We start from the raw sequence: 266,335 nt of genomic DNA, 5'->3' as shown, positions 1-266,335 counted from the left end.
TTATTAAAGATATTAACATAAGATTTGAAAAAACGCTGAAAAAACCCTAAAATTCGTCATTGCTAACTAGTGCTGTCTACCAGAAACACGGGTGTTAGCAAAACCTCTATATGCAAACTAATACAAAACTGTAAATTCTATAATAGATTACTGTAAATTCTATAATAGATTACTGGCAAAAAAAAAACCAAAAACACAAAAAAAACAAAAACCAAAAACAAACAAACAAAAAAACCCCCAAAAATAGATTACAAACAAACTTCTATACACAAACTAATACAAAATTGTAAATTCTAAAATAGATTACTGGCCAAAAAAAACAGATTACTGACCAAAAATAGATTACAAACAAATCTCTATATACAAACGAATACAAAACTGTAAATTCTAAAATAGATTACTGGCAAAAAAACCCACAAAAAACAAAAAACAACAACAAAACAAAAAAAAAAACCCCAAAAAATAGATGACAAACAAACTTCTATACACAAACTAATACAAAACTGTAAATTCTAAAATAGATTACTGGCCGAAAAAAAATAGATTACTGACCAAAAATAGATTACAAACAAATCTCTATATACAAACGAATACAAAACTGTAAATTCTAAGATAGATTATTGACAAAAATAAAAGAAGTAACTTTTATCTTTGCAAACCCCTTGTGTTTGCACACTATGTAAATAATAATAAAATAAGCCAGTCACCTAAGCAATAATAGAATAAAGCTCTAGAGTGTCATTAAGCAGCATAACCAAGAGTAAATATTTTTAAAATTTATTTTCAAAAATAACTCTCCATTAATAAGTTATCATTCCATTCGCACTGACCCTGCAGTTGACTTTGCCTTTCAAAATGTGTTTCATAGGCTCACACAAAGAGGTGGGAGGGAATTTTGGACTATTCTTGCTCATATTCAGCTCCACAGCACAAGTACAAATCAAATAACTCCGTGTTTTAATCTGCTATGAGAAGCCCTGAATGGCCTTGGTGTAAATTAATCTTGGTACCTACATTGAAGGCAACAACCTAAAATGTGGATATTGGAGTAGAGACTGCAGGTAAACTGTTGTAAAAACCTGGAAAATGCTCCTGTGTGTTCTGGCTGACTAATACTTTCCATTCTAAAGCTCTTTACTTTCCATTATAAAGGGTTCTTTCTTTGGGAAGGGTTAACACCTCTGCAGTTTGTTGCAGGCCTTTGATATTGAGCAGGGGAAATCCCAGAGGCTACAGTGGTACCAGAGAAACGTGAGTCAGTTCTGCCTGGGCTCTGGAGGATTAAAAAATGCTGCCTCCCTGATTCATGCTGATTAAAATCAGGCTGACACCCACATGTGTCTGGCCTTCCCCCTCTGCACAGATGGCTCAAGTGCTCTTGAAACATCATTTTACAGCCCAGCATATTTAATGAGAATAAAACCTGAGCGTGGAGATCTCAGCTGCCTGCAAAGCAGGGAGTGGAGATTTTTACACCTGCCCCTTTTATTGTGACTTTTATTTGGGCTCCTAAATTCCTTTGCAATATTTCCATTGTCACAAGAAAGTCTCTCTGTAACTCCTGAAATATTTTTGAAGTCACTAAATAAAGCTAAGAAACCTGCCAAAAATTTAATATTCTTTAATATATCTCACAAGCTGTTAGCTAATTTCTGATAAATACCACAGTAGGCTAATAAAAAATGGGATGTTTTACCTACCAGCTCAAACTCTTTGCCTCATGCATTGGCTCAACTTTTTCCCCATTGTATGTTTTTAATAAATAAATGAACACATATATATGCTACATGAATATACAGAACATCAAAGTTTCTTCTCAAAAAAGCTATAAATGAACTTATTGTGTGTGCATAGCATTGTGTTTTTCTTGCATATATTCTCTAAGCACATCAGAATAATTTAATAAAAAAGCTGAGAAAACAGTGTTACAGATGAGATGTCACAAGGATAAAAGTGAAAACTTTAAAACTTGCTTTGCTTAAGAAAGAGCAAAAAACCTCACTTTTTTTCATAGTAAAAATCCAATAAAAGACTGTTTTCCTAGAATTCTATCTGGATTCTCAAGCCCAGCTCCATTCCATCTCTGCCAAAACTGTTTTAACTTGGTCAAGGCTTATTTGTCACCACCTAGAAATCCTGGCCCAAACCTTGGCTGCATCCAAACTCCAGTGACTTTAATTGCCATCTTTATGTCTAAAGGAGAAAAAATTGAAAATAATGCAAACACAAACTACAAACATAGAGTTTGCAGCAGAAAATAAGAATAACATCTAATTAGATTGCCAGAACTGATAATGTCAGCAATTAAAAGATGAATTAGGTTGTTGTTTACTATGTGGCACTCAAGCACAAGACACTCTCTGTGTTAGAACACCTGCAAAAGAGTTCCAATAAGTAGTTTTTTATCAAATATGCAGCATGTAAGAGAGAACAAGGGATTCATATTCATCATAATAATTCATTTGTTGGATTTGTTGTCCCAAAATGGAAGGTCCAGCTTGTTTATTATACAGAAGCCATTAATATATTTCTGTACTCTCTTCTGTACAGCTAGCAGGGCTAAAAAATTTCTTCAAACAATGTCAGTGACAAGATTTTCATAGTTGTAAAAGCTATAAAAGCAAAAAATCCTTTTTATTCCCTTGGTTTAACCATCTTAAGTTTTACTACCATAATGGTAAACCTAATGCAAAGCAGTAAATTGTTTCACACTCAGCATGTCTAAAATGGAACCAAACTTTAAATTAATTATCTGGACCTCTAAATCAGAATGCTTTAGAAAAAAATACTTTATGGTTTGAGAAGAATCAGCTGGTAACATTTGAGAATGGCTGCTGAGTTTATGAGCTTTTTGAAAATGTTTGAGTCAGTGAATAACTCCAGGAGAAATGTTTTGACAAATACGGAATTTATATTTCAGAATTTCTCTTGGAAAGGAAGACTTAGAGTCATGGAAGGCTTGCAGGTTTATATGACAAAAATTAATCCCCTGTTGAAAAGGGGAAAACCACACTAAATAGCTGAAGAAGTTTTGAAGTAGTTTCCTACAATATTTCCAGTTTTTGGTGGTTATAACTTGTCAGGTAAGGAACCCAAATGAACGTGGGAATTCTCTGCACTGGCACTGCAGATCTGCACGAGCAGGGTGACAGCAGATCCCACTCAAACATATTCATTTTACAGGAGTGATCACAGCTCAGGAAGCTGAAGAAACAGGCAGCAAGCATGCATAAATTACAGCAGCCCAAACTGAATTTTAATGTGTGACCACACTCACATGATTAAAAGTTTCCCTATTTTCAGGTAACATATTAGTTCTAAGTATGGAAAAGGTGATGTTGGATTTTAATCCCTGAAATTCTTTGCTGTTGAGATTAGAATTGGTACGTGGGGGGATTTTTTTCCTTTAAAAAAAAAGGGAGGTGGGAGGAGGTTGGCCAGAGTTCAAGACTCTGAGAATGCAACTGCATGTACCTACAGTAGGCACTCAGAGGAGGAACCAGGTATTTGCACAACACTTGCAAGACTCCCAGAAATGTGTGCAAATAAATGCTGGGTTTGATGCAAAAATAAAACATTTCCTTCATTCACACGAAACCAAATGCACACAAATTTGAAACTTTGGTCTCATTTAGAGAAATACACTTTATCCTGCTGTTTATTACACTCACCACATGCACTCTCTTGCAGTGCTGCCTCAAAGCTGGTGAGGTCCATGAGATGAAACCACATCCTCCAACAGCACAGCTGTAGGCACCTGAATCACTGTGTTCCAACATGTTTATGTAGATCAGAGGCGCTCTCAAAGCTGAAAACAAGGTAAAACAAATAACAGATATAATAGTACAGAGGAATAGCCTTGTGGTTAATGTTTAGGACTGGGAGGTAGAAATTTTTGGCTCTGACAATGACAAGTGAAAGCGGAATTTGTGTAAATTGCTTCTCTGCCTCAGTTTTTCCACCTGTGGAAAGGGGATAGTACAGACATCTCTTTGATGTGCTCTTAATTTCTTTTTCCATTCCTTCTTTCTTCCCACACGTCCACACCATGCCCAAATCCAGGTTATTTTTCCATAGCTATCATCCTTTCTTTATGTTCACACAGAGAAAATTCTTGTCCATTACCAATCATCCTCTTTGGTTTAGAAATTCCAGTTATTGCCTTCTATCCACACACAATGTGGATACTTAAATATTATATATTAAATATAAAGTACTTAAATATTGATGCATTTTTTGATGCATTTTACCCCATATCCAGCATCCAAAGCCTAGGCCTCCCATCTTCTCAGGAAAAGTTAAAATAAAAGAGTAGCATTTAAAAAGTTAAAAATTTTAAAATGTTAAAAATTTTTAAAAATTAAAAATTTGCCAGTGCTTGTATGTGCAATTTAGTTTGCCACGAGCCTCAAATTTTCTCACCTGCTGTCACAGAGGTGACAATGGAATTATGATGCCAAAATTGGATGTGTGCTGTCAGTGAAGAGGCACCTGTGCTCCCCATCCCACAGAGGCTGCAGGTAACACAGTTAACTAGGAAAGATAATAGAGAGAAAAACGTACTGTCTGTTCTTTATCACAGCTTCACCAGCATTTTGTCTTTTACATGACCAGAAAAAAAAAATTAAAATTAGCATATTATAATACACTTGGGAATAAAATATACAGAGAAAGAATGAGATCAAAACAAAATGCAGATCCAATAAAGAGGGCAGTGAAATGATGGTTGATTTAAAGTGTTTCAGGTTACTTCCAAAAAATAGATGGTGAGATCACGTTTCACCCTCTGGGCCCTCACAAAAAGGATAATTATTGTTTTGCCCTTGGCACTTTTGGAGGGTTTTTAAAAGGGTTTTGGATGTTGTCTGGAGGCTTTCTGAGGGATGAGCACTGTCAGATCTGTTTTAAGAATTTGAGGTATTACCACTCTCACAAGGCAGCAGGATGAGCATCCATCCTCTGCCTCCCCCTCCCACAGTGGGATTTATTTCCTCGAGGCACAGCCGTGCTCAGGGCTCACTCAGCTGCAGGTGAGATGTGGGATTGCTCTGATTCTGGATTTGGAACACCCTGTGCCAGATGGGCAGGCAGGGCTGGAATGAGTTACCCTGAACAAACGCTGCATTGTGCGTCTCAATCTGCAACGTGGGGTTTGTAGGGAGAGTCTCTGTAAAGAATGCTTGGATTTGGACAGAAGCTGGGTTTTATAGGAATTTGAAACCATGCATTGTTTTATAATCCACCCACTGCTTTACAAATGTCCAGAGAAAAATAGTCATGTTGTCTCAAAAAAAAAAAAAAAAAAAGTAAATATAATGCATTCTGGAATCACTCCCTGCACAGGAATTTTTCCTCATAGTTTGTCTCAGACCAGGAATTTTGTTTTGCTTTTCTGCCTAACATAAATAGCTTCATGTGAAAAACCCCTCTGGAATAACTTCATCTGCAAAACTGTGTCAGTGAATTTAACAGGCTCTTGGAATGGGAGTATCCAAGTTTATTTAGTGTCTGCCATGTAAATATGTCCAGGTAGGAAACCATTTCAGAATATCCTCAACATTTGCATTCACATCACAGCTTATTTCAGAATAATTTCTTATAGGTAAGCAAGCTCTTTAAAAGGAAATTACAATATTTATCAGCAAGCTGTTATGCAATAGGCTGGGGTAGGAATATGGGAATGTCGTGTCTGCACTGGCACCCTGCTCCAACATGCAGATGTGTGTGCTGCCAGAATTGCTAAAGAAAGCTGAATCATGACCCAGGGATGTAGCTGGCTTCAATATCTGGATGGATTTAGGTTGTGCCTGAGCAGCTGGGACCCTGGGATGCCTCCCTCAGCCAAGTTCACTCTCAGGTTCACATCAGCCTTGTTCCTACTCCAGCCACCTTGAGATTTTCCCTGCCTGTGCAAGCAGAGCTCAAGGCAGAATGATCAGGGGACAAGGACAGCCAGGCACATTGTACAATTCACAAAGTTTTAATCACAGCCAGAGTACCCAGAAACAAATAGCTCAGTTAGCCATGTGCTTTATTTAATGTATCAGATCTATCTAATGTGTTATGCCTTAATTAAAAAAAAAAAAACAAACAACAACACCCAAACCAAACAGCATATTTGAGGAGCTTCGTTAGTTAATAAAACAAAAATAAAAATCTCCATTTAGATTTATTTCCAGTCTCTTCCCAAAAGCAGCTTGAGTCTAATCCAATGAAATGCAGAGTGCCTAAGCATCGATGTTGCAGCAGTGAAAAATCGTGTTTTCTTAAAAATGCAAGTGGAGAGCAGAATGTACCCTGGCTGAGCAAGTCTGCACAGATCAATTTTGTGTTTATCCAACCTGAGCATTCCCAGGTCCGGCTGCATGGCTGGAATATTCCCGTTCCCAGGGCACAGACCCACCCTCCTCTCTGCATTTCCTGAGTCCCACAGCAGCAGCACAGCTTTCCTTTCCTCCTGCCCTGATGCTCCGGGATTCTTTCCCAGCAAGTCATCGCTGCCTTGTGGGAATCTCTGGGACTGTGGCAGGCTGTGGTTAGGTCAGGGGAGGACTGGGCTGTGCTGCCAGGTGAGCAGGGCTGCAGCTGGAGCTCACCTGGGGCTTTCACCCAGCCCTGGCTGCTCCAACAGGCACAGGTGTGAGAGTGAATAAACATCTGCATGGGAGCCACTGCAGAAGAGAAAAGCCCCTTGAACTGCTTGGTTTCAAGGCACAGAAATGCAATTTCCAAGCCTCAAAGGCACAGGCTTACTTTTCTAGCATTTGTAACACAGTTGACCCAGGTTCATTATCAATTTTCTTAGCTGATATAACAATGCTTGTAACTCTGTTTTTTACCTGACCTGTAGTTTATCTAACCTTGAGAAAAGAATGTATTTATTTTAAGAAACTCTGACTTACCGTGTTTCCTCGTGAGATCTCGTAGCAGCCTTTCATTGGCAGAATGTTTCCAACCATTCTGTCAAGCAAATTTTTTTTTTTAAACTGGAACTATTTAGTGGTAATACAAATAACTTTTGAAAGATGTATTAGTTAATAACTTATTATTAATTAAGCTGCCAGTTTTGTTAGTACAGTTGTACAGCATCGAGACAGTTTCAATATTCTTTAGTTTAGGATAAATGAAGAGGATTATTTATCAGTAAGTAAATGTCATAAACAGAATAATTAAAAAAACAACAGTTTCAAATTTGACATCTTCTGTAAATTCACCTACTTTCCATCAACAAAACATCCCCAAATCCTAAATATATTCCAAGCACTTAAAACCAGGATAAAAACACCACCTGTCCCTCCCTTTTCAGCTTGCAGGAGAGCACACCACAGCTGTAATACACAGCTGGTTGAGGTAGGGACAGTTCTGGTGAGGAAAATGCTCAGCAAACACACAAAGCCAAGAGAATTTCTGTGCTTCATGAACACAACCTTCCTGGAGCAAACTCTGCTCTCCTGCAATTGACTTCTAGAAATGTTTATTAAATTACACATGCACATTAAATGAAAATCTGAAAAATATAGATAGAAATGAGAGCATAACCCCTTGCTATTTTCTAAAACTTGATTCTGTGTGTGATAAAAATACTCAGTGTTGTTGACCATCTCTCCACTAGCAGGATGTGCTACAACCTTTTGTTTTGTGGGGGTTCTTAAGTGCTTCCACCTACAGCTACAGCTAACCCTACACCTTCCTTTAAATACACCTAAACAACCTAAACCAACCAACCGAAAAAAAAAAAAAAGAAAAAAAAAAGAAAAGAAAAGCTGCCCAAGAGGACTGTGGTGTTTTCTTATGCAGAAGCAGAAGAAACAACCACATACTTATGTCTGATTGTTGTATTTTTAGAATACACAAACTACTTCTTTAAAAAATAAAAATCATGTTAGCAGAGTTGCAAATTTAACCCTGCAGATGTCTGTGGTACAGACAGTTCTGGAATATCTCCAGTCTTCAATCTCTGGAGCACCAGGAGGATGGGGCAGTGAATAAATGTCAACTGTACATCTCCAGAACTCCACTTACTGTTTTTTAAAAATCCTTGCATTTTCTGTCTTTATATTTAAATTCACATGATGGTTAACCACAAGCCACCAAACAATCTTTGCATTTAAAAAGCTCTGTCCTCAGATCTCTTGAGCTCAGGAACTCTCTGATGCTGTGGACACAAGGCAAGTTTTAACAGCAGGAGTAGAAAGCTCTGACTGTTGACATGTGACAAGGGGAAAATCCCAAGTGGTTTTATGTTAGGTGTAAATAGAGGTAAAAAACTACTTTCAGGAGAAAACTCCAGACATATGTAAAGGAATATCCTATTATCTCATGCAAGGAGCAGCCACAAGTGTCTCTCATCTACCTAACAAAGGTGACAGTTATGCAGAAATCTCCCTTTTTAGAAAGGTGAAATCACAGCCTGCACCCAATCACAGACTGAAGAATCAAGAGGACCAAGAACAAGAGGCAAGGAGAGAAAATATTCTCGATGATAAGAATAATCAGCTGAATCAAACTAAATGACACTTTGGATATGTCTAGGTCTCAGAAATGAATACATAAAATTCATTTACCAAACAGGACTTGCCTAGCTCATGTAACACAGTGCATAGTGAGTCCATTTCTGCTCTTCATCAGGATGTTCTCTCAAGAAAAACAAGAATACAAAACCTGGATCACAACCCACATCCACTCCAGTGCATGGAATAAAGGAAATTTCCTGGCACAGAGCTCTGAGCTACAGATCCATGTACTTAGTAAAGGGTCAGAACCCTAAAATCTTCATTAAAAGACAGGAAATCCTGAAACCTCACCTTGCCTACAATAGATCTTGCACCTCTCCTGTAAGTGATTCTCATTACTTCTCATCTTTTCTAGCACAGACATGGAGAACAAAGGGTTTCACTGTTCCTAAATGTCTTTGAACACACACCATATTCCTTTTCTTCCACATCTGACCTTTCCCTTATTTAGGTTATACAGAGGAGTCCCTTCATCTGTCCTAGTGGAGTTTATTTTCTAAAGTTATGATCACAATGACGTGTGAATTTTGTTCCTCTAGGACCAGAAATTTTACACTCTCAGGTCGTTGGAGTGAGTTGAGTTCTCCAGACCAAAAATAATGCATCTGTCATCAGCTGATCTCCAGAGGGAAGGTGAACACATTTATGTTGTCTTGCATCCACTGTTGTGATTTTGTCATAAACAGCTAACCCAAAAAAGCAACTTCAGCCCATAAACTGAAGAGACACAGATCCTGGGGCTTCACCAATTCCAATAAAATTTGGACTGTGTTGACAGATTTTACAGAACAAAGCCAAACTGCTCAGTTTACAGCAAGCCCAGAACGATGTGTTCCAGGAGCAGAGTCCCACAAATTCCATTATTATCCTTCAGCTTTTCATCTGGGGAGGCTCAGCTCCCACCCTGCCCAGCTCTGAGCTCAATGGCATGCACAGCCAGCACAGCCCATAGTTTAGCCCTTACTCAAACAGCCAAGGCACCTGCTATGAAAGGCTGTCATGGAATGTGGCTCCAGCACAGCCACGGGCAGGACATCACCTTTGAAGCCACGACAACAATTTTAACACGAGAGGTAGCTTGCAATACAGAGGATGCATTAAAAATGCTCTTTCTTACCACAGAGCTGAGAAAAACTGGGGCAGCAGTAGGTGTGCTTGCCTTGGTTTGAAAGGATCAGGTGGACAGAGGGAAAAGCAAAGTCACCAGGAAATATTGTGGTGAGGGAGATAGCCCTGATCCTGGTGGGCAGAAATAAATCAAAAATCTGCTGGAATGGTTTATGCACTGTCACCCACAGGCTGAATCATGAGGAAACCCAACCCTGTTCAGCTCCCAGTTACTCTGAGTTGGGAGCTGCCCATCCTACTTAAATCATAGTGTCCATAAAATAAAAATGTTTTTGCAACTATTTTAGATAGGTGCAGAAATATCAGAAGATCTCTCACAAGTTTCTATGCACATAGAGCACTAAATAAATTTTATAAGAAACATTTAAATGTGAAATACTTTTTCAGATAGCATATTTTAATTTTTTTACTTTCCCAGTGACAATAAACAACCTTTTCTTTTTCATTTGTAACAGTTTCTTCCTCATTATCAGAGGCATGAAGAGCAACATGTTCATAAAACCACACTGGGTAACTGAAGGTAACATAAACCAAAATAGAAGCATGGAGAAGACGAGATGGTTTTGGCAGAAAATCAACTGACAGGAACATAGAATTAAGTGTTTTTAAAAACCAAACAGACACCAGTAAATATTGCAGTAACATTTAATTAACTTACTCCAACACAGAGACAATTACATCGACTACAAAAATGCAGAAAATTCTGCAGTATCCACAACACAAACCAGGTCCTGAATTCTCACCTACCATCTCCTAGTTCAGAAGTCTGTCCAGACTAATTGAGTGGATGCTCCTCATTCTTTTGAGCAGGGATGTGTCTGTTCATGCTGTCCTGTAGGTTTATTTCTCTGTATATTTTTACTTTGTCCCTTCTTTCATTTCTCCCTGCTCCTACTCAAGGTTTGGGAGGGCAGTGCAGGTAATTCCATCAGAAATGGGAAGGTTGATTAAACACAGTGATTAAACTGAATTATTTGTCAGGATGCAGCACCCCACGAGTCAGGTCTTACAAGGGGGGATAAAACCTTAATTATCCTCTGCCTCAGCCCACAAATCCCCACCCCTGAGAGTGAAGGTGGGCTGTATTTTGCATTTTCTCAGTGTCAAACAGGTGCCATTAGCAGCACACTGCCAGCACTCCAAATTCTAAGTGCCCCCCTCAGTTCCCAACAATTTGACCTCAGCATCTCTGCTATGCTGACACAATTTTGTAAGGCCACACACTGAATTTGGGGCAAGGAGCTGCTTTCCAAATCTAACACCAGAGACAGGAAATGGGTGAAGCTCCTTAGGCTGATAACAGCTGATTAAAATGTAAATATCATTTAGGTGGTGCAGAGAAAAAGACATAAATTAAAAACCCTATTTTATTTAGGATTATTGGTTTGAGTCATTCTAACCTTAGCAGAGTGGATTAAAGCAAGCTGCTGAGTGTTCTGTGTGCAGAACAGAGCATTCCCACAAGGAGTTAATGCTGCATTTTAAATTCACACTCCAGGTATTTCACAAGAGCTCCCCGAGGCAGACAAGCCCTTATTTCCTCGGAAGGGCTTGAAACAGGATCTGAGAAATCCAAGGTCCTGTGTGTATGGAAACACAGAGGCACATAAAGGTGAGTCAACTGAAATATTGAGCTAGACAGATGGAAAACCACTTCACCTCTTAATCAGAGCAGCCACACGGGGCTTAAACTCATTTTAATTCGTTGGCACCAAAACTTTGAGCGTTTCAAGGGAATTTTCTGAAATATTCTTTATGTGCAAACAGGAGAGAAGTTTTTGGGGCTGCTGCCTGACTCGGAGGATTTTCCTGGGGTACCTGCTGTGAGAGTGTTGGGGGAGGCTGATTTTTCAAAGAGAATTACCTTCATTACTGTGGGAACATATTTGCAGGCGGGTGGGAAAGGTAAGCAGTTTTTTCCCTGCCCTCAAAGTTCTGTTCTTTCACACTGTGCCCTACCCCACCTCCTGGGGCTGGTGGAGCCTGCCTACTAAGTTGGGAAACATTCTTCTAATTAATAAAATTCACTACATAGCTGGAACTTGAAAAAACATGTATAAAAGAGGTTTTGCAGAATGCTGTGGGCTCAAGGATTCCGTCAGCCCAAACTGCCCACTGACAAATACCAAAAAGTGGAATATTAAATCAGTTAGCTGAGGTTTGAGCATGTTTTTCAAGCAGAGACTGTGCTCAGTGACAGAGGCAGCAAATCAAAATTCTGAGGGCTTTGAACTTTTTCTGAACCTTCTTCATTTTTAAAAATAAATAGACCAATCATGGCAGTATGTGAGCAAAGACTGGTGTGCATTCAAGGGCATCAGTATCAAAAATAACTACTGCAAGAAATATGATTTCTGAAATAAGGTTTGTTTGTGCCAATAGTTAACAATCAAACTATAAAAGTTATCATAAATAATGATCTGTATTTTATGCTTAGGCTTACAGCTTTAAAAGGGTGACTACATGTGTAATCCACTTGTAAATAAAAATTTTTATTTAGAGGTTCTCATAGGTTGATTTAACAGCAGAACTACCTCTCCCTATAAACAGGATTTGTGTGTCATTCTTTATTTCATTTAAGGAAAAATTAATGAAAAGAGAGGTATCAGAACATTATGTGAATATAGATATTCTAAATTTAGGGTCAAAAGGATATTTTTAGACATCCTACCTGGAGTGTTAAGAGGAAACTGGAAATTATATAGACCCAGTGAAGCAAAGTTTGGAAAAGCAAAGCAAGGCACCATCAGAAAACAGAAATTACTCTGCTCCATCACTGCAGTATATTTACCCCAATAAATATTGATAATAAATACTCCAGTGTCACACTGATTCTAATTTTAATGTGACACACATGAGAAATAAAATATCTTTGTAAAGCACCACCCTTTGGTCTCTCATTGCCTTGCATGGAAATATTTTCATCCTCATTAGTGCTTGTTCTGAACCTCAAAAAGATTGTGCATGTCATTAATATTATCACAAACTCTGAGATGAAAAAATCAGAGATCACAGAGAAATGGATTTAAGGATGATAAACTATGAATCTTTGAAAGACACACAGAAACATAAGGAAAAAATGATCAAAGGCTTCTGAAAAATGTATTTTTTGTATTGATTAATTGTTCATTATTTCAAAACCAACATCAGATTTGTCCATGTGAGCTTTGCAAAATCGTTTAGTTTCAGTTTTTTCAGTAACTCAACTCAGTCGTTTCTTCTTTGCCATTATTTTTTCAGTTATATCACTTTAATGAAAGAACAAAAAACATAAAACATAAAAAACTTATTGTAGACCAGACAAAATTTTCATGCACTATTTTTTTCTCTAAGAACTGTCTTGCTCAAAGTTACACTGAGGGAGATGGTAAGGAAATAAATAAGAGCTGAGGTTCTGAGGGCAGAAGGGACAGAAGGTGCTTCCCATAAAGTCATGTCAGTATGAAACCACTTCTGATCAGGAGTGAACACCCTCAAGATACAGGAAAAAAAATTATATAGGCACCAGTATTTGTGTTAACAATTCTTTTATTAACAATTTTTTATTAACAAATTTTTATTAACATAAATTGGTTTTGTTAAGAAATTTTATTATTTTTATTTTTTATTAACACTGTTAATAAAAGTATGTAACTGCTCTTGTCTTGGCTTACTTGGTACAGAAATAGCACAGAATGGATAAATTATTTTATTTAACACAGGACATTAAAAAGTGGTCAAGCTACAAACCATTTTTAGTTGAAACTAATCTTGGCAATGTTTGAACATCAAACTTGCACGAACAGCTTGGTGCAAATTTCTGATTTCTCTTTGAAAAGAAAAGATCCCAAACATTTCCAACTAACCAAGGAAACATCAGATTTTGTTGTCTTTGTTTTTTTTTCAGACCATCAATAAACACTCTAGATCTGGCTACAAACTAGAAGTCTGTCATTGGTGGGTGTATTAAGGTTTTTCACATATGCTCTTAAAACACAGAAGTTACATCTTTGTCAAAAAGATCATTTTAGTCCCAAGAAAGAGAAAGAAAAATTGAATTAAAGGTCACAAATGTTATGCAAATATCAGGAGTGGGTCAGGTTGGGAGGGACCACAGTGGCTCATCCTTGTCCCTGCTCCAGGGGGACTATCCCAGAGCACAGGATTTTGTCCAGACAGGTCTGGAATATCCCCAGGAGGGAGCTCCACGCCCTCTCTGGGTGATCAGTTCCAGTGGTTTTCATTTTTGTCTTTGCTGCCGTGATAATCTCGTGTTACAAAAACACTGGGACATGTTCAGGGGTAAGACTGAGCCAAATCCAAAAAGAAAATGGAAAAGAAAATGCCAATATCAGGTATTTCACATCACAGTTCTGCCAACAAACTCATCCTAAGTGCAGTAAATTCATTTTCTGTGGGTAGCCCCAGCAGAGAAGCTGTTAATTGCTATCTACTGATAAAGCACCAAATAAAACTTGCAAATCTCAGTGGTAAGCAGATTTCCCACTGTCCCACAAATGCAGCAACACCTGAGTGCTTTACACCTTAAAGCACAACTTTCTGCACAAAGAAAGTGATAGATTCAATAGGAAAATTTTGTAAAAATCAGGATTTCTTTAGATATATACTATGACACTCTTCAGTTTAGGTCACAGAGACATTGTTAATGTTGGTCCAATTCTCCTTTTTTCACCTTTAATTAAAACTCATTCACCTTTAATTAAAATGTCTACACCTGTAATTACACTTGATTACAGTGTTAAGAATAAAGAGCAGGATACACAAGAGCCAAACCAGCTATATTAAAAAGTCTGGTGGATTATTGCTATTACATCCACAGAGTCTGCCTGTAATTTTCTGCAGAATTTGAGTTTTTTGTTTTCTTTTTGAGTACATTTTAAAAAACTGTAAAATACAATAGCCATCATGATAACACCAGTGTATTAAGGAAAACACCATAGAAACAATAAAAGTTTTCCTTTTTCTAAAGATTCATACAAATCCTAATTTAAACTTAAACTTCTTATCCCTGAAAGGGAAGAAAACTCTGCCATTAAAAACACTTTGTTAAAATCTGCACCTGCTGAGGCCCTGATCTCAGAAAAAAAAAACTCAGCAGAAGTTCTCATGACATCACCTCTTCACTCTCTCTCCATATTAGTAATAGTTGTCAATACAAACAAAAATCCAGGATAACCAGGAATGAAGGAAAAAAGGGAATAAAGCTTTGTTGAAGGGCTTCATGCAGGTGGGGCTTATCAAAGCTCAGATAAAATGAAATCAGTGTTATTTCCCAGGTAAACTGAAGTCAGAATTTCCTTGTGGTCTTGGAATATTGTCCCACAGGATGTGTGTGAAAGGTGAGGTGGGAATGACCTGTTCTTCCCAGCTGTGGGTGCTCCTTCCAGTGTGATTGCAAAATTCCTCCGTGCATTTCTCCTCAAAGCAGCATTCTTTCCATTCACACGTCTGGCAGCATCAACCCAGCGTTCTTCAATTTGCTTCCTGGGGCCACTGCCTAAAAGTTTTAGTTCTGTTACATTTCTGTGAGTTTCTCTTGTAAAAACAGTAGTTGAGATTGCAGTCTCCTCAATGCCATGAATGATTTTTTTGTTGGTTTTGTTATTTATTTATTTATTTATTTATTTATTTATTTATTTTATTAATTAATTAATGGATACCTTATTTTAAGTATCTAAGGCCATATCTTGCAAACATTTACACCTTGCCAGAAGCCACGAGTTGTGACATTTTCATTACAACCACATGGTGAGAGTCCAGTGATCACCATCCCAAACATCTGCTGAGGGTGCCTTTTTTACAATTTAACTCCATGGCAGGGCTGTAAAACCTCTTTGTACACACAAAACCCAACTAACCATTGCCAGGAGTGCAATTCCAGTCACTGATCCCAGAGTGGGATCCCACTGAACAGGGCTGGCTCCATTTTGTTGTTCTTCTCAGGAATTGACACAGCTGCTAAATTGGTTAGAAAATTGGTGGAAAGAAAGAATAATAATAAAAAAAAAAAAATTAAAAATGAAGGGAAAAGCTGGTTCTTGGGGAGGGGGATGTTGCAGAGGGAAATCAGTTTTCTGCTCAACTTGGATGCATGTTTGTATAAAGGGAGCCACAGGAATGTAAACCAATGAGAAATAGTTCCACTGGTTTTTTGTTACTCTGAGCAGATACAACAACAGCAAAACTTCATTAAAGAATTCTTTCTGGCCCATTCTCTGTGGTTTTCCACCTCCCTCCTCTTCCCTGTGTTACTAGCTGAAAAGATCTGCCAGATCAGCTGCTCTAGAGCCACTCCCTGAGTGCTTTATTCCCAGCACTCTGGTGATTTTTAGGGTTCAGCTGGCGGATCTCAGTGGCAGACTTCGGCAGCAGGATGGCAACAGGCAGCTGGGAGGAGGCTCCTCACTTTCTCATCCAGATCTGGAAGACAAACTCTGCCCAGTAGCCTCGAGCATCAGTGTAAAAGCCTGACTGTGCCTTCCCTGATGCTGGTGCTGATCCCACTGATTAAAAAATGTGGGTGCTGACATAATTCCGGGCTGAAAAATCCCAGTGGGAAAGTGGGGAAGCGTGCAGGAATGGCTGTGCCAACTCCATGTGTTAAACAGGCACCATCCACACGACTGGCTTTGTGCTCTTTGTACTTCCAGCTACTAAAAATACCCCTCTGGAAGTGCTCCCCTACCAGAAAGGGAAATACTGGAAGGATTCCCAGAGAAATGATGGTCTGGTATTCCAAGTGGGACTCATCTCAGGTTGTAACAGCTCAATCCAAACTTCTACAAGCAACCTTTTCCCCAAAGCAGGAACTCCTGGCATCCCTAAAGACAGAGGGAAAGGCAGGAAGAGCAGTGTTTATGCTGGACATTAAATAATCCGTGGTCAAGTAACTTTATTAAAGTTATTCCAGCCACAGTATTAATACCACTGGAACAAAATATCTCAAGTTATAATTATTCTAATTGACCAACGCCAGTATCCACAATATCCCAGTGACCAGAGGGAAAACTGTGGGAGAGGTTTGAAATCCTCCTGTCCATGGTGGCACAGCCTCCCCCTGTCTGTCCATCCCACCTGAACCCCCACATCCTGCTTCCTTCTCTCTGCATCCCACCTGAACCTCTCACATCCCCTTCCTGGTTTTTATATTTTATATTTATATTTTATATTTTATTTGAACCTCCCACACTGCCCTGCCCTTGTCTCCCATCCCACCTGAACCTCCTACAACTCTCCCCCCTTCCTTTTCCCCCCCACCCACCCTCTAATCCTTCTGTTTGTACTCCTGTTAGTTCAGGCTCAACCCCACTATTTTCAACATCCTTCACCCCAAACACAGGCACCTTTAAAGGCCATGGAGAGCTGGAAGGACTCTGGAAGGATTTGCAGCCAAGCACAGACCACACACATTGATTTGCTGCTTCCAGACTGATAAGTGTCCTGTACAACCAGAATCTGTGATTTCTTTCAGGCACTAATTGATAACAGCAAGTTCTTGCTCTACTTGAATTACTCCTTAAACCACTCTTCATTTTGATAAAATGTTTACAAATTTAATTTCTAGACACCTTTCCAAGTAGGCAGACTCAGAAACAGCGGCTGTGCTGTGAGAAGACAAAGTAAATTAAGAAGGAAATGTGTTTTGTATAATTGGGATGACAGCTATCCCCTTTACTACCCACAAATGCTCTCAGGGGTGAGTGCTTGACTGTAAAATAGCAGTAATCAGAGCACTCCTTTCTGCTCTTTCTGCTGGGAACACCTCCTATCTCTATTCAACCCACTTCTTACTTAAATAACCACACAAGTATATCATGCCTGGAGGAAAACTTAGTGCATGTTGGGATTTGCATGTATTTCATGGGAAAAAAAGTAGTGAAAAAGGGAGGAGAGTGAATGAGAAATGGGTGCATTTGCCTTCAGGACAAAGTTTCCAATTTTTCTCTTTGGTTATGCAATATAAGATTTTTAATTTTTTTTAATTTTTTTGTGTCTTTAAAAATGGTGCTTTGTCACTGATTCCAGTCTCTTCAGGAAATATCTGTTAGCATCAGCATGGACTTCACAGGACAGCAATAAAGCAGCTATTCTTTACTTTTAAGGACACACACAGCCCCAAAAAGAACCCACTCCTGCCCAAACATCCCCAGCCTATGCACCCATATTTGCAGTTCAGCAATCCTGAATTTCACTCCCTAACAGGGGCACAAGTGCCATCTGTAAGTCAGTCAGACAAAGGTATTTATTCCTTTGAAAGCTCTGATTAGGGTCAGGGCATTGGTGTGGAGAGAAGGGAAAAGGAGTGAGCATGCAGTTTATTTATTATTTTTTATCTACCAGCTGGTGTAACAGGTTGAGAGCCATTCTTTTGTATCTCCCTTGGCACAGCAAGGGTTAGTACTTCCCCACCCTTTCCTGTAATGAGCTCATTTGATTTTTTAGAGTTTTTTTTTTATTGTAGAGCCCACCCCTTTACTCTTTAACAACTCTCCTGTTCCTGACTTGCACGCAGGCACCACAGAGGTTTATTCCGTGCGTGAGAAAGGAGAATCACCCTTGAGAAAATCCTGCTCACAAGCTCACTTCCACAATTCCCAAAAGCCCTGAAATGTGGGCCTTCTTCATCCTCTTATCACTGAGCATCTCACTGCTTGGTTTCTGCATGTTGCTGCACACAGCAGCACACAGAGCGTGTGAATCCAAAATTTGAGTTTAATTGATGGCAAATTCGCACTCTGAGCACACATCAACACTTCTCCCTGTGACAGAACAGGCAACAGAGCACAGATCCTGTGCAATAATCACTGATTAGTGCACAGCCCTGCAGCCAGCCACAGCCTGCCATCAGTTCAGCACAGCAGGCTGAGCTTGTATTCTCTCAAGTTGTTTATTGCTGTACTTCCAATGTGCCTCTTTGCCCCTCAGGCCCCTCTTTCCCCCAGTTCTGAATCCCTTTCCTGATGCTGAGAACATTGGGGCAGTTCAGCCTGGGAAGGAGAAGGTTGTGTGGAGACCTCAGAGCAGCTTCCAGGAGCCAGAGGGGGACAATTCATCAGGAACTGGAGTGACAGGACAAGGGGGAATGGATGCAAACTGGAAAAGTGGAAATTTAATTTAGATATTAGGAAGGAATTTTTCCATGTGAGGGTGGGCATGGCCCTGGGATTGCCCAGAGAAGCTGTGGCTGCCCCTGGATCCCAAGGCCAGGTTGGAATTGGGGTTTGGAGCAGCCTGGGACAGTGGAAAGTGTCCCTGCCATGGCTGTGCCAGGGGAGGCTCAGGTTGGACATGAGGAAGAATTCCTTCACAAGAAAGGGTGGTCAGGCATGGGAAGAGCTGTCCATGGAGGTTTGGAGTCCAAGCAAAGCCTGGATGTGGCACTCAGAGCTCTGGGCTGGGGACAAGGTGGGGATTGGTCACAGGTTGGACTCAATGATCTTGGAGGTCTTTTCCAACCTAAAAGGATTCTGTGATTTTACATTGACTAAACATGGAAGATACAAGTCCTGGCGACTCTGAGGCTCCCCTGAGCTCTGTGAAAAGCTGTGCTGGGAGAGGCTGAAATAAATGAGCACGTGGCTCGAGGGAAAGGAAGGCTGGCAGAGCTGCCCGCTGTCTGCTCTCATTAACAACACCCTGCACGTCATTCCCAACGCCACAGCTCCGGCCAACGAGCCACAGCTTGTGCTGCCTCCTTCCCTGAGCTTCCACCACCCATCACAGCAGCAACCCGAGGCTCAGGTGGGCAGGAGAAGGGTGGGACTCTGCAGAAAATGAGCATCTCTTCTTTCTCCTAATTTAACTCCTCATTCTGCCATCCTTTTTTTTTCCCCTACACTTTCAGTGCATCTTAAAAACCTAGAATCAAAACCAGAAAAACACAGCAAAGCACTCAAATGACAGCAAAGATATTAGGACTGAAAAACTTGGTTTTAAATGAAATAAACCTCCAAACCCAGTAGTTTTTCTTGCTTTTCATATCAGCTGCTCTGCAGACATTGCACCCAATAATCAGCTTTTCCAAAGTGTCAACAACTAAGCAGGCACTGTAACTGGCCAACACAGCTCCTGGATAAAGCAGGAATACAAGGGAATTACACCCCAAATGTTGATCCTTACTTTGGGGGTGACACTGAAATCTCCAGAACACTTTCTGCTCACATATTGGGAATTTAGCAACACTGAGCTTGGATTCTTTGGATGAGTGATCCAACATTTCAGCCATCATCAGTGGTAGAGAGCTGGAAAGGGACTTTTTATAAGGGTTTGTAGTGACAGGACAAACTGAAACTGTAGTGACAGCTCCAAACCGAAAGAAAGTAGGGTTAGGCTTGGTATTAAGAAGAAATTCTTCCCTGTGAGGGTGAGGAGGCCCTGGCACAGGCTGTCCAGTGAACTTTTGACTGCCCCTGAATCCCTGGAAATGTCCAAGGCCAGGTTGGACACTGGGGCTTGGAGCAACCTGAGACAGTGGGAGGTGTCCCAGTCCATAGCAGGGGGTGGGACTGGATGGTTTTTAAGGTCCTTTCCAAATAGAGCCATTCTGTGATTTAAAATTCTACTGCAGAGTCCTGTCTGAACTGAGATGGCAGCAGTACAAATGCAGAACAACCCTGCAGCACACAGGAGGGAAAATAAATCCACAAGAGCTTTCTCAAAGCATCTCAGGGTGAGAAACATCCTTTCCAACAGTGGCTGCACTGATTTTTTAACAGCTTCCTGCCATGAACAGGGCAAAATCAATACTCAAGACAAGCTGATGAGAAACATGATAGAAATGTTTTTTTTTTTCTTTTATCCTGCTGCCACCATGAGACTTTGGGTTTGCTGTAGAGCAAAACCCCCACGTGCCAGCAAACCTTGGTAACTAATCTCAGAGATTCAAGTCACTTGGCTGCATTTGTGTCTCCAAAACTGCTTTTCAAGCAGAGCTTTGCTGTGCATTGTGGTGTGGATGAGCAGATCCTCCTCCCATGTTCATCTCCTTTCACAGATGAGGCCAACCATGAGAGAGCCAAAACACAAGGGTTAAAGAGTTTCCAGCAGCTACACCCAAATCAATAACAAATGTCAGGCCAAAAGGAATCAGGAGTGACATTATTATTACTGCAAACAGCACCAAGGAAATCTCATCTCTGGCCAAGAATTCACAAAGGTGTTTACTCCATGCATTTGCACAGGGTACCTATAATTTGGATGTGACTGTTGTTTGGATGTATTTATTCCATTCCTGGTTTTGCAGATGAGAAATTGAGACATCTTTGTGTATGCAGAACAAATCACTGAGAAACTGGCAGGGAATTCAGTTCTTGAAATAAATCCAGCTGTTACCTGGATGTTAACTTCAGGCAATCTCTGGAATAGTAAGAGTGCAGAAATGTGGCTGGTTAGACTGGCTGGTGGGTTTCTGCAAAAAGACTCACTTTTCACAATGACACAGTTTAAAAAAAAAAAGGTTTTAGAAAGTGTAGTAACACTTGATAGAGTCAATTCTCCTGAGAGCACTCAGCACAGAAACCATGAAAGATTCAATCTCTTCTGTTTTCTGTTATTACCAGTAACAGGCTACAAAATAAATATTTTAGAATGCTACCCTGTGTTTCTATAATTTGGGATACACAAAGTTCCACAGGATGAGGGTTAATCTTACTGCTTTTGAGGCAAATCTGAGATTTGAAGGAAAAAAACGTTTGATATCTTAATTAAGGAACAGTAAAGAATAACACTGGCAGAGAAAGGGTTCTGTACCTCGATGCTCCTTTACTTCAGAGCCCAGTGTGCCACAGACAGCATTCAATTAAATAATAGTCTTAGCAATAAACAATGACAATACACAGAACACCACACAACATCACTCCTTTGGCTCCAAGTAATTCCAGTTTGTGACTGAACAGTTGTTACGCAAAAATCTCCAACACGTGGCTGAAAACAATGAAGCCTTCACATCCTACAGCTGAAAAGGTAGGGAACAAATTGGCAGAGGAAGTTTAGATTGCACATCCCTTTTGGAGTGGTTTTTATTTCTTGTGCAGTTTGAAAACAGCATCAGTACAACTTTGGTATTCACCTGGAAAAGGCTTAGTTGGGAGAGCAGTCACTGCTTGTCCAAGGGAAGCTCTGTCTGAAAAGGCAGCAATTTCCAACAATCTCCAAACAAAACAATTTGAAACAAAAAGCAAACAGAGTAATTTGTTCTGGAAGTTTTTTGTTGGTTTTTTTTTTTTTTTCATGGTGCAGCACACCCAAGATACAGTTGTTTTCTCATGGGGATGTTAATAACAGGAGTAATAACAAAATCATGTTGGGAGATGATGAGGCACCACAGCAAGGGCTGTGGAGAAAATCACAATCCTGTCTCCAAGGAGTGCTCTGGGAAGGTCAGCTTTTAGAGAGCTTTCTATTGCCTGGCCTAACCAGAGCCTTTCCAGTGGTTACATTTTCCTCTCCTGAACATTATTTAAGGTAATTTTTACAGTAAGAACAATCACCCACTGGAACAACCTTCCCAGAGTCGTGTCACTGGTGGTTTGAAAGATGCAATTACACAGGATGCTGGCTAATGATGATTTTGTGATTCCATCACCTCACCTATGCTCCCTTTCCCCAGAAAAAAGGCTGGAGCAGATCAATCATCTTTTGAGGTGCCTTCCAGCCTGGGCTGTTCTATGATTTTGGGGAAGATGAGAGACTGAAGAGGGACATTTCCATGTGTAAACCAGCATGCAAGCACTTCTGTGGGATCATTCCTTCTAAAATCACCTGGAATCAACCACTGCCAGAAAGGCAAGATCCTATTGCCTGCATGGGGTTATTGAGGCCAGGCAGCACAGGAGGGATGCCAAGCCCCACAAGAGCACAGAAAAACAGAAAAACATTAGGATAGAGATTTTGTAAAGCCAGAGAGGTCTCTAAAGGTTGATTTCCTCGGAGTGCAACTCTTATCAAACAGGAAATTATGTGTTAAAATGATGCAGGTTGATTCAATGCAGCACAAATGCCACTGTCAGTAGTATCAACATAGAGCAGACGGATTCTGCTAAGGCAAAAAACCTCTTCCTCCCCAATTAAAAGCCTAATTACCATTTACATGTGTCTCAATAAAACTTTGATTGTGTCAAATTTCTATATTTACCATTAACAACTCGACTAGAAGTTGCTTTTCCCCTTTTTCCCCCTTTATTCATAGTACCCTGCCAAAAGATAATGTGTCTTTACCAATCAGCCACTAAACATGGGGGAGAAAAAAGTTTCAAGTGCCTAAACAATATACTTCATAAATAAAACCTGGCTTCCTCTTGCCCAGTGGTTTGGTGTGAAACAGAAGCATTTGTGGACAGGACAGCTGAGGAGAAACTGAACTACCTCAAGGCAGTGGTGAAATAATCCAGGAAGTGTACTCAGGGTATTGGGAGGCTAAAAAATTACAGGATCTCACAGTATTTATGTGAAAAGTACCTAAGGAAGATAGAAGTGAGCAGGGAATGAAAAACTCTCCTTCCCACACCAGTAAGAGGTACCTTCCTTTCTGATATGCATCCTTGCCCCATCAAATACTGATCCCTCCCATGCAGGTATTTTACAAACCAGTTAACACTTAAATAAAAGTAGTTCTGCTCCTCTGACACACAAAATCTGTCACCAGAAAGCCCTTTGCTATCCCTGCCCTGCAGCTTTACACAAAGCCTGGTACACCAAGCCTCTGCACACAGCCATGGCACCAAAAAAACCACTGGAGATTAATTTTAATATCCAGACATTTAGACTTTGGGACAATTTGTTGTAGAGATTATAAGGCAACCTTTAGGGGTCAAGTAGTCCATGTTAGTAGAGACTTTCAAAGCTGAAGTCATTCCTACTCATATTTCTGCTAAAACATACAACTTTTTCATAAATATGATAAGCACAGACAGGATTTTTACAACCACCAATCTATCCTCACTGTCAGACACAGCAGCTGCTTTACCTTCAGGGAAAAAGAAAAACCCTTCAGCACAGTTCTGTGGCTGTCTGCTGCCCCAAAGGACCTTGTTCTTCTGCCACAATGGGGTTTGCCCTTCAGGATTTCAAGCAACGTCTTATACATATATATATATGCATACTATATATATATATATAGTTTATTCCTTTTTGCTATCAGCTCATTTTCCCTGTGGGAGTAATATTATCTTCTTGACATGCAAAAGTCCAGACTGCACATCCATGGATGGAGAATGAAATGAAGGGGTACTGTCAGCAAAGCTGTTTGACCCAACCCAGCAGTCATGCAAACCTCACCCATTATACACTGGGGCACACTGACTCCATGTGGCAGGACACAGAATACGCTTCAGACATTCCTTTTTTCTTTTTCTTGCACTTCACACAACCTTGTGTGTGGCTGTGAACTTTGGAAATAAATTTTGGAAACAGAAGGAACAGAATCCATACGTTTTTTTCTGTGAGAAGGGGCAACGTGGGGATGAAAAAATTACTGAATTGTGTGGGTAACTTTTTCACACAAATACTCACCAGGAACACACAGTAAAATACAAAGGCTATATATATATATATGTATATGTATATATATATAAAAAGAATGCTTTCTCAAGTGTTTATTACACGATGAAATAAGTCTAATTGAAAAAAATTCACATCCTGAATTTCATCAAAGGGGACTGATTGCTCTTCAGGCCTATTAGCTAAAAGCAAGATTGAAAGAGTAGGTTTAAAAAAATTACATAAATCTGTATCACATTCTTCTTTCAGTTTGTAATTGGTCTGATTGAAACTTGACTAGGAGACCATAAAAGTTTGCTTCAGCATTAGATCAGCTCTCTGGCTCGAGTAGAACTAACACTGTCTGATGAGTACAGGGTTTTTCCCATGACTAAAAGGGAAATAATTGGTAATATTTTCTTCCACACCACACTCATGCCCACCCCAAAATCCCAAATTCCACCTACTTTACTGATGTTGTTAGATACAAGACCTAAAGAAGATAAGAAACAAAGACAATCCTTGTTTTGCCCCTTTGTGTCTTCACATTTCAGTCTCTACCAGCTGACCACAAGGACATTCCACCCACTGAACAAGGTCTTCAGATGTCATTTCCAGACTTGGAAAGAAGTGACATGGTATGAAAAGTGAAGTGAAAGGGTTTTTGTACATCACAAGTACAAAATTTAGGATTTCCCTGCTTTGGTTAAGGTGTGTGATGACACACCTGTCAAATCTCAATCTTACTGCACAACTGCAAGGGGCTGCTAAATTTGTGGTGAGATTTTTTTTTTTCCTTTCTGTTATTTTTTTAAGACAGTGCAAGGTCTAGAGACAGCGTGAGAATCTCAGACTGGGGTGTTGCAGGGCGATCTGCCAATTTCAGCTTAAATTTCACTGTATAAACATCTCTGTTTGGTATCCAGCAAACAATCCTATTAGAAATTTTCCAAAGTTCTGTGTGGTTTGTTTTTTTTTTTGTGTGTCTCTGAGTAGTGTCCAGGCCAGCACTTGCCCCAGTATAAATTAGTAGCTGTACATCTGCTGCTGCTGCTGCTCTGTCTGCACCGGCTGCTGGCCCGGCTGCTGCGGCGCGGCCGGCGCCGGGGGCTGCAGCACGTCAGTCTGAGGCACTGACCTCCAGCTCAGGGGGTGCTGCTCTGGGATCTGATTTCCCAGAGGAGCAATGGAGTTCACCAGGGTGGTCAGGTTAATGAAATGAGCCACGGACTGGGGGTTGGGCGCCTCGGGCTGCGGCGGGAGCTGAATGTCACTCTGGCGGTTGTGCAGCATGGCCGAGCCGCTGACCGTGTCGAAGGTGACCGTCAGGATGGAGTTGTCCAGCTGCAGCTGCCGCTCCGGGGCGCCCAGGTGGCCCACGGCCACGGGCTGCAGGTTGGTGAACTGGGTGCCAGCTGCCGTGGTGATGGGGGTCACGGTGATGTTGGTGAGCCCCACGGAGCTGGAGGGGGCTGTGACGTTTGGGTCGCTGAGGGTCACCACCACCTGAGGAGAAACACAAAGGTGACCTCAGACTTTGTCTCAGGTTGCAATATAGGATGTGATCAAAAGTGTGTATTCTGTCACCATCTGCTGAACCCAGGTGGGGCAGTGATCCTTAGAGATATCCTCTGCTAATGGGCCATCTGTTAAAAACCCAGTGGGGCAATATCTTTATCTTTTCTACACCCATCCTTCCTCCAGGAGATATCTTCTGTTAATGGGTTATTGAGTCCCAGTGCATGACTGATAAAATTCCATCATCCCATTGGGAGATGCTCCACCCAGGGGGAGGAGCCAAGCATTTCCTACCTAGATAAAAACTAAGATTCTGAACACCAAAGCAGCCTTTTCCACTGGATTCCAGAGGAAAACCAGACCCTTCTGCATCATCACTGAATCTTTAGAGGAAAACTGCACCTTCTACAGGACACTGCTCCAACAGAACCACATCTGTCACTGCAGGAAGATGCAGTCACAATTTAATGGGACTGCTACCCACACCCTGACTAACAAGGTGTCAGGTTGTATTCTGACTCTGTCAGTGTTTTGGATTTGGGGTTTTTTTGGGGGGTTTGGTTTTTTGTAATACTTTATTTCTATTTTAATTTTTCCTAGTAAAGAACTGTTATTCCTATTCCCATATCTTTGCCTGAAAGCCCCATAATTATCAAAATTATAATAATTTGGAGGGACGGGGTTTACATTGTCCATTTGAAGAAAGGCTTCTGCCTTTCTTAGCAGACACCTGTCTTTCAAACCACGACAGATTTGTAGCTTCCAACTGAACACCAAACACCAGGAAAGTGCTGGTGGGCTCACATGTCCACCATGAGAGAAGTCAAACACAGATGGGAATGTAGGAAACTTGGAATGTACCAATTTCCATGTGTAGAAGTAAGATGGTGATGGGAGAGATATGCAATGTTCAGAACAAACAGCCCAAATTAACTTTCACTCTTTTAATCACAGCTCCAACCAGTCAGTGATATCTAGCAAACAAGTTGATGCTAATACCAGAGGAAACAAAAACAAACATGAGGATCTTATTGGTCCAACTTCTTGAGTTTTTAAACCCATTTTGTATTACCACAATTAATCCAATCAGTTCCAAATGTTCCAACCACTCTTTTATGATGCATTTTAATCAAAACAAGAGTTATCCCTCTAAGCAATGCCACCCATCACCCTCCTCCTGCAGCTCACCTGTTGGATGCTCTGTACAGCTGAATTAGTCTCATCTCCAACATTCCCTGTGAATTCACCTTCCTTCTCTGTGTATTCACTGAAGGCAGGGTCCTCAGGCACTTGAGCTTCCTCCTCCTCACCTGACTTCTGTTTTTGTTTCTGGCCACGTTTAGGAGCTTTTATGTGCTGCTTCCCTTCTGGTAGCTCACCCTGTTCCAAGGCTAATTCCGGCTGGAGCAACACATTTCCAAACAAAACATCAAGTCCTTTTGCTTAGTGAGGTTCCAAGTAAGAGACAATCACCTGAAGCTGGTTTACTGTCAGTTCTCCAGCAAAGAAACAAACTTTAGCAAAATCCTGACTCCAGGGATTGAGACCTCACCCTGTAATTACATTCTGCCTGTTATACAACCAAGCAGATCAGCAGCTTGTGGCTGCTTGGACATGTTCCACTGGGGCTGACTCTAAAAAAGCACATTCCTCACCCATCAGCCCACGCCCAGCTATGCTGTGTACCCAAAATGTGATGTCTCACCTCACCCTGCAGGGCCTGGAACTCACCTGAACAATCCCAATTGAAGAGGCATCAATGGTCGTGGTCTCTGGCAGTGGCTCTAAATCATCAATCCTCACTGAAAGAATCTGAATACAAAGAGGTGTCAGCTGTAGAACTGCAGCAATGCAAACCACAGTCAAACAGCACAGCATTTCCCTAATAAACCCCATCACCAAGCCAAAGTAATGTAATCTAACACTACACATAGTATTTAATACAGGGAGTTAACAGTGGCTTTTTAAAACAACCTTTGGGCATATCATCTTCTCCCTCTTGCTGAAATCCAGCAAGAACTAAACACAGTAACATATCCATTTTCATACTCTAGACAGAACATAATCCTCTGGGAAGTGATGAATTCTACAGAAAACAATGGGTTTGGGAAGAAAAATTATGCAAGCATTTCAATTTATAAACCTATCAACTGTGTCCTACTTCATTATTTTCAGATGAATCTACACATCTCAGCTCATCAAAGAATAGAGACAAACTGCCCTCTGGATGTCAGATGTGTAGCTGCATTTTAAATCCCCAAATCAATAAACAAAGCGTTTTGTTGTCTTCCTTCACAGTCATCATGATAAAACAGCAAAGCAATGCTAATGAAAAATTGATAGTTAAAAAATTTTAAAAAGCCTCAAAGGGAGCAGTAAAGCCTTAGTGAAACCTAAAAAAGAAATGCTGAGGAGAAACACAGTATTTGGAACACAGATAAAACTCCGTTGGGGTCAGACAAAACATCCCTCTAATCCAGATTCTCTCCAGTCAGCATTCATCTTTAATACTGGGAATAATTTTGTATCATCAGCAGATGCTGCCATCACCTCTCTATTCACCACTTCTTCCAGATCACTTCTGAATACAGAGAACACAATGGGGAAAAAGAAATCCATTATACTCACTAATGGATGGAGACAAAATAAGAAAAAATATATATTTAAGCTGGGACAGAAAAAGAAAAGAGATTTAAATACTCAGAAGAATTTTATTTTTAGGGACTGAGAAACAGATAGTGAAGTGGCTGACTCAGTTAAGTCCATGTTTCACAGATACTACTTAAAATTGGGCCCAAAAGAAAAGAAAAAATAGAGAGAGGGAAAGAAAGTAATTCCTTTCAAGTCACTGAAGGCCATAAACATTCTTTAAAGTTTTAAAAAAATCCACAATCCACTACTCAAACTCACTCACCTCTGGGTGTTTACGCCTCATGTGTCGACTCATGGATGCCCTGGTAGAAACCTTTGTCCCACACAGCTGACAGCTCTGGGCTTCCACCTTGTCATGGGTGAGCTGGATGTGCTTCTGCAGCATGTAATCAGTGACATACTTCTTATCACACACTGAACACGTCCACTGTTTTCCTACTGGTGGCAGAGGGGAGGAAGGAAACACAGTGGATGAGCATCAGATCGCCAATGCCTCAATGAGAGCAACAATTTATGTTGGGTAACAGCATGTGCAACATTAGTCCCAAGACTGGCCAGTCTAAATCAAAATTAAGGAGCAAAATGAAGGTATTTTTGCTGTATGCTGTTTTTCAGGGGGTTTACCTGTATGAATCAGCTTGTGAGTCTCCATCGTATTTCTCTCGCTGAACGTCTTGCCACACAGCTCACACATGAAATCTTTAATTCCTGCATGAAAAGCATATTTGGCACCTGTAAAAGCAGCCTGAAGGTTTCTGGACAATTCTGAGTTTTGTAGTAAGAAAAAAGTCACAGACAAAAAAAGGCAGATGCTCAGCTTCACCAGCTATTTTTATCTAAAACCATTCCACTATATCCACCAGAAAAGAAATCCCAGAGAAACTGATGTGGGAAGCAAAATTTTGGTTTGGGAAATCACTAACTTAAAACAAACCCAACACTGTAGAGCTACCCTTGACCAAGAACCTAAGGAAAAAGCAAAACCAACTAAACTGCATTTATTTGCAGAACAAGCAGTCCTGACTGAGGACAAGACAAAATTTCACTTTGCAAAGAGCAGAGCATGCGTATTTTACTAGTTCTTGTCACACTGACTGTTTTGGGTAAGAGTTCTCTTGGGAAACATTTAACTGATTCAGTGCAACTTGTGTCCATCTCTGGAGTCCTCACCTGTGTGTCTCTTGTAGTGCTTCAGCATGTTGACTTTCTGTGCAAATTTTCGGTGACACTCCTTGCACTCGTATTCCTTAATCCCTTTGTGAAGCTTCATGTGGTGACGAAGGGCATGTTTGGTCTTCATTCCTGTGAGACAGAAGGCACAGCACTCTTAGTCCATCACTCCCACCTTCAGGGCAGAACTCAGGCTCATGTTGCCAACCAACAGCTCTATTTGATATTTGCTGTGAGTCCACAGTTCCATATTTTTAACTGTTTATGTAGCACTTCATCATTATTATTTTATTTCCAGAAAAAAAGCTCTGGAAAACATCTGAGTAATCACTGATAGAGAAACAAAACAGCAGGGACAAGCAGAGATAACACATCCTTGGATGTGTTATTGCCTTTCACTAAAATACCAGCTCAGATTTGTTGAAGTTATAACACAAGAAATTAAAAAAGTCAAAGTGACTTTGACTCTTAAGGCTCTTACACAGAGAAATTACTGTATTTTTTAAGCCTGTAAACAGCCCAGAATGAAAAAATCAACTTGTATTAACTTATGTGATGCAAATCAGGCATTCCCCAAGCTGACAGAAACAAATGCTACTAAAATCAGTATTGTCCTTAGAGGCCAAGAAACCAAACTGTACAAAATTAGGGCAGCTCACGTAACCGTAACACTCCTGATTAATACATTTTCTACCTCTCAAAAATGCAGGATTTACAGCACTGCCACTACTCTCAGCATGGAAGCTGTTTTAATTCAGATATCCACCTGCTACTCAGTGTCACAATGAATGGAAAACAAGGCATCAGACATACCTTTGCCACACTCTGCACACAAGTATTCTCGGATATTATCATGGACTCGCATATGTTCTTTTAACATGTCTTTTCTAGCAAATGATTTGCCACATTGCTCACAAGCATGACTTTTTACACCTTGAAAATAAATTTAAAAGACAACGTAAACAAAAAAAGATGTTAATGAGTAATGTGCATCTCCTAAAAATTGATTAAAGTGGTGAATTAGAGGGCAACAGCCCAACTATGCTGACAAGGACACCTTTCATGGATATTGTAGCTCAAATTAAATTAGAAGACTTTGAAGAGAGAGAAAAGCTGGCTTTTTGTGTGAGGAAAAAAGATAAAGCCTGAGGTAAGAGAAGACTGAATAGCATGAAATAGTAATGAGCTGTTAAAAATGATTTTGCAATAGCAGGTTTCAGCCTGTGTAATGGCAAGAAGGTGGCATGGATAAGAATTTGGGGAAGAACAGAATACAGAATTAGGTGAATCCTGCAAACATATTAACAACAAATTTGCACTGTGTGTCCAGATAAATCTCTTCATTAATATTACCTGCTTTAGAAAACTGGTTTACTCTAAAAGAATAAATACTGTATTTGTCTTATTGTAAAATAGAGTGAAAAAAAAAAAAGAGAAAAAGGCACTGGCAACAGAAATGTCTCTTTAGTATTGATAGTTATAAACACAACATTTTTACCTGTATGTATAAGCTTATGTCTTTCCAGATTTCCTATACTGTTAAAAATCCTCCCACAGATTTCACATGGATGGATGTATCTGAAATCAAAGAGACCAAAAACTCTGATTCTTCTCTTGAGAGGTAATTCTCAGGCATCCGTGTCACCAAATGTATTTCATTTGCTAATACTCATTACTATAAAAGTTCCTTGAAGCACAAGTTTTTCTAAATGAGCCTTAAGAAATCCCCAAGTTGACTGCAAGCTTGGAGCAGTCTGGCATAGCTATACACTCAGTTTTTTTCAAAAACATTTATTAAAATAATTGATTTATACTTTGCAAAGCCCAGACTAGCGACACGCACTTCAAGCTCGTAATAAACATTTAAACTCCCATTACACAGTTATTTTAGCACACCCAAATTCTCTAGGAGCACCCCAGGTGGCAGAACCATCAGAACTCCAAGCAGACAGCTCTCCTCAGTGGAACAAGCCTTACTTCTGCACGTTGGGGTCGGGCAGGTTCTCCCTGTGGATGACCATGTGCGCGTGGTACGTGGCCTTCAAGGCGAAGCGCCGGTTGCAGATGCTGCAGCCGTAACCCTTCTCCTTGTGCACGTCCATGATGTGCTTCAGGTACTCCTTCCCTCTGCCAAAGGTCAGCTGGGGAATGAACCAATAGTGAATGCAAGGGGGAAAAACATCCTTGGGCATGGCAGTGACTGTGTAACATTGAGCAGACATAAATATCCTGTGTACCACTAAAATTCCTGTGTGCCACTGGATGAAAAACCTGTGACAGCTGGGTTTAGGTCTGAACTCTTTGGGCATTACAAGCACGCTGCTACAGACATCTATTCACTCCTTTTTCTAGCTGGAGATGCTGTTTCCACTTCAAGTTGTTTGTGCATTGAGGAACAGCCACATTTAACCTCTGCCAGCTCACCTTGAGCACTGTGAGCAGTTTTGGTCACCACAGAATAGGGATGATATTAAACTGCTGGAGAATGTCCAAAGGAGGGCAACAAAGATGGTGAAGAGTCTGGAGGGCTCCTCCTTGTGAGGAGCCAGTGAGGGCACTTGGTCTGTTCAATCTGGAGAAGACTGAGAGGAGAGCTCAGTGCAGTCACAACTTCCCCATGAGGGGCAGAGGAGGGACAGGCACTGATCTTTGCTCTGTGTGACAGTGACAGCACTGAGGGAATGGCCTGAAGCTGTGTCAGGGTTGGATATTAGAAAAAGGTTCTTTCCCCAGAGGGTGGCACAGCACTGAACAGGCTCCCCAGGTTCTGGTCACTGGCAGCAAGACAGAGCTCAAGGAGTGCTTGGCCAATGCTCTCAGGCACGTGGGGGGGTTCTTGGGGCTGCACAGAGCCAGGAGTTGCACTCAGTGAGCCCTGAGGGTCCCTTCCAACTCAGCTTATTCTGTGATTCTGCAAGAGTGAGGACATCACAGATGGAGAAAATGTCTGCTGGGCTCTGGGGGGCATGGTGAGCTCCCGCCTGCACCATCAGCTTTGGCAGCAGCTCCTGAAGGGTTGGAATTTCCAGGCACTGCAGGGCAGTCACTCTGGCTCAGCTCCTGGAGATGCTGCAGCTACAACAGATGGGTGCTGCACTACTGAGCTCCAGATGTGCACATCCAGATGTGCTCCAATATATCCATACATGCTCCAGCATGCCAGGGTGAAGTGCCAGAATGACATGGTCTTTTGCTCCAATTCTGGAATTAGCCAAGGCATTTCTAACAGCACTACACAGCTTGGTGAAGATTTACTCTGAGACCAGAAAAAACAGATTTTTTTGAGAGCTCAGAAGATTTCTCCAAGAGCTGTCTGTATTTGTTCTCCCTTTGGCTGTTCAGTGTCCCCATCTCACATCAAATCCCATTTCCCACAGCTCTGCCCTTACACAACTGTTTACTTCACAAACACCTGCAAGAGCACTAAAAAATCCTCAACTTCCAAAAAGATCTTTCTGACTGGAATGCTCTCGCTTGGAAGCACACAATTTTATATAGTTTATGTACTCATGAAGGGTCAGGCAGGAAAATCAGCACAGTGAAAGCAAGCACATGATGAAGTGCTGTGACACCACACCTCCACATGTTTACTCACACAAACTTAAAACCAGCTCCCAGATAAGAAAATTGAAATATATTATCTCCAGGACTTAAAATGAAGATAAAGTAAGAATTTTTATTGCATTAAGTGTGGGCTATGAAATAAGCTCTGATTTCCAGGGGTCACTTCAGTGGCTAAACAACCAAAAATCCCCTGTTCCTGTGTCAGTTTTGCTGTTCTCACTGACTGGTTTTGCACCCCACCTGCCCCAGCAGTGTGCTCACCCAGCAAGGACACAGTCACACTGAACACAAGCATCAGTCTTACTCCTCCAAACTGGATATCCACTAAAGAACCTTCTGACCTCATGAAAAATCATCAATTTGTGGATTCTATTAATCAGAAATGCTGAAACCATTTTAAGTTGCACATAATTAAAAGGTAGTTTGAGAGGTGAGTGTCCCTTTATTGACCCTTCCTCCAGTTTTGCTTGTTTTCTTCCTCACAGGAAAAAGGGAATGTATCTGTCTCTCCTTTTTTAAGTGTTCATCATCCCCCTTACTGGACACCACCTCAATTCTGATGGAACAGCCTCAGTTCACAGATTAGAGGTAACAGCACTGCAGAAGACAGCAGACCTGAGAACTGGCCCTCTCTTTGAGAGCCCTTAATGTTATTTAAAATCGTGAATGATTTATAAACACTTCCACTCCCTCCCCCATCCCAAAAACAAGTTAATTTGAAAGTATTTAAAGCTACCTGGCACCTTTTGCAGCTATACTTGTGAGGCTCTGAATCTGCACTTTCATCAGAGTTGTCATCATTTTCCTCTGATGAGATTCCAATTTTACCAATGAACTCCTCCCTCTGGTGATCATCCATTAGGGCTATGTCCTGTGTAGAGTGGGAAAGAATATTTTCTTTTAAGATTAACACTTTTTCAAAAAATAAGGCCTGCTCACCTTTTGCTGGCATGCAGACTGCTTTGCATTAACTGCTCTAATATTATTTATTTTAAATATCCTCCTGCCTCATTCAATCCAGAGCTGCTCTGTCCAGGACCAAATAAGAAATAACTTACTCAAACAACTAATATTAATTTTTCTAAATATAAAAAGAATTTTAATGTAAAGAGACTCAGCTGGTACAATATCACATCAATAAAAGCATCTTTAGGAGCACCACTGAGTGATACAATTTTAATTTCATTTAATTCCTTACAATCCAGTGTTGGCAAAACAATCTGCCTTTTTAAATTGATTATTAACACAATACCTTAAAATGGACATGAATATGATCTCTCAACACATCCACCCTGAAAAATTTCCGTCCACAGATCTCACAAGTGTATTTCTTGTCCCCATGTGTTAGAAGGTGTTTGTTCATATTGCTCCTACATGAAAACACCTACAGGGAAAAGAGAAGGAAGGAAGGATGTTTGGATCACATCCAGCAGGGCTACAGTTCTTTGCAACATACCCATGGAGAGAACAGAACACATTTACTGTTTTATTTTTAATTCATTCTGGCCAGAAACATGCAGGAGCTCCTGTTAGCCAGCCAGCAGCCTGCCTCAAAACTGCTGGCATGGCAAAATCCAGGGGCACAGTTCCAAGGAACTGACTGAAACTAGCTATTTGTCAGGGCTGGACTTCCAAAAAAAGCTGCAGCAGAATTACATGGAACAGAATTTGAAATATTTAGACAGTGTCTTGTGAACCACTGATGTTCCATCTATGTCTAAAAAGACATAGCCACAAAATCTACCTTGACTGATATGAAACATATCCAAAGCATCAAAACCACAGCAACTTAAAGAGCTCTTGAGTACCTTTTGCACCATGAATCGTTAAACATTTATAAAATTACAAATTAAACCCACACTCCTTGTGATAACAGTGATTTAAGATCATGAGTGTTGAATATTCAAATGCAACCATGCCATGACTATGCCATGAATTCAATTTTGTTCCCCATGAAGAGGATTCCCAATTCCCAGTAAACTCCAGGTATTTACAACCAGGCAGAAAAACTCAATTTTAAATGACATAAGCCATGAGATTCCACTGACACACACAGTGGCCATGTGACACTCTACATTGTGCTGCACATCCTGAGGAAAGTTCTGGTCTGAAATGCACTTAACAGCTCCCACCATCCATGCTAGGCTTGGATAAATAATAGAGCTGCAGGTGTTTGAAGATGAATGTCCTGACTGGACCCCACACCCTCTCTGGGCAGCTGTTCCAAAGCTCTGCCACCCTCAGTGTGAGGAATTTCCTCCCCCCGTTGAGGTGGAACTTGAGGTGTTTTATATTATGGCCACTGCTCCCCGTGCCATTGCTGAGCACCACCAAAAAGAGTGTGGCACCATCCTTGGAGATATTTAAATGGATGGATGGATCCCCCCAGCTTGCTCCTCTCTAGACTGAGCTGCAGCAGCCCTGGAGCCACAATGCAGAGCCTCTCATGGCACAGCTGGCACAGTTCCTACCTTCCCACACACGGGGCACCCCGAGGGCTCCTTCTTGTAGCGCACCATGTTCTCCGTGCTGTGCTCAAAGTCTTCTCTCTTCACACGCCTCACCCCTTAACACAACAGTCCCCATCAAAAAAACAAAACAAGAAATAAACCATGGCTTTCCACTCCAGCCTGCAGGCCTTTCCAGGAGGAGACTGGGAAGAAGAGTGAAACACTGGGAAGGGCCTCAATGCAGGGTTTAATTGCTAACAAAAGGGTGATTTCTAAATTAAAAGGGTGTTTTAAGAATATAGAAGCAGTCTGCCAAAGTGGTTTATTGGTTAGTAAACCAACTGTAAAGTGTCTGTTTGTCCATAACATTTTTGTCAACACCAAGAAACAGGCAGATCTAGTATGCTTTGGCACTCCAATCTGGTATCTGGCCCAGAATTACCCTCACAAAGAAAGAGAGGAGAGGAAATCTCTAAGGAGAAATGCAACCATCCAGCATCAGTTGTAATGCTCAGAGAGGATTTCAGACCTCTTTCTCTGCTACTTTCAGCAGGGCAGAGGGCTCCTGCTCTTCTGTGACAGCTAAAAATGAGACACTGCCAGTGTCAAATAGCCCCTTGTCCTCTGGTTCATGACACAAAACAGACAATCTGGATGTTTTTTTTTAAAAAATCACTTTTGGTTTTATCATCTAAGTCACTAACCACGTTCTAATACATGCTGAGCAATGTCCCAACTTCTTCCAGTCTTTGAGTACCTCTAATATCATTAGATGCTTGAGATTTTGAACAGTAAACTCTCATAATCTAATTTTCACATATTGAAGTGTTTCAGAGATAAAATGCCACTGACACTGTATTTATATCGTAGACACTCTCAGTTGTACATGGTAAGTTAACTCTCTGCCTTCAGATTTTCAAGTTACCACATGAATTTTCAAAAAAAGAAGAACAGGATGCAAAGAAAGAAAAACATATAATTAAAATCAGCCTGTCCAAACTGCTGCATAATAAGCCATGTAACATGACTGTTAATAGCTCTGGACCCACTGCTGTTATTTTTCATGAATGTCAAATTTTGCTTTAACTTGAAACACTGGATCAGGTAACTGATAATTAAAAAAAAAGACAGCCACCAGCCAGAAGAATCTAATGCACACTATCATTTCCTTAACCTGCCCATCTCCACTGCTGTTCCAAGAGAAATAATTAGGTTGACCTGCAGTAAATTTACCTTCCAAATGCCTCCTTTGATGGTCCAGCATGACATCCTTCCTGTAGAACATCTTATTGCAGATCTCACATGCAAACTTCTTATCCCCATGTTTTTTCTTGTGTTTTGAAAGGTTGCTGTTTGTAGAAAAGAATCTGAAACACATCTCACACTGGAATGTCTTGTCATCTGTAAGCAAGAGAAACCATGCAGCTCTTTACAGCTGGAAACAGGTTTTGTATATTTGTGAGACAGGTGGTTCTTCTGTTGGATCTGGGTTTTAAACATGTAAACCATCACTGTGCTCCAAGGGCAATTACCTGGGTGATTCTGGACTGAACATTATTGTGGGCTCATAAAGGTAAATGGCATTTTCTGAGCATAAGATCATAGCATAAATAATATGAGTGACCACAGATGGCTATGGGAGAAAAGGACAAGTTGGAGTGATACCAAGAAAAAAATAATTTAGAGACTACTGCAAGTATAAATCTGAAGAAAACTAATCCCAGAAAACTGCAAATTACCACTAATACTGGTCCTGTTTCCAGCTCCTCTGTTTCAGAGGAGTGAGACAGAATTTAGTCTCAGGGAAAAGTTAAACAGAGATGATGACAGATAATCTGTGAACAAAGGAAACACCATTGAGGGTATTACACAGGTGAGCAGGAGATACTAAAAATACCTAATTCCTAAGTGGATGTGTTGATCTACAGATTATTGGTTACAGTTTTCTTATGACAAAAACCTAAATCCCTACTCCTCTTCTGTAGTTTCTCTGCTGAGATGGATTTGGGGACATCTTCCCAGAATGGAGCAGAGATGGCAGAGGAACAGTTGTCCATTCTCACCTGTCCTGCAGTTGTGGAATTCCAATGCACTCTCTATCCGAAAGGCCTTTTCACACGTGGTGCACTTGTATCTGTACTCACTGTCCACCTGAGGATCACAAACAGGAAAAGCAAAGTCACATTTGACAGACAAATCCTAAACCCCAAATACCTCATCTGTTTTCTGTCCTTTCCATTTTTTATTCCTTCAAGAGGGCATTTAACTACACAGTGGTGTAAAATTCTGATGCTGTATCATCCTGCCACCTGAGTTATAAAAAAAATCCCAAAGACTATGCTCCTGTGTGGATGTAGCAGTCTCCCTGATATTCCCCTGGTCCAACACACACACAGAATGTTTGAGAAGCAAGATGTGATTTGACTCATCTTCCAAAAGAGGTGGCAGCAATCTGAGAGTTAAGGACCCTGGTGTCAAGCAACAATGGAAATTTTCACTAATGAGGTGCCACTACAGGTGTGTTTAATATTTCTATGGCAGCAGCATCAAAAGGCAGAGTTCACACATTAAAGGAGTGATAAGTGGGGAGAAATTAAACAGAACAAGCAAACAAGAATGGAACAACCCTATTTAGCAGCATAACTCAAGTCAGATCTCACTTCTGTCTCATGCAGGTCCAGCTAATTCCAGCTTGTCTGCTGGAAGTGATGTCTGAGGGCAATTTTCTGTAGGAAAAGGGCTGGCACATGCTCAAAAGCACTTCTCAGATTGATTAGTTATTCCAAGATAAGATGTCAGCACCCCCTCTGTGCTTTCTCATTCACATGGGATACCTGCTCACATGGAGCTGCCCAGCTCACACCTGGAATCTCACTGTGCCTTCCCACATAAACCCTGCAAAAGCCTGAGAGCCCCTTCCACTCACTTCATTCCTGCTGTGCTTGTATGACACGTGCTGCTTCAAGCTCTCCTTCCTGCTGAACAGCTTTGCACATTCCTCACATTTAAAGAGTTTGTCACCTGAGGGGATCAATCCAGATGAAAGGGAAGTAGTCAGTGATTGATAATAACCAACTCCAGGCAAGACAGGGGAAACCAAAGCACATGCAACTGCCAACAAACAGGCTAGTGATGGAAAATTCAGTAATTCAGGAGATCTAACCAGTGGATTTTAACTATTTCCAACAATTTTGGTTTAGTTCCCCCACCCTTTTTCAGTGATGATTTTTTCATGGAACCCTTAGAATAGGACACAGACCCCTGGAATTGGGGTGGAAAAGCACTCACCTGACATTTACACAGCTATGTTACCCGTGTGCTGTGAAGGTGAGGGTGATATTTATGTGTATATTTAAAGGCAATAAGAGCTTTGGGAAAAAAATACATCCTTGCCTTCATTTAAAAGACGTACCTAATTCAAATTTTAAATACGATTATAAGCCACACCTGATTATAAGCCACACATTACAATACAGAGTGTGATAAAAGGTATCTGTTCTATCACCATCTGTTGAGGGTGGGGGCAGTGATCCTGATCTCTGTGGGAGATATTCTGCTAATGGGCCATCCATTGAAACCAGGCAGGGCATTGTTCTTTATCTTTTCACAACCCATCCTTCCTCCAGCCAGTCATTTTCTGCTCATGGCCATTGAGTCCCACTGTGGGACTGATAAAATTACTGCATCCCATTGGGAGCTGCTCCAGCCAGGGGGAAGAGCCCAACATTTCTTACCAAGATAAAAACAGAGGTTTTGGGACACTAAGGGAGCCCCTTTCTCCACTGGACTCCAGAGGAAAACCGGATTTCTCCACATCCCCACTGGAGCTCCGGAGGGAAACTGCACCTTGTACAGGAGCACTGCTCCAACTGAGCCACATCTGTCACTGCAGGAGGATGCAGCCACCATGGAATGGGACTGCTGCCAACACCCTGCCTGACGGGTGTCAGGCTGTACTCTGACTGTGTCAGGGTCTGGGGTTTGTTTCTTTGTAGTGCTGTATTTCTATTTTAATTTCCCTAGTAAAGAACTGTTATTCCTAATTCCCGTATCTTTGCCTGAGAGTCCCTTGGTTTCAAAATTATAATAATTTGGAGGGAGTTTACTTTCTCCATTGCAAAGAGAAGCTCCTGCCTTTCTCAGCAGACACCTGTCCTCCAAACTAAACAGCAACTTTTCGTTCTTTGTCCATATATAAGCCACACCTGATTATAAGTTGCACTTCCGGTTCAGACCAAAATTTTAGTCAAAATGATGCGGCTTATAATCGTGAAATTACTGTACTTTTAACTTCAATTTTGTGCTATTATCTTCTCATGCTTTGCTCTGAAAAATTAAAACAGTTTCCTAGAGAGAGTTAAAAGAAAGAAAAAAGCAAAACCAGGTCTATAAATAAATACACATCCCAATAGCTAAAACAAGCCCTGCTGTTTAACTCAAAGGTGGAAGCAAGACACAAAATCAATGCTCAGGCAAGGGAAAAGCCAACCCACCGTGAGAACGGATGTGCCTGCTGAGGTTGCTGCTGTTCTGGAAGATCTTACTGCAGATGCTGCACTGATAGACCCTCTTGTGCTCCCCCAGCTGCTTTATCAGCTTCCGCCGAATCCCGTGTCTACTGGAGAGAATTAAACTTCTTTTGAGGGACATGGTGTTTTGGTGATGAGCAAACCTACTGGATTAGAGAGAAAGGCAGGGACTGAAAGTTATCCCACAGGTTGCAACAGAGTTCCACCAGCTGGCAAAAGCTAGAGGAGTGTTAAAGTCAGCTCCTGGCAGGAGGGAGGGAGGGCACCTGGATGGAGCTTGTCCAGCTCCAAGGTGCCCCCTTGGCCACCCCCTGGAAGCTGCAGATTTCACTCACTCCGAATTTTCTTCACCCAGAGCCAAGGAGGCAAAAAGCAGCAGCAGAGATTCTCTTTGCAGGCCCCTCAGAGGAACAGAAAGAATCTGCTCTGCTCTGAAAAAATCAGCACTATCTCAGCTTAGGAAGCTTGGCAGCCTCCATGTAAAAAGTGTATTTGGGCAGGGCAGCATGGTGCCAAGCAGCACTGTGCCATTTCCCAGCACAACCACCTGCTGAAATGCCTTTCTGATGGCCCTCTGTCTGCTAAGGACTTCAGCATATTCCATTACTACTACTTCATAAAAATTGAGTGCTCTATTATACAAAAAATAAAATTCAAAAGGCCAATTTTACCAGGACAAAAAGACACAAAATAATCTGAATTAATCACATGATACTTAAGAGTCTTCCTGAGGTTCTGTTATACTGAAGTTTTCCCCTCCTACTGCTCCAAATCTGGAGTATCACATGCAAAATCAACATGAAGTCATTCATGAGCTAAGATGACAAGCAAGACTGAATAATAATAACGATTAACATATTCTGAAAGAAAAAATCCCTTTGCCTGTCTTATCACTAGCACTCAATGGGAGTAAATTTCACCTTGCAGCTGCAGGAGGCTTTTGGAAACATACTGAATAAAAGCAGTAACATGATGAAAAAAATACTTTCATTTATGTTATGTTCCAAAATCCTACCAGTGTACAAGTAGCACTCAAAATCACCTCTGAAGCAGCAGCAGCATCACACAATTTCATGCTGATAAAAAAGAGCATCTGTGGGCCCAGAAGTTGAGAACTGTTGCATGCTATGTCATCTTAGCTACAGCTAAGAGGAAATTCTGCATCCCAGAACACTTACTTTGTCACTGAGCTGATGCTGTTTGTGGTGCTGGGCACCTTTCCTAAAACCAGATCCATAATCCTCTCTTCTGGAGCTGGAGGCAGGGCCACCTCCTCTGGAGGGACCTCAGTGACAGTGTCAGCCACACGTTCCACTGCATACACAACAAAGAAATAAACACAGCAGTAATGGGGACAGCTGGAAGTAAAACCTCAAATGCAGAATTTGTAATAAGATGTGGCACTGGACAAATCAATTGTCCACAAACACACTAAAAAACCATAGAACAGTGTGGGTTGGAAGGGCTCTTAAAAATCTAATCCAAATCCCTGTCACAGGACATCCCAACTTTTTCTAACTTCTTACCTTTCCAAGCTATTACTGAAGGGTCAGTTGACCAAGCACCATGAAATTTCCTATTAGAAGATCCCTTCAAGGAAGGTAAAGCCCTCTCTAAACTAAACTTGAGGGAGATTTGTCCTCTGGATGCTTCCTCTCCTGCTCCTTCTTGCAGTTCTCATAACCACTACCCTGAGTTTCTCTGGGGCTCTCTACAAACCATCACAGAAGAATGCAGGTGACTGAGTGTAGGTGCTGCCTTCAAGGCCCCCAGAAATAACTAACAAACAAAATAATAACTAACAAAACTTGTAAACTGGCACCTTTAGTGATCCAACTAAAAACCTCCATCTTGTCCCTCTGCTTTTTAGGCCTTTCTGCAAAGGCATCCTCACAGATGTATAAGCAGATACATTCCTTAGCATTTTCCCCATTTCTGTTTTACCTGCAGAATCTTTCTCTTCATCAATGACAAGAGGTGTTTCTACTTTTGCTGTTTTGGTTTTTCTTCCCCTCCTGGCCTTTCTCCTCGAGTCTGTGCTGGCACTGGCTGCATCACTTGCCACTGGTTGATCTGCTGGCACAGCCTCTTCTGCTTTTTCTGCTTTCTCAGCATCATTTTGGCTGCCTGGGGGGGCACCTTTGGTTTGTTCCAGGTGACTCAGCAAGTGCTCTGGGTGGATAGGGAAGAATAGGAGAGTGAGGAAGAAATTATCATTAAAATACTCAAATGGAACTAGCTGAAGCCCATCTATCAAGTCCATTTCACTTTGCAGAGACTTATTTCAAATTATTCCAAAAGCAGTCATGATACCTTCATAAATCAAAGCCTACAGTTTATTCAACAGTCACAAGAACTGAATTTTTGAGGAGACTTGTTGATATCACAGTAAAAGTTTGTGTTTCTAATAATGGGTATGTTCTCCCAAATGCACAAGTTATTTACTGATCTAAGTCCCCCTCTCAAAAATGATTCAACAAATGACCAAAGCTTCTAAATAATTTTAAGTTCTTCTGAAAATTGCATAAAATAGCTGCAAAAGAAATGCAGAAAAAAAAATGGACTTTGTTGCCCTTGCTAAATCTGTCCCATAAATACCAGATGGACAATATCACAAAGTATAACCTGGCATCACTGACCTTTACACTGCTCATGCAGCTCCCTATCCTTGATTTTCCTGACAGTCACATCATCTTCTAGATCACAGTTTTATTTTCTCTAGAGTCAACATTGCAGTTTTTTGTCCAGGGACTGAACACTGCCATGGTCAAAGCATCCAAAATATCCTCGTTCTACCTTCCCTATTACTGCTTTCCTTAAAGAAACACAAAATTTAAAACTTTTATCTTGCTTCACCATGGATGGTGCATGGCTTCACAGCTGTGGAAGAGTAAAAAGTCTGCTGATGATTCTCAGTGCTCTCCCATGAATTTCTAGCACTTCCTACCTGTCAGCAGCTGGGGCTCTTGGAAAGCAGATGAACACACTTTACACGTCCACAGGTTGGGTTTTGCTTCTGCTGTTCCACTGCCTTCTGGAGTGTTCACTAAATCACAACAAGAAATACTGAAAGGCTTTGAAAATAGAAAGGTGGTAACCCCCTGTGGCTTTGTTTATCTTGCAGTAACTCCCTGAGTATGATAAGGTACAATTCAGGCAGCAAGAGGCCCCTGGGAGCAGCCAGGACCATTTCAGGATTCTCCAAACACGAAGAGTTAAACTATCAGAAGATATAAATGATGTCAGGAGAGAGAGTAGCAGTGCCCTTGTAAAATCCTGAGGGCTCCTTTATCACTTTCTAAAGAACTGTACTCATAAAAGACATGACAAAGCAATTTTTAGCACCTTTAAAACCAGAGTTACCAGTCTTCTTCTAGGTCAGCTGAGGACAGAGGCAGGAGAAACCTCCTTGCTCTCTGTGAAGGGCATTGCAGAGTAAGAACATTTGGATTAATGGAAGTAAGGGTGAGGATAATGAAAACCTGGGTTTCAGCATTTCATTAATTAAGATGTGCTATGAAATCACCATACTAATACTTTAATTAAAACATCAACTGAAGAAAGGTAAAGAAAATGAAGAAATTAGGGCAAAAATGAAACTGGAATTAAAAACTAAAATAGGAAAAGTTACTCTGTTCACATTCCTTTGAATTTGTCAAGAGGATCTGATAAATCTGGACCAATTCAGAGATTTTCTTGGCACACAAAAAGGTGAATATCCCACAGTGTACAAGACTCCTGCTGCAGAGGAGGAGGATGACACTGAAGTCAGGGTAAGTGAATGGCAGCACAGGGAATTTGAATCGTGCCTCAGTTCCTGCCACAGATTTCCTGGATGGACACTACATGTCAGCTCATCTCTCTCTGCCTGAGGACCCCATCTGTAAAGGGACAGTGAAGTGCTTCCCTCTTTTCAGCATTGGCTCTTAAACCAAAATAAAGGATTCTCTGAGGTACTGGTAGTTCCCTGCACATTCAACACTCTGCACTACAGAGGTGTGATCTCATCCATGCTGCAATAAAGGAATAAGGAATGACATGGCAATGCAGCAACAAAATTCCTTTTTCACAGGCTACATAAAGAACTTCTTGAGGGCTCTGTCCAGGAGGACAAAAGCAGCAAACCAAGATTCTGTGTAAGTTAATTGTGCCTGACTCTGCACTTCCCTTGCTCCCTAGTTGCTCTTTGCACTGGTTTGGCAGGAAGAGTCAGGTCCTTTTTAAGTTCCCACTTCCTCAGGCTTCCAGGGCAGCTGCAGGGCAACCTGGCTGACTTGGAACCACAGACCTGGCAGCTGGTAACAGCTTGGTATGGCTTGAGACAAACACAATCAAAAGAAGAAAATTTTGTTTTGGAAGCACCAACACACTACATCCATGGTAACACTTCAGAGCTCCCAAAATCTAATAGGCAGCATTTTGTTTCTGCTGAAGTTGGATTTTCAGGCAGTAGGGTGAAGATGTAGAAGGGGCTGTTCCAATTCTTCATTTTCTCTGGAAAAATCAATAATGCCAAACTGAAAGACAACTCACCAGTCAACTTCAGTTTAGCTGTGACAGAAGCCAAGCTGACAAATGGATCCTCTGATCAACCGCTCTGTACATGTCTGCAACAACTCCCCTCCTTTCCCCCTGGCTACTTTTACTATTAATAAGCAAAGCTTAGGAAAATAACCTCTCAAAGAGCAGACCTAGAATGGTTTTCTTTTGATCTTGTGTACTCTCACTGTACTTTCTGAAATTTTTGTTAAGTGGATTCTTGATTTCCCTGCTCCCCTTAGCAGAGACTGGGTGGGGGGAACACTGCTTCATAATGAATCCTTGGGACAGAGTTCCTGTGACACTACCAGGTATTTCCTCAGCCATATGTTCTTTGCCAAGAGGATATGTATTGCTTGTAAGTTTATTTGAGTTTCTGTAAATTTGAGTTTCTGCAATTTAGAACAGTCTCAACTCTAATAGTGGCATAGCCTATGGTATTATTGTAATGTGGGGATGGCCAGTGTTCTTGTCATTTCCCAACACTTTAATGCTTTCTTCTAGAACTTGGCCTGATCATTTGAATTACTACACTTTGCACAGGAAGAATGAAGATTTTCTTGGGGATTGCCCCCACCCCAATACTAACCACTGCTCCAGTCAGGAGCAGTTGTGGTTTTCATGAAAATACTCTGCCTAAAAGTTTATTGGCCCCTCTGTCACTTTTTAACCTGTGTATGTACTTTAAGCACTGTGCCATGACAATGAAAAGAAAAAAATCAGGCTTTCAAATCCTCTCTAAATTAGTATTTGCCAGAAGTTATATATCCATAGTACATGTGTAGGAGTGTTACACCAACAGCTCTGCAGACCTGTATCTGTCCTCTATCTCCCTTAAGAGCACTGTAATTTTGCATACCTGCTGGATCAGCTGCTAGTATGCTGGATTTCTTAGATTTTTTATGGGGTAAGACAGTAGATGAAGGTTTTGAAGAGACCTTATTATTCCCCTCTTTATCAGATTCCATTGCTGCCAAGGATGTATCTGTGAAGAGGAAAAAGAGTTCATCTTCTTTATTGCCCAGACCCTTTGACTCTTGCTCTGTGCTGAGGGCAGTAACCACAGTCAGAAAAATTTATTCTGAAACAGGCCGGCAAACAACATTCTCATGTAAAATTTTAACCAGGGCATTCTTAAACCTGAATCTCACCCACTGTGCCTTAAATATTCTCAAGTGTATTGTGAAGTGCTGAACAGAGAGAGCAGTAAAAATACTTCAACAGTATTTTTAAATACCCATAACCCCACAAAAATACATGGCCAGGTTAAAATAAAGAGGGAAAAGATGAAACCTCTCAGTTAATACCAAAACATGTCAACTGCATTGATTCAGCACCAGCACTTGAGACTCTGCTTAGGATCAAGGGCAGCCATAAAGCTGACACTGGTGGCAATGGCCTCTCCCCAAATTTGTCACCCCAAATTATACCCAGCAGAGCAGTAATAACATCCAGGGAGTACTCCCAGCTCAAGAGCAGGAAGAAAACACCCTTGCAAACCTGAAGGTTTTTGCCTTTCAGCTGTAGAAATGGAAAAGTAGGAGAAAACAAAGGGGAAATCACTGGAACTTGTGGTAATTCTAATTCAGATTCTAAACTATCTGCTGCCTTTCTTTCCAAAGCACAGCCACGTAGATCTTAGTCCAGTGGGTCCCATGTGAGGCTGCTTAAGAAAAATCTAGTTTTTGAGAACTGTGTAATGGTTCTGTGCAAAACCAAACCATTTTCACTGCAACTGAAGAATGGCTTCTTTAGCAAATCTGCACACAGATTTCTCTTATAATGGAGCTCCTTTGCTGTTCTACCCAGGAATGCTTTTGATACAACCACCAAATCTTTAGTTAAGGACTATTCATCCAGTTTGTTCACTCTGAAGAGGCTGTACCATTAACTAGGCCACCTGTTTTAAAAAACCTGGCTGTATCACAGCGAAGAAGCTACACTTTCCTCTTGCAGGGCACCCACATGTGCAGGCTGGCCTCACTCTGCAGGATAAGAGCCTAGTGGATAAACAGCACTGTCAACTCCAACAGCCAGGGACTATCAGTCCCTGCCAGCACTGGGCCCTTAGGAAGGAAGAAAGGCCCCCACACATACCATTGGCAACACTAGTGACCTGCTTCAGCACTGGCTTTTCCATTTTTTTGGCGTAAAAAGCTGCATACCACACTCGCAGCTCAGTTCCTGGGGGGATGTCCTGGCAGGTGGTGAAGTAAATGTCATTGTCATGCTGGAAGGCAGTTAAGTTTTGATGCTCATACTCGGTGGCTGGGCGCACCATCATCATCCAGTTGCAATCATCTTCGTTTGTGGTGTCAAAATACACCAGAGGCCCTTCCTTCTGGAACACCTGCCAAGCAAAATGTGCACAAAATAAAAACCCTGAGAAGTGATACAAAGCTAAGGAAAGGAAAAATTATTTTCTGCTTTTGCAGCGGTTTCTTTTCAATGGACATCAGGGATGAAGCAAGCCTCAAGTCTCACATCAGGCATCTTTCACTTAGTCACACCTTCAGATGAGACAGACAACCAGGAGCAAGATGGGAACAAACTGACCAAAATCATCCCAAGAATTCTTGCTACAGCCACCAGGTTCCCAAAAAATTACTGCATGCATGAGTGGAAGGGTATCCAAACAGCCATCAGCCCAAGGCACATTTCTAAACCTTTACTTCTGACTTAAGTATTAGTGGAAACTAAGACTGAATTCCATTCTTAATGTAGCATTTTTCCTACCAAAACTTGTCAAGAGAGGAATAAAACAAATGTAAGACAGAAAATAACCCCACTTATTCTGCATGTTCCATAAACCTAATGCATATGTAGCTCATTAGGCAAATTCAACCAAACTGAAGAGACTCGTTAAAAGAACTGAGCTCCCAGTTTGGTTCTTCTGTTCCTTGCCCAGAGAATATTTGTTTAGCTCATCTCTCACAGGGCACACCTAAAAGATGTTCCAAATAATCCCCCCTCACATATCTTTGTTTCCACCGTATTAGCATTCATTCATCACAGGTAAAACTGACTGCTTGCTATTTGTTGCTTTATAAATTGTGTCTTACCTTCAGGGGAAAAACTGATTCTTCCTCCAGCTTGAGAACTCTCTTGGATTCAAAGGGGCCAAACTGGGTACGTTTCACCAGCTGAGTCAGAGCAAACACTCCCTCAGTCCCATCCTCCAGCTGTCTTATCTCCAAATTGGAAGGCAAAGATGATCTAAAAAATTAAGCGAATTGAGGAAAAAAAAATAAATCACTGAACTGATTAGGTTGGAAAAGACTTCTGAGATCATCAAGTTCAACCTTAGGCTGAACACCACTTCATCCAGTAACAGTTATGCACTGCAGGAACCCATGGAAGGAAGAAGTCAGCATTGACTTCTGTGTTTCTGTGCTCCCAGCCTCTCTTTTTTCCCAATCAAACTTCTGAGAAGAACTACACGTAGTAAATACTGTTACTACATATAATACACCAAGAATTTCTTCCCAAAAAATTCACATGACTGGCTCCACTGTATTGGTTTTACAGAGCAAATGCAATTCTGTTTTTGCAGGTCTGTGCTAACAGATGAAAAGCTAAAAATAATCAGGCAGGCTACTGACTGCCTGCAGAGGTTGACACTGGCAGAACTGCTTTACTGCCTAGATAAAGAGAAATATAGAAAGATTGCAATCATAGTGATAAGCAAATTAATTGAAAAAAAAATAAAAACCAACCAAAAAACTTTTCATTTGAAACATACAATAAGCAGCATTAGAGACAGAGAAGTTCAGATGTTTCTCAACACTTCTTTTCTAACCATGAAGCATCCATTTTATCTTTTCAGTAAGACAGAGGGAACAACAAACGTGGTTAAGCAAGCAGACTGTTTTTAAAAGATTCATATCCAGTTTGTGGTTAAACTTGCCCTTAACCTCAGATAACTCACTTTCCCCTACTGGTCCCCAGACATAGAGGCTGCAATTAAATTTCTTCTTTCCTTTTCTTATCTACACTGATTTCAGGTGAAAACTCTTAAGGAAAATAAATACATTCATCTGTAAAAAAGTCAATTTTAAATGCTACTTTCAAATCTATGGTCCAGCGGCCCACACTTCCACTAGGGAAAACTTAGCATTTGCACAGCAAAAGGAGATTGAAAACCAGTGCATGCATCATATTTGCAAACATTCCCAGTTGTAACATCTGGACATTAAAGTGCAAGTTAGAAAAAAGGTAGGAAATAATTTGTCATTGAATGTGTGCAGTACAGACTAGAGACTTACTGCACTTCCCATTTTTTGTATATAATAAAAGCACCTCCCTCACCAGCTTCTGTTATTCCAAAGGGCATTTTTACACTACCCTCAAGCACCTGTAGTGTCAGGGCTGTTAACCATTAATAGCTGCTGGAGGGGATCATCCAGGGCAGGTTTCCAGGCACAGGAAGGCAGTGCCTGGCAGGAAGTGCAGGGAAATTGCTCCTCTGGAAAGGCCCAGAAAAGCAGGGACAGCTCCTGTACAGGTGCAGCCACTGTACTTGGTGGGACACCAAGAGCATCCTGCCCTGGCCAAGGGGTGGTAGCACCCACGTGGCAGATCCAGTACGTCAGTATTTGTTACAAAATGATGCTGGGAATACACAGCACAGCCTACACAGCCAGGATGTGCCAGACTTGCTGCCTACAGGCCTGTTTTTTGCCTGTGACTTCCCAAGAAGAAATATGGAAGCCCTGCACACATTATATAAACACATGAAGCCATCTGAACATTTCCCTTTTTGGATCTGTACTACACCTTCACAATGGCTTTACATTCTACACCTCAATATGAATTTTGCTGACAGTGGCTGATTGTCTTTCCCTGTAAAAATCACTACTCAGTGTTGTTTTCTCCCAACTAGATTGAGTCTATTTGTTTCTTTTGGCAAACATGAGTGTTTCTGCTGCGCTATCGCAGATTTGCTGACAGAACTATTAGCCCTAATCGTTTGCAAAGACCCACAATAATGAGAACAACTTGTTTTGTTTCTAAGTGGAGGAATGACAGAGTTCATAAACATGAATGAGAAATCCTCAAACACTTCTCTGAAATGAATCCAGTGTATCTAAGGGGGATAAAAGTGCAGGTATTCAACCACGACAGAAGTCATCACCCCATCTGGCACTACCTGACTTTTTGCCAGAAACCTCAGCAAAGAAACAGAGTCCTGATGAGCAGCAAGTTATTTTTTTTGGCTTCAATTCAGTGCAGCACTTAAGTGTGTGCATTAATTTTTCTATTTAATCAAGGCCATGTGCTTTCCATAGATTTCTATCATCCTCTGGGACTTCAGTTTCCAGCTGTCACATCCACTGAACAGCAAATATGCTTTAAAGGACTAACAGGGGCGTTGGGTTATTCAGGAACAACACAAATATTTCTTACCTTGCCCTGCTCAATACAAAGGAGTCTTTGACAGTCACCACTGGGCCCAGCTCAGGACACTCTGAATCATGGTATTGCCCACAGTCCTCACACCCTGCAAGGAACCAAACAGAAAAGGTTGGTGGAAAACACTTTTGTAGGACAGTTTCCTCCTTCTTTCAAGAGAAACCTAGCACCAAGCAAAATACACATGTAGAGAGCCAGATGTTTATTTATGTTGTTAAAAGAACATAAATAATTGAACACCAAGTTGAGAGCTGGCACCTGTGTAGGTGAGAACACACACTGTGATCAGTACTATCAGAAGACAATTGTTTAAATTCTCTCTCAAAGGAAAATAAATGCCTTACACCCACAGTAAATATTCTGCTTAAAGATGGCATTATTCTTCAGATAAAGTGCTGCAACAAGTAGCAGCTAAAGAAAACCACATCACTGCCTTGCCCAGGAGCTAGGCTGTTATGAACAGCTTGGGTAGCACAGTGCTTCCAGTGACAGAAGGCACAAACCCAGAACCAGCACTGGCACAGGGCTCAGCAGGGCACCAGCACGTCCTGGGAGCCCAGCTCTGCCTGGCCACACACATTTCCCACCCACAGGGCAGGACAGAAACCTCCAAGGTGCCTCCTGGTGCCTTTCCAGACAAGTCAGCAGGCTGCACAACACACTCTGGCCACCAAACTCACTGTCAGCTTAGCTAAATTAAGTTTTAGTTTAAGTGGCTGTAAATTACCCAGAACTGAGTGGTTCCTAAGAAACAATTTTCAGACCAGGATAATTTGAGGCTTTCTAAAATAAGCTAACTTAACAGGAGTCCAAATGCTTATACACTGCTTCACTGTGAAAAAAATAGCTGTCAAACTGCCCTGCCTGGTCAGCTGCTGACACAGCTTCAGGAGAGATCATCACACAGGAGTTATATTGCTGTGGTGCCTTTTGCATCTGAGCTCCAGGCTTACAAGGGAAAGTCAGGAAACCCCAGAAAAGGTGTAAAGTAGATGGTCATTACACTTTTTTTTGGGGAGACATGACAAAAGCCAACTCATTCCAAGGTATATCCCCTCTGGCAAAGCTACTCTGTGTCCCAGTGAACAAAATGCCTTCTAAAACAAGGGATTCCAAACTGCTTCACATTTCTTCTGGCAACAATACCAGCTCAGCAGTGAAAAAATACACACATTTGACAAACAGCATTTCTGGCTGCTGCAATCCCCAAGCCTGGTCACTGCCTCCTGTCCAGCTGTTTGTGCTGCCTTTTGGTGAGCCAAGGAATGAAACAACCAGTTCTTCACTGTTTTTCAGGAGAAGGAATTTCCCAGCCTGGTTTGCTGTGCAGCACCACAGAGTTACTGTAGCAGAGGAAAGGATCCATGGACAAGTGCTATTCACAGAGCACCAGCACCAAAGCTCAGCCTACAGCTATCAAAGCTCAGCCTACAGCTATCAAAGCTCAGCCTACAGCTACCAAAGCTCAGCCTACAGCTGTCCTGTTTACTGTTCCACCATTCCCCTGCTCCAGGTATGCCTGCAGCCCAGGCTGCCCTTACTGAAATAATCTGGGCTAAAAGCAGATTTCCCAATCCAGAGAAGGCAGAGGAGCCACAGAGGAATGTGTAAACCAAACTGCTGAAAAGAAATGGACTGTCATCCACAAAGGGCTGTCATAACCAAGGGGACAGGAAGGAATAGCCTGAGTAACAGCTTCTCCAACAGGCTTTGCTGTCCAAAGAAAAAAGCACTTTGTCATTTTCCTTATCTCCTGACTGCATCAGGGCACTCTTCACTTCTGCAAAAATAAGCCTCTGTAAGGTGCAGACAGCACTGCCCACAAATACAGGCAGGAATAAGCAACACACTCTTTTCACTCCTTTGCAGAGGAATGACCAAAGCCAGGAGAATATGACAATGACATTGTGTGGCACAGCTCAGTATCCAAGGCATGCCCTACAGCAGCCATTCCCCAAGGCTGTTACACTTGCCATATGAGACACTCAAGAGATTACAGCACTATGAGAAACAAAAAACAAGTATAGGAATAATCATAAAAGACCCCAAGGAGACTATATTCACACATTTAATAAAATTTTTTAAAAATCCAAAATTCTCTTGTCTATGAAATACACATTTAAGGATGTTTATTAATGGGAGTGCACAGTGTCATTTATAGCAGCTCATTTTTTCAGAACATAAGCAGTCTCCATGTCCCATGGGAAAAACTAATTGTAGAGAGCACAAGAAAAAGCTCAAGATATTCAGTGACCACAGTCCCCCCACTGGAAGGGAGAAAATCCTGTTGTGTGACACCTTCTATCTAATTAGGAGTGGCATCACATATCCCCCATTCTTTCTGCTGTCCACCAGGCTCTTTTTATGAAGGGGAAGATAAAGTAACACCTATTGGTATCTGCATCTCAGTAAAAATGCAAACAGTCAACACTATTTTTGAGTGAATCTGGTGGAGGGAGAAATAGAACTTTCTGACAGTCGCAGCTGTGGAACCATCAGAGGTAAAATGCTGTGGATCCAAAAACCAAGGATGTGCTCCATCCTGACTGGATCCACAATATCTGGGCCCTCTCTGCTCACATAAGGACTCTACACCCCTTAACTCTTTTCCACCTGACACCAGGCCCTGCATGTCCAGGCTGGTGACAAAGGAGAGGATCAATGTGGGACCCAAGCCTGCCAGCCAAGTTCCAGCAAGCATGGGACGCTGCCTAGCCTGGGCACAGCACTGCTGCAGCCTTTCCTCACCCACCACCACCCCAGGAGCCCAAATGCCAGTCACAGAGCCCAGCCTGGCACTCAGGGTTACACAGAGGGCACAGCAAGAAGCACAGGCAGTGAATGCCACAAGTGACACTGGCCAGGGCAGTTGGTGCATCTCAAACTGAGCTTGTCCTGAAAGAATTACGAGTCTGCCTGCCCCTGCTGGGGAGGTGCAGATCCCCAAATCAGGCCAGAGGTCAGAGTTATCCCCAGACACCCGTGGCTGCCAGAGCTGGTTGTATAAACAAAGGGCTTACACGAGTGTGAGACCTTCAATCTCACTCACTTCAGCCATGAAAAAGCTGTGCTGCTAACTCACAGTCAGAGGTTTCATTGTGTGTTTGCCAACAGCGTCACAATGTGTATGCTTAAATTACACAACCTCCTCTCTAGTCACCCATTAGCTGTTTCAGCCTCCTTTACACAAAGCAATGTTTCTAAATAAAATTTTAAGTCTGGTTTAGTCTTTAATTTCAAGCATTCTGAGTAGACAAGTCACACACTGTGAGAGTTAGATCCTTTTTCTAATACTTACAAATAAATATAATCTCCTCACTGCCATCTTCAGCCATTTTTTAAACCTGCCAAAATATAAAAGATGAAGTTAGTTCTGAATTAACTTTTACTTTCTGTATCATATAAACATCCCTTTGTGAAGTAATGATGCTGACTGACCCAGAGCCTACCCAAACACATTAATGTCCATGCAGGAGTACCAATTGAAAATTTAAAAAAATTAAAGTTGAGAAAAAGGTCCACAGACTGCTGTATCATGACATGTGCTGCAGACATCACTACCAAGGAAGTTTTAATGTCTGTGGGTTCTCAGGCATTTCTCTGTGAGGAAATTCTGTCTCCTGCTGCTCCCCATCTCTGACAAACTTCCAGCCACTCCTGCATCCCCTGCTAAAAAGCTCCTGTGGAGCCTCAGAACATGCAAGGGCAGAAGATAATCCAGGTCAGCAGCAAACGCTGCAGGAACAAGGCCCAGTGCAACATTTTATTGAACTGTAGCTTTAAAAAATTATCTCCAAAAGGCAGATTACTTATTTAATAATCACAATAATTTAAAAACCTAAAAACTGCAGATACAAACACAGATCTCTTCCAGAAGCAAAGGTATATCGTGGTACTGAGCACCAGAAAACCTGGGGAAATAAAATCCTGCCTCTGTCACTGCCTTCCACGAAATGGTAACTGACCAATTTTGATTTCACAGATAAATAAGGTTAATCTATACTCACTTCTTTAATGAAGTGTGTATTAAAAACTTGCATGAACACTATTGCCCCTCAACAATTAAATTGTGGTTGGCAAACATAATTATGTATTGCTAAGACCACAACACAAGCAGGACCTAGAAGAGAGTTTTTCCCTTTTCCACCCCAAAAAAATTGCTTTCCTCCCCAAATAAGGAATTTTCCCAATGCCTCAAAAGAGAAGCAAAGCAACACAAAGATCATGACACAAATCTGAGAGAGATGAGGCTGAAAAGCAGCAAGTGTGGTGGCCAAGAAGAAGATGGGAAGGAATAAGAGCCTGAATCTGTGAGAGGAAACATGACACACCAAATTCACAGAGCCCTGTTTGAAAATAGATAAATCATTTGCTACTACAGCAACAAAAGCCAAGCCAGAAATGTGGGAGCACAGCCACCACTCAGGATCAGGACTCCTCAAGTACTGCCCTCCCAAACTCCCCCTGCCAGCAGCAGGATCCCTCCCTAACACTCACTGCTGTAAGGGGCAAACACTTCCCCACCCCTGGCACAAGCTGGGTCTTTCCTGGCTGCAGCTTTTGGGGATTAAGCTCAAATAACAGAACAAGCATTTATATAAAAGCTGAGTACAAACAGCAATTCAGGAAATTTCCCCAAAAGCTCTTCTCCTGAAAGCAAGGAGAACGATGCAACAAGTATTTAGTGGAGTCCAAGCACTGCAAAACAAGTGGTGTAAGGTGATGTCAAAAATGGTTTGGTTTGCTTTACACTACTTCGAGAGGGGTATGGCCAGCTGTTTTTAGATAGTTTGTGTCCTGACAAGACTTTAATCCTAAATATGGCTGAATTAACAAATAATGGCCTGGGTCAATGGTTCAGGGGTGCAGTGTCTCTGCAGGACTGTCCCCCATCCTTGGCAAAGAGCAGACTGGGGACAGGTGACATTACAGGAGCAGCAGCTCTGTCTTGTTCCAGGGGCCGTGAGATGAGAATAGCAAGGAAGGGGCGGAGAAATGATCAGCACTGTTCAAGGTGATGGGGAGGGAGCGTGAAGGGCCCTCACAGGTGCCTCAGGCAGCCTCAGCCATCTGCATTAGCGCAGCTCCCTCTCTGCAGCAAGGACTTCTCATGTTCTGCACGTCACAACGCTCCTTCTCCATCGCCACTCCTCGCTCCCAAACAAACACCGGCACCTGCTTCACAATTCTGATTTACACACTCCTCACCCATGAGCTCCAGAACTCCTCCTCCTCCCTGATCTCTGCAATTCCCAGGAGTTTTTGAGATAAACCACACGATGCCACGCGCTCCAGCTGGTAAACAGAGTCACGATGTGCCATTCACATGATGGCACTGAAGACAGGCTTCACAATTGTTTTTGCCCTCATCTGCTGTTGCTATGGGTCTGATTTCTTTTTTTTTCTTTTCAAACATTTGTAACAGAAAAATATTCCATGAAGTCACTCATCCCACTGCTCCTAATTCTGTTCTTGTCTTGAAGAGATAATCAAAGCTTCTGGGAGTTTCAGGTATTTTTTACATAGAGAGCAATCATTAGCAGTCAATAACAAGGAGAAAAAGCCACACACAGGAAATTAGACCAGGTACAAAGCTTAATTCTGATGGCAGTGAAAGAGCAGAAAACCACTTTTTTTGGCTTGTACAATTAGATGTGTGATTTTACGCCCAAAAGTAGAGCCACACAGGTATGCACAAAAATTCCAGCTGCAATACAGGCCTCTGAAAACATCTGCAACTTGAGGGAATCCAAATGAAGACACTGAGGGGCTGCAGCATCACAGGTACCTGTCTGCAGCCCATGACATTCAAGATACTGTCAGGGAACCACTTGAGCTGTAAAAATTTAAGAACTAATGTAAAATCACACTTTCCCCTTATAAACTGCTGAAGAAAGAAATCAGGATCAAGCGCTAAGTTGAGCCATTTTGATCATGTTAATGGGTTTTTTTTTTTTCCAAAAAAAAGTAGGTCAGGAAAATGCAGTAAAATCTGTGCTTGAACTTAATGATCAACAAGGTGGAATTAAAGTTACTCTTTCCTCAGTCTGAGAATGGGTTTCTACAAGTGTGAATAACTTGAGAACACAAGCAGATGGGTGTTGCTTTTAGGTATGTGGAAGGATGTACTTAAAAACGCAGTTTTTGTCATAATGTAGTAGAACTTGTTCATGCCACCGCTCAAAAGAATTGCAGAACATCTGGTAAACTACAGTGAGGCCTTGTATTTCTTAAAAAAAAAATCAGGCCATTCTATCAATTATTGTCGAGGAGGGAGACGATTTCTAGGCCAGCCAGGGGGGCACGGAGCAAGGCAGCAGCTGGCGGGGTGTGTGCCACCTGCCCTTCCCGCGTGAATAAACTACACGCAAAGTTTAATGGCCCTGAGCACAAAACGAGCGGACTGCAGAAAACCTCACGTGTGCCAAGCCCCGCACACCGCCGCTCCCCTCCTTTTGTCTCCTCGGGCGCCCACCGCACCCTCTCCCAGGGCACACCCCGGGGCAGGGCAGCATCCCCACACCTCCCTCCTCCTCCTCCTCCTCCTCCTCCTCCGGAGCACGCCCTCGCACCTGGGAGCTCCCACCCCCCCTCCATCCCCATCCCCCTGCGGCCAAGCCGAGGCTCTCCCCGCTGCCGGCCCCGCATCCCCGTGGCCGCCGCGGCTCCGTGCCCTGCCCTGCCCTGCCCGCGGGGATCGCCCCGCGCCCGCCCCTCAGGGACCGCGCCGCCGCCCGCAGCCCGTCGGGGCCCGGGATCCGGGAGCGGCTCCGCCGGGTTTTGCCTCGGACCCGCCTCGCCCCCTTCGCTACCGCCCTCCCGGCCGCTGTAACAAAGAACAGGCGGCCTGGAGGAGGCGGCGGCGGCGGAGGAGGAGGCGGCGGGGCCGCAGCCGCCGCCGCCGCCCCGGGAGAGCTCGGAGCGGCCGCCGCGCCCGCCCCGGCCCCGCCGCGCGTCCCGGGGAGCGGCGGGAGGAGCCGCGGCGGGGCGGGAGCGGGGGGTCCCGGGCGGGGGTGGCGGGGAGAGCGCGGGGTGCGGCGGGAGGAGCGCGGGGAGCCGGCGTTACCTGCCCCGGGAATGGCCAGACCCGGATCGGATCCGCGCTCCGGGTTCCGATCCGCTCCGGAAACCACGCGCCAGCGGAAGCCGGCGCGGGCGGGCGCGGAGCAGGGCGGGAAGTGTAGTGCGGAGGGGCCGGCCCCGGCCCTACCCCGGCCGTGTCCCCGGCCCTCAGCCCGGCCGTGTCCCTGCCGTGTCCCCGGCCCTCACCAGGGCCGTGTCCCTGCCTCACCGCCCGCGCTGCCGCCACCAGTGTCTGGGTTCCACCGGAGCCCTTGGCGGCGGCTCCCCTGCCCCCGCTGAAGGTGGCGGACGGAGCGCCCGGGTGGCTCTCGCCGCTTTCCCGTCTCCTGCCGGGCAGTGCCGGCCGCAGGAGAGGCGGCCTGGAGTGGGCACCAACAGAATCACAGGGTCGGGCAGGTTGGAAAAGACCTCCAGGATTATCCAGGCCGAGCTATGATCCGACACCACCTTGTCCATCAGACCGCGGCACTTAGGGCCCGTTCCTTAAATACATCGAGGCATGGGCACTCCTCCACGTCCCTGAGCAGCCCGTTCCAAAGTTTAATCACATCACTGGAGAAATTCGTCCTGGTGTCTGACCTGACCCTCCCCTGGCGCTGCTTAGGTCATTTCCCCTGGCTCTGTCCCTGTTCCATGGGAACAGCTCGATTCCCACCTGGCTGCACCCTCAAAGAGTTGTGGGGAGCAATAACATCACCCCCGAGCCTCCTTTTTTGCAGCTCAACACCCCCAGCTCTCTCAGCTGCTGGAACCCTGGTCACTGAGAATTTTAGACTTTCTGTGGTCCCTGAGAATTTTATACTTTCTGTGCTGACAGGCACTGACCCCCAGGAGAACACTGCGTTTGACCTGGGGCTGTGGAGCCTCCAAAACTGAATGGTAGAACTGGGATTATGGGTGTATAGTATGAATAGAAGTGTGTAATATCACATGGTGGAAAACTTAGAGTTTAAGGTTTTAGAATACAGTAATATATAGAAAGCAAGACGGAGGTTTTAGGGTGAAGTCCTTCTTCACCTTCTTCTTCATGGGTTTGGGTGATTTTGTGTAATTGGGTAGCAAAGTCCACATTGCAGGCCATGGGTGGTTGGTTATTGGGTTGAAAGTAAAAATAATTTAGGTGCCATTTCCTAATTGGACAGTTTATCCTTAGAAGGCCTTGTAGAGAGAAAGATAGACCTCCATTTTTAATTTGTTAGCTTGAAGTGCTGTAGAGGCTGTAATATAGATAAGAACTAATAAACATCTGAGTCTGAACAAGAAATACCATCTCGTGCATTTAATCCCAACCCTGGCAAAAAGAGGATAAGCTGTGACACTCAGCCACTCCTCAGAGGGCTTGTGCTCCAGTTTTGCTGCCTTTCTCTGCACAAAAGCCACATTAGGCACTCAATGGGCTGTTGGCCCAAGCCCTGGCCTGTGCCTCCTTATCCAACCCTCACTGAGGTTCAGTACTCCAGGATGGGAGGACATCATCTGGAGTTTTACCAGGGAAGGCTCAGGTTGGACATTAGGAGGAATTTCTTCACATAAAGCATGACTAGACATTGGCAGGGGCTGCTCAGGGAGGTTTGGAGTCCCCATCCCTGGAGGTGTCCAAGGAATGCCTGGATGTGGCACTCAGTGCTCTGGGCTGGGAACAAGGTGGGGATGGGTCACAGGCTGGACTCAGTGATCTTAGAGGTCTTTTCCAAGCTAAATGATTCTATGATTTCTGAGTCTCACGTTCTGCCATTAACAGGATCTATCAGCACCCAGCCCTGCTGTGCCTGCCAGCTCAAATCGTTTAAGGGGCTTTAAACCTTCAGGTGTTTCCACCACTCCAAGCAGTGGCCAGGGCAAGAAGCACGCAGACTTTTTGTATTCAAGCAAGATGCCCCTATTTTTTGCTCTGCTGAGAAGTGCTGCCTGCTAAGTGGAGTCCCCCTAAAGCCTTATGCAGTGCTCCTTGTCACCATGTTGTGACTGGTCAGCCTTCACTGTCAGACCACCACTGGAGCTCAGAAGGTGGTGGGAAGCTGGCACCAGTTCTGTTTTCTCCAGGGAATGTGCTCTTCTCACCTCTGGCTACATCTTAAACAGCTGGAAACAGCCAGGTCCTTTCTCGATTGTCAGCCATCCCACAAACCCAAGTACCAGTTTCCAGAGATGTGTAGAGAGTATGGAAATGGGTCAGGCTGGAAGGGACCACAGTGGGTCACCAGGTCACATCTCCCTGCTCCAGCAGAGCCATCCCAGAGCACATGGGACAGAGTTGTGTCCAGATGGTTCTGGAATTACTCCAGTGAGGGACACTCTGCATCCTCTCTGGACAATCTGTTTGGGACAGGGAAGTTCTGCCTCATGTTCAGGTGGAACTTCTGTGCATCAGTTTCTGCCCATTCCTCTCATCCTGTGGCAGAGCCTGGATCCATCTCTGAGCATCCTCACTTTAGCTGTTTATATATTAATGATGTCCCTTCTCAGGTGTCTCTTCAGCTCCCTCAGCCTTTCCTCATAGCAGAGGTGCTCCCAACCCTTATTTTGTCACCTTCCACTGGTCCTGCTCCAGGAGCTCCTGTCCCTGCTGTGCTGAGGATCCAGAGCTGGGCAGAGCAGCCCAGGGCTGAGCAGAGTCAGGATCACCCCTGACCTGGTGGAAATGCTCTTCCTGATGTACTCCATGGCCATACTGTGCTGTCTTGTCAAGTGCTTAGGGAACCTGAAACAACGCAGCTTTTGAATTTTCAAAATATTGTACTTGGCAAAACAGCGTTGATTTCAGGATGGGGGACCATTTCTTCTTTCAAAATGACTCACCAGCAGTTTTAAATGACTACAGGAGCAGTAAGGGGAGTTTTTTAAAGGATCTAACTGCCTGTGCAAATAATTTTCTTTATCAAGGACTGAAGCTGACTGGTAGTTTTTGTATAGTCTGCTTTTACTTATTTTCCCTGTATATCTTAGTGCATACTCACATGGACTTCTGTCTGGTTTTCTCCAGCATCCAGCACACCAGAGTGGTTTATCCTACTTGCAGTCCATTCACTTTGGCAAAGTAAGTATAAATTAATTCAGTATAGTTATCAGTATGTTTACAATACATGTAAGTCTGGATCCTGCAGCTCCAAAATTATTTTTTTCAGCATTAACCTCAGACTGTGAAATTGTATCTTATACCAGGCTCACCTGGGTAGAGGGGTGAAAAATTGCTCTAGATCTTTTATATTTCTTTTTTAAGAAGGATGAATGGGAGGGAAGAGTATGGTGCCATACTTGGAGCTCCATTCCTGCTCTCCTCCCACAGGTCTTGTCACTTTTATTAATGTGTAAGAATGGCACCACACTGGTAATAACAACTCACCACAGATTAGAGCAGGGAGGAAAAGGTGAAGGTTTGTTAATAGGAGACTATCAGGAACTTTGAGCTAAGCACTTAAATAATAAGGAATAAACAGGCATGTAAATGTGGGCAGTAACTCCCAGTAAGGGAATGTAATTTATCATTTCCTTGTAAAAGAAGGTACAGCCCTCAGCTTTGGAAGGGAAATAAACATTATTGTGGCTATTCTCACATGAATGCCTTTTATTTGTTTTCTTGGGTTTTTTGTTGTGGTGGTTTTAATGTTTGTGTTGGTGTTTTTTTCCCTCAGTCTGGTAGGGCTTTGTGGCAGCACTGATTTATAACATAACCTTTTAAGATAACCTAATTCCCAGGCTGTGCTCATTCTAGCACTGGTGTCTTCCCCACAGGATCCAGGCTCTAACACTCCTCCCCCTTTGCCCCCTAATTCAGGATATTACCACATAACCAAGAGAAAAAAAATACTGAGTAACCACAGTGAGCTCCACAATTCCTTCTGCCATTGACTCCCTACCCAATCTGTGTTCCAGGTGATTTCTCAAGCAACAAGGGGCTGCCTGATAGGCTGGGGTTATCAGCAAAGAACTCTGCTCCTGAACAAACAGGTAAATGGTCTGTGTTAAGCAACAGGTCAAATGAGTGGAGGAGAGTAGAAAACCATCTGTTACACCTGGGTAAGTAGGACAGCACACCACACAGAGACAATTGGCTTTTATTGTATGTACAGCAGGAGTTACTTCTTTAAAAAAATCCTCTTAGGTTTTTGTAGTGATATAATAAATCTGTACATCATAGATTTCATAATTGCACCAACTTGAGTTTATGTATGCACAGAAAGAAAAACACACCACAGAAGAAGTGACTATGACAGGTGATGCTAGAAAAAAAATATTGTACCCCATGTGGAATAATACAGAGCATAATACATCATTGGGAATACAGAGTTATAGTACTGGAAAGAGCTCAGATCATCCTTCCCAGCGATTTCCACACCATGCCAGCACCTTGCATAGTGGCAGTTTGGATATCCTGAGCGAAGTGCTGTTATTCACCCTTAACATAAAGTAATCACCCCTGTTATATAATTAATCTGGAGTTGTTTGTCTGCAAGGCTGAGGCTTAGCAATGTGCAGAAGCATATGCTGACTTTAAACACATGAATAAATCCACTTAGGTCCTGTGGAGGTCAGAGCATGAGGTCAGCTGTTCCCACTCACAACAGGAATGTCTTAGCCTGGAGCTATGGCACAGTTAATTCTATAAGCACTTCTCTCAAACCTTAGCTCTCCAAATCAAAGCCTGCAATAAACTCAACTGAAAAATCCAGGCAGCTCTCACCTTGTTCTGTGTAACACCAGAGCTCCCAGACCTAAAAAACGTGTTCAAACAGGAGCAGGATTCTTATTTTGCTTCCCCATCCACATTTGGTAGCATTTTATGCTTTCAACTTTGTTTTTTCCTATGATGTTTTGCACATCAAGAACATCAGAACTCTGCAAGAAATACACAGCAGAAAGTTTTCACTTGAAAAACACCTAGAACCAGCAAAGAGATGCAGTACCAGGAAATGCTCTAAAATCCCACTGATCCCCAAAAGTGGGGCAATTGCCAGCCAGTTTCATCAAAAAAGCAGCACTATAAATCCAGTCCTCTCAAAAGCAAGACAGTACAAGGTCTGTATAGCCTGGAGCCCCAAACTGTCTCTCAAAGAAAGAGCAGGGAAAAAGAAAATCTGTCAGAAAGCATAAGAATAAAGCTCAGTATTTATGCCTGTACAGTGTAAGACCTGTCCATTAAGTTGAAGTTTGGCAAAGGTATTTTGCTTTCAAAATGAACTTTTTTCCACCCTGGCACTCCTTCTCCCTCAGATTCCCAAGTTTCATATATTGTTAGGAGTGAAATTACTCTAATTTCTTCCTGAGGCAAGCAGGATATGAAATACCAATGACTTAGGGATAAAGTTTCCCCCTCCTCATGAAGTGACTTTGAGAGGGATCTCAATCACTTTAAGAAAGTTAAGAGCTTGTATTCCCATCGGAGATATTAGGTAGTTTTATTGCTTTCATCTACAAAGGGCAATTTAATTCTTGTACTATTTACTCAGTCAAAATTCACACTAAAGCTAAGACAAATCTTGGTGAGGATAGGGCTTGTCTCCATCGAGGCAAATGTAAAGTTTAAACAACATAAAGCAAAACAAATTGCAGACATAAATTAAAAAGAAGAAGCTGCAGGTGTAGGCAGAAAAATTCTTTAGAAAGGAAGAGCAAGGCTTCATCTCTTAGTCCTCATGAAATAAATACCATATTTTCTTTGCTGTACAGAACACCCAGAAATACAAAAGTGTGAAAAAAGGGACAAAAGGAATGAATATTTCAAAGGTTGTTTCCAATCTACAGTTCTGACATCATTAAATTGTAAGGCAGTAAACCATATGTTTTCAGTGTAATAATATCATGTAAAGATTTTATCTACTGTTCAAGTGGGTAGTTATTAAAATTCTTTGTAATTTTAATAACTAGGCATTTGAACAATTAATCATAAAGTGATTCCCTCTGGCATCCTTCACAAAAACTGCACAGGACACATTCACTGTGTTATTTGTGCCAGCTGACAAATCCAGTATTTCTGACCCAAAACTGCAGTGTGAGTCCTGCAGGTTGTGAGGATCCAGCTCACACTGACCCAAATACACAAAAAATGTAAATGCTCAGATCTCCTGATCTTAAATGACAACCTAAGGAGGGGATGGGATTAATTTTGGTGTGTTTTTGGGGTTGTCACAACTGAGCAACTCAATTATCCCTTCGTGTTTAGTGTCTTAGCTTGTTTTTACAGCAGGACATAAATGATTTGCAGAGGAGAAGAAGAGTGAGGAACACACTTGCCAGATACAGAGATCCAACATCAAACCAAATGATGTTTATTTTCCTGAGGAGTGAAGGCAAATAAAAATACAGATTCCCTTTTTACACCAAATGCCTTGCTCTCCTCATCTGAAGGAAGAATTCATTCTCTCTTAACACATGTGAGCCCAAACTTTCAGTTTGCAGTAAAGAATGTTCTTCATTCCCACCATCAAGACAAGCATTCAAGTCATCATCAAGACCTTAAGATGAAACACTTTTTTCATGTGTATCCATTCTCTGGGGTAAATTACAAGCAAATCCTAGTTCTGTATCCTGCAAGTTACTCAGTGTTATTTCACCCTGTTCTACAGTATGTGTTAAAGCTTTTGTAAATTAAAATCCCAGCTCAGTAATTTAATAAGACTTCAAGTAATGTTATGTGCTGCCTCTACATTTCCAATTCCACATCACTTCAAGTGCATGGATGTGCTAACCATGGAGCTCAGTTTCATCTGGATTTCTTGAATTTAGGGACCAGTTGTGGTTTTATCCTTTAGCAACAAAAAGCATTTTAAAATGGCAGAGACTTGACTCCCACCCTGCCCCATAACACAGAGTTCCTGGTAAAATCAAGAGAAAAAGTGTCTAAGGGAACATGACATCAGGGTTTTAATGCTCACATCATGAACCACTCTAGAACAAGTGAAGAAACAAAAGTTCTGCTTTGTATTAAATTAGAAATAAACAAAACTGTTCAGGCACATTCAGGCTACACAAACCTGTGTTACTGAACTGGGATTTCCAAGCACAATACAGCTCTAGAAAATTCATTTGTACCCAATTTTCAAAATACAGAACATTTAAACGCCTTCAAGTGTTCTCATAACAAGCAGCGTGCTTAAGTGTACAAATATTTGATAGTCTGGTCTGTTGTACTACCACAGTGATCTTAGGAGGTTACACATAAACAGTATTTTTAAACAGTTAAAAGATCAGTTCTAGTATTTTCTTGGCAAAAAAGAAATCAAACCCCCTCTACTTTGATATTGATTTACCAGGGAACCTTGAGTCTGTCAGAAATTTGCAGTGTGTTTCTATTCTTCTTTAACTTTCTATTTTTGATGAGTGCTTTAAGTTGAAAGCCCAAATATCTGCCAAAGTGTTGGATAGCTTAAAGGGGGGAAAAGGGGCCAGGGGAAAAAAAATCACTGTTGGCAAAGTAGGCACAAGGTCTATCATCCATTCACATCAGTAATTTAGCTGGAATGAATGGATGTTTTTCTTGGCTGAACAGAACAGGCTTGGTCCTTTGTGCTCAGCAGGAATGTAGATGGTGGAAAAGTACAGGTAAAGCATGAAAGGTGGTACCTATGAAATACTGACATTTTACTCTTCTTCATAGCCAAAATGAGAACTATGCCTTTACTCCCATCAGTTTTTCATTTCAGACTAAATGAGCCAGCTGCAATATTTAGCAAGGAAATAAAGGTTAAAAAGCTCATCTGACCAACCACTCAGCACATGACAACACTGGTAGATCTAGAAACTGTACTAAGGGAATTAATATTTTTTCAAAAGCTTTCTTCACAACTGTGTATTTTAAGATCTCAGGAAGAGTTTGGCAAGACAAGCCTTCCAATGAAAAGCACTGTAGGGTTAACTATGCTCTAGTCACCATTTACTGCTCCTAGCTTTGCATTTGATGTGATGATTTATGTACTTATCTAACAAACACTTGGGAGAAGGAATTAGAGCCCCTAAGATGAGTTTTTGCATCAGCAACACAGCTTCTCACACAGGGAAGAAAAGCTACATGTAAGATTTTGCAAATACTTTGTGAGTAGTTTCAAGTAGATTTTAAAAAAATCTGTTTTTTTAAGCGTGACTTTTTAAAAGCAGAGCGTTAAACAATATGCTAGTATTGGTATTTGCATAATTTATTGATTTATGGCTAATGTTAAAGGCATCTCTCCACCTACATGGGCTGAGCAGTGATTATAGCAGGCTACAGTTATTACAGTAGGATATCTGAGTCAGCATTTTCCTCCTGCTTCTGAACACTCACCCACTTCCAAATTACAACACAAACTGGATCTGGGCTTTTTTCCCCCCCCTTTCAGTCTGACTAGAAAAATCAGTTGCTCCTGTTGCAGGCTGCAGTGAGGGAGCACAGTGGTGTCTTCTCTGTCTGTAGAGGTTCTGTCAGATGAACTGGATGTGATGTTTTGGTTCTGAGCTCCTCGTTGATGTAAATCCAGGTGATCACGTTTGGGTCCTCCCTGCAGCATCAGTCAGGCTGCAAGTCACAGTGGGGTCACTGGTGCCACCTCCCTGCTCCAGCAGAGCCCAGAGCACAGGGCTGTGTCCAAACAGTTCTGGAATATCTCCAGGGAAGGAGAATCCACAGCCTCTCTGGGCAGCCAGTCTGTCCCAGTGCGTGGTCTGGGCACAATAAAGCTGTGCCTTCTGTGCAGGGGGAATTGCTGGGCCTGGAGCAGAGCCTGGGACTGCTCTGAGCCTGCCTGGGCACAGGGACAGACAGACAGGGACAGACAGGGACAGACAGACAGGGACAGACTAGGACAGAGACACCCAGGGACAGACAGGGACAGACAGGGACAGACAGACAGACAGACAGACCCAGGGCCCCCAGGCCCAGCCCCTCTCCCTGGGGCTCCTCTCCAGGCTGAGCAGCCCCAGCTCCCTCAGCCTTTCCTGGGCACGGAGATGCTCCAGGCCCTGGCTCAGCTCCAGGAGCTCCTGGCCCTGCTGTGCTGAGGAGCCAGAGCTGGGCACAGCACCCAGAGGTGCCTCCAGAGCTGGGCACAGGGGCATTACCTGCTGGAAATGCTCTTCCCAGTGCACCCCAGGACATCAGGTGCCTGCAGCTGTCCCCATCCTCCCTCCTCTTCCACAAGAAACCACACGCTCCTCCAAAAGCTGTCAGGACACATTCAGCACTGCTCGTATTTGGAGGAGCGACTTCATCATCAGAGAGAAAAAATAATTTTGGAAAAATAAACCAAAAAGACCACTGTTAATAGTGAACATCCTTTTATGCAAGTCACCAGCCATATTTGTATTCTCTAGTCTGCTCTGTAAACAAGTGCTCAATGGTGAGCAGGTATCCCATCGGAGGGTTTGGGTTTATAGGTACGGCTCTCCCGAAGCACCGTTCAGTTTGTTCTTGCTCTTGTTCCTGGAAAGGAGCTTCTTGCTCAGAATTCTGGAGAGTGTCCCCCCCTTCTTGCGGCTCTCCTCGGACAGAGGCTGCTGCAGGAACACCAGGTCGTTGTGGGACTGGCTCATTCCCGGATCTTTCTGGTGATGCTGCCGGCGGAAAAACAGCTTCGCGCTTTTCTTCAGAATCCCACCTGTGGAAGGAAAAAGGTGCAGGAGGCTTTAGACAGAACAGCCTGCTGTCCTCTTGAAACTCAGCTTTAACTGCAGCATGAGTGAGAAAAGCTGATCCTCTGACTTAAGTCTCCTTCCTTACACTTAGCTCCAAATGCTCTTCTGTGGTCAAACACACATGCACAGCAGCTGGTGTGGGTTGTACCCTGGGCTCTCACATGTCAAAGAGGCACTTCCAATCTTTGCAACCAGTACAGCAGAAAGGATTTTATAAAGAGAGGAAATAATGTTACTCTTTGTTATTTCAGATATCAAAGGAGGTGAAGATCAGCCTGTGAGGCACCATGTGAAGCAAATTTTAATTTGAGGTGCAGGACAACAGTACCTGGCAGTAAACGTGTGTGCAATGGCTCTGTACAGGCCAGGCAGCAGGTGTTCTGTACAAATTCAGCAGCACCACCCAGAGTAACACTCACAAAGCATTTGCTATTCTAAAACCCTGTTAGGAATAGCAATGCACTTCAAGCAGATTAAAAATAATGTTACATCTGCTTCCAACAGGTTCAGAAGTCTGCCCAAATCCCTCCTGCGGTAAATTAAGTTGCTTTATTTTGCCAGTTCCTTCCCTTGACCCCATGTTAAACCCAGCATGCAGCCAAGGCAATTGCAGCTGTCATCTCACCAGGGACTCATGCTGCCAACAGCAGCTATCACTACTCCTCTCTTTGCAAGCTTGAGTTGTTTTTGCAGCCATTCTGCTAAATTCCACCCTCCCTCTCCATGTGTGCCTGGTGTGCAGCTGGCAGGGACACTGCTCCAGGCTACCAGCAACACTCAGCCTGGTTGGGACATCAGCTCTGTGTTAAAATAGCAGCAGTTTTGTATGGAATTGCTAGGGCTGCTGTCCCAGGTGGCAGAAGCCAGTTTGAATGGAGAAGGACCCAGGTGACAAGCCAGCACTGGAGCTTCTGGCAGTCAGACTTGGATGGGGACAGTCACCTCCCTGGCAAAGCTTCCACACCTCCTCCCTGCACCACTATCAGGTTTCCTCCTCCTTTCTCAGTTCAGCTATTAATTCCTGTTATGGCATGGTCTTGATTCTGCTTTTCCTCCCACTGCAAATGGGCACAAAAAGCAACACACAGTGCAGCTCCTTCATGGGACACTGCCACAGCTAGAATTAAATGTTTGTCCCCCGAGGAGCTGGCAAGGCCTCTGTGTCACTTTGCACACAGTGACAGCTGCAGAGCAGGTATTTCATGGCAGCCAGATGCTGCTTTGTACACACCAAAGCAGTCACAAACATGTACTTGGGTTTATTACTGTGTACTTTAAGGGCTAAGCACTCAGCACCTGGGAGGATGCTCAAGCATGCTTTTTCTGGCAGCTGCTGAGACTCTCCTCACAGGGCACAAGGGGATGGGAAGCAGAAATCAGCTGAAAGCAACCAGAACTCGTGGATTTGAATCTTGACTGCTCTCCCACCAGCCTCTGACTGATCTTTCTGGCAAGGCAGCACCACTTCAAGCAGCACAAAAGCAGCAGTGTTCCATGCTGACAGTTGATGTGCAGAGGCTGGGGGGATGCAGAGGCTCCTGTTGGAGCAGGCAGCTGTTCTGCCCAGCAGCCCTGGCAGCTGCAGCTGAAGCTGTGCCAGCAGCACTGGGACACAAGGGTTTATCCCTAAGCAGATTTTTACTCCCATCCGTTCTGTCGTTCAGACTGATTTTCCACGCCAGGAAACAGCACCCGACTAAGAATGCTCCAAAAATTCTGCCATTGGTTTGGGACAACTCCCTACAGCTGCAAAACCACGGGCAGCACTTTTCTGAGAGCAGCACAAGCAGCAGCCCCCCGACACAAGAGCTCCCTGTGTCCAGTCTCTGCTGCCTGGAAGCTTGGCACACAGTTTGGAGCGTGCTGCCTGGCAGTGGCTCTGGCTGCTGCAGGGGCATGCAGCCCTGGGAGGAGGCAGGGCAGGGCAGGGCAGGGCAGGGCAGGGCAGTGCTCCTGCTGCTTTATGTGCTGGTTCATGGTTTATGTGCTGTTTGCATGCTTATGCCTCCAGTTCAACAGGATCCATGTGCCAGCCCTGCCCCGAGCACCAGGAGAGGAGCAGAGAGCACTGTACAAATGCAAACTCACTGCACTAATGTAGGGTGGTCTGAAAATGTTTATGGGGATCACTTCTGAATCTAATTTGTGCTAAAGGAGGAAGATTTCCTTCTACATCTATGAGGACATGAACAGAGATCGCTTTCCATTCCTTCCCAGCTTCCAAAACAGTTTTCATACAGGTGGTTTTGTAAAAAGATGCTGATTTTGTAAATACCTGCTGAGGTTGTGGTAGCTAGAAAAAGCTTTATCTAAAAATCTATAAGCAGCAGGTTTTAAAATAAGTTTTGTTTGTAAATCCAGTTAAGGGGTCACACATGAGCAGATTTTGGTTGAGTACCAGATACTACAGCAATGGGCATGATGGAGAGAGATTAGGAATATTTAGGAATGCAGAGCATCCCTCCAATCCTTCCTTGCTGCCCTCCTGGACAGCACAACCACCAGAAGGATGATTTGTCACAGCAGACTGCTCTGCTAAGACACCTGAGCACACTAAAGGTAATTTTGGAAGGAGAAAAGGAATGGATGAGGGAAGAAGAAAATGGGTGTCAAACTAATTTTTGCTTCAGTTTTTACAATGAGTGTCTCATTGTAAAGCTACATTTTCTTAGGGATTAAAAACAAAAAGAGACAAGAATAACTTACTGTGTAGGTAATTAATTCTGGCTGGCATAGTGGTCATCTTAAGTTTATAAAAGGGAATGGGTAAGAAAGAGGAAGTCAGAAAGGTAAAAAACCAAACAAAAATATGCAAGAGTAAAAAAAAAGTGCTAACTTGAAGACATTAACACACACAAAAGGCTTTTCAAAGCAGAAGGGGTTTTGTTTGGGTTTGTGCTGTGTTTGGGTGTTTTTGTTATTGCATTTGCAGTTTTATTTGTGGTGGGATTTTTGTTGTTTGTTATTTTTTTAATGCAAAGCATTTGACAAACAGAAGCCTTGAACTATTCACAGCTCACTAAAGGCAGAGGGGTTGAAATGTTTTCCTATCTTACTCCATAAAAGCTACTCAGCTGTGACAAAGCAGAGATTCAAGACTTCCACAAAGACATCTGTGTATAATGAAAGGGATTTGAGCCAGTTTTTTCCAAGCATTTTTTTCAAGATGATGCAACTCTCTTAGAGATATTTTTCAGTCTCAGAGATAAGTTTTTAGCAGGCTTATACTGAATTGTGTCAAAAGGATCTCTTAGCACAGGGAAACCCAAAACTAAACAACTCACATATAAACTTCCACTTGCTTGTTTTAGAATAACATACTGAAGAAGAGTCCAGAGGTTTTGCAGTTTCTCACATAGCTTCCTAAACTTTTCCAGGCTCCAAAATGAGCCAAATCCCTTGACAGCTAACTCACCCCCTCATCCTAAACACACCCAGGACTTTCCAGTGCCTGAGCATGTGTGTGACAGGGATTGTTGCTGCTCCCTCCTGATCTCTGGTGTGGAGCAGCCCAGCTGTGGGAAGGCCAGAGAACTCCAAGCTCTAAGGGAGGGTCCTGACAAAGAGCTCCAGTGTCTGCCCTGTGGGTGAGGGGGGTGATAATCCAGTAAAATAGGGAGGTTTTGTAGTGAGCCATTTCCCAGGCTCTCTGGGCAAGGAGAGGACAGGAAATAATAAAGCAGAGAGGGATGGATGTGAGTGACAAGCACAGCATTTTTTTGCAACTTTAAGGTGCAAAGTGTGTGCCTGTTTGGGGCACTGCACTGGCCCTTTTGTCAGACTTCCTAATAGTTTGTTTACCACAAAGCAGTACTTAGAGGTTACTGGATTTACCAAGGAAACACAAAGAACCCTAAGACATTTTCAAACTACAGCTATTCAGGTGTGTAACTACCTAAGCAAAATGATCTGATGCCTTATTTTTATATTTTAAATTAACTTTTATTCCATTTTCTTTAGCAAATGATGCATTAATGAAATGAGTGAAAAGGGGGAATCTGTTCACCAGGCAGTTTCTGCTCCAGCTGTGGTGCTTCCCTGAACACACACTTGAGTGAGGGCAGGGGAGCCTTGTGCTCAGAGATGTGAAGGAGGAAGAGGAATGCTTTGGGAAGCAACTGTGGATCCCTGCCATCTTCTCCTTGGTAATGGGGCAAGTCCTGGGTTACAAGGACACAGTTTTCCTTAAGGAATTGATAGTGACTAGTGATCTCTCTCCCAAATAACTGAGCTGGGTGTAAGGAGCTGCCAGCTTCTAAGGGTGAGCTGTTTCTTCCTCATGGAGGGGAGGGCAAGAAAGCCTGAGCTGGCTGAGAGAGCTGCAAGTAAAACAGCTTCAACCCATGGTTGAAAATCACAAAGAGTTTGAAGGACAAAAAAAAATCAATAGAAAAGGTGAACTACTGCAGCCAATTATGTAGAGAAAGCAGTCACTGAAGTGAAGTGAGGATCATGTACCTTTAGATTTTTTCATGCTCCCAGTTTCTGAAACACTTAATGAGCTCCCAGATATTTCTTCAGAGGTCTGGTCTAAGAGTGTGCTGGTGTCCCACTGCTGGCTGCCATTCTCCAAACCCCAGGCCTTGTGGGTGCTTTGCTGTGGGTCAGTATCAGGAACTCTTTCTGAAGCACTCAGGGGCTGCTTTTTATCAGAGGTGATTTTTGCACCAGCTTCCTCCACAGTGGGTGGATCTGCTTCCCTGCAGGAGCTGTCCATGGCTGCAGCATAGTCCATCATCAGTGAAGCTTCACTGTCCTGAGATAAAGAGGTCTGCCCAGGAGAAATAAGACAACACACTGACACAAGTCATCCTGCTGGAGAAAAAACAAACCTCCCTGCAAGAGTTATTTTAACTCTTTACCTGAAGCTTCCTTAGCTCTACTAAAGGAGAAGAGCCTTTAGCAAAGTTTTAATCATGTTGTAAAGGCCAAATCAGTGAAAAAAATCAATTAAGTAAATGCCTTCCACCTATCTCTGGCCCCGTACAAATAACAAGACTTCTCTGTATGAGCTGCTGTAATGAAGTGCCAGCATACCCAGAGAATCTTTTGGCCCTTTAAAGAAAATTAACATTTCATCTCATCTCATTGTTTGCCCCCCTTTGCAACAGAGACCAGAGAACCAGAGGGTTTTAACAGCTTTGAAAAAAAGTAGAACAATCTTTCATACTTTTTCAGGGCATCTTCCCTACATGGGTGAAACACAGAGAAGGATTATCCTCTCTTCTCACCTAAATTGATTTTCCCAAATCCCTAACACCAAGGACACCATGCATTTTTAGTCAGGCTGTCAAATCTAACAATCAGAACCCAACACCCTGATTTGGCTTAACTTGAAACAGTCACAGAAAAAACCTGGCACGCAAAGCTGGATTCTGCAGGGACAGCAGAAACAGAAAAGTCAGTGCAGAAAAGGCTTTACAGAACTCAGCATTAACTCTGGGTGCTGTTTTCTGCTCTACCTTGGACACCCCTGATATGATAATGGTGCTTTTCTTCCGAGGAGATTTCAGCTTCTGCTTTGCAGACTCGCTCAACTGCCTGATGGCTGCTTCTGCCACAGGGTCAGTGCCATTCAGTACCAGCAGCTCTGCAAAGAAAGGATCATTTCAGAGGGGAGAAGGAAAAACAGGGAGGAAAAAAAAATATAAAAAACAGAGCAGAGACAGGCAGAGTTTGTCCTTGACTTAAAATTCACAGAAATGGCATCAACACCATAAATTTGCCAATTTACCACCCAGCCATCAGGTCCTGCCTCTCCTCCTGTCACCCATTTTTGGAGAAAAGGTACCAAACTTGCATTTCCCAATCCTTTCCATGAGAACAAAGGAGGTTCTGGAAGCCTGGACAAAACATCCCATTATTTCAGTGCATTGTTACCCTGTGGTGACAGTGAGGACATCCTGAGCTATCTCAGTCATGCAGAACCACAGTTCTAACATGCTCCAAGGCTGGCTACACATGATGAGACTTCCTCAGGAGCTTTTTTTGTTATTTTGCTCCTTTTCCAGCCCTCCCTGCCCAGCATTTCCAGTTTTGCTATGGCACTGTGATAGGGTGGGGAAGGAAAAGCAGCTGCCTCCAAATCTGTAAAGTCTCCTTTTCCCCTCCAACCACTGCACAGGAATATAACATCTTCTGTATAAAATGTTCTTTGGTGACAAACACAAATTTATTTTTAAGCATGGCCCTTTCTGGCATCTAGGACACAAACAGACATTAATTAAATTCATCAAGCTCAGGAATAAACAAGGCTAAGGAAGTCAACAAGACAAAAATCCCCATGTTTGATTGCCTGAGGTGGACTTTTCTGGCAAGACTTTGAACAACAACAAAAAGAAGAGAGGCAGGAACAGCACCAGTGTTAACTAAACTGAGCAGTGCCTTTTGTTACTGGGACAGTAAAGTCATAAAAGATGAGGCCTGGAATGAAGAATATGTGTGCATGTCTGCACAGTCATCTCAAACCTTGACTTTTTCCATCTCCCCAGCCCCTGCATTAATTCTTACTGTTGTCATCACTCAGAACTATGGCACAGACACAGCATCTTTTCCAGAGTGCTTCCTGCTATTTTGCCATGATGCTTGTAATAACTTTTACCTAAGTTACTGCCATACCAAAAGCTCTTTTGTACTTCTTTCCTTTGGCTTTTGTTCTAATGAGTAATTCTTCCTGCAGCACTGTATAAACACTTCACAGAAATCCCCCTGCACTCCCAATAAACACATTGTCCATAACAATATGGAATAAGCAGTCTCTAGGTGAGTTTTCCAGTAAGTGTTTTTGTGTCTTTAATACCATAAAACACTTCAGAGAGTCAACTCAGAAGTCTTGCACTGTCTTAACATTTCCCAAATTGATGTAGTAATACCACACTGCTTCATGGTATCAAAGTATTTCTTATTCTGGAGATAGGAAAAGATCCAAGTGCTGTTACAGCTATTCATTTCTGTGTCTCAGAAACCTCCTGACTGTGCCAGGAGCAGCCCAGATCATCTCCACATTGTCCATTCCCCGCTCAGACCAGTACAAAGCCAGCTGAACTCCACACCAGGTGCCACTGGCAGCCACACTGGGTCACATCTGTCACCACTCCTGCCCACAGAGCCACTGAAAGGACTGAACCACACACAGGGCTGAAAAATGTGCTGAGGATTTAGAGCTGCAACTCGAAAAGGTAAATTCCCCAGAGATAAAATCAGGTTTACACTCAATTCAAGGTGAATTTATAATTATTGAAGGAACTTCAGCTGTATCCATGTGACTTAGAAAGGTGGACAAATGAGCACAGCAAGCCCAGAAGAGCCCAGTGGAAGGGCTAGGAAGGGAATTGAGTCTTCCTTGCATCAGTCCAACCTCTGCCTTCTCTTCAGACACAGAGGACTTAGAGGTACATGTCACAGGGCTTTCATTTAGTGCAGCATCCTCTGTGCCTTTATGAAAGGAAGCATCTTTCATTCCAAAGTAAGAGAAAATGCTTACTTTTGGCTTTTCTGCAGTCTCCTCCCCTCTCCAAACCACAACTCATTGTTATTTATTCAAAACCAGTAATTTAAATTGCCAATTAAAACCAGACTTTTACAGCAAGGCTTGCTCCAAACCACAGTGCTTTGTAACATAAACACCCCAGTGCTGCTGACAGGCAGCAGCCACATGGGCTGGCTGTCATTTCACCAGGATCACATGGGCTGGCTGCCATTTCATCAGGATCACATTAATCCCACATGCAGGACAGAGAAATGCTCGCCTTAGCAGCTTCAAACATTTTTATTACCTGTATCTGAAGATGACAAAGTTTTGCTGACTGGAGCACCATGAGAATGGAGGGCTTCAACAGTGAAATCCTTTTCAGTCACCTTTACTTTAACTGGAGTTTTCACAGGAGAATCTGAGGACGAAATTTTTTGTTTATTTGAACTGGTCAAGACATTTTTTATTACATTAATAAGAGTTTATTATACCGGTCACATTCAAATCATAAATTTTTGAGAAAATTGTTTAACAGAAATTCTCAACACATGTTCTGTGGTAAACCTGACCCCAAAAGGCCAGTGAAGTGTGAGAATTTTTTAAAACATTTTTAAATGTTTAAAACATTGATGAATTAAAACATTCTACTGTAATACATTAGACAATGCCCACTTAAATAAAAAATTTGCTTTAGCAACTTAAAAGAACACAGATCTTTGTGATGTTTCACACCAAGACTGTTCATAGGTTTTACTTTTATAATTTTCCCAAGAAAAATTGGAAAATCTGCTCCTGGAGGACATGCTGAAAAGTATTTTGTCATCAGGTAACACCAGCCTTTATCAGAGATCAGGGTGAGAGGACACAGGATGGTTTGTTATCAGCAAACCTCTTAGAGTGATGTATTTGTCATGTGAAAAACCATCCACCAAAATCCAGCCCTTCTACACTGTCACACCATGATGAAGGTGCATTAAAAGAGACATTAAGTGTTCCTCTTGTAAGAAAAAAGTTTTCATGAAAATTAAAAATCTCATTCTGGAGAATACGAACAACTCCACTCCAGCACATCAGAGAAGCCTGGAAAATGGTTTCCTGTCATCCCAGTTCCCAGTGCCTCTCCTGGAAGATCTGACCTGTGCTCAGGGGGGATGCTCTCCCTTCCAGACGAGGTTTGGTTCTCACAGCAGTGACAGTGGTGACCACAGTCCCACAGGGCATCACAGTGCGATCCTTTTCGATCTTGGTGGCCAGCACTGGAGAGGAGACCTGCCTTGCCTTCAGCTCGCTGGGCTCTATAAAAGAGAACTAAGGAGACAGAAAAACAGCACCTCAGAAGCACAGTCAGCAAGAAGGACATTACTTTTAGGGTATTCCTTCAGGTTTTTGCTGAGCCAAAAGAGTAATTTCACGATTATAAGCCGCACCTGACTATAAGCCACAGGTTACAATACAGAGTGGGATAAAAGGTATCTGTTCTATCACCATCTGTTGAGGGTGGGGGCAGTGATCCTGATCTCCCTGGGAGATATTCTGCTAATGGGCCATCCATTGAAACCAGGCAGGGCATTGTTCTTTATCTTTTCACAACCCACCCTTCCTCCAGCCAGTCATTTTCTGCTCATGGCCATTGAGTCCCACTGTGGGACTGATAAAATTACTGCATCCCATTGGGAGTTGCTCCAGCCAGGGGGAAGAGCCCAACATTTCTTACCAAGATAAAAACAGAGGTTTTGGGACACTAAGGGAGCCCTTTCTCCACTGGACTCCAGAGGAAAACCGGATTTCTCCACATCCCCACTGGAGCTCCGGAGGGAAACTGCACCTTGTACAGGAGCACTGCTCCAGCTGAGCCACATCTGTCACTGCAGGAGGATGCAGCCACCATGGAATGGGACTGCTGCCAACACCCTGCCTGACAGGTGTCAGGTTGTACTCTGACTGTGTCAGGGTTTGGGGTTTGTTCTTTGTAGTGCTGTATTTCTATTTTAATTTCCCTAGTAAAGAACTGTTATTCCTAATTCCCATATCTTTGCCTGAGAGCCCCTTGATTTCAAAATTACAATAATTTGGAGGGAGGGGGTTTACATTCTCCATTTCAAAGAGAAGCTCCTGCCTTTCTCAGCAGACACCTGTCCTTCAAACTAAAACAGCAACTTTTCATTCTTTGTCCATATATAAGCCACACCTGATTATAAGCTGCACTTCGGGTTCGGATCAAAATTTTAGTCAAAATGGTGCGGTTTATAATCGTGAAATTACTGTAATTCTTTCCATAGGACACAAATACCCTGTGATCAGAACAGGCTGCTCTGGCTCAGCCACAAGTCCAAGCATGAGATGAGCATTCCCAAACACTTCCTGGAGTAAAAGATGCACCCCAAACCCCCCAGGGCCAGCAGTACCTCTGCACTGATGGATCCCAGCTCTGGCTCTGAGCTGCTCTCCCTGGCCCTGCTCAGTGCAAAGCTGTGCTGGCCAGAGGGTTGTTTCCTGAAGAGGTCTAGAGGTACAGTCACCTTCCCAGATAGAGGACCTGCAAGAATAAAATCAGCAAGGTCAGCCCAGATCTAAGCTGCCAGGATGTGTAAGGGACAGAATAGAGGAAAGGAGGAGAAATGTTCAGGCAAAAAATTGCAGTAACTGGTTCTACACCACGGGGCAGAGAAGTGGCTTTTTACTGCTTTTTTTCCTATTCGATGACTATTCCTCAGCCTGGCCTAATACTGTGCAACAGGAAAGAAAGGAACCATGAAATATCACTTGTTTACTGCTGTTTCTGGCCATTATTTTTCTCTTTATATGCAGAATGTCTAGGGAAAAAAGGAAACAACTATTAGGTTCTTGGCCAATCTCCACAACCAGTTTCTGCATCTTTCATTTCAGAGAACAGTGTGGATTCCTGGTTAACTGGTGCATCACAACAATGATGTTTCTTAATCTGAACTTCAGTAAAACTTCAGCAATTCTCTTGCTCCTCTCCTGACTTTATCAGCTCCACTAGACCAGAACAAATTATTAGCAAAGGTACTGCATGATTTCAGAGATGTAATCTTAGTTTTCTGTGCAAAGCAGAATGTTTAAAAACAATAAATTCCTACACCTCAGAGGCCTTTTGGGGTCAGGTTACTGCAGAACGTTCTGAGAATTTGTATTAAAATATTTTCTCTAACACTTAAAATTTGAACAGATGTAACAGGTAAAATAAATTCTTGTTTATGCCTGTATTATACAAGTAGGGATCTACATTACAGTCACATAACTCAGCTCTCTGCTCATTAATATGATTCTATTTTTGAGTCTTCTATTAAAGTCTTTTGGAGAAGAACAGCTCAGCAGGGATGGAGGGGCAGAGGGGGAGGAAGAGAACTGTCAGTGCAATCCACTGGGACATTTTTCCTTCAGGAAACCAGGCTGAAAGTTAGGATGTAGAACATTCCTGGTGTTGTTTGAAAGATTAAGGATGCTTAGGTACAGTCAAGATTACATTTTGTCCAAGGAAAACTAAGTTTGCAGACTCCATATACATGTTTTTTTAAAAACAAAAAATAGCATCCATATCAGAGAAATTTTTTAAAGCTTTCCGATCCCTCCAATAATCATGGATCATAAGCACAACTCTGTATATCTAGATTATTAAAAACCATTCTGAAACAACAGAATTGAGTTGTAAACATGTTTGAGCCCCCATGTCTTATATTTAATCCAACATAATCAGAACTGGAGTGTTTTACACCTGATTGTGATTTTCATACCTGAATTTTCAGGCAGTCTCTGGGACTTAAAAAGCAAAGATTTACAATTAACCCCCATGATTCCTCTTCAGCCACAGAAAGAACTCAAAAGCTTAACTTAAAACCAAAAAGGTTCACAGTGGATCTGTCAGATGTTTAGAAGATGGAAAAATAGAAGATATCAGCACCTGGAAAACTCAGTATCTTGACAATCTAGAAAGAAACCCAAAGATTCTCTATAGCTTTAACCCAGGCCATGAGAGAGGCACCTGATCAGTGCATTCTCCTTCCACCCATGATTACTGATGGATCTCACAGTTCTGAGGCCATCCAGAAATAAAAGGAGACTTCTGTCAACACTCAGCAAAGCTCACACACTGACCATGCAAAATAACTCAGTCTTAATACTTACTATCCAACTTCCCATCTTCTACTACTTGCAGTTGCAATGCTTTTGATTTGGCACTTAGTTCACTGTGAAGGAAACAGAACCACGTTAGGTCTTAGAGGCCAGGCAGATTTTCCTTCCCACAAAGGTTTTCCCCAGCTTTTCTCAGCCCTCTCCAAGCCAAACTCTGCACCTTGCAGGTGGGGTAAGAGTGATTAAAGGGATCACAGTCAGAAAAACACGACCTGGGTCCCTCCCCACTTCTGCACAGGTTCAATTTGTTGAATTTCAGAGGCTTTTCCTCTCCCCAGGAGCTGACAAATGCTGCCCTCCAACTGAATATAGTTCCTACTCTGACTGCTACACCACAACACCAAAAAGCTTTGTTTCTCCTGGCAGGATCAAATTTGTAAGTCAAGATGCTGGAACAGGCTCAAACAACATCTCTGTCAAGGCAGGAAAGTGTCCTGCAGATACAGGACAGATGCATGAAAACAAAAGTATTTACAGCTTTAAATGAGAAGAGTCAGTATCCCTTCTCCAAAACAACACTCAAGCCAGCAAGAACAAGCTTCTGAGTGACAAAACCCAGGTGAACTACTCTCAGAATTACATGTGGTACTTCCTAGGATGGACTAGATAACAGATACAAAACCTTTCCTCTGACACAGTGAAGCAAACTGGGTACCTACTGAGGAACCCTCCAGTAAAACTTTCATTTTATAACCTCAGAAGGCATTCTGCCAAAAACCCTAAGGGCATGCAAACATATATTTCATTTTGCTATGTTTCAGTTTCAGAATGGTGTGATGCTGGCTGCAGACACCCCACCTCCACTAGACGCTGTGGCACATCCTCTATGCAGCAGATTTTAAGTTTTTCCCTGCCACTCCCACCCTTCCTGCACCCCAAAACTTGGAAAGGAGCACTTTGATGGCACTGCTGCTGCTTTGTCATGAAGCTAAAGCAGAGCCTGACATGGTGGTCAGTACAGTGCTGTTCAGAGTGAAGGACATTTTTGGCTCTGAAGAAAGGAAAGGGCAGAGGTTTGTGTGTGGGAACTTGAAAGAAGTTCAAAACCCCTGCCAAAATCCCAATCATTTATCTGTAAAAGCCCCCAAGTTTACCTCATGCACTTCTGAAAAGCAGTGTGGAAACCCTTAGTGTCAAGGCCAAATTCCAGCCAAGTTAATCACATCCTGCCTGCCCTCTCTCAGCCCTTTCAGCTGGAAAAGGGTATTATTCTTACAAACTTCCTGTCCCAAACTGCTGGGAACTTGTCTGCTCTGCAACAATGAGCACGGGTGCTGTTCCACCAACAGATGGCTGAAGTGGATCACAGACCCAGAGGCTGAAGCACTTTGTGATACTTCAGAAAACAAAATTCATCAGTGGCTCCTCCCTTTCCTAAACTCATGCACCTCAGAAGCCATTTGTGCTCTGCTGTCAGAAAGTGAAAATAAAAATAGTTTTACAACTGCTCACTTCTGACCTTATTTACAGCAGCTGTGTGAATCACAGAATACTGTGTAGGCTGCCTGAAAGTCCCTTGTTCTGTTCTACAGGAGAAAGAACATTTAGTTAAGTTTTACACTCCCTTTTTAGTCATGGTCACCATTCTTTTAGATGGTCAATTGTTTTTGCACATTTGCTCTTTCTCAGGGGAGGGGATGGGGAGACATTAGATTACCCCAAATGCAGTTTTCACAGTAAAGTGAGTTCAAAACCTTGCTTGCACTTCTTTTCTGGCACTGCAGGAAGGCCTGAGGTGATTTACTGTGCCTGTGGCTGCTGTCATCTACTGGAATCATGTATCTGCCATGGAACACCTAGAGACCTGTGCCTCACATCCATGCACAGGGTAATTGATATCCTGAACTCCCTACCAGCTCCAGATTTCTCTGAGGTCACACAGTGAAAGGCCAAGAATGGACCTATTTCAAAATGCCATTCTTCTCTCACGCAGTTCAAGAAAAAAAATAAATAAAAAGGTGCTTTAGTGTAAAAGTATTCTCAGTAGGTAAGTTACTTACAAGATAAACTCTTCCGTCCAAAAGGGATGTGCAGCATTTTTGGCTACAGAGCTGGAAAACTTCTGCATAGGGTCATTCAACTGAACTATACACACAAGGTCTGTGCTGCCTGTAAGGGCAAGAAAAATCAATAGGAAATTATTAATTCTCTGTCACCAAGAGGCCACTTATTGAAAAGAAATCCTCTTCCTTGCACACTGCACTTCTGAACAGACTTTTGCAGACACTTTCTCACCCTCCCACGGAATAAATGCCTTCCCTTGGTTTGTACACCGAGGACATTCATGGCAAAGGTCACTATTGCATCACTGCTGTCTTATGAGCTACTGTGAAATATGACAGCCCAATTTAAATCCTCACATGAAGCAATAAAGTGCATCCAAAAAGATGGGGAGGCAAAGAGTGAGCAGGTGATGTTGTGGGTGTGAGGCGGGGAGGGAGTAAAGCTGCTTTCAGCTGCTTTAAAAAAAAAAAAAAAACCAGAAATTTTCCAAGTTCCTCCTGGCCACAGTCACAGTGATTTATTTGGACGTGAAAATAAGCTTTTTCTGCTGGCAAGTGACTGATGACAGCAGTGCTAATTCACAATGGTTTGTGCACTGTGGTTTTTAACAAGTTTTAAAGCACTGCTGCAGACTTATCTCTGCCTTGATCTCAGAATTCGATAGTGTTGCAAATTGGCATACTAAGAGTAGTTATACTGCTGCTCCAAGGGAAAATAGTTTGCCAGATGTGTTCCTCTTAAAACAGTTTCTTTAATATGCCTTTCACAGCATCAGAAATAATTTAAACCCAGACTGCCAACAAAAAGCTCAGTACTGACTGTGTGCAGAGCCAACAAAAGATGCTGCCCCCAGCTCTCCAGAAGAATCTGGGTTTGTATTTGCTCTGAGCAGCTCTCAGTTGTTCTCTGGGGATGCTTTGGGGCTGTGGATCAGCCCAGTCTCAGGCACAGAGGCAGCCTGGGTCTGGCAAGGTGATTAGAGGAGACAAAGCACTGTGTACACACAGCTTATTTGCCATCCAAGCTGAGCCCAGAGTAAGCAGCTGAGCTGCTTTCACAGGGGCTGAGCCTGAGCTCAAGGACCTGGGCTGGTTTCTGCTCCCCCAGCCATGTGTCCCTGAGCCTGGTGCTGCTGCCACATCCCCAGCCCAGGGCAGGGACCCTGCACAGCCCTGCAACTACACCTGAGCCACAAACCAACTGTGCCAACAGGGATTGCAGCTTTTCTGCCCTGGACACCCTGCTGTAAACAGTTAACTGCTTTTTCCTTACCAGCAGAAATCGCTTTTGCCCTAAATTATTCCCTGTGGAGTAGTACAAAATCCAGGGTGATCTTTGTTTACAAACTAAGGGGATAAAAACAGGCACAGCCCATAAGCAGAGACCAGTTCTGCAAACTAAGATATCAAGACTGCTCCTACAAACCCTGCCAGCATCCATCAATCATGGTTTCATCAGCACAGACAGGCTGCCCCTCCCCAGCCCCCTGTGTACCTGTGCAGCTCAGCCTAAAATACTGCACAGTCCCATGGAGCCAGAGTTCCAACAGGATAATTCATTATTGCAAAGGAAGGCCAGGAAAAGGGAAGGGAATGTTAATTAAAAGTCAGTAAGTTATGTCCAGAAGCCAGCACCTTTCCAGCTGTGCAGGATTCCCACTGGATTTCAAGTGCACCAGTTAAACCCCATCATAAAGCTTTATTTCTCATACTCAGTTCCAAATATTTACACTCCAGGAACTGCTGGGGAACCAGCAAAATTCCCTCCATCTCCTGTTAGAATAGCAAATAGGGATTTTGCCTCCCAGCATCTGTTTTCCCTGAGCAGTGCACATGAATTGTCTCCTTTTCCTCTCATTTTCAGGGTAGGTGCAGCAATTCTCAGAAGGGGAATCTTCTGTGCACCACATGCACACAAAGCTATCTCATCTCATCTCATGACTTTTAAAGTGAGGCAAAATGACCCAATCTTTTGGAAAGTTTAGCTTGCACTACAAAATTGCAGAGTAATAAACCACAGAATGGTTTGGGCTGGAAGGGACCTTAAAGATCATTTCATTCCAAACCCCTTGCCGTGGGCTGGGACACTTTCCCCTAGAGTGGGTTGCAGTTGCCAGCATAGTTTTGTTGATATAGGACATTTCACAGCCAAGAGTTCCAGAACTGCTTTAAAAATAATTTGTTTTTTTTAAAAAAAAAACCTCTGCAGAGATTTCTAGGGGGATCACTTCCAACCAGGATGAGCAAAGCAGCATTATGCAAGACTCCAGGGCAGAAACCCTATTACCACTAACTGAAAAAAAGAACAGCAAGTAGGATATATTTATCTAAAACTACTGCCTTTCCCAGTTTAGCAGCTTCCATTAAAAATATTATTAGGGAATTGTTTAGTGGCCATAAATAACAGAGCCTCCAAACTGGTATTTCTGCTGACAGAATCTGAGCTGTGCCTGCTCATGCCTCAATCAGGGATCTGCCTGCACTTGGAGAAGTCTGAGTGCTTGCATGACAGGCCTGGTGCTGCCTTCCAAACCCAACACTAACTTCACCAGGCAGTGACCTCTTTCTTGGCTTCATTCTCCACTTGCAAGAGGCACCTTCTTCCTTTACCTGCAGAGCTATCAGGGGAAAATGTCCCTGACAACAACAAAAAAAAAACTTTCAGGAGTTCATAATACAGGAGGAGAGTTTGAGATACATCTGCAAATCACTCTAAAGTAAAGAAAAATAAGGTAACATTGAATGAAGCCAAAGTCATTGCCAGCAGCTAATGGAGAGCTGGATTTGAGCCCCTCATCTTGGGTACAGCCAAAATGAGAACTTTCAGAAATTAAAAGTAAAAGCCAGAGAATGATCAGCCAGCTTTATATGTGTGGTCATTTCAATCTGTTTTCAGCAATGATGGATTTCTGTACAAGAAGAACAAGATGTTAAAATAGTCAAATAAACTAAAATATACATTGTCAGCACTGGTACAGGTTGTCCAGAGAAGCTGTGGCTGGCCAATCCCTGGGAATGCTCAAGGCCAGGCTGGATGGAGCTTGGAGCAGCCTGGGATATTGGAAAGTGTCCCTGCCCATGGCAGGGGGTGGAATGGAATGAGCTTTAAGCTCCCTTCCAACCCAAACCACTCTGTGATTTTATGGAGTCTGTTTCTCAGAATACAGCACTTTCTTAAACCTTCTTTTGAGGGCAAGCTGTAACCCTGAACTTCCACATGATCTCACCTGGAAGGAAAGGATAAAAACCCCAACCCAAAAGGGAGTAGCAGCACCTGGGCTGCGTTACCTGCAGCACGGAGATCGCTCAGCTTCACCTCGATGTTCCTCACCAGCAGCCTGAGCTCATGAGCCCTCGGAGGTTTGGGAGGACTCGTGCCCTGAGGGAGAAGGCTTGTGTTCTGTACATTCTGCAAGAGGCAACCAGGACAAGGGGCACTGTGCACATGCCAACACCAAACCCCTGTGCCACACAAGGGAAGCAGAGCTGAGCTGGGCTGGGACACCGGCAAGGAGCCACACAGGAGGTGTGACCACAAAACCTCCACTGCCATGGGCTGTGCTGCTCTAAACCTGTGTCCCAGTTGGTTCCTGCCACTGGACACTGTTCAACTTACTCATCTGTGAGCCATGAATATATAATAAAAGCATGAAGCAGAACACTTCTCAAAAAATGAGCCTTACCTGAACCTCCTTTGTATCTGCAGGCCTCACACTCAACACTACAGATGGAGAAGCTGAGCTGAAGAGGTTCTTCAAGACATCTCTGAGCGTTTCAGATATTGCACATGTCCCTGCTGTCTGTTCCTATGAGGAAACAAACAGTCAGGCTTCTCAAAACTCAGAAGAAATTGAGGAGAAAATTAATTTGGCATCTAGCTAAACCACCAAAGCTATCAAACATTATCTTTGTCAGAGAGAGACATGTGGGTTCTGTTGCCAACAACAGAATTTAACAACAGATCATGCAAAGAATTACTTCAATTTCTCCATTATGCATTAAAGGAAAGCTAGAATTAAACACTGAAAAACTCATGCTGTTCTGAGAGTTAGGAAGGCACAGCTGTTATCCACAAAACCAGAAGTTTCTGTGACAGTTTTTATCTTATGATGGTGTTTTAAAGATTCTGCACTGCTCTGTACTCCCCTGAGAGAGCAGATCAGGTCAGCAGATAAGCAGATCGGCACCGTTCCACTGATTTAATGGGAGTTATGCCAGCCTGCAGCAGCTGAGAAGAAACTAATCCTGGGCTGCACTGAAAAAAAAAAATTAAAGCATCTCCTGGAGGTCTCCAACCTTGCTGAAAAGTGCAGTGTGTGGACACAGCTGTGCTGCTCTGGGGCACTGAGATGCAGTTTGCCCATAAAAAATGTCACGGCCATCTGTGCTTAGCACCACAACCTCAGAGGGGTCAGAACACAGCACAGATTTTGTGTGCACATTGTAGCTTCACATGATTAATTCTAAGGTGTATGAAAAGAGTGAACTGCCCTCCCTCTGCTCCTGGAGAATGCCTGCTTCTCACAGCATGCTCCTCAGGAATTTTCTGCTCAGTTACCTACAGGGCACAGATTTTTAAATCAAGCTGTCCCAGAAAGGAGAGTCTGAAATACAACAGCTCTGAAATCTCAGTGAGGTTTCTTTTCTAAAGGAAAGACTGAAGTAGGAGACAAAGATCTGACCTAAAAACAGAGGACCCATCCATCATTTCTCATCTGATACCACATTGAGAGACTTTATTGATGTGCACCTTGCACAACAGGTCAGATTTGAGTAACAGCCCTTTCCCAACTACCCAGGTGTTACAGAATATTTAGGGTGTTTTACAAAAAATCCCAGGAATGCTGTGTAGTGAAATCCCTGTTGTACTGCCTGCTTACCTAACTGGCCTTTGATGACATGCTCAAAACATACAACAGCATTGGCCAGTCCCACAAAAATCTGCTGCATTTACAGCATGTGCCCTCAAATAACCACCAAGGAAGCAGATAACACTCATTCACTTCAGTAAAGATCACAGTAAATTAGGCTTTTTAAAGTCTCAGTAACAGCAATTTCATTATTTAAGTTGCTTAAATAAGCAGATAAATTGTGGTTAGTCTTCATTGTTTTGGAGGTAATTTCCCTTCCCTGCTCTTACCTAAATTGTAAATCCCAGTTGCCTCTCGTGCTTTGCCATCAGCCTAATGTGACATTTGTTATTTAATAGTAACAACAGCAACCTCAGTCACTGGACTTCTGTTTGTAGGTATTTGCTGTTGTTTCCATAGTTATTTGGAAAGGAGATTGATTAAAGAGCCTCCTGTCAGCTCTGCCTCATTTTTAGCCATGCTTTTTTTGGGAAAGTAACTCCCCACCACAACTTCCTCAACAAGACAAGCCATGGCTTAACTGCCACCCCAAAATGATAAAGACAACAGGTTTCACTTGGGGTTTGACTTGGGCTAGGGGTGTACACCACAGCCAGCCTGGGGCACATCAGCACATGAAGTCACCCTTGTGTAAATCCAAACCCTACCAGTCAGCCAGGTTGCCCAACACTGCTCAGGTTCACCCAGCCATTACCAAGAGAAAATGGGTTATTATCCCAGCTTGTGTCATGTCAAAACCACTGTGGAGATAATCACAAGTAATTAAAGGTATTTATTTGTACACACAGCATTGCTTCCAGAAGAGGAAAAAAACAAGACACAAAAGCTGACATGGAAGTTTAGGAGCTGAAGCAATTTCTAAGGTGCAGCTTGCTCACAGATTTTAGCCCTTTGTTTATTGCCTCTCCTCTTCCATAAGTGCTAATACAAACTTCAAAGTGAAAATAAAGCCCTCTAACAAATAAAGAACTTAACAGGCTCATTCTAAAAATGCAGGCAAAGCAGAACAGGTGCAACTCTGCAAAGCTGGACCTGGGCACCTCTCAAAAAGCTGATTGTGAAGCCCAGTGACTGCACCAGAGTCATCTGTGTTTGTCAGGAAGGATTTAATACTTAATGACTGTTCAAATGTGGATAATCAACATGCCACCCCAGCATATGAAGGTCATTTACATGCTATGTGTGCATGGTAAAACCTACATTAAAACACACTTCAAAAGGTTTGTCTGTCTTTAGTTATGAGTTTCACATTTTTATGGACAAAAGCTGTGGTAATTAATTATTATTATTGTAGCTCTCTCAGTACAGGTCTTTAGAAGCAGCTCTACAATAAACTTAATTTTTAATAAGGCCTTCAGTCAAGAAAACAACTTCACAAAACACAAACAAACTTTCCCCCACAGTTGTAAGAAACAGTTAAATCACCACATTTGTGCCAAAAATAAAAACTGTGAAGGGTCAAAGGCAGAAGAGGATCCCAGTCAAGTTTAAACTCTTGCAGGGATGTTCCAAAAAATCAGTGCTCAAAGTATACAAAGTACACAAAGATCAGGTGCAAGTCCAAAAGCATCAAAATATTTTTAGGCCATCCATTATTTCCTTAAATAACTGTATTTTTTACAGTTGTTTCTCATCTATCATTGCCAAATTTCAAAACTTATTAAAATTAGGGAAGGAGCAATATTTTAATTGCTTTGATGGAAACACCATTACAACTGGGTCTTTTTTCATTATTTCAGAAGTGTTCTGAGAGAAGATATTTAGGAGCAGACATTTTTCACACCTTGAATTTGGGTGAAAGATGTGTGCAGAGTCATGTGTCTGTCAAGTACAGACTTGTTTCAGTAATCTTGGGAGGTGTTTCTGGATTTCAGAGATGTAGGGGTTTGACAGATTATCCATGGCAGCTGCATTTTGGACCAAAGGGATGGAGACCCACCTGCTCTACCATTACAACAAATACAACTTACTGACTGACCTCCTGCACTGCTGGCTGGATTTCAAAGTTGATGTCATCGGTGTTAATGAGGAACCACTCAACTTTGACATCTTCTCCTTTGTCTTTCACATAGAGCTGAAGCTGTGGGCAGGAAAAGAGTTATTGTAAGTGTTGTGGTGCTCTGTAAGGAAATTGTAGGTCAACCTCCACGCTAAGGTTCAGCACAGGAAGAATAACACCAGTTTCTGAGTGGGTAACTTCAAAGTGACACTCTAAGGAAGCAGAATTTGCTTAAGCTTTAAGAGTGTGCATGCCAGTAAAAAAAGGGAATTGTTCTAGATATCCAAGTAGTCTACCCAACATGTTATTTATCCCCAATCTCCTGAAGAGGCAGCTTAATTTCTGTATTTACCACTTGCCCCAGAGGGGAAACAAAAGGAAGAGACAACAACACTTAAGATTTTACCTGCAGGTGGACTGGGGAAAGCTTCACAAAATACGACTGAGGTTCGGCAGCCGCGGGCGGAGGGGCTGAGACAGCAACGAGGAATTTAACAGAATCTCCCACAACATTGCAAGAAACCACCTGGAGAAAGGAAAAAGATGAGGGGAAACAAAGGGGAAAACAAATTAGTCTTCAGAAGGTCTGGTGAAGGCAAGAAAGAAAATAAGAAAGGGATTTAAGCTAGCAGAATTGTGCTGAGATGCATAGGTGGGAAATTTCTAAGCAATTCCATTCATGTTCCTGCTCCTTCTGCACATTCTTCTAAAAGCACATAGTTCAAGTATTCAAATCTGTACATGAAATTTAATACCTGCAAATTATAGCACTTCCCAAAATTTCTTTATTGTTGTTACCTAAGGACAAGGAGTCCTTTCCATTTCACAGATCTATGTACAAAAAGCTCCAAGAGGGCAAAGATGTTTTTCTTCCTCTTCTGCTCTAAGTAGCCTACAACAGGACAGCTGATTTACCACACAATCTTTAGCTTAGAGGCACCCTACAAATGTGAAACTTTGGTATAAACCTGCTGCTACAGCAGAAGATTCTATCTAATTCCAGTTCCCAGTGGGATAGAAAGGAGCAGGAACCTTTAAGAATTTATTCAAGCCTTTGACCAAGCCAAGAAAGGCCCAGAAATGTGGTGACAAAGCTAAATGTCTGGGAAAAAAATCTGAGTGCCACTTGACTGCAATACACTTTTAAGAGCAGTAATTTAACTTGTTATCACACTGAGTTTGTAAACAGTGGAGAGGTTTTGCTCCCTCCCCTCTGCAAACTGCTGGAGCTGCCATGCAGAATTCCTGGAGTGTGCAGAAATTCCTGGAGGGCTCCTGGCAGCACAGGAAAGCCCATGGGGTGGAAGTCAGAAATTATTCATCACACCACAGAGGCATGTTTGTTTTGCTGGTTGAGGAGAGCTGCTTGTCACCATCCCTCTGTGGTTACTGTCCCCACAGCCCCACTGTGGGAAGGACAGCTGGGCTCTCCTGACACTGACTCAGGCAGAGGGAACCAGGTCAATGCAATGCACAGACAAATAACTCCCTGCAAGGTTTGTCTGACAAAATCTCTGCATGGTGCTATTAAACTGTGTTTGTGCACTTACTGCTCCACTTATGGGCACTGGAATTGAAGCTGAAAGCTTTGGAAGGAATCATGGACCTCCTGGAAGATCCTTATCAGGCTCTCCTTAAATACATTTCATCTCCCTGGGCTCTCTGGGGTGCATTTTAGGGATGGCCAGGGCTTTATCAAGGGCCTGAGTACATCCATTAAAGCAGAGACTTAATTACAAAGGAGCAGGGAGTGGGGAGGTGGATATGACAAATAAAAATCCCAACCACACCCACAAGCAATAAGATTTGCTTTTTCAGGTTATGTCTTTGCAAATTACAGTTTAGAAGCGGACAAATGAGTTTTCCTCACCTCTCCCCTTTCCCAAAGTCCAGATTCCTTCAGAAGTGAATTCTGACCTTAATCCCACACAAACAACACCAACATCCAGAATTATGGTAAAATAGAAATGATTTTTAATGGCTAACAAGAACAAAGAGCCCAGCTGCTTCCAGCTGCTTGTTTTACTTGCAGCTGAAATGAAACACAGAATTATTCCTTTCATTCAAAGTAATTGACACTGTGACTCTTTAAAGACTTTGAAAAGGAAAAAGTTCTTTTTTGAGGGAAGAGGAGGAAAAGGACAGGTCTGATACAAAAACTGCTGACATTTCCACATCCTAAATGCAGTGTTTTATCATCCATATGTGTTTTTTCCTCACATCCACAGGAAGTTGAATGCATTCAGAACAAGTTGGACTGGCTGCACATGCAATGCAGAGCCATTCATCTGGAATTTCTGGATGTCCAAGAGCCAAGGTGGCCAGGTATGTGGTTGATTAATGTTTTTAAAGGAAATAAAAGTGTGGCCAGAGAGTTGGCAGATGAGTTCATGTGCCACTTGTCTCTTAATCATGTTTAATTCCAAGTAAAGGATGGAAACAGACACTGCAGGTGGTGGAACTTTCATTTTTCTTTCTGCATTTTGTCAAGAGATGCTAAATCAGTTTTTTATATGTTTTATTTTTATATTATTTTTACCTTTCATTTCAAAGCCCAGACCAGTGGAGTTTGGACTTTTAATCTCCTTGATTAATTTATTTTCTGCCAACAATATCTACTAAGCCCTACTCCCCTTCTGCCCTCACTTTTACTGATAAATTGTGGCATTCAGATACAGCTGCCTGTCAATTTTTAATCCAATCATCAAAAGGAGTGGCTCCACGTTGTAAATGCAAAAATAATATGTGAATAATATGTATTTATGGCAGGTGAATTTGTTCTGGGAGCAGGATGGATGATGGAGTCAGAATACTGAGAGAAGCAGAATTCTGGGTTAGAATTTGAAGAGAAAGCAGCTTTGTTTTCATCTGTGATGCTGCCACAAGTGGTGAAAAGGTGATTCAAGAGACTGCAACTGCTGCTTCCCTTGCTGAGTGACATGTCTTTAGAAGTGTAGCAGGTGATTTTGATAGACCCAAGCAGAAATATGTAGGCCATTTCCCCCACGGTAAGCAAACAAAGAAAAACACTGAAGCCTCCCATGCTCTGCTCCTTTCCCCCCTGCCTCACTCCAACCTTCTTCCTCAAATTCATTTTCTCTGCACAGGTGAAGAGCTGGAGAAGGGAGGGCCAGGCAAAGCACCCCTTTCTGGTTGGCAGGGGGAGAAAGAGGAAGGATGGGTGTCCACAAGAAAACAGAGGAACCTGGATGATAGGAAGATAATTCACCTGCAATTTCATTTACATTCTTCATTCTCTCTCCCACTCCCCTTACCAGAGACATCCCCAGTCAGCAACCCTTTGTGGTTTAGAGTCTGGAAAACCTGACACTTTTATAACAAGCTGCTCTTGAAAAATCCAGCCCTGCACAGCAGCTGGGACCAGCTGGTTCTGAACTCCCAGAGGGGTCACCCCCAGCTCCCTCTTGTGACCCCAGACAAGGCACATCTCCTAAATTAGCAAAAATAGGGAGAGGTGAAGTAGCAGCACAAAGAAACCAAGCCCAAGGCATTTTGTCCCTCCAGCACCTCCCTTGGCACAAACACCTTTCTCTCCATGTGCTTTGGGGATCTCCCATGGAAGGAGATCCCAGCCCTTCCTCAGGTACCTCTGTGCTCTGCCATCCCTCCCCACACACAGATGGTACTTCATCACCCCACTGCCAGGGTTATTCCTGCTGTTTCCAGCCTCTCCTCTTCATCCCTGACCTGACATCCTCATGATGGGGTGAGCAGCAGTGACCACAACTCCCAGACCTGGCTGGGCTCAGTTCCTCACCTGCAAAACGCTGGCACCCAGCTCCTCTGAGCTGCAGATGCTGTGACACAAATTGCTCACACGTATCTGAAACTCTGAGTATCCTAAAAAAAAATTATCTTCCAGATAAAGAACTGCAGGAACACAGGAGACTGAAAAAGCACTGTGGTTTGAGCAAGACTATTTTCCTGAGAAAGTCAAGTGTCCAAACTTGTGTACTCACAGCTATCAAAACCTTTCCCCTGCTTTGCCCTCCCCCTCTATATCCAGACTTTTTCCCTTTGCAGTTCCTCTGGATAAGCATCAAAATCTCAGATTTTTCCATCCTGAAGTAGCAGCAGAAGCTGCCCCTGCTCCTCACACACAGTGTCCTCTTGCCTGGAGGTTTCACTTTTGGCACTGGCACTCCATTAATTTGTGCATTTCACATTCCCTTTTCTTTTCCCTTCCCTCCCCAAGTGCAGCAGCAGGTTCCCTCCCTGAGCTGAAGGGCTGTGACTTCAGGGGGAAGTTCTGATGGGGAACATTTCCCCCACCTTCCCCAGGCCCTGACCACACCACACGTGTTTGTAAAACCCCCAGCAGCAGGGGCCTTGATTGCCTTTTTTGTTTGTTTTCTAGAAGGAAATTAGTTTTACTGCACTTGGTATTTACTTCCACAAAGAGCAGGTTACTTGAGGTTACTCAGTAGTATGTAAGTAATAGAAATATTTAATATTTTCACAAGAAAATCAGAATTAACCATGAGGCTTTCACACAGTGAAAGTTGCCCTGATTTAACATTTAGGACCCTCACAATTTCCCCTATGTCTCATAGTGTATTACTATGAGCAGCCTCTTATTTTTGGCACAGAAACCTTATCTTGTCAATGCCACACAGACAGTTTGTGTGCTCGGCTGAAAACGTCACCACAAGAAAATTTTTCAAGTCAAAAAACTTCTGCCTTTTGGCAGTCATCAACACTCAGCTGTTCAGAAGAACAACATTATCTTCTTGGTTACCAGAGTCAATTCCTTCATTTCTTGAGGGGTTTTCTCCAGCTTCTTCTGCACTCCTTGTTTACCCAAACAACTGGACCAAGTGACCAGAGCAAATAAAGGGGAGATGACAAATGCAATGTCTAACCCAGGCACAGGCAAGTGTGGATTTTTAGGAGCCTGTACCAAACTGAATTTGCCTGTAAATACAGTGAAAACCTCAGACCAGTTTCCCAAATGGTGGCAAACACCATGATGAAGGCAGGGTGAGGGATGGACTCAGTGCAGGAGAGGGAGTTTCTATGTCAGCAACAGAAACAAAGCAGAAGTTGATGGAACATGTGAATTTATCCACTCCTTTGAGACCAACACATTCAAATTCAAATAGGTGGAAAAAATGGGGAGTGAGGGAATAAAATAAACAAGCAGGGAGTACAAGGAGACAGGACAGGAATAATTTTCAATCTACCTAGTAAGTTCAAATGAACATCAAACATTGCAAAAACAGGAAGCATTACTTATATTTCAGAAAGGGGAATACAAATCAATACCAGAACTAGAATTGCTAGTTTGGCCTCACTATCCTGCAAGCCTTTCCAAACCATCAGAGACACAGCACAGCTGAAGGCACAGAGACCAAGAGGAGACAGAAAAAACCCTGGGAGAGGTTTGTCAGTTTGTGCTGTGGTAGCTTGGAGAATAATTCACTTACACAGCTCCCCTGTGTCGGGGTGCTAAGGCTTCCCTGGTCCCTGTGCCAAGCTGCCAGACGTGGCACAAGCCTACAGGAGGCCCACACACATCTGCAGCAGCAGCTGGAAGACACAGTGCCAAACCCAGGATCACCTCCAGAGAAGCAAACAAACCCCCACCCTCTCCCTCTGACAAGGCACTCGTTCTGAAGAAGGTTACATCATAATGTTGTCTTGTTTACTTTTGTAGCCTCGCCCTACTAATAATGAATCCTGTACTGCATCACTCACCCATTGGGGTGGGCTGGGGTGTTTGAAAGGGAAAGGACAGCACAGTGAGCTAGAAACAGGTCACCAAGGATTCTTTAAGCACCAAACCCATCCCACAGTTAAAGTCCAAAAGACCCCAGGAGAAGCCTGAAAGAAAATGTGATGCTCAGGAAGGCAAGCTGGGAAGTAGCAGCATAAAGGAAGATTAGGTCATCACACAGGAAAGCTGCAAGACCTTGAAACCTAGGAGAGGAATGCAATTCAAAATACATAGTGTGTGTGTAAGAATTAACAAGTGCTGCTCACACAAAGGACAGCTTACCACTGCAGAGCACCACGGGGAGAGAGACCTTGATGCAACAAGGCACTCACAGCGTGAAGCAGCCACAGGAGAGGGAGACTGGAGCCCAAAACCTCTCAGGAAAGTACTTCCAGAGACTAAAAGAAGCTGCCTCCTTGCATTGTGAGACCTTACCTGTAGGGCTGTGTGACCCTTCAGCCATCAGGTTCAAAAAGATGAATTTAATTGGAGCTGCTGCTGAGAATGGGTGCATAGGAGAGACTTAGGAGCCAGGACAGCATTGTAAAGGGAGATTTAAGGAGCAACTTATGTAGGCAAGCTAAACAAAGGCTGGAAGGAAATATAATCCCTTCATAATACATTTACTGACAACAAGCACCATGGAAGAAGAGTCAACGTATTAAGAAGAAAGGATTATATTAGTACAAAAACTAAAAATCTCCATGGGTCATAATTCCACCTAGGCTTGTAAAAAAGCCCCAGTCATTAAGAAGTAAAGATATGGGATGGCTTTTGAAGCAAAATGGGGAGTTAAAAGACAACAGGAACTGTGCATTACAGTCAGGGTAGTTCACCCCACCAAAAAGAAACAGAAATAAACACATGGCTGTAACTAGGAATGGTCCCAGTTAGGAGTACAGCAGTGACGTCAAGGGAATGGCACTCTGAAGAAATTTTACCCCTTTCCATTTGAGCATGAAGCAGAAAAAGAAGGGAAACTTCTGTCCCAGCCTGCTCCATCCAAACCCTCTGTGCCAAGCCCCCAGTAAGAGAATCCTCGTTTTTGTTGGCTTTTTTTGTTGCTGTTTCTGTTGTGAATTTCAAGTCTTCTGGAAATAGGCTGCACTAAAGGAAAGGCTGGCAGAAAAAGCTAAGACTAAGAATATTTCTAATGTTTACTTTATTAAACCAAAACAACCAATACCACACAATGAAAACAGGCCACTTCATTCTATATATTTAGGCTCTGGCCCAAAATTGGAGTGAAGGCTACACATAAATGGAGGCTTTATCAAGGGGCAGTGTGGTGTAACCTTCAGCCACAGAGCAGCTCTGTTCCTGTCACCACAGCTTGGGCCAAGCTGAGAAGCAGCAGCATTCCTACCATGTCTGCAGCATTGCACTGTGCAGCACACACCAATTTCTGCCAGAACTCTGAGTTGGGGCAAGCTGCAGAGAGAGATTTCCATTTCACATGCAAACATTAAGAGTTTGAAGAGGACTGGGAAAAAAGAAAACACCAAAAAAACCCCAAAAAACCAAACACCCTTGGTATTACCTCAGGAAATATAAGACACAATTACCATATAAGAGAACTCCCAAGCTGTTTAGAGAAAGGTATGCATTTAAAGAAGGAAAAGTAGCTACCAGAGTGCCATTCTAAGGTTATTATATCCTGTAACCCAAATAAGAATTCAGGTTGTACCTTAACTGAAAGGGTAAGAATGATTCAGAGAACTTTTCCCAGCAGCTGTGCACAAGAGTACTGAAATGGATTTTGGCCCAGTGTATGAAATAAAACCAAGTTTTATTCCAATAAATTTTAAAATGTGCTTCTATTGGTCTTAGCTGTTTTGAAACCACATCAGATTTCTGTCTGCAGTGTAATACCTCGATTAAGACATTGGAATGGCTCAACCCAGCCCTGGCCTGTCCCTTCCAGCAACATTTTAGACACTGCACTGCAAGACATCAGTTTTTTGTGCTGTTATTTGCCAGCTTTTATTTGCAGCAGCTCTCCCTCGGGTCCTGGCTTCACACATGACACAGCACATCACTTTCAGACCTAGCAGTGCCCTCTCCTTACAAATTCCCATTGTGGCATCTTCCAGTGGCACAGGGTAACCCTTGTGCCAACCCCTCAGCCCTACCAAGTCCCACTGCTGGGGAAAGGGACCACTGGTACTGAAATAAATTCTTAAAAATGGGAGAAAATAAGTACACAAACAGCTTTACATGTTAATAATCCCCAGCTGCCACCAGTCAGGGTGTGCCTCTAAGTTGTGTATCAGGCAGATAAGCATGCATAGTTTTCAAAGGAATCATAGTAGAGCTGCTTAGCATCTAAATCAGACGAGCAAAGCAAAATAAGAAAGCAAAACTAAAAGGAAAGCATTAAGTTAATTTGAAGCAGGTGCCTAATGTAACCAGTACTTACAGTCACTAGGACAAAAATGCAGGAGTTATCATTGCTAATAAACATATATACATTTTTCCCCTTTTAATGCATTTTACTGTTCCAAGAGCCACACAATTCTGCTTTATTTTAATTTCACAGGCACTGAATCACATCCCAGTATTTGCAGTGGGAGAGGAGGAAAGAAATCTCTTGCTCCTCACTGAATACAGGGTCCAGCAGAGTCAAGACTTCACCCTCAGGACTCTGCACCTGTTCCACTGATCCTTACTCAGCTCCCACTTAGGAAGCAAACCTGTCATCAGCCACACAAACAGCAAGAGGCAGACAGAGATGTTTGCCTGTCCCAGGAGACAAATTTCTTTCTTCTCAATGGAGTTCCCATGCACACCTCAGCAATAGGATGGGGAACCATCATCAGGACTGTGGAGGTGGGGGAGAGGGCTGCTCCATGAGCTCATTGAGGGTGTAGCTATAAACTTGGCATAACCCTGGTTATTGTGCACTTGGTGGAAGCCCTGGAGCACATTCTGCTCACAATGTGCAACAGAAGTGAATCAATGCAGAGTTTGTACAGGCTCTTTAGAGAGGCAGCCTCTTACCTGCTTCAACAAACACAGGTCAAGGGTACAAATCTATTGACAAATAAAGCTTCCACTGACACTAATAAAACATTTCCTGACCCAAAGTACACTGAAAGGCAACAAATCCGAAGTTTACCTTCTCTCCAGCTGACTTTACAACACTGTTAACTTCTTTAACTGCTAGCTCAAGTGGTTCTGCTGGGTCATCTTCCTCAAATGTGAGCAATTGAGAATCCTAAGAAACAAGAAAAAGAAGCATCATTAGGTGATGAACCCATCCGATGAAAACAAGTGATAAAAATGCACTGCCAGTCAAGTCCCTGGAATTGCAAATGCAATGTCAAAACTTCCACGTATTAACTGCATGACACCTCACTACATAATACAGGGTAGTGCCTGAAAACATATACTTAGGACATAACTATGGGCCTAATCATAACTCATCTTTCATGCAGTAGAATATCAAGGTACACAGTGCAGAGCCAAGTCCACGAACAGCAACAGGGTTCAGGGAAACTGCTGTTCTTCAGCAAAGACTTATCAGTGCTGCAGATTGAAAAGTGTGCTTGGCTTGGCCCACTAATACAACTGCAGCAGGCTATGCCAAAACTAAGAAACCCCAAATATCATCTTGCAGAGGCGAGGAAAGAAGCCTTCCCCTGCCCAGCCCTCCTCATCAGTGAAGGCAGACAGTGATGACAGCCACTCAGTCTTCGCACAGACAGCAAGGCGAAGGCAGCCTTTGGGCACTGAGGTCATACCTTCAGAAGCATCAGCACTGCATTCTTCACCTGCTACCCACACGGAGCGCTCAGCCCCGCTTCCCTCATCACCCGAGGCTGTTTTGCACGCAGGAATTTCATTAGCTCGGTGCTGCTGACATTGTTTTGGGAGGCTGACAGCGGGAGCGACGCCACAGCGCAGTGCCAGGCGCTGAACTCCGGGCTCCCTGCTCACCTGGGCAGGGAGGGTGTGTGTGTCCCTGTCCAAGGGGCTGTGCCCTCTGCTCAGGGATGGGAAGCTGACACTTGGATCTGGTTATTTTCAGTCCCCAGCACCTGTGCTCAAGCTGTCTGGACCCCACAAGTGCAGGGCAAACCAACCTTCACCTCTTAGCACAACCCACTCTTTTCTCAACCGCACTGTGCAATTTCAAAGGGCGGACGAAACATTTTCTTTCTGCTGCCCAACTTACAATGATATTTGGGAAGTGTTAATTTTATTCCTTATCTTTCACACACACATGCTGCCCCACTCTTCCTTCTTCCCCAGCCTGCTCCCTGACATGTAAATAAGGAACCTCTTGGTCAAAGACGCACGCAAATTCAGAGACCTGGGGACACGCCACTTCCTAGAGTTTATCCTCAGCATTTTGCACTGACACGACAAGAGTTCAGTCCTCAGGACAAGGAAATCAGCTTGCCACAGCCTCACCTAACCTCCTCACCTCGCCGGGCATGCCATCACACACCAACGCCAGGATGCCACAGCGAGCCTTTCTCAGGAAGGGCAGGTTGGCACGGGAAGGAATGGCACGTTCTGTGCATCATCCCTGACCGGCTCACAGACCAGACCCTGAGCATCCCGTGCACCATGCCGCGGGCTCGGAGCCCAGCAGCCCTCCGAGATCCAGCACACACACAAACGGGCTCAGCAGGGCCCGAAGCTTGGGGAAGCCCAGCTCTGGAATTATTTGCCGAAGGACGGGCCGCAGGCCCAGGCCAGGAAGTTTCCATTGTTTCCTCCTCCCCACGCCCGAACAATGTTATCGGAGGAGCGAACCCCCGCCAGGGGGGTCGGGGCTTTCCTTCCTCCGCATCCCTCCCTGCTCCCCCTCCGTGCCTCCGGCCAGTTCCCCGCTGCGATCCCTGCCAAGCAGCCACCAGACACACACGTGCAAATACACAAACCCACACACGGAAGGTCAGGAACACACACCCGCTACATCCCTGCAGCGAGCCCCGCCAGCCGCTCCTCGCAGCGGGGAGCGCACGGAGCGATGCCCCACGGCCGGGAGCCGCCGGCCCCATCCCGGCGGGCGCGGGGGAGCCACCGCCGGGCATCCCCCTTCCCTTCCCCTCCCTTCCCTCCTGCCGCCCACCCATCACCTCTACCCCGCCACTCACCACCCGCTCCGCCGCCTCGGCTCGGAGCGCCGCCACCCAGGCCCGCCGCCACTGCCGCCTCCAGCTGCCCCGCGACAGCGCCCAGGCCAGCACCGAGCCGCCCTCCTCCAGCAGCTCGTCCCGCTGCACCGCCGGAGCGGCGGCCGCCGGCGCCGGGCGGCCCCTGCGCAGCGCCAGCAGCGCGTACTGCACCAGGTACACGGCCAGCGTGGCCAGCGCCGCCACGAAGAGGGCGACCAGCGCGCCCCAGCGCAGCTCGGCCAGCCCGCCCGGCAGCCACGCCATGGCTGACCATAATGGGGCCGCCACCCCGGAGCCGTGCGAGGCGCGCCCGGCGGGGAGCGGCGGCCGCAGCCCCGCGCAGCGCTCGCTCGACCCGCGGGCGCCGGCGCACGGACCCGACCCGGCTGCCCTGGGACGCGCCGCGCTGCCCCGCCCGCCCGCGGCGCAGTCCCCGCCCCGGGGCGGTGGAGAAGGGGCCCGGCCCCGGCCGCAGGCACGGCCCCGGCGCCGGCTCTGGCTCCTGCCCAGCGCTGCCGGCGCGGGGGTGGTTGGCGGGCGGCGAACGGGGCTGGCGATGTTGTTCTGCCCGCCGAGTCCTGTAGTGGCGGTGATGGGCGCCTGGTGGCCCCGGGGATAGAAAGGGATAGATGGGCTTGGGGTGGGCACCTAGTGCCCCTGGGGGTAAGAGGGGCTTGAGATGAGCGTCTGGGGATGCGACAAGCTCATGATGTGCTCCTGGTACTCTGGAGTAAAGGGATGGAGGGGTTTGGGATGGGCACCTGGTACCCTGGGGTAAAGGGGATGGAGAGGCTCGGGATGGGCACCTGGTACCCTGGGGTAAAGGGGATGGAGAGGCTCGGGATGGGCACCTGGTACCCTGGGGTAAAGGGGATGGTGAAGCTCAGGATGGATGGAGAGCTCGGGATGGACACCTGGTACCATGGAGTAAGGGGATGGAGAGGCTTGGGATGGACACCTGGTACCCTGGGGTAAAGGGGATGGAGAGGCTCGGGATGGGCACCTGGTACCCTGGGGTAAAGGGGATGGAGAGGCTCGGGATGGGCACCTGGTACCCTGTGGGTAAAGGGGATGGAGAGGCTCGGGATGGGCACCTGGTACCCTGGGGTAAAGGGGATGGAGAGGCTCGGGATGGGCACCTGGTACCCTGGGGTAAAGGGGCCCGTAGTGAGCTCCTTGTGCCCCAAAGGCAGAGGAGTTCAGGGGGAGTGCCCGGTACTCCTGGGGGTAGAAGGGCTCGGAGTGGGTGTTCAGTACCTTGGAGGGTAGGGGGACACAGAAGGGACACCCAGTTTCCCAGCTCCCTGCCAAAGACTCTCCCAATATCTTTACCCAATCCAGAACAATCCTTGATTAAGTTATGAAAGCTGATCATGCAATGTCATTGTAAGATCTTGCTCCATTTGGCATTCAGCCGCTTCAGAGCTTTGCCTTAAAGGGCAGGAACATCTTTTCCTTGCTGGAAACTGGAATTCCAGACCATTGCAGTGTGTGCCATGGAGCACAGAGGGGAATTCCAGAGGCTCTCAGGGTGCTGGTTCTACCTTGCCTGCGGAGGGAGCTGTGCAGGTGCAGGTGACAAGGTCCCAAAGCCATGTGGGCTCGCAGAGCAGACAGCAAAGGCTTCTTTGCTGGACATTCTCAAGCGCATTCCCAGCTCAAATGGAGGCAAGAAGGAAAGGGAAGAGAGGAGCAGACAGAATCACAGAATGCTTGTGGCTGGAAGGGACCTGCACAGGTGTAAGAGCCCATGAGGGAGAGATGCCTCTGCCCCAATGAAGGTGCAAAGGACACCATGTGAGGACAACACACATATTTTATTTAACATGGATTTTGTTTAACAAGAATCAGGAGGTAGAGTGATTGAAAGAAATAGGAAAGATGTCTCAGAGAGAGCAGAAGATAACTAGTTGGAACTAGAGGACCTTATGGTCCTTCCCTTCTGTGGTTCTAGAAGATGTCTGGATGTTTATTTTAATTTGATAATATTATTTACTTCTACAACTGTTTCATCTTTTTACTATTATTATTATTTACTATTACTACTACTATTTATTTTTCTTCTTTTTCTTACTATTCTTCTTATTATTATTATTATTACTAGGACTACTGTTTCTCCTTATCTTCTCATAATTCTCGTTCAACTTAGTATTCATAGTCTGTTTCTTGATCTTGTTTACTACTATTATTTCTTCATCTTATTCTTATTCTTATTCTTATTCTTATTCTTATTCTTATTCTTATTCCTATTCTTATTTTTTATTTTTATTTTTATTTTTAGGGGTTTTTGTGAGTGATGAGGTTGTGGTCTTCTTTTCTTGCTGGTATCCTGTTTCTTCAATTCAACCTTCACTGTCTTGGAAGAATCATTTGTGTTGCAGTCCTGCAGTGACGTCCCTGGAGAAACACCTTCCATGTGTGCCAACTCCTTATGGGCACAATCCCAAAGGACCAGCATGTAATCCTTTCAGCATGAGAGAAAATGGCCTTCCATTCCACCAGGGGAGGTTCAGATTAAATATTTGAACAAGTTTTCCCTGACACAGTGGTCAGGCACTGGAAGAAGATGTCCAGGGAGGTTCAGATTAAATATTTGAACAATGGTCAGGCACTGGAAGAAGTTACCCAGGGAGGTGGTGGAATTGCCGTCTCTGGAAATGTTGAAGAGTTGTCCAGATGTGGGGACACGGTTTTGGGGTGACAATGGCCATGTCAGGGTGCTGTGGGAATGTGTGACCGTCAAGGTCTCTTCCCACCTTGATGATTTTCTGGGATTCGCCCCTGAGCCGCCTGGCACCAAGTGTCCCCCATGGCTGCTGCTTTGGGGCCAGCCACACTGGTAACTTTAGGCCTTGGGAAGATTCCCTTGGGAGGATGCCAAGCAGCCTGGAGGGACACGTGCAGGCAAAGGCAGCCCGTGTGACAGCGGGCAGGCTGTGGGCACTAATTGTCCGGCTGTGGCCTCAGGCAGGGCCAGCAGAACAGCGCCCGCAGCGCCCGCAGCGCCCGCCTGGCGCGGGACAGGCGTTCCCTGGGGGGAGCCGGCTGCTCCCTGAGGGCCTGGGCTCCTGGCTGGGAAAAGCACAAAGAGCAGCAGAGCGGGGCAGGCTCCGGGCTCTCTGTCCCTGCCTCTGCTCCTCGCAGGCAGGAGAAGCCGTGCTGCTCTGAGGGGCCCTGGGCTGCCAGGCGGGCAGGCCGAGCCCAGAGCGGCCCTTGGCAGCACGGCTCCGCTGCCCTGTGCTCAGCCCGGGCCTCCTGAGGGACAGGCACTGGGAGCTTGTCTTCTGCAAAACCTCCTGGGCTTTGTTCCCCTTGTTCTTCACTCAGCTCAAAGCAGCTCGGTTTGTCCCACGTCCTTCTCCTGCAGCAAGGCCTTGACCCCACTGCTGTGAGCACTCACGTGTTCCCAACTGTGCTGAGCAAACTCTTGGTCACTGTCACCTTCCCAACCGGACTGCACAGAGGCTCAGCTACCATTGCCTTGGGACAACTCCTGGCCAACACAGTCTTCATCTTCAGAGAGCTCTTGGTCACCAGAGCCCTCCCAGTCATGGTTCTGGGAGCTACCAACTGTTCCTTGGGACAGCCCTTGCTCCTGAATTCCTCCCAGTCGGAAAACTCTTGGTAGCAAAGGGCTTCTCCCTGGGACAGCTCCTGCTCTCCTCATCCCAGCTGGAGAGTTCTCCACAGTTACTGACACCTCCTTGGAGAGCTCTTGCTCAAGAGACTCTTCCCAGTCAGAGAGCTCTGGGTAGCTCCTAACATCTCCCATCATCCAGGTCAGATTCCCACTCTTCCTCCTCAGTCTCTGACACACCCATTGTCCCCACCAAGCTCTCACTCAGGGCCTGGTCTTCTGACCAGCCGGGCAAGGAGCTGGGGATGAGGGCTGTCCCTCAGGGCTCTGCCTTGGCCCCAGGGCTCTGGCATGGCTTCCCCAGTGACACAGACACTGGATCCAGCTCACTCTCAGCACATTTATAGGGGATGGAAGCTGAGCAGGGCAGGGGCAGCACAGAAGGATTGGGCCATGCACAGAGATCTGGACAAGCTTCAAAAGTGGGACCACGAGAACCACAAGGGTCCCACAAGGCCAAGGTCCAGGTGCTGCACCTGGCCCAGGGCAATTCCCGAGTCCCGGATTCATCGAGGTCAGAAGAGCCCTTCAAACCAGCACTGCCTCCCCAGCCACTCCCAGCACTGGAGGGTGTTGGATCCGAGATTACACCAAGTCCCAAGTTACAGTAATATGCATCATAGCTTATAGTTATTCGTATTTATAGTTAATCAATCATAGTTAATTAATTTAATCATAGTTATTTTATAAATTTCATTTTTAAAGCTGCGGACACAAAAATTTACAAAAAAGAAAGGAGTATGTCCAGTCACTGCAATTAAAATAACAAACACAAAAGCAAATGCATTGTAAAAAAGATAAAATCAGTACAAACTTTTCTGAATGATTCTCTGCCTCTGTGCTCCAGAGTCTGTTTTCTACACATGAAAGGAAGAATGGTTCATAAGAGTCTAACATGAGGTTTGAAACTAGTGCTTTGTCAGGTGAGTGTAACACTGTAAAATGTGCTTGGTTTGTCAAAACTACACTTTGGCCAGCGGAGCTTTTTGCAGCATTCCAGGACTCTGTGTGATGCCAGCCTTACCTCCCAGGTGGCTATAACCATGTCTTCATTGAGATTTTACAGCCTCAGCCTGTGGTGGAACCACTGCACACTCCTCACTGACAGCTCTGCTGGCAGAAGCAGACCTGGAAATCTTCATTTCTGAAATGTGATCCCTCAGCATGTTGCTCCTCATGGAAGAGGGGACCACTTTCCCTTTTACATGTAGCATTTCAGCCTTTCTCTCAGAAAAAGGAAACAGGCCTTCTGTCCTGCCTGCTGGCTGTGGCAGGTTTGCCCAGCAGCTGTGGGACCAGGAGAGGCACAAAGCCAAAGCCAGCACACTAGTCCCTCATGTTGTCCTGCCCTCATGTGCACTCTCCATCCTGTTTTCTGTAGCCCCTTTCTAGGTGAGACAGCACGTGTGACACATCCCATCCTGTCTGAGTCAACCTGGAGAGTCTTTGTGGCTGCTGTCTGAGGAGGAGGGTGATGGGTGTGCACAGACCTGGAGCAAGGGCCAGGTGGGATGCCCAGGAGCCTCTTTGGAAGGTGTTCAGCAACCTGGCACCAGGGATGTGTCACCAAGCAAGCTTCCAGGACTTAGAGCTGGTGTGGGGATGAGGAGGCTGGCACACATCTGGCTCTTGATCTGGAATAACCCCCAAACTCGTGTCCTCCAGAGAACATCTTCCTCTTAATGAAGAAGTCTTGCTCCATGCAAAGAAAGCTCAGCTGTGATGACATCATCAGACCTCCACTTCAACTAACTGCTCTTCCTTTCAGTTCATTTGCAAAATCAGGAGACACCTGATCTATCCAAACAATCTCTGTAGAAGAAAAAGTGATGTGTACACCATGACCTCATAGCAGAAAAGCTGCAATTCATTTAAGGTCATTTAGTTCTTCTTTGCCCAAATGCCTGTAATCTCTTAATTGCTTAAGAAGACACATTGCCAGGAGCTGAATGTTTCATTAGATTGGAAATTAGCTTTGGTATTAAAATGCAGGTCTGGTCCTAAAAATGTCTTGAAGAAACAACCATGCCCTATGAATGTAATTGTTGACAAATTGGCTCAGTTTCAGAGCAGATGGGTCACAATGTTTTGTTTTGACCAATCATAATTTTGAGTTATGTATTTAGATATAAAGCAAAGCTGCAGAGCCATGTTTCAATTCTATTTGAATTGACCCAACTTGGTTCACCCTGGATACTTGTACTCACATTTGAAGCCCTTCATGCACCAATAATACAGCCTGTCATGGGGTCATGGTTTAACCCAAAACCAGAAAATAAGAAAAAACCAGCAACAGACAAATAATGGCACCATGGTGTTTGTATTAACCATAGTCCACCTGTATACCCCTCACTAATTTTATAAGTGTCATTATTAAAACATAATAATTTTGCTTTTCCCTGTAGGATCGCACTTTTCCCTTTTTCCAAACCTGGCTTCTAACTGAAAGACAGCAGGTTAAGATTAGAATTTAGGAAGAAATTCTTCCATCTGGGGGTGGCCAGGCCCTGGCACAGGGCTCTCAGAGCAGCTGTGGCTGCCCCTGGATCCCTGGAATGTTCAGTTCCAGGTTGGACACTGGGGCTGGAGCAGCCTGGGACAGTGGGAGGTGTCCCTGCCCATGGCAGGGGTGGAACTGGATGGTTTTTAAGATCCCTTCCAACCCAAACCATTCTGGGATTCCATATCTGTAATTAATCTACTCCAAGTGCTCACAATTTTGCAAAAGGGACAAAGGCTAACAACAGACATTTTGCTTGGAATGCATCTGGCACTGCAATGGAAAAAAAAGGAAAATTATTTTTGGGACTATTATTTTTTCTATGATGATGACTCTTCAAAAATATATTGACCAAAACTTCAGTGAAATACCCTGAGTTTTTAGAAACGAAAACACTCCAAGCTGCCTTTTTTTTTTTTTTTTTTCCCTTTATTTTCCCTGCTGGATCTGGCTCTTTTCTCTCCACCAGAGAGCGCCAGGATCCCCAGAGATGCTGATGCTGATTCCCAGGGATGCGCGCTTCTCCCGGCAGCACAAACCCCTTGGACAAATGCTTGGGGACACTCAGACCAGCTGGCTTTGGGAATGTGGGACATCAGAAAGAAGAAAAGACTTGGTAAGTAGCAAAAGCAGCAGCACTTCAGGGAATTTTGTAGGAAACCAACAGGCTTTGAAAAATGCCTTCCTCCAGAGGAACAGAGAAAATGCTCCAGTTCAGCTGGACAGATAAGAAAATCCTCGGACCTGTGCATGTATTACGGAGAGAGGGCTTCACCTTCAGTGTGATGCTTTCGAGTGTGGCTTTTGAGGTGGCTGTGATGGTGCAGTCTTTGGTTTCTGTCTCCTCCTTGATGCCTGTACACAGCATTAAAGGCACACGATAGATTATAATAATCTCTATAAAACAGATTCTACGTGATTCTCACTCTCTTAAGCCTTGTAGTAAATACTTGGTAAAATACACCCAATTTCAAATCTCATTTTAGTATGTGTGAATCTCCTCCAGACTTAGAATTTAGTATTTTTACAAGTTTTTTTCCTCATGTTTTTAAAAAAAATGCACTTACATGCCTTTACAGACCTCTGTCAAATTTCTCCCCAAACAAATAACCTGAATGTGAGCTAACAAGGCAAAATTTTCTTCTTGTGGCATTTGGCTACTCAGATGATTGATGAGTAAAGAAGCAGCAGCAGCAAATATTGCACAGCTGTAGTTGTCACACCTGGGGAAGCCCACAGGATGTGCAGTCTTTAAAGTCTGTTCCAAGAGCACCAAAACTTCCCCTGGTGCAAGACTGTAGGGGAAATATTATTAAATATCTTTAGGGTTGTGGAGTTTTTCCCCCCATAAACTGTTTCACAGACTTTATAGCATAAATTAATGGATGATAAGAGTAATGGATGCAGTTTCTGTCAGCCAAAAAGGGTTAGAGGTGTCACACCCCAGGAACACCTCATTCATTAGGGAAGAAAGGAGTAAGTGGGAACCAAAAAGAGCCATATTAATCACAAATGACACCTTAAAATAGAGGCTGTTTTTTTTTCCTTGCTGTTCTTTTTGGCAGGGTCACAGCATGCTCTCTTCTATATCTTACATTCTCCTGCTGTTATCATTGTACTTTCTCTGACTTCTTCTTCTGGCCCCTTGCCCTTTGTTCCTTCAGCCACCTGCCTGCAGAGCCTGCAAACCCCAGCATGGTCTCTTCCTTCCAGCAGAAGCATCCCTGGATGTCAGTAATCCCAGCAGGTTTTTAACACCAGTGGACTTCACTGGGGAGATGCACGTGCCTGGGTGAGAGCCTGAGCCCTCAACTATCAGCTCAAGCTGATGACTACAACCACGACACTGCAGAGCTGAATCCATCCCAGATCCTGGACTGACAAGACATTAATAAATTGTTAAGGGTTTATCAAAACTGCAGAGGTAATTTAAAGCAAATTCTTTGTCAGCAGAAACTGACTTTCAATGTACTCTTTCAACATATGCAAAATGAAAGTGAAATAAAAGTTGTGTGTGTTGCTTCATTGCAATCAACACCTTGAAAATTTTTATTGCCAGAGTATTTCAGGGCTGGAAACTAAAATATTAACCCTGTTGCTCTAATAGTAAGGATGCTCCTGTGTTTGTATTTTGAATGATAGATGGAAATACCCTATGAATGGAGAAGTACATATTGCTGGATTTGTTTGCAGCCCAACTGTCTTAGAAGTGGACAGCTGGAATTAGAACAAAAATAACCACAAAACCAGGTGCAATGCTCATGGCATTATCAGTAACTTTTAATAATTTTGATTTGTTTCTTGAGTTTTATGTCAAACACAGGCTTTAATCTGTGAACCTTTCTAGCAGAGAGTCTGGGCTGAAACAGTGATGGAGAGATGTGTGTCAATATTAACTGGATGCAGGAAGAGCTGGAGGAGTTTCTATCTGAAAGGAGAAAGAGCAAGCCAAATCTTTGGGGATTTAAGACTTGAATGGGTTAGAGAGCAGCTCTCCACCCTCTCTTTGCCTTTTCCACAGCTCCCCTAACCTGTGAGGGGCAGGGATACCCCACAGAGGGACAGCCCATGAGCCCTTTGTCCCTGTTTTCAAGGAGAGGCCCAAATCCTCCTGAGCTCTGAGTGCCCTTTTAACCCCTGATCCAACCATTTGTTCCACCTGAGCCATTGCCCTGCTCCCTCTGAGAGGTCAGTGCACACACACAGTGACAAGTGATGGGGTAAAATGTCCAGGTGAGTGCTCAGCACACTCTCTGTGCAAATCTTATCCTTCCCACTAGATAATGTGGTGTCCCACTGATACCATTCCTCGACACCCAGGCAGGGATTTGCATGAAACTTGTGGGACATTAACTCTTGAGACCTTGCCTCCTGTTAAATGTGGGTGAAACTGGTCAGTGGGTCCAACCACACAGCAAAATGCAAAAATGCAAATGTGGAGTCCAAGAAATTGAGAAAACTGGCCCAAGTGTTCTCAAAGACAGATCACACCTAGTGTGAAGAGAGGACCTGAGTAAACCCCATTCCCAAAAGATAAAAAGATCATTCTCTGCTTTATGGGAATCCACACACTACATTCCCACACAGGGGGTTTTGAAGAGGGAAATTCATGCAGCAAAACTGCTTTGGATGAGAGCACTGCAAAACACCAGGAACATTGCTGTGTCTTTTCAAACATCTGCCTCAGTCCAGTTTTAGATGGAGACACTTCCTTCCACAAATCACTGATTGCACACGAAGCAGGATTTGGGCTGTGCTCAAGTTTTAATTTAAGAGATTGTCTGGAGCAGTTGGTTTTTCCGGTATTTTCCAGTAAAAAGGTTCCACTAGTGAGGCATTTACTAAAACAAACAAACCCTCATTCTTTGAGTAATGTACAAGTAGCACTTACATCCAACAAACAGAACAAAAGATGCTCCTTTACAAACTCACTTCCTACCCCACAGACACAATGGTTTGTACAATAACACCACCCTCTGCCAAGAGATTCCAGTAGAAGACACAGTGACTCAAAAGAAACAAAGTGTAAGTTTATTGGACGTCAACATTTCTTAGTCAAGATCTAAGTAAAGAAAACACACAGTAGAAAAAGTTGTACAAAGCAGCAATGGATTTACATTACATTAAAGAAAAAGTTGCCTTAAGCTATTAAGTCTCAGTCCTAAAAAAAGTAAAAACCCATCCTGGTGTATTGAACAGATATAGAATGTATAAGGTATACAGGATTATAAACCCAGAGTTGCTTGTCTTACCTCTATAATCCTTTAAAATGACAAGTGATTTTGTGTGACTAACCGGAAAACTCTCTAGAAAATATACTGGATAATTCCAATTTCTAGTAGGAAACTATTCCCCTGTACCCAAGCACTTAAAGTGATCCCATTTTCCTGCTTTTTAAAAAGGGACACTGTCAAGAATAAGCCTTAGAAGATGTACTTCATGTGTATTTTGCACTTAACGCAGCAAAAGAGGGTTTGTTCTGGTTTTCTGTACATATTTGAATTAAAGCTGCTGCTGCAGTAGTGGGAAGTCTTTAAAAGGTAATGTGTACCACTGAGAGACTGGAAATGGAAAAAGAGAATCGAGTCCTTTATTCTGGAACAGTGAGAGGAAAAGCAACATGAAAAATCAGCCCAACTCACAGAATTCAGTTACATTTTTCAGACATCCTCGCAATAACTGAGGCTGCCCATAACAGCATTTTCATGCCCAAGCAGCTCAAGTGCTATGACTAACTTAAAAAAAAATCTTCAATATTATTTATTAATATAAAGTATTTCTAAGATAGGTATGTCCATTTTTCTGTATGCAGCCTTTCTCTTGATAGTGTCCCTTTTCGTAGAGCAGTTACAGTACAGTTTTTCACAAGTCATTTTAAATAAACAAGAATCAATAACATTAAAAATACTATCAGGCTGTGTTCAGCAACAACAGAAAAAAAAAAAGATTTTAACACTGATTCAATAACAGCAACACTAAAAAAACCCCAACCAAAACAAACAAAAAAACCTCCAACAAAAAAACAACCCCCTAAGCTTGTTTTGATTTTTATCTAAATCTTCTGGTAGGAAAATGTAAACAATTTTATTGAACAGTATAGGCACATGCCAGATTACAGGCTCATGCCAGTTATTTGCACCCTCACTCTTAGAGCCATAAAATTAGGCATAGTCTGTCCTTATCCCATGGGAGGAACTCATTTGAACACTGGAAGCTTGGAATAGCAACAGAGAACGTGCAGAGCTTTGGAGCAAACCCACACGTCCTGCTGGGGGGAAAAACAAACATCAGGCAAAAAAACCTCCTGGATGTTCCTGCTTAAACAGGAAACACAGGCCAAGCCTCTTAGAGCTGTTTGGGGTCACAGATAACGCAAAATCTAATTTTTGAAACAGCCCAGACAAACTCTGGGGGCACCCACTCCACCAGGTTATCTCCTCCATCACCTGCCACGGGGGGTTTCACTCTCCCTTACCAAATAACCCAAAACTAGAGACAGCTTCGTTACTGCTTCTTGTGTTTTGCTGCCATTGCTCACTGTCAAGGCAGGTCATGGTCCCAATTCAGCAAAGAACTTGCACAGAAAAATTTAAAAAAAATAAAAATAAGATAGGCTTAGAGGCTTTGCCAACACAGTGCCTGAAAGGGAAAAAAAAAAAGTCCCAAACCAAAATACATTTCATGGCTCAACACTGCTCCCCTGAAATGCAACACTAGTTTCCACTCCCACTGAAGCAGGATAGTTCTCTGAGATTTATCTGATAGGTTATAAAAATAGCAAAAAAAGGACAGAATTATAGATTCTAATCTATATATTAAAACATCTGCACATTTCTGTCACAAATTTTAGAAAAAAAAAGCAAAACCACTTTTTTATATTTAACAAGACCTCTAACTTTGTGTCACTTCAATACACAGCTATAAAATTAAACAAAATATGATGAAGACAGGCTTTTGTATCAATAAATTTGCCTTTTATTTTGGCTGTGGCCAAACTAGACACTCTTCAAAAGACCTTTATTTATAAACAAGCAACTAACATTTTTTCCCATAATTTAAATTTTAAGACATATATTAAAGTTATATAAGTGGAAGCATATTTATTCCGTATCCTCCAAAATAAACACTTCTATCAAGGGCTTTTTAAGATACTGTATAAAAGCTAATAGAAAACCAGAACTGCTATATAAACATCTCATATTTAAATTTTAGAGATCCTGAATTCCTTTACTAAACAACAGGAACCAAACGTAAAAAAAAAAAAAAAAAAATCACACAGAACATGCTCAAAGTGGAAAACAAAACTTTAAAAACCCCCCAAAAACCAAAGCAACTGAACAAAAACTTAGGAGGCTACTTACACCAAAAATATTTTATGGATTCTTTATAATACCTAGTACACTAGGAAAAAGGTCAGGATTTCTTCAAAGATGTTGCACAAGGTTTTGATTTAAAGTGTGTAGAATTTATCATCATAGCACAGAGCAGAATCCCAGCTGGAAGTGAGATGGCTGTGACCCAGATGAGCTGGTTGCCACCTTCCTTCAGAAAGCACACTGAATTTTAAAAGGCTATAGCTCAACTTTCAGGCTGTTGTGCAGAGGAATCACTGGGGAAAACTTAGGAACCATTCTACAAAAACACATTTGTATTTTATACACACACATTTCTTAAATATATATGAAGGGTACTTAGCAAGGCTTCATATTTTTCTGATTTTTAAAACCAGGTTTAAGTGCAATAACCATTTCATTTTGAAATTGTTTCTGGTAAGAAAGAAATTTATAGTCTTATTAGGTGGAATAAAAAAGTCAGTAACTGGAAATGTCACTATTAAGCAAGTACCTTGTTTTAACTGCAATGCCACTGAAAGAGTTTAACTGATACTCAAGCAAATTAGCCCAATCATACTCAGCCACAGTTTGCCTGAAAGAGGACAAAAAGAACAACATGTTACTTTTAGAGGTGTCTAGTAGCAATTTTAGATTGTAGTAAAAATGAAGAAGAGGCTTGAAACTAACATTGCAATTTTTTTGGTAGCTGAAAAAAAATCAGGGGTCCATCCTGAGCTGATTCTTTCAAACTTCACTTACAGGAAAAATAATTAAATATCTGTTGGGAAAAAAAAAATTGGCACACTTGGCTATCACTGAGAAAAATCTGGTGTGTGCCTAAGCGTGCCCATCCTCAGATTCTTAGGAGTTAAATTTGTGCTTGATTTTGCTGAATCTCAGCATCAGCTTGCAGTTCTACCTTTTGAACTTAGGATACTGAAAAAAGTTACACACATGGTTACACAGGGAATTCAAGCCTCACTCCTGCTCCCCCTGAAACTGGTGACCAAACTCCTGCTGGTTTCAGTGGACACAGACTGGGCTCTGACTCAGCAGTGTGGAATTACATCCCCCTTCTCCCAACCCTGCAGGGAGAAAGTTGGATCATAAACATGGATGTTGGAAAGTTCAGGATCATAAACACTGTTTACATCATTTATGTTCACACTAACCCACCACCCCTCCACTAAGTTTAAATTCTAGCAGAAGAATTTCTCTCTGTTGGTTCACCTCTTACTTCTGGGTAAATATTTCCTTGACTTGCAGAAAAAATTGGACCCTTACTACAGCTCCTGGTAAATATGTGTGATCCTACTTACACTAAACGCTCCAGTTGCCATTTGAGGTAAAATAACGGAACCACACAGAATATCTGCAGCCCATTATTACCACAATTTTCAACAAATTGGAAAATTGCAACACAGTCACATATGATAGAAAGCGGCAGAAAGAACTACTCTATATGCATTGTATCCATAAAATGCAGTGATTGTAGTGTGATTTTCTCCTCTGCTTTGAGCTGGATATGTACGCTTAATACAAATTTCAAATACATACTTCCTCATTTATACAGGTGTCTATATAAATATTTACATTTTTAGGTTTTGTTAAAACATATCTTTGTACTCATGGCTGAGCCTTTTTACTTGTGTTTAGAAACACAACTCATCTTCTGTCCCTTAATGAGTTCTCTCTTCACTTAGTAGTTATACATTCCTTTGTAGTTAAAATTACAAACAGTTGTACAAATAGTGGAAACAAAACTGTGAAACTTGTCTGACATCCATTCAACCTCAGTTCATGTTATAAACAGTACCATTTGCATTATGATGGCTGTTACACAATGACTTCAGCTACCCCAGTATCCATAGGAAATTAGTCTTTGGGACATTATATAAAGCAAAGTACCCCCTCTCTCAATTTTCCTTAGAAAGTTATAATTAAATGGCTGAAAGCAGGCTTGCTGCTACTTCTTATATAAAATCTTAGTAATAATATTGCTGACTTTAGATTCTATTTTAATTTGCACAAGTTCCATACAACAACAAAACAATTCTATGTTCCCTTAAAATAGCAAACATTCGTATCCAATAACATCAGGATTACTCAAACTTGAGGTTTATTTGTTATTGCTAAAGGTTTCTAAGACCTAAGTCAATACAGCAAGACACTCCATCCACTTCCTCCCAAACTGCCAGTGCATGGCAACCACTTACATGGAGCTTGTGTGTGTTGGTTTCTTTTTGAAAAACAAATGATGACGTTGGTTGCAGTATTTCACTACTATAAGCTCACAGTTAGAATCCAAATTGTTGTTTCTCTTTCGTTTAATATGTAACTTTATATATAATTCACACGCACACACCAACATCACGGGATGAAGATCCATGCATACAATCCAGATGCAATTGTATTTCAGTGTCAAACGAAATAAAATAAAATTTATTCTGTTACTATTAGATCCCAGACCACCGTATTTTAAATTACTCTGCTTTCTACCTACTAACCAAGTTATAGCTTTCCCTAATCTCCAAATCCGAGCAGCATCACAAATTCCAGATTTTCCATCATCCTCGTTTTGATCCTCCTAAACTCGCAGTCTATGTGGCAGGCCTCTGAGATCCTGAACACAGCCCCCTCAAAACCAGCTCTGCAAGGGTTCTGTTAAAGCTAATTGTGTGTCTGTTCATGGCTCCAGAGACTGAAAGCCGTCTTGAAAGTCCTGTGGCAGAGTTTGCACATGTACTGTCTCTTGAAGGTGATTGCCGAGAGCGGCGGGGCGTGGTAGAAGAGCGTGTCCGACTCCTGCGGCACGAACAGCTTCTCAGTAGTGCTGGAGCTCTCCAGCAAGCCCGTGGGGCTGTCGGGCTCCAAAGGCTGGATTTTGGGGAGTGGCGGGGGTGGGGGTAAGGGTGGGGGTGACGGGGAATTAGCTGGTGGACATATCTCAGGCTCCTTATTTGTGGACTCCTCGGCAGCCTGGGACATGTGAGACTGGAAGTGGCTCCAGAGGCGGAAATTCGTTCGGAAGGCCTTGTTGCACACGTGGCAAATAAACGGCTTCACGGAGCACAGCAGCTCCTGGTGACGCTCCAGCTGCTTGCGGAGGGTGAAAATCTTCCCACACTTTTCACAGGGCCACAAACTGGGATCTTTCTTGGACACTACATCCTTAGGTTCCCTGCTCGTTTCGGTGACCTCGTCCTCTATATCATCTGCAGGCTCTTCTTTGATCTGGATTTTAAACTGCTTGGAAACACTTAAGTCTTCAGGCAGGCATGAAGAGTCTTCAGAATCAAAATTAATTTGTTCTGACGAATCGCTGAACACGCCATCCTCCTTTGCAGCAACAAAATTGTTCATTTTATTGGATTCTGACTGCGGGGGCAGCCGTGACGAACTGGTGATTTCTCCATTGTGATCCATGAGAGGCAAAGAAAAGTTCTCTGATGGAGCCATTGTGTTCTGATTGTGAACTTCAACCTGATGACGCCAGATGCTGAAGGATGATTTGAAGGTGCGCATACACTCGAGGCAAGTCAGCTTCTTGTACTCACACTTGCTTTCATGCTCGTGCTTCAGCTCTGGAGAAGAAAACCTAAGGCTGCAGTAAGGACAGACAGTGGCGTTTCTACAGAGTCTCTCATGGTTTCCCTGTTCAATGAGCGAGGAGAGCTTGGCATTGCAGAGACGGCACTGATAAACCTCCTTGCTTTCCACTGGGTTTTCAATGTGAATGTGATCTTTCTGCTTAGGAGCCTTGTTCCCTCCAATGGGTTTCTCCCCAGGGTGCATTTTTATGTGCTGTTTGAACTGGGAGAGGAAACGATAAGCTTTCCCACAGTAGGTACAAATATAGGCTCCTTTGGTTCTCGACCTTAAATTCCTTTTGATGACTTGTTGTGCTTGTGAAGCAGACTGGCCCTGAAAGCTCTGCTTGCCACGTCTCAGTTTCACAATCAGAGCTTTTTTGATTTCTCTCTCCCTCACTATATCGATCAGTTTTCTTTGGAATTTTTCATCCAAGAGGGCGTGTGAACTGGAAGCTGGTGAGGGATTCTTCACGATTCCGTGTTGTGTCTGGCAGTGCGTCCACACTTTGAAATTGGTGTGGAATCTCTTGTGGCATATGTCACAAGCATAGGGCTTCTCTGGGTTGTGATACATGTTAACATGGCGATGAAGACCTGCTGTTGATCTGAAAATTTTAAGGCAGTGTTTACATTTAAATTTTTTATTTGGTCTCGCTTCTTCCATCTCGCTGTATTCATCTTTACTGACATCAGAATCAGGGAAATCGGCATCAAGGTGTGTGGGACTTGAGCCTTCCTCAAAGTTTTCTTCTGAGCCAGGAGAACCCTGCTCATCCGCCTTCAGCTTCTTCAACGGTAGCCTCCTATCGTCCTGGAACCTCCTTTTTGCTGGAAGCCTGCTCAGTTCCTTCCGGTCATCCTCAGTTTTAAAAGCAAAGTCTCTGTTTGCCGACGCTGAAGCATCACCCACTGTAACTCGGATGATTTCAGCAGGATCTGAGAGGGGACTGCTGGGCTCGGTTTTGATCCGCACCTCCGAGAGAGGGGAAGCGACCTCCCGATCCGTTGACTGAGAGGCACTGAAAGACCTAAGGCGATGTGGGTGTACCACCTGTGGCTTCTCATCCGAGGCGGACTTCTCCGACGACTCTTTCGAGGATGACTTTTGGGATGCAACATTAAATGTCTTCTGGGAATCGTTAGTTCCCGGCGAGGAGCACGAGGATACCTGTGCAGGTTTCAGATCAACAGAAGGTGAGTAAATAGGAACCTGGCTGTCCATGGACAGTGACCTTCGAAGGAGACTTTTTACAAGGGGCCCACTTCTGTCAATACTTTGGTTTTCTGGGCCAGACCCACTAGATGGGATTACCAGCCCTAACTTGGAGTAGTAGAGCAAATTCCTGTCTTCCCCTTGACCATTTCCTTTTCCTGCCTCTCGCAACAAAAACGTGGATTCCCCACGCAGAGACAAGACTGGTGGACGCGGTCTTTTCAACGCCATCTCTGCAACTTTTCCTCTCAGAAGCTGAGCGCTGCTTCCTGGATCGCCGCCTGCCATTTCTTTCTCTATTAAAGACATCTGAGGCAGCACCATGTTCCTTTTCACTAAAGCACCTCTGCTCTGATCCTCCACAGTTGCACAAGTTTCATGAACCTTTGTATAGTTCACAGGGCCTTCTTTCAGCCACCTCCTTTCAGTCAGTGCTAAGTTGTGAAGGGTTTCAGTTGGTTTTGTTACCTGTGGTCTGCTGCCAGCTTTGACAGCCACAGAGGGTGAAGGTTTAGGAGTATGGCTTAAGTCATGCTGTGTTTGATTTACGTTTTTCGCTTGTGCTTCAATTCTGTTCTGACAGACGATGACGCTTCTCTTCTGAGAACTACTTTCATCTTCATCTTGATAGAGTATTTTTTTAATAGGACAAGAAGGAAAAGGAGCCTGAGGACTCTTGGAAACAATGTTTGTAAGAAAAGATATTCCAAGACTGTAGCCCAGTTCTTGCACAGCTGCGAGGCTGCCTTTCTCAATGAACAAGGATGAAGAATAAATGTAGTTCAACACATTATCAAAAGCATCTGGTTCACAAAAGTCGAGCTGAAACACTGACTGAGACTCATTCTCCTTATTTGTGAACAGAGTCTGGAAGTATTCACTGCTGGCTGCCAGAACATTCTTATGAGCTCGGAATTTCTGGTCTCCTACAATCAGCACAACGTCACACAGCTGTCCCTTGAGACGCTCCTCGTTCAGGGTGCTCAGGAGGGAAATGGCATGTGCTGGATTTATGTAATGCAAGAGCCCCTCCATGATTCTGATGTCCCTGAAAAAGAACAACAACAAAGCTGTAGGTTGTCTTATATGAACTGTTAGAGACAAAGTAGACACATCTCCTGTACTTTGTAAACTGGCTAAACATGATCAAACAGCGATTGAAGAAACAGATTGTGTGAAGGAAAGGTTTGGGAATGAAAACATCACTGGCAGCTCCAAAAAAGCACAGGCTTGGGAAGAACCAGCTCATCTCCCAACTTTCAAATATCCTTTTCATTGCTAATCTTACACCAAGATCATTACACCTAACTCAGTTGGGGATGGATGGATGGATGGATGGATGGATGGATGGATGGATGGATGGATGGATGGATGGACGGGCTGTGTTCACATCCTGTAATACTCTTCTCCACAGGGAGGAGCAGTTCAATCATTTCACTCTTGATCATCTCTTTTTCTGCTTCAGCTTTATGAAGATCTATTTTGACAACTGGATTGATAAACTCTTGGATCAGGTATCTAAAGATTAGTTATAGCAACTCACCTTTCTGATGCTAAGCAACCCTGACAGTCTCCTGCTGACTAGATAAATTAAGGGGGTTTTGCTGTCACTTCTAATAGGATGATGGAAAGGGCATTAATACTGGGAGAAGGAAACAGGATTATTGTCTGTAATCTAAATGCATCATATTTACTTATGCTTAATAAGTGCTGTTAATATCTACCTCTAACTGTATGTGCCACTTAAAACTGCACTGGCAGGATCTGGTTTCTGGGAAATGTCAGTTTTCACTGAAGTATCCCTGCATTGCTTTGCTCAGGATGAAAAGCAATCAGAGAACTGAAATCCCCATTTCATTCATTAGTATTAGAGCACTTTATGCCCACAACCCATATATCTGAGGAACAGTTACCCTTGGCTGCATCCAAGAGTACAGTAAGCACAAATAAGCTGCAGTGCAGAAATCTCCATGATCCATGTGTTTCAAAACACAGCCCACTCCATACTGCAGGATGTCTTGATAACTCAATATACTGCTCCTGATGAGAGCTTAACAAAAGAAGTTAACCAGGTTTTAAGTTAAGCAAAGAACTTCTGGGGCAGGAGTTGCAATTTATGAATCTGTGCATAAGAACACACAGAGGAATCAATAATATTAAATTATCTTATTTTTTTCATGGACACTCTTGACACTACCTCCTTGGTGGTTGTAAAACAAGTGAATGATGTGTCTGTTAAAAGCAATTCTCTTATTTTTACAGCTTATTTGAAGAACTACTTTTTAGTTTCATTTGTACATGATGCATGCCACCACAACAAAAAGGTTTCACTGTTCATCAGCTTACAAGCTTACTGTAAAGTTTGTTAAAATAAAAAAACAATACCAAGAACCTATAACCCCATGGTTAATTAATGAGGATGGTAAATCTTAAAACTAATCAATATAAATAAGTGATCAAAATGTATTATTGAGAAATGACTTAAAGGATGCTGCATGCAGCATCTCAGGGCACTGGAGGACTCAGCTACCACTTCTACACCTAAAAATACAAATGAGTTCACGGTGACATGGCAACAACAAAACCAGAATGCTGTTTCCTCACCAGATCAGTCTTTACTGAGTGTTTCAGTGTCATTTCATAAACACTAATTTATCCTTAATTCACCTTAGATAGCTGTAATGCATAATTTCCCCCACACCTCCATCTATAAAAAGCAGTGCAGTCAATCTTAATTTGAGAAAGCAATCTGGTTTGTTTTGCTTTCTATGTTTTACTTAAGAATACTGGGAGGATGGAGGAGGTGGTGTGAGAATGTTTGTTCATTACCCTCCTCCTTTGTGGATGCCTCTGCAATTTGAAGTGGCAGAGTGTGACTGGCTCTAATCCAGTTTCATGGTCTGAGCACCCATTAACACTTACAGAGTTATAAGTGCTCCAGGAGGGCACCTTTCCCTTTCCCTTCACCTGGAAGAAAGTGACTTTGCAAACTCTAGGATGCAAGCTACAGAAGGTAAATGGAGGTAGCAGATCAACAGAGCTTAGGAAACTTTGTGGTGTAGAGACACCCAATAGAAGCTGCTGCATAACCCACACTTCAGTGACACAATGGAATTAGAGTGTATTAGTCAAATGTTTTGAAACTTTAAGATCTTTCATTTTAATCTGCTTTGCTCGTTTGTTTTTAAAACTAGCAGAATAAACAGCATGTAATTACTATGTGTTCCTCTGCCCACATAACACAGCAATGCAGTGTAACCAGCAGAGAGTGGTGTAAAATCTGCAGGACTAAAGCAGAATCCAACAGTCCCCCATCCTTCTGGCCAGTTTCCTTCTTCATTCCTACAACAACTTCAGTTCATCACATTAAACACTGCAGACATCAACATCCCTCCCTGCCGGCTCAGAGCACAGGGAAGGAGGCTCTGGTGCAGTGTAACTCTGCCACTTTAACAGTAACCAAGGCAGCAAAGTACACAAATGGCAAAGGACTAAAACAACCCTCCACAGGCAGCTTTAATCCTGCTATTTCCTAATTCAAGCGCTTGACTTTCAGTTTAATAGCCTTTAGACACAACAGACAGAAATTAAACAAACAATAGCAAGAAACACACCAGAACTGTTTTACAGGGCCATTTAAAGACAATTACTCAGACCATGTGAAAGCCTGAAATACTTAGAAGAAAAAAATCAACCCAAAGGATACCTGAGTCAGAGTACAATGTTAAAATCTCACGACATGAATACTTTTCAGTAACAAAGTTGATCCTAGTCATCCCTGCTCTCTTGTGTTCATCCTACCTGTGCACTGCAGGTCACTTCTCCTTCAGCTGTGCCAGTACAAATATTTGCAGGCTGTATGACGTAGCAGAACAGACAATAAATAAACCGCCAACATAATTTCTTTTCAAATGCTGCTCAGTTCCCATAGTAAACCACATCAGGAACTATTGCATTGGCAATAGGCAGCAATAGGAACAGCCATAGGAAGACAAGAACTGGCTCCCAAAAGTCAGTGCTTGGCTGCCTGTGCTTAACTCCCCCCACAAGTTTCCCTGGCACCATGTGTAGGATACCCAACTCTGGTAGTCTCTGTAATACCAAATTTGGTACCAGGTGTTTACTTCTCAGCTGTAGATTGTTTTGTGATTAGCTACCTAAGATCTTTCCTCCAGATAATCTGCTTTTATTCTCTGTCTAACCTTTTTTTTTTTTTCCAGCCACCTTCACTACTGACTGGAAACAAGGTTTTCTTCTTTTCTTCCATGATGTTCAGGTGACATCATGGAAACAGCAGGAGCACATCAGAAAATCTCCAACTGTTGTATGCAGGTGCCTCATGCCACAGCAGCTTCTGGTCCTCAGGAGGAAAAGTGACTAAATTTAGGCTTCAGACCCAGGAAGGGCCAGTGCAGGGAGGCCAATAAGAGATTTTGGTGTCAACCTTCACAGAATCACAGGATGGAAGGGACAACAGAATCAAGCTGGAAGGGACAACAGTGGCTCATCTGCTCCCACCTCTCTCAAGCAGAGTCATCCCAGAGCACAAGGCACAGGATTGTGTCCAGATGGTTCTGGAACATCTCCTGTGAGGGACACTCCACAGCCTCTCTGGACAACCTGTCCCAGTTCTCAGTCACTGCACAGGAAAGAAGTTCTTCCTCATGTTCAGGTGAAATTCCTGGGCATCATTTCTGCCCATCACCTCTTGTCCTGTTTCTGGGCACCATGGAGCAGAGCCTGGTCCATCCTCCTGACACCTCCCCTTTAGACATTTATTCACATTAATGAGTCCCCTCTCAGTCATCCCTTCTCTAGGCTGGACAGGCCCAGCTCCCAGAGCCTTCTCTTGCAAGAGAGATGTTCCAGTCCTCTAAGTCCCTCCTTCAACAGCCCTCCACTGATCTCAGAAAACAAAATTTCAAAAGCCAAAGTACCATATTTGCTGTAAGATTGGTTTTATTTTACATTTTTAACAAGGACTGAAAAAGATGCCTCTACTACTTCAAAATAACTTTTGCAAAATAAATCTCAAGAAAGCTCTTCACAAGGAAAGAGTGAAAAAGCTTAATCTTAGTCCCAACAGCATTTTGATCTTCAAGGGCAACCTCCCCCTGAAGTGGTAGTTCCCCTGCCTTTCCTCTGCTCCTTATTCCCACATCTCCCCCCCACAGCCCTGTGCCCCTTTCACCAGCTCTGCTCTCATTTGATCTCCCAGTGAGTTGATTCAACTCCTTATAATTAAGCAGAAAACAAAGAAATAAACAAATAAATTCCAGATTTTTAGATCTGTTTCCTATTTTCTAAGACAGGGAGCTTAATCAGCTCACTGAGAGGTAAATGAGCATCAGGGTTCCAGCAAGAGAAGCCATGCACCTGCCCATTCTTTGTCAGAAAGTTGTTCCATCAGCTTCCTCCATCTGAAATTTCACCTTTAGAAACAACGGAGCCACTGACTTTACAGCTGAGACTTTACAGACAGAATCAGGCAGATATTTATGTGTGGTTTTATTGTAACAGCTACACCCTCAAATACATGAGAACTAAGAGATGTTGATGGATGGTGTTCTGAAAACGTCAATGAGATGCAGTATTGCAGTAAGGAGGTGCCAGGGCTGTGAGAAAGTGCAGGTGGAAGCAGAGAACATGAGGATGGAGGAGGAAACACAAAGAAGAGACAGAGACTGAATGGGTTTAAACAAGGAAAACACACAAGAAACATGGCAGGGATAAACCCACTAAGGAAAGCAAAGAAATGTGGACTATATGACTCAGCCAAAAAATACAAGTGACCTCCTGGAGCATCCCCTGGAAAATGCAGGAATGTTGCATTTGAGTGCCTTCCTGAGGATCTGATGGCTCTGACAATTCTGGTGCTTCTTCAGACACCAGAAGAGTAGAAAGTTCCCCTACTTGTCACAAGTCCAGATGAAAAAGGAATCTACACTGCTTCAGCTTCTACTCAAGGACCCCATGCTGGATTTTATGATTTGAGTTTGACTACAGTTTATAAAACGTCTCTTCTCTCATCAACAGCCTTCACAACACAGATACTCTCCCACAGCACATACAGATTTACACATCCCCCAAAACCTGTAGGTAAAAGCTGCAAACCCACATTTTTCTATCTAAATACTTAAACAATCTCTAGCTGTAAGTTTGGGGATTCTGTCTTGCTGGGTTTAATGAAATGAGATCTCACTGCTATTGCTATTTTCCACTGCAGACAGCACTGTGAACTTTCTCCACAAACACAAATGTTTCTCATTTCCAATAGGTCAGCAGCACAGAGAGACTCGCTGCTCTGAAGACAGGCATAAAATCAGATAAATAACATGCTTGCTAGTGTGTGAAATTGATGGACTAATTTTTACGCATTTATCCTCCACACATGTAAAAGCAGAAATTTAAGGACAGAAAAAGACGAAATTTTATAATCACAGAATGGTTTGGGAAAGGACCTTAAAAATCATCTAGTTCTAACCTTGCCATGGGCAGGGGCAGGTCCCACTATCCCAGGTTGCTCAGAGCCCCAGCCAAGCTGGCCTTGAACACTTCCAGAGATGGGGCAACCTGTGCCAGTGCTTCACCACCCTCACTGTAAAGAATTTTTTTCTAATATGTAATCTAAACCTACTCTCAGTTTGAATATTCTGCAGTCTATTTTGCCCTGCACTACAGACAAATAATTAGCAGTTACCCTGACACAGACATGAAGTTCACTAAGAAATTAGAGGCTACCATTCACATTCAGATCATACCCTCAGTTTCACGTTCTGACACTTAAAATAGCTCCCCCTGACGTGCAGCTAACTACAGAATGTCAGAGTACAAAGCTCCTCTTGTCATTCCCATTCTTGTTTACAGCCCAGCAGCAGCTCAGGGTGCAATTTCATCTTACTCAGAGCAGTCTAAGGAGGGATTGCTCCTGCAAGGAGCAGCCCGTGTCTCCTCCCACTCCGAGGAAGGGCTGCCTTGGTTCAGAGCAGGAAGTGGATTCAGCTACAGGATGGAAGGGACACGACAGGGAAATGCTGGCTGAGAGCTCTCAGAGCTCTTCCTGAAACATTCAGTGAAGAATAAATCACATTAAACATAATTTGGTATCTGTCCTGGTCTCCATGCCTCGACTAGAACGTGCGTAACTCGTTTGAAAACACTTTTCTCTAGGAGTTCTTCATCTTTCATTCCCTTGAAATGTTTGTTCTGTAATGCAAAATAGAGAGCAACATTTGCTTTGTAATGCTGCAAACAAACTCTCTGATGGAACAAGTCTGAAAGGCCTGACAGCTATCAAATTTAAACACCTACAGAAATCTCATTTCTGGAAATATTTCTTGTCATTTTTTTTGGTAAGAGGTGCATGAAATTTGAAGAACTCTAGACCAAATGTGTACACTTGTACTATTTCCACAGGTTGACTTTATTGTTTTATTGGCAATGCTGAGATATACTTATCAAATGGAATAATAATGTCACCTGCTTTACTAGATGAGACACATTAACTGGCCTAGCACAATAAAAACTTGTGTACAAACAGCTTTTAATTTTGCTGGTGTAGTAAAAATGACAAACCCAAACTGTGGTTGTATTTATATTACTATAATGGTGCTTTTTACAGGCACAGCATATTTTGGATGGGAAGAGAAGCCACATACCCATGTAAGGTACTTTTCTATCAACAGAATAGTGTTTACACTAAAGTTTATTTAAGAAAACGAGGGGGAAAGGTCATATATTTAATCTGGAAAGTGCTGAATATAAAAGCTGAGTCTAAAGAATTGCCAAGAAAGTTACTATTCAGGGAATGCAGGTATCTTTCTCCCACTGAAGGGATCCAAAGAAAATGTCATTCAGCCATCACTGATACTGGGAAGATGACACAGGAATCAGGAAAGACAACAGCAATTTTACCTGAGTTTTATCTTAACAGACTTGCAAGCTCATGAGTAGCACACAGATTTACAGTTTACTCCAAGGCCACAAGCAACTGAAGGTAGGCTATGTCTTGTATAGTTTAAAAAATTAATCAAAAAATCCAGATCCATGAACAACAGCACTGTATCTTCTTTACTCTTCAAAAGTATTTATGAGAATGGAGATGGTCATATTTTTACTGGAATTCCAGGAAATTTGGTCTTTAATGTCAACAGCTCAAGCACTGTACTCAGAGTGCTCAATACAGAAAAAACAAATTCCTTTAGGTTATGACAGACTGAAAAGGGGCTTTGTGAGGCATATTTACTGTCCCAAGCACACTGTTTTGTAGAAGTGCTCTGAAGATACTCACAAATGTGTCCAAAGCAGATTGTCAGGGGGTGGACACTCACTGAGCCCTGTGTCAGAAATGTCCCTGCAGTAACCACAACTTGTCAGGGGTTGATGAGAATGAATTGAAACCTAAATATTACTCACAGTAAACCTTGGATAAAGAAATTAATGCTCTCAGACAAAACAGGGAAAAATGTTTCTCCCTTTCCCAAAGAAGGCAATTTAATCTGTACACAAATTGCTATCAAAGGAAAAGTTTTGCAGCATCTAAAAAAATATGTATTTGGCCAAAGGATTTTTCATGTCTTTTCATCACAGACTGCATGGAAAGAATTTGCACAAGAAAGATGTGGTGTTTCACTATATCTCAGAGGGAAAACCCCTCAACAATCAGGTCCAGGGGATTTTAAAACTTATGATGGACAGCAAGACTGATGAAATGAGGGGGTGGAGATGGAAGGAGCTTAGGAAGACTGAAGATTTGCTCAATACTTTCTTGCCTTGTTCATAAAATATGCTGAACTGTTCCAGAACAGCAAAATACATAAAGCAGTCAACAAGAAAACACAACAAATTTATTTTTATTTCACTGCTGATTGAAAGAAAATATAAGAGGACTGATGTCTTTAATATTATTAGTAGGGAAAAAATTGAAACACTACAGTACAAAGGCTAATATTAAACTACAACAAACATTTGGGAAGGAAACCCCCAGCACAGACACCTATTTTAAAGCAGAGCATATTGCAATCTTTCCACTTGCAGCAAATGACTTTGTTGCCTTTAAAGACTTTTTTAGCCTTCTGAGGAACTCAGATCATTACATGAGACAGATTTCAAAATGAAGGCTCTGAGTTGCTCAAAAGTTTAATGAGAGATGAAATTGTTGCAACTGCAGCATGTGACTCAGAGCCCAGCCCCTCCCAGTGCAGAACAAACCTTGTGCTGATTACAGCCCAACTTCCTCTCCCCTCTGAGTCCACACTTGGTCACACACCGAACTTATCACCATTTTGCAGATAAAAGTGAATTTCAAAACCCTGAAAGCTACAGAGGGTTGGTCTTTAACAGTAACTGCTTCACACATCGTGAAGTTCAAAACAACTTCAATACAGCAAGAAAGCTCGAGGCTTTCTGTGAAGTTGTCCTTGTAAATCCAAATGTTGACCTGTCCCTAATTGTGAGGAAAGTGTGATCAGCAATCACTACAAAGATGATCAGAGCATTTAATTCTCTGTGTGTAAGTATTCTCTAGCATCACACAAAAAACCCCACCCCATGAGCTCAGAAAACCGAATTTCCTAGTAGTATCCAGCTTCTACTGGTGCAGAGGGTTCTCAGTGTGAGATGGATGTGGCAGAATATCACCCTGGCACTTGGAACCTACACAGCAGGAGGCACAAAAGTTCACATTTATCACTGAATGCACACCACAAAAAGGACTTTGGGAACTTCTTAAAAGCTGCTGCCTGTTTTATATTCAGTAAGAATGCTAGTATGTGCCAAAGGATGTTACCTTGAACATTAAAGCAGAATCAGGGGAGCTCACAGGTGGTGAAATCCCCAAGGAATCCTGGTGTGGCTCTGCAGTTGAAAACTCCAGAGGTTCTAATTTGTGACACCTCCCTGCCAGCCCCTACTGAGAATATGTAAATGACAACTCTTGAAATGGTCACCATCCAGTCAGGGTGGGTGGACTTTCCACAGGTAAACAAAATATTCCCAAGAAATTACAACTCCGCACATCTGAGAGAAAGGGATGTTGGGTCCCCTTTCACCCAAGAGATGGCCACATAATTTGGGGTTTTTTTTATAAAGGTTTATAAAAACAGTTGCTTAAATTTACTCCAAACTTCCCCTCAAGAGGATCAGCATAACGCTTGTGGAAAATTTTAGTCAGAGCACTTTTGTCAGTTTGAGCAAAGTCAGAACAGAACACTAAACCTACACACAAACCAGTACTACATATACCTGTACAGTGTGCATTTACAACTCCTGATTTAATATCAAAAGTCTTCCTGTACAAAAATACATTTTAAAAAAATCTAGTTTCACATTAATTTATCTAAGGATAAAATATTAATTTCAATTTAACTACAAGATATTCAGTGTATTCACAAAAAGCTCTGTGACTGTGTAATTCATCACAGTCTCTTCTTGCATGTACAGCCTACCTACCTCTTACTTCCACTGGGTGTCCAACTACAAAATAAAGGAAGAGCTACTAAAGCAATTACTATTTAATTATTAAGATGAGCTTACTCAGCTCACACATATTCCATAATTATTTCCTGTCTAATAGTAACTCTTTAAGTTTTTCTCCTGTTTATTTACACGAGCCTCATCCAACCTGAGCACATCAGCTTGGACTTTATGGAGGATTTACAGTAAAGTTCTCTCTGACAGCTGTGACCAGGTGAAACACCTTCCACAACTTTCTGCACAGGCACAGCACTAAGGATTTCCCCACATGGCTGTGAAATGTGCTTCATCCTGCTGATGAATAATCCAGCCCAAGAGTGCTCGGGCCAGCAAAGCCACACTTTTTTTTCCAGAACCACAGAATGGGTCAGGCTGGAAGGGACCACAGTGGCTCACCTGCTCCCACCTCCCTGCTCAAGCAGGGTCATCCCAAAGCACAGGATTATGTCCAGATGGTTCTGGAATATCTCCAGTGAGGGACACTCCACAGCCTCTTTGGACAATCCGTCCAGAGCTCGGCCACTGCACAGGGAAGTTCTTGTGTTCAGGTGGAATTCCTGTGCATCAGGGTGTGCCCATTGCCGGGCAGCGCGGAGCAGAGCCCGGTCCATGCTCTGACACCTCCCCTTCTATACTGACAGACACTGATGAGGTTGGGTACCTGCCTGCACTCGGGGGACCTCGCTGGGGGAACATGAAACGCGCTCTCCCTTCCAGCCACAGCGGGGAGGAGCCGTGTCAGCGAGCCACGGCCCTCCCGGCGCCTCTCTCGTGTTTTACAGCTCGGATCGGAGCCGGGGGAAGAGCCTGGAACCTCCGGCCGGTCCTTCTCACCACCGGTGCCCAGCGCCCCTCACACCACCGGTCCCTCACGCCCCGGGCCGGCCGGACCCTCGCGGCCCTCCCGCCCGTTGCAGCGGGTAACGGGCTCCTGAGGTGCCGCAGCCCGGACAAACCGGAGGTCGGCGCGCCGCTTCTCTCTCCCCCCACTCCACTCCCGCCTCTCCCCGCCTTCCATCCTTCCATCCATCCATCCATCCTTCCTTCCTTCCACCGCTGCCGGCCGCGCTCATGCGCCCTGAGCGCTTCCCCCGCGCCTCCCCCTCGGGGCTCGGGCCCAGGCGGGGCGGGCGATGTGGCGGCGGCCGCGGGCACCTCCCGCCCGCTCCGGGCGCCTGCGCCGCGCCCCGCCAAGGCGGGGGGGGAAGAGTTTCGTAACCGGCGCATGCGCGCGGGAGCCGCATCCCCGCTCGCTGGAGGAAGGGGGGGGGAGGAGGAAAGAGAAAAAAAAATAATAAAAAAAAGGAGAAAAAAAAAAAAACCACCTCAGAGTTACGTCAGGAAAAGACGGATTTGTGCGCGGGGAGACCCGCGCGGCGCGGGCAGCCCCCGGGACGGGCGCGACACGCGGGCGCTACTCACCCTGTCCGCAGCCCCCCCCTGCTCGCCCCCCTCGGCGCCTCCGCTCAGGGCTCAGCCCGCGCTGCCGCCGCCGCCGCCGTGATTCCATCCATCTTGAATTTGACGTCATCCCACAACCGAGGGATGAGGTCATCGCGGGGAGCGCTCGTCACGTGCGCGGCGCCGCGATTGGCCGGGCCGGGGGGGAGCGGGGGGCGAGGGGGCGGCGCGGCGGGGGGGGGGGGGGGCACGGCGGGGAGGGGGGAACGGGGAAATGGAACCGGGAACGGGGATCCCCCGAGCGAGCGCCTGACCGACCGGCACACCGCCTTCCGCCGCCTTCCAGCGCGGGCAGCGCCGCCCGCAGCGCCCCGGCCGCCGCCCTCAGCCCGCCCCGCCGCAGGGAAACTGAGGCAGCGGCCGCGCGTGTGGGGGTGGCCCGGCATGGCGGGGACACGCACGGAGGGACAGTCAGACAAACAATGGTGGGGTGCGGGAGGTGCCGCTGTGGGCACCCGCACCCACCGCCCCCCGTGCGCTGCGGCTGTGGGGGGACACCGAGTGGGGGGAAATTTGTGACTGTTTAGTCGTGAGTTTTTATTGCGGTTATTATTGTTGTTGTTATTATTTTCGTGTAGTGTTTTTTTTTTTTTTAAGTGTAAGGCCCGTGTGAAGAAGCACCGTGCTAGTGCTACCCGCCCCTCACGTTTCTGTCCCCCTCACGTTTCTGTCCCCCTCACAAGCCACCACTGTCCCCATCAAAAGTCACCCGCTCCCCCAAGCCACCCACTGTCCCATTCACAAGCAGCACATTGAACCCCTCACAAGCTGCCCTCAAAAACCAGCCACTGTCCCTCAAAAGTCCCCCCCATTCCCCTCAAAAAACCACTTGCTGTACCTCAAAGGTGCCCCCATTCCCCTCAAAAACCAGCCACTGTCCCTCAAAACCCCCGATTCCCCTCAAAAAACACCTGTCCTTTTAAAGTACCCCCATTCCCCTCACAAGCCACCCCCAACTGCTCAACAGCCACCCCTGTCCCCCTCAAAAGCCACCCACTGTCCCTCACAAGCCACCCTGTCCCCCTCACAAGCCACCCACTGTCCCTCACAAGCCAGCCCACCACCCTCCATTGCCACCAGAGACACACATGCCCAGATCCTGGCGGGTTTTGGCTCAGTTTTTGTAACTGCTCTGCTCTCTTGTCTCGATGTGATGTGAAAAAAAATTGTAATGGCCATTATCATTGCTTTAGGCTGGCTTCTCATCGTGATTATCCGCTTTGAATTAAATACCTGAATGGGGCTTTATGTGTCAAAATGGAAGTATTAAAATAGAAATTAAGAATTACAAGATTTCTCTTGTTTTTGTCAAAAGCTAATCTGGCGCTTTATCTTTTCATTAAGGACAGCTCTAGAGATTAGCATCTAATCCCATCCATTTTTTCAGTGTGCTTTTAGATATCCCACCTAAATCACAAATACTCTGAAGCAGCTGTAGAATCCCTGGAATGTGTTTAGGGATGCGTTCAAACCTTTTTTGACAAGGTTTTGTTGCAAGTGGGCTAAACCCCACGTAAGGGAAGGCGATGTAGCTTACTGGGTCTGGCTCCTTTTTTCCCTCTCCAGATCTTGTGGGTTTCTTTTTTTTTTTTTTTTTTTTTTTTTTTTTTGTCATTGCTGGCTCTTTTGGTAGCTTTGGAAACTTGGGAAACTGCTTGTGAAAGAATGGGGTTTTTTCACTCAGGGACTCATGCCCTGACACGAGTGTGGCTCTGTGAGCCAGCACAAAACCCCAGCAAGGCTTTTGGTGTTGTCTGGAAGAGTTCTGTGGTCTGGTTTGCTGTGTTTGTTGGGTGTGCAGACAGCTGCTCTGGCACAGGGGCTGCTGTGCTGATGGGAACAAACAACTGGGGAAGCAGTTGCATCTGTTCCCATAAACCAGTTTGTGCTGCAGGGAAGGATTTGGGGAGCTAACCTGAGCTGGGAAATCAAAGCCCTGATAACTATTTTTTTATTCTTCTTTTTTTTTTTTTTTTTCTTCTCATGTGTACTCACTTACTTCTCAGCCAAGCAGAAACTGGTCTTGCATAATTCCTCATCCATGCTTCTCCAAAAGGGCCTGTGGCACAGATGGAGGATCTCTGTCCCAGAATTACCCTGCTGAAAGGTGTTCTTACACACGTGTGTGTCTTGCTGTGCAGGTATTTATTACCAGTATTTTTAATTTGTCAGGTTGCCTAGTGAAAGTGCAGCCAGTAGAGCAGAGCCCATGCAGTGGCTTGTTTAATTCTGTTGGAGCGAGGCCAGAAGAGGCCACAAAGTTGATAAGAGGACTGGGGCACCTCCCCTGCAGAGACAGGCTGGGAAAGTTGGGGTGTTCAGCCTGGAGAAGAGAAAGTTGTGTGAAGACCTCAAAACACCTTTCAGAATCTGAAGAGACCTGCGAGGAAGCTGGAGAGGAGCTCTTCATCAGGAACTGGAGTGACCCAAGAACAAGGGGGAATGGGTACAAACTGGAAAAGGGGAAATTTAGTTTAGATATTAGGAAGGAATTTTTCCCTGGGAGGGTGGGGAGCCCCTGGGATTGCACAGAGCAGCTGTGGCTGCCCCTGGATCCCTGGAATGTTCAGTTCCAGGTTGGACATTGGGGCTGGAGCAGCCTGGGACAGTGGGAGGTGTCCCTGCCATGGCAGGGGTGGGATGAGATGATCTTCCAACCCCTTAACTTTCTATGATTCTGTAGTTTTGTTGTTCTTACAAACAGATGATTTGGGAAAATTTTGAGTGCAATCCTCTAAGATTCTGTGATTCAAAAGACATAATTTGACTGTATTTCATGATAGTCTGACTGACTTGATATTTTTAAAGTTTATGGATGCCTTATACTCCTGTAAATCAGATTTTTTGTGATTCTAATGAAATATAGGGAAGGAATTCATTCTGTAGAATTATTGGGGGTTTAAGTTGTCTCTAAGTAGGTTAACCTTGTCAAATGTACCATTCCCAATTATTTGAATGTATTGTGGTTCTTCAAGATTACAAAATGTGTTTCCAAATATGTTTATGAACATATTCTCCAACATCTCTAATTTTAGCTGCTTTGATGGGGGCTTAGTTTGATATATTTTTCATCTGTATGTGTGGTTGCAGCTGTTATTACCAGGTGCATGTTTGTTAAAGTATAAGGTTTGTTCTCCATTTGGAGTATCCAATAACTGTTCAGATTAACTTTGGGTCATACTTGCCAACAAGCTTGATCACTGGAATTTTGTTAGAAACTTAGCCCCTGCAAAATGTAGAATGTAAAGAAATTTTAAAGAAAATAAAGGATGATTATACATGGACATTGTGTACAAATTAGCATGTAAATGCTAAAACACTTGGATTGGTTGAAAGTATGAGAATTACTGGTTTTTGTAGTGTAAATACTGCACTAAAGGGCAAAAATTGTGTACTCTGAATAGTTCAGTGGTTTTAGCACTAACATTTTCAATATAAAAATAGTTGAATAAAGTAATATCCTGGACCTAATCTGTCTTTTTTTTTTAGATCTGTAGTGTCAGCTCTTTTACATGCCGAGACCCTAAAATTTTCTTTAATGAAGATTTGGACTTTGTGTGATTAATTTAAATCTAATGACATCAGGTTCTTTTCCTGCAGAGAGCCTTAGAAGTAGCTCAGATACCCTGAGGCACTCCTCTATTAACAGCTGGGAAAGAATTTTGCAGAGAGGGGTTTGGTCATGAAGAGGGAGAGAGGATAAGGACAGAAGCAGCTGCTTCATTTCAGTGGGGGAACCTTTACTAGATGGAGCTGCTAACATTTTTCATCTTGGTAAATTTTCTTTGAGTCTTCTGCCCATGTAGAGAGATCTGTTCTGTACTTGGGTGGCTTTGGGAGTGTATCCTGCTGGAGCACTCTTTCTCTCCTGGCAGTGGGGCTTTTGCAGCTCCAGGCTTCTGTAATCGCTGTAAAAGCGGAAATGCAAAACCCCAGCGCAGGGTTTTGTCTCTTGTTCCTCACCAAATCCTCTGGAACTGATTATTGCCAAGGACATATTGCAGAGGGAGATAATCTCTGAGAAACTGCCTTCTGTCTCTCTGGCCCTGAAAATTTTATAAATGGGGCAAATTCTGTGGCTGGTACCCCATTCCTTCAGGTACCAGTTTCTATCCCAGAACTTCTGGGATGTGGAGCACAGTTACTTGGGATCACAGAACACACTTGAATGAAGCCATTCCTCTGAATGCAGCAGATGTTCCTGGGAACTCCAGAGGTCTTGCTTTATTGATTCCAAATATTCTGCCAAAACTTAATGACTTGCCAAAATGCAAACACAGAATTTTCCACCAGTTTCTCATTGCTGACAGCTGTGCATGGAAAAGGGTGCCTGGATTTTTAGTTATTTCTTCTCATGTGTTCAGATCACACTTCCTATAACAAATACTAGCAGGTAAGTAAGGAATCTTACTTTTTCTAGTTAAAATCTGTCACTTGTCGTGAAAGCAGAGACACTTCCCACTATTCAGAGGGAAAAACAGACAGTGAGATGCACGAGAACATTAAAAAAATTGCAGCATTTCCATTAGTGGTGTGATACAAGGCACAGAGACTTCTTCCTGAAGATGTAAATTTTTTACCAGGAAAATTACTATAATGCAGAATAATGTAAAACTGCCTTCATTCCTGGTATTGCTTCTGAGTGCCAAGTCTTGAGCTTTTTTAGCTGTCAGCCTCATTCTTCTGCAAATAGCACAATCTAGTTAATATTTTCCACTTGGAGCCTACATGCAACAGCTCGGACAGGTTCAGCTAAATGGTGCCAGACATTGACTAGCTGGGTGGCAATATTAACCTAGAAAGCTGTTAAATAGCAAGAAACACATTCTTATTTAAAAAGGTGATTGTTCCACAGGTTGGACAATGATTCAGAGACAAATAAGCCACAGATATTGGTGCATGTTTTCTCTAAGTGGGCAGACAGACACGGGTTACTATGCTTAAAGCATAAAAAATCTCATTTGCAGCTAGTAAGGGGTGGCAAATTCGTGGGTATTTCTAAAAAACACGTTGATGAAAAGCTGCAGGAGCAACTGAAATAGAAAATCTGTCACAGCACAGCAGATACTGTGCAATTTTGTGTTAGCAGCTCTCCCAGCTCTGCGTAACTTCAGCTGGAGTTTGGTGTCTGAGCCTTCTAAAATTAAAATCCTGAGTATTCTGATTACAGTCGAAGTGTGTAAGAATATTAAAAAGTAGCTTTGGTTTCCTAGTTACAATGTGTTCATCCCAGCTCATTGTGGATGTAAAGAAATTCAGTAAAATCCAAATGGAAAGATGGATGATATGGCAAGCATTTTCTGTAATTCTGTCCAGACAATAAGTTCAAGAAGGAAAAGCAAGAAAAAATAATTTTCTGATGCTTATTATCAAAAAATTAAAAAAAAAAAAAAAGAAAAAAAAAAAAGAAAAAAGGAAGGCTTATGTTTTGGTTCATGTTCAACGAAGTTAATTTCCAGGAAGAACAAAGGGAATGATAGTGCAAAATTTTGCTTTAGTACAGTAATGCTGTTAATGTCTTGCTTTCCTGTAAATGTGGCTTTAGGGATTAAGTTTCTTGGCAGAAAGCAGCGTGGCTGTGGCCTCAGTTCTTGAGAAGGTTCATGTAAGTGAATCAGAGAGAGCACCAAGGATCTATTAAGGCTATGGTACACTGGAAAAGTGAGCTTGATGCTTTCATTCCTCATTATCAGTCAGTTTGGCCTCAAATGACAATCTTCTGGGGTAAAAGATTCCATAGAGATGGACAGCAATTTACAGAATTTCAGTGAGTCCATTCGTGTTCAAGCACAGCTGAGATGGTGGAAAAGTGTGGTATATGTTGAGTAGATTATTTTTCTTTTCAGCAATTGTATCTAAGTGTTAGAGGTGATTTGTGGTAAGTTCTTGTCTACTAAAAAGTGCAAAAGTTAGGAAGTAAAGGTAATGGCATGCTGAAAAAATATGTTCTCATTTCTTTGTTCCATCAGATAGTGCCAGGGTGCTGTTGTATCAGTAATTTTAATCTCTGATGTTAACATGCTGGTTCTTAGATGACAATATGTGTATTTCAAGGAGAATTTGCAATTTATAACAACTTCAGACTTACTCTTGTGCCTTTCTGAGCACTATAAAGACATGCCCATGGTGTGAAAGGAGGAAATAACACTTGCTTTCGGGTCATGAACAGAAGTTCTGCCCTGTGACAGCTGAAGGTCAGGGTGCATTTCCATGGCCTGGGCACTCTGATGTCATCTCCACATGGATTCATTCATTACTGAGGGGAAAGCTCAAGTGGCATAGCAAAAATAGCCAAGATACAGAATTAGTGATGTTTTTATGTTCAGGCTGCTGACTGAATTTATTGTTTATTCTGGACTGTAAAAGTACATTCTATGTATGATGAATTCTGTCCCCAAAACAGAATGGGGGTTTATTTAGTAAGTGTTGCTTTACAGTTCTGAAAGATAGAAGCAGTGCACTGGGAGAGGCCTTTTTGCCTGACCTGCTTTTCTGTCAATTTAACACTCTGTCCCCCAGTTCCCTGTGACAGCTCTTTACACAAGAGAGAAGCTGATTGCCTCTCCACAACCAGCATCCTGCTGGGGACCAAACTGGCTGTAATGTGTTTAATTCCAGGGATTTGGGAGCTACATGTGCTTACACAGCCCTGTGTGCACATACAGTTTGAATGCTGAATGTGAAGAGACAAAATTTGTCTGTGCCATTACATAGTTGGCTTCCCCTCTCTCAATTATACAAATGACATTTTCTTAGTTATGTTCACAGAGGTCATAGCTCTGGGTCACCTGTGACCACTACAAGAGGAATATGAACTGGAGAGCCACAGCACAAGTGTTTCTGTTTGAAAGCAACCCTGGTGGTAAAATCCCACACATGAGCTGCACTGGTTTGGTTGTGAGACCCTTGATGACTTCTTACAGCACCTTCCTTGGTGTTGTCATGGACCTTCTTGAGGGGAAAAAACCCCATAAACCTTAAAAAAAAATAAAAAGGTTTTAATGGGCAGAACTGTCCACATCCACCGAGAGCTAATCAGAGAAATTGCACAAAGGATAAAGACACACAGACAAATCTGGCTTTAAGCTTTTTTATTTTTGTACTTTGTGGTGTTTGTGTGTCTGAAGCATCATTGTCTGTACTGCACATTTCACTAGCTGTGAGAGCTAACTACTCAGGACTAGGACAAACTTACTGACATTGGGCCTTGAGTTGAAATTGTCTTCAGGTTTATGCAGGTGTATTTTGGTGCTGGGCTGAAAGATTATGGCACTTATCTGGCCAATGAATGGCTAATTAAAGTACAGAAAATATTGAGAGTGTTGTAGAAGGCCTCAGTTGGGGCATTTCAGTGTTTTTGGCTGTTCTTTCTCCTCTTGAGGTCTCCTCCTATTTCCAGAGTAGCACAAAGTATTAGTACAGTTGTCTTTAAATACAAAAAGTTCCTTGTTGGAGAAGACATGGTGAAAATACAAATTTCCATTTGCATGTGGGTGATGAAGTGGGAAAAGGCAGAAGGTGTCATGCTGCAAGGATGGCATAGAGGGGAATTGCAGCTGGAACCTGACACACTCACAGGAGGGATTTGCATTTTCCAGGCCAATCTACAGTAGCTGAGGAGCCTGGATATGGGATTTTCCCCCCTTAAACTGGAGATTTTTTCATTTAAATTAGGACTGTAAAAGTTCTGTGAATATGTAAAGTCTCTTCATTTGAAACTTCTTCCCCATTGCCTCCCAACTGCTGCGGACCTGAGAGCTGCTCTGGTCTCATTTTATTTATTAGGGCTACACTGGAAGAGAGAAAGTGAGAGTGGGACCTGGTAATTCATGGTGTATTTGACATCCTATTTTTAAAAAGATGATAAACAGATTATTTGATTTATTTTGTATCTTTAGCTGGCAGTGTCACTCTTGGGGATGGGCTGCCATGTGTGGTACTTTGGGAGTTGCCTGGCCTTTGTGTCTGAGACCTGCAGAAGGGCAGAACTGTCCATGTTAGCCTTTAAGAGATAAATTCTCCACTGTACCTGCATAGAGCTGCAGTAACCAACACTGTCTTATAGTTTCTGTTGGCCAAATATTTCTGAGAGATTGTGTCTGGAACTATTTTGCTGTAAAAGCTAAAATGACACACTTTGTTCCCTCGTGTGTTTCATCATTCCCTCTATTTTAGGTCAGATGATTCATCTCTGCATTACTGGTTCTGCATTTCCATTGCCTTAATTGGGTCTTTCAGAGTCATTACAGTCTGTATAGAATTGTCAATGCTATTTCTAACAACATACACATTTCTTTCAGAGTCATTACAGTCTGTATAGAATTGTCAATGCTATTTCTAACAACATACAGATTTCTTCCTTCCCTTCATTCCTCCCTTCCATGGCAGGGGATGTTGGAATTAGATGACCTTTAGGGTCCCTTCCAATCCAAACCTTTCTGTGATTCTTCTCTTCCTCCCTTTGCTTTCCCTGATGCCCCCTCCTCACCTTCCTCAGTCCCAGGTGATTTCTTTCCTCCTGTTTTTTGCTGCAGCCCAGCTTTTCAGGGATGGTTTCAGAGCTGGATTTCACTCACCCTCCTGCTGAAAGGTGACTCGTTTCCTTTAACCACAAATGACTCCTGATGCTGTTTTAAGGTACAGCCAGGTCCCTACAAAAATCCTTGCAGGTAAAGGCTGTCAGGAGATGCCCTGGACCAGCACATTTACTGATTATTTCAGATACTACATCAGCAGTTCTCATTTTCAGCAGCAGGTCCCAGCACACAGATTGTGTCATGGTTGCATTTCTTCCCACCTTTTCCCACCCAGGTGCCTGCAGACACCAAGAGCAGCCCCCACCCGAGTGTCTGCCAGCACTTGCTTCTGTGTACAGTGATTAAGAGCCGGGCTTAACCTAATTGCACCTCCGTATGTCAGCAGGGTGCAGCTGCTGGGTGTGGAGACACCATGGCAAGTGCTGGAGTTAACCAGAGCTTAGCAGATAATCACTGGCCACCTAAACTGAAAAATCCGGCTGGAAACTTGTTTTTAGCTAGTGGTGAACAAAATCAGATGCTAAGAAGAGCGTTTAATATTTAAAAGTGCCACCCATGAGGCTTAATTTTTCTTAGATTTGTGTTCAAAAGTGCTGTGCATATTCACAGTTAAAAGGAAGCATTTGAAAAGGAAGAAATTTGTCATTGCTACTCACAGAGAAACTTTCTGTTTGGGATTTTAAAATCCTGAAGTTAAAGAGGACAATTAATACAATCATGTAATACAACTCTGCATGTAAATAATCCTCATTAACCCTGCACTAAATGTATAACTTCTGGTAGAGCTGTGCCTTTTCTGCTTGCTTGAAAGACTTGAACCTTTCAAAGTCATCCTCTCTCCAATTAAAACTTAGGAAAGAATAAGCATTTGCTCTCAAAATATTTTAAGCAAAAAAAGGTAATTAATGTTAAGGTTTCCAGGACTGGAAGCTATAAATTCAAGAAGGAAGGAAAAGGAGGGTTATTTTAACTGTGAGGATAATTAAGAACTGGAAAAATTTGCTGAGGGATGTGGTGACTTCCGTGTCACCAAAACTGGGCTCCTGTGGATGTTGTGCCCAGTGTGTTCCCCAGCTGTGTCCAGAGCCTGTGAGAAAATTTGAGCAGGGAATTTTCCCCCCACAGATCCCTTGAAGCTCCAAATGGGAGAGTCCTTCATGCTCAGGAACATTTCCAGGTAATGTTGAGTGGGCACAGCCAAACTCTTAATTCCTGCTAAGCTGCCTCCCCATGGTTGTCACTCAGTACCTGCAGAGTTTGGTGCACAAGGAGATTGGAGTTTCCTGAATTGCTGAAATTTCTGGACATCTGTTTAGCTTCAGGATTGGGCTCAGTGGAACAAAACCTGGGTGAAACTTTGAGTTGTGTCACTAACGGATGACCTAAAAATAATAAATTCAGGGCATTCTCTCAAGATAGAGCAATAATTTTCTGTTGCCTGGCAATGTCTCTGGCACTGAATACAGAGCTGGGAGTTTATTTTATGATGCTGTGCAGAAAAATTTGTTTACAGTTTTCCACTGTGATTCCCCCAAGAGGAAGAACCCATGGCTCACACAGACAGAGCAAACATTAATGACACCTTCTATTCATCTTGGCAAATTTATGACCAAGTTTCCATTCCTCCTTCTGTATTTCCAGAAATATTTATGCAGAGACTTGTGTTGTCTCAATTCATCCCACTTATTTTCAGTGGGAATTAGTTTGAAACTACTCTGAACAGCTTATTATAGCACAATTTACATTTTAGTTGATTTTTATGTACTCCTTTTTTAATAATCCTGTCTTCACGTGGCAAGCAAAAATCTTTTCCCATTTTTTTAATGGAGGAATAAGGAATTTTCTAATGTATTTCTAGATGACATTTTATTAACCATACAGTATATTTGGTATGGTTTAAAGGGAATGTTATTCAATGTGCTATGCTTGATAGAAGAATCTGAAGATCCAAATTTCATAATATCCTTCAGGCAAGTACACTGCTGTATCTCCCCCAAACAAGAGTATTTATTATCACTTGTAGGACTGGGATATTTTAGTGACTGAATTAAGCCCCAGCGATAAAAAAGATAAATTGAATGGGTTTTGTTTTGTTTTGTTTTGTTGTTTTGTTTTGCTTTTTCCTCCTAGAGTATGCTGCTAAGAGGGGGACAGAAACCTCCATGGTTTCTTGGCCTGGAATAATTTTTTCCTATGACCTGGGATAGACCCAGCCTGCATTTTTGGGGGAATACATTGCATTGACACTGGAAAGAGGCTTGTATGGACTGACTCCACAAAGAAGATTGTAAAATAAATCATCCAGAGCTGTTCTGATCACTGTCACCTATTGCACATTTAGAAAGCAAATGCCTGCTAAAATAAACAGTTTAAAATACTCTGAATTTCTTGTCCCCATTGGTATTTTAATATTTGCTCAATCCCTGTGATAAGTGTAACCCCCAAATCTCCTTTTACGGACAATTCCATCGGAGAGGATCCTGCTGATGGAGGAGAGCTGATCAAAATGAGGCTTGGCTGGGGATGAGCTCAACAGAGCCAGTGAGATTTTGTTCTTGTTTTCCTTTTGTTTACATGGCAACTGTCTCTTTCCTCTTGCCATACAGATGAATGTCATGTAGCACAGCAGAGATGTGCTGCCCTTTTCTTGCCAGCAGAAATTTCTAATAATTGAATCACTGCAACGCTGAAATTTAGAGGCAAGACCTTTCAAAGGAAAAAAAAATATCAATATGCAACTAGTTGAACTTAGTGGCATGTCAAGACCACCCTGTCACTCCTATATTTTAAAAATAATTAATTTTTTTATTCTTTTGGGAAAGGTGATGAAGTTGTCTAAGTTGTCCTAATTCACTGTTCCAGTCACAGATTCTTTTGCAGCATTGTGATGGTTTTAAGCATAACCTCAGCAGCAGCTTCTTTTTGTGGTACAGGAAAAAAATAATTCAGACATCAAACTGATCCCAACTCAGTCTGCTAAATACTTTTTGAAGAGGACAGATTTTGAACCACTCCTTCAGCACAGGAAAACAGAATAAGTTTCATTTGTTTTCATAGCAGCTAATTGCATAATGTGATTTAGCTTGAATGCAGAGGGCTGGAAAGAATAAACAACTTAATGAGGTGCTGTGGGACTTGCCTTTATGATGCACATGCAAAGACTTGTTAAGGATAGAGGCTTAAAGTAAACTGATAAAAGCTTTTACAGGGTGTTTACAGCCTCTAGCTCAAGCACCCAACATGCAGGGAGCATGGATTGCACACAGTTACAACCTACTGTTTCCATTTCTTTTTTTTTTTTTCTCATCCTTATCATATTTGCTTTCAGTAAAAAAAAAGTGATGCTTAAAGAATGTAATAATCGTGGTTGAAAAGTGGGGTTTGCAAGATCAGGTTTCAACAGGTTGATGCAGTTCCATCGTATTAAATTTAAATATTAACACTGTTGAATCAAACACAATTCCTCTAGCAAGGGTTGTATCTTTGCATGGATGTGTTTATCCATTTATATATGCTTTTTTTGGTGCCTATATGTATTTGTTTAAATATACAAAGCAAATATATTTTTGTGTTTATGGATATGCACATATAGACATGCATGTATATAAAAATAAATGTATATAATGGCAGAGGCATGTAAAGGAGCAAACCTAAGCAAAACATTATTCTGCATTTAATATTCAGACTGATAGAAATGTAAAAAGGTGGAAGACAGAAGAGGGCCTAAAAGTAGATGAGATGAAAAAGACCTTTCTGTTTAGATAATCGTTAGTGCTGCTCGTAGGAATGCGGAGGAGATTTTCCAAGTGGACACTGAGTTGTGTGCTTAACCCTTGCCCTTTTGGGAAAACAGTCCTCTCACGTTTATTTTTAGACAGGTCTAGATAGAAAACCAGCCCATTTTGTTAGGGAAGAGGTAGTTGCATAACACAGGCATATGATTCTTCAAAATGTGGATGTTTGCTTTCAAAAAAATGAAGCTGGGCTTCCCATTTTCGTTGTTGGTGCAGCAGAAGGAAAGGGAATACAAGAATTAGTGGAATTTGACTTTGCCTACTCTTGATCATGTCTGCCTTGGAGTGTGTTTCAGCAGCATCTGACAAGCAAAAATGTTCTGACTAATCCTTCTTTTCTCTGCCTCAAGGAGCAGAGAATTACACACATTTTTTCAGGTGTACATCATCCTTTGTTGTGCATTAAACTCCGGGTAATTTGCTGAGTTTTTTGGCTGCTTCCTAGCTCTTGCTGCAGCTCTTCAGAGTGCAAAACTGCCTCAGCCATGCTGGTTTTGGCATGGAAATGTTGCTTGAGTTGTGGATCATATGAGAAATCCTTTCTTACTGGACGCTTGTTATCCATAAAATATCCTTGTTACCATGAGGAAACTTTTCTGTGTCCTTCCACAGCGTGAGGTTTCCACCTTGCTGGTTGGGAAACACCTTCACCACATCCTGAGGAAGCATCAAATACCAGCACTGACATCAGGGTGATTTTCTCAGACTGGTGATTAAGGTTTTACCCATCTGCTGCTGTTTATGAGCCCTCAGGGCTCATCCTGTGAACTTTTCCAGTGCCTAGAATTGTTCTTAGAATTTTTGTCCCTTTTGCTTCTGGAGGGACAAGGTCTATCAAAACCAAATCTTTTGCAAGCAGAGCATGATGTTGCTTCAATGTTTTTCTTTTTGGTTAGAAACAGGAGTATTTAGGCAGCGTTCATTTATTCTCATCATCAGCCAAGCTTTTGCATTCTTATTTAAGAAATTAACTGCAACAAAGGCATGGAAGTTTCCTAGACTGTCCTAAAGCCTTTTGTGACTTTGCCATTGGGTCCCAGTCCACCCACCCCATCAGATCTCTGAGGAGAGCAGTGAACCAAACAATAATGTGATAGATGCAGACTTATTTCATTTGCCTCCCACTTTTGAAGGCATGCACATCTCTTATCTCTCATTAAGCTGATTTCACTGATTCAGGTAATTAAATCAGCAGAGGTGCCTTTTGGAGGAGGCTGGCACACCCTTGGCTCCCACCTTTCCATAGGAATTTGAGGCCTTAGATCAGTTTGTGAGCTCTGTCTCTCACACTGGACAATGCTGAGTAGTTTTCAGAACATGATAGAAACTAATTGCAAAGATGGAGAGCGATGAAATATGTGTGCTGATATTTATACTTGGCATTTTAGAGATAAATGAATGTTAATCACAGCAACAGTCATGCTCTCATCATCCTTCAGTGGCAGCATTAGCATTATTGTATCCATAAACTGAAATTCCTGTCGTTGTCAGCAGCAAATAACAAAGAAAATCCTCCCTGCCTCAGAGCTCTTGCAGTCCAAATATCACAAAGGACAGGGTTGTGTGTCTCCTTAACCAAAGCCAGATGTTTGATTTCAAGGAGGGAATTAAAATCTATTTTCACTAGGGACTTTTTTCTCATGCAGAAGGTCAGCATGGGAGAAAGCATGCAGGAAGTTTCCCTACTGGCATTTGTGCTAATTAAGGGTGCAGAACAGATTCAGTAAATAACCCACTGCTTTCTCAAGCCAATAAACATTTTGAAAATCATCTCCTGTGAGCTTTACATATCAGCTCTCAATATCTGACAAAATAAGATTGGTTGTGGATTTTTTTTTTTCTTTTAGTTAATCAGAGTGAAATAATTTTAGTTGGGGTTTTTGTGGAAAGAAAAATCACAAAAATTCTTTTCCTTCTGTTTTACAGTGCATGGCCACATATTCCTCTTCACCTGAGAATGCCAAAACCTGGTGTGAAGTCTCTTGGCACTGCAAATCTGGGACTTCCTTGCCAGGCATCTCTCCTTTTTCCTGATCAGCTTTGCAAAATAGGTGACCCATGGTTTCTTTCATGGGTTACCAAACCAGTGATGCAATATATAATCTTTATTCTGAAGCATTTACATTTCTGCTTCTCCTTTCTGCAGTCTGGTATCATAAAGAAGCTGCCAAAGTTTGTGGCAGCACTCGATTCCGTTAGGAGGTAGGAATGATTTTCTTTTCCTGAGTACCTGGAAAATCCAAGAGTGCTGTCTAACTGAGGCACTCTGGAGAGGGTGTGGAGATTTCTTGGCATCAGAAGTGGAAATAGCAGTGCTGAGAAACCCCTGGGAGACAAAAGCTCTTCCCCAGGGTGGTGTGAAACTCCTGCTCTGAGGATGGAGCTGCACATGCTGGAGGTGCCCTCCCTGTGAGACACCTGTGGGCTTGTTCTGGGCTCCCAGTGCTGATGGAACAAACCCAGCTGGGGAGCCCTGGGCAAGCTGCAGCTCTGCCCTCCTCTGTTTCTGCAGCAGCTTCAGCTCAGCAGATGCTTCAGAGTGACTGGGTGGGTGAAACCAAATGCCCAGATTTCCATAAGAAATGTGTCAAAATGCAGAGTCAGAGCAGCAGCAGGAGCCTGGTGCTGCAGAGCCATCCCCAGGGTGGATTAGCCCAGCGCTGCCTTCTGGGTTTTTGTTCAGGCTTGGCTTGTTCCTGGCAGGCACCTGGTGCAGGGGCTCTTACAAGGAGTTTGCAGTCTTTATCTGGGGGAAGAGTATGAGCAAGGCCATGGAAAACACAGAGATGCTTTGATTTTAATTGCATGGATGATTTAGTATCAATCTAAAAAAAAATAAATTTCAAAGCAACAGTTACACTTGACAGCCAGCCAGGATTTTATTTTTAAAAAGGAGAAAAAAAAATGCATTTCCTCAGTGTGTAGAGTGAGATCTGTGATGCCACCAGTGAATTTTCTGTTTGTTCAGAACCCCCTCAAAGACACGGATTTGGGTTCATGACTTGCCTGACATAAATATTAAAACATGTATTCTTATCCTTGCAGCCCAATTTTCCCTGTACCTCAAACTTTCATTATATATTGGTTTTAATAATTTGTTGTTTCTGTCATCTGGAGCTTTTCTGCCCACTTTACTCCTCACTTCCTTTGTACTGAGTAATCCAGTATTTGTTCTGGGTTAGTCACAATTGCAGGTATGAACAGGGAGGAAAAAAGAAACAAAACACCTCCCTCAAACAACTTACTGTGTTCCTTCTTCTAAAAAATTCTATTTAGATGTTAGTATCTTAAAACCACGTTAAAATGTGCTGCTTTTTGGAAACCTGACCGAATTCCTTCTTCAGGATTCACACAGTAGGAGCAGGATGCTATCCCATACCTTGGCTGTATTTTAGAATCCCTAAATCCAGTGTTTCTGCTTTGAAGGGCTCCTCCTCCTTCTGCTCTGCTTTTAGTTGAGCTGCCTCAGGAGCACACACAACAACAGGTCCTTCAAAATGAGAAGCTTCCTATAAACTTTTAAATTTAATGCATCAATAAAAACTCTGACAGAAATTGTGAAACAACTTCTGGGGTTTGGACTATAGATTCACCTCTGAAACAACTTAGGAAAATCTCTCATAAGAAATGTGTGCTTGGGTCTGTGTCTGTAACTCTTAGCTGGCAGTGAGGGTTAGATCTTATGTTGACCAACAGCAAAAAGCAAATTGTGTGTTCTGGTTGGTTTATTCTGTGCTTCAGATCTGCTGAGCAGAGGCAGGTTTTGCATTTGTGTGCAGTAGATGGATTCACAAGTGGAATTTCCAGTTGCATGCACAACCCTCTGTCCCTCCCATGTGCATCTCAGCTGTATGCCAGATAGCATTTGGAGGGATAGAAAAGGTGAACTCATCCTTTTTCCCAGAGGAGCAGCAGGTGCCTTCAGTCCAAAAAGTGTCCCTGGCAGCAGCAAGGGCACAGCCAGTGAAGCAGGGCCAAACCTTTGGGCTGGTCACTGGTGCTTGCTGTGAGCCCTGTGGCATAGGGTGAGCCAGGATGTGGGATTGGTGTCAGAGCCCATTCCCAGAGCTTTCCTGCAGGGATCTGATGGCTGAGCCAGCGAGGCAGAGTGAGGAGGGGCTCAGTTCCAGCAGCAGCTGCTGACACAGGTCAGAGCCCCCCTGAATGGCACCTCCAGGTGGAGTGGCCCTTGTAAGCCCTGGGGGATGCTGAGCAGGAAACCCTCTGGCTCTTCTCCCAGTAATTCCCCCTCCCAGGCTGCTTTCCCTCAAACCCCCCTGAGTTTAGAGCTAAAAACAAGAAGCAGGCTATGTAATGTCTGGGATGGGATTTACTCCCCTGCAGCATCCCTAAATCATGGATGAGGTGTGATCACATCTCACCTCCTGCCCAGCTCCTGTTGGGATTCAGGGTGGGATCCTGCCCTGCAAGTGCTGCAGGGAACAAGAACTTCCCTGTGCTGGAATTGCACAACCTCCTCTGTCACAGCAGCAGGGCCAGGCAGAGGTTCAGCGTGACCTCTGCCTGACTCATGTTTTTCCCTCCTGTTACCAATAAGAACTTTTTCCTCATGAGTCACTTTGAAACAGTTTGTGTGTGTTCAGGGAAAAAAAAAAAGAAACAACAAACCCCAAAGATTTTCTGAGGAACTGTTTGTTGGTGAGACAGAACAAATCACTGGGTACTGTCAGGGGCTGTTCTGCCTGCACAGTTCAGTTAATGAGCTCCTAGGGCTGTCAGAGATTTTTTTTCACTGTCATTTGTGTATGTCCCTTCATTTTAATGTTTTCTTCTCTGAAATGCAACAGTGAAAAACACCAGTGCTACTCTTCCACTCTTTGGATGCCTGAAGCTCAGGGAAACAATGACCCCATTAAAAATTTGCCAGTTTAGCTGTGCCCATCCTAACACAGACCTAAAATGTGGCAAAACTGTATTTGTTCTCTTCCACTTTCTTCTCAGGTGACATAAACAAAAGCAAATTTTTACTGTTGTAGCTGTGACTCTTAAAAGGTCTTAAATACTGGGATTTCTGCCCCCTCCCATCCCCTTGGTTCTTAGCAGTTGCAAATTTGACCTGTGTGACTCACAGCCCAAGAGCTCTGGGGCAGTGGCAGGGAATTTACAGTAATTTCACGATTATAAACTGCACCTGATTATAAGCCCCATGTTACAATACAGAGTGTGATAAAAGGTATCTGTTCTGTCACCATCTGTTGAGAGTGGGGGCAGTGATCCTGATCTCCATGCGAGATATTCTGCTAATGGGCCATCCATTGAAACCAGGCAGGGCATTGTTCTTTATCTTTTCACAACCCATCCTTCCTCCAACCAGGCATTTTCTGCTCATGGCCATTGAGTCCCACTGTGGCACTGATAAAATTACTGCATCCCATTGGGAGTTGCTCCAGCCAGGGGGAAGAGCCCAACATTTCTTACCAAGATAAAAACAGAGGTTTTGGGACACTAAGGGAGCCCCTTTCTCCACTGGACTCCAGAGGAAAACCGGATTTCTCCACATCCCCACTGGAGCTCCAGAGGGAAACTGCACCTTGTACAGGAGCACTGCTCCAACTGAGCCACATCTGTCACTGCAGGAGGATGCAGCCACCATGGAATGGGACTGCTGCCAACACCCTGCCTGACGGGTGTCAGGTTGTACTCTGACTGTGTCAGGGTTTGGGGTTTGTTTCTTTGTAGTGCTGTATTTCTATTTTAATTTCCCTGGTAAAGAACTGTTACTCCTAATTCCCATATCTTTGCCTTAGAGCCCCTTGATTTCAAAATCATAATAATTTGGAGGGAGGGAGTTTACATTCTCCATTTCAAAGAGAAGCTCCTGCCTTTCTCAGCAGACACCTGTCCTCCAAACTAAAACAGCAACTTTTCATTCTTTGTCCATATATAAGCTGCACCTGATTATAAGCCACATTTTGGGTTTGGACCAAAATTTCAGTCAAAATGGTGCGGCTTATAATCGTGAAATTACTGTAAGTGCCTGGGATCACAGACAAGCATTTCAACTCTGAGACCTGAGTAGTTCCTGAGAAATTATTTTCTCTGTAAGGAGTAGACATTAAGGTGTTCATTATATGTATTCATTTTTCAGGAGCAGGAATAAGTGTGTATCCTGATGGCAGGAATTATTTGGGCTTTTTTGTATTTGGCTGCACAAAGGTTATTTCTGGCTAAGTCAGCCTGTTCCTCTCTTCTAAGACCCATTGGTCTTGCTGATTGATTTAAGACAGTTTTGACAGATCAGCTGCAGGCTCAAAGACAATTAAGTTTTTGTGGTTTTTGTGAAGTTTGGGAATGTAGAAGAGGGAAGAAACCTTAGCACTGCCCCACTAAGGGAAAGACTGGCTTGAGCTGAACCCTTGCTAAACATCTGAAATGCCACAGCAGGAGCAGTTTTAAGACTGCCCTGATGGTGAGACAAAATTCACAGGGCAGAAAATGAAAAACCAGAAAATGCAGTCATGATGCAGACATCAGATGGAAATCAGGTCTCTGAACTGCTTGTCCCTTCATTGGCAGCATGGTTTTGGCTTTGCCTTCCTGACCTGGATTTGTTTCCACAGTGAGACCTTCAGGACTGGTGAATGGGCTCCATCCATCCCTACAGCCTGCTGTGGCCATAGCCTGCACTTTCTCAGACAGGCTGGAATCAGGCTGAGCCTGGTGAGGTCTCTTAGCATTTACTGACAGCTGATTTTGAGAGGTTTTTGAGTGGCCAGAAGGTGGAGGGAGGTGGTTCTGCCCCTCTTCTGTGCCCTCATGAGACCCCACCTGGAATGCTGCACCCAGCTCTGGGGTCCCCACATTGATAGCAGTACTACATATTAGTGGCTGGCTTCTTTTTTATTTTGCTTTCACTCAGAGTCAGGATTGAAACTCAAGGGATGGATTTTTTTTGTTAGGGCTTAGTTATTTATTAGATTTTATTCATAGTACAGAGAGTTTTGCAACACTTCTAGCTAATAAGCTAGTCAGTGGAGGTGAATCTAGCTAGCTACAAGGTCTTTTAAAGGCTAACTATTTAATTAAAAACTAATATTTATATTATTTATATTTTTGACCTAATAACCAAACACCTGTGACCTGCACTGTGGTACTAACCATCCAATCCAAAAAGTACTACCTGAAATCATGGAGAAGGACAGAAGGAAGAAGGAGACAACACCCCAAATCCTCCATCTTGTCCCATACCTATTGCTATATTCTAAAACCCCAAATTCCAAACCCTTCACCATGTGAAATCACACACTTCTATTTAACTACACACCTGTGATTTTAACTCCATCACTCGAATTTGGAACCTTCTCCAAGGCCTCAGGTCACAGCAGTGTTCTCCAGGGGGTCAGTGCCAGACAGCACAGAAAGTTTAAAACTCCCAGATCTCAAGATTCCAACACCATGAGAAGGAACCTCCCAGGGTGTACCCAGAGGAGGCAATGAAGATCAGGGGGCTGGAACACCTCTGCTATGAAGGCTGAAGTGCTAAAATAGCTGGGGTTGCTCATCCTGGGGGAAAGAAAGCTTTGGGGAAAACTTAGAGCACTTTTCAGTGACAAAAGGGGGCTTATAAAAAGGAAGGAGATGTATTATTTTATATGGCTGAGAAATGAGGGGAAAAGGGGAAATGTTTTTAAACTGTTTTAAAATTAGATATATGGAAGAAATTCTTTACTGTGAGGGTGGTGAGGCCCTGGCACAGGTTGTCCAGACAAGTTGTGGATGTCCCACCCCTGGGAGTGTTCAAGGCCAGGCTGGATGAGACTTGGAGCAACCTGGGATAGTGGAAAGTGTCCCTGCCCAAGGCAGGGGTTTGGAATAGGAGGAGCTTTAAGGTTCCTTCAGCCCAAGCCATTCTGTGATTCCATGATTCTAGGTTAAATGATTTAATAGTTCTCAAGCTTTAGATCCTATTCATCTGCAGGAAGATGTGCTGGCTTCTGAAGCACAGAGCAGTTTTTGTTATATTCCCAACGATATATTCCTCAAATATAAATTCCCAATGAGCCCATAGTCCTGTTCCCCTCATGCATATCAGTCTGTCTGGAAATGTCATGACCATTTTCTGCCTCTGAAATAATGATTTCTTTATAGACAAAATAATACAAAGCAAGAAAGAAATGTTCCAGCAATGACCTTTCTGTGTTAAACCCCTTGCCTAGAGAAGATCAGGATCTTCTAAGTGGCTAATTAAATCAGAAGTGAATCTGTCTGAAGCAATAAATGCTGAAAAAGTATGATGAGAAAGCCTGCTGTCAGCCACAATATTTCAATTACTGATAGTACAGTCTAGGAGAGTCAAATCCCATCTCCAAAAATCTGCTTCTTGATCCTGTAACATTATCCACAAATGGATTTCGATGTGGCTTTTACCCCTTCCTTGTATAAATGGCAAACTTTAGATCAGTTTAGACATTAGAAATGTAACTGCAGAAAGTATAAACAACAGAGCTGGGAGAACTGATCAGCTCCAGACTGTGCCAGGACAAGCTGCAGTCCAGCTCACTTCCAGCACCATGCAACCAGGGTTTTTATTCTGAACATCTTTTTCCTTCTCTGTTCCTCTCTCCACTTCCTCACCACCAAAGAGAGAGTGGGCAAATCTTCTGCTGGAGTCCTGAGATAGAATCACAGAATTATTGAGGCTGGAAAAGACCTCCAGGGTCATGCAGTCCAACTTTGATTCTCACCTTGTCCCCATCCAGAGTACTGAGTGCCACATCCAGGTGACACCTCCAGGAATGGGGACCCCAAACCTCCCTGGGCAGCCCCTGACAGTGCTGACAACTCTTTCCATGCAGAAATTCCTCCTGGTGTCCAACCAGAACCTCCCCTGGAGCAGCTTGAGGCTGTTTCTTCTTGTTCTGTCACTTGCTCCTTACTTAAAAGGGTAAGGGAGAAAAGACCAACAATTTATCTGTGAAATACAATGATGGTAGCTAAAAATGTAGTAATGTGGTCATCCATGCATGTACAGATGTTCAGTTACCCAAATTATTGATGAATCTGTAGTTTCCCTGCAGGAGACTGTGTTGGCTTGTGCTGAGCAAGTGCAACTCATCTCAGCATGTGCTGCTGCAGGGGGTGCAGGACATAATCTTCAACTCTCTGCAATTAATACAGGACAAGAATGTGGCTGGCAGATGTGAAAAGGGCTGCTCAGGGCACAGGATGCGTCCTTAATTGCCTGAGTGGTCTTTTCTAGTGTCTGCATTACTGAAAAAAGGAAATTGCTATGAGCCTAACTGATGCTAACTGAAGAAATAATGCTGATATAAATCAGAACCTCAAAGAATTTGCAAATTGGGAGGTAAATCCTGAAATACACATGATTTCTGTATCCATTTCTTGTTTGGATTAACCTTCCACTGACTTTTCTCAAATTTTTTATTTGAGAAGGGGGTTTTGCACATTCTGTATTTAGGAACCATTTAATTCACTGTTGCAATGGAGTTCCAACTCAGATGCAATCCAATTCCCATGTCAGTCTGGCATCACCTATATTTGAAATTGGATAAAACTATACTTCTTTATAGGAGGGACCAAGTAATTTCTAAGGGCTAAAGATCTGGTTTTTGTTAGTGCTAGCAAAAAAAGATTCAACCAAGATATTTTTCCTGAAAATTTAGGTAGTTTAAAAAAAAAAATCATGGAGAGAAATATTTATATTTGAACATTGAATTTCACAGACTTAAGGTCTCTTTCTTATGATTATTTATTTATTAGTGTGGTTTTTAAGTCAGATGGAATTCTCTGTCCAGCCTTCAGCCAGGGGCTTCTTCTTGCCTTCCTGACAGGAGATGTAAGTGGTGCATCTGTGGATAAAGCCTGGAAAGACATCCTGGTGCTAAGGTGCACATTTTCCTTAGAGCAGAAATGTTTCCACATCAATTTTTTTTAAATTAAAAAATATATATATTGAAGCATTCAACAATACTGATTTTCTTTTCTTTCTTTTTTTTTTTCTATTTTTTTTCCCCTGTGCAAGCTTTATTTTTCCTTTGTTTTTCTTCCTTTTAATTTTCTTTTCCCCTTGATGAGCTTGATATTTGCTCTTTCAAACCAGAAGAGCAGCTCCCAAGTGCCTCAATGCCACACAAGGCTCCAGCTGTGCTACCTGAACATTCCCAAATGAGAGTGGTTCCAGATCCCTTTCAGCCACATGAAACTGTCTGCAGCACTGATACAAATTTAAATGCTTCTCTGAACATATTGCCTCAGCTCTGAGAGCTGTACCTGTGATTTTCCATCCTTTAGTGTCAGCTCACAAAACACCATCCTGTGTTCACTCCTTGTCTTTGCCTGAGCCAAGTGACATTGCACTGAAGTTATTGTCATGTGTTGGAAAGCTGCAGGCACATCTATCTTGGGAATGTGCCTTGATTATTCAGACAACGAAAAAAAAATATTTTTGGTTTCTCAGACCTGATTCACACCCTGCTTAACAAGGTTCTTGATTGCCTGGCATTGCTCTGTCTTAGGGGATGCTGGAATTGCAGTGAAATGAAATGAGGAGCACAGGGACAGCAACTGGACAAGCAGCCTAAACTCAGGAATAAACATTCATATGGATATTTGCTTTTACTCTTAGGCACAGAATTATAGACCTTCAAAGTAGCACCACCTGATGTGTGGACAGGAACTGAATTCAAGATGTTTGTACCTGGTGTTTGAGGTGTGTAAGTCTGGCTCCCAAATGTTGAGTGTTCAAGGTGTGAGAGGGAATAAGTGCTCTGAAGAATAAACAGAGACTAAACCAGCAGTTGTAAAATGCCTTTTTCTCAAAGTCAGGCCAGGGGAACCAAGTGGAAGAGGCAGAAGAGGCAGATTCCCCAGAGAGAACACGAAGGAGAGAGAACCAGCAAAATTCCCAGTGGAGCATCTTTGTTTCTGTTGCCAGCTGTTATCACCTCCCTGCAAAAGGTAAAAAAACCCAGAGCACCTTTTCCCCTAATCCAAAAGCTGCTGTAAGGACAACCAAGCTCTGCCACCCTGGAGACAAAGGGACAAGAAAGGTTTATCCAGGATGGGCCCTACAATGGCCAGGATCACTCTTATTTCTGTTCTCATCCTCTGGGCAGCCATGCAGGGAAGGGGAGATGAAATTACAGGTGAGTGATGCAAACCTGGCCAGAGCACAGCTTAGTTTGGATGTTGGGTAGATATTTATTTGAAAGAAACCTGCCAAGGTTGCCACTCTCTGTAGAACTGGCAATGTCCCAGTGATCATTTAAGGATCTTCTGTTGATAATTGAACAGAGAAAATCTAACCAAGCAAAACCAAAACCTTTGTCCCCAACCTTTCATCCCCAGGCAAAAATCCTTGTCATTTCCTTTGTGCCAGACATTAACAAGGAGAATTTCTGCTTTGAATTCAGTATTGTGCTAATTTTTATGAAAATTGTCTTAAAAATAAGCTTTAGCAGGAAATGATGTAGTAATGTGCCTGGCAAATTCCTAGGGGTGCATAAGATGCAGCTGTAGGAGACATGCTTAAATTTCATCTGTGGCATGGGCTGTAATTTTGAAAAACCCTAACCCAACTGTAACTGCTAAATGAAACCCTCATTTACTTTTTGTTTCTGGTTTGATTCATTTAGATGAGAAAATGTTGTGATTTTTGAGTGCTCTTCATTGCTTTTCTTTACTTGAGTGGTTTTGTGAGTCTCAGTTAAATACAAACCATATTTCTTAGAACCTTGGAGACTTTTCTGTTATTCTGTCAGAGCCACAGCTTAAAAGAGGTTTGCAGAGATTAGGGGCAATAGAGCTCCCATCCTAGTGCCATTTAAAGTAAATGGTGTTGACTTTAAAATTTGGAATTTGTAGAAAAATCGAATCTCTGATCCATTTTTTTTAAATGTTTTGAAGCTTTTACATTTCAAAACTGAGCTTGAATCTGCCCTCCATTAATCTGTTCCAGCAGTTTATTTTTAAGGTTGTGTCAAGATAAGAAAGGGGTTTTATCTTGCAGTCTTACCCTCTCCAGTGAGGAAAGATTTTGCAGATCCCAGCTCACAGTGGCTCCTGTGGCACCTGAGTGGTGAAGTTTCCAGAATTGCAGCTCTGTCTGTGGCATAAATGCTATAAAACATTTTTATTGCTGTTTTTTTTGGTTGTGCTCTCAGCTCTGATCTGGGTTTAACCTTGAGTTTCAAGGAGCCTGTTCCTGTGCAGCCTTTGCTTCCAGGCTATCCTCTCAGTGTTTGTTTCTATTAATAAAGGGTTTGCTTTAATTGTTTATGCTCTTGCTTAACATTAAAAAAAAATGTTATTTTCCCTGAAAGCTGGTGGTTTCTGAGACAAAATTCTCAAATCCAGAAATGATAGGTGTAACATATCCATTCTAATGGCAGGTGACTCCTTCTGCTGTGCCATTGACTTCAGCTTTGAGTCTTTGAGAACAACAGCCAGTGCATTTTAATTCCATTTGATTGTGCCATAATCCCATGGAGGGGAGCAATGAGAACAGAAAGCCAATTTGCTAAAGAGCCCAGATTGATCCAAGCCACATTGCTCAGCAGCAAACTGCTGTCAGCAAAATAATTGAACTCTGTGAGTGTCAAAGCTTGTTTTGAACAGTATGGAAGTGATGGATGGGGCAAAGGTTGGTGGTGCTGCACCTTCCCCTGACACCTTCAGTCCAGCTTCCTGCACTGAGGGCATCTTTTTGTACCACCACAGCCTTGTCTCAGAGCTTCTCTTTAGGCTTTGGTAGCCTCATTCTATACCTACTCTGTGTGTGTATATATATATGTATGTGGTATCAATGTTTAAGTATGAAATATGACTTCGTATCTGCTCTGACAGCTGTAGCTTCCAATTATAAACTGTGTCTAATTCTACACCATCTTATTCTCAGTTTCATACCTGTATTTATGTTGCACATTGCTGTAGAGACTAAGCCAGCTCAGCTGACACTGGAATTTTTAGCTTTCCAGTGCTACGTCCTTGCTGCAGCCTCAGCTCTGCACGGACAGCACGAATCCTCAGTGCTCTCCTTACTCATTTTTTCCCTTCCAGTCCCTGCTTTGCTCTTGCCAGGCTTTACATGAGCTCTGGAGAAAAGGAGGGATCATAGGGATGAGGAACAAGGCTGAGGTCTACTCCCCTCTAACCTGATTTTATACTATAGCAGTCTGATTCCTTCATGCAGGAGTTTCTCTTCCTTGTTTTCATAAAACAATATTTGTCTTGCTTGTGCCTCCTTCCTGGTCACAAGAGATGTTTGTGCACTTTCTCCAGGGAAAGGCTATAACCAAAATTATTTAGGTATTAATTCTGTTCCACTCTGGTTATTTAGCCATTCAGGTTACAAACTAATTTTAAAAAACCCAGAAAAACAAATAAAAAAGCATAAGCAAGATTTTCCTCCCCCCACACCTACATGCCTAGAAGCATTTGCAGAGAAAGGTATTCTTGGAGCAGTCTTAACACATGGCAAGGGAATGCTTTCCAAAATGCAATGACAGCTGCCTGCTTCTCGTCAGGCACTTGTGCCTCATGTGAGGTGTTAATGGATCAAACCCACTGAATAAAAAGCAGCCCTTGATCTCTGATTCCTGCTCCAGAACCCACGTTTGTTTTCCTTTCCCATTCTCCCAGAGTTATCCTGAAGTTAGCCAGAGGGAGAGGTCACCTTGCTCTCTCTGGCTCAGTTCTTCCCCTTCCTCCATCCCAGCCTCTGGGATCCTCTCCTGCCCCAGGCAGGGTCTGGGTTTGAGCCAGGCTTTGAGCCAGGCTTTGAGACAGTCTGAGTGTCTTCCTGTGCCTCTTGGCCACCTCCTTCCCCTCCCTGCTCAGGGACAGAGGGCATCCCTGGTGCCTGTCAGGGCTGTGGGCACCTCCCAGGTCTGTCCCAGAGCCTCAGGGAGCAGACAGAGGTGCCCTGCCCAGGAGAAGGAGCAGGGACTGGGGTTCCCAGCAATGCCCTCACTCTCAATATTTTCCTGCTGAGCTGCTCCAAGCAGCAGCACAGATTCCCTGGAGCCTGCTGGGAGCTCTGACACTGCGCTCCCTGGGCACAGCCCAGCATCAGCTCTGCCTTTTGCTGCAGCAGGAAGGCACAGATGAGTGAGGCACAGCAGGGCTGGGCTCCCACAGGCCATTTCTAGACACCAAGTCTATTCCACGTTTTCTTCTGCACTACAAATGGATTCTCCTCTTCAGAGCTCTTTTTCTAGTCCTGCTCAAATTGCACAAATGTCTTTTGTTTAGCTGGAAAGCTAAATGTGATAAAAGCACAGGATGCCTAAAAGCCTGATAATTTTTTTTTTCTTGAATTGTTTTAACATGTTTCATGTTTTCAGGCAGGAGATAAGTTGTACAAATAAGATAAGCTGTAAGTGTTTTAATTCTATGCCTGTTGTGCATATTGTGTTAGCTTCAGTCTGTCTGTTGTTTGACCTTCATGCCCTCAGAGCTCAGAAAAAAAACCCAGTCCTGCTATATTTGAATCTCTGCAGCTAATTCATATTTATCCTTATTAAAGTTTCTTCTGCTTTGGCTGGAGGATGATACAGGCATTTTAATTCCATCTGATCTGCTTCCCAAATGGGGCACAGGGTGACTCAGCCCCTCTGGCTTCTATAACATCTCATTAGGAGCCAGCCTGATGTCTGTGACATGACTGTAGGTTGCTTACTGCTAATTCTTAAATTCCATCTGCTTTTGTTGCTGTTTTGAGGGTTTATTTGTGTTGCTTGATGTTGGGGTTTTTTCCCTATCCCCACTGAAGTATTTCAGTTTCAAGTAAAGCACGTAACAAGTTCGCTCCTCATCAGAAATGGTTTCAGAACTCTGGAAGCTGAGTGATGTTGGAACCCTGGTCACTGAGAATTTGAGACTTTCTGTGGTCACTGAGAATTTGAGACTTTCTGTGCTGACAGGCACTGACCCCCAGGAGAACTCTGCATTTGACCTGAGGCCATGGAGAAGCTTCCAGAACTGAATGACAGAACTGGGATTATGGGTGTGCAGTTTGAATAGAAGTGTGTGATATCACATGGTGGAAAACCTAGAGTTTAAGGTTTCAAATATAGTAATATATAGAAAGCAAGATGGACGTTTTAGGGTAGAGGTTCGTCCCTCTTCATCACCTTCTTCATGGGTTTGGGTGATATTGTGTCACTAGGTAGAAAATTCCACATTGCAGGCCATGGATGGTTGGTAATTGGGTTAAAAGTAAAAATAATTTAGGTGGCATTTCATAACTGGGCAGTTTACCCTTAAAAGGCCTTGAAGAGAGAGAGACAGAGCTCCATCCCCAGACCTGTGTGGAATTATGCAGTTAATGGCCAGTCAGTTACCACTGACTTAATTTATACTCAAAGTCAATTAGCCACTGCAGGTTTCCAGTGGTGTGATCAACAAGGTCTGCTACAAATGCAGAGAGGCAGATCTCCAGGAATACCTTTTGTGTCAGATACCTGAAGTGCTTCCCAGTGATGTATGAGTACCCAGCTTTAGCCTGGGGTGATGTCTGAAGGATGTCTTATTCCAGACATCTACTGTGACTCATCTGCCCTTGAGTTCCTGAGCCTTTGTTCCCTTTGTAGTCAGTGGAGTGATGAAGGCTTTGGCAGCAGGAGCCTGGAGTGGGATTTTCAACTACTTGGATGAGTCTGCCCTGGAAGTGCCTATTGTGCTCTACTCTTAATTCATATTAACATATGTAAATTTCCTTAATATTGAGTTAAATTGCTCTTTTTCCACCTGGAACCTGAAGGCACCAAGAACTCTTTGAATTTTCTGCCAATCTTCCTTCTTTCATGACCAAAGTGATGCCTATGACAAGCAGTCACTACCAATTCTTTCTTGTGTCTGTTTTTTGAAGTGATGTTCCTCCCAACATCAGCCTTCCTGGAAATCATTCATCTGTGTTGGATCTGTCACTGCTTTCTTCTAACACTGTTTTTCACTGGATACTGCAGGGAACTTCTGCTCTGGGGTGACAAAATGCTGATCCCTTTCTTTCCTGTTTCTATTTCCTAGAAAAAAGGAAATACCCTTTGCTAGGGTACCACCCTGACCAAAAGTGTGTTTAAAATGGTTGCCTACCAAAAGTCCTATGAGAAGAACACATCCTGTGGAGGGTGGATCCCATGGATGGTGTGAACCCAGACACACCACAGAAGAGAATTTCACAGTGCTGAGGTCCCTGAAACCATCACTCTCAGAGATTGCTGTGAGGATATGAACAAGTTGGACTCTACTGCTCTCCAGGTAAGTTTTAGTCAGATTAAGAGGAAATAAATGCTTCTTATGGAAGAAGATTCACTTCAGCTGAGATGTGTAAAGTCTTAATTCAGGGCCATAGGTTCCTATTCACTAAATAAATGTGTTTAAAAAAATGTGCAGTAAATTTTGTCCAACATGGCAAGGAGTAGACAGAGTAGATTAAAGCTCTTGATTCTTGCTCTTTGCCACCTCTAGTCACAAATTCACCAAACTTGCAGGGGGGCCTGAGGAAGGCTCCTGCTGTTAGCCCTCAAGGGCTCATTACCTGGCCAGGTTCAGGCCAATATCCTGGCCAAGAGCAATAATTCACTGTCTGAGCCTGCCTGCATTTACACTAGGAGCTTTCTCCTGAAAAGTATTTCAGGATGCACTTGGGATAACATCTCCTCTGATGTGGAGCAAGGCCTGTTCCAAGAATGCAAACCCAGTTTTGGTTCACATTTAAAACAACCTGTGACTTCAAGGCAACTTGATACCAGACGTTTTCCAACCAAAATTACACTAGGACCCATTTTCTTAGGACTTGCTTCGTTACCTATGGCTGTGTGGGAGGTCTGAGGAACTTTTTGGTGGATCTGATCTAACACCTGAATGTTAATAAGACTCAGGAAGAATTACAGTAATTTCATGATTACAAGGCACACCTGATTATAAGCCGCAGGTTACAATACAGAGTGTGATAAAAGGTATCTGTTCTGTCACCATCTGTTGAGGGTGGGGGCAGTGATCCTGATCTCCCTGGGAGATATTCTGCTAATGGGCCATCCATTGAAACCAGGCAGGGCATTGTTCTTTATCTTTTCACAACCCATCCTTCCTCCAGCCAGTCATTTTCTGCTCATGGCCATTGAGTCCCACTGTGGCACTGATAAAATTACTGCATCCCATTGGGAGTTGCTCCAGCCAGGGGGAAGAGCCCAACATTTCTTACCAAGATAAAAACAGAGGTTTTGGGACACTAAGGGAGCCCCTTTCTCCACTGGACTCCAGAGGAAAACCGGATTTCTCCACATCCCCACTGGAGCTCCGGAGGGAAACTGCACCTTGTACAGGAGCACTGCTCCAACTGAGCCACATCTGTCACTGCAGGAGGATGCAGCCACCATGGAATGGGACTGCTGCCAACACCCTGCCTGACGGGTGTCAGGCTGTACTCTGACTGTGTCAGGGTTTGGGGTTTGTTTCTTTGTAGTACTGTATTTCTATTTTAATTTCCCTAGTACAGAACTGTTATTCCTAATTCCCATATCTTTGCCTGAGAGCCCCTTGATTTCAAAATTATAATAATTTGGAGAGAGGGGGTTTACATTCTCCATTTCAAAGAGAAGCTCCTGCCTTTCTCAGCAGACACCTGTCCTCCAAACTAAAACAGCAACTTTTCATTCTTTGTCCATATATAAGCCACACCTGATTATAAGCCGCACTTTGGGTTCAGACCAAAATTTCAGTCAAAATGGTGAGGCTTATAATCGTGAAATTACTGTAATCACCTTTGTCTAAAGATGGATGCTTTTTCCCCTTCCCACATCAGAGTTACCTGTTGTCAATCAGAAATTCCCAGTTTTATCAGAACTTGAGACACAGATGGAGAGGATTCCTTGGGGAAAAGGAACTTTCTTTTTCCAGTGGATAAATTGGTCTGCTTTTAAGCTGAACAGGCATCTGGAATTATCTAAACCAGCACTGAACTGTTCTGTCATCCAGAAAAGTTCGGCAGGGCACAGTTTTTTCAGTATGACATAGCATTTTCTCTATTTCCACTTTTCAGTATGGACCTGGGCACGTACATGATCTCACACAGGAGCAGCAGATTGAGAGGAAAGGTCTTGTTGCACTTCTGCTCCTTGTTTTGGGTCATAAGACTTGGGTGACTCAGATCTGTGGGAATGTCCCCAAACCTGCTCCTGGATCATATAACGTGGCATGAGGGGGATGAGCCATATGTCCTGTCATGGGATCTGTCAAGAACAATGTGTCCATCCCACATTTCAGTTGCTTCAGAGCTGTGGAAAAAGTACTTCCAAACTTTTTTATTCCCCAGGCATTTTCTCCACAGTCACAGGTAAAATATTCTGTCTAGCAGGATTTTAACAGAAGGATGGCAACACAAAAATGGTTGATTAAAGCATAATTCCTAATTTACTGTATCCTGCTCTTGTTTGGCTCCATGGCTGTTGTGGAGTCCCAGCAAAGCAGAATTTGAGCTGCAGGTTACTGTGAGCCCAAGCACATTTGTCAGACAGGTAAAGGATCATCTCTATTTTCCAAGCATCAGTTTCATGCTGGGGAAAATCTCCAGTACATCTAATTATGGTTGAAAAGAAACTTCAGTGAAGTCTTTTGGATATACAGACATGTGCATACATGTGTGCCTGTAAGTATCAAATGGCAATCAGGGAAAATGGCTTTTTAAATTCTGAACTACAAGGAAAGAGCTGTACAGCTAAATGTGGAAAAGTCACCATGGTTGTCACTGTTTCCACAAGAAATTCTCTGAAAATCAAGACAATCTTCTTGTATGGAAAAAAAAAAAAAAAAAAAGCATCCTGGTAACGCTTGAAATATTTTTTTCCCAGTATAATTCCGTCTCTTAAAAGCATCTCTAGGGATATTTTAGGCTTGAGAGCTGTTGATGATTCTGTTTCATCTAACATGAACAAATCTGTAAATCTCTTGTAAAGCTTAGCTGCAGAATTTCCACCCTGCCCTTGCCATGTTGCTGATGGGCATTCTGGGCAAGTTTGGCCATGAAATACTTTGGTCACCCTGACACTTTTTCCTGTCAAAGTTAATTTGGGAATATTTAAAACCATGTAAGGATTTCTATGGCTTCTAGGTGATTTCCATGTTTACATTATTCTGGTATCTTTGCTTTTCAGGGCATTAGTCATAAATTCTGTGAATGGTAATGCACTGTCTAGACACAGTCTTAAATAAATGATGAGAAGAGAAACTGGAACTGCAGAAATTACTGCACAGCACACTGTTGAACTACTGTTATTTTCTTCTTGATGTTATCCATGCTGGTGTGCTCCCCATCCTGCCAGGAGTGGAAAGGTCTCCATGACCTTTCACAGCAGCCTGTTCCTGGCCACTCATCACCTTCTCTTCCTAGAAGGAAACAATTACCCCTGCCTGGGATATGGCAGGCCCTGCTTTTGTTATTGCTTTGCTGTTGGGAAAAAACTGTCTAGATCACTGGTCAAAGTGTTCTGGTAGTTGTCACTACTTGTGTGTCTGTCCATTGGGATAGTGTTACAGGTACACACAAAATGACTTTAACATTTTAAAATAGCAGCTGGAAAGTTAAATATCTAAAGTTAGGAAGGGCTGGAATTAATTCTTAAGGCAGAATTAAATAAACCAACCTTTGTTTTCTCTCCTTTTGGCCATGCATGCAGATCAGTGAACTCTTAATTACCTGATCCAGCATTTCCCAGTGCCCAGGGATGATGGAACCCTCTGAGGAGCTCCCTGTGTGCCATCCTGACCTCCACATTCAATGCTCTGCCCAGCCTCTCACTGAGCAGAGAATTATTTATCACCTCTTAAGGTGATCCTGGGGGATCCACAGGCAGCAGTTTGTCTTCACAGAGGCTGTGGGAACCTTCTGTGTCTTTCACAGAGGGGCAACTGAGCTGCAGAGAAACTGAGATCAAACCATTCTGTGTTGGTTTCAGATACCTTCAGTGCAGTTTAAATTTTTTCATAAATTCATTCTGATTTTTATGGTGCTTAGTGCTGCTTTTAACCACTTGTATGGTTGAGGCACGGGGCTGCAGGTCAAGCTCAGGGACTGTGAAACCCATGGCTCTGAAAGGTTGTTTCACCATATAAAACTTCTCCCAGCATCTTGTCTTTTAGGTAGAGATGGGATGCAGTTCTCCAGGCTTGTTTCCAGCTGCCTGAGTGGAAGGTATGGTTATTTCTCCTGGTGACTGGCTTGCTGCCCACTTTCCAGCATAAGATGAAAGCAGAGAGCTCCTTATCTGCCATCTAACCCTGCCTGATCCCCAGCTAGGGAGGGAAAGAGTGCATCAGCACACGATGAAGGCTGGCTTTTAAGCACTCATGTACAAAAATACCTTGAAATAAGAAGGTCCAAGACAATTTTAATTGTAGTTTCTTGAGAGCACTTGATTTGCAATGTTAAAGTCATGCTTTAATCAGTGTGCCTCATATGGACAACTTCTAAAGGTTTTCAGAACAACTACAAAGTAAAAAATGCTCATTGTAGGTGTCCAAGCAGCTCTCAGCAGGGCTGGGACCTTCAGAGCTGGCATGCAGATGTTCCCATGCTGTAACCAGAGCAGCAGGAGCTGAGGCACAGCTGTGCCAGGGCAGCACTGCAGCATCAGCCTGGGTGGGAAGGTGCCAGAATGTCCTTTGGGACTTCACCCAGAAGCAGGGGGCACTGGCTGCCCTGCAGTTTGTGTCCCTGGTGTGCCCCCAGCAGCTGCAGAAAAGGGATTATCAGCATCCCTGCCTGTTCCCACAGGGAATCCTGTCTGGGAATTGCTTTGTCCCTTTTTGAGCCCACTGAAGCTGTCTCTCTCCACACCCCCTGTGCTGACAAACTGCAGAAGTTCCCTCCTGTTTGGGTAAAGGAGTTATTTAATCCATTTTATTATTGTGGGTTCTGGTGAAAACCATCACCACCTTCACCTTTCCCCCTGCCTTTGGGATTTTATAAACCTTGATCACATCCCCCTCAGCCTTCTCCCCTCCAAGGCAAAAGCAACACCCTGGAAGGGTGTTAAATATTTGTCAGATGCTGCAAATCAGCACAAATCCCAATTAAACCCCTGGAGAAGCAATCAGAATGGAAAGCCTCCACCTGAGCAAGTAAAGCCTACCAAACCCAGGGTTGTACGATGAAAACTGCCAGCCTGCCTTTGGAACACTTTCCCAGGAGCTTTCTCTGTATTTTCATAGATTTGTCTCCACCTTCTGATACCTGAGACAAATGCAGGGTGCTGGTGCCTGGCTCTGCCACACCCTCTGGAAGAAAACATCCCTTCCAGAAGGAAGGAGGGAGAGGAAGGGGGCTATGGCTGAGCTAATGCTGTCCCTCAGCATCAATCTCCTGGCAGATCCCCATCCTGCAGTCACAGCAGATCCAGCAGCTGTCCAGAGGCAGGCTGGCAAGTGACCTTTGGTTGCTAAGCTGCAGTTCTGCTTCCATACATTTATGTAAATAATGGAGGAGAAAAGCCTGTGCTTCATCCAAATGACACAGGAGTTGGCTGGCTTGCTCCTCACTGCTTGCTTGGTAGGTGACTGTCCCCAGCATGATTGAAGAGAAGGGCATAAATTGAATTTCCAAAGTGCATCTGGTACAATTAGACAGAAATGTGAAGTGAATCCATCTCTGTTTCCGCTGATCTGAAAACGATGACCTTTTGATTTCAGATAAATGGCTACTGTGGCACCCTGCCAGGATTCAATAGTGTTTTCTGAGATTGCATGTGACTCATTAAACCATTTACACTGCAGTTAAACACACCAAAAAAAAAGAGACCCAGGTGGGAAAAAATCTGCTTTGACCCTCAAAGCTGCTTGAGCTGCACCTGAACCTCAGGGCTGAAGGAATTTCCACGTCTGGGTCCAGCTGGCCATGATGTACCTGGCTTGAACAGTGAGGAACACTGGTGAATAGGGAATTTTCTAACACAGGGAGATGCCTTGGTGCTTGTGGTTGTGCAAAATCCAGTGTGAGGCTGCTTAGCTCCCTGCACAGGAGGCTGGGAAGGAGCAATCACTGAGGCTGGGAATGTGTGTGAGACTCAGCTAAGGCTGTATCACACCTTAATGTGGCTTTGAACATCAGAAAGGATGTTTCTGGGGGGAACCACCTGTAGTGGCAGCCCCAGAGAGAGGAGGACCTGGAATGTGCATGTGGCAGCAAGTTACATAGATTTAGTTTAAATCTTGGTTAATCAAAATAATTTCCCTGGCTAAAAAGGTTACTTTGTTGAGGCCAAAAGTGCTAGATTCAATATCCCCTCCTGCTTCTTAGAAACCTCAAATTTACTCTCATCCAAAGCCTTGGGATAACAGAAATTGTAAACCCACAGAAAAATTGACTGTTCATAACAGATTTATAATTTGCCATGGACTTTCCACTTGCTATGGCTTTTACTACGTCAAATGTGGTTTTTCTGCACCACAACTGTTTCTATTGCAACAATCAGGTTCATTTTTCTCCTGGCTGACTTGAATTGCCCAGTAAAGGATCAAAAACCTGGAGGTGCAAAATTAATGGAAAAAAAAAATCAGAGTTGAGCATTACTTGGAGCTGTGTTTGAGAGTGTGAGTACAAAAGTGAGTTTGTAGGGCTTGGAAATATTTTCTTTTTTCCTCCAGAGAAGAGATTTTGTGCTGGCACTGACCTAGAACCACTGTCTGCCCTTGGCTTGGGAAGCAGCATCCTCCTGCCTCAGCTGCCTTCTCTGCAGGGCTCTCTGGCTTGGGCTACCAAACCTCCTGGAGTGGCCAGCTGGAACAGAATTACTGCAGCTAAGGTTATACTTGTGCCACAAAATGTTAAATGAAAGTTCTCAATTTCAGTCTTACACAGTACCTGCTTTCTTTGATCATTATGTATTTTTTGGATTAGTCACAGCTGACATCAGGCACATTTTCTGTTTTGCAGTGCTTCAGTGTCTCCACATTTAGAAACTTAACTATGAGCCCATCCATCCATAATTATTAATGGAAAGTTAAAAACTCAAAATTTCTGTGACAGAAATGTCATGGACAAGAGAAAGATCTGAGAATATTTACACCCTTGAAATGAAATAATGATATTTTAGGCTGCTGTTTTCTTCCCATTAAAAACTCAGAACAGGCACGCTTCTAAAATGAGGAGGAGGTGTTTGGTATAAATTAAATATCACAATTTAATGGAAACAACTGTCTGTATTTTTGTTCTCAGAAATGTTTTTGTTACTTAGCACTCAATGGATCCAGTGTATTTGCCTCAAGACCTGGTATTTGTCCAGTGAAGGATATGGAAACATTTGATTATCCTTGCACGTTCGATACTGAATGTCCAGGGCTGAAAAAACGCTGCAGCTCATCCAAAGGAGCAGGCTGTGTGGATCCCATGCCAGAGGGTATGTTACTGATAAATTCTAATAGAAACATCCTTAATTTTCCCTCCTGAGGGTGGGAGTGGGCAGCAAAACTGTTACCATAGCTCTTCCTAAAACAAATATGGGAATCTGCCTTGGAGGGACTCCAGGATATTCCATGAGCACTGAGCGCTGTGTGGGTGCTGTGGGTCCAGCAAACCTTCCCTGGAGCTCCTCCTTGGCTGCCTCCTCTGCCTCTGGCATATGGCAAACCAGCCCCTAGCTGGTGGCTGCTCGTGGGCCCCTCACATTTGCCAAGTTAAATCTTGCTTTGTTCCCTCAGAGCCTCCCTGAAGCTCTGTCACCTTCTGTAGCACCAGACCTCAGATGACTTGGCTGTTTTATTGCCTGTGCTGCAGGGAGGATGTTCTGGTGCAACGTGACAGTGCTTGTGGAAATGGATTTTAATGAATTAATCCGGGTGGATTCTCACCTTCTGCATCATCCCTGCCTTTTGCACTCCATGGTATGTACAAAAATGAACTCTTCCCTCAGTGTGCCCATAATTCTGGTACTCAAAGGCCACTCTTTTCACCCCTGTGTTCTACCAGATTGATTTTTTTTGGCCCTATTTCTGATTACTTCTGTATTTCTGATTACTGAATGCCAGCTGCATCCTTAAGCAATTCAAGTACAGTAAATTCACGAATACAAGCCGCACGGAGTATAAGCCGCATATCCGGTGTGTTGGCAACATTGATGTCTTTGTCAATAGATAAGCCGCACCTGGAATATTAGCCGCACTTTAGTTCGCCGCGAACTTTCACAAAGTCGTCATTTAGTAACACAATTGCGGGATTGCCGGGGCTTACTGGCTTACTGCTGACCTTGGAAACATTGTTTCCAAGTGAAAAAAGACACACCCTTTATTTACAAGCCGAAAAAGACAGGAACAATAGTGTGGTCATTTTGCGAGCATTCCCAATGGATCCGCGTTGCCTTTAAACAGCTGCTCAGCTGCGCGGGCAGGCAGCTGAGCTCCGAGCGGAGCCACATCTCCGTGCTGGCACAGGAGCGGCCGTTGTAGCCCTCGCGGCCTGCGGGGGGAGCGGCCGTTGTAGCCCTCGCAGCCCCGCGGGGCAAGCGGCCCCGTTGTAGCCCTCGCGGCCCGCGGGGCGAGCAGCCGCTCTGGCCCTCTCCCTGCGAGCCGAGTGGCTGTTCTACCCCTCTCCCTGCGGGCTGAGCGGCTCCCCCAGCCCTCTCCCTGCGAGCCGATTGCCCGCTTCATCCCTCTCCCTGCGGGGAGAGAGGCTCCCCCAGCCCTCTCCCTGCGAGCCCAGCCAGCCCCGTAGCCGCACAAGACTGAAAACACTTTAAAAAGTACAGAGAAATATCACACACTTTTATCGAACTGCCGAGGTAACTCACCCCAATAACAACCCCCGCCCCTCAGTAACGCCGCCATCCACAGGCAGGCAATAAGCTGTTCTCTGATTGGTTCATCGTCGGAACAACAGGAAACCATGGATTTCAGACTGTTTTGGCTCGGGACTGGACCAGCATGATACTAGGTAAGGGCAGATATCACATTTTTGTCCATAGATTAGCCGCACCGGAATATTGGCCGCATTTCCGGGTTTCCACCAAAATTTTAGTCTTCTTGCTGCGGCTTGTATTCGTGAAATTACTGTAACTTTGATTTATCAGCTTCTTAAGCAAATTTTTCAGGTCTCTTCCAAGGGCAGTTTAAAGGCATACTGAAATAAAAGGGGGTTTTCCTGCTGAAGTAGTGCTTGCTCCAGGGCTGTGTCAGTTCAGTTTTGGGTCTATGACACACTGGGACCAGACTTCAGGACCTTCAAAGGTTTTCTGACATGGAATTTTAAGTTAAGCCTTTCCAAGACAAACCTATCTGCCATAATCTGCTGGCACTGATGGGCAGGAAAATAGAAAAAATGACAGCATGGGTGTAATTCATCCTCCTGTCAGATTTCTCCTTCTCATATCCTAAAAAACCAAAAAACCCTGGTCCTGGTGCTGTGTAGCAGGGAGTAGGGGCAGGGTCCACCAAGGCTTTTATATTTTGGTGGAAAACAAGCTGTGTGGAAGTCAAACACTCTAGAAATGGGCAGCTGAGCTGTTCAGTGTCCTGCTGTCTGTTCCACTGACTCTTCATGCTCAGCCCACCAGCAGATCCCTTCTCTCATTCCTGAATCTCATTTGGGATGTTTGGTGTCTCTAGGGTCTCTCTGTGGCTCTTAATCCCACCCCTCATCCTGAGTTTATTGCTTTTGCTCTTTTTCTTCCTATCCCCTTTGCCAGCAGTCCATTGGGCTGTTCAGAGTAAGAAGTGTTGGACAGCTTCATTGCAGCTGAATTGTCATGGCCTGTGTAATGCATTGTAATCCACTGAGACTTTGCAAAGCAGGGTTTTCCCACCTCTTCCTGGGTTACTCCTTCTGCCAAAGCATTTTGAGATCAGCTCCACACCCCCCTTAGCCTGTACCTCTGTAACATAAACGTGTTGTGAATGTGAGAATAAGAACTCACATAAATACAGACCTGAATGTCACCACTTCACCATGCTTTCTGCATTTCTGAATTCCACACTCTGATTATGATAACAACCATTGCATAATTCACGTGCTGGGAAATGACCAAGGTGCTCCAGTGTTTGCTGCCCTGGTTTCCAGGTCACTGGGGCATTGCAGCCCCTGAATGCATCTGTGCACCACATCCAGAGTGGCATGGGGACATCTGCACAGGGACAGGGGCATCCCAGGTTCTTTTCTCCTTGGAATGCACCACCCAGCGCCCTGGCAGAGGTTTCCTCCTCCCTGGAGGCCATGGTGAAATGTGGGTGTAAAGTGATTGACACACAAGTTCAAGGTCACTGATTGCAATCCTGCCTCATTTTAGGGGGTTTCACCCTTTTCATTTGGGATCTCATTTATACAACCATTACAGTAATTTCACGATTATAAGCCGCACAATTTTGACTAAAATTTTGGTCCGAAGTGCAGCTTATATATGGACAAAGAATGAAAAGTTGCTGTTTTAGTTTGGAGGACAGGTGTCTGCTGAGAAAGGCAGGAGCTTCTCTTTGAAATGGAGAATGGAAACCCCCTCCCTCCAAATTATTATAATTTTGAAATCAAGGGGCTCTCAGGCAAAGATATGGGAATTAGGAATAACAGTTCTTCTCTAGGGAAATTAAAATAGAAATACAGTACTACAAAGAAACAAACCCCAAACCCTGACACAGTCAGAGTACAACCTGACACCCGTCAGGCAGGGTGTTGGCAGCAGTCCCATCCCATGGTGGCTGCATCCTCCTGCAGTGACAGATGTGGCTCAGTTGGAGCAGTGCTCCTGTACAAGGTGCAGTTTCCCTCTGGAGCTCCAGTGGGGATGTGGAGAAATCCGGTTTTCCTCTGGAGTCCAGGATGGGTTGTGAAAAGATAAAGAACAATGCCCTGCCTGGTTTCAATGGATGGCCCATTAGCAGAATATCTCCCATGGAGATCAGGCTCACTGCCCCCACCCTCAACAGATGGTGATAGAACAGATACCTTTTATCACATCCTGTATTGTAACATGCGATTTATAATCAGGTGCGGCTTATAATCTTGAAATTACTGTAATTTGCTTTCAAATGTAGCACAGAGGATCTTGCAAACTTTGCAAACACAGCCCTGACCTTTCTGGTGGAGGATGGAGAGTTAATGATTATTTTGGAGTGAATAGTTTGGAAGGGAATGCTTCTGAACCCTCAAATTTATTTTCTCCCAATAATGCAGTTTTTCAGATTAAAAAGCAAATATGTGCCTATTTGCACCACAATCATTAGTTGTACTAAACAGACTGTTAAAAAACCTGTTTTCTTGGGAAGCAGATATATTCTGTTGCCATGTTACTTCCAGTAGCCTGTATGAAAAAAGTAATATTTATAGTCTGTTAATTACTATAGCCTATTACTATATACTTTCTAAATGTTTCATAAACATTTTAATATATTAATTTTAAATTATGCCAAATAAATTATTTATACTCATTGCTCTGCAGTTATGCAGAAATGAATCAGAAGCACCATTTTCAATGCTCCTTATTTTGTGTTTACTCAGTCCAGCTTTCAGTGAAATCACTGGGTAATTCTCCTTCCTCCTGTGCTGACAACCCAGGTTTGGATGGCATCCTCCAGGTGTAAGCTGGAGCTGCCCCTAATTGTCCCCTAAATCGAAATAATTGAGGTAAAAAGTGATAGGGTGGTTATTGTGTTTTATTTTTTTTTTATATTAGGCTGGGATTAAATGTATGAGGCAGTATTTTTTGTTTGGACTTAGATGTTTATTAATTCTTATTTATATTACAGTCTCACAAACTGTGAATTCTAGTGCACTTCAAGCTAACAAGTTAAAAATGGAGACATATATTTCTTTCTACAAGGCTTTTTAAGGACCAATTGTCTAATTACGAAATAACACCTAAATCATTTTTACTTTTAACCTAATAAGTAATTACCTGTGGCCTGCAATGTGGACTTTTCAATTAAACAAGATCTCTCAAACCTATGAAGAAGAAGGTGAAGAAGAAAGACAAATCTCCACCCTACAACTTCTATTTTGCTTTATATATATTACTATTTTCTAAAACCTTAAAAATCTAAGTTTTTGACCATGTGATATTACATACTTTTATTCAACCTACACACTTATAATCCTGGTTCTATAATTTAATTTTGGAAGCCTTCTCTATGGCTTCAAGTCAAAAGCAGTGTTTTCTTGGGGGTCAGTGCCTGTCAGCACAGAAAGTTTAAAATTCTCAGTGACCAGGGCTCCAACAGGTGATAACATCCAGAATGGTTTTAACAGCATTGCTGCAGATTTACACTGAATTTATCATAGCCACAGTCTGGTCTACACACAGTGCAGATCACTCTTGATGCTGCTCCCAACACCTGTGCAAGGTGTGTTGTTTTTCCTAGATGTCAATGAATGCTCCTATTCTGAATTCAGTGCTTGCCCTGGGAAAAGCAGCTGTGTAAACCTGGAGGGTTCAGCATGAACAGGCCACTGTCATCCCTCCCTGGCTCAGCCCAAGGAAGGAAGGTAACAAATGCAGGTCTCACCTTGGGAAGTGCTGAGGATGTTCCTGCAGGACTTTGTGCTCCTTTCAGGAGTCACCTGCAGGAATTTCTGGAGCATGAGTGCCCCTTCTCCTCCTGTTGGGAGAAAATGCCACATAAACCTGTTACCTATTTCTGATGGAAATGCAGAGTACAGTAATTTCACGAATACAAGCCGCACCAATTTGACCAAAATTTTGGTGGAAACCCGGAAGTGCGGCTAATATTCCGGGGCGGCTAATCTATTAACAAAATTCTAAAAGCTGCCAACAGGGAAGTGAGAGCCCGCGGCAGCCCCAAGCCAAGCTGGAGCCCGGCCGGCCCCGGCAGAGGTGGGAAAGCCTGGCAGAGGCGGGGCCAGCAGTGTGGGGGGCAGGCGGCAGAGCCTGAGCCAGCAGGGCGGGGCAGGGAGGGCGGCAGAGCCTGAGCCAGCATGGCGGGGGAGCCCGGGAGAACTGGGGCTAGCAGTGCAGGGGAGCATGGCAGAAGCAGGAAGGCCGGCGGGTGGGGCTGCCTGGCAGCGGGGGAAGCCCAGCATAATCAGGGCCAGCAGCGTGGGGGAGCCCGGCGGTGCGGGGGCCTGCAGTGCCGGCCAGGGCGAGGAAACGCGGCGGCGGTGCAGACGGGAGGGGGCGGCCGGCGAGCCTGGTGGCGGCGGCGGCAGCCCTGCCGGCGGGGCGAGCGAAAGCGGCGCTCGCGAAAGCGCCGCTGCTCGCGAAAGCGCCGCCGCTCGCGAAAGCGGCCGCGGGGCGGGCGGCAAGCCCGGCGGCGGCAGCCCTGCCAGCCGGGCGAGCGAACGCGGCAGCGGGGCGGTGCTGACGGGAGAGGGGGGCCAGCGAGCCCGGTGGCGGCGGCAGCACCACCCGGCCAGCCCCGCCGAGCCGTGGCGCTGAGCTGGGCCACCCGGCCCCGTCGGCAACCATGAGCGGGCCGAGCCTGCCTGGCCCCGCCCCGAGCCAGTAAAGCCCACTATGCCGCGATCCTGTTACTAATTGGCCAATTTGTGAAAGCTGCGCACGGATTCTCGCGACGAACGAAAGTGCGGCTAATATTCGGGGTGCGGCTTATCTATTGACAAAGACAGCAACATTGTCGAGGCACCGGGGGTGCGGCTTATAATCCGTGCGGCTTGTATTCGTGAAACTACTGTATTTATTTCACAGTCCCTTGCTTTTTCCTCTATTTCAGCCACATCTATCCTCACTCACCTACCAAACCCTAAAGCTTCAGACCCTTCTGCTTCTCAGAGTGACTCACTTGTTGTCAGTGCATCTCCCCAGCCTCTCGAGAAACAATTACATTATTTCTGCAATTTTCCTTTTTCCTTTTTTGACTGCAGCCTGGACTCAGTGTTTGTATGATCCCACCCTGAGCTGCTGCACTGCTGCTGAGCCCTCTGCTGCAGTTTGGCACTGGCTGAAATAATTCCTCGTGTTCAGCAAAATATACTTACAGCCCACAGACATCAATGGGCCTGCTAATAGGCTTTAAGATAATGAGATGAATAACCACTTGCAGATACAATGCTTTAGTTAGAAAACAATTTTACAATCCCTTAATCTCAAAAAATTAGGATAATGCATTACTTTATGCTTTTGTGATATGATAATACTTTTATTTTCTATTTATACTCTTCTATTGTTGCTTTTCATGTGGAAAACATTATTGGTATTACTTTGGATTTGCTTTCTTAGAAATACTCTAATTATTTGATAATATGATTTTCCCCATGGCACTGTAGCATCTACTCCAATTTCAGTAAATGCTGTTAACACTGGCAGTAGCTCTCCTTCTATAAGGAAATCAAGCCTCTTGTCCATAATCAACCAATCTATGATGCTGGGTGCTGTAAGTAACCTTGGATTTTAATAAATGTTTTCTTGATTTGTGAGGGGAACAAACCTCAGTAAATTTGTGTTTACATGGGTGATCCAGCCCTTTCAGACAAGAGTTATTACAATCCTTTTAACAACACCCTGTTCTTCTGTGGGAGGAAACAGATCTAAGTTGTTCTTTGAGAGTTCAGGCTAGATATTCTTGATCTTCATGCACAACTTGATTGAAGCTGAAGCCAGAGGAATTAAACTGAGGCCCCTCTAGTGCAGGGGGGATTGGCTTTGGGGGTGCTTGGCTGCCACCTGGCTCAGAGTGCTGGAAACAATTTTGTGTTGTTGAAGCAATTTATGAAAACAACCTTTTTTCCTTAGTCTAACCATCAGCATGGAAGATTTGAAGCTGTGGCAGCAGCTCTGGGCTAGCAGGGGGTGTGATGCTCATCTCACCTGGCCCCAGCTCTCTCCAGCAGAGGTTCTTGTCTGGGCTCTCTCTCTCTCTTGCCAGACAAACTGGCTCTGCTGCAGGGCAACTCATCCACCCAATTTAAACAGCTCCTCCTCCCAGGAGAGGAATCATCCCTGAAGGGCTCTGTCTTTTCCCATTGACATGACAATCATTGCATGGACTGGAGTGGAAGAACAGGTGAAGTGCTGCATGCCACTCTTCCCCAGGTTGTTGTCTGGGCTCTGGGGGGGTTTCCAGGATAAATCCAGGCAACTTTTGTCTGAATGGGTGCATTTTGATGATTAAAGTGACAGGAGGACAAGCAGGTGTCAACAAATGAAAAGTACCCAGAGTGACTCTTCCAAACCTATTCCTGTTTCTTGCACCTGTGGCTCACTGAGTGATTATTTACGTGACTGGAGATTAGATTCTCCAGAGGAATTGTGGCTGCCTCATCCCTGGAAATGTTCAGGGCCAGGTTGGACTGGGCTCTGAGCAGCCTGGTCCTGCCCATGACAGGAACTGGATGATCTTTAAGGTTCTTTCCAGCCCAAACTATTCTGTGATTCTATGATTCAACAGAAACACATATAATAAAAGGAAATAAAAAGGTTAAACACTAATTTAGTCACTCTAGTGGGATGGTTCATGGATGAGAGGATCTGTTAGTGTGAGAGGGGCAGATTCTGATGTAGAGGGAACCTTACCCTATTGACTGTCACAATGCTTGTCTGTACTGGATTTAGAACAGCACAAGGCTTTAAAAGTGAAATGTTGCTTTTTCTGTGCCAACTCTTCCTAGGACTGCAACAGATCCCTCTGCAGTTACAAACCATGGGATCCTCAGTATTACCAGCAGCAGCTTTGAAATGTCCTGGCTTGGCAGTTCCACTCTGAACCACCCTTTCCAAGGGCCATGAAGCTGTGCAAATACTGAAGGCAGAGGAAATGCAAATGGATGTGTCTCACCTGGAGATAGGCGTGATGTATTCAGTAGAGATCAGCTATGAAACTTGTGGAAAAAACATTATCTCCAGTCAAAATGTGAAAATAGGTAAATATATATATATATAACATAGTGTGTCTCCTATCTCCTCCCTTCTATCCTCACTCACAGTTCAGCAATGATCCTTTGGTCCCCACTAAGCAACATTTCCCACCTTCTTCAGCACTTTTCATCTCATCTACTCCAGTATTTATCCAATCCAGAATATCAGGCAGCAGAGCTTTGGCCTTAAATATAAAGCAGTGCTGGAGCTGATTAGACTATTATAGATGTTAAGCTAAGCTGCAATTATTTTTAAAAAATTTATATCTTTGGTATCTGGCACTGCTTCCTGCTGCTGTCCATCTCCCAGCAGGCTGGCTTTTTCCTGGGTGATGGCTGTGGCCAGTGGGAAATGCAGGCAACTGGTTTGTCAAGGGTTCAGCTGAGCCAACAAGAGTGCCCAGAGGAAGGGCAGATTCTGCTGAATAAAGGATTAAAGGAAATTGCAAGGACTGAGTAATAAAGCTTCAGACTACCTGCCCAGTTCTGTTCAATTAACTGGTGGTGGGAGCTTCCTGAGGTCCTAGCATGTTGATCAAACATAATTTAAGACTAGAGAAAAAGCAAAGTTATTTCCTTAGCCTCCATGCAAACAAAGAAATAAATCTCTCCCCCTTTTCTCAAAGGGCAGGCAGTGAACTATTTATTACTGACCACAGTGGGAATGCTGCTGTTCATGTTTATCCCTAAGAGCCTTCCCTTTGATGAGAGGAGGGATGACTCCAGTTTGGGTCAGGAGGAAGTCACTCCCTTTGAGGAGGGAAAATGGGAGGTCTAGTGGTTATGAAAACAGAGGGCTGAACTTCAGAGTACAAAGTTGGAGCCCTTGAGAAAAAGAAGTTTTCCAAGGATCAGTCCAAGGAGTAACAGCCTCAGAGTGTTTATACAGGACAAAGCAGTTAGAGATTCCTTGGCTCTTGCTTTTGGCTCCTGTGTTCTGTACAGGATCAGTCAGGTGCATGCACAGCTTTTTGTTCCATTTTCAGTTTAAAAATATATTTACTATCCCCACTACCAAGATCAGGAAAATAAATAAAAAACTCTGACTGGTGGGGCAGAGATGAGCCCACAAGCAATTCAACCCTGGGTGTAACTTCAAGGCAGGAGTTATGTAGAGGCAGGCCCAGGTAGGTGTAAACCCACACATAAAGTATGTGTACACCCAGTTCTCAAGCAGTTGTAATTAGGCACCAAAATATCTCTTTAGACATGATAGAAGTGCATCTTCTCAGTGTATCAGAAGCTTGTAGGAGCCTATTGGCATTATTTTTTTTATTTAATACTGAACTCTCTCACTCTTGTCCTCCTTTCTTCCATCAGCTGAGATTTTGTACAGGTACATTAGTTTTAACAATCTTTTCTGGCTTTGTCAGTGTGTTTTAAAGTTGTGTCCTATAGAGGCCAAGATCTTTGATGTTACTCTGAGGATTCTCAACTACAGCCTCACTGATGATTTCCATAATTCCAGCAGCTCAGCATATGAGGAATTTTCAGGACTGTTGCTTACAGAGGTAAAATTACTATATCTCTGGGTAATATATTTTTTTTCAAAGTAAAATTTATTTAATCTAGTAGAGGGTTTTAGGCCTGGATGAAATACTCCTTCAAAATCAGCATACTATTTCCTGTGACCTTTTTTTATAGTTACAAGAAAATTCAACTGCCCAGACAGATCAATCCCTTGGCATTGTTAGCAATGAAGCCAGTGAGAATTTTCCCCTACAGAAGAGTGAAGGAATTATAAATACAGGCATGCAACAGCAGCTCCTTTCCTTGGATGTTTAATTTGGCAATAAATTCACAGTAAATTAACTTGAGGCTTTTTAATGGATTATTGAAATGGCATTCCTGGCATTCATTTCAGCACAGTCTGCTCAATAAATGTCTTGCTCCTCTCAAAGCTCTTTCTTCTTTCAGGAAAAGTATCTGGATCAGGCTTTCTTCTTCAACTGCATTCCTTACCTGCACACGTGGCCACTGTCCACAGTCAGGTGAACTCAGCCAGAAACAAAACTTGAGTCACAGAGTCTGGTGCCAGCTCTCAGCTTCCCAAAAAAGGGGGAGGTTTCAGGTGGAGCAATCTCCTGCAGTTTTGCTGCACAGAACAGGGCCCATAGAAAGGATTTGGGATCTCCATCCAAAACAAGGCTTCCCCAAAACAAAGGGTGACTCAATCATGTGTGAATTTAAATGCATGTCTGGGGTTACAATACAGAGTGTGATAACAGGTATCTGTTCTATCACCATCTGTTGAGGGTGGGGCAGTGATCCTGATCTCCCTGGGAGATATTCTGCTAATGGGCCATCCATTGAAACCAGGCAGGGCATTGTTCTTTATCTTTTCACAACCCATCCTTCCTCCAGCCAGTCATTTTCTGCTCATGGCCATTGAGTCCCACTGTGGCACTGATAAAATTACTGCATCCCATTGGGAGTTGCTCCAGCCAGGGGGAAGAGCCCAACATTTCTTACCAAGATAAAAACAGAGGTTTTGGGACACTAAGGGAGCCCCTTTCTCCACTGGACTCCAGAGGAAAACCGGATTTCTCCACATCCCCACTGGAGCTCCGGAGGGAAACTGCACCTTGTACAGGAGCATTGCTCCAACTGAGCCACATCTGTCACTGCAGGAGGATGCAGCCACCATGGGATGGGACTGCTGCCAACACCCTGCCTGACGGGTGTCAGGTTGTACTCTGACTGTGTCAGGGTTTGGGGTTTGTTCTTTGTAGTACTGTATTTCTATTTTAATTTCCCTAGTAAAGAACTGATATTCCTATTCCCATATCTTTGCTTGAGAGCCCCTTGATTTCAAAATTATAATAATTTGGAGGGAGGGGGTTTACATTCTCCATTTCAAAGAGAAGCTCCTGCCTTTCTCAGCAGACACCTGTCCTCCAAACTAGGACAATGCAAGAGAAAAACCCCAAACAATAATGAGCTATACTTTCAAGGGCAGCAGAGAAGAGGCATATGCCCAACAGGAATTGCTAGTTGAACCTCCTCACATGGTTTTATTTCCCACAGTTGCAAATTGTTCACTTTTGTTGTGTAGTAAGAGTTTGGCAAGTGAGATTTCTGAGATTAATGCAGACCTGATTGGCTTCAATGGGTTGGGAAGAAAAAGGAGCATTGCCCATCTGTGTTGCTTCTGCCTCCTTGGGTGTTTGTGAGCACAACATCCTCCTCTCTTTTCTTCTCTCCTCATTTCCTTGCCTATTCACCCTGGTGTGAGCTTACACAAGCTAAACAGTGTGTTGTAGGAATCTTTTAGAACAAGCTCTGTCTGAATGGGAACAAAGCTGTGCTAATTTATGGCTCTCCAATTTGTGCTCGAAGACATGTTTTGAGGTGTATGAAGGAACAAAAGGTTCAAGGAGCTGCCTTCTAGACATGCAAGGAAAACCTGCTGGCTCCTGCACAGCTCAAATATTGACAGCACTGTGCCAGCTTCAATATTCACAATAATATCACTTGTTCAACTGAAGTGACTGCTCACTGGTTTGGTAATTACCATGATGTAATTGTGATACTGTTGTGAAGCTTTGCTGTCTCAAACACGTTTTATGAAGCCACCCACCCCCATTTTTCTTCTCTCTAATCCTGGTTTCTTTGTTACTTGACTCAGGTGCAGATTGAAATGAGTGTCAAATGCTCCCTGGGAACTAAGCCTGCCCCACTTGTAAATGAAACAAAATGTATATGAGACATATAGAGATAACATCAAGGCTCTGCTGCAGGACCAGAGGCACTCGTGCTCCCTTGAGCCAAAATTTGGAACTTGGTTTGTAACATCAGTGGTCAGATGAAAGGAAGGAAAGGAATGAAATCCTGAAATCAGAGGACAAAGTCTAATAAACCCTCTGGAAAGGAGATAGGATGAAATAAAATGCGATGAAAAAACCCCAGAAACTTGGAAATGGGGTGACCATGATGAAATGGACTGGGATGACAAAAATTGCAGTGAAATGGACTAAAACTTGCTGAAATTACTCCAAAGAATACTCCAAAATCACAGAAAAGAAAAAAAATCGAGCCATTGAGACATTTTAAAAAAAATGGTCAGAAAGAGAATACTCCAAAAAGCAAGTGAAAACACTAAATGTGAATGGGATGACAAGTAGTACAGGGATATGGACCAAAACATGCTAAAATTATTGCAAATCAAATTATAAATAATTAAAGAGAAAAAAAGCCTGTTGAGAGGTTGCTAAAAAATTGAAATGGTTAAAAAAAATATGGAAACTTCCAAAACTGAGTGAAAACTAATACTGAATAGGATGATAAGAAGTGGAGGGAAATGGACCAAATCTTGCTAAAATTACTCCTAATAAAATTCTTAAATCCAGTAAGAAAAGAAAAAATAGAACCTGTTGAAACATTGTTAAAAAAATGAAGTGTTTAGAAAAATAAAGGGAAAATTTTAAAAGCAAGTGAACACACTAAGAGTGAATTGGATGACAAGAAGTGCAGGGAGAGGGACTGAAGTTTGCCCAAATGTTGCTAATTGAAATTGTAAGATTTCATTTCCTTTCCTGAAAGGAAATTCTTTCATTCAGCAAAGGCAATGGAATCCTGAAATCAGATGACAAAGTCTAACAAACCCTCTGGAATGGAGATATGATCAAATAAATTGCAATGAATAAATAATTGGAAATTTAGAAGTAGGGTAGCTAGGATGAAATGGACTGTGATGACATGAAGTGCTGTGAAATGGACCAAAACTTATTGCAATTACTCCAAAACAAATTCTAAAATTATGGAAGAAAGGAAAAAGAAGCCTGTTGAGAGGTTGCTAAAACATTGAAATGGTTCAAAAAAATCAAGGGATATCACATCTAAGACAAGATAGATGGGGCTAGTAACACCATCAGCCCTTGCACTGCCATTCCTTACTAGCCTTCACACACAAACTCTGCATGGTGGCATCTTCAGTCCTTATTCTCACACAACTCTGAACTCAACACATTTTCTTCTACATGCCTTTTTCTTATACAATACTGTCTCTTTTTCTCATAAGCCTCTCTGTTAATTCTGTACAACTCTGTCTCCTTATCTTACAGATTTCCTTGGTAATTCAGACTCCGTTCTCTTATTAGCAGCTTGTGCTGATTCCTTTACATATATCAGTTTCCATGGCTCTGGATTTTTCTTTCTGCATGGCTAGCTGTGGTCTGATGCTGGTTCAGGGAAGCTTTTCTGTCACAGCCCAGCTTATGACTTCTAGCAGAAAAATTCAGGGAGTAATGCCAAACAAATTCTGCATAAGCTAGCCATGTCTCTAGATCTCCTGCTACCCTTTAACTCTGACCTGTCCTCATTCACCCCCTCACAACTCCTTCCAACAGAGACCAATCACCAAACAACACTGACCAACCTTCAGTCCATGCCCTCACAGGAGATCACCTTCAATGAGCAAACTGGCCAACAAAAAGCACCCCTGCATTTTTTGATGTTGATGCAGTTTTTGTTGGGGTTTTGAGTCATTCCATGGCTCAATTAAACAAGGAATATCCATCATTAGTACTTTTGCTCATATCTTAAGTCCCAGCTTGGCTACAGCTGTGGAATATTTTATTGACCTCTAAACTCTTTTGCCACATAGATATTTTTGCTTTGGGCAAAGTCAAAGGCTGTCCCAGCCACCTAGCCCTGGACTGTCCCTTGTACAACATATCCTTACCTTATCTAGCCCTTAGGTGACCACATGTCCCTTGGTTCCTCTCTGCACAACCAGCAGCCTTCTGATCCCACTGCATCTTCAAGTGCCTATATGTGAAAGAAAACTGCCCTCTTCCTTTATATCCTGAAGACTGATTGGCCAGGCACAGATGTTTCTTCTTTGGTAATTAGTGCAGCTGCAGGTCATTGGGGGAAGATTCTCTCCTGCACTACCCCAGCTCGCCACAAAGGGAAACTTCTGAAACCAAGTGAAAACACTAAAAGTGAGTGGGATGGTAAGAAGTGCAGGGAAATGGACCAAAACTGCTAAAATTACTCCTAATAACATCCAGAAATCATGGAAGAAAGGAAAAAAATTGAGTGTGTTGAGAGGTTGGTAAAAAATTGAAATTGTTAAAAAAAAAATGGGAAATTTCCTAAACTGAGTGAAAACACTAAAAGTGAGTGGGATGCCAAGAAGTGCAGGGATGTGGACCAAAGCTACCCAAATGATGCTCATTGAAATTGCAGAATTTTGTTCTCTTGCCTGAAAGGAAATTCTTCCGCTCAGGAAAAGGAATGAAAGCCTGAAATGGCAGGACAAAGTCTGACAAACCCTCTGGAGAGGAGATATGATGAAATGAAATGCGATGGGAAAAAACTCAGAAATTTGGAAATAGGGTGGCCACCATGAAATGGCCACAGATGACAAGAAGTGCAGGGAAATGGACCAAAACTTGCTGAAATTACTCCAAAGAATATTCAAAAATCACGGAAGAAAGAAAAAACAAAAAAAGCTGGTTGGGAGGTTGCTAAAAAAATGAAATGGTTACAAAAATAAAGGGAAAATTCCAAAACCAAGTGAAAGTTCTAAAAGTGAATGGGATGACGAGAAGTGCAGGGATATGGACCAAAGCTTGCCCAAACAATTCTCTTTAAAGTTGTAAGGTTTCATTCCCTTTCAGGAGAGGTATAATAGAATTATATTATCATAGAATGGTTTGCATACAAGAGGGGCTGAAGATCATCCAGTTCCAAACTCCTGCCATGGGTAGGGACACCTTCCACCAGACCAAGTTGCTCAGATCCCTCTCCAACCTGGCCTTGGACACTTCCAGGGATGGGGCATCCACAGCTTGTCTGGGCAACCTGTGCCAGGACTTCACCACTCTGACAGTAAAGATGTTTTTCCTAGTATCTAATCTAACCCTACTCTGTCAGTTTGAAGTTATTCCCTCTTATCCTGTCCCTCATCTTTCCAGGAAGTTCCTTTTAGCTACTAGAAGGCCACAATTACGTCTCCCCAGAGCTTTCTGCTCTCCAGGCTGAACAATCCCAATTCACTCAGCCTTTTCTGACAGCAGAGCTGCTCTGATCTTGCCTCCTCTGGACTGGCTCCAGCATCTCCACATCCCTCCTGTGCTGGGTGCAGGGCTGGAGGCAGCTCTGCAGGTGGAGTCTCACCTGAAGGGGCAGAATCCCCCTCTCTCCTGCTGCCCATGCTGATTTTGATGAAGCCCAGCACACAGAGAGTTTCTGGGTCCCAGTGCCCACAGCCAGGATGTGTCCAGCCTCTCATCCACCAGCACCCCCAAGTCCTTCTCTGCAGGCTTGCACCAAGGAGACTCATTACTTTGTGCCACAATTACCTCTGAAAAATAAAATTTCTGAAACACTTTGGAACTTTTCTTTTTTCAGCACCCTCTATGTTGTGCTTATATAAATATTTAAAAGGGTATCTGTTGGTTCCCTAATTGTCAATAGTTCTCTCCTTTTGCTCAGCTTGAAAATTTATTTCACCCAACATTTCTGCCTTGTACAAATCTGGGAAGCTGAAAGTGCAGCTTGAATCCCTGGCAGCAGGAAGCATCATTGGAAGGCTCAGAATCACTGTGCAGGATCTCAAGTTTCCAGTGGATGCTTCCACATTTGCCCCAGTGCTTTGCTACCTGCACAATGGCTTTGTGATTGTGGTGGACCAGGAAAACACTGCAGAAGGTAATTTTTGTTATTAATTTTTTGAAGAAGGAAGCAGCATTTGTGTTTAGATCATGTGCAGTATCACCAATATTCTTCACAAAATAGAGAAACAAAGGACGTGGTTTGTTGAAGAGAAAACCATGATGTGAGAATTCTTCAGGGGTTTTATCCATGAGCCAGAAGGGTCAGACAAAGGAGCACTGGCTGTCCCCAGGTACCTGCAGGCACTGCTTCCCGTCACTGTGTTCAACCCAGGTGGAGCCTTTGGTTTCCCTGTTCATTTTCCTCCCTTTCCTCTCTGTCCCCAGCTGGAAGTTTGCCATGTCTTTCTTGAGCTGAGTGGCAGACAGGATTACTGTGGAATATCTGTAGCTTTTAGATACACACACCCTCTAGACAGTTTTGTGCTCCAAGACTGGGGGACTATATTTGGGCCAAGGTTTAAAGAATCTAACATCTTCACTCTAGAAACCCAGCCAGAGGAATTCCTAAATGTCCTCATTGTGAATAGGACTGAAGAAACATGCATGGAATTTATGTGAAACCTGTTCTTTGATCTTCAATCATCACCACTTCTATCTTCAAAGGACTGAGTTCTGTCCTCAGGTTTCCCAGCTGGCAATTCAGAAAGTTGCCAAAGCCAGCAGAATGGGTTATTCTTCTCTCTTGGTGTATTGAGCCTTTCAGAGCAGGAAAATCTCCATTTGGAGTTGCAGAGCATATGGAGGTTAAGGACAGGAACAATACAGGAGACAAATATCACAGTGGCAGCTGAGACTGAATTGCAAGATGCTGATGTGTGCCAAAATACTTTGTAAATGTTATTGATCCTGGGACCAAAAGGCTGAGGAAGAAGAAGGTGATAGCTCTGGACTGTCACTTCAGCTCCAGAAAACCAGGTGGCTTCCAGTAGCACCACACACATCCAGGGGCACAGCCAACACCTCCACTCCTCCTTAGGAGCTGAAAAATGGGATTTATTTCTTAGCTTTACCCAAAGAAGAGTCTCTTCAACATGACTTTCCTAAGTGGAAAATAAGGAGTGAAACACAGGAAGGAAGGATTTGTATAAAGGGGTGTTTTTCTTCCTGACCCTGGAGAGCCCCAGGACATGATCTTTGGCAATGAGCTCACCCAGACTCTGTCCCCTGGATCCTCCCTGCAGCCTGGCCACCACCAGGCTTTGTGCTTGGCTTAGTGACTGTCCATCCAACTGTGAAAAGTAGGGATGACAGGTCAGAAGGGACACAGCACAACTGAAAGGAGTGGACCAGATCGCTTTGAAGATCCATAAATTATTAAGTTTATTCCCATGATGAATAGAGACAATAAAATTTGTTATGTGGGGGAAGAGAAGAGAAGAGAAGAGAAGAGAAGAGAAGAGAAGAGAAGAGAAGAGAAGAGAAGAGAAGAGAAGAGAAGAGAAGAGAAGAGAAGAGAAGAGAAGAGAAGAGAAGAGAAGAGAAGAGAAGAGAAGAGAAGAGAAGAGAAAGAGAAGAGAAGAGAAGAGAAAGAGAAGAGAGAAGAGGTCAGGCCCAAGATCCTTCTAGCACAATGTCACTGCCCCAGTCCCAGCCAGGAGCCAATTCCTGGAGAAGGCATTACCTCCCACTAATAATTCCCATAGCCAACAACTGTTTTTATCTCCAGGACTCCCTGAATCCACAGAGATTTCTTAGGGTTTGTTTATCCCCCATGAATCTCCCCCATCAAATCAGATAAATCTTTAGCATCTGCAACATCATTTGGCAAGGAATTTCACAGATTTTGACCCTTTGCATGAACCCCTTACAGGTGTATAATAGGTAATCAGAGTGAACACAAAGGTGGCTTTTTAATAATTTTTGGACTAGGACTGTTGGTTGAGATGTGTGTAGGGAAGTGCCAAAGGTGAAGGGCCAGAGAGGTGCCAAGAGTGCAGAAAGAGAGCTCAGAGCAGACCTTGGCTGAGATGTGATGGTTTAGAGAGGAAAAAAGTTCAGTGTGTGGATGTGCACAAGTGATGCAGCAGCCAGTGCCAGTGTTCTGACCTGATGCATGATTGATTGTGGCCATCAGAGGTGAAGGAATTTGCTTAAAAAGCCGTGCTAAGTGAGGAGAAAGGAAACCCTCAGACAATGGAGGCAGTGAATGTAAGTGATTTGGCAATTAGCATCTCTCAGATGGTGTTGGAAGCCACCAAGGGTCACAATTATTTCATAGCACAGTTAGGAATTAACAAGATTTCGTCTCTGGTGTTCAGTCATTCCTGCACACTTCTGCATTCCCTCTAAGTGGCTTAGGCTGGAATGTAACAGACAACTGCTGGCCATAAGCACATGAAATTGTCTAATGGAGGGACACAACAATTACCTAATGACAAAAAAAGATAAAAATAATTGAAATATTAACTAGAAGGAAGGAAAACTAAGCAGAAAGATGAGTGCATGTACGTGCGTGCACATGGAATGGGACATTCCTTTGTTTCAGATAAATAATCACCATCATTAATCTGCAGGTTTGCAGAACAAGTACTTAGGTTAATTTGTTACTCAGAACAATTTTCCAGCCTCTGATCAGAATTATTTGTCACAGGACACAGTTTTCAGCCTCATTTGCTGCTGTCCCTCTCTCAGGGCTGAGACAGCAGATGAGTGCATGAGGCATTTACACAGGGACAGTTCACCTGGGATTCAATGGAATTATTCCTATCCAAAGGACTCAGCCCATGCAGATTTGCTGGAACAGGGTGTGAATGGCAACACAACGCTCCAGATACAAATGCCTCAAAAGAGAAGAGACTCAGCAATAAAATTGGTCGATAACTGCATGAAAAGGCATCTCTAACTGATTGAGAGCAGCTGAAATTGGACATAAGCAACATCCTTAGAGTCTCTTCATGCATTACTGAATCAGGAAGTCTTTTCTGACACTACCAGAAAGAGGGTCACAGTTTTACAGCATTACTGTTAAGATGAAAAATTGTATAAAAAGAGAATCTGCCCTTAGCACTTCCTCTGTTAAGAAGAGAATAGTGCTTCCCCTGGGAGTTACTAGCATTTACTTTTTATTTGAAGCAAAAGATTATTTGGATTAAGTCTCCATTTAATGTTGTATCTACTGGTAGCTAGAGGTAACAGATCTATTAATTACATAATATATCTGGAGGTGCTGTACACAAAACTTGGTATAGTGAGTGATTTTGATATCACTGTAGTACAAACCCACAGCAGTTTTTCACTTTTAATGTAATTACCTCTAAAAACAATTATTTTAAAAGTCTTTAATCAGAGAAAATGATTTTCAGAGTACAAGAGGGTGGGGGCAGTGATCCTTATCTCCCTGGGAGATATCCTGCTAATGGGCCATCCATTGAAACCAGGCAGGGTATTGTTCTTTATCTTTTCACAACCCATCCTTCCTCCAGCCAGTCATTTTCTGCTCATGGCCACTGAGTCCCACTGTGGCACTGATAAAATTACTGCATCCCATTGGGAGTTGCTCCAGCCAGGGGGAAGAGCCCAACATTTCTTACCAAGATAAAACAGAGGGTTTGGGACACTAAAGAGCCCCTTTCTCCACTGGACTCCAGAGGAAAACTGGATTTCTCCACATCCCCACTGGAGCTCCGGAGGGAAACTGCACCTTGTACAGGAGCACTGCTCCAGCTGAGCCACATCTGTCACTGCAGGAGGATGCAGCCACCATGGAATGGGACTGCTGCCAACACCCTGCCTGACGGGTGTCAGGTTGTACTCTGACTGTGTCAGGGTTTGGGGTTTGTTCTTTGTAGTACTGTATTTCTATTTTAATTTCCCTAGTAAAGAACTGTTATTCCTAATTCCCATATCTTTGCCTGAGAGCCCCTTGATTTCAAAATTATAATAATTTGGAGGGAGGGGGTTTACATTCTCCATTTCAAAGAGAAGCTCCTGCCTTTCTCAGCAGACACCTGTCCTCCAAACTAAAACAGCAACTTTTCGTTCTTTGTCCATATAAAAGCCGCACCTGATTATAAGCCGCACTTTGGGTTTGGATCAAAATTTTAGTCAAAATGGTGCTTATAATCGTGAAATTACTGTACTTACTGATTACTTCTAGCTTAATGCAGCCAGCAGGGAGGCTCTCTGACCTTGCTCTTGTTTTGGTTCCACAGACTGGGATGAATGTGCTTCCCAATCTGAGAATGACTGCTCTGTGTTTGCAGAGTGTGTCAATTTGATGGGCTCCTACCCGTGCAGGTGCAAGACAACCATGGATACCAATCCATCCCAACCTGAAAGAAACTGTGAAGGTGAGAAAAAGGCTGGCATGTAATAATGTAATTTTTTGTTGTTGTTTGATTGTTTTTTCCATGAAGCATTGAAATAAGTGGTGGGGTACTGTAGCATCTTTGCCATCTGTGGCTGAAGGGGTATATATGACCTGTCTCTAACTATAACTTTAACTATAAATATAAATATTTATTTATATTCTATACAAATGTATAAATTAGATATTTATAAATAACATAAGTACACAAATATATAATTTATATAATATAAATGTATAAAAATATAAATACACATAGATTTATAAAAATAAATATATTCTGGTGAATGGTCTTTGAGGTCTTCCTTGATAAGTCTGATAACTGCAACAAGTATTTTTCTCTCTTTTGCTGTGTCTGTGGCTGATTTCCTCCCACCGAGTTGATCCATGGCCTTGCCAACCAGAACAGGAGACCCAGAAATCAAATCTGCTTTTTTGCGTTGCACAAACCAGATGCAACCCCATAGAAATCATTCTACAACGTGTTTATGAACATTTTGTGATGCTGCCATGGGTGGTTGAGCGGCCTCGCTGCCATTTTCAGGCCAGGCCCTGGTGTCTCCTCGTCCTTTCAGGCCCCTTTCATGGTATGTTTGCTGTGTTGCAGGTGAGGCTGTGGATCCTCTCACTGAAACCATGGCTCCTGAAATAAGAAACAGCACGGACTTTGCTCTTGAAGAAAGAAGGCCTGCAGGCCCTGCTGCCACTGTCACCACCCTCATCGCACTGTTCCCTGCTGCCCTGGGTGGCAAACAATTGTCCCACAGTCCCACCAGTGCTCCTCCAAACCCTTGGGAAGAAGATCTGGCCCCACAGATGAGCTTCAGCAGGGACAGCACCCCCATGGCCACGGGGGTCACCCCCAGCAGGGCTCTGGCCATGGGCACAGAGGCCACAAGCCCATGGCAGCAAAGCTCCATGGCCAAGGCTGCTCTCCTGAGCACACCCTGGGCACAGCCAGGCCAGAGCAGCTTGGCTCAGTTTGGCTGTTTCCAAATCAAAGAGCCCCAGCTCAGTTTGGCTGTTTCCAAATCAAAGAGCCCCAGCTCAGTTTGGCTGTTTCCAACTCAAAGAACCCCAGCTGCCAGCAGGGCTCACACAGCTGCTGCAGTGCCCCAAGCCAGCTCTGGAGCTGGCCCTGACACAGCTCTGCTAGCCACAGGGAATGCTGACATTCCTGCCCCTCTGGGAGCAGATGGAGAGGAGGGGAGGGAGAGCAGCTCTTGGTCTGAGCTTTGGCATCAGAGCCTTGGGGTCACCAGCTCTGCCAGGCACCTCTGCAGCCCTCAGTCCAGACCTCAGTGAGCACCCATCCCATGTGTGGGAATTCACCTGGGAGAGAAGCAAAGCCTGGCTCAGAGTTTGGAAAAAGGCACCTAAAATAATTTTTTTGTGGAAAGGATAGTGCAGGAGGGAATCTTCCCCTATGACTTGCAGCTGTACTGATTACCAAGGAGTGGAAACATCTGTGTCTGGTCAATGAGTTTGGGGGGTTATAAAAGAGTGAGTTAGCTGGCCACTGGTTAGCTGGCACTTGCAGCTAGAGATTGAGACTTGGGGTCTGCTGGCTGTGTTGTGAGGAGGTAAGGGATATTTGGTCATGCAAGGGACGGACAAGGTAAGAAGATGTGTGAGACACAGTCAGGGTAAGGTGGCTGGGAAAGAGATAGGTTGAGTTTAGAATGAAAGAAGGAATCAGTACTGTGTGAAGTTGCTTATAAGAAAAGGTGTCAAAGTTACCTGAGAGGTGTCTATGAAAGAAGGAGTGAGAGTGAAAGAAATTTATTAAGAGAAGAAGGCATATAGTGCTTTTCAAATAAAGAATTGGTGGTGATCCTAGTTAATGTGCTGGTGGTGATACTAGCTGTATCTGTCTCAACATAACTACAACATTTTTTTAATGCCAAAATGGTTTTCTCAGTGCCTGCGACTTTTTCTACATCAATAATATTTTCTGCAGCAATTGGCACTTTCTCTTTGCTGAATCAGCTTGTGAAAGTGATTCCTCTTCCTGGCAATTTAGCAGTTGCTTTTATTGATGTCACATTTCTTCAGCTCCAAGAGGAGGAAGCAGATAAGAGTGCACTAAGCATGGCTCATGGCAACTTTTGCTGCTTGTCTTTTTGCACATCCTGGTTTTTCTTGTAGCCTCTGGCACCAGGACATGGCAGTAGCAGCTGTCTATGGAGTTAATTTAGGGAGAAAAAGGACCTGCTCAGCAGAGGGTGATTAGTCAGAGTCCTCCACAAATCCCCTGTGAGGCAGGAGCTGCCTGGAAACCTGGGAGACACAGCTTCAAGAGCTGTAATTGAGAGCAACAAGGCTGGTGAAGGTTTAATCTGTTTGGGTTTGGGCAGATGTGTTGCAGCTAATTAGGGGATTTTTTTCTGTTGATTGGAGCTGAATCATATTTCAGAGAGATTTGGTTTTAAAATTACAGTTTTGTTTGGGATGGGAGTGCTGCTGTCTCTGCCCACCACTAAATGTATTTTTTTTTTTCTGTGGTGTGTCACTATTCAGTTTGGCTATTCCAGTTTTGTCTCTACTTGTCTTTAGTCTGTCTCTTATACGCTCCACATCTCTCTGATCCCAAGTCACACCTTCCCTCTGCTCTCTTATCTTCCCTTCTCCTGTGATCTGACATTCCTGGTGGTCTCCACTCATCCAGCCCTGCTTCTGGTGCTCCTTCATGTCTTTCTCCCTGGAAAATGCCTTTTTCAGCCAGGCTGGTTCTGCTGCTTCTCCAGCTTCTCTTGTCCCCCCACCAGCCCTGCTCATCCCATGTCCCCTCCTTCAAACCTGCTCTGCCTTGGGCAGCTGTGCCAATGCCCTGTTCAGTTGCTGTCTTTTCTCTTCCTAAAAAAAATAATTGTTTTGTTTTACATTAAAACAATTTTTTTAAAGTATGCAATCAGCTGATTTTAACTGACCAAAAAGCCTCATAAAGGCTCTTCCCAGCTGGAAAAAAACTGAAGGATTCTAGACAAAAGAAGTCCTGTTTATAAAAACTTTTTTTATATTCCTGATGACTCAAATGTTCAGCCAAGTGCTTTTGCTGGGGAAGGGCTTATGCCTAAGGAATAAGAACAGGAGCCATCAGAGTGGCACCTCACTAGCACAGGGCAATTGATTCAGAGGGCAAAAGCACATGTTTGGTGAAATTTCATATGCAGCTCCTCCTTGTGGCATCATTTCTGACCTGGAGGCTCAGCCTCAACCAACTCTTCATAGTCTAGTCTGTTAAGTACCAGGGGGCTTTTTTATTACTGTTGGAGAATTGTTCAGAACATTTTCCCCTCACCTGAGACAACTGAGTGTGTTTTATCCCCTAAGTACCTGTGTTCATGTGACAGGACAAGCTATGGCGAAAAGCAACCCCAAATCCTTTGTTCTGCCTGGGGTGAGGACTGGGATTGGAATTATGCTGGGATAAAGGAGCCTTCCTCCAGTGGCCTGCTTCAAGCAGGCATTTCTCCCCTCTCCTGTAAAGCTTCACCTGATTACTATTTCTTTTCCTCCAGTGCCTATCCTAGTTCAAGTGATTATTTTCCCAACTTGGATGTAAAGTGGTTCACAGAGTTTATGCAGAGCTTTGCAATTCTTTCTGTTTCAAAGAAAGCAGCTAAAACGGCAGATTAAAACTGAATACAGGAGTCTGACAGTTTCAGAGCTGGAACCTGATGCCCTGTGGAGGTGCAGGGAGGAAAGCAGGGAGCTACACCAGAAAGTAAAGACTGGTAACCTGATTCAGAATTTTAAACTGAATCCTTAGCTAGATGATGAAGTTCTTGAAGTTTTTGGTGAAGACCATCCTGTATTTATAGACCCCATTGAAACACTAGGTTTTGCCGTGCCAGGAGTGATTTGTTAGGAGCTGGGGGCAGAGCAAAGGTAATTTGCTGGCGATGGTCCCAGCATTGGATGATTACAATCATCACTAAAAGGATGCTGGGGCACAACCCATGCCTTGAGAAACCCTTTCTCTGACTGCTTCAGTGTCTGTAGTACAATGCCAAACCCAGAGATACTGGGAAACACAGAGAAATCAGAAAATAAACTCCAATGTTTGAGTCTGCCTTAATGTCACTCAGCAGATGTGAGCTGAGGGGGAAGTGCACACCCTGTTGGGAACCATCTCGTGCCACCACAGCTGTCCAAAGTGTAGATGTGTAAGCTCAGGCAGCTGCCCAGCCTTCCTCTGAGGCTGAGGGAGGATTAAGTGCTGCAATGGTTCCTCTCTGGAGGGACAACCAGTTGAGCCTGGAAGAGTAATTCCAGTGCCTGAATAGAGCAACATTCCAGATATCGCTGAGCATCCAAGGCAGAGCTGGCAGATATGAGACCTATGGGAGGTCAGTGCCTTTCCTGAGAATCATCTGAGGCTCAGGCAGAGCAGATGAAGATGCTGGATGACTTACTTGTAGACTTTTGGGGTTTGGGCTACATTTCAGAGGACTGGTCTTCTATGAGTTGTTGCATTGTGGCCAGGAATGATGGGGACTGTGGCACACCATAAAACATGTTTAGAAATTGTGTTTTTCCTTACCTTGCACCCTTCCGGACTCCTAGTGGCACAGTTTGGATAACAAACATGGAATACTCCCCAGGCTTTAACAATACAAGCAGTGAAGAATATCAAACCTTGGCACAGTTCTTTATTGATGAAATAAATGGTGAAGGATGATACCTGTCTCAATAAAACCCTCTGTATGGTCTTTTCCCCACCCAAAGCCTGTATAACTCATGTGTCCCTTGACACACTTGTAAGGTTTGGCTTCCCCTGACTGCCTGAGGCTGCAGAATAAGTGTGTAGCTGTGTTTTACAGGAATATTCTAGAGGATTTGGGGATTCTCTAGTATACCTCTATCTCCTTTACTTATTGTACCTGGTTACACTGAATTACTGATCTCCTCAAGGGGTGTGGTGGAAAGTTAATGGAAGTAGCAAAGTGCTCTGATACCCTTGCCCTGAACAGCACTATCCTAATTAACTAGATGATTGTCATTATCCTTTGTAGCAGTACCTCAAGGCTGACAGTTCTTGCAATCATTCTGGATTTTGTGGCCCCATATCTGGAAAGGGAATGGTTTCTTGAAAAGTCACCTCTGCCCTCACTTCTAATTAGAGTGCAGGATATCAGAGCACAACATGATATCTGCTGTGCCTTTAACCCTCTCAGGATTCTCAGGCATTGCCTTTGACAGTGTCTAATACTGCAGTGAACTTGCCAGAAGTTTATTCTTCAAACACACCCATGCCTGGAAAATCACTGGTTATGCTGTGCAGCTTTATTGCTTCCCTTATCTCCCCTTCACTGTCTGTGTTTTCAGAGGCCTTGATAAGTGTGGTGATAAATCCATCACTGGCAGTTTGATGGATTTTCAAATCCTGCAGGGGCCTCCCAAGACTTGCTGGGGACAGAGTCAGGATGTGCCACAGCTGGCACAGGGACAGCCAGGCCAGCCTGGGGTCACAGACAGCTGCTGGGAGGGAGGGGGTGATCCATTCATCTTTCTTGGACACCAGATCAGCTCCCACTGGTCACAACTGGTTTGCACCTTTCTGGGTGTGTTAGCAGAGCACAGCCTTCCTTGGAGCTGTTTTGGCCTCAAGCTGTCACATCAGGAAAACTGTGACAAAACGAGAGTGATGTGATTAGCAAAGTGAAAAGGGAGCAATTCTCCAGTGACCTCTCTCATTCAGCACCATGCTCTGCCCGAGGCTATTTCAGAACAGCACAGTGTTGAAATGGACTGAAATGATTGTATTTTCTTCATTCAGTCAGGTCTCTTAGTCCAGAAAATCATGGGTACTAATAATTAGGAAAAATTGTAAAATGGCTGCATAAAGGAACAAAACTAAGTTTTGTGTCAGTTTTACCTGAGCCTCAAATTATCACTTGTGATTATAAGGAACCTTTTCCCGGCACTCTGGTTTTGTGGATCAGCTGGAGAGATCTTAATGTTGATTCCTTTCACTTCTGAACCACTGTAAATGGGCTGTAATTGCATAGCTGCTGTAAATAATATTACAAATATTGTATTTCTAGATGCCAAAGAAAATTTAGGAGACCAGAAAGATCTGTGTATTTTCTTTTCAGGTTATGAGGGCCAGAAATGAATCTTTTAAAGTAAATGAGGAAAGTTTTATGAGTTTTAAAAGCTTTCTCTGGTTCCAGTTAAGTACAGTTTGCCAGAGATTTTTCAGCCTCTTTTGAGTCACAGTCTACAATTCAGAGGATTTATAAATCCTAATGTGTATAATGTTCTTTAGCCCCAGCACCTAAGTGCCACGTGGCTAAATTGGCAGCACAGCAAGTGGAAATGTCATCCTGTAAATAATGAGAAGAAGGTAAAAACTTGATATGACATCCTGCACTGTCATTGTCCAGACAAGTTTCACCATCTTTCTTTTAATGTAAATTAAAAATAGTGTAGCTAAAGGTAAAAAAAAGTATTTATGTCTTGGGGTTTGTTCAGCGTGTGTTTTGCAGCATCCCAAGAAGAATATCAGGGCTTGTGCTCAAGAAAATCAGTTGGGGAAGCAAAAGGTTTGAGTTTAAAATACATTCACTGCAGTGCAATAAATTCCCAAGTCGAAAGCTTGTTTTGAACTTGGGTGTCTTAAATTTAGCTGAGTAACAAAAGTTGTGAAAGTAATAAATGATAATGCCTTATGAAGGTGACCCCCTCATTTGGAAGGCACATAGCCTGTGTTTGTGTGACTCAATGCACCTAAATGATTGTAGCTGAAGCTATATGGATGTGGAATGGGTGTAGGAGCTGGGATTAAGGAATTTTCACAATTCCAGTGTGATTTCACCATTCTGTTTATTTGCGTTTAGCCATTTATCCACCTCCACTTCCTGGAAGCTGCTGGTGATGGTGGCTGGGCAGATGTGTGCTCTGGTACCTTCTTCCTGAAGGTGCAGCCAAACCACAGACAATGGGAAGGTGTGGGGTTTTTTTTAAAATCTGAGTGAAAAAAGTCTTCAAACAATATTCTGTTGAAATTACTGTACCTTTATTTATTCCCAGTCCCCAGCCTGTCAGTGCATTCCTTATTTAGGTTTCCTTCGTGTGCTACAGAAATTGCAGATGCAGTGACGGACCTGAAGATAATTTCTCTTGTAAGAACCACCCCCATACTCAAGGGTATTATATATTGAATATTTCTTTCCAAAAAGTTCCATCCTCCCCCACTTTTTTCCTAGCCCTGCATCATCAAGAATTGTTTGGATAACCCAGGGTGTGGTACCTGTTGGAAGAGTCTCTTGGATAAAGGGTTTTATAGTGTCACCTAGTGGCTAAAAACAAATACTGTGAACATACCCTGACACTATTCGAGCTCTGGGCCCTGCTTTGGGAGGAAAAATAGGAATAAGGATAGAAACAAAATAAACAAACGCTGTGGTCAGGCTCTGGTCACAGGGAACAAGTAACAGGACAAGAGGAAATGGCCTCAAGCTGTGCCAGGGGAGGTTCAGGTTGGATATCAGGAGGAATTTCCCCATGGAAGGGGCTGCCCAGGGAGGTTTGGAGTCCCCATCCCTGGAGGTGTTCAAGGAACGACTGGATGTGGCACTCAGTGCTCTGGCCTGGGGATAAGGTAGGGATTGGTCACAGGTTGGATTTGATGATCTTGGAGGTCTCAGTGATTCTGTGAAAAAACAACTAATAAAATTTTCAGATAGGGAGAAGATGAAAATAGAGCAGGCTAAGAGGCTATCACAGGTGTCTGTGTTTAATGCTGAGAAGTTCAGACAAAAATTATGAAAGGTGAAAACTCAGGTCTGACCTCTGACTTTTCAGTACTCGCTTGTGAAACAGAAGAGAGAGCAGGAAGAGCCCAAGAGTCCCTGTCCTGAGAGATTTGGGGTCTGACAAGGACAGTTTATGTTCTGCCTGGGTTTTTAGAGGGGAGTCAGCTGTCTCATCCTCCCAGCTCTGCTGGGGTGCTCCAGGGTTTGCTGTGTGGGACTTGCAGGCACATGGGAGCTGTTTCCAGGGGCACACAGGGGGTTTGCTCTGTGCCTGCTGCCCTGGCACCCAGCTCAAACACATCAGCTCTGGTGACTCAGGAAAGGGCTGCAGGGCACCTGCAAATCCTGAGACCATCTGCAGGGCTGGATTGCAGCCAGTGGGGAAGCCAGGGCTGGGTAATGCACGGCAGGCAGGGCACAGGGCTGTGCAAGAGCTGTGAGAATCCAGCACTAAATGCCCCAGCTCTGTGCAGGGGTGCAAGGCAAACAAGGCTGCTTCTCCTGGTGGCTCCCAGTGCTTGCCTCTTCCTGGTGGGAACCACTGCTGGCATCCCCAAGTATTACACACTGAAATAAACTGTGCCTTAAACTCATGGCTGAAATCCAGCCCTGCTGCTCCAGGTATCTCCTGCAGAAATCAGGGAGAAGAAGATGCAGCTGGAGGTGACCACAGTGTAGCCCCTACCCTGGTCCCTTAATACTCTGGTCTGGGCATTTGGAGAGGGGTGGATTTTGCTTGGCTCTGGTGAGAAATCAGCTGCAAAGCAAAGCTTGAAGGTGACCAGCTCGAAGTTGTGATGTTCCTGGGCTGAGGGAGCCCTCTGAGGCAATGTGGAGTGTCAGGAGCACCTTAATTTCCACCAGCAATTCCTTGTGCTGGATTGCTCCTCTCCCCAGAGGCATTTTGGGGAGAGCTTCCCTGCAGTCTCCTCCCTGCCTTTCTGTTACCAGAGGCAAGGGCTTGTGCTAAATGACAGCTATATCTTCATCACTTGGCTTGTTTAATATTCATGGTTAAACATGTGCCACATCCTTCAGCTGCTCTGGAATGAAAATGTTACAAAGCAAAAGGTCAATTTTCTGCTGCTTTCCTCCAGAGCAGGAAGCACAACACTCATTTCTGAGCAGTGTACACAGCCTGAAATGTAATTGCTCCATCTGCCCATCCCCACATACATTGTTTTCATTCCAGGTGCAAAAATCTCTGCCCCTCGAGGTGCTCCAGCAGAAGGATGCTGGTCTGATTAAAGTGCTGGTAAGGAGTGTTGCTAATGGGAGCAGAGTGATAAGTTTCAATTTGTTGCTTGCAGAAGTGGGTGTCCACCATGTCATCCCCACTTTTTGTGAGGCTTTGGAACACAGCTCCTGATTGCAAACTCCAAACACCATTGACAGGGGCAGCCTCTCCATGCACAGTGAGGAGCAGCTTGTGCCCCAGTAGAGTAATTTCACAATTATAAGCCACACCATTTTGACTAAAATTTGGTCTGAACCTGAAGTGTGGCTTATAATCAGGTGCGGCTTATATATGGACAAAGAATGAAAAGTTGCTGTTTTAGTTTGGAGGACAGGTGTCTGCTGAGAAAGGCAGGAGCTTCTCTTTGAAATGGAGAATGTAAACCCCCTCCCTCCACATTATTATCATTTTGAAATCAAGGGGCTCTCAGGCAAAGATATGGGAATTAGGAATAACAGTTCTTTACTAGGGAAATTAAAATAGAAATACAGCACTACAAAGAAACAAACCCCAAACCCTGACACAGTCAGAGTACAACCTGACACCCGTCAGGCAGGGTGTTGGCAGCAGTCCCATTCCATGGTGGCTGCATCCTCCTGCAGTGACAGATGTGGCTCAGTTGGAGCAGTGCTCCTGTACAAGGTGCAGTTTCCCTCCGGAGCTCCAGTGGTGATGTGGAGAAATCCAGTTTTCCTCTGGAGTCCAGTGGAGAAAGGGGCTCCCTTAGTGTCCCAAAACCTCTGTTTTTATCTTGCTAAGAAATGTTGGGCTCTTCCCCCTGGCTGGAGCAACTCCCAATGGGATGCAGTAATTTTATCAGTCCCACAGTGGGACTCAATGGCCATGAGCAGAAAATGACTGGCTGGAGGAAGGATGGGCTGTGAAAAGATAAAGAACAATGCCCTGCCTGGTTTCAATGGATGGCCCATTAGCAGAATATCTCCCAGGGAGATCAGGATCACTGCCCCCACCCTCAACAGATGGTGATAGAACAGAGACCTTTTATCACACTCTGTATTGTTATGTGCGTCTTATAATCAGGTGTGGCTTATGTATGGACAAAGAAGGAAAAATTGCAAACACCTGGAAGCATGGCTTATACTCAGTGTGACTTATAATTGTGAAATTACTGTAATTCTTCAGAGCCAGACAGATGATAAAAGCTATTATTAATCTGTGTCTTCTGAGGTGAAAGTATTTGTAAAACACATGGATGAAAAACCTTTCTCTCTCCCTATATTGCTCCTTCTTATCCATCCATTAAGTTTTTTCAGAGAACTCAACACCCACAGATGACACAGGAAGGGAGGCACCACTGATCCAAAAGGACAAAACCCTCTGGTCTTTTTGACAATATCTAGAATCAGTTTTACAGAGGAAAAAGTTGAGGAGATATTGGAGGTCATGGATTGAGGGGTTTACCAGTGGAAATGAGTCCTTGAACACAGCTATAACTAGCATTGTTTAGAATAAATTAAACACATTGCTCTCTGCTTTGCACTGATAATTTCTCCATGAAATGGAAATCCCAATAAATAAATGAACATGTGAGTTCTTCACTGGGAGTAATTGTTTTCCTCACACACCTGTGGGTCTGGAGCTGAGGTGAAAGCCCACACTTTGCCAAACCCACCCTGATGGCTGATTGTACAACTTCTTTTCTTTTATATGTAATTGAAGTAAATAGCAAAAAAATTAAACTCCTAGGAGCAGCTGAATTCTGTTTTGCAAGTCACTTCTGGAAAAAAACAAAAAAGACCCCAAATCTATTTGTCCAAAGAATGTTATAAGCTGTGAATTGGAATCTCATACAAAATTACTTCAGGAATATATTTATGTTCTGCCCTGTAATAGGGCCTGTTATACTCACAGTTGTAAATCTGGAAAATTTCATATCCTGCTAATTAGTAGGATCACAACTATCTTGTGGTGGTGTTTTGTAGAGTGCCTGCCCCCTCAAAGCTTTGCTAAAACAAAGGGTTTGTTTCAGGAACAGGTCCCCAAAGAGCAGGTGCCTGGTGCTGCTTTGAGTCCCACCTATGGTCTGGTTTGCTCTGGTTTTTAGACTTTGGAAAGTAAGTAAAAGCTTTTTTTTCTATCAAAAATGAAGATTTTGGCCAGATAAAAATTAAGACAGCACCAAGACTGCAGTCTGGACCAGTCACACAAGCCTTCTGGGCATTCACTCAGCATTTCCTCAGAATTGTGAAATGGGGGGAAAAACTGAAAATGTCCCTGGGGTTAGAAGCATCCCCTTGGGCAGTTGATCACTTTAAGACTGGGAATATACTATATTAATATTTAATGCTGCAAGGTTTTTTTAACAGTTCTGTTTCTCACATTTGTCACCAAAAATTAGACAAGATTGTAAAGATTCTGTGATGTTCATTAGCAGTAGCAGAGGGGACAGAAGAGGTAATAGAGGAAATGACAAAGTATTTGAAAGGTGGCTTGACCTCTGTATGGCAGCAGGGAGGAAATGCTGGTATTACAAACTACATTTTTGTATGAGCTGATTCATCTGACTTCTCTCTTTCCTCAGGTTGTTTGCTAGCTGATTTATGATGGGTCTTTAATTTCCTAAATTCTTTTAGACTTCTTCTGTAATTTACTTTTGGTTTTGTAACCACAGTGATATGGAAGATTTTTTAGTGAAGTCACAATGATTTGTCAGTTGATACCAACCTTTGTTCAGTTTTAACTGAGATATTAATGTGATAATGAGCTTTTGGGAAATCCAGCTCTGGAAGAGCTCCAACTTTTATTTTCCTTCCTTTATTGTGCAAATCAATGACTTTTTAATTTGGGGCATTTCTGGAAACTGGGCAGTTCCATAAAAATTTATATATGTGTACAGATTTTATATATTGTTGGGAAGTAGGTGGCATTTTTATATTTAGGCCACTAAAATTATTTAAGAGAAGTTTTTTGTGATGAGACATTGTTTGTGCTTCCCTGCAAATGGAATTCATTGTCTGGATTCTCTCTCAGCCAGTGGTGGATGGACAGTCAGGGTGTAATGCTGGGTGTTTGACACACACATTGGTCTGAACTTTTGCTTCCCATTTCCCCCAGTTTTTTCTTCCTGGAACCATCACAGATTGCATTACATTTGTTCATCTCTCTCGGGGCACATGTGCAATATGGGGCTGCCACGTGAGGTTTGTCCCTCACATCCCCCAAAATGAGTTTTCCAAAGCACTCAAGGTCCCATCTTTTGGGTAGTAACTGGTCACAAATGGGGCCTTGGGGTTTTTTTTTTGTTTTGTGGGGTGGGTTTTTTTGTTTTGGGGGGGGGGGGGTGTTTTTGTGGGGTTTTTTTTGTTTTTGTGGGGTTTTCTTTGGTTTGTTTGTTTTTGTGGGTTTTTTTTGTTGTTGTTGTTTTTGTGTATCAAACTCCTGTTTATGCCCTCAGCCAGAACTGGGCAGTCTCCTACAGCTCCAGGCAAAAACATTCAAGCACTTGTTGAGCAACTTCCAGTGAGGGATATTGTGCAAGCACTGATCTTCCAAAAGCTGTATGTACATATGTTGCACACTAATTATTGCAGCTGCCAGGAAATAAAGCACTTCAGCTTTACTGATGGGCACTTCATGTGGCTCATGGGCTTCTTTCCAAAAAGCACCCCAGCTTTGGCAGTAAGTAGAGCAGGTTAAGAAAACAAAAGAAGCTGGTTTCCTGCTAGTAAAAATGTGAGTTTCCCCCCAAGAGTTTGCTTTTGCCTGATGAGACCAACCTGAACATGTAAATTACAGTAATTTCATGATTATAAGATGCACCTGATTATAAACCGCACATTACAATACAGAGTGTGATAAAAGGTATCTGTTCTATCACCATCTGTTGAGGGTGGGGGCAGTGATCCTGATCTCCCTGGGAGATATTCTGCTAATGGGCCATCCATTGAAACCAGGCAGGGCAGTGTTCTTTATCTTTTCACAGCCCATCCTTCCTCCAGCCAGTCATTTTCTGCTCATGGCCATTGAGTCCCACTGTGGCACTGATAAAATTACTGCATCCCATTGGGAGTTGCTCCAGCCAGGGGGAAGAGCCCAACATTTCTTACCAAGATAAAAACAGAGGTTTTGGGACACTAAGGGAGCCCCTTTCTCCACTGGACTCCAGAGGGAAACGGGATTGCTCCACATCACCACTGGAGCTCCGGAGGGAAACTGCACCTTGTCCAGGAGCACTGCTCCAGCTGAGCCACATCTGTCACTGCAGGAGGATGCAGCCACCATGGAATGGGACTGCTGCCAACACCCTGCCTGACGGGTGTCAGGCTGTACTCTGACTGTGTCAGGGTTTGGGGTTTGTTTCTTTGTAGTGCTGTATTTCTATTTTAATTTCCCTGGTAAAGAACTGTTATTCCTAATTCCCATATCTTTGCCTGAAAGCCCCTTGATTTCAAAATTATAATGATTTGGAGGCAGGGGGTTTACATTCTCAATTTCAAAGAGAAGCTCCTGCCTTTCTCAGCAGACACCTGTCCTCCAAACTAAAACAGCAACTTTTCATTCTTTGTCCGTATATAAGCCACACCTGATTATAAGCTGCACTTCGGGTTTGGACCAAAATTTTAGTCAAAATGGTGCAGCTTATAATTGTGAAATTACTGTACAACAGTACTTTATTTTTGGCACTCTTCAGCACTTCCCTTCAGCCAGAAGGCAACAGTGATGGATAAGAAACCTGTGCACAGCACAGTTTTACCTGTGACATCTCTGCAAACTTCAGCTCATGTTTCCTCCCCTGCTTCACTGGACTTCTGCTGAGCACAAAGCTCTGGAGGACACAGAGTTCTCCAGCACAGTGCTAATTCCTCTCACCATGGATCCCATGGCAACTCCTGATGTTTTTCCTTGAGCTTCTCCAACCCCTCTTGTCAAACCCACCCAAGAGGATTCCATTGAAGACACAGTGAGTGTGTTTTGTGAAATTGAGAGGATGGTCCTTGCCATCCAGAAGAGATTGTTGCAGCATCAGTCCATTCCAGAGAGTTCCCTGTTCCTGGGGCAGCCTGGCTGCACTGTGAGCACCAGCAGTGGCACCCATGCTGTGCTACAGGTGAGATGGAGTGACTGTGGCACCCAAGTTGAGACTGTAAATCCACTGGGAATGCCAACAAGCTCTGGAGCACTCTGTTTCTCTTTCAGGAGGGGAGAGGCAGTGGCAGATCCCTAGCTATGTGTACAGTCTATTAGTTGCTGAATTTCTTTTGGAGAAAGAAATCCCCTTCCTGTAATGGTAAGTTACCTCAATTTGTGATGAGAAGCACCAAAGAGAAGGGAATCTTTGAGGTCAGGCAGCAAAATTCAAGGACCTCTCCAAACTGAGAGTCATTTCCCATGCCTCTTCTGGCTTCCCTTTGCAGCTGTGTTTTCTTAAAAATAATTTCATCACCTCATGCTGATGAATACTTCAATGGCTACCAGTAGTGGGGGCAAAGTGATGGCTCTCTTTGGATCCCAAACCGATGGCTATGGTCAGACCATGCCAAAGCACACAAACTCCCTTCTGGAGCAATGACCACTGCTAAGGAATGATCACTGCCCACCCCTGGAAGTGTTCAAGACCAGGTTAGATGGGGCTCTGGGAAACCTGGTCTAGTGGAAGGTGTCCTTGCCCATGGCAGGGGGTTTGGAACTTAATGATTTTAAAGATCCCTTCCAGCCAAAGCTGTTCTGTGATTCTATGCTATGGCAATAAGGAAAAGGAGGAAGACTGGTGTATTTTCTTTGCTTCCCTGTACAGCACCAAAGGTACTGGAGGTTTAATCTGTTTGATTTTTGCTGTCAGAAGAACAGCCAAGCACCTGAAACTGGAAAGCTCTGGTACAACCCTGGAAATAGTGATGTGTTTTCTCCTTTCTGTGCTGCAGAACATGACTACTACTGTGGTGAAAACCAGCCTTCAGAATGATGTTTCTGCTCAGGGAATAATCCACCACTGGAATGTTGCCAGTCCCATGCACTGTGTGTGTCAAAACGATGTCTTGACTTCCTCAGGGTGAGGAACAACTCTCTCTGTTTTGAAATTCTGCTGTGTGACTGTGTGCTGCTGCACTGGGAAAACCCCCAGAGGTACAGTGACAGCAGTCTGCCATCCTGGGAGTCCTGTGCTCAGAATGATGCCTTAAAGTTTTAGTTTTTATATTTTTCAGTTCCTATGCTCCATTAGTGTATAACTCTGAACTCCATGTAGAGTGTCAGTGAGCTCTCTTCACAGTTTGGTCAGACAAAACAGTCCTTCCAGGCCTAAGAATCAAGGTCACCATCACAGCCTCAGGTATAAACAAAGGTGAATTGGGAGGAAGCAAACCAGGGGGATGACTTCATTACCTGAAGCTATAATTGGACTGTTAACCTCTGATATGCAAACAGACCAAACTTGTATCTGTCTGAAAATCTTGTGACCATCTTGGGTGTAGCCTCTGCCAGGCTCCTGCACTGCCCAAGGTGTATGTGTTAAAGGTCTTTAATAAATATCCACTTTATTCTCTAACTCTGTCCTGCCTCTGTCCTAGGTAGCCAGTCCAAGGCATCAAGGAGATCCCTGCTGTGTGCTTCTCCTACTCCAGTAATGTGCCAGTAGATCCAACCAGCTTGGCCTTTACTGGCTAAACCACAGGTGAAAATAAACCTTTGGGAACTGCTGGTTCAGGAAATAGAATTTCTGTCTCCTCATTGCCTTTCTTGGCAAATAGTTGTAGCAATAACAGCATTTTCCCACCTTTGGAACATACCAATTCTTTCTCTTTCCACCTGATGTGGCCTGCAGATTGCTATGTGGCTTCTGAGAATGGCAGTTTTTAACCCCCCCCAAATCCCTATTTGGTCAACTTGAAAAAACAGAAGATATATAATGCAAATATTTTTTTGTTGTGGAAGGCCCCACCTTTAAGAAATATGGAATCAGAGCCACACTTCACAGAAAGTTAATGCTGTGCTGAAAGAAAATGTGACAGCACAAGCCTTTCTCTGATGGGGAGTGTCCTCCCTTCATACAAGTGCACCTCCTCTCTTTCCTGTCATAGAGTTTAAACTATTGGCACCAAATCCAGTTTCTGTTTCCTAGCCCTGTCTAGAGATTGTGTTTGTCTTTCCATTTCCCACCAAAGTCTTCTCAACTCACCTTTGTGTGAGCTCTATAATTTTCTCATGCCTTTCATTTTCTGTTCAGATTTTTCTTTGATTTTTTTTTTTTTTTTTTTTTGGCTCTTCTGCACTAAGCTTTCACAGTCCTTTCTTTGAGCTTTCAGAGAGCTCATAGTCTTGTTCCCCTTCTGCCCCACTCAGGTGTGTCTCTCTGCCCTGTTTCTATTGCTGGGACCACCCTTTGGATTTCCTCCCCTGTGTTTCTATGCATTTCTTGGGGTCCCATTCAGTTTTAATGTTTTCACTTGGTTTCGGAATTTTCCCATGACTTTTTTAAGCATTTCATTTTTTTACAAAGATCTCAACAAGCTCAATCTTTTCCTTTCTTCCATGATTTCAGGATGCTATTAGGTGTAATTTTAGCAAGTTGTTGTCCATTTCCATGCACTGCTTGTTGTCCCATTAGATTTTTGTTTTTTCTCTTGGTTTTGGAATTTTCCTTTTCCTTCTCTTGCCATTTAATTTTTTTAGTAACTGCTCAATAGGCTCCATTTTTTCTTTCTTCCATGATTTTAGGATGTTATTTGGAATACTTTTAGCAAGTTTTGGTCCACTTGCCTGCACTTCTTGTCATCTGAGGCCATTTCGTCGTGGTCACCCAATATCCAAATTTCCATTTTTTTTTGTTTTCCATCGCATTTAATTTCATCATATCTCTTCTCCAGGGGGTTTGTAAGACTTTGTCTTGCGATTTCAGTGAGCATCATTTGGGCAAGCTTTGGTCCATATCCCTGTACTTCTTGTCGTCCCTTTCACTTTTAGTGTTTTCACTTGGTTTCAGAATTTTCCCATTACTTTTTTAAGCATTTCATTTTCTCAAAAAGATCACAACCAGCTCTATGTTTTCCTTTCTTCTCTGATTTCAGGATGTTATTAGGTGTAATTTTAGCAAATTGTTGTCCATTTGCATGCACTGCTTGTCATCCCATTCTTTTTTTTTTTTTTCTCTGGGTTTCGGAATTTTCCTTTTCTTTCTCTTGCCATTTAATTTTTTTAGTAACTGCTCAATAGACTCCATTTTTTCTTTCTTCCATGATTTTAGGATGTTATTTGGAATGCTTTTAGCAAGCTTTGGTCCACTTGCCTGCACTTGTCATCTGAGGCCATTTCGTCATGGTCACCCAATATCCAAATTTCCATTTTTTTTTTTTTTTCATCGCATTTAATTTCATCATATCTCTTCTCCAGGGGGTTTGTAAGACTTTGTCTTGCAATTTCAGTGAGCATCATTTGGGCAAGCTTTGGTCCATATCCCTGTACTTCTTGTCGTCCCTTTCACTTTTAGTGTTTTCACTCGGTTTCGGAATTTTCCCATGACTTTTTTAAGCATTTCATTTTCTTACAAAGATCTCAACAAGCTCTATGTTTTCCTTTCTTCTGTGATTTCAGGATGTTATTAGGAGTAATTTTAGCAAGTTGTTGTCCATTTCCATGCACTGCTTGTCATCCCATTCTTTTTTGTTTTTTCTCTTGGTTTTGGAATTTTCCTTTTCTTTCTCTTGCCATTTAATTTTTTTAGCAACTGCTCAATAGGCTCCGTTTTTTCTTCCATGTTTTTTTTATGTTATTTGGAGTACTTTTAACAAGTTTTGGTCCACTTGCCTGCACTTCTTGTCATCTGAGGCCATTTCATCCTGGTCACCCTATTCCCATATTTCCAGGGTTTTTTCCATTGCATTTCATTTCATCATATCTCTTCTCCAGAGGGTTTGTCGGACTTTGTCCTGCCATTTCAGGATTTCATTCCCTTTCCTGAAAGTGAGAATTTCCTTTCAGGAAAGGGAACGAATTCCGCGATTTCAATGAGCATCATTGGGGCAAGCTTTGGTCCTTATTTGCTAATATTACTCCTAATAACATCCTGAAATCACAGAAGAAAGTAAGAGATAGTGCTTGTTGAGATGTTTGTAAAAATATGAAATGGTTAAAGTCATCGGGAAATTCTGACACAGAGTGAAAACATTAAAAGTGAATGGGATGACAAGAAGTGCAGGGATATGGACCAAAACTTGGCCAAATGATGTTCATTGAAATTGCAGGATTTCGTTCCCCTTCCTGAAAGGAAATTTTTCATTTCAGGAACGAAATCCTGAAATGGCAGGACAAAGTCTGACAAGCCCTCTGCAGAGGAGATATGATGAAATGAAATGTGATGGTAAAAACCTGGAAATATGGGAATAGGGTGACCAGGGTGAAATGGCCTCACATGACAAGAAGTACAGGCATGTGGATTAAACTTGCTAAAAGTACTCCAAATAGCATCCTAAAATCATGGAGTAAAAGAAAAAATAGAGCCTGTTGAGCAGTTACTTAAAAAAAATGAAATGGCAAGGGAAAGAAAAGGAAAATTCTGAAACTAAGTGGAAAAAGTGTAAAATGAATGGGATGACAAGCAGTGCATGGAAATGGACAACAACTTGCTACAATTACACCTAATAACATCCTGAAATCACAGAAGAAAGGAAAAGATAGAGCTTGTTGAGATCTTTGTAAAAAAATTAAATGGTTTAAAATTTATAGGAAAAATTCCGAAACAGAGTGAAAACACTAAAAGCAAGTAGGATGACAAGAAGTGCAGAACTTTCAGCTTTATCAAGCGTTTATGTGCCTTTTGTGAACCAAGAAATATTAATCACACATGGTATTAAAGCAGCCTCTGGTGAAAGAAAATGTTTGTTCCTTTCTGCATCCCTGATATAAACCCAATGTTATTTTTCTTAGGCTCACCTACCACCTTAAAATAGAGGATAATAATTTTGCTCAGTATCAAAATCTAGTCCTTTAAATTTGATTTTTTTTTTTTTTTCCATTTTGTGTTTAGTGAAGTCAAGTTTAAATCCTGTTACTCTTTCCCTTCTCCAACTCTCCAGTCCCTTCTCACTCTCCTGTTTTACTTGGTTTCTTGAGAATAAAGCAGCAAAGAACCCCTTATCACCACTGCACTGCCAGAGCTGCTTCATGAAGGCTCTGGTGTGACTTCCTGAAGGGAAAAAAGCCTTAAAACCCAAGTTCTGTGCTGTAACCAAAACCTGCCTTCTCTAGCCTTAGCTGCTCTGCGTGGCTTTTGTCTCCCTTTTCAGCTGTCCCATCCCAAATACTTACACCCTGCTGCTGGAAAATGGGAATTTGAGCAAAACTCAGTTTAAGTTGAAAATTTTATCCTTGGTCAACAACTCTGTGCTTTACTTACACTGTAGAATTCATATTTGTATGGAGTCACCAGGAAGCACCTGCAGGATTGTTTTGCTCTGATATGCTCATTTTCCCCTCCCCAAAAATATATTTTTCTCAGTGTCATATGGAGTCCTGCAATGGAATGGAAGGAGTAATGTTTCCAAACAAGGTTTTAAAAGAAACTTTTGAGGTTTCCTTTGTTCTCTGCTGAGAGCAGAGAGGAGTGGGAAAACACTACAACCATGTGGAAGGGTCAGATTTTCTTCCTGTTGCTCATCCTCCTAGAAAAAAAAGCATGAAGCTTGCCCAGAGTTGGACCTTTCACTCATTTTAAGGATGACTAAAAAGCAATGAAATTAGACTGGGTAGAAAAGTATCAGCTCAGGTGGAAGTCTCAAATAGGAACTCTCAGAGTGGCAGTGTCAGAAGAATATCTGGGTAAATTTATATCTTTTTCTGTCCTTTTTTTTTCTTATCCCCTACAGATTTGCTTCTTCAACTGAGAGTGTAGGTGCCATGAAAGGAAACTCAGTGTCAGGGCTGTGACTTTAATAGAGTTTATTATGGCTTTTTAAAGCAATAAACTTAGCCATGTTCTGATAAGAACTGCAGGTTTTAATTGTCTTTTGCTACAAAGTATTGCATTGTTTCTTTTTACTTGCAGTGATACACAGCTTTATAATAAGAAAAAAATATGTTTAACTGATGGCTTTTTTTTCTTACTAGCAGTTACTTGGGAATTCTCCTCTTCCTCTACCAACCTTCTTGCTCTTTTCCTATCAAGGATGTTTTCATTAGCAGTTTGGTGTTCCCCCATTGTTTAACACTTTCCTCTAGCTCTAAATAACACAGTTTAAACCCATTATAAAGCAAATGATCTTTTCCTAAAGGATTTAAGAAGGCTACCAGAAGATGCTTGTTTCCTTTCTCAAAGTATAAGGCTTCCTCCAGATTAAAACAAACAAACAAAAAAACAACAAAAAAGTAGGGACAGGAAACATGACTGACAATGGTAAGATGGCTCCAGTTTTTGCAGCTGAGTATGAATATAAATATATACAGAATGCACTGTTCTTTCTCCTATGCAAAATTTACCTGTATGAGAAGTCAGTGAATTCTTCAATTCTTCAATTAATCTTCAATTAAGGCTAGATTGTGATGTGAGGAAGTACCAGGCACATGTACACAGGGTGAGCAATGGCTTTTACAAAGGGAGGAGGAGCTGCAGAAGGTGCAAAGAGCAAGGAAGATGAGCAAGAACAGAGGATATTTGTAAATAATGTAAGATGGCTGGGAAGTGCTCTGGGTCTGGGATCTGACCCCCTGATCTGTTACGCTGGGAGCAATGACTTGCTTCAGGGCAGGTTTAGCTCAGCTCTTCACCCACACACTTGGTGCTTACATCTTGTGTTATTTCTTCTTGCTCAGTCTAGTTATTCCTTGTTTTCTCTATGGAAGAGAATAAAGTGCTCTAAAGTTTACAGTTGGAAAGAAATTGACTGACTGAGGAGAAAAGTAGTAAGAAATGAGTAAGAAAAATGACTGAATGGGAAGAGGAGTGATGTGCCACCACCATGCAGATGTTTGGTGGAACATGGCTGCTCCATGGCCATGTGGAACCAAAAATTAATTGCTATCAAGGAAACAGCTACATAAATGTGTTCTGTAATGGAGTGCCAACCTGGGAAAGCTATTTGAGAGCAGACCAAAGTCATAAATAACCACATTGGGCATTTTTCTGGGGACTGACCCAGCTGAAGACACTCTTGCTGGCAGTGGATTGCAGAGATTTTCCAGTGCAGCCAAACTGGTAACACTGGTGAGACATTCTGGTCCAAACAAGCTGGTGAGACACCCTGCTGATTTTGTTGGTCATGATATGATGCTGCTATTTCTCTGGGGTTTTGTGCCCTTTCAGAAGAACCACAGTACCCTTTGAATAATGCCAGTAGGTTTTGGTTCCCACCAGGGACGTTGAGGCTGCAACTTAAAAAGGCAGCAAACAAACAAACAAACCAAAAAAAAAAAAAAAAAAAAAAAAAAAAAAAGAAGGGCTCAGAAAATGCCTGTGCAAGTGCTGCTCACACAGAGCTAAAGCAGCTGATCCCCAGCACCCACAGGACAGGGATTTCAGCCTGGTAGTCCCAGATTAGTGGTCCACATGTCACTGAGGTTGTGGATAGCTTCAGAATGACACACAGCTCAGCAGGTCTGAAAGCTGCTGCTGCTTTTCCTGGTGCTGGTTGCAGTTCCTGCCCTGCCTGCTATGGGCAGCAGAAACATCCAAACAAAAGTGCAAAACCCTGGCATTAGTGATAAATTTATTCATCCAAGAGGTTTCTCTAAAAGAGACAGAAAGTTAATTAAAAGGTTGTCTGTGTGAAATGTCTGTTCACAGTAGTGTGTTCCTGTGTGACTAATTACAGATTTTATACTGATTTTTCCCTGATGCCATTTGTTTTGGACTTTCTTTTAGTGCTAATTTCAGTTTAACAGAGCGTAACATTAAGAAACAAAAGCCCAGTGGTGAGAGAGCTTCCACAAGCTCATCAGAAGGATTTGTATTTTGAATTAGCACTCCACAGGACTTGTTGGAGTTTGAATTGATCGTTGCAGTGATGCCACGCAAGGGCTCAGCTCCTGAAGGCTGGAGAAATAATCTCCCTGCACAGAACATCCTGGGGCCCCCTGTGTAAATCAGCTGGTGAGCTGTGAACAGACCATCATGCCAAGATTACAGTAATTTCACGATTATAAGCTGCACCATTTTGACTAAAATTTTGGTCCAAACCCAAAGTGCGGCTTATAATCAGGTGTGACTTATATATAGACAAAGAACGACAAGTTGCTGTTTTAGTTTGGAGGACAGGTGTCTGCTGAGAAAGGCAGGAGCTTCTCTTTGAAATGGAGAATGTAAACCCCCTCCCTCCAAATTATTATAATTTTGAAATCAAGGGGCTTTCAGGCAAAGATATGGGAATTAGGAATAACAGTTCTTTTCTATGGAAATTAAAATAGAAATACAGTACTACAAAGAAACAAACCCCAAACCCTGACACAGTCAGAGTACAGCCTGACACCCGTCAGGCAGGGTGTTGGCAGCAGTCCCATTCCATGGTGGCTGCATCCTCCTGCAGTGACAGATGTGGCTCAGTTGGAGCAGTGCTCCTGTACAAGGTGCAGTTTCCCTCTGGAGCTCCAGTGGGGATGTGGAGAAACCCGGTTTTCCTCTGGAGTCCAGTGGAGAAAGGGGCTCCCTTAGTGTCCCAAAACCCTCTGTTTTTATCTTGGTAAGAAATGTTGGGCTCTTCCCCCTGGCTGGAGCAACTCCCAATGGGATGCAGTAATTTTATCAGTGCCACAGTGGGACTCAATGGCCATGAGCAGAAAATGACTGGCTGGAGGAAGGATGGGTTGTGAAAAGATAAAGAACAATGCCCTGCCTGGTTTCAATGGATGGCCCATTAGCAGAATATCTCATGTAGAGATCAGGATCACTGCCCCACCCTCAACAGATGGTGATAGAACAGATACCTTTTATCACACTCTGTATTGTAACGTGCGGCTTATAATCAGGTGCGGCTTATACATGGACAAAGAATGAACAGTTGCTGGCACCTGGAAGTGCAGCATATACTTAGTGCAGCTTATAATCGTGAAATTACTGTATTTTGTGCTGCCAAAGGAACCTGAAGGCCTGTGACACACAGGGTTTTTGTGCCCCTCTATATTCCTGGGGAACAGGTGTTCCTGCTGGAGCCACGTGGCAGCTTGGAGAAGCAGGTGCCCTCCTCAGAGCAGGGACTGTGTCAGGTTGTCAAGGGAATGTAGAAAGGAAGATGAAGTGCTTTTGTGTGGCTGTTTGCAAAGGGTAACGAGTGCAACAACCACGAAATCAAACAATTATTTCAATTGTAATGTGTGAAAGCAGAGTCGATCTTTCAGATTGCAATCGGTTTTCCAAGTGTTTACACTGCTGTTAGTCTGCAATTATTCTGGGCTCTGAAGTCCCAAATTAAAGGATGTAAGAGATTGTATTGTTGTGTTTCCTTTGGCTACCTGGTACTGACTTCATTACCACGGTGAGGGGAAGTGGCAGAGCACAGCTGATGCATGGCACCCTTGGTTAATTTGGTGCAGCACAGGTTAATTGAGGGCAAACACCAGCACTAAGGATAAGCAAGGTCTAATTTGTTATGCACCTGCTTTTTCTGCATTTAACCTGAGTGATGCTTTCAAGGGAACCTCTGGTCTCTCATGTTTTCAGTCTTTTGTCCCCCTCTAGCACTACATTTATAACTTCTTAACATAAAACACTCATTAAGACTGCTTTGACTCACCAATATCAGAGACTTAACTCGTGGATACCATGGATAGAAAGTTCATAATGTTCTTTTGGTCCTAGGAACTGACTTTGACTTAGAAGAATGCATATTTTTCCATTACATGGTCTGTTTGAATAGTGCTCATTTCTGAATTAGTTCTTTTAAAAAAAAAAAAGTTAATTATTGCAGCTTTCTTTGTTTAGCTCTTACAACAAGCAGCTCTCCCATTTTTGCTGGAGATCCTGATGCATTTCTGATTTTGAAAAATGACCATTTTCCGAAAGGACCTCTGGTGAGGGGACCTTTCTTTGCGTTGTGCTAAATTGATTTCTAGGCAAGATTGCACTTTTGGATGCTGTCTCTTACTTCTAGTTTGGGTAATCACACCACATTTTAAGTGATCTACATCTCTGTGTTGAATGGGATAATGTTATGATGTCAGGTAATAACAGGTGTCAGTGCTGCAGTGAAATATGAAAAACTTTATCTGCTCTGCCAACACTTGGTCACACGTGGCAAAGGCCACAGTTCCACGTCCTCAGGAGGGCCTGCTCTGTGTCTGACTACAGGATCCAATTTCCACTGTGCATGTTTATTCCTTTATTCTTTTGTTTTATGCTGAAATTCAAAAATGAGACAGAATACATTACACAGCACTGCTTTGGCCTGTCTTGTAATGATGCCCTGGGTGTTCTGTAGCTTGAGCACTGCTCTTACTGACCCCTGTGGGTGCCAGCAGTGCCCTTTGGTCAAAAATCTTGTCTCTAATTGCAGGAATGTGTGTAGTATCATTACAAGGTATTTATGTTCTGTGTACCTCAGGTACCACACAAGTGTCTGGTAAAATAAGTGCTGTCCTGAAAATGTAAGCAAACAAATAAATGTTTTTGTAGGTGCATGGAGCCTTTGCAGGAAGGAGTTGTAAAAACTTGTACAAACATGAAGAGAGGTATAAAAATAAAGGGAGAGGGGTTTCTGCTTGCAGATTTAGATGAATATATGGAAGTGGTTAAAAGGGAACCAGGAGAACACTTTCTGTCTGTGATCTGTGGAGGCAGTTGGCAATGTGGGACTTGACTCTTGCCCACTCTGGGGCATTTGGTTTGTTCTTTCCTTCCCCTCTGAGTCTGGGTGCTCTTGCAGCAGAGCACAGGTCTCCTGCAGGTCCTGTTCCCTGTCTGCCAGGCTTGTGCAGACATTGGAGACAACTTTGGGCTGCTCAGCTGGCTCTGAGTGACTGCTCAGGCGCAGCATTGAGCCCATAGTGACCAAGTCAGTGCCACTCCACTGATCAGCCCAGCCACATCTCTGCTGGCTCAGCTGGGAGCTTAGAGACCCAGCACACACAGAGAATCCTTCCCCAAACACTCTGTGCTTGAGGAACAGTTACACATATGATAAAAGCAATTCAAGTCATTTTTATAATCACAGAGGAATGGAGGCAGGATTAAGATAGGAGAATGCTTCACCTCTAAAGTACAGTAATTTCATGATTATAAGCTGCACCTGATTAAAAGCCGCAGGTTACAATACAGAGTGTGATAAAAGTTATCTGTTCTATCACCATCTGTTCAGGGTGGGGGCAGTGATCCTGATCTCCCTGGGAGATATTCTGCTAATGGGCCATCCATTGAAACCAGGCAGGGCATTGTTCTTTATCTTTTCACAACCTATCCTTCCTCCAGCCAGTCATTTTCTGCTCATGGCCATTGAGTCCCACTGTGGCACTGATAAAATTACTGCATCCCATTGGGAGTTGCTCCAGCCAGGGGGAAGAACCCAACATTTCTTACCAAGATAAAAACAGAGGGTTTGGGACACTAAGGGAGCCCCTTTCTCCACTGGACTCCAGAGGAAAACCGGATTTCTCCACATCCCCACTGGAGCTCCGGAGGGAAACTGCACCTTGTACAGGAGCACTGCTCCAGCTGAGCCACATCTGTCACTGCAGGAGGATGCAGCCACCATGGAATGGGACTGCTGCCAACACCCTGCCTGACGGGTGTCAGGCTGTACTCTGACTGTGTCAGGGTTTGGGGTTTGTTCTTTGTAGTGCTGTATTTCTATTTTAATTTCCCTAGTAAAGAACTGTTATTCCTAATTCCCATATCTTTGCCTGAAAGCCCCTTGATTTCAAAATTATAATAATAATTTGGAGGGAGGAGGTTTACATTCTCCATTTCAAAGAGAAGCTCCTGCCTTTCTCAGCAGACACCTGTCCCCCAAACTAAAACAGCAACTTTCTGTTCTTTGTCCATATATAAGCTGCACATGATTATAAGCTGCGCTTCCGGGTTCGGACCAAAATTTTAGTCAAAATGGTGCGGCTTGTAATCGTGAAATGACTGTACTTCTGAAAGTAAGGCAGCATTTTAAAAAGCCACCAGTACTCATTCTTTAATTCTTGCTTTAGCTGAAAATCACATTCGTGTCTGTAGGGACCCTACAGTGGTTTGTAAAAAGAGAACATGGTCTGTCCTCACATCCTTTCCATGAGAGTCACCCTCCCCTGAAGGCTGATACACATCTATAGCACAGTTTTGTACTGGCATGTTGGTTTATTGATATGCAGGTCTTGTTTCTCTCCCCAGTAAAAGATTTAGGAATTTTAATTTATTTTCTTTTACCCCTTGATTTTATATTTTTAAAAATTATTTTTAGCATCTGGTTCAAAGAGAGAGAAGGAAGCTAGAATGGGAATGGGATACACCATCCTCATAGCCCTTGCTATGTTTGGTGTTGTGCTGGGAGTTGTGACCCTTCTAATTTCCCAGTACCAGTGAAAGACGAGAAGATAAAACCACAGGATCAAGTCTGACAACTTCAGCTACCAAGTGTTCTACGATTAGTAATTGACAGGTTATCACATGTAAGTACTGAATTATGATCAGTTGCATTTTTTAGCTGTTTATCTCTTCCTGAAAAGGTGAAATACTTTTGGATGACCATCTTTTATATGAGACTATTTGAACCTGTTGTCCTTTTTGCTATGGATAAAGAGCATATAAGTAAGAAAGAAATTCCTACTGTCCTTCCCTGTTTTCAAATTATGCAAACTACAAGAGGAGGAAGACGCCTTTGTGTCCTTCATCTTCCTTCATGGCTTTGATCTCAGTCAGAGTAAATGGCACATCACTTTAGAAAACACTAATAAGCATTCCCACAAAAAAAGCCATATAATTTTTGGGTTTAAACCAGTGACTAGTGTAATAATGCAGAGAAACTTTACCACTCTCTTTATAAATTTTCCTCAGAAGTTATCCCTTTCTGCAAAAGCTTGGGTTTAATTATTATTTTTTGAGGTTTTTTGAGAAAGTAGTGGGATGTTAAACATAAAGAGCTTGAAATATTGAAATGTATAAGCAGTGCTGATGTGTGCCTGCAAAGAGGCTGAAAACAGCTCTGAGGAGACTTAACCACTTCCACATGGTCTGCCTCTGAAACTTGGGAATTTAACACTTTTTCAGGATACCACAGGATTCAGCACTTCTGTGAAATTAGACTGTTCTAGCTGCTCAGCATCATTTGCATGCTTGTGTCTTTAAGAGGAGGAGAGAGAAGTGAGAAAGCTGACAGGCTGAGAAACAACACCTAACACCACTTCACAGCTCAAGGATGTTTGCTGTGGATCAAATTCTGTTCCTGGACACAGGTTTATTTGCTATTATTGCCAGAGTTAGTCAGTAACCCTTCCCTGGTGCAGGAATCCTCCCACAGGACAATGCCATGACCTCAGTAAATGCACTGGACACATCCCAATGGCATTTGCAGATAATTCAATTGCATTTACTGAGCACAGTAATGTTCAATATACACCTCAGGCAAAGGCAGGGAACACTATCCCAGCTTCCTGCTTTTAAGTCTGGAGCGGTTCCATTCAGCTCTATTTTCCTGTTTTCCATCTTTTATCCATCTCTGGGCAGCTCCTGGGAGATGGCTGCAGGTCAGGGTGATGCTCTGGTGGCTTCCCAAGGGCTGGATGTGTCAGGAGTCCCAAGGGAAGGTACCCAGGACTCCTTGGTACAGCTCCAGCAGCTGTAGTTCCGTCAGGGATACAAATCCCACCACCCAGCAGAAATGGCATATCAAGGTTTATTGAATTAAAACCTACACATGAAATCTCTGAGTCTCTCCACAGAGCAAGAATGGCTTCTCCTGCAGTCATCATTCTACTCTCCTGAGTAATACCTCCTAGTAGTGGGAATTCTGGAGTTGTGCAAAGAGGTTGTAGCATGAAGGATATTGTCAGGCTCAGAACACTTCTACATCATGGTGGAGTCTCAGTTAATGGCTCATTTTTGGAGCTGGAACTACTCAGCTCTTCTTTCCCATGTATTTACTGTCCTTGGAAGGGAGTTGATTACCTGGCTCAATCCTGATTAATTTGGTTTATATTTTTTTTTTCCTAGTGGGATCATATCACATGGAGAACTGAAGTTTGTCTTCACTCAACATTTGGCTTTCCTTGCTTTACACAACACTGACTCTTTTAAATTAATGTAACATGTAAAAGGCTTCTATACCCCCTTTCTCCCCTCCACCTTTTTTTTTTCTTTGCAATCTGATTTTTCCCTGGTATCCTAAGAACTCTTTGTGACAACAGCTCCAGGTTGAAGTGAATTTTGGCAGCTTTTCCATTAATAAAGTAGAAGGGAAGAAAACAAAGACATCTGGCTCCCTCTTCAAGTTCCAAGATCTGTTTTTCTCCCTGTGACTTATCACTATGTGCTCATCTTAGCATCACTTGTGCCATTAATATTGACAAGCTGCCTGTTTCCATTGATATTCAAGGAAGTAAATCAGTAAACCATCAGAGATCTCTTTTTCAGTTTGTAATTTGCTGTTTACTCAGGGTGAGGTTGAAACTTTGAGCTGCAGCAGCGTTGCAGACCTAATTGTGCAATGCCTTAAGCATACAGAAACTGGGGAACAAGCATTGGATTTGCCACCAAGTAAGGAAGAGCCAGTGTGGATCTGGGGCTTAACCTACTCAGGGTGTTCTTCAGCATGAGTTTTTAAATTGATTAATTCTGTAATTGACAAGGATTCAGTGGAAAAGAAAGAAAAAAGAAACTATTTATGTTGCTGGCAGCCCATGTTTTTCCAGATAAATCAATTGGTACCTATGTATTCTGCTTAATTAGATCCCAATGATTGTGCAGTCAAGCACACAGTGCTGCCCACCTAAGTGAGAGCTCTCAAATTGCAAATGAAGAGTTATAAATTTGACCTGAATTTTGCCTGGCTGCAAGACCATGACTGCAGCAGCAAAGGCTCAGTTTGTACGGTCCATTGGGTACAACAACAGTCTGTTCAGCTGGATAAACTGGAACAAAAATCTCTTCCACACAGTCAGCATCTCCTGCAGGGCTCTTCTCTGCTGCCCCAAATCTCCACCTCAGTGTGTTGGAAGATAGGAGGTGAAGAGGTGTCACTAACTTGTCCCACCAGCCCTTGGTTCTTTTTGCTGCAGTCACTCCTCCTGCACAGTGATAAGCTGCTGTGCCCGGGTCACATCTAATTTAGTAATTTATAAAAAACAAGTTCCTCCTTAAGCTCAATGGACACCATTATAAATAACTCTAGTAGAAGTTGGTCCTTAGCTTGAAGTTATGAATGTTTCTAGCAGCCATGGCACTGAGGTGCTGATTTTTGGGTACAGAATAGCATAAGAAAGTGGCTTTTCTCTCCTCCTAGTCTAATTTCTATTAGGTAGTAAGATTACTGGGTAAAGGACTTCCACATTTTGCAAAAGGTTGTACTGCTTGATTTTAGAGCTTTTATACATACCTTTTAAATATATCAATAAATTTCAGAGTAATCATTTGCATTCTGCTTTATATTCAAGTTATATAAGGAGTAAGATACATTGACTTGTCTTTTCCTTATGGAAATAAGAGTTACCAGATCCTGATCTTAAAAAAAAACCAAAAACAACAAAAATCCATTTAGTTGTAAGTGGTAAAACTATAAATTTAAACTATCATTTTTCTTTGTAGTCTTAGAGTGATGAACGTGAAATCACAAAATGGTTTGGGTTGGAAGGGACCTTAAAGACCAATTAGCTCCAAGTCCCTGCCATGGACAGAGACACCTTCCACTATCCCAGGTTGCTCAGAGCCCCATCCAGCCTGGCCTTGGACACTTCCAGGGATGGGGAGTCCATAACTTCTTGGGACAACAACATAATTATTTCTGTTTTTATGCAGGAGTCTCTTAACTTTTGCTCAATTTGCTCTCAAATGTGGAATGTGTTTGCCTTCTGCACTCAGTGACAGGATCAACTATTTTACTATAAATATTTTTCTAGTTTTTGGTACTTATAATCCTGACCTTCTTGGAGGTGACAGGATTAGAGATCTGCCTGTTGATTTTGCTGGAGTTATGCCATTTTCAAAAGCTGAGCATTGCTCCTCAGGATGAAATGTGAACCAGTAGCTTGTGTTTGATACCTTGCATGCTCAGCAGAAACTGTTATTTGTGACTGTGTTTATAGGAATTTTGATATCTAAATAAAAGCATCTTGTAGCTTATTGTTGACTTTTGTACTGTTATGTTTTCCTGTGTGATTTGGTCACAGGTACTTGGTGGATGTAGCAGCTTCTGAGCTGTTCCAGTATCAGTATAATGTTCAGAAATCACAGAAAACATGACACAGGACCTTATCCAAGCCCCAGTGACCGCAGTTACCACCAACCATATATGTTTACCTCCTCAGGGTGTTTCTTCATCTTTAGTTTCATTCCTTTTCAGCAGAGACAACCAAAACAGCATTCAGCATTCCCAGTCCAATTTATTGCAGCAATGTGTTGATTCAATCTGAAACTACTGTCACATCAGCCTCCCCAGGTGTTTAATTTGCACAGTTCTGACAGCTGCTCCAAAACAAGAATTGAGTCCTCTTTGCTTGAATAAACAGGTTCTGAAAGAGTGGCCAGCTCTGTACAGCTCCTTCATCCCTGAAGGAAGTTTTCCAGAGAGTCCCAGCCATGGATTTCTTAAACAATTGAAAGTTTGATCTTCTAAAATTCAGTGCTCTGACTCTTTGCCTGGCCTTTTTATCTCAGGCTTGTGAAACCCACACATGATTCACTGCTGCCCAGGCTGCTGCCAGTATTGACATCTCTGCCATTTAAAAACATAAATGTAAATAAATAAACATATCAGTAAATAACAACAAACCCCCAATATTTATTTTATCTATGCTGGTAAGCAAGAGGTGTAGTAATGCTTCCTCTCTTTTTATAATACTATCACTGGATTAAGAAATTAACCTTGTTTGTGTTCAAGAGCCTCATGGATTCCTTTCAGATCCCTGTGCTGCTTTTTCCCTTTTTCCTTTTTTCAAAGCCAAAAATCTGTTTATTATTCTTTCAATGAAACACTGGCTCTAAATAATTATTTAAAGCAATGGATGAAAAATATGTAGCACAGAAGATTTTCCTATTTCCTAAGAACCACTTTAGACCAGAGGTGTGCATATCTAATGTCCCCCTTGTTCACTGCTGATACCTGAAGCAAAACACTCATCACTATTCCTTTCCCCCATATTATAATGCTGCCAAATTCTGGTCCCAGTGGGGCTGGGAAAAAGCTGAGATACTGAAAAATCTCCTCATCCATTGAGCTATAAACAAGACAGGTTTTTAATGCCTGCTTGGAAAGTTTTCTTGCAGGCTGCGGAAGGAAACAAAGGAAATGAAAAAGTTTGGCTGCAATTGATCTAAAACCACGATGTTGAGTTTGATTTAGTCCAAAGCCTAGAGCAGAGAGCCACCAAATGGATTCCCTGATCCACAGGCAGAAAATTCCCTTCCCTGCCTCTCCTGCCCTCCTCTCCCCAGTGATTTTTCCTCTGAAATTCACAGAAGGAAAAGCTTCAGACACAAATATTTACACACTAAAAACAATCACAGTGCAAGTGTAAAAGAAGAATTGAGAAAACGCCAGAATATTTGGAGATGGGAAGGAAAAGATCAGAGTAATGAAGTTCAAATTCTTTATGGAAGTTTCACTAATCAAACACTATTGTAGTGTTTGCAATGGATCTCAAAACATCCACTCACAATATTCTCTTTAAATCAGCTGGGGCTCAATCCTCCCTATGATGAAAGCTAAAAATTAGGATGGTCAGGATAAATTAATGTTTCTGCCTAGAACCTGGATTTGGTGAAATAATAACTGTAAAGAATGACAAATATTAGTTTTATCTGATTATCTTTTCTGTATGTTTAGGTGTGTGTTAGAGAAAGCTAAGCACATTTAGGAATACTGCAATTTTACAGTGCAGAGAGATCAATTTGAGCTTACTTTTTTCCCTTTTCCTCTTCCTGTCCTTACAGAGGAAATATTAGTAAAAGTTCTTTTTCCTAGGTAATTTTGTCACATATAAAAATATTTAATACCTTCTGGAATAGGTGAAGTAATAAAGCTTTATTTAAACAGCATTTTTCTCCTTTTCCTGCTTTATTACAGAAGTAATCAATTTCAAAAGGGAAGTGCCATTTCTCTTCCATGATATTTCTGTTTAAACCCATAAAAAACAGAATCATTTGCTAGCTGCTTTTCTTTGAGTTGTTGGGTGTCTGGTTTTGTAGCTCTGAGTAGGACTGGAACCTAAGGAAAATGAGAAGAGAAAATAAACTTTGGTTACTTCATTGCTGATTCAGGGAATATTGGGCAAATTGCTGCATGGGACTTTTACCTCACCTAGATCAAGCCTTTGGGAAAATCCAAGGGAAAAATGATGTAAGCATTGAGGAGTGCTTGGGACCTCCAGGTATGGTTGGTGGTATTATGGAATTGTTTTCACTGGTATTTGGAGGCAGATCAGACATGGTTCAGCAGGACATGAGGAGCTACATTCTCAGCAGGCTGACAAAAATCCATCCCAAAAAACCTCACTCCCTCCAGGACTGTGAAGGTGGCTCTGAATTCCAAGAAGAGGCTGCCTTCCTGTCAGAGACATCTGGGTAGAATTTTCATTCAGGTATAATGATTCCAGCAAACAATATCCCTGCATCCTTGGGAATGTGCTGGCAGCTACTGACACTACTGACAGTGGGGATTCTTCATGGCTCATGCTTAGTGACACTGAAACTCTGCAAATCCACTCAGGAATTGTCTGGCTTTGCCTCTCAGAGTGTCTGCAGCTTTGATAAGGAATGTTGGCCACAAACAGTGCTCTCATTTATTAGCTGCCTTTGGCATCTGGCAGTTTGAAAAGATGAAGGAAGGGATTCACAGCAATATTTTGGACAAATGCAGCTATTATTGGCACATGGAGACAGAAGGGTGGTGTGTTTGTTCTGGTGCCAACCTTGAGAGCTAATTACTGAGTGTTACATATGAATAGTGTTCTCAGGATTATTCCAGCACATTTAATTGTGCTCTGTATCATACCTGCTCACTGAGCAAAGTTGTTCATTGGGTTATTCAGCCAAAAATGTGAAAATATGGAGGAACTGGTATTCAAATGTCATGTTTACTGAGTCCAACTTTAATTTTCACAGAGCAGCTCTGAGGCCCCACCTTTGTGTGTGTCTGTAAGGAATACATCAGCAGTTACAGCTGAACAAGATGCTATTTGCTTTTGGGCATGTTCTTATTGTCCCAGAAAGATTTTCAGCTGATAAGTTGTTTGAGACTACATTTTGTAGCCTATATAAAAATCAGCTGGCTTGGTCGCAGGAGATGGTAGATACTCCTGCAAATTTCCTGAGTTTCTTGGCATTTATTTGACTACCTGTTAGCATTTATTTGATTGCCTCTTCTCCTCCTTTTCACTTGATTGGCTACAGCTGTGACATTGAATTCTCTGTTTCCTGAAAGGTCTGTGAGAACCACGACCTTGTGAAGTTTAGTCTCTTCTCTGAAAGGACATCTAACTCTCACCTGAGTTCTGAGAAAGCCAAAGTCTATGCCAGAAGTCCATGCTGTGTCTCTGTCCTACATCTTGGATGTGCTGTATCCTGCATTTCTCTTGTGAAACACTTCATGTACCTCTTCTGGTGCTCCCTATACAGACTGGAGGCTGTGTGGCTTCCCTAAGAAAATACATGTTTGGCATCTCCCAGGTTTGTTATTTCTAGCACTTCCCCCAAATTTTCATTTCTTAAACTGATACTGGGATTTTCATGGGATAAAGCCATACACACCAAAGAAAGGAACACCTGTGGTGGCCACTGCTATGGACTCACTGCCTTCCTTTGCTGTAAACATAGATAGAAGTTCTTCCCATCCATGAACTGATATTTGTGCCATGTCTTGGTGTGCTGCATCTTTGCTCCTGCTTTGAATTCCCCAGTGCCACTCAAATCCACTCAGCTGCTGTGAGTGCCTCTGGCACTTGTCCCTGAGAGCAAGATGTGACACACATTTACCTCACAGCAACCTTCATTCGGGCCTGGAAATTCAAAATTAAGAGTAAGAGATGAAGTTTGAAGTTAATGTGATGGTGCCTGGGCTTTTTGGAAGTGGGATGCTGAGTGAAAATACAACCTCCTTTTGTGCAAGTTGCTGATACTTGAGGTAAATCTTCATGGCAGCCTCTTGCTGGAATTCCTGCTGCATTTGGCAGATGATGGATGAAGCAGGAGATAAAATAAAGGATGAAACAAGGCCTGAAATTGTTTCTGTGATTGTACAGCTTTTGTTTGTTTAGGAGCAGGTGTTAGGGACTGTCAGCTGAACAAACTGTATCTGTGTTCTAAGACACCTTGCTTGGAGTTTGTTTTCTTTCCCAGTCTCCATACAGATGCAAACAGATTTGTCTCTATTTCAGCAATTCCTTGGGGAGTCAGATGGACCCTGCCAACCTACATCTGACAGAATCCCTTAGCCATGCTCTGCACAATTACTGACACAGGTTTACTCAGGTTTTCTGTCTAGTTGCACACAAAATCTGCAATTACAGCTGCTGGAGTTAAGTGCTTTGTGGTGCCCTTGCAAACCAACCTTACATTATTAACATGCCCAAGTAAAATCTCATGGAAAGTTTTCCTGCCTTTTCCCTGCCAACACAGGCAGAGGATGCTGTGAGGGTGGTGGGGCCCTGGCACAGGGTGCCCAGAGAAGCTGTGGATGCCCCATCCCTGGAAGTGTCCAAGGCCAGGCTGAATGGGGCTCTCAGAAACCTCCTCTAGTGGAAGGTGTCCCTCCCATGGCAGAGGGTTGGAAACAGATAATCTTTACCCTTCCAACCCAAACCATTGAATGAATCCATCAAAATCCTAAACAAATCTCCTGTGTTTAACTCCTGCCCTGTTGTATGACACTGCAAAGCCAATTTCCTCCTTTTCTTTCACAGATTTCATAACCACAAAACCAGGTGGAGGCAGCTGTACCACACATGCCAAGGTGAGCCAGCACTGAGTTCATGTGGACAAAGTGCCTTTGTCACATCACTTCTTTGCCACATGATTTGGCACTGATGCATTTTCCTTCCCAGCAGAAGGTGAAAGCTGTTCAGGATCTGAAATGAAATTGTTGTTTCTTTCTCAGTGCAGTGTTTCATTGTGCAGTGAGAACTCTTCAGCAATCTGGCAAATTATTCTGTTCATCAACCAAGCAGAAGAAGACATATAAATAACTATTCAAAGTAGTTTGCAACCATGTCCCAAGAATAGCAAACAATAAATGGTTTTGGGCTTTGGTAGGTTTTTTTTTCTTTTTTTTTCCTGTTGGGACTATACTTATATGTCAAGTTTGAACTTCTTACAGTATTTTATAATTTCTGCCATATTTAAAGCTTAATGACTTGCCATGTCTTGGCAGGGTACATTTATTACTGGACACTATATATCATATTCTTTTGTACCACAGACATATGTAAATTTTCAATGTGTGACTTTAGCTGACAAAGGGATTTGCAGAGCCATGCAGAAGAAATCTATGTGTGATACAGAGATCACACAAAACCTATAAAGAGCATTTTTCCCTGGATGCCTGACCTTTTAAGACTGTGCAGGTGATGCAGACCACAGGACAGAATTTTTTTACTCATTTCTCCACACCTTTCTCAAGCTCTCCCTTTAAAACAGAAACAGATACAATAATTCAGTTGTTCACGGCTTGTTGCTACTCACTGTGTGCCTTTATCTGATAAATACACATTGCCTGTGGATTTCTCTTTTCCTTGCCCTGTGGCAAATAACACATTCCCATATAAATCAAAGGATATATCACCTTCTTTACAAAACTGGAAACTCAGTTAGTTCTATGCTTCTTCAAGTGGAAGTGGCTTCTGTAATACAGATCCTGTTCTGTGGCTTGAATCACTAACTGAATAATACAGTAATGAATAATGCTCTGAATAATGCTCTGAATGATGCTTTTTACACAAGAGCATGCAGTGATAGACCAAGGGTGAATGGGAGTCCAAACTACTGTCCTTCAAAGGGAAGGACAATAGGTTTAGATCGGATATTAGAAAGAAATTCTTCCCTGTGAGGGTGGTGAGGCCCTGGCACAGGTTGCCCAGAGAAGCTGTGGATGCCCCTGGATCCCTGGAAGTGTCCAAGATGAGGTTGGAGCGGGCTCTGAGCAACCTGAGATTGTGGAAGGTGTCACTGCCCCTGGCAGGGTTTCAGAACTTTAAGGCCATTTTCAACCCAAACCATTCTATGATTCTATGAAATAACTCATCTCTTCTTGCAGCCAGTGGCACAATTAAAAAATTCGTGGTCAGATGGGTTGAACTCAAAGAGGAAAGGCTGTAGCTCACAGGATAACCTCTGTTAGAGGTGAATGTCCAAAGATTGGAGAGGGGGGCAGTGCAAATCTTCCTTCTTGCAGCTTTTCCTCTGCTGTGCACTGGAATGTACTCTCAGGGATTCACCTGAATGCCCTCTCAGGAGACATTCCAGCCCTTCTGTCCATGATCTCTCTGGAAGGCATCCCATGGCCTAAAGAGGATTTGGAACATGATGCATGTGGGCAATATTTTAGCTCTTCCAACTACTGCATCACAGAGGTGGATGAGTTTGCATTTTGTACTTTCCCATATTTGTATGCAATGACGAATTTATTTACAGCTGACCCTCAGAGATGACGTAATTTCTCTTTTTATAGTGCCAGTCTCTGTTGATAACCATCTGGTGAAGATGTTGACTCTACTCACATTGCTGCAGGGAATGTCCCCAGGCTAGGGAGACAAGTCAAGGACAGACTTTAGTAAGTTTGTTATTATTTCTGTCCTTCCTCTCTTCATTTTTTTCCCCCAGTTTTGACCAGCTAGGTGAACAGAAATTTTCTTAATTAAAAGTGCACTATGTGCCTTTTTGAGGTATTTTGTTGTGTGATTGCATCACTACTGAAAACTGCTCTTTCATTTCTGCTCGTTCAAAACTCTTGTCCTCTTTCCCCCTTTCACCTGGTGTAGACAGACTCCTCTCTCTCTTCAGCCACCAATAAATAGCTTGTTGGCTGAAAACACTTCGAAAATACTTTGAAAAACTATAGAACTAAATTATTGCAAGGCTGGAGTGTATCTGGTAAATCCACTACACAGCAAGGTTAACCTACTCATGGTGTCAAGAAACCAGAGTTTGGGTGGTAAATCTCAACAAAACCAGAACCTCCTTGCTTTTATTCTTTAATACACAGAAAAGCTAAGATATTATTTACTTGGAGAAAGGAGGGAAAGCTTTGGGATATCAAGGGAGTTTGGAGAGCCAACCACAATGAGTCAGATCTCGGGCTTCATGGGATGAGAGTGGATCCTTTCTGGAATCCTGCAAGAATATCTTTGGATGAATCACTTAGTGAAGAGAAGACCAGCCTAGGATATAAAATACGTTTTTCCAGTCAGATAACGAAGTGCTCCTCCCTCCACCCCCTTTATTTCTGTCCTGGCAGCAATAACAATAACTATTAATTTCAAGTGGCATGAGTTTGGGAAAGTGTTGCTTTCCAGTGCTATTATGTGGGAAATAAGCACAACCACAGATCTGTCTATAGATACAGACAGATAATGAGACTCTTTTCCAGCCTGACCTCATGGAGACCTGCTGGGCTGTGAACTTCAGCCTGGAGATTGTTTTGTCCTGTGTAGCAGATCTGCCACTGCTGGGAGCTGCTCTGATTACCTGCCCCAGGTGACCTAAAGCTGCACATGCAGCAGTGAGAACAGGGGTTTTACAAAACCACATTTGGGACAGGGGAAAGATGCTTTTCATCTGCACATCACAGCTCAAACCAAAGTGTTTATAACGTGAGTAGAGCTAAAACAAATTTTGGCACATCACCTGAACGTGCCAGTGGGATGTGCTCTGTTCCTAGCTGGGATCTACCTTTCTGTGTTTGGAGGAGCTGGGCTGTGGCCAAGCCATGGTTTCTTCCCAGATCTCCTCTCAGGTAGTGCAGTCCTGGTCCCCTCCTTCATCCCTCAGGTTTACCTTGCCCCAGTGCAGTCAGCCACAACTGTGCCACCACAGCAATGGACAATAGGAAAAGCCCTTAACAATCCTGCTCTCAGGCTGGGGCACTTCAAACCAGGAACAGGGAGAAAAGAAAAAGCAAACACAGATCTGCAGTGATAAGATCTGAAATGGTACCGGCGTGTTTTGTTCTCCTCAACTGAATGCAGCTTCTGACCTTTGCAGGTTAATTTTACAGACTTTACTTCAAATTTCAGGTAGTGTTGCTTGTTTGAACAGCACCTGTAAACTGGAGTCAGATTTATGAAAATACATCTACTCAACCAACAGTCAAATAAGAAATCCATTGGGAAATATACTTCAAGAATACTTTAATTATTGTGTTTCTTTAAATATCCAGGGTGTGCACTTTTCTTTTACACTTGTACATGAACCTTTTCCCATAAATTTTATTCACCTGCTGTTTGAGTCACTCAGGTTAGAAGGCAGTTTTCACCTGACCATTAACATTGCAAAGTGATGTGTGGATTCAGGATTGCTCAATAAAGGAGGAGCTCCTTCCTTGGCATGTTTCCCCCTTCCCTTTCACACCCACCGGTGTAATTTCCCCCTTCCCTGTTACGTAGCAGAGCTGAACAGAAAGTTGTCACAGAAGTGTGAATCACTGAATGGTTTGGGTTGGAAGGGACCTTAAAGATCATCCAGTTCCAACCCCTGCTATTGGCAGGGACATCTTCCACTATTCCAGATTGCTCTCAGAGCCTCACCCTACCTGGCCTTGAACACTTCCAGGGATGGAGCAGTCCCAGCTCCTCTAGGCAACCTGTGCCAAGGCCTCACCACCCTCAAAATAAAGAATTTCTTTTAAATATCTAATCTAAGCCTGCCCTATACCAATTTGAAGCTATTCCCCCTTGGCCTGCCACCACCTGCCCTCATGAACAGTGTCTCTCCATATTTCTAGTAAGCTGAATTCTCAGGAGCTTCCTACAAGAGTAATTCAGAATTTGTAGCCAGTTTTCAGTTTTTGAGACTGAGTTCACGGCTCCTTTTGTGTCTTCAGCAGTAACTGGAAGGCAAAGGCAGTAGAAATATCAAGCAAGTGGGTTTAATAATTTGTGTCACAGTAGAGCAGGGAGGAGCAGATTGGCAGTGGAGAGACTGTGCTTGGTGCTGGCCCTTTGTGGGACATGACTGTCCCTTTCCCAAGGAGATCACAGTGCAAGGACAATGGAAGAAATAAGCTGGATGCAAAATACCTAGTCACTGATCTAAGAAATGTTTATGGGATTTTTTGTAATGCCATGCAGTAACACATCTCCCATGGAGTAATATCACAGAAAAGGAGATTACTTACCAACAGCCTTTGTGGTTTACATTTCACATGTGCATATGTTTATATATTTTCTCTATGCTGTAAGGACACATATGTCATGAGGACCTCAGCACTAAAGCTTTTTTTGTTCCACACAAAGGGGCACTTACCACCCTCCACGCCCATTCTATTTTGCACACTGGTTTCCATTCACCCTCAGGAACCTGTTGATTAGAGAGACACATGATGGAGAATGAGCAATAAATGTGCACATGGACAATATATCTCTGAGGACTCCAGCAAGCAGTAAGTACCCATTTCTTCCTTTCTCGAGGAAATACATTTACAACCCTAAAGCTTCTCTATTTCTGTCTGCCTACATCTCTTCACAACTTATATAAAAGTAAATAAAAGTAAATAAATAGAATACATATCCTCATGTTGTTCAGTCACTTGCATTTACAGTAATTTCACGAATACAAGCCGCACCAATTTGACCAAAATTTTGGTGGAAACCCGCAAGTGCGGCCAATATTCCGGGGCGGCTAATACATTAACAAAATTCTAAAAGCTGCCAACACGGAAGTGAGAGCCCGCGGCAGCCCCAAGCCAAGCTGGAGCCCGGCCGGCCCCGGCAGAGGTGGGAAAGCCTGGCAGAGGCGGGGCCAGCAGTGCGGGGGGCGGGCGGCAGAGCCTGAGCCAGCAGGGCGGGGCAGGGAGGGCAGCAGAGCCTGAGCCAGCAGGGCGGGGGAGCCTGGGAGAACTGGGGCTAGCAGTGCAGGGGAGCATGGCAGAAGCAGGAAGGCCGGCGGGTGGGGCTGCCTGGCAGCGGGGGAAGCCCAGCAGAATCGGGGCCAGCAGCGTGGGGGAGCCCGGCGGTGCGGGGGCCTGCAGTGCCGGCCAGGGCGAGGAAACGCGGCGGCGGTGCAGACGGGAGGGGGCGGCCGGCGAGCCCGGCGGCGGCAGCCCTGCCGGCGGCGCGAGCGAACGCGGCGCGGGGTGAACGCGGCGCGGGGCGAGCGGCGAGCCCGGCGGCGGCGGCAGCCCTGCCAGCCGGGCGAGCGAACGCGGCAGCGGGGCGGTGCTGACGGGAGAGGGGGGCCAGCGAGCCCGGCGGCGGCGGCAGCACCGCCCGGCCAGCCCAGCCAAACCGTGGCGCTGAGCTGGGCCACCCGGCCCCATCGGCAACCATGAGTGGGCCGAGCCTGCCTGGCCCCGCCCCGAGCCAGTAAAGCCCGCTATGCCGCGATCCTGTTACTAATTGGCCAATTTGTGAAAGCTGCGCACGGATTCTCGCGACGAACGAAAGTGCGGCTAATATTCGGGGTGCGGCTTATCTATTGACAAAGACAGCAACATTGTCGAGGCACCGGGGGTGCGGCTTATAATCCGTGCGGCTTGTATTCGTGAAACTACTGTATTTGGGTTTTAAGCTTTCTCCTGGGAAATTGAAAGTTTTCCAAGTGCTTGAAATTTTCACACACCAGTTCTTCACCTCTTGTGGCACCAGCTGATCTGCTGCACTAATTCACATGAAAGCTTTCTGTGCCTGATGTGGGCAGATTTTTAGTCTCCAAGGAGTGGTGTCTGTAGTCTTCAGGAAACCTTTGTGGAAGTACTTCAGCCAGATATCTAACCACAGAATTTCTCTGTTAATAAAACAAGGGAAACCATCTCAGTGAAACCCTTGGGGCTGATGAATTGTGAAATGTAGACAGATCATGGTTCCAGAACGTTCTGAAAATCTCAAATGGTAGCTACTGTAGAGATACAAATTTTAAAGTTGTTTCATAATTCTTAGGCACTGAAATTAAATAACTACCAATGTCAACACAAGCTTGGAGGACTTGAATGGATATTTTAAATTATTTTAATATTGTTTTATTTGCTAATGATCTTAGATCCTCTTGTTATCATATGCACTCTACATGAAACACAGAATCACAGAATATCCTGATTTGAAGGGATCCACAAGGATCCAAAGCCCAACCCCTGGCCCTGCACAGACACTCCAATAATCCCACCCTGTGCCTGAGAACGTTGTCCAGATTCCTGGAGCTCTGGCACCTTTGGGTAGCCTGTTCAGTGGCCAACCATACTCTGGAGCAAGAACCTCTTCCTAAAATCCAACCTAAACCTCTCCTGACACCACTTCATGCCATTCCCTCAAGCCCTGTCACTGTTCACAGAGCAGAGATTGGTGCTGCCCCTCCACTGCCCCGGTTTGCACTTTCTTACACACATTTCCTTTGCAGGGCTCATAATGGAATTTGAAAGTTTGTTTTGTGGTGATTCATTTAAAAACTTGATGCTTTAGAGAAGCATCATTAGCTCAATTGCTTGTGATAAGATCCCTTTGTTTCTGGGTATATTCTTGCTAGATAAATGTGCCAGCTTATCATGTGTTTGTTTTGAAAGCAGGGAGGGATCAGGCTGGTGGAGGAGAAAGTCTCCAAAGCCAGAGTCTAGGCTAGAAAATTATTGAATTAATACCCCTCTGGAGAGCAAACCAGTCCAAATTAAAGTGAGGAAAGAAAAGAGCATTCTAAGGAACTGAGACAGAAAGGAATAACAGCAGAGGACAAGTCTTAGTCATTGATCTCCCGCTGGAGCCCTCGAAGGAAGACAGCAACAGGGAAACAGAGCCTTCCATTATATTCAGCCCTGAAATGAAACAAAACAAGAATATGGGTCCCATCCTCCTCCCATTAATGCTGGCAGGCCCCAAAAGAATAATTTGCATTCCAGCTAAGCCCTTGTTGTTTTCATATCTGACTTGCAAAGTGGTTTCTCAGAAATAAGCTGGAGCAGGCACGCAGAGCTGAGCCCACCTGGCAGTTGTATTAACCTGGAAAGGAGTTTGGTGGCTTTGAGCTGCCCCAGAGCAACATCATAGGAAATTCAAAATCATCTTTCACAAATGTATGGGGTGGTTGCAAACAGGATTTTTTAAACTCCCTGTAACCTATTCACAAATGTCACCGAATTCTTGTTCCCACACCTGTGTTGTGTAGGGAGGTTTTTTGTGAGGCTTTGGAGCACAAAAAGGGATTGTGATTTCATGCCTGGTATACTGAGCACTCATTACAGGTAATTAATTCTTTTTTTTTCAAAGTGCACAAAGGTCGTGGCTGTTTTTCATTGTGAGAAAAAAGCAGCCAGAGGCATTCAACAATCCACACACTCATGGAATTAACTTTGTCACTAATTGCAGTAATTGGCACTGATATTATGTTGTTGTGCTGAGGATAGGCAGAGAGTGGGAGAGTCAGGCTGTGTGTTTTTAGAGACAGAAATTTCTGTAACTCTGTATCCAGATTGGATGGGGCTCTGAGCAACCTGTTGTAGAGGAAGGTGTCCCTGCACATGGCAGGGGGTTGGAATGATATGATCTTTAAGGTCCCTCCCAAAATAAATCATTCCATGATTCTGTGTTGTGCACACCTTCAGGGTAATGTGTGTTATAAATGCAATAGTCATATCTGTACAATTACATGAGTCACCCATTATCTCATTTTTATATTTGCTCACTGCTTTGAAGATGTTCATTATATTGTAATTTACCTGATTCATGCCTTCATTTATTTACTGTTTTTAATGATAAATATCAGGGTTTAGGGCTATTTAAGCAATTAAGGATAAATCCCAGATTTTCACTGGGAATATTCTATAGAAGACATGTCTGTCCAGAAAAACAGGTTGTAACTGCCTTGCATGCTAGTGAGCAAAAGTTTTAATTCTTTGTGAAAGAAAAATTAAACTAGTGGAAGAAAATTTGAACTAGCTGCCTGTGTGTTGCTCTGCAGGCTGAGCCAGTCAGAAATCCAGTGTCAGTCCCTCTGCCTGAACATTTAGCAGGGAGCAGCTCCACTGCCCTTGTGCTATTTGTGCAGAGGGACCCAACCCAGGCTGGATTCCAAGGCTGTCCAAACATGGAATATTTGGCTTCTGCACACAGTTGATTAACTCAAATGTATAGAGTGAATTCTTGGAAGGAAATCACTTATTTAGCACAGCAACCAAGTAATGATCAGCATTCAGCCCTCAGCCAAAAGAGATCCCCACGTACTCTTAGCACAAGAGCATTTTCTTCATGATGGTCTCATCTTTGAATTCTGGCCCAGAATCTTTTAGATCTTGCACCTGTCATTGAGACAGTGGAAGATGTATGATTGGAGCCTTTCCTTGCAAAATAAAACCAGAGAAGAGTTTCCAAAATGCCTTCTCTAAATAAAAAGAGTTAACACATTCTCCCCAGAGACATCTAAAGAAGTGTGGGCCAGGGAGAGTTGATGAACTGAACCTCTGATCTCTCACTATGCTTAATTCTTAACTCAGTCCCTGGTTCTCCCCGAGACAAACCTCCTTTAGAGGGATGAGCTCTAAGCAGTGTAATTTTAGCCAATTTTAGTCTCTGACCTTGGGGCCTAGGAACAGTCTGTAGCTCCTATTTAGTGATATTTGTGTTGAGAGCGATATTTTGGCACCTCTTTTTCTTTTTCACTTCCCATTTATAGAAAAAACAGGGCTGGTTTGGGGGGTTTTTTTGTTTGTTTTTGTGGGTCTTTTTGGTGTTTTGGGTTTTTTTTGTGTGTGGTTTTTTTTAAATTTTTTTTTTGTTTGCTTTTTTGTTTTGTTTTGTTTTGTTATAAAATCTCTACACTTTGAAAAAAGTGGTGGGAGTCTGGAACCCTGATCCTGCCTGTAGTGGTATTTTTCACATTGTGTTGAAGCAAAACTAATTATTTACAATGAAAAGGGTGTAGGTATGAAATAGGGCAGCCTAAGATGGAGCAAAGTTTTCTTGCACAGTCATTGCCTAAAGCATATCAAAGAAAATTATCAGCATAGAGGAGGCACTGGCAAAAAAATTGCTCCATTGAAAGGTCTTTAACTACATTTTTTTCCCCTGTGAGAAGAGATTATTGTAAAACAAAACCTGTTCACATGAAGAGAAAATCTCCATGAGAAGTAGACTGTTTTCACTGGAATTATCATGGAGAACTTATCACAGCACTTTCTTCCCCAAGCTCTGTCAACTAAGTTTTACTTTGTCTTTATAATTGTGTATTTTGGATAACATTGCCATTTCACAGAGCTGGGAAATCAAAGTGTTTAAATTCAGATAAGAGTCCAACACCAAACTGTTCAGCCTTAATGCAACCAAAACTTTCCTTCAGACTCAATTTTTCAAAAATTTTTTTTCACAGCACCTTGTAGCTCTTTTTACAATGATGACATTTAGAGTCTTGAAGTTAAGGTTCAGAGTCTTGAAACAACACAGTGATTCCTGTGGCTCTCACATCTACTGCTACTTTGTTAATGCTGAGCCCAAATAATTTTCAAAATTTTGTAGCTCACTTCTGTGGGCTAAGGCAGGGAGGGGGGAAAAGGGATTTATAAAATACCCCTCTTAAAAACATCCTGAAACACCTGTGGAAAAAATTGCTTATTGAATGAATTCTTTGTTCCAATATCTATAGGTGAAACAAAATAATTGATCACAAGGGTTGATATGGAGTTGTGGTTATTGAAGTTATACTGTAATTGTTGGCAACAATCCCTGGCTCAGTGCTCTTGAATTCTACCCTGAAACCCACAGGTAATTTCTCTATTTTCACCTGTGATCTATGATTAAGGTGAGTATTTGTTCTCTGGCAGTGGGGTATTTTCGTGGGTTCCTGCAGCAGATGTTGTGTCAGTGATGCTGCTTCATGGAGAGCTGGAATTTCTTCTCTGGAGTAATTTTCCCTTCATTTTTCTGTCCAGAATTATGGTGACTACACAGCTTTATTCTCTGGTAGAGCAAACTAATGCAAATGCACAGCACAGAAGAAAGAAGTGAAGAAATGAAGTCACAGAAACAGCACAGTGTCATTAGTATAGATCAAGATATCAGAGTTTTTCTAATTCTGGCTCTAGAGCCACCTTGGCTGCTCTTGTCTGAGCTACATCTCTGTGCAGTGCTGCTGGGTGAGGCAGCAACATCCTCTAAAGATGTTGTGCTTTTGTTTTTGTCCCCTGCCCAAATGCAGAACACACACCCCTCCCTCTTCCAAACTCCTCTCCTGCACAGAAAGCTTCTCCCTATTTTTGCTACCCTTATTTCCAGAGCATTTTTGACAAATCCATATTTTGGAAGCCTCAGGGACTCCAAACTATACTGTGACCTGTGGGCATTGATTTGTTCTAGCTGCATCTCTGATTGTTTATCTGTTCTGTTTGTCCTGGCATTTTGTACTTGATTCCTCTTCCATTTGCTCTTTCCAGGATAATCCAATGCAAGGCTGGGAAGGAAAATGTGGGTTTCACTGAGTCAGAGCAAGTTAGAGCCCACCCATCACCTATCTGGCTCAGCACCATGCCTTGTCAGTCCTCCACAAAAGGAACTCTGCTTTGCCAGCTGTGAACAGGAATAGTTTATAATGCATTAAAAAATACCTCAATGTGAACTTCAAATTCCCTAAATCTAGGAGGCAAATAGAGGTACCTTTGTCTATTGTTTCTTTCATTCCATTTCTCTATTTTTTTTCCAATAAAAAGTCATGATTTTTCTTAGCCTGGTTGGGCTGAGCTTTGGATCTTGTTTTAAGGTCTTCAGTGTGGTTGATGTGGAAGATTGGAACATGATGTGTTGTTCAGGCCAAGGCAATTTATACTCTTTGAATACCCAGTGTTAATACCATCTATTTTCCTTATATCTAATTAAATTTAATGTTTCTCAGAAATATTTTTTATACCCTGTAACATTTTAAACCCTCATGACCTGTAAGTTTTGAGTGCACATTTAAAGCCAAACACTTCAAATATTTTGGGGCTTTTGGGATTTATTGTATCTGTGTTGTTTGAAATCACAGCAAATTAGAAATGCAAAAATCAGTGTTGTTGAAAAAACTCCCACATTCTCTCTGGCACTGAAATTAGAAAAGGTAGCTTTTCTGGAAGCAGTTTTAGACATGAGAGAATCTAGTGGTTTATGATTAATGAGCAACTAAACACAAAATAAAAACCTACAGTTATGAGTTAATGCATAGTAGGCTGATACAGAAACAAACCCAGGGGTTTCCTCTGAATAATGCATTGCTCAGAGGGCTGAGCCCTCTGAAATCACAATCACACACTAAGGAATTGAAGAGAAAATTCAGTGGGAGGGCACTTATTGCCCAAGTGTTGTTGTAAATAACACAGAAGGGCAGCTGGCATTCTGCATTATTAAAATTATAACATCAATATTAATATTAATAATAATGAAAATAAAGAAAATTTCAACAATAACAGTAATAATAATAATCTTAAGTGATTGTAGAAGACAGGAGGATTTGAATGTCTGAATTCCATATTGTGACAACACTTTGTGACAGTGCAGGTTCCTCCTGCTCTGAGGCTGTTTCCTTCACCAGCATTTCCTTTTGGGAACAGGTTGGTTAAAAAGCCCTGTTGTGTTATTCTAAGATGATGAAACACATTTTGCTTTTTACCAATGACAGTTATGTGAACTTACAGACATTTTTGCACACATGGGAAGTACAGTTCTTGCCTAAAAACCCCATTTTTCCTTCATTCCTCACACTCACAATGCACATCACTCAATGCACATCCTCACTGACACTTCTGACACATTTTTGGGAGTTCTTGTACATGTAAGTTTGGTACTACAGCAGGATAAGAGAAGTTAAAACCAGTATTATCCTCTCCCCCAAAATTGTGATTTTCACAAGAAATTCCATCTCTGACTTATAAAATGACAAGTGAGAGTCTGGAAGTGTTTGGGGATGGCTGTAAGAAGGGAAAATTAGAAAACTGAGTGCCTCAGAATGGGTTATTTTTCAGCTGTCACTAGCATTTCTCCTCAATATTTGCTTTTTCTATTTCAAGCTGGCTGAGGGGCTTAGAAGCCCACAAGAATTTTATTTTTCTCCACATTGTTTTCTTTGATTTAATAAAAGATACTGCCTTCACCAATTCAGCTGCCCTCTATTTCTTTTAGCTTCATCCTTCCCTTTTTGTTTGAGAAGTTAAACCCTTGGTAAACACAGACTTTTAACAACATGTTGAAATTAGTATCTAAAGAGAGGTTTTTTCAAAGTCCTGAGTCTTTGATCACCCCAAAGGAATGACAAGGTTTTTTGCAAGTGAACTATTTGACATTTAATCTTGTTATTTCCTTGTGTATCTTCACCTTCTAACTCTAGGTGAAACCTGTGTTTCCTCAGCATCTGTCAAAAATAAATGTAAAATTAAGTGATCATTTAAATCTTGAGTTTATAGGTTGATGAAATGAGTCACAAGGAACTTAAAATATTTGAGAAGGGTCACCAGTTTCATACTGGCAAGTCTCTTACCTGTAAAGCATGTGGCAAAACTTGTTCTGTGTTTACCAGAAAGCAACTGTTACTGTAAAGTACATGACAAGCAGAATTAAAAGTTGATTTGGTTTTGGGGCATTGTCAAGGTGAAAAAGAGAAACTGCAGAATAGAGGCTGCCTCTATACAGGCTCTATTGCAACATCCAGCCCCTCTGCTGTATCTGTTTCCTAAAAAAAAAGGGATTTTTTTTTTTAATGCTATATGTCATTTACTGTATGTTAGTAACAATGGGCTTTTGCTGCTAAATCTGAACTTGGATTCTTCTTCTGGTTCATAAGAGACTTCTCCTTTCATGCAAATTAAGTGTCTCTAAAAACCTGTGGTTCTAAGATATTAAGAATTTGACTTTATAGACTTTGCAGCCAAGTTTCCATGGCTGTAATTTAACAGAAAATCCTAGTTAAGAAAGTTGGGAGTGGCATTTCCCACCCTGTCCTCCCTAGTTTGCAAGCTCATTAAAGGTTATTTGCACTTGAGTGGGACCTGCAGAGTCAGGGAAGGGGTTTAGGGTCAAAAACTACCCTGGTGTGTGGAATTACACCACCAGAGTTCCCAACCGAGCAAGAATTAGAGCCTGGGTTGGTCTTACGTAAGTCCAAGAGAGAGAAGTCTGAAATGTTGACCTCCTAAATAGAAGGAAAACGTGATTTCCAATTATTTATGCAAGCGGAAACAATTCTTTAAGAATTCCTGTTAGATCTGTAAACAAGTGATTGCTAAAAAAAGATCTGACTGAGTCAGGAGTTTCTACATCAAACAAGGCACAAAGCTGAAATTCCTGCCTCACACCAGAGAACAATGCCCTTAAGTTCATTTCAAAGAATATTTTTCGCCGTCTTACTTCCCTGTTAGGGTAAAACCAAAATTAAACCAATTTTAAAAAACAGCTGCTGAAGCAAAATCTGGAATTTATGCACTCATGGATATGCCAAGTCTTGCAGGTCTATAAAAACTTGCAAAAGAATTAGGTAAATAATGATCTTCCTTCTTCAGGCCTTACTCTGCCCCACTCCATCTCAAGACAACATTCCTCTCTCATGGTGTGATTGGAAAAAATAAATCTCACTGCAAATAATTTAATGAAGACTTTTACCAGTATAAACCTCAGGCAGGGTAGAGTATTAAAAATGTGACAAAATGTAAATGTTTAAGTCATTGGTGAGTCCCAGGCACACAGATGCAGTTTTAACATCACTGACCCAGATTTGGTGACCAGCAGGGACTGTCCATGGCAGCTGCCTGTAGCTAGGATGAGTTTATCTGCCAAAGAAATTGGGGATAAACTCAGCTAAGAATGAGAAGCCTGGTCATCCAGTATTTTCTACCTGCTTCAAAGAAGTGGAATAATGGAGATTTACAACCACTCCAGTCTCTTTACAGTATCGAACAACCAGTGACTGGCATCTGTTTGGTGCATTTCTAGCAATTTGTTGCAAGTTAAACTGAATATTTAAACCTCTGCTCCTAAATAATTAATAATACAAGAAAATATGGAGGGAAAAAGGTGGATCTAGGGATTAGGGCAAGACTTTTGGACCCAAGGCTTCTCCGTTCTGGATCTTAGTCATGCCCTGACCCAATGTTGTTTTACTTATTGAATACCCTGAACAAAAGGGTTTTCAGATGTGTTGCACTAAATTCTTCCTTTGACTCACCTTTAGATCACACTCAGACCTTGCTCCAGTAAGGAAAAGCTTCAACAGAAAACGGAATTTATTACAGAGCAGGTCAGGTGTGAGATTTTCATTACATTGGCTGCGCTCCCGATGTGCGTGAGGGACTCGCAGAGGCTGGGACGTAACAGCCTCGCCCCTGTTTAAATTACCCAAGTGTTCCATTCAAAATGCCACTCTCACACGCAGGACAAGGGCTGCAAGGAGGGGAGGACTCAACATGGGCACTCGGAATTACCTCTGGCATCTCATCCTCTCTGCTCTCCTCTGTAAGTAAAGATCGATTTCATTATTTGTTCTCACTATGCATTTAGAGGATGTCCTCGAGAAACATTCAAATCATAATCAGGGAAGGGGGGAGCTGCTAAAAATAAATTTAAAATCCAGTAACATGCAATATTTACAGAGTTCTGCCTTGAATTTCAGCAGATATTTTAGGAGGGATATAAAGCTGTAAACAGGTAAAAGAATGAGAGCAAAGTTTTCAGAAAACTCATCTAAATGATCAAACATGCAGTGTCTGACCAGGTTTTACGACTTTTTTTACCCCTAAGTTTAGTTGTGAATGATGTATTTTGCCAACTTCTCTCCTCTGAAACTCTTTGCAAAAAGACACATAAAACCCCATGGATTAGGTTGTATTAACTGTGCTGTGTTCTCACTGCACTGCAAGAGATTAAAAAAACCTAGAAATTCAGAGGGCTGCATGATTTTATTCTTAATGTCTGGTTTCATGTCATTCAATGCAGATGAGCACAAGTTTCTTGACTGATCAATACCTGCTGTTAAAAATCTGAGAGATACAAGCCCAGGATCTTAAAATTCAAATTGTGTTTGGGTGTAAAAAAGATATCAAACTGTAGGAAGAATTTTGAAAAATGTGTATTTTTACATTACAAGTTGCTATGTAGACATCAAATGATATAAAAATGCCACCTTCATTTTACAGGTGAATAGATTCAAAAGCAGTTAATTAATGTGGTTCTTAGGAATTTGACAGGCTGTTCCAGTACACCCTGTCTGAGAATCCTCTAAGTTTTGTTCAGCCAAACCCAAAGATCCAGAGTTACAGTTAAGTGTTGCTGAGAAGTAAAATTGACATAAGGCAGAAGGATCTGTCTGGGTTTTTAACACCAACAAAGCCACTCCTCAAAATCAAAGTTGAATTACCAGATAAAGTAAATTAAATAAGCCCAAAGTAACCTGACTATTTAATCACAACGGAAAAAGGGTTTGATTTTCCTTTTAAAGAAACTTTGGGAGTGTTAAAAATGCTGTCACCTTCACAACTGCAAACTACAGGAGTCACAATTTATTTGTATTTAGAAATAAACACAGGAAGGAAATGAATTTTCATCAAGGATTAATATGATTTAGAACATCAGCAGAAAGATATCCTCAGAAAAATTGTTCTCTCCTGACAGACATTAATTAGGAAAGGAATAAATGCTTTGAAAAAAAAAGAAAATTGAAGCAATAAATATACACAAACAGGTAAGGTGAAGATTATGCTGAAAAATGAATTCTGCTAATTTTTAAATTTCCTGTTAATTCTCTAGGAAATTTACTTCAGAGCCATCATAGGATCATAGCATTATTTAGGACAGAAAAGACCTTTAGGATCAAGTCTTGAAACTAACACTGATGAGTCCATCACTAAACCCTTTCTTTACTGTAAACGAAATAATATTTACGAGAAGAAAAGTATGTAGAAATTAAAAAAAATATATGTAGACTAAGAATAGAAAGGTAATAAAAATCTCTAAATTTATACAGAAAAGAAGTATTACCAGGAAATTGGTCAGATCTCAAATTTATGCAAATGGAAAAGGAAGTAACAGAAATTTCATGGTGGTAGAGGAATAGCAAAGAATATAAAACTTGAAATGAGGAAAGAAAGGAATAACAATGAAGATGAGAATGTTAAGTGAATTTTTCACACAAGAACAAAGTTACACTTTGTAGACTATTAAAGCACTTCACAGAATTACAGGGCAGCAATCCATAATCCACATTTCTGAAATTCTGGCAGGTACCACGATGGCATTAGAGGGAAGAGACGCAATGACTGCCCCCGGTGAGAACCACGAAAATGTCTTGAGTAGCCCAAACAACAGAACTGCACAGAGCTCAATTAGCACTGTGGAAGAGTCCAACAACGGAATTACCCATTCCCACCTGGGCACAACCTTGCTGTTCCCCTCCACGATGATGATGGTGGGTGGGGAAGGGACGACGGGCCCTACACCCACAACAACAATGTGGGAAACAAGCTCATCGGGGATGTCTGCCAAGAGCACTGCAACAACAACAGGAGCTGGCCCCACCACTGCCCCCAGCATGGGCACAGAGAGTGGCACTGCTTCCTCCCCACCTCTCAGCTCAGCCACAAGGAGCCACTCCTCCTCCTCCTCATCTTCCTCCTCCTCTCCTGGGGGCTCCTCAGCTGTGACTCCACAGCACAGCAGCACCAGCAGCACCACTGGGATGAGCAGCACCAGCAGCACCACTGGGACGCCCTTGGCCACCACATCCCACCCACCCACAGCCCTCACGCTCTCCTCTCCATCCTCCATTGCTGGCGTTACGAGTGCTCAGCTCCCTCCTGGGCCAGCAGAGGCCGTGACACCGGGCCCAGCCACCCCCAGCACTGTGGCTTCCACCTCTGGCACCTCTTCCATGGGCTCCTCAGCTGTGACTCCCAGCCTACAGCACAGCAGCACCACTGGGATGCCCTTGGCCACCACATCCCACCCACCCACAGCCCTCACGCTCTCCTCTCCATCCTCCATTGCTGGCGTTACGAGTGCTCAGCTCCCTACTGGGCCAGCAGAGGCCATGACACCGGGCCCAGCCATCCCCAGCACTGTGGCTTCCACCTCTGGCACCTCTCCTGCCCCAGGTACCACGGAGGCCAGGCTGTCCCCTGCTGTGGGCAGCAGCTTGGGGACATGGACACCTCAGCTCGTCCCCACAGCCCTCACACGGGGCCAGCCCACGCTGGAGGTGACGGCCACTTCATCTCCCGCGGGGAGCCCCTCGCCTCCTGTGAGCAGCAGCAGTGCCACGATTCCTCCTGGAGAAGGGGAGAATTCCACCACAAACCAGGGGATCAGAACAGCTGAGCCTACTGCCAACACCTCCCATTCCCTCCCTTCCACATCCTTGGCAACGCCATCCACGACGAGCCTTAGTACACCAACATCTGTTAATCCTACTGGGACTTGCTGTGAGTATTCTAACACAGGATCCTACATTTATTTTGCTCTATTTTTTGGAAGAATTGAGTGTAATTTTCTTTCATTATTGTTATTTTTGGTTGGAATTTGAGCTTTTTACAATTCCTTCTTTTTTAAGCTGGGAATTTAACCCAGGAATATGAATCCCTGCATCTATTTCCTGAAAAGCTGCAGTTCCTGTCTGGAATTGTTTTTGAAAGGACACACCTTGTGTTAGGCAGTGGCACAGGGGTAAAATGCTATGTAGTTATGCTGCATAGGCCACGTTATGTCAATGGGAAGTTTTATTGTTTTTTGTTGGTTTTTGTTGATTTTTATTGGTTTTTATTGGTTTTTGTTGGTTTCGTTGATTTTGGTCTGGAAATTTCCTTTTATGCAATACTAGAGTCCCTTCACTAGGAGAACCCAGTTGAATTTTTTTTTTTTTTTGCTAATCCAATTCTTATTGGTTTAAATACAAATTCTTTTCTAGCATATCTTTAATTTTTTTGCCAAAGGGCTATCTGCCCATATTCAAAAAATATACAGTAATGAACCTTCCATCATTTTTCAATGGATAAAAAAGTAAAACAAAGATGGAAAAGAGGAGAACACAGCCCTTTTTGTACACTGCACCCAAAAAACAAAGGCAGCATGACTTCCATTTTTAACACATAATAATATGCTTCAAGATCTGTTAGTCCAAGGGGTGAATCCTTCCCTGATTGGAGTGACAGTGTTCATGGAGTGCAGTAGGAGATATGCACACACACAAAAAGGTACAACTGGGTATTTGACAATGGCTCAGTGGCCAAGGACAGCCCAGTGGTGAGTGGCTCCTCTGTGGGTGTTGTGTTGTGTCTTTGTGGGTGACATCGCCAGCGGGATCGAGGGCACCCTCAGCAAATTTGCTGATGACACCACCCTGTGTGGTGCTGTTGACACTGTGGAGGGAAGGGATGGCATCCAAAGGGATCTGGACAGGCTTCAGAGGTGGCCTCCTGAACATCCTGGAGTCCAGTGAGGCCAAGTGCAAGGTGCTGCACATGGGTGAGGGCAGTGCCAAGCACAAACACGGGCTGGGCATGAATGGGCTGAGAGCATCTCTGAGGGGAAAGACTTGGGGGTGTTGGTGAATGAAAAGCCTGGCAGGACTTAGCCATGTGCCTCCTCAGCCTAAAAAGCCAAAAGTGTCCTGAGCTGCATCCAAAGCACCGTGGGCAGCAGGGGAGGGGGGAATTCTGCCCCTCTGCCCTGCCCAGGTGAGACCCCCACCTGCAGAGCTGCCTCCAGCCCTGGGGTCCCCAACATGAGAAAGATGTGGAGCTGCTGGAGGAGGTCCAGAGGAGGTCACAAAAATGCCTAGAGGGCTGGGACATCTCTGCAGAGGAGACAGGCTGAAAGAGTTGGTGTTGTTCAGCCTGGAGAAGGCTCTGGGGAGAGCTTAGAACCCTTTCCAACACCTAGAGGGGACCTACAAGAGGGACTTTGTGCATGGGCACAGAGTGACAGGACAAACAGCTTTTAACTGAAATAGGGTAGGGCTAGAGTAAATACCAGGAAGAAATTCTTCCCTGTGAGCGTGGTGAGGCCCTGGCACAGGTTGCTCAGAATAGTTGTGGATGCCCAATCCCTGGACAGTGCTTGGAGCAACCTGAATAGTGGAAGAACCAGATGCTTTTTAAGGTCTCTTCCAATTCATTCTGTGATTCTGCGATACAATTCTATGTTTCCTATCTTTATAAAAGCATTGCAAAGTCTTCAGTATTTCCCAAGGCTACCAGTTTCCCATTAATACTTTGTTTCCCAAAGACACACAGATTATAACTACGTGTTTCACAAGAATTTCCTCTTTGCTTTTCAGCTCCTGTCACTTTGTCCATCCAGCTTCAGAACGTGACCAGTAACATGATACAGTTCAGCTGGAAACCTCAAGGTGGCACAGTAGACAGTCCTTACACAGTGAGGCTGCTGGGGAAATCGGGAAAGATAGAGGAGAGAATCCTAAATGAAACAAGCACTGCATTTGAAGGTCTGCTTTCTGGTACTCAGTACCGAATATCCGTGGATGTTTCAACGTGCTCTAAGAATGTCAGTACCTCCCTGACAGTTCAGACAGGTATTTCCTCTGGAATTTTTTTCTTTTTTCTGTTAGGAAACTAACACATTCATGGTCTGAACATGAAGCCCTTTTACACTGAGCACCTACCTTGACATGAACAAGCTACATATTGAAATGAATAGGCAAAAGGAGGCCAAACTTTCAGAAACTTAAAGTCAGACCGCAAATTTTTCATGGGGCTAAGATCCAGAGCCTCAATTATCCTCCTGCGTGTGGTTACATGCTTTGACATTGTGTCAGATGTTGGACAAAATATAACAGAAACAGAGATTTCTGATGCTTTTATAGAGGCCCTTAACAGGAGCACAGCATTTAAAGTTGATCTTCAAAATACTTCTGTAGAAGGTATGAATTTGGTCATCGCTGTGAGTTTAAGCAATAGTGTGTATCTTTCATTGGTGGTAATGTCTGGTGAATTGGGATTTGGGTGGGAAAGGTAAATGGCTTACCTCTTTTTCCAATACTGACTTAAATCTTTGTTCTTCCTCTGTTTTGTTTAACTCCACTGTAGCAAGGAATAGCTGTGAGCCAGGTTTCAATGACTGTGACCAAAATGCTACCTGCACCCCTGTAGGAGCCACTTACTCCTGTCAATGCAACAAAGGATTCACTGATCAGAGTCCCCAGGTTCCAGGGAGAGTTTGTCAGCAGGATGCTCCTTCACATAACTGCTTTTTGTAAATTATGAAACCCAACCCAAACCTTAAAAAAATTGCATAGAAGGTTTTTTCCCTTCCCTGACCCTACTTAGGCAATATCTTACAATAATTATGTACACTGGTCTTGGAGGGATTGGATTTTATGTGGTACCTCAGTTAAATATTTAGGCAAGCAATGGAAGCATGCTTTCTGGGCTTGTTTTTTGAAAGTTTTTTATGAAAATAAGAAGTATAAACTTGGTCAACTTCAAGATAAATTCTACTCACTGCCTCCAAATTTCTATTTCACAGAACACACAACTCCAGCCCCTCCAAACACCAACAGCACCAATACAACTGGAACAGAATCAACACCAACAATACCTCCAAACATCAACAGCACCAGTACAACTGGAACAGCATCAACAACAACAACCCCTCCAAACACCAACAGCACCAATACAACTGGAACAGGATCAACAACACCAACCCCTCCAAACACCAACAGCACCAACACAACTGGAACAGGATCAACAACACCAACCCCTCCAAACACCAACAGCACCAACACAACTGGAACAGGATCAACAACACCAACCCCTCCAAACACCAACAGCACCAACACAACTGGAACAGGATCAACAACACCAACCCCTCCAAACACCAACAGCACCAGTACAACTGGAACAGGATCAACAACACCAACCCCTCCAAACACCAACAGCACCAATACAACTGGAACAGGATCAACAACACCAACCCCTCCAAACACCAACAGCACCAATACAACTGGAACAGGATCAACAACAACAACACCTCCAAACACCAACAGCACCAGCACAACTGGAACAGGATCAACTCCAGTCCCTCCAAACACCAACAGCACCAATACAACTGGAACAGAATCAACAACAACAACGCCTCCAAACACCAACATCACCAACACAACTGGAACAGGATCAACAACACCAACCCCTCCAAATACCAACAGCACCAACACAACTGGAACAGGATCAACAACACCAACCCCTCCAAACACCAACAGCACCAATACAACTGGAACAGGATCAACAACAACAACCCCTCCAAACACCAACAGCACCAATACAACTGGAACAGGATCAACAACAACAACCCCTCCAAACACCAACAGCACCAATACAACTGGAACAGGATCAACAACAACACCAACCCCTCCAAACACCAACAGCATCAGTACAACTGGAACAGAATCAGCACCAACCCCTCCAAACACCAACAGCACCAACACAACTGGAACAGCATCAACAACAACAACCCCTCCAAACATCAACAGCACCAATACAACTGGAACAGGATCAACAACACCAACCCCTCCAAACACCAACAGCACCAACACAACTGGAACAGGATCAACAACAACAACCCCTCCAAACACCAACAGCACCAATACAACTGGAACAGGATCAACAACACCAACCCCTCCAAACACCAACAGCACCAACACAACTGGAACAGGATCAACAACACCAACCCCTCCAAACACCAACAGCACCAACACAACTGGAACAGGATCAACAACACCAACCCCTCCAAACACCAACAGCACCAATACAACTGGAACAGGATCAACAACACCAACCCCTCCAAACACCAACAGCACCAACACAACTGGAACAGGATCAACAACTCCAGCCCCTCCAAACACCAACACAACTGGATTTACAGGATCTACATCTAATTCCATTTTCAATACCCCTTTTACGTCAGCACCTTGCAGTAAGTAAATATTTGATACTGAATAGTAGAATGAAAATTATCCAATTAGGCACAATATTCTTGTTCATTGGTCATATCAGCTGTGAGGTAAAATCCCTGGGTATAATTTCAGTAAAGGAAGTCTGATAAAATTATTGAAAATGCATAATTATGCAAATATCAATCAAGGCAGTTTCTACACCTTGGCAAAGCTCTCTTGGACCCAGTAAATGTTCACTGGGTGCCTGCTTGCAGGCATAAACCACTGTGACAGGTGAGTTTTCTTAAACCTAATATGAAGCATATTTAATAGATGTCTCTCTACTGCACTGAATTTATATTTTCCTGGTGGTATTTTAAAAATCCATCTTCCTGAGGATATCAGGAAAATCAAACATCAGTCCACTTCAGAATGCGCATGTTTTTCTCAGCTATCCTCATCAATTCTCTATTATCTTAAAGCAACATTGTAGAATTCTGATCATTTACCACACTTTGCCTGCAGGTACAAAGGCTAAAAGCAAGCAGAATGTCACCCATTTGTGTTTTGGAGCCATCAAACAAAGTGCATTAATGCATAGTTTCTGTCTATAGAGCAAATGGTTCACTTTTGCTCTTTAGGTAGGATGAGTTGGAAAACTGAAATCAGCTCCAAAAAATCACACAAGAGTTTATATCAGTTTCATTTGTATTTTTTCTTCAATAATAAATGTGTGGAATTGCAGAAGTGAAATGAGCTGCCCTCAGCTGTACGAAACTTTCACACTTTACAGTGACGGTGTCCATCGAAGTTCAGAATGTGACTAGAGAAGGAATACAACTCACCTGGACCACTAGCAGCAATGGCAACCTCTACAACGTCTCTATCATGGAGGGAAAGAAGATAAATACAACAACTACAAATGAGACAAAAGCTGTGTTTAAAAACCTGCTTCCTGGCCATTTGTACACCATTTCTGTGGCAGTGTCATCTTGTGCTGAGAATAAAAAGACTTCAGTCACTGTCCGGACAGGTACCTCCTCCATCACCCTGGCATTTCTTTTTAATTATTACAAACTCACAGTATCTTGTTGTAATATTGGATTTGTTGCAATGTGATCTGGATCACAGACTCTTATTCCTGCAAGTAATTTTTATTTATTTGACTCATCCCCTTATTTAGATAGGACAGCTTGAATTAAACAGGAGTTTGCAAGAGTAAGAGCTTGCTCTGTAAAATTTCTGATCATGTTGTATTATTGAGCCAGATAATTCTGTACAGAAGTCAGGATATTTTGGTTATAAAATTACCAGAAAATATTCTGGTTGTGTGAAGTTTAGGTTCTACATGCTCTTGTGAATGCAGGCAGTCCCTACCTGTCATTGTTACCTTTTAAATTTCACGCTAGGTTAATAGACATTAGGGCAAACAGTTTTATTGTGTCTCTGCACTAAAACTGATTCTGAAGGAACATGACACATAATATCCCTCTAAATCAAGGTTTCTCCTTTCAGAACTCCCGATTGCCATCTCCCTCTTAACCAATTCCTTTAAACAAAACTTTTTCTACTAAAGAAATTACCACTTGGCACTGTATACTATTGCTTTTCCATCACTGGAAGAGATCTAAAAGTCAGCCTGTCAAAGGATGCCACTGGGTTATTTTGGCATGATCAAAGTTTGATAAAACTGTGCTGGACTTTATCATTCTTTCCTAGTGGCTGAGAAAGTGCTCACAATTTCTTTTACTATAACTTGAAAGATCTAACTTGACTTCTTTTTTGAGTTCTCTAGTAGATTGTCTGATTATTCTCAAAACCCTTCTAAGGCAATTATTTTGGCAGTTGACTTGTGGAGGTTCCTTCTGATGGACTTACCCTCTTTCTTAGTCTTTAGGACCACAAAGCCAAGGAATTCTCATCAGTATTTCTATTGAAATCTTTCAATTTTTAAGTCCACTGCTTTTCTTTTATTAGTTTCTCTATTCAAGAAAAATAAAAAATGGTTTCCTTGTGTAATCTGGAGCCACCTGCTCTACCAGCAAATTGTAGGCTAATTAAAAAGAGCAATAAAGATGAAGTCATCTATATTTAATGTGAAATTAAAGATTATGTTCAATTCTATGAGAAGTGGAGATATAATCCAATGAACTAACTGCATAAAACCTGCTGTACCAGCCTTTAATGGGTTTTGACCCTTCATAAATAATTCAGATTAGCAGGTCCAGACAATCATACAGAGGTTTTGAGACTCTGTGATGCATATTTTTTCCAAAAGAAATTGCAGGTGACTTTTACTTCTGAAAACTCCATCTAGCTTACCTGAGTTGTACAAGCATGTAATAGCACAACCTATATCTTTAGCTCTCATAAGAAATCAGAGTTCTCAATGCTATTTCAGTGAGTTCTCAAATACCACCTACCCACCCACCACCTGCCTCTCTTTTGATATGCTCCAATTTTATAATTTGAAATTCTAAGTTCTCACTGGGCCAAAAGAACTGCTGCTTAGGTGACTCTTTGGCCATAATTAAAGACTTTCACCTATTCCATAATTTTCTTATTAGTATTAATAATGCATGCACAGAAGTGATTACCTTGATTTTTACATTTATTTTGCAGATCCTGATTCCTGTTTCAAAAGAACTGAATTTTGTTCAGCACAAAGTACTGGCTGTTCTGACTTAAAAGGCATTGTATGCTTCAGTAAGTTTATAGAACCCTAACATTTGTTTATCCATAACTACGGGGTATTATTTCACAATATAGTATCTCCCATGAGTGTTTTGCCATCTGCTTTATTATGTCACTTCACACAGCATCTGAAGTTCACACTTCTTTGGTGAAAAAGCTGCCTCCATCAAACTTTAGTGTCAGCTTCCAGCTCTATTTTAGTCTGGACTTTTCTATGTAAAGCTTTCTTCTTTTGGCTCAGGGCTCATCCACCTACTCAGGAGGATTTAAACTCACTCAGAGCCTTGCAGAGTCTAACAGACTGGTGTTGCTTCTCCTGGAATCAATGGGAGAGTGGCTGTTGACTTAGGGAGTGGGATGCACCCTAAATAATACAGGAATGGTGAACAAGTTGTGAGGATTGTGTTGAGGACTGACAAACTTGGAGAGATTCAGCTCTGAAGGTTCCAAAGCCACTGCATTTGGCACACATCATATATTTGATGATGATGATGATGATGATATTATTTTCTGGTATTATCTATTCATATTACAAATACATAAATATAATATAAATATAATACAAATAAATAGATAATAAAGTTCAAAGATCAATTATGGAGGTAATCCTGGGATTAAAGTCATTGTTTCCTCTTTTTAATTTTTTTTCCAGATAACCAAGCATTTTCCTGCCAAGTTCGGTTAGCAAACGAGACATTTAATAATGCACTTTATAACTCTTACAGTGCAGACTACATAGCAATGTCTGAAAGGATCAAAAGAGACGTAAGTTGATGCAATCTTCTTTGTCAACATGAATGAACTGCAGAAAGGCTTGTGATTAGCAGCTTTAGTCTCCTGCATGCATTGTTAAATCAAGACTTTTGCAGGTGAAAAAATAAAAATAATATGGGAAGCACAAAATCTGCCAAGGACAGACAGCTTGCTGTCCAATGAGCAGGGCAATATTCCCTAAGCCATCCTCAAATGCAAGTTACTTAGTGAAAGGCACTTTACAATTCTATTTCTGTAAGGAACATCCCGTTCTGTTTATTTTCTCCCACTTTACTAAACTGGTGCCTGTGGAGGCTGAAAAAAAAAGAAAAAAGGATGTTGCAAGTGTGTACTGGGAGTCCAGATCATTGGCAATTTGCTTCATGGAAGTGGCTGCAGGATTGGACAAAGTATCAAGGGATCCATCTCAGGGGGAAAATGAGCTTTGAGTTAGTAATGCAGACAGGCAGAAGCATCAGTCTGCCACTCAACTGCCTTTAGCAACACATTAAAAAAAACCTAAAAATACCCCTAATAATTCCAACACCTCTCAGGAATCCTGATGTATATAAGCCTGCTGGAAAGGTAAATCTACTGTAAGAGTGGGGTAGACTGCTTTAAATAACTATCACAGCTATTTCTGGTGTGATGATCATACCCTTTAGCTAAGAAACTCCACAGATTTCAAAAGCAGTAATTAATTTGTTCTCACCACGCCAACTCGGAGGTAACCTTGTCTTATGAATGCTAACATCTCCACTTCATGGATAGAAAATTTATTTTAGTGGCTGTAAAAGGTTTCCTCCAACCTGACTGAACGCAACAGGAATCCCTGTACTGGCTTTTAATAATCTGTTACCTCATGCAAAGTGTCAGCTTTTCTTCAAGAAATGGCAAAATCAAAGAGAGGCTGTACTAACATGATTAAAAATATAGATAATTAGTGTATTGGATTTTTTTCCCAATTTGAATGTTGAAGTATTTCTTTTATATTCCACAGTACGACCACTCTGTAGCTGTAGCTTTGAAATTTTACAGTTTTGCCTGCATAAGTCAGATTTCCTATCTAGACTGCTCATCAAGGTGAGGAAAAGAAAAGTGTTCTTGGATCCTCTGGCCAAAGAATTTAAAGGGCTATAAAGTCACAGAAATCCACAGAAAAGATGGAGGCAGAAAACAGAGCAGTGGCTCAGAACAAAGTTTGTTATCATCTATGCAAAATAGTAATCTTTCAGACTTTTCAGGTAAAATACCATATTAATCCACAGGGAGAAGATAACTTCTTTTAGTGGGTTGAATCAAACACATAATTTTCAGAAAAGATCAGTCCTGACAAAAACATTTCAAAAAAGGAGACTGCTTGTTCTTGCTTTATATCCAGCTGAAAGCACTAAGCAAGACTCTGCTTTTGGAGATATCATTGTAATTGATTGGATTTTGATTGGTGTCATGGGAATACACTTGGTTTGTGCCAGGATGATTGAGAGGCAAATCACACCCTTGTCTCTCTTTGCAAAGGTATTCTGTAACGTCATGACTTTGAAAATCTGGTGACATTAAAAATAAGTTTTAAACCTCTCACATCAAGTTCTGTGCTGCTAGTGTGTGCAAGACCACGCTTGAAGCTTAGTTGCACATGTTAAAAAAAGTTAGGGGACACTGAACATAACTTTAGAAATATTGGGCACTCTTTGTAGATTCCAAATTTCCTACAGTTAGGGTCCCATATGGGTTTGTGGAGGAGGACAACTTGTTTCAATGCATTATTCATTGACAACTAGCTAAACAGATTGGAGCTTTGGAAGTCAAACTCAGATTTCACATTTTCCCCCACAGACAATGCATTGCTCCGGAATCCTCTTTCAATAAGTGTTTTTACTTGTTATCCCAAAGCAATTACCTTGAAAGAGTAGTGAGTGAAGGAAATTTAATACCCTGATATGTGCAGGATGTGTGCATTCCTGCTCTGCCTCTGCTGACTGATAAGTGGAATAAATATCAATTTCACCTTGCACAGGTTGTTGGAGCAATGAGTGCTGAACTGGGGAATGACCACTCTGATGTTGTTGTGCTGGGGTTCAGACCTGGCAGTGTGATTGCTGATTTCCTCTTTCTGCTGCCAAAGGAAGAGGCTACAGATGTGGATGGTATACAGGCACAACTGAGTAGAGTTTTAAACAGCAAGTTTGGGAACGAAGCTGCAGTGCAATGTAAGTGATGCTGAAACAGCTTCTCAGTGATGGTGTGGGGATTAAAGGTTAAATTAAGATGTAGAGATGCTGTTAAATTAAGATGATAAATTAACTTCTCTTTATTAAGAGATTCAAATAATTCACGTAACCTATTTAAACATTCACCAAACATATAGTAATTTCATACAGATTATGGACCTATTTAAAGAGTCATTACACATACCCAGTTCCAGACTCAAAGGATGGGTTCTCTTCACACTAAAGGGTCTAAAGATTCTCAAGATACACCATTCCATCCAGCAAATCCTCAGAGCAGCTGTTATGGGTGTCACCAAGGGATCACAAGGAACTTCAGAAAAGATTTCTAGTTAACAAATTTTCACCACATACAAAAATGTTTTCAATATTATTCAAAGTTTCAAAGCTGCCAAGCAGTAAAACACAACTGTCACTTAGGGCTCCAGGATTTCTTACACCCACTTTTTCACTGTTTCTAGCTAACATTCCTAAAATGTGTTTTAAATTTCCAGCTCTGTCTGTTCAGTCATCAACCGACAACAGTTCCTCCTGGAGAGTAGCAGTGATTGTCCTTGGAGTTTTACTTGGAGTTGCACTAGTGCTGATTCTCCTGGCAATATTGTTTTACATCTATATGAGGAGAAGATCAGGTAAATACTTGGTTGAACCCTCAGGACTCATCGGAATGTTTGTCTACAAGCACTTGTAAGATAAACCATCACTTCCACTTAAATATTTTGGGCAAGGCAGAAAATTAATATATTTATGTTATAATCCCATGTTAATTGTGCATATTAACTTAGGATAATTCTACCCTTTCCTTCCCAATGTCCATTGCCAAATTCCTGAGCTTCTAACAACACCTCATGAATCTTCCTTTAAACAGGTATGGAATTTTCCACATTGTACACGTGGTAGAGTGAGGAACAGAGACACTTCTCTTCATCCCATCCCCTATAATGACTCTAACACTGGTAATCTAGAGAGACAGGATCCAAACTACTCAATACTGTGTTTAGGTGATACTGAAAACAGGGTGACTGAGCCTGGTAGCTTGGCAGGTCACCTGAATGCTCAGCTGAGCCCAGAGTCATCCTGTTGGGTTTTGTGCCCTTGGCCAAGGGTGATTCAGCTCCCCTGAGACTTTTACCACTGTATAAAGATCCCTTTTTCTCTCCTGTGACTGCAGAATGAGTCCAGGGTAATTTGTATTCTAACATATGCAGCTTGATTAGGAGAAAAATGGGATACATCTCAGTTATGTGGACTGGAGAAGTCTGGTGGACCAGAAACTTGATTTGGAGGCTTCAAGAAATTCAAGATTTCTCTAATTGCTGGGCTATGAAGAAATAACTGCTTATATGTGTCAAATGTATAGCATGCTAAATACAGGTGTGGTTTTACAGAATGTCTCAATGTATTACTGGATGGGGAAGACAAACATTAAGTTAATTTGAACCAAAATTATTTTACTTATTTTTGCCGTCAAAAATGGTTGGACATGCCATATAGTGCAATTTTGTTCCTGCTCTTGAGAATAAAATCCTAAAGTAGAGTCCAATGGACTTTAGAGCAATTAGAAGAGGTTACCTCTACATTTTCCCACCACTCTTCACTGCAGTCCTGGTGAAGTTACAGTCTGTTTCTACTAAGGTGCAGTTTTTCCTGCTGAACAGAAGCTAAAGGGTCGGTTTACTGCTGCACATATTTCCAGCAGGATTTATGTGTTTCATTTCAAACCAGCTCTCCCTGTATCTGTATATTTTGTCAGCCTGCCTAGGCTCGGAATTCCTGTTGAAGCACTGAGTATCCTGTGATGTTGAGGCTCTGGCTCACACCCCCTGAACACCCCTGTTTTTTGGGGATTAGGTGATGGTTATCTGGCACAGGTTGGAGTAAATTGGTGCCAGAAGTGCAGCACAAGGTGGGAGCTCAGCAGAGTGGTGGTGCACAAGCAGCTCTGCTCTGCCCTGTGTGCAGCCAGTGTTTATTCTTTTCATCCCTCCTTCCCTGGGCTCTAACACAGCTCCTGGGACAGCCCTGCTGAGGACCCTGCCTGGAATACTATTTTTAGTAGCAGGGACTTATGAAACAGGGTCTTGGATGCCCTGGTCTCCCTTTCTTTCCATGCAGTGTCAGCTTGTCTATCCTGATTAGGTCTGGGGGGTGGAGTCACAGACACCTCAATGATGGAAAGAGTATTTGTTAATTTGTTAGTATTTGTTAAACTTATATTATGTGGCTTTTAAATATGGCCAGTTCTGGTGTTCTACTCACTGAGTAGTCACTCAACAATGTATTCTGTCAGTAAATACAAGTTGTCCAGGGAGCTCTGTTGAAAATACAAATGTGCTCTCACTTATATAATACTCTTATATTTCTTTTTTGAGGGATCTACTTTGAATAGCAGATCCTCATTGTCAGTAAACTTTTCTGATGTCCTTGTAAATAGTGTTAAATAGAGACCATGTACAGCAGGCTTGAACAGTCCTGGGATGGTTTATGCAAAATGTATTTAATGTCTTTGGGGGAAAAAAGTGGTATTTTAAACAATTTTCTCAAAGATGCTTTACAAATAAAATCTTTATTTTTACAAATGTGCATTCTGGAGGAATCTGCTGTTCTTGTTTTTTCATGTAATTTGGAGCCTCTTCTACCTGCAGGGGGGGAAAGTGGCCAGTGCAGTGAACAACAGAGCTAACCTTGGTATGATTACACAGAAGGATGATCTTTTTAAGTAAATCAAACAAGAGACAACATCTACTGAATCTATCCTTTTTTACCTTCTACTTCACTAAAAATCCCCCTACCACCACAGTGTGGAGACTCTGACAACTCTGAAAATGAAAGCAGGAGAAGCCAGACCTTCCCTTTCCACAGAGGAACTCTTCCTCCTCCCCAAACAGCATTCACATGGGCTCCTCACACATATTCCCTTCTCAGAGAGAGGCACAAGTGGGACAGAGAAATAACTGGCTGAGGATAAGACACTCAAAATATAGAGGCAGCTGGTTCCTGTTGATATCAGTGAGATTTAAACAAATTCCTCTATTTTTGTGTGTCAGGATATCTGTGGCTGAGAAAGGGCATTTTGCCTGTTTCAGACTTGCTTTTTCCCCTCTGGAACTGACTGACACTATGATCCAGAAAAACCTGAGCTACCTACCAATCCCTTCATGCATGCTGTGATCAAGGCCAAGGTCTAAGGAAATACTGTGTTCTGTTCCTATTGAACTGATGGCATGACACCCAAGTCTTCAGCTGACTTTTTTAACAATTTCACTTTTCCACAATTTATTATTCCAGCTGCTGTCAATAACCAAAAGCTTTTGCTGCACAAGTATGAGAAAATCATGGTGCTCTGGAACCAGAACCATATCCAGGTGTTGCACTGCATTCCCAAGGGTACAGGCAGTTTGGGACTGGATAAAGCCAAGCCTTGGAAGAGCAGGTTGTGCACTTGCCTTCTTCTAACTGAGATTATTTAGACTGGGGAGTTGCCATTTCTATCTAATTGAGATTATTTAGGCTGGGGAGTTGCCATCTTCTATCTAATTGAGATTATTTAGGCTGTGCTAAGAATTTCCCTTAGTGCCTTTGTCATTGTTGATTTATCATGGAACAACACCTTGAAAGGGAGGAGAAAGAAAGAGGACAAGCTCTCAGATTTAACCAAACAGGCTTGGGGAACACTGGGAATGCCATGTCTGCCCTGCTGTCCCCCAGCCTGTGACAAGCCAGGTGCCAGAGGAACAGAAGGAACTGGGGATTAACACAGGAAAAACACAGGGCCAGAAGTTCCCTCTGCAGGGAGCTGGATCTGCCGTGTGCTGGAAGAAAGACTGGAGTGAGACACTAAAGGGTCTAAAGACACTCAAGTTACACAAATCAGCAACAAGAGGGGTCAAAGTCACAAAAAGAATAGCAATGTGCCTTCCCCAAACTTGACTTCTTACTTTCCTCTCCACAAACAGCAAGAAAGTGCTTGAGGACATCCCAAAAACATATTGACTTATAGCCTAGGGAGTGCATGTGTACAATAATTTCACGATTATAAGCTGCACCATTCTGACTAAAATTTTGGTCCGAACCCGAAGTGCGGCTTATAATCAGGTGTGGCTTATATATGGACAAAGAATGAAAAGTTGCTGTTTTAGTTTAGAGGACAGGTGTCTGCTGAGAAAGGCAGGAGCTTCTCTTTGAAATGGAGAATGTAAACCCCCTCCCTCCAAATTATTATAATTTTGAAATCAAGGGGCTTTCAGGTAAAAATAGGGGAATTAGGAATAACAGTTCTTTACTAGGGAAATTAAAATAGAAATACAGTACTACAAAGAAACAAACCCCAAACCCTGACACAGTCAGAGTACAGCCTGACACCCGTCAGGCAGGGTGTTGGCAGCAGTCCCATCCCATGGTGGCTGCATCCTCCTGCAGTGACAGATGTGGCTCAGTTGGAGCAGTGCTCCTGTACAAGGTGCAGTTTCCCTCCGGAGCTCCAGTGGTGATGTGGAGAAATCCGGTTTTCCTCTGGAGTCCAGTGGAGAAAGGGGCTCCCTTAGTGTCCCAAAACCTCTGTTTTTATCTTGGTAAGAAATGTTGGGCTCTTCCCCCTGGCTGGAGCAACTCCCAATGGGATGCAGTAATTTTATCAGTGCCACAGTGGGACTCAATGGCCATGAGCAGAAAATGACTGGCTGGAGGAAGGATGGGTTGTGAAAAGATAAAGAACAATGCCCTGCCTGGTTTCAATGGATGGCCCATTAGCAGAATATCTCCCAGGGAGATCAGGATCACTGCCCCCACCCTCAACAGATGGTGATAGAACGGATACCTTTTATCGCACTCTGTATTGTAATGTGGGGCTTATAATCAGGTGTGGCTTATAATCATGAAATTACTTTACTCTCGTCATGGCCTGGAAAAAGGAACTGGGGGATTTGGGTCTGGCTGCTGGTGCCAGGAAACAGGCATGAGCTGCTGAGACATCAGCCAGCCCCCTGCTCAGGCCCACATTCCCTGCACAGGATATTGCAGGGCTTTGCCACTTAGTCCTCATGTTTGACTTTGGAATAAAAAACCTGCTGACACAGCTTCCAAGTGTATTAGTGGGGAAAAATCCAGGAACAGAAATATTAGTGTTGGTAATCCAAGCAGACCTGTGTCATTGTAGGCACTTTTATGGGAGCTGGGCTGTCCAAGGACATTGCATCCTGGGGACCTAAATCAATAACATCCCTGTTTAGCTGCCATTTGATGGATCAGGCTGGTGTATCTGCCTGATGGAAAACCCAGTTTTGCCTTTGTGAACAGATCCAGACTGTCCTGCTGCTGAAAAGGATTTTAAACATTTTTTTGTGCATAAACACACCCATCTGCCAATTGTTTCCAGTTCTGGTTCTTTTAAGGACTCAGTTTTTGAACAATTAAAAAAAAATTAGGGCTGTGCTCAACTTCTGGTTAGAAAGTTTGCAGTGGAAAGCTGGGATTTGTCCAGCTCACATCCACTCTGCTGTCCCATGGCCCCACTTAAATGTTTGTCCTGAGAAACTGAAGGTCTTTTTACCTGATCTTTAGCACACTTGAATATGTGTGAAACTGTGGCAATAATTGATGTTTTAATTCAGGGATATATAAGCTGTTATTTCTGATGTTAGAACATGTCCTGTTCTAATCTCACCATGATCCTGTGCTGGCAGCAACACAACACAGGTTAGGCAGGATTAGAAATGACTCAAAATGATTTTAGGATGCCTTGGCCCTGCCAGGTGTTTGAGGCATTTCCTACACCAATACTTGACTCACAGAAGACAAGTTCAGCTTCGTTTTCTGCACTTTTGTGCTCTCCCAGTTTGGCTGAGTTGCTGCAGTGAGTCAGTGCAGCTGTGGGATCCCACAGCAGATGTGCACAGTCGACCAAAAAATACTTAATGGATTAACTAGATATGTGTGAGTGGGCTGACTTCAAAGCTATTTCACTGCCAATTATTCCTTCAACTTCCAGCTTCATAAAGAGACATTTTAATTTTTATTTTAAATATGAGGCTGAACGAATATAACACCACATCTGAGCCTCCATAAATCTTGTCAACACCTTGATGAGACATGGAAAACTTTCCATCCAGGAAGGTGTGGGATCAGAAAGTGCTGCACTGTGCAGCAGGAGCCACCAGATAGCGCTCCCTATTCCAGCATCAGATGCTCCAAGACTTGTTTGCCCCAAAATCTTCAGCAATTCACAAATTTTTGGCTCAGCACAGGGCAGCCTGGAAACTCACTTTCCTCCAATGGCCTTTGCAATGCTCAAGTGCACTTCATTTCTCTCTTCAAGCTGTGCCTTCTTTCCCTGCACATGATTTGTGGGAAATTGCAAAGTTTTATTGCTCTGGAGAGGTGACACAGAGCAAGGAGAGGATGGGCACACCAGGGGAGCTGGATGTGCTGCAGGTCACCCTGGCTGTGCCCTGGCAGCACCTCTGGGGCACTGTGGGCACAGGTGTGAGAAGCTGTGCAGCTCTCTGCTTACACATGCACTTAAGCTCCTGGGGGAATTACAGCCAAAAAAGGAAGGGATAAAGGTGTCTGTGGGAATCTCAGCATTATCCTACCTGTCTAAATACCAGCTTAAAGCACAGCCCTGAACCCTCAGAAATTACTCAAAGAAAAAGGGTTTTCTTTGCTCCACAAACTCTTCCACTTTTTTTTTTCTTTCTTTTTTTTTTTTTTAACGTTCTGAATTGGTGCAAGGTGAAGTGAGGACATCACTGACAGGAGCAGTCACCTGCCTCTCCCTGAGGCACTGATGTGTTTGTTGGACAATACCAAAGCCACCTCCTTGTCACTGTGGTCAGATATTGACAGCAGCTACTAAACTTTTATTTGTCTCATTGCTACAATAAACTGTTCAACTCATTAAAAGGTTAATTGCCTATGAAATAAATTTGAAATCTTTATTTGATTTCTCTTCTCATAATCAGACAGCTTAAGCAGCCTAGGGGCTCTTTATTTTTTCACTTGTTCCTTGTGGAGATTTTCACATTGGATTCAGGGAATCAGCAATTTAAGTAAATTAATATTAAAAAAAGATATAATTCCATGAGCATGGCCAAATTATCTGGGAACAAAACACCCCATGAATCAAAAATGTAATTAAATATTAGCTTTTGGCTAATTAAAAAATTAGATATTCCAACTGTCACTTTTCTTCACTGTCAGTAAGGTCATTTCCTGTGTCTAATCATTCCCCATGTCTAAGGACAGGGATAGCTGCAGAGACCAGCTACCAGTGAGCTTCCTCTTGAGTATAACATAGAAGAGACTGAATATTGTGCCATCAGTTATTAAACTCTAATTAGTGTTTAAGGAAAAGCTCTTTTTTTTTTTTTTTCCCTTCTGCTGGACAGTGCCTAAATCTGTGCCTGGTCCTTGCTGAATTCATGCCTGGAACAAGGAAATAAGAAATAAGAATAAGAACAGAATAAGAATAAGAATAAGAATAAGAATAAGAATAAGAATAAGAATAAGAAATAAGAATAGGAATAAAAATAAGAAATAAGAATAAGAATGAATAAGAATAAGAATAAGAATAAGAATAAGAATAAGAAATAAGAATAAGAATGAATAAGAAATAAGAATAGGAATAAGAATAAGAAATAAGAATAAGAATGAATAAGAATAAGAATAAGAATAAGAATAAGAATAAGAATAAGAATAAGAATAAGAAATAAGAATAAATAAGAATAAGAATAAGAATAAGAATAAGAATAAGAATAAGAATAAGAATAAGAATAAGAATAAGAATAAGAATAAGAATAAGAATAAGAATAAGAATAAGAATAAGGTTGGCAATAGATGTCAACAGGTCACTGCTGTGGTGCTCAGCTCATAGGACATGTGATGTGCCATAACCCCACAGCCACGGGCTAGTGAACAGCCCCAAAATGCCAAAGGGATGAACAGAATAATCCTTCCCCTCTCCTTCCTGTCTTTCCAGAAGAAATGGGCCTGGGAAGAGCAGCTCATTCTTGGCCTGGGGCTGCCACCCAGCAGGCCTGCCCGGGAGGAAAGAGACCTCCATGCAGGAATCCCAGCTTTGTCTCCTCCCAGGGATGCAGCTGAGTTTGCTGTGTGATGCTGTGACAGGGATGAGGCATCTGTATCACCTCGAGCTGGCCTCTGCTGTCAGCTGAGAAAAATGAGCACCTCCAGGACATGATTCATGTGCCCTGTGTTGTGTGTCTACTTCAGAAGAGATGAAATCTCCCAGAAATGGAGATCCAGAAATTAATCTCTCCCAGAAATGGCTGTTTCTGTCCCCTGTATCTAAAGGGAGCAATACAGCAACACCAGCTTGTAAACACCTCCTTTGTAGCACAGCTGCAGGGCCTCAGAAAAAGATTCCATTCCCAACATCCATGACTTGGAAGACAGCTTTGTCTGTCATGCCAGCACCTGGTGAGGATGGTCAGCAGATCTGTAGCATTATAGGCCTGGGCAGAGCATTATTTTGGGTCATGAAGAAAGAGCAGGAGTTTTTGCAAGCATGGGGAGCTCAGCAGCAGCAATCTGGGAGGCTGTGGCCCTGAATTTTTCTCTGTTTTCCAGGATTTTGCCAAAAGGGTCTATTTACCACATCTCCTTTCATGACTGATGTTTTTCCTCCCCTCTTTGCTTTGAGCATCACAGAATAATTTAGATTGGAAAAGACCTCTGAGGTCGTTGAGTCCAACCTGTGCCCGATCCCACCTTGTCAATGAGCCCAGAGCACTGAGTGCCACATCTAGCTGTTCCTTAACACCTCCAGGAACAGTGACTTTACCACCTCCCTGGGCAGCCCTTTCAAATGCTTAAAAACCCTTTCCACAAAGAAATTCCTGCTGGTGAGCAGCCTGAACCTCCCCTGGTGCAGTTGAGGCTAGTTCTTCCTATAGTTCTAAAAAAACTGCATAAATGGGATGGCTCTCACTAACCAGATTTTGGTCCTTGTTGGATGGGACATACAGTAATTTCAAGATTATAAGATGCACCATTTTGACTAAAATTTTGGTCCGAACCCGAAGTGCGGCTTATAATCAGGTGCAGCTTATATATGGACAAAGAATGAAAAGTTGCTGTTTTAGTTTGGAGGACAGGTGTCTGCTGAGAAAGGCAGGAACTTCTCTTTGAAATGGAGAATGTAAACCCCCTCCCTCCAAATTATTATAATTTTGAAATCAAGGGGCTCTCAGGCAAAGATATGGGAATTAGGAATAACAGTTCTTTACTAGGGAAATTAAAATAGAAATACAGTACTACAAAGAACAAACCCCAAACCCTGACACAGTCAGAGTACAGCCTGACACCCGTCAGGCAGGGTGTTGGCAGCAGTCCCATTCCATGGTGGCTGCATCCTCCTGCAGTGACAGATGTGGCTCAGTTGGAGCAGTGCTCCTGTACAAGGTGCAGTTTCCCTCCGGAGCTCCAGTGGGGATGTGGAGAAATCCGGTTTTCCTCTGGAGTCCAGTGGAGAAAGGGGCTCCCTTAGTGTCCCAAACCCTCTGTTTTTATCTTGGTAAGAAATGTTGGGCTCTTCCCCCTGGCTGGAGCAACTCCCAATGGGATGCAGTAATTTTATCAGTCCCACAGTGGGACTCAATGGCCATGAGCAGAAAATGACTGGCTGGAGGAAGGATGGGTTGTGAAAAGATAAAGAACAATGCCCTGCCTGGTTTCAATGGATGGCCCATTAGCAGAATATCTCCCAGGGAGATCAGGATCACTGCCCCCACCCTCAACAGATGGTGATAGAACAGATACCTTTTATCACATCCTGTATTGTAACCCAAGACAGTTGCTGACACCCAGACATGCGGCTTATAATCGTGAAATTACTGTAGATCCCTTCTGTCTTTCCATCCCATATCCCTCTCCCCAGGCCTGTTGAATACATCTTGACCTCAACACACATGTGTTACAGATAATGCACTATCGAATGTGCCCTCTTGCACACAGAGCTGCAGCCTGATCTTGTGTTTTGGCAAAGACTGGGCAACCCAGGAGGAGAGGGAAAGACAGAAAAAAAAAAATTATTAAAGCAAGGATAAGCTGAAAAATTCTTCAATGCCAAGTTAGTGCTAAGTTGAGCTAAGAAAACTAAGGAGGGTTGTGACTCCTCTCTCTTTGTGGCAGGTCAGTCCTGCGCAGAGCCCTGGGAGCAGTGAGGAAACAGAGATGTGAGAGCCTGACAGGAGCCACCTGCTCTGATCCTCCCTGCCTGCCTCAGGCAAGCAGCTGGCAGCAGCGGGTGGCTCAGCTGATGCTGAGATGGAAACCAGATAAACCCCACCTCCTCCTCCTCCTCCTCCTTCTCTTTTTTTTTGATATATTTTGTCTAGGCACAAAGGTTTGTGGTTGGCTGTTGTTGACAATGAGTGTGCTCATGCTGCTCTGAGAAAAATTTCCTCACTTCTAGCAAAAAGTGCTGAAAAACCTAATTAGAAAAGAGAATGGATCTGCAGTTTTATGCCATGCTTGAAAATGCCCTTTTCTTTGAGTTGTTCAGTCTCATGCCAGGAACTGGTTCCTGCTTTGCTGTAACAGCTCTGTACTCAGGTTGTCCTTAATGCCTTTTGCAACATGAGGGTGTAAAAGCATGTGAGGTATTTACAGTTCTCTCACAGAAAAATATGCTCTAGGCTGCCACTGCCAAAAAAAACCCAAAAAACCCAAACAAAAACCTAACAAAGGAAGCTCTTGGGTCACTGTAAAGAGGAATCTGATTTTGTTCAGCTTGTGCAATGGCCAGAAGTGACTGATAACCTAAATATGAGGAAACAGAGTTTTCTGCTTTGTCCTGCAGCTTGTATTGGAATTGTCTCTGTCTCATTCTCCTTTATTAAATGATCTCTCCAAGGGTAGCCAGGAACAGTCGCCCTTTTCATTCTCTGCATTGAACAATGCAGTCTGTAATGATTTCATTATGACTTTAATTAGTCTTTCTTGCATTAAGGTTACGATCACCACATATGGTGATTTATTTTTTTATTTAGTTGACTACTCAGCTCTAAAAGGGTTGAGGGGCTTAAAAGAGAGTGAAATGGCTTTTCAGTTTTGGGATTACCTCTGACACAGACTCAAGAGTACAAAACTAGCTGTCTTTTTTTCCAGGCCAAAAACATTACATTGGAAAACTGTTCAATTCAAATGGCTCTATAGTATCCTGCTTGATTTCCTGTCAGCTCAGACTGGCCAGGTGCAGCTGCTTCAAGTAGGATGGTGGGGAGCTCAACAGTGAAAACTTCCCTGAGGGCTCCTTCCTTCCCTAACCATCTTCTCCTCCTCCCTTTACTTTCCCAACAAAAAGCTCTACCAAACTGGAAGAATATATTGAATAAAATTATGCTGGAGATGTTTCCATCAGTCTGGGAAGGTTGTCATAATCATCTGGTCTGTCTTCTTCTACTTAAAAAAGTTATCTGAGCAAAGCCTGAGGAACTGCTGTGATAATTTGGGATGCCCAGGGTGTGTTCCTGCCCTTAACAACACACCCTGCTGCCATGGAACATTTGTTACACCATGAGCACGTACATGACTGGCTGCAAGGAGCTTCTCACCACAGGTGCTACATCTGGAAACTCCAGATGTGCACAGAGCATCCACAGGTGAAGTGGAAAGTCGATCTAAATGGTTCAAAACAGAAAAAGGAAACAGAGAGATGCTTGCTGTCTGTGAGCTATGCAGAGTGCACCTTGGTGGAAATAAAAGTAGATTTTAGCTGTATTCTGCAGCTGTCAGTGCTGAACCAATGCTGGAATCTTTAAAAAGTATTGACTTGGTAACTTTTAAAAACATTGTGCTGAACATAGGGTAGCTGTGTATTTTCTGTCTCATTGGATCAGAAGCCAGTGGCTGTGGAGGCACCACTGATTCCAGAGAGGAATATAATAGAATTGTATTTATATTTATATTTATATTTATATTTATATTTATATTTATATTTATATATTTTTAAAGTTTCTCTTCTATATAGATGGAATGGAATGGAATAGAATAGAATAGAATAGAATAGAATAGAATAGAATAGAATAGAATAGAATAGAATAGAATAGAATAGAATAGAATAGAATAGAATAGAAAAGATAATAAAGTTTGGGTTGAAAGGGACCTTAAAGATCATCCAGTTCCAACCTCCCCCTAGACCAGGTTGCTCAGATCTCCATCCATCCTGGCCTTGAACACTTCCAGGGATGGGGCTTGCACAATTTGACATGTGATTCAGCTGCATTCTTGTGAGGTTTGACTTAGTATCCTATCCTAATCTCCCCAGCACTGTACAGTATCAGAAAATAACATAAATAGTTTAGCAACAGGTAAACTAAAATCCCACGAGGCATTTATCACTGGGAAAGCTTCTAGTGGGCATGTTTTGATTAAGATTGCGCTGGAGGCAGTGTTAGGCTTGAAGAGATTAAATATTTGAATCAGTGATTTGGAAGTAAATACAACTCTGCTGATGAAGGTGTGTGACTTATGCAGAATGGCAAACAAAGAGGCAAGAATGGCTGCAATGCAACGATCTTGACTTCTTGATAAGCTTGACTCACTTAAGTGAAAAGTATTTAAGCAGCTGACTGCCCAAATGCACTTTTAGGAATCAGGAATGAAGGCCACATCTCCAGAACAGGAGGCTGTATCTCCCAGCAGGAATGGATTCAGCAGAGGATTTGGCAGTGGAAGGATAAGCAGGTCAGCCTGAGCTCCCACAGTGGCCAAAAAAGGTTAATGGGATGCTTGGATTAACAGTGCACAAGCAGGGCAGGAGCAGGGGGATGTTAACTCTGAACATGGCATTAGTGGGATCAGCACTGAATTACTACATCAGGGATTGGCATCCACTGCTCTAAAGAAAGGCTGGGAAGGCAAAAAGGAGTCACAAATGATTGGATTGGATGGCAGGAGAAACTGCCACATAGGGAGGCCTTAAGGGTTCAGTGCATTTAGTTTATAGGGAAAAAGAAAAGAAAGATAAGACACAAGTTTATTATGTCTTTGCTGTTATTATGAGGTATTTAGTTTCCTGGGACCAGGAGAGGGAAAAGTACCAACCTGCAAAGGGCTTTTAACCTGATTAAATACAAATGTAAACACAAACTATTTTACAAACTGGTGGAAAAAACTGTCAAAGGTAACCCTGCTCTCCTTTGATTTGATACCTTCAAATAAAGCCAGGATAGAGAAGAGAGCTGAACATTGCTGACTCCCACAGAGAGTAACTGCATGGCTGAAGGGCTAGTGGGATTCCAGGGACCACATCAGCAGGTATGAGCAGGTGTGACATGTTAGTGACACGTGCCAGTCCATCAGGGGCCAAATGTGCAGGAACTGGGAACAGCTTGCTGTGAAAGGCATTCATGTGAGGTCTGTGGACTGACCAAGGAAGTCAGAGACTGACTGAATTCTGGCTGTGATCTTTGTGACAGTGCCAGATAATTTGCAGCATTCCAAGCTCACCACTCTTGTGGTGTGCCAGGGACTCCAAGGAGCTCATCTCTCCAAACTGACAGAATGTCACTCTAATAACCATGACAAATCTGAGTGCAGTGCAGGGCCTGCAGTCTGCTCCCTCCTGCCTAACGACAGCTCTGCCTCCTTGGGAACCTCCCTGGTGACCAGGCACACTCTAAAATCCCAAATCTTCCGTGCTTCTGCTGCCAGTCATGTCCAAAAACACCCGAGGCAGACAGGCTGGGAAAAGGAATCATTTTTGTCCTGATGTGAATGGTCAGAGTGCCCCATCTGTGCCAGACACAGTCTCTGCTCCACCCAAGCTGCAGCAGGGGGGGTCACTCAGAGCCCCCTGCCCTTTGCAGAAGAGCTGCATACCCTGAGCTAAACTGTGGATTTCATGAAGCTGTTCCACTTCACACAGGAAAAAAGAGGAAGCTGGTACTCACATCCTTTCCCCAGCTGATGTTTAGTTGCATTTTCAAAGCAGAACTACTGGGAGGGGAAAGACACACAAAACTTTCCATACAATATCTAACATCAGTGACTCAGGCTTTGTCCTGTCCCATCAGGCATGTTCTTGCAACAGAGAAGTGACTGATTTTGAAATTTCCTTTTCTTGTCTCCAGGATGGGTGTTCAGGGGCAGGGTTTTGGGTGCTGTGGGAGAGGTGCTGCTTGCAGCTTTTGGTGAGACAAACATGAGTTTGGGTCATGGCTGAGAATTCCCTTCAGGAACAGCTTTCAGGTACTAAGGAGTCAAATTCTCCAGGCATGAATATTTCCCTGGCATTTCCTTCTGCCTAACTTTTCCTGCTGATGTCTGTGTAACCCCCTTTCCCAGGTGCTTGACTCTACCCCTTGGCACTGAGGGAGGCTGAGCTAAAGGATTTCAGGAGATTGGTGCCATGGCTTATTTCCACGCTGCCCTGCGAATTGAGACTGCAGCCTTTTCATCACACTGAGAATATTTTCTTCACCTAATCTGCTCACAACAGGTTTGCTGGAGGTTTTCCCCTTGGCTATCACTGCCTGAGTGCTATCACTTGCTCTCCTGTGCCCACACCCTGAGGCTACAGTCTGGGAATGTGCAGCCTAGGGAGAAATGGTGCCTAAAGCCCAGCTGTGATTTCCAGTCATCACTCTGAGCAATGTGTGCCCATTTCTCCTTATAACCAGGGCAGTATGACTTGAGGGGGACTGTACTGGAGGAATGCAGAAATATGTCCAGAATAGCCTCTGTGCTGGGAATCTCTTCCCTAGAGCCCTTGTCTTCTTCCAGCATGAAGAAAAATTTGCTGTTTCTTCCTTTGTGATAACTGGGGGAAAGTAAATTTGCTGCAACCGTGCTCTGTTTACATCAGCTGAAAGCAGTGAGTTCATATAAATTATGCCCAATCTCTGACAAAATAACTCTGTTCAAGCAGGAAGCCTGACTGTGTTTTCTTGCTCAGTCCTAGCACATCTTGGGATCAGCTGGCAACTGAGGGCTACTAGATACAGACTAATGAATCTCAAGCCCCTACGATTTCTTCTTCCCTGTGCTAACCCCCTTCAGTTTGCTTGATCCAGCACCCCCAAAAAATAAAAAAATAACCCCCTTGCATCATAGGGAAGGCTGTACAGCTACTGATTGCCATGAGTACCACAGGGAGCAGCCACAGAAATGAACTGCAGCTAAACTGGTCAGGCACAGGTTGGTGTTCTGCCCTTGAATTTTTTGCCTGTGCATCTCTGGAGGGGATGCTCCAGTACCCAGATGTAAAAATACAGATAAAATCTGGTGTGAAATGAACATGTGAAACCTCTTGTGTTATTCCTGGAAGTGTCAGCCAAAGACAAATGTGGTGTAAGACACAGCTCAGGTGGCATCCATCTCTGTAACACTGGCCATGGCTGTTCCAGGTGACAGGGAAGCCAAGATGGAATCCCAATCCATCCCAAATCAATATTTAACAAGGGAAGCATGAATTTTCTTTTGGGGATGCCCATTTCTGTCCAATCTCTCCAAGATTCTCACTCTTTTGAAAGAGAATCCACATGACTAGCTCAGATAGCAATTTTCCAGGCAGCTAAAATTAGAGATGAATCCCACCCATTACACAGAGTACATCTAACCTGAAAGGAATGACTGATTATGTTCTTCAATATTAAATATATCTGAAGGCAGATCTGTTTAAACTGACTGATCATCTACTTCTCAAACAGCATTATGTGACTATTTCCACTATGGATAGGGAAGTATTAATGTCATCTGCAGAAAGACATGACAAAATTTAGCAGGGTGATGACTATTGTTCTAAAACATAGGGAAGGACCACAGCTGTGAAATCAGATTTTTGGGGAGGGTAACTTTGAAGTCAGCATGCTCAGGATATTCAGTAACTTTTAACCATTACAAGACTTTATTTGAAATATATGAAATTATACCTTCCCCTCCTTTTTTTTTTTTAACACCTTAAAAGTTTGTAATTTAGCCAAACTGCCTTAGGTTTAGCAAGAGCCACAAGAGCCATATCCCAAATTAGCCATAGACGGTTACTCAAATGATGAGTGTGAAATATGGGGAGAAAAAAATCAGCCTCTCCTTATATTTTGGTCTCCAATATGATTTTTGCCCTGTTTGCAGATTCTTGTCATATAAAACCCAAAATAATTTCAGGTCTAGTGGCTGAAGTCAAACGGGGTTCTAATCAGATATAACACAAGCAGGGTCACCTGCTGTGATGACCCTGTTTGGATGCCAGGTGCCCATCAAAGCCACTCTCACTCTCACAGGGGAGAGAAAATATAATGAGTTAAGTGCAGAGAGACACCACTCATTAAACACTATCGTGGGTAAAAGACTCAGCTTGGGGATGTTAACTGAATTTATTGCCAGAAAATCAGAGCAGGAAAATGAGAAATAAAACCAGATCTTAAAAAGCCCTCCCTCCTTCCCAGCTCTGCCTCCTCCCCCAGTGCTGCTGGGAGAAGGGAATGGGGGTTTTGGCCAGTCCATCACACGCTGCTCCAGCCTGGATCCTCTCTTCACAGCTCCTCTGGGAGCTGCTGGGGCCGTGCTAGAACAGCCACCTCCATGGCACGCTTCCCTTGTCCCGCAGCTGGAGCACAGCCAGCCTGGCATGGCTGTCCTGCCTGGAGAGCTGGGACACTGGGAACATCACAGCAAAGTGGGAATCACGGAGAGACAGGAGACTGGGAACATCCCAGCACAGTGGGAATCAGGGCACAGACTGGACACTGGGAACATCCCAGCAAAGTGGGAATCACAGCACAGACAGGAGACTGGGAACATCCCAGCAGAGTGGGAATCACAGAGAGACAGGAGACTGGGAACATCCCAGCACAGTGGGAATCAGGGCACAGACTGGACGTTGGGAACATCCCAGCAAGGTGGGAATCACAGAGAGACAGGAGACTGGGAACATCCCAGCAAAGTGGGAATCGGGGCACAGACTGGACACTGGGGAACATCCCAGCACAGTGGGAATCACAGCACAGACAGGACACTGAGAACATCACAGACAGGACACTGGGAACATCCCAGCAAAGGGGGAATCAGGGCACACACAGGACACTGGGAACATCGCAGCACAGTGGGAATCAGGGCACACTCAGGACGTTGAGAAACGTCCCAACAAAGCAGGGATGCAGGGAGAGGCGGGACCGCAGGAATCACCAGCCAAATGCAGGAGGGCGGAGTCGCCCCAACACTTAGTTCAGCGTGTTGGGTGCTGCGCTTCCCTTCCCGAGTCCCCGTGTTCGAGTCCCGGTACCGACTACTCACACCAAAGACCGTGCTGGCTGTACCAGAGACCGAGTCCCCGTCCCCAGCGGGGCAGGGCTCTCCACCGGATCGCCCCTCGCTCTGGCACCGCGCGGGGCGCGCCAGCGTCCGCATCCTGCAAGCGACAGCCGCGATCGTCGGCGCCTGCCACGGGCTGAAGTACCGGGAGTCGCAGCCGGGTGGCCCATCGGCCACGGCGAATCATGCCAACATCAACCCAAACTTCGCCTGCTGTGGGGGAAACGCCAATCAGCTTACCGTAACTACCCTACAGTACCGCCGGCGCGGCAATATGCTCGATCCGACGATTCCGTAGAACGTCGAACCCGCAGGCCTGCGACGATAAATCTGACCGGTTCTGTCCCAGCGCAAGCAGAAGACAGTGAACGCGAGTCAGGCAGTTCCTGCGCACATTTCACGAGCGCGTCCAAACCGTTAATTCACACCTTTAAAGCGCGTTTGATTGCCAATTCTAATCAGTAATTCGGACTCGGGGGAAGAAATCTCCCTTTTTGTTAAAGTTAATTATTACCTTTCACTGAGCTGCTGAATTTTTACCCCCTTATTTTTCCAGTGCATATCCACAGCTATGAGCTGCCACAAACCCAGAACCTCACACTCAAACCATATTTTTTTTTCTCAACCTCATCTTTCAGCTGTTCAGACCTGTGGTTTTTTCCACTTTTATTTCCCTATAATAGTAATTGGCAAGCGCCATGAGTGCTCTTGCTTTTTTTTTTTTTTTTTCAGCTCTGCTTTTCTTGTCCCCCTCCACTTTTATTTATCTATATGATAAATAAACCTACAGGAATAACTGGGGTAGGGCATAAGAAGACAGGAAACATACTCCAGAAGCGATCCAAACCAGTGTTTTCAAATGACAAAATGACCCTCTGTCCATGACAAACTCTTTTGTTGGGATTTTGTTCCAGCAAAATATTGCATGAGTGTTTCACAGTGGACAGTTTTTGCTCTCAGCCTTGACTCTTTAGGAAGACTTATCCTGAAATATTTTCCAAAGAACTCCTTAAACTCTGCCCAGAGCAGCTTAAATTAACGGCAAATTGCAAATTGGTAAAGCTCAGGTACATTTTTATTGAACATTCATCTAAAATATTTTGCCTTCTACAGTTCTAACTTTTTGCTGGACTTTTCCCACATGTGTATCCCAGCACTGAAGTCCACATTTGCATTTCCTGAGGCTGTAGCACTTCTGTACATGAACCAGTTCTTGCAGGGACACCAGAGCTATCAGTGCTGCACTAAAACGCCTCCTGTGGCTCTGCTGAAACATCTGCCCTCTCTTGCATTTCCACTTTTCCCTGCCCTTCCAGTGCATTTCTGCTTGCAATGTTCTTTTCCTTTCTGCACCAGTCTAGTCTTTGTAATGCTTATCCTGCTGTAAAGCCTGGAAGCTACTACTATTTCCTCATCTATTTTAGGAGTCAGGTTTTTGTCCCTGCCTGCTGCTTGCCTGTCCTCACCTTCATTTGTAACTTCCTTTTTTTTTTCTTTTTTGTCCTGGATTTTTTAAAATATAGTTTTCTAGCTCTCTCTCTTTCTTCTTCTTTTTTATTTTTTTCTTTTTTTTTTTTTCCTTCACACAGACTTGTGTTCTTGATCTTTTTTTTTTTTTTTGCCTGCAGGGACCAGGGGATCACCTGTGAAGTTAATGGAAGAGTTAATGAGGGAATGTAGGAATGCAGGAGACTGCTATTTTTAGCACACTTCATCTTATGTAATGATTTTTTTTTTTCACTGTGTGGTATCAAAATAGATACCAAAATACCAAGCAGAACTTGGTTTCTGATAAACCTGTTTTATGTCTCAGTGTTTTACAAGAAGCCCCTGTAAATACTGATACTGCACCCACCATGATAAAAATAAATCCTGGGGGTCTGGTCGAGTATCCCTGCTCAAGAAAAACTCTCGTGGAAGACAGCACCATGGTACCACAAACTTCTTCTGGGCAGAGCTCAAACTTGGTTTGTGCAGCAGATTTCAGGACTGTACATTTCAGTTCTGCTGCAGCTTTTATGTTCTTTCCTTGCTTCTCTCTCAGCCTTTAGGAGGTTAAAACGAGATAGCAAATATCATGCTGGGTCTGTATCACACATTCACTAGGATCAGAGTATGGATTCCTCTCTCTACTTCCACCTCACAATTAAAATAATGATGTTTTTAAGTTTTGGGGTTTTTTACCCTGTAAATGCCTTAAACATTCACATCAGTATTTCACAGCCCTTTTCAGCTCCTGCATGGAGATAATGCAGCTTTTGCAATGTTCTAAGGGAAAGTACAGGAGACGAGCTTGAATAAACTGTGGGTGCTACAGACACATGTTCTAAATCAAGTTAACTAAAACCCTGGAATCCTCACTGGAAGAATGTGGCATAAATTCTCTTTATTCTTAATACTAGGTGATAATTGTCTTCAAAATGTCTACTCAAACACAGTTTAAGCCTTCAGTGAGGACTTCTGGATGGGCCCGTCCGTGTTTGAGTGGTATTCCACAGCAGGTAGATATTTCTTCCCCAATAAATGAGTTATAAGTAAATAACTTTCTGCAACACCTAAGGACTGAATCCAAGGCTGAGCTTAGAGAGTCTCCACACTATTCCCTGCCAATAGGTTGCAGTGGATGATAAATTTTGCATGTTTCCAAGGGGGAGTGATCCCTCTTGGAGGAGATTCCCACTGAGGGTTATTAGCACGATCTGGAGAGACAATCCCATCAAGAAATCCTTGAGCCAAGAACAGCTGTGGGCTGGGAGAGCACCAGGGAGGCATTAGATAGAAGCCAACCCTGTGCTGAGGCTCTTGTTTGCACATCCACCTCTCAGGCACTGTCAGGAGGGAGGATCCTGCAGGGCAGGGACCCCATCTGACCTGGCACAGATGTTCTGGGCAGCAATTCCCTCCCTGCAGCGCCGTGCTGCTCATGGGAACACCCATGGGTGAAATACTTACCTCCCTCCCAGGGGCTTTGTGAGGCTTATCCCGTGTCTGGACAATGCTACACGAGTTCCAGCCACTCTGGGAAGCTCTCAGATTATGAACTCCTGTGTGTCGTGTTTGATAGTTGCTTTGAAACCAATTCTCAGACCCCTGCTTATTTTATCCCCACTTTCTGCTGCTTCCAGAGGAATTGAGAGGGAGCACACACCTAAAACAGTCCCAGCAGGAGTGGGAACACTCAGATAGCTGGTGGGTTATTCAGCATCTTGCTTCTTGGCAAACTGGTTGGGCAGAGCTTTCTGCCCCCAGGCAGCACAGGCAATGAACCCAGCTCCAAGCCTAGCCACAGATCCAGATTCAAACCAGCAGTGCCAGCTCAGCCCCAGTGCCATGTGAACACCTCACACTGCCCTTCATGTGCAGGACCTCAGGGCCTGCAGGGAGGTGTCAGATGAGCCACACTCAGGAATGGGACAAGAGGAATGGGTAGAAATCATGCCAGGATGTTCCACCTGAACATGAGGAAGAACTTCTTCCCTGTGCAGTGACTGAGAACTGACCAGATTGTCCAGAGGGGCTGTGCAGTGTCCCTCACTGGAGATATTCC

The 266,335-nt window shown here is 43.2% G+C and overlaps 4 protein-coding genes and 1 long non-coding RNA gene across 12 annotated transcripts; 2 read left to right on the top strand and 3 right to left on the bottom strand.

The window, feature by feature from the left end:
• Positions 1-21,381: 21,381 nt before the first annotated feature.
• PRDM15 (PR/SET domain 15) lies at positions 21,382-57,100 on the bottom strand. 7 transcript variants are annotated; one of them, XM_033051978.1, is made up of 25 exons: positions 57,017-57,100; positions 53,249-53,294; positions 49,945-50,038; positions 47,601-47,754; positions 46,636-46,888; positions 45,398-45,523; positions 42,947-43,045; positions 41,944-42,171; positions 41,178-41,313; positions 39,964-40,145; positions 38,397-38,491; positions 37,534-37,621; positions 36,704-36,871; positions 35,492-35,586; positions 34,273-34,404; positions 33,757-33,891; positions 31,434-31,597; positions 30,955-31,034; positions 30,270-30,389; positions 29,457-29,588; positions 28,911-28,994; positions 28,549-28,724; positions 27,366-27,446; positions 26,823-27,035; positions 21,382-25,622 (listed from the first exon to the last, which is right to left on the bottom strand). In XM_033051978.1, exons 2-25 carry the CDS (start codon positions 53,283-53,285, stop codon positions 25,143-25,145), a joined length of 3,552 nt encoding a protein of 1,183 aa, XP_032907869.1. In that variant the 5' UTR covers positions 53,286-53,294; positions 57,017-57,100; the 3' UTR covers positions 21,382-25,142. The 7 variants fall into 7 exon arrangements, with proteins under 7 accessions (XP_032907869.1, XP_032907871.1, XP_032907872.1 ...); XM_033051980.1 differs by having other exon boundaries at positions 28,549-28,721; XM_033051981.2 differs by having other exon boundaries at positions 39,964-40,142.
• Positions 57,101-66,262: 9,162 nt separating this feature from the next.
• On the bottom strand, positions 66,263-98,279 carry C2CD2 (C2 calcium dependent domain containing 2). The gene is made up of 14 exons (XM_033052492.1): positions 97,981-98,279; positions 95,991-96,089; positions 87,542-87,661; positions 87,115-87,216; positions 83,949-84,071; positions 83,554-83,674; positions 80,263-80,371; positions 78,254-78,315; positions 76,513-76,643; positions 75,244-75,415; positions 74,412-74,525; positions 72,099-72,226; positions 71,095-71,407; positions 66,263-66,599 (listed from the first exon to the last, which is right to left on the bottom strand). Exons 1-14 carry the CDS (start codon positions 98,263-98,265, stop codon positions 66,373-66,375), a joined length of 2,106 nt encoding a protein of 701 aa, XP_032908383.1. The 5' UTR covers positions 98,266-98,279; the 3' UTR covers positions 66,263-66,372.
• On the top strand, positions 98,131-106,169 carry LOC116992658. The gene is made up of 3 exons (XR_004417089.1): positions 98,131-98,175; positions 104,608-104,754; positions 105,803-106,169. It is a non-coding gene; the product is annotated as an uncharacterized LOC116992658 (long non-coding RNA).
• Positions 106,170-107,647: 1,478 nt separating this feature from the next.
• On the bottom strand, positions 107,648-126,830 carry ZBTB21 (zinc finger and BTB domain containing 21). Of its 2 annotated transcripts, none has more exons than XM_033052502.2 (2): positions 126,674-126,830; positions 107,648-115,826 (listed from the first exon to the last, which is right to left on the bottom strand). In XM_033052502.2, exon 2 carries the CDS (start codon positions 115,811-115,813, stop codon positions 112,643-112,645), a length of 3,171 nt encoding a protein of 1,056 aa, XP_032908393.1. In that variant the 5' UTR covers positions 115,814-115,826; positions 126,674-126,830; the 3' UTR covers positions 107,648-112,642. The 2 variants fall into 2 exon arrangements, with proteins under 2 accessions (XP_032908393.1, XP_032908394.1); XM_033052503.2 differs by lacking the exon at positions 126,674-126,830 and adding an exon at positions 124,566-125,635.
• On the top strand, positions 125,946-209,263 carry UMODL1 (uromodulin like 1). Its single transcript, XM_042778998.1, is given in 17 exon segments — positions 125,946-126,212; positions 155,181-155,244; positions 155,247-155,282; positions 162,793-162,899; positions 165,067-165,229; positions 167,358-167,426; positions 170,604-170,685; positions 170,687-170,832; positions 172,225-172,353; positions 178,285-178,485; positions 182,603-182,740; positions 183,365-183,612; positions 191,713-191,863; positions 196,626-196,861; positions 197,640-197,767; positions 201,996-202,155; positions 209,090-209,263. Coding segments are annotated over 17 exon segments (2,499 nt in total).
• The last annotated feature ends 57,072 nt before the right edge of the window (positions 209,264-266,335 follow it).

Source organism: Catharus ustulatus, chromosome 2, assembly GCF_009819885.2.
Source record: "Catharus ustulatus isolate bCatUst1 chromosome 2, bCatUst1.pri.v2, whole genome shotgun sequence".
Classification (NCBI taxonomy): Eukaryota; Metazoa; Chordata; class Aves; order Passeriformes; family Turdidae; genus Catharus; species Catharus ustulatus.
The sequence above is the reverse complement of the archived record's forward strand: the minus strand, read 5'-3'. Positions and strand labels throughout refer to the sequence as shown.

Bases quoted from the DNA above. Each gene is read 5' to 3' on its own strand.
- C2CD2 (XM_033052492.1), bottom strand. From the start codon at position 98,265: ATGGCGTGGCTGCCGGGCGGGCTGGCCGAGCTGCGCTGGGGCGCGCTG. The intron at 78,316-80,262 runs GTAAGTAACTTA...TTTCCTTCACAG, and splicing joins TGGACGGAAGAGTTTATCTT to TGAACTAAGTGCCAAATCAA. The intron at 66,600-71,094 runs GTACATGATCCT...TTCCTTCCACAG, and splicing joins GAGCATGAAAAAATCTAAAG to GTGGGATTCTGAAGAAAAGC.
- ZBTB21 (XM_033052502.2), bottom strand. From the start codon at position 115,813: ATGGAGGGGCTCTTGCATTACATAAATCCAGCACATGCCATTTCCCTC.
- PRDM15 (XM_033051978.1), bottom strand. From the start codon at position 53,285: ATGGCTGAAGATGGCAGTGAGGAGATTATATTTATTT. The intron at 31,598-33,756 runs GTAGCTTTAAAT...TTCATTCCCCAG, and splicing joins ATAGCTGCAAAAGGTGCCAG to CTGACCTTTGGCAGAGGGAA. The intron at 27,447-28,548 runs GTGAGTGAGTTT...CTTTGTATTCAG, and splicing joins TGAGGCGTAAACACCCAGAG to ATTCTTTCAGTGAGGATTGA.